This window comes from Oryctolagus cuniculus, chromosome 11 (assembly GCF_051225735.1).
Source record: "Oryctolagus cuniculus isolate XC-2025 breed Fujian yellow rabbit chromosome 11, ASM5122573v1, whole genome shotgun sequence".
Classification (NCBI taxonomy): domain Eukaryota; kingdom Metazoa; phylum Chordata; class Mammalia; order Lagomorpha; family Leporidae; genus Oryctolagus; species Oryctolagus cuniculus.
This window is the reverse complement of record NC_142877.1, coordinates 82,293,994-82,582,351: the sequence shown is the minus strand read 5'-3', so window position 1 is coordinate 82,582,351 and position 288,358 is coordinate 82,293,994. Positions and strand designations below refer to the sequence as shown.

Below are 288,358 nucleotides of genomic sequence, written 5' to 3'. Positions count from 1 at the left end.
TAGCAGACTCTCCTTCAGAAACTACGCAAGCCAAAAAACAGTCGAGTGGCATCTTTCCAAGAAAAAAATAACTTTGTAATTTTTATACACAGCAAAACTATCAGGTAAGAATAACAAATGCTTTTTTGAGACAAAAACTGGAGAAATTCATAGCAGATCTGTTAAAGGAAAGGTATTAGGGGCCGGCGCCGCAGCTCACTAGGCTAATCCTCCGCCTTGCGGCGCCGGCACACCGGGTTCTAGTCCCAGTCGGGGCGCCAGATTCTGTCCCGGTTGCCCCTCTTCCAGGCCAGCTCTCTGCTGTGACCAGGGAGTGCAGTGGAGGATGGCCCAAGTGCTTGGGCCCTGCACCCCATGGGAGACCAGGATAAGTACCTGGCCCCTGGCTTCGGATCAGCGCGGTGCGCCAGCCGTGGCAGCTATTGGAGGTGAACCAACGGCAAAGGAAGACCTCTCTGTCTCTCTCTCTCACTGTCCACTCTGCCTGTCAAAAAAAAAAAAAGCTTATTCACATATTTATGGTATTGAAAACCACAAGATGTTCATTATTTTCCAATTAATAACAGTGCATATTTTCTTTTTCTTCCAACAAAAATCCAGAACTTGTCTATGAGCAGATCAGTATATTTGATTTCAGTGCAATTTCAAAGTTCTCAAGCTGAGCAGGAGATTTTGGCATATTTGTGTTGGAAAAAATGGAAAATACTATTCAGTTTTACACTGGAATTCTTCCATGTGATTTTAATAAAACAAGGCACCTCTTGATATCCCTCCTCACTGTAAGAACAAAGCAGTGGAAACTTTATTTTTTAAATTTTATTTAATATATACAATATTCATGCATTTCATATATATAAATTTAGGAACATAGTGACATCTTCTCACCCTACCCTCCTCTCCAGCTGCATTCCCACCCTTCTTCTTCCTCCCTCTCCTATTCCCATTCTTACTTTTTACAAAGATCTATTTTCAGTTAACTTTGTACTCATAAGAATTAACCCTACACTAAGTAAGGAGTTCAACAAATAGCATGAAGAAAGAAAGAAAAAAAAAAAAAAAAAACACTGTTCCTCAACAGTCAAGACAAGGGCTGTTCAAAATGATCAAATCTCAAAGTGTCAATTTCACTTCTATAGATTCCTTTGTGGGTACTCTATTAGTTACCACAGATCAGAGAGAACATATGGTATTTGTCTTTTGGGGACTGGCTTATTTCACTAAGTATAATGGTTTCCAGTTGCATCCATTTTTTATGCAAATGACAGAATTTCCTTTTTTTTCTCTGTAATATTTGATAGTGTATATGTTCCATAATTTCTTTTTTTAAATATTTATTTATTTTACTTTGAAAGTCAGTTATACAGAGAGAGAAGGAGAGAGAGAGAAAGAGAGAGGTCTTCCATCTGCTGGTTCACTCCCCAGTTGGCCGCAATGGCTGGAGCTGTGCCAATCCGAAGCCAGGAGCCAGGAGCCTCCTCTGGGTCCCCCACACGGGTGCAGGCCCAAGGGCTTGGGCCATCCTCTGCTGCTCTCCCAGGCCATAGCAGAGAGCTAGGTCAGAAGTGGAGCAGCTGGGTCTTGAATCGGCATTTATATGGGATGCTGGCACTACAGGTAGTGACTTTACCTGCTACACCACAGCGCTGACCCCCATAATTTCTTTATCCAGTCTTCAGTTGATGGGCATCTGGGTTGATTCCATATCTTAGGTATTGTGAATTGAGCTGCAATAAACATGGAGGTACAGATCATTGTCATATGCTGATTTTTTTTTTCATTTGGGTAAATTCCCAGCAGTGGGATGGCTGGATCATATGGTTGGTCTACATTGAGATTTCTGAGACATCTTCATACTGTCATCCACTAGGCCTGTACCAGTTTCCATTCCCACAAACATTGGATTAGGGTATCTTTTTCCCCACTTTCTCACCAGCATTTCTTGTTTATTGATTTCTGTATGAGAGCCATTCTAACTGGAGTGAGGTGACACCTCATTGTGGTTTTGATTTCCATTTCCCTAATGGATAGTGATCCTGAGCATTTTTTCATGTGTCTGTTGGCCATTTGGATTTCCTCTCTTGAAAAAAACCTGTTCAAGTCCTTTGCCGATTTCTTAACTGGATTATTTATTTATTTTGTTGTTGTTGAGTTTTTTGAGCTCTTTATAGATTCTGGATATTAATCCTTTATCTGTTGCATAGTTTGCAAATATTTTCTCCCTTTCTGTTGATTGTCTTTTCAGTTTGCTGAGTATTTCTTTTTTTTTTTTTTTTTTTTTTTTTTTTTTTTTTTTTTTTTGACAGGCAGAGTGGACAGTGAGAGAGAGAGACAGAGAGAAAGGTCTTCCTTTTGCCGTTGGTTCACCCTCCAATGGCTGTCACGGCTGGCGCGCTGCGGCTGGCGCACCGCGCTGATCCGAAGGCAGGAGCCAGGTGCTTCTCCTGGTCTCCCATGGGGTGCAGGGCCCAAGCACCTGGGCCATCCTCCACTGCACTCCCTGGCCACAGCAGAGAGCTGGCCTGGAAGAGGGGCAACCGGGACAGAATCCGGCACCCCAACCGGGACTAGAACCCGGTGTGCCGGCGCCACAAGGCGGAGGATTAGCCTAGTGAGCCGCGGCGCCGGCCAAGTATTTCTTTAGCAATGCAGAAGCTTCTCAGCTTGTCAATTTTGGCTTTGACTGCCTGTGCTTCTGTGGTCTTTCCCAAGAAGTCTTTGCCTATGCCAATGCTTTGCACAGTCTCCCACAATGTTCTCTAGCATTTGATGGTATTGGGTCATAGATGTTAGTCTTCGATCAATTTTGAGTAAATCTTCATGTAAGATGTAAGGTATCCTGCTTCCCATGTTGGATCATTCTCTCCCTTTTTTATTCTATCAGTTAGTATTAGCAGACACTAGTCTTGTTTGTGTGATCCCTTTGACTCTTAGACCTATCAGTGTGATCAATTGTGAACTGAAATTGATCACTTGGACTAGTGAGATGGTATTGGTACATGCCACCCTGATGGGATTGTATTGGAATCCCCTGGCACATTTCTAACTCCACCATTTGGGGCAGATCCGATTGAGCATGTCCCAAGTTGTACATCTCCTCCCTCTCTTATTCCCACTCATATTTAACAGGGATCACTTTTCAGTTAAAATTTAAACACCTAAGAATAATTGTGTGTTAATTACAGAGTTCAACCAATAGTACTAGAACAAAACAAAAAAAAATACTAAAATGGATAAAGTATTACATTGTATATCAACAGTCAGGGCAAGAGCTGATCAAGTCACTGTTTCTCATAGTGTCCATTTCACTTCAACAGCTTTCCCCTTTGGTGCTCAGTTGTCGCCGATCAGGGAGAACATATGATATTTGTCCCTTTGGGACTGGCTTAATTCACTCAGCATAATGTTTTCCAGATTCCTCCATCTTGTTGCAAATGACTGGGTTTCATTGTTTTTGACTGCTGTATAGTATTTTATAGAGTACATGTCCCATAATTTCTTTATCCAGTCTACTGTTGATGGGCATTTGGGTTGGTTCCAGGTCTTAGCTATTGTGAATTGAGCTGCAATAAACATTAATGTGCAGACAGCTTTTTTGTTTGCCAATTTAATTTCCTTTGGGTAAATTCCAAGGAGTGGTATGGCTGGGTTGTATGGTAGGGTTATATTCAGGTTTCTGAGTAATCTCCCGACTGACTTCCATAGTGGCTTAACCAGTTTGCATTCCCACCAACAGTGGGTTAGTGTCCCTTTTTCCCCACATCCTCTCCAGCATCTATTGTTGGTAGATTTCTGAATGTGAGCCATTCTAACCAGGGTGAGGCAAAACCTCATTGTGGTTTTGATTTGCATTTCCCTGATTGCTAGTGATCTTGAGCATTTTTTCATGTGCCTGTTGGCCATTTGGATTTCTTCTTTTGAAAAATGTCTATTGAGGTCCATGGCCCATCTCTTAAGTGGGTTGTTTCTTTTGATGTTGTGGAGTTTATTGATTTCTTTGTAGATTCTGGTTATCAACCCTTAATCTGTTGCATAGTTTGCAAATAGACACAGAGAAAGCATTTGATAAAATACAACACCCTTTCATGATGAAAACTCTAAGCAAACTAGGTATGGAAGGAACACTCCTCAATGCAATCAAAGCAATCTATGAAAAACCCACGGCCAACATCCTATTGAATGGGGAAAAGTTGGAAGCATTTCCACTGAGATCTGGTACCAGACAGGGATGCCCACTCTCACCACTGCTATTCAATATATTTCTCGAAGTTTTAGCCAGAGCTATTAGGCAAGAAAAAGAAATTAAAGGGATACCTATTGGGAAGGAAGAACTCAAACTATCCCTCTTTGCAGATAATATGATTCTTTATTTAGGGGACCCAAAGAACTCTGCTAAGAGACTGTTGGAACTCACAGAATAGTTTGTCAAATTAGCAGGATATAAAATCAATGCACAAAAATCAACAGCCTTTGTATACACAGGCAATGCCACAGCTGAGGAAGAACTTCTAAGATCAATCCCATTCACAATAGCTACAAAAACAATCAAATAGCTTGTAATAATCTTAACCAAGGACGTTAAAGATCTCTACAATGAAAATTACAAAACCTTAAAGAAAGAAATAGAAGAGGATACCAAAAAATGGAAAAATCTTCTCCCTCTTTTTTTGGTTAGTTTGCTGATGATGTATCAATTTTGTTTATTATTTCAAAAATTCTTCATTTCATTGACTTTTTGTATTTTTCATTTCAGTTTTGTTTATTCTATAACTTTTAAAAGATTTATTTATTTATTTGAAAGTCAGAGTTACATAGAGAGAGCAGAGACACACACACACACAGAGAGAGAGAGAGAGAGAGAGAGAGAGGTCTCCCATCCAATGGTTCACTCCCCAATTGGCCACAACAGCCAGAGCTGTGCCGATCTGAAGCCAGGAGCCAGGAGCTTCTTCTGGGTCTCCCATGTGGGTGCAGGGGGCCAAGGACTTGGGCTGTCCTCTACTGTTTTCCCAGGCCATAGTGGAGAGCTAGATCGGAAATGAAGCAACCAGGTCTCAAACCAGCACCCATATGGGATGCCGGCACTTCAGGCCGGGGTATTAACCCGCTGCACTGCAATGCCAGTCCCATATTATATAATTTCAGTTATTTCTTTCCTCCTGCTAATTTGGGGTTTTGTTTGTTGTTGTTTTCCTAGGTCCTTGAGATGCATTGGTAGCTCATTTATTTGATGTCTTTCCATTTTCTTGATGTAGACACCAATTGTTATAAACTTCCCTCTTAACACTGCTTTTGCTGTACCCCATAAGTTTTTTTTTTTTTTGACAGAGTTGGACAGTGAGAGAGAGAGACAGAGAGATTCACCCCTCAAATAGCCACTACAGCCAGAGCTACACCAATCCGAAGCCAGGAGCCAGGTGCTTCCTCCTGGTCTCCCATGCGGGTGCAGGTGCCCAAGAACTTGGGCCATCCTCCACTGCCTTCCTGGGCCACAGCAGAGAGCTGGACTGGAAGAGGAGCAGCTGGGGCTGGAACTGGCACCCACATGGGATGCCGGCGCTGCAGGCAGAGGATTAACCAAGTGAGCCAGGTTGCCGGCCCCCTCCCATAAGTTTTGATATGCTGTATTATCAATCTTCATTTGTTCCCAGAAATTTTTTTATTTCTCTTTTGATTTATTCTGTGACCCACTGTTAATTCAGGAGCATGGTGATCAGTTTCCATGTGTTTGCATATTTTCTAGAGACTCTTGAGTTGTTGATTTCCAGAATCATTCCATTGTGGTTGGAGAGGATGCATGATATGATTTTGATTTTTTTGATTTGCTGAGACTTGCTTTATGGTCTAGCATATGGTTTATCCTAGAGAAAGTTCCATGTACTGATGAGAATAATGTATACTCTGCAACTGTGGGATGAAAAGTTCTGTAGGTATCAGTTCCATTTGGTCCAAAGTATCAATTAGCTCTGTTATTTTTTTGTTGATTTTCTGTCTGTTTGATCTGTCCATTGATGTAAATTGGGTGTTGAAGTCCCCCATTACTATTATATTGAAGTCTCTGTCTCCCTTTAGATTCATTAACATTTCTTTTAAGTAGCCAGGCACTCTGTAATTAGATGCATATACATTGGCTATAGTTAAATCCTCCTGTTGAATTGATCCCTTAATCATTACATAGTGCCCTTCTTTGTCCCAAAAGAGTTTTTGTGTTAAAGTCTGTTTTGTCTGATATTAGGGTGGCTACCCCAGCTCTTTTTTGGTTTCTATTAACATGAAATATCTTTTTCCATCATTTTGCTTTCAATCTGTATGTATCTTTGTTGGTGAGATGTGTTTCTTGTAGGCAGTAAGTAGATGAGTTTTTTTTTTTAATCCATCCAGCCAATCTATATCTTTTAACTGGAAAAGTAACAACTTGGCCCTGCCATTTTCCCATAAATATTCCTATTGGTTTGTTTCAGTTTCCTTTCTATTTTTACTGGGATATTTTCTGCCTTCACATTCTTTCACAATGATGATTATCTTTCTGTTTTTCTGTGTGTAGCACATCCTTAAGCATCTTTTGTAAGGCTGGACAAGTGGTGACAAATTCTTTCAATTTCTGTTTGCTATGGAATGTCATTATTTTACCTTCATTCATAAATGATAGATTTTCAGGTTACAGTATTCTGTGTTGACAGTTTTTTTCTCTTAAGACTTGGACTATGTCTCTCCATTCTATCCTAGCCTGTAGGGTTTCTGATGAGAAGTCAGCTGTGACTTTAGAAATCATCTAAAAGTAATCTGGTATTCCTCTCCTGCACATTTTATAATCTTTTCTTTATATTTTATTGTAGAAAATATGACTACAATGTGTTTTGGTGAAGATCTTTTCTGTTCATGTCAATTAGGAGTTCTCTGTGCTTCCCATACTTGGATGTCCCTTTCTTTCTCCAAACTGGGGAAGTTTTCTGTAATTATTTGACTAAATAGGCCTTCTCATCCATTCTCTCTTTCCACACCTTCAGGAACTCTTGAGACCTGTTAGTTGGGTCAATTGATAATCTCCCACACTGTTTTATTTTTTCTAATTTCTTCTTGTTTTTTATGGTCTGACTGAAAAATTTCCAAAAATTTGTATTCTATCTCAAATATTCTTTCTTCTGCCTCACCAAGTCCATTGTTAAGGCTACCACATTTTCATGTGATCTATTGAATTTTTCATATCTAATATTTCATTTGGATTTCTCTTTATTTCATGAGAAATTTTTTCATTCATGTCATGTATAGATTTCTTTAATTTGTGGCTTTGCTTCTTATTGCTTGTAAGTAATCCTATGCTTAATCATTTGAATTCCATTTCGGACATTTCATCACTCTTCGTCTTCACATTTACTAATATTGAAGTGCTTTGTTCCTTTGAGCAGGTCATGTTTTCTTCTTTATTCTTGTTTCTTGAATTTCTGCATTATTTTTAGGTATTTGCTAGTTTTTTCCTCTGATGGCTTTTGTCTTTGAACTGGGCCTCAATGGAAACTATTTTTAAAAGTTTTTAATTTTATTTGAAAGGTATAGTGTTAGAAAGAGAGAGAGAGGTAAAGAGAGATCCCTGTTTGGTTCACTCCACAAGTGGTTGCAATGGCTGGAGCTGGTCCAAGCTGCAACCAGGAGCCCAGAGCTTCATCCAGGTCTCCCATGTGGGTAGCAGTATCAGAGCTGTATCAGAAGTGGTACAGGGGCCAGTGCTGTAGCGTAGCGGGTAAAGCCACCGCCTACAGTGCCAGCATCCCTTACAGGCACCGGTTCGAGTCCCAACAGCTCCACTTCTGATTCAGCTCTTTGCTATGGCCTGGGAAAGCAGTAGAAGATGGCCCAAGTCTTTGGGCTCCTGCACCCACATTCGGGAAGACCCAGAGGAAGCTCCTGGCTCCTGGCTTTGAATTAGCACAGCTCCAGCCATTGTAGCCAATTAGGGAATGAACCAGTGGATGGAAGATCTCTCTCTCTTTCTGCCTCTCCTTCTCTCTCTGTGTAACTCTGACTTTCAAATAAATAAAATAAATCTTTAAAAAAAAAAAAAAAGAGGAAGAAGTGGGGCAGCTGGGACTTGAACCAGCACTCCAATATGAATGCTGGCATCACAAGCTGCAGTTTAGTTCACTACACCACAGCACCAACCCCAGTAGTGAAAAACATTTTAAAATTTTCTTTTGTAACATCTTTTCAAAGATCCAATTTCCTTTAAAACCTAAGAATCTTTTCATTTGAATCAAAAACCTTTTCTACAAGGTCTTGCAGAGATTTGTTCCACTGTTTTATATAACAAAAAAAAAAAAATGGGTCCATTTCTGAGTCTATTTCTGCAACTTTTCCTTATTTCAAAGCACAGAGCAAAATCTGGCCCTCTATTTTTTTTTTTCAAAGTACTTCTAGAAGTGTTTTAAGTTTAAACACTTTGGTAAACCATCCTCTGTTTCTGTATGTTGCAAATGATTTTATTTACTCTGTATGCAAATTTTCATAGTTTTTAAAAACATTGTCATATGACTTGGTCTTTGCTTAATACAGTTAGCAATTATTTGGCATTACTGACTTTTCAAATTTAATCTCCAAGATTTTATGATATAAGCATTTCTCTGTAAAGTAAACAGTATTGTGACATCAATACCAGGTTTTTTCTTTAACAATAGGATACAGCCAACTATTGATAAGGTGCTATAAGTGTAGATACCAGCACAGTTCTTTTAAAACAAGCCATTAGGTTCCAGATATGAAGAGAAAGCATTAAATATGTAGAGTTAAGTAGTTATGCTCTTGCAGAGAGACAGTATAAGTTCCCACCTGCTGGTTCATTTCCCAAATGCCACAACAGCTGAGAAGACCAGAACCAGCACCCAGAAACTCAATCCAGGTCTTCCACAAAGGTGGCAAGCATCCAACTACATGAGTATGGTGGAAAAGAGTCCATTACAGGTGGTAATTCAGGAGAGAGTAGCTATTTTCTTTTATTCTGCCAACCTCTCCATTAGTAAACACAGAACCTAGTGATAATCTATGGCATCAAAAACAAAATGTACTCAATCAAACACACACAGTCCCACCGTGCACTGACATGGAAAAAGAAGGTCTCTAATGAATTAACTGCCAGGACTGCCTGCTCACTGTTCACCCAATACTGTAAACTCTACAAAGTTTGTAAAATTAAAAATATACATACTTTCTAGAAATCATGATCTCTGTCAAAACTCCTAGCAACGTCTAGCAGAAATCCCAGTTCCATGGAACTCCATTTGAAAAACTTTGCTCTAGAAGTTACAATATGCATCTTTTAACTTACCATAGTCTACGTATTACACCACTTCAAGTAAAATGGAAGAAACCGAACAGCAGTTTATCCTGTTTATCACTTCCATCCCTTGTGTTTTTGTTTTAATACATTTATGTCTACTTATTCATAAATGCCAAGATTATAATTTTTGCAATAGCTGTAGTTTGAAGAAATTGAGGGGGAATGTCACATGGTAGACAGAACAATGGCCTGCAAAATATGTCCATTTCATAAATCCTAGATTGTACATGTTAGGTAACATGCAAAGGGTAATTAAGGGAGCAGATGTAATTAAAGTTGCTAATTAAAAGACTTTAAGATAGAGTATTCTGGATTATCCAGGGAGGCAGAATAATGAGAAGAACTTGACTCAGCATTCCTGGCTTTGAAGTCGGAAAAATGGGGCCACGAGCCAAGGAATACGGTGGTCTCTGGAAGTTGGCAGAGATTTTCCATCTGCTAGTTCTCTCCCCAGATGCCTGGAACAGCTGGGCCTGGGCCAGTCCAAAGCCAGGATCCAGGAACTCAATTCAGCACTCCCATGTGGGTGGCAGGGACACAAGTACTTGAGCCATCATCTGCTGCTTCAGGTGTATATTAACAGAAAACCGGAATGGGCAGAAAGCCAAGATTTGAACTGATCCCAAGAGGTAGTTTAACCATTGTGCCAAATGCCTGCTGCCTAGATGGTCTTTTGTGTTTACATTTTTTGGGTTCTTTATCTCTTCTTGTAGACACATGTTTTCATATCATGTTATTTACCTTCAACATCCTTTTGTATTTTCTGAGTGGAAACTGCTAGGATGACTTGTGGGGAGCAACTCGGACTAGACTAAGTTACTAGAATTAAGACTTATTCTATGCATCTGCTCTCCCACAATATGGCGCTGGGAGAGAAGAAAACAGCTTCTACACAGCTGCCTCCAGTTCAACCAATAAACTGTAGGACCTGCTCCTGATTGGAGGAGAGCAGCGTACTCGGCGTGTGGGTAGCAGAGTTGGGATTGGTGGAAGAGGACTATAAAGGAGGAGAGAGACAACATGCACCAGGAACATCTAAGGGGAACATCTGAGGGAACACCTGTGCAGCCCCCGAGAGAGCCGGCCGGCGGTGTGCCGCTCCCCCGTGGAAGTGGGGAAAAGTGGCTGGGGGAACCGCCCTTCCACGGAGGTGGAAGGGACGGTAGCCAACCCGGGAAGAACCAGCAGCAAACCCGGGGAGGGCTGAGCAGACAAAAGAACAGCGCAGGGTCCTGTGTCGTTCCTCCATGAAGAGGGGGAGCGACATAATGGTGCCGTGACTCGGATATGAAGCCTAGGCAGGGTTTAGTGTCGTTCCTCCATGAAGAGGGGGAGCGACATAATGGTGCCGTGACTCGGAATAGGAAACTTAGGAGGGAAGAAACGGGAAGAAGTGGGAAAATATCGGAGAGAGAGACTAGCAAACAGCCTAGGGAAAAGCCGGACGAAAAAGGTGCCAGAAGAAGCTATCGAAAGCCTAGGCATAGACTCGGATACGGACTGTGGGAAAGAAGTTAGGATTTAAAGTGAAAGCAAGAAGAAACTTAGACTCAGATACGGACTGCAGGTTGAAAGTGAAAGTGAAACCTATAAGAAACTTAGACTTGGATACGGACTGTGGGGAGAGGCCAGGAGAAATGAGGGAGGAATATTGTTGGAAGAAAACTTAGGGAAACATACCGGGTAGAGAAAAATGTTAGGGAGGATGAAGCCGCGAGTGCAGGCTGAAGCGGAAATGTAAGCTATGTTGGAATTCTTCAAGTCAGCCTGGGGAGCAAAAGGCGAAAATCTGGAACCAGAGGCAGAGACGTGGGCCGCAAGGTTGGAATTCGCCAGGTTAGTCCGGGGAACTTGGATTGAATACCAGTGGCGGAAACGTGAGCTATGCTGTGTGATTCGCGGAAGCTGCCGCGTGCAGAGAGAGCACGGGGCGTGAATAGATAGGGAACGTGGGGCTGGTGCGAGGCCGTGGTGCAGGCGCGAAGTGCGTGGAGACCGCGGAGTGTGCGCGTGAAGCCGAGCTGCGCAGAGCCAGGAGCCAGCGCAGATGAGAGAAGCGCGGGCTGAAGCGGCTCAGAGCTGGGAAGCCGCCGAGAAGCAGCCTCGGGGCGGGCGCCAGGAAGCCGCAGGGATAAGAGAAACAGAAGTTTAGAAGTAAAATGAGAGAAATAGGAATGCTGGCAGATAGAAGTAAAATAGGAGAGATAGGAATGCCCGGAGATAGAGAAATAGAGAAAAATAAGGCCTCCCCACAAATGGCAATGAGAGAGCTTGGATTCGGTCTGCCTGATTAGGGAGGTGGTGAGCACCTGCGGGCGGCTAGCAGCTTATGCGCCGCAGGTCACCGAAGACAGGCACGAATTAACATCAATAAGTCTCCCCACAATACCGCAATGAGAAGGCTTGGATTCGGTCTGCCTGATTAGGCAATAAGCACCAGCAGGCAGCTCGACCAGAGTATGAGCTGCAGGTCACCGAAGATAGGCACAAACCAGCACTAATAAGTCTCCCCACAATACGGCAACGAGAGGGCTTGGATTCGGTTTGCCTGATTGGTAGGGCTTGTAAGCACCTGCAGGCAGTTCTAGCAGAGCAGAGCATGCGCTGCGGGGCACCGAACACAGGCATGCATCAGCGCCTAAAAACCTCCTCACAACATGGCAAAGAGAGGACCCGGATTCGGTTTGCCTGATTGATAGGGCTTGTAAGCACCTGTGGGCAACTCTAGCAAGCAGAGCAGAGTGTATGCCACGGGGCACCGAAGACAGGCGCGTATCAACGCCAAAAAATAAAAAGAAAGGGGGATCTGTGGGGAGCAACCCGGACTAGACTAAGTTACTGGAATTAAGACTTATTCTATGCATCTGCTCTCCCACAATATGGCGCTGAGAAGGGAGAAACAGCTTCTACACAGCTGCCTCCAGTTCGACCAATAAACTGTAGGACCTACTCCTGATTGGAGGAGAGCAGCGTGCTCGGCGTGTGGGTAGCAGAGTTGGGATTGGCGGAAGAGGACTATAAAGGAGGAGAGAGACAACATGCACCAGGAACATCTAAGGGGAACATCTGAGGGAACACCTGTGCAGCCCCCGAGAGAGCCGGCCGGCGGTGTGCCGCTCCCCCGTGGAAGTGGGGAAAAGTGGCTGGGGGAACCGCCCTTCCACGGAGGTGGAAGGGACGGTAGCCAACCCGGGAAGAACCAGCAGCAAACCCGGGGAGGGCTGAGCAGACAAAAGAACAGCGCAGGGTCCTGTGTCGTTCCTCCACGAAGACGGGGAGCGACATGACTTACCTCTCTTTTCATTTCTCTTCATGACTTCCTTTAATTTTCATTTTTGGAGGATATTTTCACTGGATATAGAATTTTGGTTGTTTTATTCATTTTTTTAGCTCTTTAATTTTCTTTGAAGGAGGGAAGGAGGGAGGGAAGGAAGGAAGGAAGGAAGGAAGGAAGGAAGGAAGGAAGGAAGGAAGGAAGGAAGGAAGGAAGGAAGGAAGGAAGGAAAGAAAAAAGAATGAAGGAAGGGCCAGTGCCGTGGCTCACTAGGCTAATCCTCCGCCTTGTGGCGCCGGCACACCGGGTTCTAGTCCTGGTCGGGGCGCCGGATTCTGTCCCGGTTGCCCCACTCTAGGCCAGCTCTCTGCTGTGGCCAGGGAGTGCAGTGGAGGATGGCCCAAGTCCTTGGGCCCTGCACCCCATGGGAGACCAGAAGTATCTGGCTCCTGCCATTGGATCAGCGCGGTGCGCCGGCGGCAGTGCGCCAGCCACGGAGGCCATTGGAGGGTGAACCAACAGCAAAGGAAGACCTTTCTCTCTGTCTCTCTCTCTCTCACTGTCCACTCTGCCTGTCAAAAAATAAATAAATAAATAAATAATAAAATAAAAGGAAGGAAGACTTCCATCCACTGGTTCACTCCCCAGATGGCCGCAACGGCCAGAGCTGGGGCTATCTGAAGCCAGGAGCCAGGAGCTTCTTCCAGGCTCCAACGTGAGTGCAGGGGCCCAAGGATTGGGAAGATCTTCTGCTGCTTTCCCAGGCCATAGCAGAGAGCTGGATTAGAAGTGGAGCAGCCAGGCCTCGAACTGGTGCCCATAGGGGATGCCAGCACCACAGGCGGTGGCTTTACCTGCTACACCACAGCGTGGGCCTTAGCTCTTTAATGTTTTCATACCACTGTCTTCTGGTCTCTGTTGTTTCAAAGAATTAAGCCACAATTTTTTTTTTAATTTTTTCCCTCATAGGGACTGTAGGTTTTCTTTCTTTGATTATTTTAAGGCTTGCTTCTTTTTGGTTTGCAGCAGTGTAAAAGTGCAAGGTTTGGATTCCTTTGTATTTTTGCCATGAGGAGTTTAGCCAAGATTCATGATTCATAAGTGAAAATTTTCACAAAATTTGAGAAATTTACGGTCGCTTTTTTATATTAAAAATGGCTTTTATTCTCCCTTGCATTATTTCTCCCTCTCCTTTTAGGGCTTCAGTTGCATGCATGTTGGGCTGCTTCATATTGTTCAGTAGCTTAGTAAGGCTCTGTTCAGTTTTCTTCATTTATTTTCTGTATTTCAGAATAGATATTGTCTGTTGATCTCTCCTAATGGTTACTGACCCTTTTACAATCTCTAATCTAGAGTTAGGCTCATATGGAGAATTTTTTACTCAGAAACTATACTCTTAAACGCTAAGGTTTCATTTTAGTTCTTTTTTGGATGTAGTTTTAATTTTTCTCCTGAGACTCATGCATCTGTTACTCACTATGGTTATATTTTCCTTTAAGTCTTTGAAATATTTACAGCTGCTTTTAAGTCATTGTCTGCTAATTCCAAGATAGGGCCTTCTAAGGACTTGTTTCTAATGAATTGTTTTCTCTTGATCTTGGGTCACATTTTCCTGTTTGATTACATGTTTAACATTTTCATGCTGCATATTGTATATATGTTATTAATTCATCTGCTTCTGAAGAGTGATGATTTTCATTCTAGAAAGCAGCTAAGTTACTGGCTGATGACTCTGTAAGTGTGATGTATATTTTTAGAATGACTCTAATTCAATTTTGTCCTTAGTCTTAGAACCAATCTTTAGTCCTTGGAAATAGCCTTTATTCCAAAAGATGCGACCCCTTTGAAGTTTTGATTGGAAACTTGAAGCATTTCTCTAGACCTTCTGACTTAGTAAGCTTTTCAGAATCCAAACTCTGCCTCTCCTGTGGTGAGCACGAGCAAAATCTCTGTTTAGTGTTTTCTAACTTCTGCTTTCCACTGAACTTTTTTTGGACACAATGCATGTGTAATTTAGAGGTCATCCAAGAATTTCAGCGAATATCATACCCAGATTATCTCTATTGCTCTCATTTTCACATTCCCCTTTTAATTCCAGCTGTTCTTGGGGAGTACTTTCAAGGGTAAACTGTCTAAACATTGATCTCACCAAGCCTGTTTCCCTTCTTCTCTGGGTTGAATCTCTTCAGTGCTGTGCTTGCTTTTGGTCATTTCCTAGTTATTTTTCATCTTTCGTACAAAGTTGATAATTGTTATCTGTGAGAGGCTCAGTCCAATATGAGCTCGTCTGCCATTATTGGAAATGAAACCTCTATAGTACTCTTATAACTAAAAACCTGACTTTTAAAACAGGCTAACTGGGCTTGCTTCGGCAGCACATGTACTACAATTGGAATGGTACAGAGACGATTAGAATGGCCCCTGGACAAGGATGACACGCAAATTCATGAAGCCTTCCATATTTTTTCAGTGAAATGTCCATTGTTTATAAGCTGAGAATTTGCCAATAATTTTCACAGAGCGGCTTCTTGCTGAATGAATACTGCTTCTGCAGCTGAGATTAGGACAGCTGCAAACATGGAAAGAAGAAAATTAATAAGATTTGGATATTTTAATTGTTTAAAAATTGCACAAAAGGAAAAATATTAGAATAAGTACTGGCAAAACTATCGCCATGGTCTTGTTTTTAAAAGGGGGGGGGCAAAAGTTTTAGATTGTACTAAATTTTTTTTTAACTTACTGTTAAAAGCAAAAATGGCCATGCAGGTCAACATCATTGGTAATTTATGACAGCTTTTGTTCAATCCCAACTTTCCATTTTATTCAGATAAGAAAATGACATGATATTACTGTGTTTGAAATGTTTTCTTATGGTTTGTAATACTACTGTAAATTTGTGATATGTTAAGGTTTCCCTCCCTGCCCCCGCTTTATCTTCTGTAGGTGTATTTTAAAAGATTAGGCTCTGTATTATTTGAATCAGTCTGCCAAGAATCCATGTATATATTTGAATTGATACCATCCTTAGAACAGGTACATTTTCAACTTAAGTTTTTACTCCATTATGCAAAGTTTGAGACAAATTTTTTGAAATATGGACACTGAAAAAAATAATAAAACAGGCTAGAACAAATGAACCAAAATATAATACTTTCTATCAGGAAGGAGCTCTATAGGTAATAGTTTTTCTTTAGTTTCTCACTTTTCTGTAACATGGTGTTTACTTTTACTTTTTTTTTTAAAGATTTATTTATTTACTTGAAAGAGTTATACAGAGAGAGAATAGGAGAGGAAGGGAGATGTCGGCATGGTGTTTACTTTTTAAATTAAACTTTTTGGGGCCTGTGCTGTGGCGTAGTGGGTAAAGCTGCCGCCTGCATTGCCAGCATCCCATATGAGCACTAGTTTGAGTCCCGGCTGCTCCACTTCCCATCCAGCCCTCTGCTATGGCTTGGGAAAGCACTAGAAGATGTCCCAAGCACTTGGACCCCTGTACCCATGTGGGACACCCAGAAGAAGCTTCTGGCTCCTGGCTTTGTATCAGCCTTGCTCTGGCTGTTGTGGCCATTTGATGAGTGAACCAGTAGATGGAAGACCTCTTTCTTTCTCTTTCTACCACTGCCTCTCCTTAACTCTGCCTTTCAAATAAATAAATAAATATTTAAAAAAATAAGTAAAAAAAAACTTTGGAGGGGTAATAGAATTTGCATGGAGTGAAAGGCTTCCCACATAATAGACACTGTATCATAAGTTAAAGGTGTGTTTGGATGCAGAACATGAGTCATCTATGGGCCAGCCATTGGGTGAGGGCAGGATGGTTTTCAGGGAGGGAGAAATATAAAGAATAAGAGAGGGAAGAGATGTGCAATTCGGGACATGCTCAAGCTGACTTACCTCAAACCGCAGAGTTAGAAACATACCAGGGGATTCGAATTCAACCCCATCGAGGTGGCATTGATCAATTTCTGTTCACAATTGATCGTAATGATAGGACTAAGAACCAAAGGGATCACATAAACAAGAATAGTGTCTGCAAATACTAGCTGATAGAATCAAAAAGGGAGAGAATGATCCAACATGGGAAGTGAGATACACAGCAGACCCATAGAATGGCAAATGTCCTAACAGCACTCTGGCCTCATAATCAGCCCTTTTTTTTTATTTTTTTTTTAAATTTATTTAATGAGCATAAATTTCCAAAGTACAGCTTATGGACCACAATAGCCTCCCCCCTCCCCGTGTCTTCCCTCCCATCCACAACGCTCCCCTCTCCCACTCCCTCTTCCCTTCCCCTTCACATCACAATTAATTTTCAATTATCTTTATATACAGAAGATCAATTTAGCGTATGTTAAGTAAAGATTACCACATTTTGCTCCCACACAGAAACATAAAGTGTAAAATACTATTTGAGTACTAGTTATAGCATTAATTAAACACCTAAGAGTAATTGTGTATTAATTACAGAGCTCAACCAATAGTTTTAAGTAGAATATAAAATGCATCTTTTGCATTGTTGTGGCTTCCCCCTGACCTCCCTCCCTCCCGTGGCCCTCCCCTCACCCACTTCCTCTCCCCTCTCCCCCCTTCATCACGTTTCATTTTCGGTTACCTTCATATACCGAAGATCAATTTAGTATATACTAAGCAGGGATTTCAACAGGTTGCACTCACACAACCCAACCAGGTATAGGGTATTGTTCGACTAGTAGTGTTGTTTTTGAGTTTCATAGATAAACATATTAAGGACAGAGATCCTGCGAGGGGAGCGTGAATCCAGTGACTCCCGTTGTTGATTTAACAATTGGCACTCTTATTTATGATGTCAGCAATCACCCGAGACTCTTGCTATGAGCTATCTAGGCTATGGAGGCCCCTTGAGTTCACCAACTCTGAATTTGTTTAGTCAAGGCCATATCACAGTGGGGGTTCCTTCCTCCCTTCAGAGAAAGGTGCCTCTCTCCTTGATGGCCTGTTCCTTCTGCTGGAGTGTTGTTCACCAGGATCCTTCATTTAGATTGTTTTTTGCCACCGTGTCATGGCTTTCCATGCCTGCGAGACTCCCGTGGACCTTTTAGTCAGATCCGAATGTCCCAAGGGTTGATTCTGAGGCAGGAGTGCTGTTTTGGGCACTTGCCATTCTATGAGTCTGCTGTGTGACCTGCTTCCCCCGCAGGATCATTCTCAACCCTTTTGATTCTATCTTTCATTATTTGCTTACACTGGTCTTATTTGTGTAATCTCTTCGACACTTACCCTATCTTTTGGATCAGTTGTGTATTTATATTTGTCTCTTTACCAAGTGTGCTGGCATTGGTACCTGCCTCCTTGGTAAGATTGAGTTGAAATCCCCTGGCACGTTTCCAGTTCCACCATTGGAGGTAGGTCTGATTGAGTATGTGCCGTCCTATATAACTCCTCCCTCTCTTATTCCCACTCCCATGTTCCACAGAGATCAATTTCCTATTAATTTTTAAACGCTTAAGAATGGTTGTGCATTGATTGCAGAGTTCAACCAGTGGTCTTGTGTAGAGCATACCGAGCAACAACAACAACAACAAAAATACTAAAGGAACAAAATAGTAAGTTTTTCCTCAACAGTCTAGACAGGGCTGCTCATGTCATTGTCTCTCATAGTGTCCATTTCACTTCAATGGGTATCATTTTAGGTGCTCGTTTAGTTGCCATCGATCAGGGAGAACATGTGATATTTATCCCTTTTGGACTGGCTTATTTCACTCAGCATGATGTTTTCCAGCTTCCTCCATTTTGTTGTGAATGCCCGGATTTCGTTGTTTTTTACTGCTGTATAGTGTTCCATAGAGTACATATCCCATAGTTTCTTTATCCAGTCATCCGTTGATGGACATTTAGGTTGATAATCAGCCCTTAAGGCATGCGGATCCAGCTGAAATGCCCATGAGAGTATTTCAGGCATGGAAAGCCAAGACACTCTGGGGGTGAAAAAAAAAAAAAAACTAAATGAAAGATCTCCATGAGTGAGATCCCAGTGGAAAGAATGGGTCATCAAAGAAGGAGGTACCTTTCTCTGAAGGGAGGAGAGAACTTCCACTTTGACCATGGCCTTGTCTAAATATGATCAGAGTCAGTGAACTCAGGGGGCTTCCATAGCCTTGGCAGCTCATGACAAGAGCCTAGGGTGATTACTGATGCCATAAACAAGAGTGTCAATTTGTTAAATCAACAACAGGAGTCACTGTGCACTTACTCCTCATGTAGGATCTTTGTCCTTAGTGTGCTGTACATTGAGATTTAATGCTATAACTAGTACTCAAACAGTATTTTTCACTTTATGTTTCTGTGTGGGAGCAAACTGTTGAAATCTTTACTTAGTGTATGCTAAACTGATCTTCTGTATATAAAGAGAAATGAAAATGAATCTTGATGTGAATGGAAGGGGAGAGGGAGTGGGAAAGGGGAGGGTTGCGGGTTGGAGGGACGTTATGGGGGGGAAGCCATTGTAATTTATATTCTGTACTTTGGAAATTTATATTCATTAAATAAAAGTTAAAAAAAAAAGGATAAAAGCTCCAAAAAAAAAAAAAAAAGAAAGAAAGAAACAAGAAAACTCTACCATATAAAAGGCAGTTAGCTTCAACTCATTGCCAAACGCCTGGGTTATAAACATTCTGGATTACCTTGAAGAGTAGATGAGTCTGCCAGAGATAACCTTGAATATTTTAAAGCTCCCAACATCATATTATGTTAAAAATATACATGCTATATATACATATATATGACTCATATGCATGTATTTGGATGCAAATCAGAAATATGAAAGAATCAAAATAATTTTTAGAATGAATATATTGGGGATTTTTTGTTTGTTTGTTTGCTTGCTTGAGAGACAGAGTTACAGACAGAGAGGGAGAGACAGAGGGAAAGACCTTTTATCCCTGGTTCACTCCCCAAATGGCCACAACACCCAGAGCTGAGCTGAAGCCAGAAGTCTGGAGCTTCTTCTGGGTCTTCCATGTGAGTGCAGGGGCCCAAGCACTTGTGCCATCCTCCACTGCCTTACAGAGAGCTGGATTGGAAGAGGAGCAGCTGAGACATGAACCGGAACCCATATGGAATGCTGGTGCTGCAAGCGGAGCCTTAGCTTACTATGACATAGCAACCCCCAGGGGTGATTTTTTAAAAATATTTATTTATTCATTCATTTGAAAGGCAGAGTGACAAAGAGAAATAGAGACAGAGACAGAGTTCTTCTATCCACTGGTTCATTCCCCAAATGGCCACAATGGCCAGGGCTGGACCAGGTGGAAGCCAGGAGCCCAAACTCCATCTGAGTCTCCTATATGGCTGGCAGGGACCTAAGCACTCGGGTCATCATCTGCTACTTTCCCAGGTGCATTAGTAGGAAGGTGGATCAGAAGTGGAGGAACGAGGACTCAAACCATTACTCCAATATGGGATGCAGGAATTCCAAGAGCCTGCTTAACCCATTGTGCCACAACACCTACCCTTGGTGATGATTTTTAAGGCAGTAGATATAAAGTGTTTTTTGCCCAGGAACATACCTAACGGGGGACTTTCACATTCCCATGTTTTCTAGATGGTGGCCTCTGGCATAGATGAGACAAAAGTGGAGACTATGAGAAATTTCCTTTCTGTTTACGCTAAGATACTAGCTCCCCCTATCTATCCACCAAGGAAAGTGTATTAAAATCAAGGTAAGTGAGAAGAGTATTATTATCAGAAAACCTTGATGCTGTGGTAGCATTTTAAAGTAAATAATTAGGAAATTTCATTTATTCATTTAGCATACATTTTCTGGATAACTACTATGTGCACTGCACTGGTTCTATTTCACAGTTATTACAGATTATTTATTTATTTATTTATTTATTGACAGGCAGAGTGGATAGTGAGAGAGAGAGACAGAGAGAAAGGTCTTCCTTTGCTGTTGGTTCACCCTCCAATGGCCGCCACGGCTGGCGTGCTGCGGCCGGCGCACCGTGCTGATCCAATGGCAGGAGCCAGGTGCTTCTCCTGGTCTCCCATGGGGTGCAGGGCCCAAGCACTTGGGGCTACAGCAGAGAGCTGGCCTGGAAGAGGGGCAACCGGGACAGAATCCGGCACCCTGACCCGGACTAGAACCTGGTGTGCCGGCGCCGCAAGGCGGAGGATTAGCCTATTGAGCCGTGGCGCCGGCCACAGATTATTTATTATATGGTTCATGATTGCTGTAGGTAAGCCACTGTGGAAGGCAACAGAGATTGAGAGAAGCCTTATTTTTAATAATTTAGATTATTACTGTTGCTTTTATAAAATTAATTTTAATAACAGAACACTCATTGCTGTTTCTTAAAAGTCTTAATTCAGAATACCTTCTCAGCAGTAAGAGTAAGGAGTCTGAAAGGTAAGATATTAAAGCAAAGCAGAAATCCAAGTTCATGACTTTGTTCAGCATAAGCAGACTCACGTTCAGTCACTGCCCAAGTCTTTTTCTGAGTGCTTTCAACATATATTTTGTATGCACTTCTTTCTCTTGGTGAGTGTAGCACCTTCCTGCCTAGTTTATCCTATACATCTTTATGCCTGACACATTTTCATGCTATAATAAGGCCTCCACAAATATATGGACTTGGTTTGATTCACTGCTATATTCATTCACTGTATGTATTTATCCACTCTAGTGTCTAGTACAAAAAGATACCCAAAATATTTATAATTGAATCAATTAGCCCTTGAAACTACTTTCACTCTCTCCCAATCAGCTTTTTTTTTTTTTAAGATTTATTTATTTATTTGAAAGTCAGAGTTACACAGAGAGAGGAGAGGCAGAGAGAGAGGTCTTCTATCCGATGGCTCACTCCCCAGATGGCCGCAACAGCCGGAGCTGCGCTGATCCGAAGCCAGGAGCCAGGAGCTTCTTCTGGGTCTCCCACATGGGTGCAGGGGCCCAAGGACTTGGGCCATCTTCTCACTGCTCTCCCAGGCCATAGCAGAGAGATGGAATGGAAGAGGAGCAGCCGGGACTAGAACCGGCGCCCATATGGGATGCCAGCACTTCAGGCCAGGGCGTTAACCCACTGTGCCACACAGCGCCAGCCCCTCTCCCAATCATCTTTAAGATAGCGTCCAAATTCCTCAGGTTTTCTTTTGTAACCTGGCTGCCAAATCTTTCCTCCCCCTCCTCTTCTACTTTTGCTCTCTAAGCAGTCCCCTGCCATCCTACTCCCCCAACACGAATCCTTTTGCTTAGAAAGCCAGTTTCCATACACATCCCAACTGTCTTAGCCCCTGTGCTCCTTGGGGACTTGCAGGCACCATCAGCCACACTCTCCTTTTTTCTTTCCTCATCTGTAGGACTGAAAATCTATTTCAGTCATCATTCTCACCATCAGGGCTTTTTCTTACAGATATTTACATTCTTTTTGAACTGTTTCAAATTTTCACGTGTTGTCTCCCTACCTGGACTGTAAGCACCTGGGAGACTGAGAGCTTAAGGCTCCAGCCATGTGGAGCTTCCTTCATTTATTTCACAGTCCTTCTGCACATTCTCATAGCTAACTCACTTCTCAAGTATCAGCCTGCACGTCTCTTCCTCTAATAAACTCTCATCAACTGGATAAGAGTGCATACCCTTCTCTCATGTAATGTGCTCATCACACTTCATTCTCCCTACTTGACCATAAGTTCTATGAGAGTAAATCTGTCTTGTGCATTGCTATATTCCAAGCACCTAGGCCAGCACATGGCAATAAGTACCCAGTAAATATGTGTTGACATAGTTTGTTGGTAAGCTCAGAGCTGAATAAATAGGTACTCCTGGCTAGACAGTGTCATGCAGAATTACTGTATTCAAAGCCCTCTCCACCAGCTGGTCCCTGCTTCCTCTTTAACTACCCCAAGTATTTTATTGAGACCTACTATGTACAAAGCACTGGAGAAAAATATTAAATAAAATGAAGTCCCTACCCTCAGTGACTGACATATACCCTCATGGAGGAGATAAGATACGAACAAATAAATAAATAAAGGATATAATATTAGGCAGTAATAAGTGTTATTTAAAAAAATCAAAGCAGGAGTGAGCATTTAGTCTCATGGTTAAGGCACTGATTGGGATATCAGAAGGCCTGGGTTCGAGTCCTGACTCTGCTCCTGATTCCAGTTTCCTGCTAATGTACCTCCTGGGAAGCATGCCTCCTGGGAGGCAGCAGTTGATGGCTGAAGCAAGTGCATAGCCTGAGGCAGAAATGGGTTTAGCATCCTTCAGGAAGAGGAAGGAGATGAAGGGTAGGAGCAGATCTAGCTAGGATGAAGAGTGGTCAATGAAGGGAGGAGTAGGACACCGGACAGAGGTAGTGACTCACAAACCAGCATAAAGGTCTAAGATTTGATTAGGAGTGCAATGGGGAGTCGGCAGTGTGGCCTAGCAGATAAAGCCGCAGCCTGTGGTGCCGGCGTCCCACATGGGCACCAGTTCAAATCTCAGCTGCTCCACTTTTGATCCAGCTCTCTGCTGTGGCCTGGGAAAGCAGTAGAAGATGGCCCAAGTCCTTGGGCCCTTGCACCCGCCTGGGAGACTTGAAAGAAGCTGCTGGCTCCTGGCATCAAATCAGCCCAGCTCTGGCCATTGCAGCCTTCTGAGGAGTGAACCAGCAGATGGAAGACCTCTCTCTCTCTCTCTGCCTATCTGTAACTCTGCCTTTCAAATAAATAAATAAATCTTTAAAAGAGAGAGAGAGAAGGAAAAACAAAGAAAAACAGTCTTTAAAAAAATGAGTGCAATGGAAAGATTTGGGGCAAAATAGTGACATAATCCATCTGATTTGCCTTCAGCATGGCTGAGCATCTGTTTTATGCCAGGCCTACTTCCTCAGTCGCACTTGTAGTTGCCCCTGAACACTGTCCACGTTAGCGTATTTGCTCTCAGAACAGGCCTCTGACTCCCCACGCCTTCACCCATGATCTACCTTGTTGTCTGTGCAGTTGAAAAGACTGGGCTAAGATGGCACCCCTTTTGTGAAGCCTGGATTCCCATTGCTCTACTTTGTGCCTCTGTCACAACAGCTGGCATTACCTACAAGTACATAAATTCCTCTCCCAACACCAAAAGTCAGCAACACTCTATTTTTGTCTGAGACCTTTACATAATTTCTCCCCTTTAAACATATACAAATTTAACCCACTATAGAGACAGTTTTGAGCATAAAAAGAACAATACGTATAATATGATGAGGTAAAATTGGTTCAGTAACATAAGGAGAAAAAGGACATTCATTGAATCTAATAAAAAAAAACACAATAGCAAAGTTTCATGAAGCTCTTTGTCATTCATAAAATTCAATACAAAATTTTACTGAACACAAAAGAATCACAGATGAATTCATCTTTCAGCCTTTTAGTCCATCTTTCCCTGTCAGGACAGAGAGGTTGATGGCCAAAGAACCAGCCTGTGCGAGAAACAATTACTACAGCTAAACCCTCAGGCCAGTATAGTAGAATGTCGGAGGGATAAATGAGAAATGAAAGACAAGAGTGTAGGGCGATAGGAGCTAGTAACTTCAAATCACGGATGTGGGAAAGCCCTCTGCATTCTCACACCTTCATGGACTCCTTTCATAGGCCAGTGGCGATAGCTATAGAATTCTACCTCTCTCACATCCTCTTTCCTTTATACATGGATTTGGGGGATCGGGAGAAACATTTGGAAACTCCCATGCACATTTCTATACTTCTTCCCCTGAACCAGGAAGACAGAGAGAGAGGCATATAAGAGGAAGATTATATCTATAGACAGAAAGCAAGATGACTTTCCAGAATAGTTGAAGAAAGTTTCTCTCGCAGCTTTGGCTAGAATACACATATATGTATCAAAGACGTGGGTAAATCCAAACTTCCCTATATTGCGAAACATGTCCAAAATTGAATGAATGACCAAGTAAATAAATAGAATAATGTTAGGTGTATATCAAGAAACAATAATATAAATCCACTAAAGCCAAAGAGCGATATTGATAGGCTTGCTTTTAAAAGGACTGGCTTGGAAAAAATGACACAAAATCCACTTAGTGGCTTAATAAGGAAGTGTTAAGCAAGATTTCAAATGGCAAAGCTGCACATTTAATAGGCATAATCAAATGCTGTTTCTTATATATCATTAGTATTCAACATTTTAAATGTTGATTTATGTTATACTTTTACTTTAAATATTATCATTTTAAAAGAAGATTGAGCCTGCTCATTACCTTAAAAATGTTTTTAAAAATTTTTATTTGAAAGGCAGAGCTACAGGGAAAGGGGTTCATTCCACAAATGGTGCAACATCAAGATTTGGATCAGGGCAAAACCAGGAGCCTGAATCTCCATCCAGGTCTCCCATGTGGGTGGCAGAGGCCATATTCCACTGCTTTCCCAGGCTCATTAGCAGGGAGCTGGATTGGAATTGGAACAGCTGGGACTTGAACCGGCATCCTTATGGGATTCCAGCATTGCAAGTGGCAGCTTAACCCCCTGTGCCACAATGCTGGCCCAGCCTTTTCTTTTTAATTACGTTCATCAGTAACCCACTGAATGTATATGTCTGTAAGCACAATTTATTAATGTGAGGGTGTGTAAGTTGAGAATCCCTAATGTAATGTTGACACCACATCTCAGCAATGAAATTTTACCAGTCCTTACATGGTGATGTTCCTGACTTTTGGACAGTAATAACACTGGAAGAGAAGAGCTGACTCTTGAATAGAATCCTTAACAGTTATCATCTGTATTCATTTATACATCTTCACAATAGTTAATAAAAGAATATTTTCTCAAAACTTAGTACAAAAAAATCTTTAGAAACCACTGACATTTCACATTTAGTTGATTCTGATCCTAAAAATAAAAGTTATTTTTGCAGCTAACAATATTCTTTAAAAAATTCTATGTTAGCTTCAAATTTACCACCTCAAGTTAAAATGGAACAAGTGAGTTTCATTATCTTGTAATCAGAAGATTAAAATACATGTATCCCTAGGAACAAAATCAATTTGTTTTTGGTATATATAATGATAAGTTCTTTGGGCAATAAGAGTTTTAGGTGAAACTTATTAAAAACAACTTGTAATTTAAATATATGTATATATATACACATATATGTGTGTATAGTTAGATAGATATATTATTTGAAAGACACAGCAATAGAGAAAAAGGAACAAAAAGAGAAAGAGATCTTCCATCCACTGATTCACTCCCCAAATGGCCAGAACAGCCAGGGCTGGGCCAAGCTGAACCCAGGAGCCGGGAACTCCATCTGGGGCTCAAGTACTTGGGCCATTTTTCACTGCTTTCCCAGGCACATTAGTAGGAAGCGGGATTGGAAGCAGAGCAGCAAGGACTTGAACTAGCACTCCCATATGGGATGCTAGCATCACAAGTGGCAGCTTAACCCTCTGTGCCACAACGCTGGGCCCAACTTGAAACATTTTTGTTAGCTAGTAAAACCAAAAGTCCAGGAGAAAGCACTCTGAAACTTCTGGAGTTTGCTTTACTAAATCACAAATAAAAAAGAAATGGACACTTCTTGACCATCTACGCTGTGCCAAACACTGATAAACACCTTATGCACAGCATGTGCTCTAATCCTCACAACAACAATAAGAGGCAGTATGATTCTACGTTCACATAGAAAGAAACTGAATTTGTGATAACAGGGCAAAAGAAATGAAGCCAAGATCTGAAGAGTAGCTGACTCAGTGCCCATTCCATTTCATGCAGCTTTAAGACATCAGCATAAAAGTTCTCATGGACTTTTCCTTCCACATCTGCTATTTTTCTTTCATGTCCTCCACATTCAGTCTAAACCATGGAACACTTCTGAGAGAATTCCAATGTCCATATTTTTTGGAAAGAGAAAATAATGTTTTTCAGAGAGTGACTTACATAAAGAATTTATGTTTTCAATTTTTAAAAAAGATTTATTTTTTTATTGTCTGCTTGAAAGGTAGAATTACAGAGAGAGGGACAGACAGAAAGAGAGATCTCCAACCTTTGGTTCATTCCCCCAAAAGGCTGCAATGGTCAGGAGACTGAAACTCCATCTGGGTCTTCCATGTGAGTGGCAGGGGCCAAGCACTGGGGCTATCCTCTGCTACTTTCACAGGTGCATTAGCACGGAGTTGGATCAGAAGTGGAGCTGCTGCGATGTGAAATGTTGCTCATACAGGATGCTGGCCTCACAGGAGGTGGCTAAGCCCACTGTGCTACAACAATGACCCCACTGATGTTTTCTTACCTGTCTGACCAGTGCTACCCATTCATTGCCTCTCTGATCCTAGTCCTTGGCAGTGTGCTCTATTTGCATGCTATGTTCTTAGTAAATCATTTTTGAATTCTGAAAATAGAACTTCAAACAATGGTTTGAAACAAGTATTTAAATAAATCTGGAATGACTGAAAGCATAATTTGCCCAGGTTAAAAGTTTTACACAGAGGTCAGTGTTATGACGTAGCAGGTAAAGCCACTGGCTGTGATTCTGGCAGCCCACATGGGTGCTGGTTTATGTCCCAGCTGCTCCACTTCTGATCCAGCTAATGGTCTGGAAAAAGCAGAAGAAGATGACCCAAGTATCTGGGCCCCTGCACGCATGTGGGAGACCCAAATGAAATTCCTGGCTTCTGGTTTTGGCCTGGACTGGCCATTGCAGCCATCTGCAGTGTTAACCAGTAGATAGAAGATTTCACTCTTTCTGTCTCTCCTTCTCTTTACATCTCCAACTTTCAAAGAGTAAATAAATCTTTTTTTAAAAGATTTTTTGCACAAATATGCGCATAAATTTGTTTTCCAGTTTTCTCATTAAACTTTTTCAGCCCTCTTAAACATTGTCTCACATCTGTTTCCCTTTTGCCATGGTGGTACGTCAATTCTTTTCCCAAATCCCTTTTCTCTTTCTGTCACTGGCCCTGTTCCTCTCAATGGTGGCTTTCGTATACTGTTATTTTTGGACTTTCTCAGCTTCCCTTTAGAGACTTGTTAACTTCCCTTTTCCCTCTCTACCACATATTTTTTGTATACTTGAGTCTTTAGTCATCAGTCATAATTGTTCTGAAAATAGCTTTGAAACATAGGCCAGTCCAGAAGACCAGCAATTTCTAAAGCTAATAACACCTTGAGTAAACAAATTATTTAATGCTTCATTCCTTTTATGACACATCATATGAGAAAGAAAATATGATGAGAACACTGGTATAATTTCGTGTAAAGTGTTCAATAGTTGTAGGGATAGGTTTATTCTCCTCAAATAATTGCTTTGATGTTCACCCCAGGATTATAGCTGACCAGCATAACTTTTCATTGAAATAAATATATACTTATAGAAAACTTCAAGTAATCAAAACCTTCTAATGATTAAATCCTATACTGCTAATTGCAACCCTTATAGTATTAGACTTTAGTATGGTCATAAAATTTTTTTACACAGAGCAATATGCCTAATTTAGTAGAAGATCTGGATCAGAACATATTGCTCTGTGTAAAAAAATTTTGTGACTATACTAAAGAAGGCTGTATAAGTAGTTTTAAGTGCTAAGCTCAACTATTAATTTTACAGGACTCCTAAAGACATGTGCCAAGTAAGGCTTCACTGATCTAATATAAGAATTAATTGGGGCTGGCGCCCCAGCTCACTAGGCTAATCCTCCGCCTTGCGGCGCCAGCACACCGGGTTCTAGTCCCGATCGGGGCGCCGGATTCTGTCCCGGTTGCCCCTCTTCCAGGCCAGCTCTCTGCTGTGGCCAGGGAGTGCAGTGGAGGATGGCCCAAGTGCTTGGGCCCTGTACCCCATGGGAGACCAGGATAAGTACCTGGCTCCTGGCTTCGGATCAGCGCGGTGCGCCGGCCGCAGCGGCCATTGGAGGGTGAACCAACGGCAAAGGAAGACCTTTCTCTCTGTCTCTCTCTCTCACTGTCCACTCTGCCTGTCAAAAAAAAAAAAAAAAAAAAGAATTAATTGGGGGGGGCAGGCACGTGGCACAGCTGGTTAACTTGTCACTTGAAACACCTACATTCCATATTGGAGTGTCTACTTTGAGTCCCAACTACTACACTTCCAATCCAGCTTCCTGGTAATGAGCACCCTGGGAGGTACCAGATGATAGCTCAAGTACTCAGGGTCCCTGTCACCCATGCAGGAGATCCAGATTGAGTTTTAAAATCCTGGATTTGGCCTGACCCAGCACTGTCTATTGTATACGTGTGTGGTATAGGAGTTTAACGCTCCACCTGCAGTGTCTGCATCCCATATAGGAGTACAGATGTGAATCCCAACCTCTCCACTTGTGATCGAGCTTCCTGCTAATGTGCAGGGGAAACAGCAGATGACAGCGCAAGCACTTGGGTCCCATCTACCCACATGGGAGACTGAGATAGCTCCTGGATTGGCCTGGCCCAATCCAGGTTTTTTGTAGCCATTGGGGAGTGAACTGGTAATTGGAAGATATCTCTCTCAATCTGTTTTTTTTTTCCCCCTTTGGAAGAATTTTAAAAATTAGTTAGGAGCAGGTGTTTAGTCTATTAGTAAAGATGCCAGTGTCTCACACTGGATTACCTGGGTTTATTCCCAGCTCTTGCACCTAACTCCAACTTCTCAATGTGTACCCAGGGAGGCAGTGGTGATGGGTCAAGTAATTGAGTTCCTGCTACCCACCTCTACCCATTGCCTTCCCAAACTCCCAGATCTGGCTCAGCTGTTACAGGCATTTGAGGAGTGACAAAGCTACACAAAAACTGAATTTCTAGCTTTGTCTTATGGAAAGCATTTTTCACATAAAAAGTTACGTGAATAAAATGGTTGCAGTTGTTTGAAATGACTAAGCATTTCAATTAAATAATTAAAAGAAGGTTTAAAATGTCTAGGTGGGAGGGAGGGAGGAAGGGAATATCATTATATTCTCAGAATTTTATCTATGAACTATATTGAATCTGTTAAAAACTAAAAATAAATTCATTAATTTTGAGAAGTACCAAAAAAATCGAGACAGGCTCACACAAATGTCTTCTGAATTACTACTCTTAATAGCTATCATTCAAACCACTAGGTGGCACCCACAAGCTTTTTCCAATATGTACACTAAACAATGTATGTTTGAGACACTTTTTGAATTCCATCCACCTATAAACAATATCTGATGCCAGCACTCCCATCATTTCTACAAATTCTACCCATCTGCCTAAGGCAGACTTTATCAAGTTATGCCTCTAGACAGTGATAAATGTTATTGATACTAGTAGCTTGAGAAGCTATTTGATGATTGACAAAAATATTGAGAAATCAAAATATAGGGCATAATGATTTAATGAAAAAGCATTGGATTGAGGGTCAATAGCCTTGGTTCTGTTCTCAGCTCCTCCATCAACTCTCTCACTATCTCAAACACACCAGTTAACCTCTGGCTTCTACTCTCCTGGTCAATAAAATGAAAGATTGGAACTAATTTTTTCTCAACCACCAAACAAAATCCAGACACTCAGCAAGAGAAGGAAATCTATTATATTTATTCATGTTTTTGTTTAGCCTTGTTATATTGTTTCTTCCTTCCTGATGTTCCTAGACATTGTCTTTCATCAGTTTCTGTTTAGAGAATTTCTTTTAGCCATTCCTTGGGTAAGTCTGCTACAATGAATTCTACCAGTGTTCTTTCATCTGAGAATGTTGTTATTGTCCCTTTATAGCTGAAGAGTATTTGTGCTACAAACTTTCATCACTTGAAAAATGTTGTGCCACTTCCTTCTTCTTCCATGATTTCTGATGAGAAATACACCATTATTTGAATTATTTATTCCTTATAAGTAAGGTAATGTGGGCAATATATAATCTCTCTCTCATTGCTTTTAAGATTTTTTTTGTCTTCCTTTTTTTTTTTTTTTTTTTTTTTTTTGACAGGCAGAGTGGACAGTGAGAGAGAGAGACAGAGAGAAAGGTCTTCCTTTGCTGTTGATTCACCCTCCAATGGCCGCCGCGGCCGGCGCGCTGCGGCCGGCGCACCGCGCTGATCTGATGGCAGGAGCCAGGTGCTTCTCCTGGTCTCCCATGGGGTGCAGGGCCCAAGCACCTGGGCCATCCTCCACTGCACTCCCTGGCCACAGCAGAGAGCTGGCCTGGAAGAGGGGCAACCGGGACAGAATCCGGCGCCCCAACCGGGACTAGAACCCGGTGTGCCGGCGCCGCTAGGCGGAGGATTAGCCTAGTGAGCCGCGGCGCCGGCCTTGTCTTCCATTTTTATAAATTTTATTATAATACTTCTGTGGTAGGTTTCTTTATGTTTATACTTAGTTTCTAGAATCAATAGGTTTGTGTCTTTTGTCACATTTAGGATAATTTCAGTTAGTATTTCTTTGAAAAAACTTATTTTTTTTGTTGCTGTTGTTAAAGATTTATATATTTGTTTGAAAGGCAGAGTTACAGAGAGAGAAAGGGAGCTCTTCCATCTGCCTCTGCCTCTCTGTAACTCTGCCTTTCAAATAAATAATTAAATTTTTTAAAAAAAGAAATTCAATAAATCTATGGCAGGCTAATTTTTAAGTTGCTGATTTTATATGGCCTGCAAATGATGTAATATATATCCCAAAGGCCCCTTTCGAACAGCTACCACATTTTGGCTTTCTTACTACTGGGCAATGGTAAATGTCCTGTCTGTCCACTATGCCTCCTCTGATCCCACCACAGTGGAGGGGGCGAGGGATACTCAGTGACTGCCAAGTATGGATGGCGGGCTAGGCTCCCTGCCAGAGGTGAGGAACATTTTTCTGTCAGGGGCCTTTGGGATATACATTACATCATTTGCAGGCCATATAAAATTAGCAACTTAAAAATTAGCCTGCTATAGATTTATTGAATTTCTTTTTTTAAAAAAAGATTTAATTATTTATTTGAAAGGCAGAGTTACAGAGAGGCAGAGGCAGTGAGAGAGAGAGTCTTCCATCTGCTGGTTCACTCCTCAGATGGCTGCAATGGCCAATGCCAGTAGCCAAGAGTTTCTTCTGGTGCAGGGGGCCAAAGACTTGGGCCATCTTCCACTGCTTTCCCAGGATACAGCAGAGAGCTGGATTGGAAATGGAGCAGCCGGGACTAGAACCGGTGCCCATATGGAATGCTGGCACTGCAGGCGGTGGCAACCTACAGTTGCCTTGGCAGGGTTAGATGAAAAGGTTTTGTGAGCTGGAACATTCCTTACCCTGGAACTGTCATTGTGGAGTGTGGGGGTAGGAAGCTCATAGCTGTCTAATGGGGATGAAGGTGCCAGCTCCCTACCCAGCCTTCTCTGCTACCTGGTCACTGGGGCAGATAGGGTGCTTCATGTCAGCCTGGAGAGGACCAAAGCCCTGACTCCCCATTGGGCCTTTCCTGGCCCCGCCTTCAGAGACCTGTGCCTTGGTCTGTGGCTGTTGAACTTTAAAGACTATGAGCTTTCCCAGCACCCAATCCAATATATACAAAACAAAAAAAGAAGCTGCCCTGTCATTAGTTGGGTCTCAGGGCTCCTAGCTGGCATGCTTTTTTCTCACCATCTTTCAGTCTATTTATATTTGTTTTACAGGTGATATTCAGGGTTTTAAGTTGTACTTAATGGTATGAGTAGGAAAAGGTACATATACTTTATTTCCCCACAAGCAGAAGTCTCATTTCTGGTCTTTTTATCCCAGTCTTTGAGATGATAATCTCTACCTTCCATGGAAAATAATAATAAAGGTGTGTCAATGTGTGCAATTAATACCAATGCAAAAGAGATTATTATTGCTTAAGGATGTGTCATGAAGCAAGAAAGACTTGAAACCCATCTAATAAGCAAATGTCATTCTACGGTTCCTATATTTCTCCAACCATTATCTAATGAACAGCTCAAAAGTAATCATCATACCATTGTTTTTTTTGTTTGTTTGTTTTTTTTTTTTTTTTTTTGACAGGCAGAGTGGACAGTGAGAGAGAGAGACAGAGAGAAAGGTCTTCCTTTGCCATTGGTTCACCCTCCAGTGGCCGGCGCGTCACACTGATCCGAAGGCAGGAGCCAGGTGCTTCTCCTGGTCTCCCATGCGGGTGCAGGGCCCAAGCACTTGGGCCATCCTCCACTGCACTCCCTGGCCACAGCAGAGAGCTGGCCTGGAAGAGGGGCAACCAGGACAGAATCTGGCGCCCCGACCGGGACTAGAACCTGGTGTGCCGGCGCCGCTAGGCAGAGGATTAGCCTAGTGAGCCGCGGCGCCGGCCACCATTGGGTTTTACCATGTGCTAAACACTATGCTGAGTGTCTGCATGCAAATAATGCCTCAACAAACAAAAGCAGCAAACATTAGTATCATACTCATTTTACAAGTGAGGAAACAGAGGCTTAGAGACTTGGTCAAAATAAGCCAAGAATTTTATCTGGGCCTGTCTGAAACCAAATAATGAACTGTAGCCACTGTGCCATACTGACTCATTCCTTTTGAAATCAAAACAAATGCATGTAGAAGGGGGCTACCAGCCCCTCTGCCTAATTCAAACCAAAACTAAACTGTTGCAGACAGATAGAAATCAAAAAACATAGAAGCACACCGTAACATCGGAAGCAGAAACTTCGGAGTCAGTTACAGAGCTCCGAAAGAAGAAATGAGCAGAAGTATTCAATGCCGGAGTGAAGATTTGACTTCTGACAGTGTCACTTGCCTTCACGTTCCTCAGTTTCTCGGAGGGAAGATGATGTGTAGGAACACGCACTCTTCTTTAATTGGCTGTGATGTAAGATGTGCCGGCGCTATGAATCACAAGACAATGAAATATTTCATGTGGCTTTAATGCCGCGGAGCCTCAGGGAAAAACACATTCCTGGTCAATGAAGTGTTGGAGGTTGTGTATCAATTTCTACCTTTTCAAGTTATATAAAAGTACTTTTCCTATAACCATTAATATTGCTCTTTCCATTAACCACATGTACAACAATGGTATCATCTTTTAAATCATTCTTTTTCCCTATGAACACATGGATCCAAGGGAGTGTCTTTCTAAACAATGCTTCTCTACCTCGAGACTCTGTCTGAGCTGATCTCTTCTTCTGTTCTATTTCACTCTCAAATTTTGTAAATCAGTCTCAGCAAATACCCTTGGTCATTCCTCCCTACTGTTAAATTACTACATTTAAGAACATTCTTGTTGGAAGGATATTTCCTGAGAGTTGAAGCCTATGAATCAGGGCATGACTTAGTCAGAGCTCTAAAGAAAAGAAAGAAAAATGGCATCCAAGCTGTTCCTTCAGATATATAGCACCCCCTTTACTATGCTTATAGCATCCTGGAGGTGCCTCCCCTTCAGTAACAAAATATGCCTTCTTTACCAATGATGAAACAGTATTTTTATTTGATTTCTTAAAATTTTTGTTTTATTTCAAGTAAATAAATATTCAAAAAAATTGTTGTATAGAACTTTACAATTAGAAACTATGTTTTTTTGAGATGTTAAGTAATATTTTATAAGATTGATTTTTTTTATTTAAAAGACAGAATAAGAGAGAGAGAGAGGGAGATCTTCCATGTGATGGTTCACTCCCCATATGTCTACAACAACCAGGGCTGGGTCAGGCCAAAGCTGGGATCTGGAAACCCTATCCTGGTCTCCCATGTGGCATATTAACAGGAAGTTGGATCAGAAGTGGAACAGCCAGGACTTGAACCTGAACTCTTATATGGGATGCCAGTGTCCTAAGAGGCAGATTAATCCAATGCTCCAAAATCCAGGCTCCTAAGTAATATTTTTAATGTTTGAATGTTTTCATATGGTTCTCATTTTGAAATTATAACATTGTACATTTGAATTGTATTAAATGGAGACTACCTCTGGCACTGTGGCACAATGGGTTAAAGTGCTGACCAGCATCCCATATGTGCGCTGATTCAAGTCTCAGCTGCTCCATTTCTGATCCAGCTCTCTGCTATCTCCTGGGAAAGCAGTAGAAGATGGCCCAAGTGCTTGAGCCCCACGTCTCCTGGGTGGGAGACCTGGAAGATGCTCCTCCTGGCTCCTGGCTCCTGGCTCCTGGCTCCTGGCTCCTGGCCCCTGGCTCTGAACTGGCCCAGCTCCACCCATTGTGGCCACTTGGGGAGTGAATGATTCGATGGAAGACCTCTCTTTCTCCTTCTCTACCTCTCTCTGTAACTCTGTCTTTCAAATAAGTAAAATAAAATCTTTAAAAAAAATTCTAATTCGCTTTTTTTTTTTTTCCCGACAGGCAGAGCGGACAGTGAGAGAGAGAGAGAGACAGAGAGAAAGGTCTTCCTTTACCGTTGGTTCACCCTCCAATGGCCGCCGCGGCCGGCGCGCTGCGGCCGGCGCACCGCGCTGATCCGAAGCCAGGAGCCAGGTGCTTCTCCTGGTCTCCCATGGGGTGCAGGACCCAAGGACTTGGGCCATCCTCCACTGCACTCCCTGGCCACAGCAGAGAGCTGGCCTGGAAGAGGGGCAACCAGGACAGAATCTGGCGCCCCGACCGGGACTAGAACCCGGTGTGCCAGTGCCGCTAGGTGGAGGATTAGCCTGTTGAGCCGCAGCGCCGGCCTCTAATTCGCTTTTAAGAATATAACTGGGCAATGACAATTACAGAATATTCAAAGGAAAGTTTGTGAAATAAACATTTTAAGCTGTTTTTCAAATTGTGTATTTTAGGAAATTGAGCAGTGTATGGGTCAATGCAGTTCATTACTACTAGTAGTAATAGTTGCCACTTATTAAGGACTTTGTAAGTTCCCTTTCGAAGATTTTACAAAAATAATTTCATTTACTTTTCACAGCAAGTTGATGAATTAGGAACAATCCTTTGTCTGTTTTACAGGTGAAAAGATGATACCAAAAAAAGGTAAATAAATCTCCCCAAAGATAAATCCAGCTGTTTGATCCCAAAGTCTGCTCTCCCTAGTAGATCTGTAAAAATAATTAAGAACTCCAAATCTTATTTCACCCCTACATAAGTGATTGATGTCTTCATGGTTTCGTGTCTGACTGAAGAGGACTGATAGAAATAACATCATTTATCTAGTAGACACTTGATAACTGCCAGGCACAATAAAGCTCATTACAGTTTTATCCCATTTAACCTACAAAAAAACCAAAGGAGATATTATTATTTTTCTTTTGCAGGTGAAGAAAGTGGGGTGGCAAAAATTAAGTGACTAGACCAAGATGACATAGTAAGTGGTATATCTGTGGCTCAATTAAAGAAAATTTGACTTCAAAATTCCTATCTTGTTAACTACTATATGATCCAGTAATCCCACCACTGGCTATGTAAGCCAAAGGAAACGAAATCAGTATGTTCAAGAGATTTCTGCACTACCTTGTTCATTACAGCATTTTTCACAATAACCAAGATGTAGAATCAATATAAGTGTCTGTTAATGAAAGAATGAATAAAGAAAATATGGTATATACACAATAGAATACTATTCAGCCTGGAAAAGGAAGGAAATCTTGACATTTATGACAACATGGATAGCACTATAAAACCTTATGCTAAGTGAAATAAGCCAGATGCAGCAAGGCAAATACCCCATGATCTCACATATATGTGGAATCTGAAATAGTTGAGAGGACAACGGTGGTTAACAGGAACTAGGGGGCATATTGGGGAGAGTTTGCTAAATACCAGTCAAAAAGCACAAAATTTCAGTCAGAGCAGAATAAGAAGAGGTCTATTGTTCTATGCAGTGCAATAGTTAATAGCACTGTATTCTTGAGAAGTGTTCAGAGTAGATTTTTAGTATTCTCAGTACAAAAAATGATGTTAGCTAATACATATACTAATTAGTTCAGTTAGGTATTCCACAATGTATATCTATTTCCAAATAACATTTTATGTGATCAAAAAACATCCAAGTTTTGTCAATTTAAACATTTTTAAACTAGAAAAATGATAATAATGAAAATAATTTATATCTTGGCTGGCGCTGCGGCTCACTAGGCTAATCCTCCGCATTGTGGCGCCGGCACACCAGGTTCTAGTCCCGATCGGGGTGCCGGATTCTGTCCCGGTTGCCCCTCTTCCAGGCCAGCTCTCTGCTGTGGCCAGGGAGTGCAGTGGAGGATGGCCCAAGTGCTTGGGCCCTGCACCCCATGGGAGACCAGGAGAAGCACCTGGCTCCTGCCATCGGATCAGCGTGGTGCGCTGGCCGCAGCGCGCCTGCCGCGGCGGCCATTGGAGGGTGAACCAACGGCAAAAGGAAGACCTTTCTCTCTGTCTCTCTCTCTCACTGTCCACTCTGCCTGTCAAAAAAAAAAAAAAATTATATCTTAACAAATACACTATATGATCTCTGGCTGACACTAACTGTTGATTTCTTCAGAATGCTAACATGGCATGAACATATTCTACTTTTAGAAATACTTTTCCTACATTTCACACACCTTTTTGTAATTAGATTGAACTGATGAAGTTACTGATAGTCAACCATCTCATTACTCTAAGATGGCAATATTTTATGGCTCAATGTAGTTGTCTTTCTCAATATAACTCTTTTTCTTATTTTCCCTTAATTTACCTTTTTTAAAGATTTATTTATTTATTTGAAGTGCAGAGTTAACAGAGATGGAAGGAGACACGTACACATACAAAGAGAGAAACTGAGAGAGAGAGAGAGAGAGAGATTTTCCATTTGCTGGTTCACTTCCCAAATGGCTACTATGGCCAGGGCTGGACCAGGCCAAAGCCAGGAGCCTGGAACTCCATCAGGGTCTTCCCCATTGGTGTCCAAGCACTTAGGTTGTCTTCTGCTGCTTCCTCAGGCACTTTAGAAGGGAATTGGATCAGAAATGAAGCAGCAGAACACAGACTGGTGCTGATAAGTGATGCTGGCATCTCAGGTAGTCGCTTAACCCAGTGTACTACAACGTGGGCCCCTCTTTTAACTTCCTGAATAGACTTTATAGTCTCTTTTATTGTTCAAACCTTTCATAACTCTGTAAACCACACTAGATTAATACACAGGACTCAGAAATTTTGTGCCTCACCTTCTTTGTAATAGAGATCTATTTATTTCTGACCTACTTTTTGAACGTTGCTTTGTACATTTATTGTGATATTTATTTTACAGTAACATAAGACCATAGAGAAGCAGTCATTATTTTTGTGGCTTAGAGTCTGGGTATGTTTTTCCTTGTTGTTGGTCGGATTTGAAAGAAGTAAACCCAAGGCAAAAACAAAGTTGGAAAAATTTCAAGGTAAGTATCTCCTTTCAACATCTTTCAATCAACATGTATTAAATACCCATAAAGTACTACAATATATGAGGCCTGAGGGTATAGAAATGTGTAAAATGGAAAGAAAAAACTCTTGACCTTAGGAAAAACTTAAAAGAACAATTCACATACTGAACTAATATAATTTCTTTGGAATTTTCTGGTTTCTAACCATCTGTCCTTAATGGAGAATTACATAGAAAAATCTGATAGGGGTTCTTGCTGTTGTTGAGTATCTTTACAGATTATCAATTATGATTTTTGATAATAATTCATGTGGATCAAACAGCTATAAATCTAGGCCAGTGCCGCAGCTCACTTGGCTAATCCTCTGCCTGTGGCGCCGGCACCCCGGGCTCTAGTCCCAGTTGGGACACCGGATTCTGTCCCGGTTGCTCCTCTTCCAGTCCAGCTCTCTGCTGTGGCCTGGGAGGGCAGTGGAGGATGGCCCAAGTACTTGGGCCCTGCACCCACGTGGGAGACCAGGAGGAAGCACCTGGCTCCTGGCTTCGGATGGGCACAGCACACCGGCTGTAGCGGTCATTTGGTGGGGGAGGGTGAACCAACAGAAAAGGAAAACCTTTCTCTCTGTCTCTCTCTCACTAACTCTGCCTGTCCAAAAAAAAAAAAAAAAAAAAAAAAAAAAAAAAAAAGGAAAGAAAAAACAGCTATAAATCGAGATTCCTTTTTTTGACTATGAAGGTGGATAACAGAAAGGTATCCAAGTTCTATGCTCCCCAGTTTGCTTTACTTCAAGAACCTAGGTTCAGAGAACACAGTAGGCACAGAGGCCGTAAGCAGGGGCCTCAGCTGCTCTGTGGCCTCAAGAAACCACAGTGGATTTTCCAGTTGCGGCTGAGGAAGGAAAAGGGAACCAAGCCTTTCCTTTCTTTGGTCCTGACTCCCTCTTCAAAATTTGAGTGGTTGATGTTTCTTAACTTTTGTATCTTGTGATTATGTATTAAGCATGGTTCTTTCACAGTTTCACATAATTTACTTACTCATCTGGCAAACATTTGCTAAGAAGCTGCTTGTGTGCCAGGACCAAATGTTGAAGATAGGACACTGTATAGAATATATTTACTGGCTGGCGCCGCGGCTCACTAGGCTAATCCTCCGCCTTGTGGTGCCGGCACACCGGGTTCTAGTCCCGGTCGGGGCGCCGGATTCTGTCCCGGTTACCCCTCTTCCAGGCCAGCTCTCTGCTGTGGCCCGGGAGTGCAGTGGAGGATGGCCCAAGTGCTTGGGCCCTGCACCCACATGGGAGACCAGGAGAAGCACCTGGCTCCTGGCTTCGGATCAGCGCGGTGCGCCGGCCGCAGGGCGCTGGCCGCGGCGGCCATTGGAAGGTGAACCAACGGCAAAGGAAGACCTTTCTCTCTGTCTCTCTCTCTCTCACTGTCCACTCTGCCTGTCAAAAATAAAAAAAAAAAAATAAAGAAAGAATATATTTATTGACCTTAAGGGGCTCACAGTGCAGAAGTGGAAGTAATTACAAACCATCGTGGAGGCCTATAAGCCAGCCACAACAGAGGAAGAAGTAATTCGGTCCTTTGAGGGTGAGCCCAGAGAGCATCGAAGAAAGCTTACTGAGGAGAAGACATTTGCTCTTTTTTTATAACATTTATTTATTTATTTATTTGAAAGAGTTAGTTACAGAAAGAGAAAGAGAGAGAGAGAGAGAGAGAGAGCGAGAGAGCTTCCATCTTCTAGTTCATTCCCCAAATGGCCACAGCAGCCAGGGCTGGGCCAGGCCAAATCCGGGAGCTAGGAGCTTCTTCTGGGTCTCCCATGTGTATGCAGGGGTTCAAGCACCTGGGCCATCTTTGGCTGCTGTCCCAGAAATATTAGCAGGGAGGTGGATTGGAAATGGAGCAGCTGGGTCTCGAACCAGTGCCCACATTGGGATGCCAGTGTTGCAGGTGGTGGCTTTACCTGCTACAACACAACACCAAGCCCCAGATTCTTGAAGGAGAAGTAGAGATTTTCAAGGCAGAAAGGGAAGAAGGGGCAGAACCAAATCTGTACATACATTTATTTGTATGTACCTGAACCTACTTGAAAAAGGGGTGAAGACGAGAATCCAAAGTATGTGTAGGATATAAAGAGGAGGTCAGACGTTTTTTCTGTAGTATTTTAATCTAGTAGTGAAATCATCATATTTATAGTTTGTAATATCCTTCTGCATTTAATGTAAGAAGTGTCACGTGGCCAGTGAAGTTATCCTGGCTAGTTCAGGCAGGTAAGTTTCCAAAGTGGAAGATAAAGCAGGAATTTGTGAGATCTGAGAAGTAGAAACTCCAGTGACTGGTCATCTGTAGGATGTGAGGGTTGAGAGAGGGTAGCCTGTGGTGACCTGCAGGTTTCTTTCTAAATGGATGGTGATGGCAATAAATATTTCATCAATTTTAAGAAGCATGTGTTTTCCGCACTTTAGTGTCTCTGAAATTGAAGCTCATCTTATATTTGATGTTTTATATACTAAGTTGACAGTATTGTTTTCTATGTGATATAATCCATAATGGTATATCATCCACACTGGTGACTTTTTAAATTTAGTATAATATGGAAAATGAGATCAGCAGTTCAGGAGGAAACTGCATCTGCACAGAAGGGTCAAGAGGAGATAGCATCACCTCTGAGAAAGGAGGGGGATGGTGCTTGGAACCATTGTATATTGCCTGATTCTTTAAAGCAAAAGCCACATTCCTATGCTGCTACCTGAGGCAACCCCAGGGCATGAAACACTGATTCTCTTAGGCAGATAAGATTTTCTACTCTGATATCTGCACACTGGAGGGTGGAGGTCAGGTTGACCTATGCAGGCTCAGCCCTCACCTAGAAAATCCAATTTATGGAAAGACGGGGCAATTTATTGTATTTTTCACTGACATATCTTTTGTTGAATTTGGCATCCTGCAATGTTAGATATGCATAATTAACCAAAGCTCTCAATAGAAGTGCCTGTCTTCATATTTTCAGTCTTATAATACTTCACAGGTACAAAATACTTCAACGTATCCCCTGTGCTAAAAATTATGCACACGTGCAAGTGGACATCATGGTTCCATATGGTCTGCCGCCACAGGGTTATGTGCCCTAACCAGTCCCCACGCTTCTACTCCTGCCCTTCTGTAGTGCTTTCACCACCTATCCACCCATACTGAAGTGGTCACTTGAAACTAAGATTCAACGTCATTTTCCAGTCTTTCCCAGTCACCTCTAGCATAAATCCCAAACTGACCTCAGTCTGTAAAGTCCCACATGAACAGATCTTTCACTTTCCTCACTAGTCAGAACTGTCTTTGTGCTGCACCCTCCATCACCATTTTGTCCCCTACTCAGGCCTGGGCTCTTGCCGCATTCTGTCTTGACTGCTCTTCCCCCAGCTCTCCCTAAGGTTCTCTCACTTCATTCAGGTCTCTGTCATATGTCACTGACCCAGGGAGACACTGCTGAAACACCTCATCTAAAACATCCAGTGTCTCGCGTTGCCATTATCTGTCTCTTCACCCTGTTTCATCCTTCTCTGCACTTCTGCACTTTCCATAACCAGAAATTAGAGACTTAATTGTTCACTCCACTAAAATGTGAAATACAAAGAGGAAGACCTTATCCCAGAACTGGGCCTGACGTATGGTAAGCGTTCAAAAAATAAACATTCATTAAATGAATACTATTGTGTGTAAGATCTGAACTAAATGTCACCATACTAGGTAAGAGTCTATACTGTGCTATATATGCCTTCCATAGCCACCGCTCTTTTCCAGCAGTGGTCAAAGATGTCTATACATGGGGCCCCCTGCTTTATAGTCAGATTCTAAGACTCTTCCCTTGGTTGTTTAAATGAGATTGGGGGGGCTGGCACTGTGCCACAGTAGGTTAATACTCTGCCTGCGGTGCTGGCATCCCATATGGGCACCGATTCAAGTCCCGGCTGCTCCACTTCCAATCCAGCTGTCTACAATGGACTGGAAAAACAGTGGAGGATGACCCAAGTGCTTGGGCCCCTGCACATGCATGGAAGTCCCGGAAGAAGCTCCTGGCTTCTGGCTTCAGATCCGTCCATCTCCGGCCATTGTGGCCATTTGGGGAGTGAACCAGCGGATGGAAGACCTCTCTGTCTCTCTCACTATCTGTAACTCTACCTTTCAAATAAATAAATAAATAATATTTAAATAAATAAATAAATAAATGAAACTGGTCTACAAAAACTTAACTCTGGGCTTACATCTAAGTGTGGGCCACAGACCACAAGAAGCAACACCACCAGAGTGTTTTTTAGAAACACAGAATTTCAGACCTACTGAATTAGAATCTGATTTTTTTAAGAAAAAACCTAGGTGATGTGTGTATACATTATAGTTTAAGAAGCACTGATCAACAGCATTGTTTTACAACTTGAGAGTTGTGAAATCACTTTAGTACGTCACAACTAGTAATTTTTAAATGAATGGACTAGACTAGAATAGGATAGGATTAAGAACAGAAAATATAAGAGTATAAAGCACATAATTTGGTTAAGATCACATGTAGTATATGTTTGTTATGACAGATTGTAGTCAAGATAATTAATGCTGATTCACAGGATAGCCTGGAACTTGAGGCAAGAACTAACCCATGAAGGAAGGTGATAACTGTATGTGGCTATTGAATCAATGAAATTTTCATTCTTCTGAATTTTTAATGTAATATATGCTAGAGACAGCGCTGAGCTAAGAAAGGAAAATAGAGTGAGACAGAGGTGCTGGTGAGTCATGAGAATGCAATATTACTGCATCCACTGTTGAATTTCTTTCTTTCTTTCTTTCTTTCTTTTTTTTTTTTTTTTTTGACAGGCAGAGTGGATAGTGAGAGAGAGAGACAGAGAGAAAGGTCTTCCTTTGCTGTTGGTTCACCCTCCAATGGCCGCCACGGCTGGCGAACCGCTCTGATCCGAGGCCAGGAGCCAGGTACTTCTCCTGGTCTCCCATGGGGTGCAGGGCCCAAGGAGTTGGGCCATCCTCCACTGCACTCCCTGGCCACAGCAGCGAGCTGGCCTGGAAGAGGGGCAACCGGGAAAGAATCCGGCACCCCGACCGGGACTAGAACCCGGTGTGCCGGCACCGGTAGGTGGAGGATTAGCCTATTGAGCTGCGGCGCCGGCCACTGTTGAATTTCACACTAGCCTTTAGTTCCTGAGGCCTGGCCTTTCATTCGCTGCCATGGTTTCTTTCACTTTCCCACATTGTTTCAGTAAATCTCTATCAGGATTAGACCCTGAGTATAAAGCTCTCCCTGGCAACTTGAAAGAACCTAGCATCCTGGCCACTGCCTTCTACACTGTGTAAGAGACCATTCTCTGACACAGGTGAAAGTTCCCTCCAGATCTGGGAGTGCATGCCTCCCTTTGAGAACTGCTCTTCTCGGGAGACTCCATCATGTAGCACATCTTCCTTAACCATTCTGGGCCTCATCTGTAAAGCCACGAACTGAACTAGAAGTCTATTCCTAGAAAACTGTGAGACCAAACAGGGAGGATGAAATATTTGAGGCAGCTGGGTGAAAAATCTCAGTGATACAAAGTAGGGACTCACAGGGCCATCAAGTGTGGGACCGATCCAAAACCATGTCTAAAAACAAAACAAAATTTAAAAAGAAAAGTAGTGTGCTGGTCTAGAAAAACCTGTCTGGGAGCTGTGGCCACCTGTTTGTCAGTCCTGTGTTAGGTGGTGTCTAATGTTGTTTCTGGCTTTCTCTGATCCTGGGATTCCCCCTTTGTGGGTAAGTCAAGTGATTCACTAGGTGAATTTTGACCATCAGTCATCATCAAAATACTGCATTATACAGGAAACCTGATTTTATGTCTTTTCTTTTTTAAAGATTTATTTATTTGAAAGACGGAGTGACAGAAAAGGAGAGACAGAGAGATCTTCCATCCACTGGTTCACTTCCCAAAGGGCTGCAACAGCCAGGGCGGGTCCAGGCCAAAGCCAAGAGCCTGGAGCTCCATCTGTGTTTCCTGCATGGGTGGCAGGGGGCCAAGGACTTGGGCCATCTTCCACTGCCTTCCCAGGCATATTGGCACATAGCTGGATTGGAAGTAGAGAAGCTGGGACTTGAACTGGCACTCCCCTTGCCTTTGAAAGCGGCAACTTAACCTGCTGCACCACAACACCAGCTTCTCATTTTATTTCTTGATTGTGTTAAAATTCTAAAACATTTATGAGGACTCAGAGATGAAACTGACATTTTCTTATTTCAACTGGAGATATTGGGTAAGTCTTGTAAAACATTTCTTCCTAGTTATATGTCAAATAAATTATACTAATTCTGAGCTCCATAGCTAAATAGGTAAGCAAGCAGGCAAACTTCGGGGCCAGCACTGTGGCATAAGTGGGTTAAGTCACCACCTACGACACTGTTTGTGTCTTGGCTGCTCTATTTCTGATCCAGCTCCCTGTTAATGCATCTGGGAAAGCTGCGGAAGATGGCCCAAGTACTTGGACCCCTGCACCCAAATGGGAGACCTGGAAGAGGCTCCTGGTTCTTAGCTTCAGCCCTGGTTGTTGTGGCTATTTGGGGAGTGAACCAGCAAATGGAAGACTCTCTCTCTCTCTCTCTCTCTCTCTCTCTGTCTCACTGGGTTTCAAATAAATAAATGCATCTTTTTTAAAAAAAAAAAGCTTTATTATGTTTATTCATTCATCTGTTCTTTTAACATCATTTACTGCCTATAAATTGATTTGAAGATGAATTCTATATTGCTTGCATTTCAAGGATTAAAGTTAATAAATTTGCAATAGCTTTTATCAAATGAATAGCTAAAATGAGTTTAGAAAGTCAAAGCAAAGGCGATGTTTGAACATAACCTTTTCCAGACTGAAAAATATCTCAGCTCTGTCCTCTTATGTGTAAAGTAGCACGGAACTTACTCTGCTCTTGAGTCTCACCATTGCAGCTTGAAAGAAAAATCAATCAGAGACACACATCTGAAAGCAATTTGGGGTTTTAGAAATGTCCTTACTTGAACATCTAAGTTATTAATAACTAACAAATTGAGAGGGTTACAGTTTCTTTTGGATGGTTTACAAGGAAAACAAAGGGCAATGGGAAAGATGCCACTTGGAACACGCACATCCCATCCAGGAGCGCCTGCTTTGAGCTCCAGCTCTTCCGCTTCCAGTCCAGCTCCTAAAGTATACCTTGGGAGGCAGCAGGCAATGGCTCAAGTGCTTGGGTCATGCCACCGTGTGGCAGACCTGGAGTGAGTTCCATGCTCCTGACTCCAGCCTGGCCCAGCCTGAGCTGTGTAGGCATCTGGGAAATGCAACAGCAGATGGAAGATCTCTCTTCATCTTTCTGTCTCTACCTCTTTGCCTTTCAAATAAAATGCAAATAAGTAAATAAAAAATTTTGAAAAGCATAAAATATATCAGAGCCTAGAATAAATTTTAACTGTAAAGGTTGGTAAAGTTTCAGTAAGTACAGTTATTAACAATCCATAAACAAGATATTTGTATAGTAATATAACATTTTGAAACAATCTACAGTTATTAATTATACTTTTAAAGACTGCACACTTGTCAGACTAACTAAAGCCTTTCCCTTGTTCAACAGACATTGCATCACGTTGCTATATCAAGCCACATAGGGTACACTAATTACATAGCATTCACTCTTTCAATCTTTTAACATCCTTTATACTTGGGGCCAGCGTTGTGCTGTGGTGGGTAAAGCCACTGCCTGTAATGCCAGCACCCCACATGGATGCTGGTTCAAGTCCCAGCTGTTCCACTTCTGATCCAGCCCCCTGCTAATGGCCTGGGAATAGCAGCTGACGATGGCCCAATTGCTTGGGCCTCTGCACTCACATGGGAGATCCAGAAGCTCCTGGCTTTTGGCTCCTGGCTCCTGGTTTTGGCCTGGCCCAGCCCCAGTTGTTGTGGCCATCTGGGGAGTGACTCAGCAGATGGAAGATCTCTCTCTGTCTCTTCCTCTCTCTCTGTAACTCTGACTTACAAATTAAAAAAAAAAATCTTAAAAAAAATCCATTATACTGAAGACATTGTGAAGGATGAAAATGAGAGCCTTTGCACCATCTCAAAGAAATTGCTGCGGACAGCAATCTTCAGTGTTGTTAGACAAATAAGTGCCAGGTTTTTATGGTTAAGAAAAACAACAACAACAAATAAGCCCTAAATTAAGGCCAAATTTTAGCTAATTAAGGACTGATGAGTTAGTGTACTATCAGGCCATTTGGATCTTGTACCTTCTTCCTACTCTTCTTGTTTGGCAATTTAATTATTCACCAGTATAGCCATTAAAAAATGAGCAATGTTGGAGCAGTGAAGTGAAATTTCCATCAGTTGTGTATCCTTTCATTTTTTTTTTACTTTTTTTTTTTAATTATTTATTTGAAAGGCAGAGTTACAGATAGAGAAGTTGAGACACAGAGAGAGAAAGATCTTCTGTCCGCTGGTTCACCCCTCAAATGGCTACAGTGGCCTAGGCTGGGCCAGGCTGAAGCTAGCAGCCAGGAGTTTCATTTAGGTCTCTCATGTGGGTGCAGGGGCCCAAGCACCTGGGCCATCTTCCATAGCTTTCCCAGGTACATTAGCAGGGAGCTGGATCAGGAGTGGAGCATCTGGGACCCAAACCAGTACCCATATGGGATGGTGGTGGCTTAACCCACTACACCACAACATCGTCCCCAATTAAATGTCCTTTCAGAGAATTTTTCCTCTCTGTATAACCTATAACCCTGAAGGAGATTAATCTCAGACAATCTATGTGAGTAAAAATGTTAGAGTAGTATTAAGTTAGCATAAATGAAATGAAGGGTATTTAGCACCCATACTTCCAAGTTTTCTTGACTCTCTCACTTTCAAAATATTCTTGTGGTAAATCCCCATGACTAGGAAGAATCTATATATAAACCTCCTCACTTTCAAAGAGTTTAAGACTGGTGAGCACTCACACTTTGATGATTAAAAACTTTGAATTGAGATGTCTGCTTCTAGCTGTGACACAGAAGCTTGTATTCAAGTTGCATTCCATTGATATCAGTAATAACTTGAAGAATTTATTTATCACGATTGTTATCCAGTCGATATAATTAGGTAACATGAATGAATTAAAATAAAAATTGAGAGGCTGGCATCGTGGCATAGCCATGATAACATCCCGTATGAACACCAGTTCAAGTCCTTGCTGCTCCAAGACTGATCCAGATACCTGCTTAATGACCTGGAAAAGGCGGAGGAGGATGCCCAAGTGCTTGGGCTCCTGAACCCACATGGGAGACCTGGAAGAAGCTCCTGGCTCTGCCTGGCCCAGTGCTGGCTGTTGCAACCATTTGTGGAGTGAACCGGAGGATGGAAGACATACCAAATAACATATGGCACTCTCAGTAAATTCCAGCATGACAAAGCTGCCAATTCTTCATGAATCAATCTATAATTTTAGTGTAGCCCCAATAAAAATAACAAAATGCTTTATTTTAGAACCAGATAAATTTATTCTAAAATTCGAATGGAAAACAAGCATATAAAAGCCAGGGAAAGCTTATAAAAGAAAAAGTAAAAATAAAGTAGGATGCATTTTATATTAGCTAATAACATTTTATAAGCTAAACCAATGTAAAATATGGTAATAATACATGGATAGAACTGTATTATTGCATATATAGTACATCTTTGTGGAATAAGTGAACAATCACATCAATAGAGTTGAATAGAAATTCCAAATTGGACTCAAATGCTTATTGGAACTTGGCAAATAAAAAAAGCAGGATTTCAAAATCATGGAGGAAAGATGAATTATTCTAAATTGTGTTGAGACATCTGGGTAACAATTAGGAGAAAAAAAATTGGAGCCATGCCTCACAACTCACACAAGACAAATTCCAGATAAATCAAATATTTAAATGTTAAAAATAAATAGTAAAAGTACTAGAAGAAAATACAAGAAAACTTTAAAAAGAATTTCTAAAGCCATAAAAGTTATAGTTTAATTGGGCTACAAAATAATAATGAATTCTCTGCATGCTTTGTAAACACTGTCAAAAGAGAATTGACAAATTGGGTAAAATATTTACCACCCACATTGCAACAAAGGGCTAAATGTTTTACTAAGCAGAATTTCTACAACTCAAAAATGGAAAAACAAGCAAAGGAAAACAACCCCTCCTCCCAAAAAAACAACACCCCACCACAAAAAAAAAAATTGGCAAAGGGCATGAATAGGCAGTTCACAAGAAATAAAAACAGCACGTGATAAAGCACATATAAAAAGTGAAATGCAGGGGCCGGCGCCATGGCTCACTTGGCTAATCCTCCCCCTGAGGCGCCAGCATCCCATATGGGCACCGGGTTCTAGTCCCGGTTGCTCCTCTTTCAGTCCAGCTCTCTGCTGTGGCCCAGGAGGGCAGTGGAGGATGGCCCAAGTGCTTGGGCCCAGCACCCACATGGGAGACCAGGAGGAAGCACCTGGCTCCTGGCTTTGGATCAGCGTAGCTCTGGCCATAGTGGCCATTTGAACCAATGGAAGGAAGACCTTTCTCTGTCTCTCTCTCTCACTGTTTAACTCTGTCAAATAAAAAAAAAAAAAAGTGAAATGCAGAGACTGGTTCTGTGGCACAGCAAATTATACTGTTGCCTGCAGCCCTGGCAATCCATATGGGTGCTGGTTCCACTCCTGACTGCTTCATTTCCAATCCAGCTCCCTGCTAATGCACCTGAGAAAGCAGTGTAAGATGCTTCAAGTGCTTGGGCCCCTGTATGCATGTTGGAGACCTGGATGAAGCTCCTGGTTCTTGCTTTGGCCTATTCCAGCTCCAGCTGATACAGCCATTTTGGGGAGTAAACCAACAGATGGAAGATCTCTCTCTCTCTCTCCCTCTCTCTCCTTCTCTCTCCCTCTCTTTCTCTCTCTGTAACTCTCCCTCTCTCTCTCTGTCTCTCTGTAATTCTCTCTCTCTCTCTCTCTCTGTCTTTCTGTATCTCTCCCTCACTCTCCATAACTCTTTCAAAATAACTATATGAAATCTTTTTAAAAAATAAATAAAATTGGGGGTTCGAGGGCAGGAATGGGGGGAATAACCATTATATTCCTAAAAGCTGTACATATGAAATGTGTACTCATTAAATAAAAACCTTCAAAATAATACATAAACTGCACAGAAAGCTGAAATGGCAATTCCTTTATCCTACAGATACATCTTAGACTGTCAAATGACATATGTACAAATATGGCATTGCTACAACAGCAAAATAATGGAAACAATGTAAATGTTCCTCAGAAGGGACTGATCAAACAAATTGTGTTATTCTCATCTGACAGAATTCTATAGGACCAACAGTGGGACAAGCTTTGTCTCTCCATATCCTTTCGACCAGTACAGCTGGTTAATTTCTAACCCTGCAACTTTAATTTTCCCTAAAACACTTATCACAGCAAGGCATCCTATAGACAGTATATTCTCCTGCTCATTTAGTTTTTGGTTATCTCTCCTGCACCCCTTCTACTGGAATGTCAGCTCCACAGAGGCAGAGATTTCACCTATTTTTATCTACTCTGTCTTCACCATCTAAGCGTCCCTGGCATATAGTAGCTACTCACTGAATGAATTCACAGTGAGTGAATAAAAGAAGGACTCAACATGGAAAGATCTCAAAAATCTATTTTAGAATGAAGAAAGTAAGATAGAGTAGTATTTATTCTTTGTGCAAAAAGTTACATATATTCATATATACATTCACACACTCATACTTGCTTATACAAAGACTTTCTGGAAGGGTATCCAGGACTTGTCTCAGGGACCAGAGGAGCAGAACGCTATGGCTAGCCATCAGAATGGGATTTTTCCCATTTTGTCCTAAAAGCTTTTTAATATTGTGTCATATACATGTACTGTACATCCAAAAACTAATTTTTAAGTTGTGAATTTAAAGAGTGGACTGAGGAAACAGAGTTTCTGAAAGATGACTATGGTCCCAGGAGATCAACCAAGAGAGTCAGTTATTCTGCAGAAATGGGAAAGTTCTTCCTCTAGTTAACTATTCTTGTTATTTTTCCATATTTACCATATAAAGTTCTAATGATGCTTTCATTCACCTGTAGGCCTGTCTTCTTGGAGAACGTACGCTGATCATGATGACTTTAACAATCTTGTGTTTCTGACTTCCATATTTTCATTATGCATCTATGAGACATTTGTCTCTTATCTATCAAGCAAATGGCTATATTAACGTGACAATGTTCTTGAGACACTATTGTGGTCTCCAACTGCTGATAAAAATTAGTTCTGGGGCAGACATTTCACACAGCTTGGGATGCCTGCTTCAAGTCCCCGCTCCCCTTCTACTCCAGTTTCCCACTAATGCCCACACTGAGAAGGCAGCAGATGAGGCCCAAGTGCTTGGGTCCCTCCCCCCACATGGAGATCCATAGAGCTCCTGTCTCCTATCTCTGCCCTGGCCTAGCCCTAGCTTTTACAGTGATATGGAGAGTGAACCTGTAGTTTAAAGATTCTCTCTTTCTCTCTCTCTCTCTCCCCACCCCCTCTCTCATCATTGCTCTGCCTTTCAAATAAAATGAAAAAAAAAAATTGAAGCTATTTAAAAAAATCATTTCTGAATCTTCAAAATTGAGGTATATACAGCAAGGAATACTCCCCCCCCCCCAAACTGTCCCCAACTCCTGAGTAAAGCCCTAGGAGATGGCTAGACCACTTTTCTGGGAAAGTGTATAATAGTCATCATAATTGTGTATCATTTGACACATATGGTGCACCTGCTGTATGCCAGACACTGTAACAGAGGCAGGGAAGATAGAGATAGAGAGAGAGAGAAAGAGAAAGAGAGAGAGAGAGAGAGAGAGAGAGAGAGAGACTCCTTAAGGAACCCAAATTATGTGGTTTGCCTAGTTAAGAGATTCCCAGTCCTTTACTGATTATGAAACCCCTAAATTTTGACAAAATCAAAACAAATATTTAACAGAAAAATGCACAGAAACTGAGCTGTTCTTGATTTATTTTATTGCATTAAAATTAATTTATTTGATGTATAATCCAAGGATGGGCTGCAGAATCAGACGGACGTATGTTAAATATATATTTGGGTTTATCGTGTGTTAGCTGTGTAATGCTGTGTAACAACATCTGTAAGCCTCAGTTTTTTGATCTTTGGAAGGAAAATAATATTATTATTCTCCTCATAGAGAATTAAAGATTAAATATTAAGTTAAACTCTGTATATTAAATGATTAGTATAGTGCCCAGCTTATAGAAAGCAATAAATTACTCTATAAATACTATCCAGAATGTTTTCTTTACTAATTTTAATTCAATCCAAGCATCAATAAAATAAAAGACAACTTTAGCTTTGTTCAATAGTAAATTCCAGTGAAATACTGCTTTTGATTTGAATAAGAAGTTGGGTTGTATTATCCAGGGCATCCGGCTGCTTTCACTTGTTTTTATCATTGCAACGAGCACTGAAAACATTGAATCGTGTAAGTCAGATACTCCACGACTGGACTGAATGTCTCATCATTGGTACTGTAAATCAATGGAACCATCTTTGGTGAGGTATGAATCTTTGAAGCTTTTGTAGTTCAAAAAGGATGACAAATTCATGTTTAATTTTGAAGTCATCTGAGCAGAAGTAGCATTCAAAAGAATTTGATGTTGTTTTTAACGACTGAAGATATCTGCTTGCAAAGAAACTAACAAGTGTATCTACATGGGCTTCAGACCATAGACCATTTTCCTTCCTCTACATTGGAAAGTTTACATCCCACTTCCACTTCCTGAAATGGTAGCTGAACCACAACAGTTGGTGGGGTTTCCTTTTGCAGCATCTGTCATGCTCTATGCAGAATTTTGGATTAAAAGATTTACCTCAGTGCCATGATTAAAAATATCTGTGGAAAAAAAACCATGAATAAATTCCTAGACTGTTCTGAGCAGGTAGGTGTCTGTCCTGACTCCCCACGTCGTTCAGTCACATACTTAAGATTTGTTCCTTGGAAAGTCAGTGAACTGTGTGTAATAGAGAAAAACTTTCTCCTCTGATCTTTTATCTAGACAGTTTCTCAAAAGGCTGAGGTCGGGACAGAGCTCTGATAAAGCCGATGACTTTCCCAGCAGTAGACAAGACTTCCTTTCAAAGTTTCTGGCACAGCCCGATTCCTGTTGACGGTGAGAGCAATGAGTCACAGCAGAGTGTGGGGCGTCTTCAGCAAAGCAGCCGAAGCAGGTGTGTTCCTGAACTTCTCAGATGCTCCATCTGTGCCTACAGAACCCAAATGTTTTATCTACACCAATTTTTCCTTGACAAAAACATTTTTTCACCACTTTGAAAATGACAATGGCCTGTCAAGTTTCCAAAAAGGTTTCAGGAAAATTAGAATACGTCTTTGATGGCACAAGTGTACAGATGAAGAATGATAACGCAGTGCTGGTTAAAATGAGAGGCATCAGCAGTTTTTGCTAGTTGCTTGTGCACTGAAGTAGAGTGGTTGAGGCGCCAGTTTGGGGATCTGTTTCCAGGCAGAAGATCAGGGGTTACAAGACTTCAGTTTTCTTCTTTTGCTCCACTCACAAACCATTTCACAGATTTCTAGGGTACCTGGCTTCATTAAGTTCTATCCAATTTTATGGGAATTTTTCTTGCTTTTTTGTTTGTTTTTAAAAAGGAAGTTTTAAGGTTGCCCCAAGACAAGTTGGGACAAGTTCAAATTTGTTCAAGTTTCAATCTGTTTTTAAACATTTATTTATTTGAAAGGCAGAGAGAGAAAATCTGTCATCCATTGGCTCACCACAACAGCAACTCCAGATTAAAGCTTTTCAAATCAAACTTTTCTTGTGAAAGTCCAAGTATTTTCATTTAAAAATACTTTAAGTTATGGTATATTCCAAGCAAAGAATTATAGAAGGCAATATAACAAATAGCTTGTATACTTCCCTACTGAGACTTAACAATATTAACACTTTACTATATTTTAGACATAAATATAGTTTTCCCACCATCTCCTGTTGGAATGTGATTGAACTGTGCATGGAGTCAGGACAGACATCTAACTACTCAGAACAGTCTAGGAATTCACTAACTTTTGGCAATATAATTGATGTAAAATAGTTTGTTTTATTTGACACTTTTTAGTATCTTGTGTTTATTTGTCATTCAGGCTTTTTATGCTATGAATTGACTATTTAGAAAATATTGTAGGGACGGGTGCTGTGGTACAGCGGGTTAAAGCCCTGGCCATATGGGCGCCAGTTCTAGTCCCAGCTGCTCCTCTTCCAATCCAGCTCTCTGCTGTGGTCTGGGATAGCAGTGGAGGATGGCCCAAGTCCTTGGGCCCCTGCACCCGCGTGGGAGACCCAGAAGAAGCTCCTGGCTCCCAGCTTCGGATTGGCGCAGCTCTGGACATTGCGGCCATCTGGGGCGTGAACTAGCAGATGGAAGACCTCTTTGTCTCTGCCTTTTCTCTGTAACTGTCTTTCAAATAAGTAAAATAAATTTAAAAAATATTGTAGCCTTTTTCCTTAATGACTTAATTCCTTCAGTATTCTGGATAATTCTCTTTATTTTATATGACAGGGAAATTCCTACTCCCTTCCTGTACCTTGTCTTTTTATTTTGTTTACTGTGAGATTTTTCATGTAGTCAAATTATCGCATCTTTTTGCTGTGGTGTCTTCAGACATTCCCCCTTATTCTAGTATCAGAAGGAAATCCTCATTTGGCTGTGTAATTACAGATGGAAGCATCCTTTTAGCTTTGTTGAAATCAAATTTTTTTCGTTGTCAAGATTCTTTTCAGACAAAAAATGCTGTGGTTTTGGCAACTCAGTATATTCAGTGGTTGTGTCAAAACCAAAATCAAAGGATAAATTGTGGGGAGCAACTCGGACTAGACTAAGTTACTGGAATTAAGACTTATTCTATGCATCTGCTCTCTCACAATATGGCGCTGAGAAGGGAGAAACAGCTTCTACACAGCTGCCTCCAGTTCAACCAATAAACTGTAGGACCTGCTCCTGATTGGAGGAGAGCAGTGTACTCGGCGTGTGGGTAGCAGAGTTGGGATTGGTGGAAGAGGACTATAAAGGAGGAGAGAGACAACATGCACCGGGAACATCTATCTGAAGGAACACCTGTGCAGCCCCCGAGAGAGCCGGCCGGCGGTGTGCCGCTCCCCCGCAGAAGTGGGGAAAGTGGCAGGGGGCACCGCCCTTCCACGGAGGTGGAAGGGACGGTAGCCAACCCGGGAAGAACCAGCAGCAAACCCGGGGAGGGCCGAGCAGACAAAAGAACAGCGCAGGGTCCTGTGTCGTTCCTCCACGAAGACAGGGAGCGACATAAATCTCATTTAATAGCCCAATAATCCCGTGAGGTAAATATTCTGGCAGAGAATTATGTAGTTTGTCCAAAGTCACATGACTTGGAAGTAGCTGAACACAATGTGGAGTATAATTTACATTTCTCTTCTTCAACAACCCTACTTACCTATAAAGGTAAGTGCCTTTTCTTCTTTGAAATTTTCCAAAGGCAGACACTTATTATGATAATGGCAACGTATGTTAAATTCCAACAAAAACCAGATAACATTATATGTAAATGATATGCCTTCCGACTCTTAGTAGTCAGTTAAGTTGTAATTTAACAGAAAAATAATTTTCTTTGCATTCTGACAATTTTTAAACCAATAGGAAGAGAAAAATAAACTATTTTTCTTGTTGATTGTAGACCTTTCCAAATCTATCCATGGAGCTAAGATTAAGTTGAATATCTAATGTTTATTGGAAGTCATGAGTGTTGGGGATGTAACTGTGAAGACATTAGGGGAAATATTTGTTTCAGCACATTTATATTCTAGGATGGGAGAGACTCTCAATAAGCACATATGAATAATTCCTAATAGCAATAAGTATTATCAAAACTATAAAACAGGGCAATACAATAATGACTGAAGTTTGGAGTGGAACATTTGACTCTTTGAGATTGAGTTATCAGGAAAAGCATTTTTGGGAGGTGACAGCTGAGTGGAGACCTCAATGTTAGGAAGATATGCCTCAGTAAAGAGTTCTAAGCAGTGTAGAAGCATTAAGGCAGGAAGGAGCTTAGCACATTTTAGGAACGGAGAAAAAGCTGAACATAATGAGAAAGCAGGAATGTTCTGAATCAAAGTCAATGGTGAAGGTAGGAACCAGATTATAAAGGGTCTTTTTTTTTTTTTTTTTTTTTTTTTTTTTTTTTGACAGAGTGGATAGTGAGAGAGAGAGAGACAGAGAGAAAGGTCTTCCTTTTGCTGTTGGTTCACCCTCCAATGGCCGCCACAGCTGGCGCACCGTGCTGATCCAAAGGCAGGAGCCAGGTGCTTCTCCTGGTCTCCCATGGGGTGCAGGGCCCAAGGAGTTGGGCCATCCTCCACTGCACTCCCTGGCCACAGCAGCGAGCTGGCCTGGAAGAGGGGCAACCGGGACAGAATCCGGCGCCCTGACTGGGACTAGAACCCGGTGTGCCGGCGCCGCAAGGTGGAGGATTAGCCTATTGAGCCGTGGCGCCAGCCTTATAAAGGGTCTTAAAGGCCATTGTAAGGAGTTTAGATTTTAAGTGGAATAGGAGGTTGAAGAGGGTTGACAGCATGGGAATGACATGGTCTGATTATATTTTAAGATCATTCTTATTATTGTGAGGATTGGATATATTTTGGAATGGGAGTTTATAGATTAGGATGATGGATTGGATTTATGGGGTAAGGCAAAGAGATGAATCAAGGAAGCCTTCTAAGTTTTTGCTCCAATAAGTGGATAGATGGTGGGATCATTTCCCAAGCTGAGAAAGAAATGAGAGAGGAATAAGTTGGGGACAGATGGAGAAGTGAATGGAGAGTTTTGTTTAGCCATGTTCATTTAGAGCTGATTTTTAGACATTCATATGGAAATATCAAATATACAAATAAGATATGAGAATAGAATTTAGGGAAGAAGTTTACATTAAGAAATAAATGTGGAAGTGATTCCTAAAGCCATAGGGTTCCATGGAATCACATAGGGAGTGTTGACTGAGAAGAAAGGTGGACCTGTGACTAAGTCACAGGAAGACCTTAGCTTTAAGACATTAATCAGCAGACTGGGTGAAGGAGGAAGAGAAATAGCATCCAGTGAAGTTAGAGGATTTTAAAAAAACAATAAAACTTTTTGATGACTTGGAAAATGTTATAGAAAGAAGATTTAAAGAATGAGACAGTTATGTATACCAAATAATGAAAGAAAGGTTGAGTAGGATTTTAAAAATTATAGGAGCATTGAGTTTCTCAACAAGTAGCTTGTTGGTAACTGACTAGAGGGGTTAGTGATAAGTGATAAGTGATATGGTGATAAGTGGAGTGCTGAGGGCCAAAGACCATTTGGAAATTATTAAAGAAAGAATGGTAAGTATGGAAGTAGCAATAGTGACTAAAAATAAGTCTTCCATGAATTTTGATGGTGAACATTAACAGAGAAACAGAATAGTGACCAGATTGAATTCTGGAATCAGGAAAATTTATTTCTTTAAAAGCATGGTAGGCAGATAACAATCCCCCAAAGAACTGCAGGCTCTACCCTGTGAATACATTAAATCACATGGCAAAAGAAATTAAGGTTGAAGTTGGAATGCTAGTCAATAATCCGATTATCTTGCATTGTCCAGGAGGTCCAAGGCATCCTTACAGGTGGAAGAAGGAAACCAAAGAGAGAATCATAGGGAGATGGTGACCATGCAAGAAAAGTCACAGACATCTTGCTTTGAAGAGGAGAGAAGACCACCAGCTAAGGAATGTGGGCGGCCTCTAGAGGTAGGAAAGGGCAGAAAAAAAAAAAAAGGATTTCTCCTGAGTTTCCAGAAATGAATGCAGCCCTGATGGCCTTTTGATTTTAGCCCAGTGAGACAACTGTAGGACCTCTATCCTATACAACTCTCAGAGGACACAGTTGTGATGTTTAAAAGTGCTATGGCCCTGGAAATTTGTTATAGCAACACATAGAAAACAAATACAGAGGGGATTACTGGAGCTCATTTGTATACTGAAGGGACTGATTTAATAGAGAAGAATGAAGTGAAGAATGAAGGCAGAATGAGGTTGAGATGAAGAGGTACTGAAAGTTTAAGAGGGTGATTTGGGGGCCAGCGCTGTGGCATAGTAGGCTAAGCCTCCACCTGTGGCACTGGTATTCCATATGGGCACCAGCTCATGGTTCATATTCTGGCTACTCCTCTTCTGATTAAGCTCTCTGCTTATTGCCTGGGAAAGCAGTACAAGATGGCACAAGTGCTTGGGCCCCTGCACCCATGTGGGAGACCTGGAAGAGGTTCTTGGCTCCTGGCTTCGGACTGGCCCAGCTCTGGCCATTGGGGCCATTTGGGGGGTAAAAGAGCAAATGGAAGACCTTTAAAAAAGGAAAATAAAAAAAATAAAAAAGAGGGTGATGTGACTTAGTTATTTTGGGACAAGAGGATTGCCTAGTTAAGACTATGGTCATGCATCTAGAGTAGGGCTGGGAAGCAAGTCTACTGCTTTTAATTGACTTTATTTAGCTGAACATGTGTACACAGAGAAGAGGATAAACTTTGGAATGAAAGCTGATCAAGGAAGTTAGGACATAGAAAGTAGTGGTAGATAATACAAAATTGGTATGGTCAGTAGATCAAAAATGGTTGGGGAAGGGGCACTAGGGTCAGTGTGCTGAAGGGATGCTAAGATTGGGAAGTGCATTTGCTGATGGTGAGAAAGTTAAGAGACTAACCTTTTTTTTTAAGATTTATTTTATTTATTTGAAAGACAGAGTTACATAGTGAGGTATAGTCAGAGAGAGGGAGGACTTCCATCCGATGGTTCACTCCCCAAATGACTGCAACAGCCAGAGCTAAGCTGATCCGAAGCCAGGAGCCAGGAGCTTCTTCCAGGTCTCCCACGCAGATGCAGGGGCCAAAGGACTTAGGCCATCTTGTACTGCTTTCCCAGGCCATAGCAGAGAGCTGGATCGGGAGTGGAGCAGCTGGAACTCGAACTGGCGCCCATATGGGATGCCGGCACTGCAGGCCAGGGCTTTAACCAGCTGTGTCACAGCGCTGTCCCCGAGACTAATCATTTGAATGCCTGATTGAATAGAGGTAAAGAGGAAAAAGGCTATTGGGAGTGAAGTTGTATGTGTGATGCCAGGAGACTGTATTAACTATCTTGCAGATGTTGTAACTAAGGACCGGACACAAAATGAGCAGACATATGACAGCTAGGAGCTAAGGTTCTCAGTAAGAGCGACTGGGAAGTGGGTTGATGACAGGAACAAGGAGGTTTCTCCTTACAGGGAGTAGTATATAGTCTGATGGCTTGCAAGCCAGTCTGTAGGAAAATTTTCCAATTCTCTAAAATAAGTAGAGAATTCTGTTTTCATTTATATGTAGTCAAAAATGTAAGTGTTCTCCTATCAAGGGTATATTAGATAATACAAGGCATAGAATTATGAATGCCCAATACATTGTTTTCTGTTTTGATGGTGATAGTACCAACTAGAAGTTTATGAGGGTTCCTGTGATTGTGAACCATAAGCCTATATTTGTACCACAGATGATGGATACATCTATGTGAGAATAACATGTTATGCATCAGTAAATAATAAAATAATAATGTGTATATATATATATATATTTTTTTTTTGGACAGGCAGAGTAGACAGTGAGAGAGAGAGACAGAGAGAGAAAGGTCTTCCTTTACCGTTGGTTTACCCTTCAATGGCCGCTGCGGCCAGCATGCTGCAGCCAGCGCACTGCGCTGATCCGAAGCCAGGAGCCAGGTGCTTCTTCCAGTCTCCCATGTGGGTGCACGGCCCAAGGACTTGGGCCATCCTCCACTGCACTCCCGGGGCACAGCAGAGAGCTGGCCTGGAAGAGGGGCAACCGGGACAGAATCTGGCGCCCCGACCGGGACTAGAACCCGGTGTGCTGGCGCCGCAGGTGGAGGATTAGCCTATTGAGCCGTAGCGCTGGCTAATAATAGGGTCAGAGAAGGACTGGTGTTTTGGCACAGCAGGTTAAACTACTGCTTGCAATGCCAGAATCTCTTATTGGAGTGTAGGGTCAAGTCTCCACTGATGGGCTTCCAATTTAGCCCCCCACTAATGTACCTGAAAAAGAAGCAAATGTTGGCCCAAGTATTGGGCCTCTGCCACCAATTTTGGAGACCCACACAGAGTTCCAGGCTCCTAGCTGTTGTGGTCATTTGGGGAGTAAACCAGAAGATGGATGATCTCTCTCTCTCTCTCTTTCTCTGTATGTCATTTCTGCTTTCAAAGAAATAACTAAATAAGTCTAAAAAAAAAAAAACAAAACACCACAGGGGTCAGCACTGTGGCATAGTAGGTTAAGCATCCACCTGCAGTGCCAGCACCCAACATGGGCACTGGTTCAAGTCCTGGCTGTTCCACTTCCTATCCAGCTGCCAACTAATGGCCTGGGGAAGCAGTAGAAGATGGACCAAGTCCTTGGGCCCCTGCACCTACACGAGAAACCCAGAAGAAGCTCCTGGTTCCTGCTCTGCTCAGCTCTGGCCATTGTTGCCATTTGGGGAGTGAACCAGTGGGTGGAGGACCTCTCTCTCTGTTTCTCCTTCTGTCTATAACTGTCCCTCAAGCAAAAAAACAAAACAAAACAACAACAACAAAAAACAAGTATTTCAGAAAGTAAATTAATGAGAAATTTAGTTTTTTTATTTTTGTGAAATTTGTTAATTTGTTAAAATTTATGATTTTAATGTTTTTAAATTATTCTAAATATTTATTTTATTATCTATTCTTTTTTTTTAAAGAAACCCACCCGATTATAAAAACTTCAAGCACTATAACACCAAGGTCTTCCTTGAGAAGCCAAAATTATAGTCTAAGATTACCTGTAGGCATTTGAAAAAGGAAAAACTCATGACCTATATAACAACTAGTTTTACTATGATTAAACAAAATTGCAAAAGGGAAATACATCTACTCTTAATGTGGATGTCAGTGAATTTTTTTCCTAGTTTTTTTTTAATGGGCCACATTTCAGTTTCTGGAAACCTGTACATTTCACAGTATTGGAAATCTGCAAAATGGATGAATTGGACTTCCTATGAAAATCAGATTGAACACACGTTTTTCTTTACTCCCTCAAGTAACCTCATTAAAACAAAAGTAAAATGACAAGCTAGTAACATTAAATAGGATGGGAGAGGAGGACACAGGGGAGGTCAGTGTTGTGGCTTGACTGGTTAAACCTCACCTGTGACTCTGGCATCCCATATGAGCGCTGGTTTGTGTCCCAGCTGCTCCCCTTCTGATCCAGCTCCCTACTAATATGCCCGGGAAAGCAGTGGAAGATGGCTCAAGTGCTTGGGCCCCTGCACCTATGTTAGGAGACCTGGAAGAAGCTTCTGGCTCCTGACTTCAGCATGGTCTAGCCCCAGCTGTTGTGGCTATTTGGGGAGTTAACCAGCAGATGGAATCTCTCTCTCTCTCTCTGTAACTCTGCCTTTCAAATAAATAATTTTTTTAAAAAAACCACAATTTTAGAAGATGAAAGTTGAAAAGCAGTTAGGTTAAGCAGAAAAGGTGAATTCTAAGGACCTGAAGAGGAGAAAGCCAATCAAAAGTCATCCTTTCTACTCTACAGGCTCCTGAAGAAAGGTTTAAAAAAATGGAAGCTGCAGCATATACCTCTGAAAAAGAGCACCCGATGGGATGAAAACAAAAGAATTAGTTGAAAATCAACGTAAGAATCAGTTAGGTTCTAAGTTCCCCCTGCAGGGAACAGTGGTGGGACTGTCTTCGCTGATCCTGGTAGAGTTAGATTCTGTGGTTGTTGAGTCACAGATGCACTGCAGAGAGTATGCAAGGCACCCTGAGCACGGGGACTGAGTGGAAACCTGCATGTTGGGTAATGAGACTGATCCCTCAGTCCCCTTTGCCTGCTTGGCACCTGAAAACAGTTGGCAACATTGGCGGGAACAGTCTTTTCCCAGGGAAACTTACCAGGGCCAAAAGAGAGGCTATACATGCTGACACTTGACATATGCCTCCACAAAATGTCTAGGTCCAAAGCCAGCTTTCTAAATGAGGTCGATTAGTCAATAGGCTCTGCCCTTTACAGCAGAGCTTCCAATCTGTCTTTCAGTTTTTACAATATGAATGGAGAGCAGGCTGATGAAGAAATGCTCTAACATTAAACAAGACGACTAAAAAAAAAATGATGCTAAATATATGACATAAGAACAGGATGATGTGGAAAAGAAACATTTAGAGAACCACAAAGAGACCTTAGGGAAAAAAATCAGTGGCAGGAAACAGGAAATTGAATAGAATGTCTGGCATATAAAGTAGAGGACATTTCACTTAAAATGTATGCCAAAAAAGATGAGAAATAGGAGAGAAAAGATAAGTTTAATAGAGAACTCGTAGTAATTGAACACCTACTTAATAGGAGTTTCAGAGAGCGAGCGAGCTTCTGATCCAGCTTCCTGCTAATGTACACCCTGAGAGGCAGTAGATGATGGCTCTAATTCCTGGTCCCTGGTATCCACATGGGAGATCCGGACAGAGTTCTGGGCTTTGGGCTTTGGCTGTGACTGGCACTTGGGGAGTGAACCAGCAGCTGGAAGTCATCTGTCTTTCTGTCTTGGTTTCTCTCTTTCTCTCTCTCTGTAGCTCTGCCTTTCAAATAAAATGAAAATAAATTAGAAAAAGTAAACATGAAGCTCTGCATTAGCAGAAACAGTCAAGGAGTTCAATCTGGGTAGGGTTTTGGGATTTGGGAAGGTGTGTAGAGGGCTGTCGTCTTTTATTATAATCAGCATAGAACAAAAACGTTTCACTTTTTTGTACTATGTATATGTATTATTTCAATTTCGGAAGATGAATTGCATATGTGCCAGAAATATTTACATTGAAAGGCAAAATGGCTATTTCCCAATATATTATTAATTCTTTCGACACAGATATTTCACATCATAGTTAATCCACTGTCTAGAAAACATTAGGTAAGACTTGACACTTAGAACATGTTTCACTCTGACACACTGAAATGAATCTTTGTTTTGTTAGCATTATCATATTTCCCTTATTATTAAGTCAAATAGATCATTAAAATTATTTTAGGTAATGTTGCAATGGTGGTGGGGAGGTACTGGTGGTATATAGTAGATACAAGCCAAGGATACTGATAATTATCCTATAGTGAACAGGACAACCCCTAAAACAAAGAATTTTCCAGCCCCAAATGTCAACAGTGCTGAGGTTGAGAAACCAAGCTGTAATCCTTTAAGGATTATTTCATCAGAACTCTATACATAAAGATTGATGATATGCAAACATCTTGCAATTCAGGACTGACTCAGCCAAATATTGTGGTATAATTTTGGGGCTAAGAAATATATATTTGGGAATATTGAAAAAGGTAGGCAAAAGGTACAACAAGTGATAACAATAATAAAACACAGCACATTGTACCTCAATAATTTCTTTCATCTATGGCTCCTAGGGCTCTTTATAGACTAATAATAACTACTCTGGTACTCATATACTACCTTTTATCTAAGAATCTCAGGCTCTTTCACAACACCCTCACAATGTAGGAAGTATTATTACCCCCATTTTATAAGTAAGTAAACAGAGGCCCAACAGTTAAGCAAGTTGCCCAAAGTCACACAAGTCAATAGTAGCCAAAATTTCTGACTCAGAATCTATTAATACTAAGAGAACTGATCTAAGAGATGCAGTGTCAAAATATGTGGCATAAGTGTTATCCTAGTTCATACCAAATCTATCCTCTTCAGGTGAATAGTGTATGTTCAGTATCTTGTCATTCTTTGCCTCCTCTACCAACCCACTTTTTTTTTTTTTAAAGATTTTATTCATTTATTTGAGAGGCAGAGTTACAAGCAGAGAGAAGGAGGGACAGAGAAAGGTCTCCCATCCACTGGTTCACTCCCCAGATGGCCCGGAGACAGGCTAATATGAAGCCAGAAGCTAAGAACTTCTTTCTGATCTCTCGAATGGGTGGAAGATCCCAAGCACTTGGGCCATCTTCCACTGCTTTCCCAGGCCGTAGCAGAGAGCCGGATTGGAAGAGGAGCAGCCAGGACTTGAACTGGTGCCCATATGAGATACTGGCATGGCATAACATAATAACATAATAATAGTAGGCTTAACCTACTATGCCACAGTGCTGGCCCCAATCCACTTCTTAAAGATCCAGGATTCTAAACTAATTGATAGCCTGCTAACAACAGGACTGTTTACTATTTCTTGAAGCAATAAAATTTTACATGCAGTGTCAGTTCTTTTTAAATTTATATTATTTGTTTGAAAGGCAGAGTTACAGGGAGGAGAGAAAGAGAAAGAGAAAAAGAGAGATAAAGAGATCTTCCTTCAGCTGGTTTACTCTCCACACGGTGGTGACTATTGGGGCTGGGCCAGGCCTAAAGTCAGAAGCTAAGAACTCCATCCTGGTCCCTCACATGAGTGGAAGGGGCCGGAGTGCCTGGGACATCTGCTGCTTTCTCAGGTGCATTAGCAGGGAGCTGGATCAAAGTAGAGCAGCCAGGACATTACTCGGAGCTCACTCTGGATGCTGGCATGGCAGGTGGTGGCTTAACCTGCTGCAACACAATGCAGGTTCCATTTTCAATTCTAAAACCATGTGCTATTAGTGCTGATTTTGTAGTAAAGAAAACTGGAAGTTCAGATTTTTAAAACAGTATCCTCAGGATGGCTCAGCTACTTAACATGTTTGCATCCAGGCTTACTACAGTATATCGTTTTCCCACTGTATCTTGTGGTCCCTCCAAGAGAAAATCCTCTGATAAATTACAAAACATGTTAATGCGAGTATGTTTAATGCCAATCTTCCAATCCTTCTCCCCCTTAAACTCAGAAATCAAAATAACGAATGCATAATTGAGAAATTTCAGGTGGCACACCCATGTTGGTATCACTTAGGCAAACGGCTACTTCGCCTTTTAAACCTTTTCTCAAGACAGGCCTTTGTTTTCCCAAAGATTTTTCCAGATCTTTCTGCAGTTACGCATCTGCTTACCTCAAGAGATCAAAGACCAGAACTATGCGACTTTCCTTCTGCAAAATAGACAGTGTGTGAGTCACTTTCTTCTGTTCCCATTCCTGTGACAGGCTCACACTGCCTGCCCACCCACCATGTGCCACCTGTGCTAAACGGGAATGCTAAGCAGGAAGACAGCCTTCACGTTAGGTAAGAATGTGACTCAAGGCTGTCCTACAAAATGGAGACCTGGCATTTGTAACCTGCAACGCTCCCTCCTCTGCTGCTTGTCAGCGACAGCCCAGCCAAACGCCGACACAAATCACAGATGACTTTCAGCACGGGGCAAAAGTTACCCTACGGCCAGTTAAGGATGGACAAAGAGAATCAGCGGCCCAGCTCATCTCAAGTCAGCATTAACACAGCTTTAGCACTTTGGTAGGGAGTATTCTGGCTGAACTCACTTTCTGGAAAGAGCAAGATGTCGAGACAGGGGTCAGAGGAAAATTCCGAATAAGATAGGGATCGCCCACACAATAAATACTCAAAATAAGTTTTGCTTTTCTCCTGCAAGCCTAACACAATAGTACACTGATAATGCAGGGACAGTAAGCCCGTGTACCCAGGATTTTTAGGAGTTGCTGGGTTTGCTTCCATACCCGCCAGCCCAGAACATCTGAAAGTGGGCAGTGATGAGCAAAAAGGACGCATGGGGATTTTCCCCAAACTGTCCAGTCAGGCCCTGAGTCCTCCCAGGTCGATGGCACTTTCCTTCTCAGCCAAGCGGCCATTCAGGCTTTCCCTCGAACGATCTGGTCCTGTACCGAAAAGTGAGAGCGGCGGGAGATGGGAGCGGCGAGCAGGCGCAGGGAGGAGCCCGGCGTGGAGAGCCGTCCCCAGCCCCGAGTCGGAGGCGCCGGGAGGCTGGCCACCGCGAGCCGGCAGCCTCAGGAATGCGCCGTCGGACCCGCGGGCGGCCGCGGAGCGCGCAGGGATGAGGGCGCGCGGCGGGCGGGCCGCGGCGCCGCGCACCTGAGCGCCGGGGGCGTGGCGGCGGCGGGCCCTACCCCCGGCTCCACGGCGCGCCGCGCCCCCCGCGCTGCCTCGGCCCTTTCCGCCCGCGCTTCGGCGCCGCTCGGCTCCCCCCACCCCCCGCCTCTCCCTCCCTGCGAGCCTCGCACTGCCTTGGGACTGCGAGTGTGCCGGGACTCCCTGCACGCGTCCGGAGAGCGCTCGGCGCTTTCGGCTCACCTGGACACCCGCTCCCAGCCCCGCGCCGCCTCGCCCGAGGCTCCTCCGAGGTAAGGAGCTGCCCCGGCCGCCCCAGCTCGGCTCGCGCACCCCATCCCCTCCCGGGGCTCGGCCGGACAGCTGGGTCCCCGCCCCCCTCCGCGAGCCGGCTCGGGGTGCGGTTCTTCGCACAGAGTTTGGGGGGCGTAGGTGGCGGGGATTCTGGACCTGCGGGGGCCGGGGCGAGGAGCCTGCGACCCGTCGGGCCGACAGGTGGCAGGGTCCGGCCGGGGTCGCCAGACCGCCGCAGACGCGGACTCTGTGGGGATGGAGCGGGGCGGGCCGGCCGGGGGTGGGGTCAGCTCCTCTCTCCTCCCCGCGAGGGGCGGTGATCGTCCCGCCCGCGGTCTAGGTGCGTCGGAGAAACTTTGCAGGGTGGGGACGCGGTAGCCACTGGCCGGCGGCACCGGTGGGCACGCTCTGGGGGGCTCCGCGCCGCGCGGTCGACTAGCAGACCCTCCGGCCAGGCCGGGACCTGACGCTGCCCCTCTCCGCCCCCTTTGTGTTTCTCCTCAGACTCGCGGGCTGCGGGAGGAGCCGCGGTCACCCCGCGCCCGGGGTGGGGGTCGTTCGCTCGCGTCCTCCTGGCCACGAGAAGGAAGGGGCGGCGGCGGCGGCGGCAGGAGCACGGGTGGACGGCCTGAGGTGCTAGCCCGACCGGCCCCTCTGGGAATATGGCGACCGGTGGCTACCGGGCCAGCGGCGGCCTCGGCGGCAGCACCACAGACTTCCTGGAGGAGTGGAAGGCGAAGCGCGAGAAGATGCGCGCCAAGCAGAACCCCCCGGGCCCGGCCGTCCCGGGCGGGGGCAGCAGCGACGCGGCCGGGAAGCCCCCGGTGGGGGCTCTGGCCACCTCGGCGGCCGCAGCGACCAACGAGCTCAACAACAACCTCCCGGGCGGCTCGGCCGCACCTGCCGCCCCCGGCCCGGGAGGCGTGAACTGCGCCGTCGGCTCCGCAGGACTGAGCCGGGCGGCCCCGGGCCCGCGGCGCGCGGAGGAGGAGTCCCCCGGCCCCTCCGCGGTTCCCGCCGCCGCCGCCGCCGCCGCCGCCGCCGCCGCCGCGGGCGCTCCGCAGCCCCGGGGCGACGAGGAGGAGCCGGACGGCGCCCCGGACAAGGGCAAGAGCTCGGGCCCCAGTGCCAGGAAAGGCAAGGGGCAGATCGAGAAGAGGAAGCTGCGGGAGAAGCGGCGCTCCACCGGCGTGGTCAACATCCCGGCGGCGGAGGTGAGCCGGGCGGGGCCGCGGCCGGTCCTGGACGGGCCGCCGCCTCCGAGGTCTCCCTCCCGGGCCTCGGGGCCGGCGTGTTCCCGTGGCGACTCGTACTTCGTCTGCTTTCTCCCGAGTGAGGCAGCCAGAGGGTGATGGAGTTTTACTGGGAACCCAGCGCTTCCCGGGAAGTTCCCAAACCCAGAGTAGGACACGTGCTTTTCTGGCTTCCTGGCCAAGGTCTCAGACCCAGGGCCCCCCCTTTACTACCTGGACCTGTTTATGCCTCACCAGTTAGGAAAATTGATTCGTGATGATGACGACACCCTCTGGTTTCCCACGTGTCCTTCTCAACTTATCAGATAGTTTATCTCTTCTGTCTAAACAGTGTTTACAAGCACCTGTAAAGGAAGTGTGGCCTTAGCATTAGCCAAGAGAGCTTTATTTTGCCCTGGACGCAAAGCCGAGTAGATCCAAATGAACCTACGTCCTATTTCATATTCTAACCAACTTTCTACTACGTAGCGTTCCCCAGTGTACGTCTTTTTTTTTTTTTTTTTTCCCCCCCCTGTGATGTTTAGGACTATAGAGATGCTGTTTGCCCAGACTGTCTCTTCTTTTCTGGAAGGCATTTGTGGTAGGCTTTTTTGTTGTTGTGATTGTTGTTATGTTTTTGTTTGGGTAGTTCTGAGTGGTCTCACGACATTTTTGCAAGTAGCAGCATCTTTTCCTTAGGGTGATAAAAAATACCTGCTTAGTGACACTTCGCTCTGCCTGAAACAAAACTAAGCAATTCTAAGCAGGGTTTGGTTGCTTTAAAGAGTAGCTCACCGGTTTGGGGGAAGTGGTTCAACTACCTTGTTTGACCCAAAGTAAGCTGCATCTTTCTCTTGTTGGCTCCTGAGATTCCACGTTTTTTTCCCCTTTTACTCCCCCGACCTTTTAATTTTCTCAACTTTGCAATCCAGTAAATAACTATTATGAATTTACTAATCTCGTGGTTTAAGTAAAAGTATTTGCAGTCAGTTTGGCATATATCAAAAATATACAGATATTTAAGTATTAATATGATTTCCATGTCTGGAAAATTAGAGTGTCATTTCAGAGTGTATTTTTGTATGAGTGTTTCGAAAAGATTTTTATCAGCCAGCAGAACTGTCCTTTGTGGTTTGCTACTTGCGCAAAATATGTTATTCATTAAATTGCTTTAAAAGGAATTCGTGAAAGTGGTAATCAGATTTCCAGGGTTTTTTTTTTTTTTTTTTTTTTTTTTTGGGTTGTTGTTGAAGATTAAGGGGAATTTGAAGGCAAGGCTTTGGAAAGGCTGCATTCCTCAAGTTTATTTTAAAAATAGCTCATGGTCTAAATAAAAGAATTTGTCATTTTCAATCTTTTCTTCATTGTTCATCTGACAGGGGTCTTATTTTGGGAAATATCTTGGCAGATGGTAAACTGACTTTCTGTCTGGCTGCTTCTGCTAAAAATTTTTCAAGTATTTAAGAAAAAAAGAGTAATGTTTTCTGGGGGAAATAAGTAGCGTGTATCTTGTGAGATCCTAAGAAACATCTTTTGTTAATACTTAGGTTTTGAGTAAGGGAATGTAGTGCTGAGAATGTAGATGACTCCCCACGACAATTGAGTCTAATACTCTGGAATGTTTTTTGTTTGGGTGTTGGCAATTCCTAAATTTAACCTTCCTTGAAAACAAACAACCCAGGGTACCATTTTTTGTCCTGGATTTTGAACTTTCAGTGGTAACTGTGACTCTGTCTGGTAATGTTTTGCTACAGTGTCTAATGAACAGACATACATCATGAGTGCTCTGCCCCACATTTTCACTTTTTTGTAAAATCTTTCAGATTATTTAATAGTGGTGAAGTATAACTCCAAAGATGGGCCATTTTCCTCTCTTTAGATGGTTGCTCTTTAGAATTGTCAGTTGTTTTTCTTAGTAGTTTCCACAGGGAGAAGGCAAGTTGCTGAGGAGTTTCTTGTGTAATGTAACTTTGTACTCCAGATTTTAAAAAGTTACATTGTATCTGAGACATTTTTCATATATGAAAATACTGTAAAAGGATGAAAATCAGGGCTGGCGCTGTGGCGTAATGGGTAAAGCTGCCTTTTATAGTGCTGGCATCCCATATGGGTGCCTGAACAAGTCTTGGCTGCTCCACTTCAGATCCAGTTCCCTGCTAATGGCCTAGGAAAGCAGCACGGGAGGCACAAGTGCTTGGGCTCCTGCACCTGTGTGGGAGGCTTGGCAGAAGTTCCTGGCTCCTGGCTTTGGACCGGCCCAACTTCTGCAATTGAGGCCATTTAGGGAATGAACCAGCAATGGAAGATTCTCTCTCTCTCTCTCTGCGACTCTGCCTTTCAGATACATAAATAAATCTTAAAAAAAAAAAGGATGAAAATCACCAAACTGTCCATACTCAAAAGTAGACTTGTATTTTATCCAATGTTAAGCAAGACTCTTCAGACAGTGTTCTCAGCCAACTTTATACTAATAGATTAACATACAGGTGCTATGTACAGAGCCTGTTTTAGTGGTTGGTAAACATTAAACATCTCTATGACACACTCGTTTTGAGTGTCATTAACTTATTAGTCAAAGAGCATTATGTACTGTCATAAAAGTATTTGAAAGCAGCTGAAGATATCCAATCAGTCACAGTTTTTTTTTTTTTTTTAAAGATTTATTTATTTATTTGAAAGTCAGAGTTACAGAGAGAGAGAAAGAGAGGCAGAGAGAGGGCTTCCATCTGCTGGTTTACTCCCCAATCGGCCACAACGGCCGGAGCTGCACCAGTGCAGAGCCAGGAGCTTCTTCATGGTCTCCCATGTGGGTGCAGGGGCCCAAGGACTTGGGCCATCTTCTGCTGCTTTCCCAGTCCATAGTAGAGAGTGGATCACAAGTGAGGCAGCCGGGACTCCAACCAGCACCCATATGAGATGCTGGCACTGCAGGCAGTGGCTTTACCCGCTACACCACAGTGCCGGCCCCCAAATGTAGTTTTAATAAGGAAGCAAATTATAACTGAAACTGGATGATAGGGGAAACCAAAGATGGGTACTGTGTGTGATGATTCTAATAGTCCACAAATCCAGAGGTTGTTTAATGAGATAAACTTTAGTTCTCATTTACTAAGAGCTTATTTTTTGGAAAAATAATTTTTTTGAATTTTTGCATTTTTTCTTTTCTGGTAACAGCTTGTACTGCATAATTGGGATGTGATATATTTTCTTCCAGTAGTTTTTGTATGTTTATCCGATCATGTTTGTCACATATCTGAGTTAAACACATTATCCTGAGCACTGGAAAAAGCAAGAAGAATAAGGAACAAGGTTGTAATCTAGGATGAAGCATAAGGCATAATTATGTGAAAAAACATTACTGCTGAGTTTACAGTTTAAAAGCCATTTTAATTCAGCATGTAACTAATTACATTAGAAATATTGTGTGTTTAGAGGGAAGAGTTGGGGCCCAGTGTTTGGTGCAGTGGTTAAGATGCTGCTAGGGACACCTGCAACCCTGAGTGCCTAGGTTCAAGTCCCAGCTCTGTTTCTGATCCACCTTCCTGCTCATGTTTACCTTGAGAGGCAGCAGGTAATGGCTGAAGCCCTTGGGTCCCTTCTACCTTGGTGGGAGTCCCGGGTTGAGTTCTGGGCTCCTGGCTTCCGCCTGCCTCAGTCCTGGCTGTTGTGGTCATCTGAGGAATGAACTAGCAGATTAAGATCTGTTCTCTCTGTCTCTGTGTGCGTGTGTCTGTGTTTCTGTCTTCTGCCTTTCAAATAAATAAATAAATCAAAATTTAAAAGGGAGAGATGATTGGACTGACTGGGAGAACTTATTGAGGATGAGATTTCTTATATTTCAATACATGTATGCAATATGTATTATCCATATCAGTTTATACATATCTACTTAAAACTTATCATTTCTTTACTGTGAAAACATTCAAAATCCTTTCTTCTACTTTTTTCATTTGTTAATACAGTACATTATCAATATCTATAGTTGCCCTGGTGTAAAACAGAATGTCAGAACTTTTTACTCTCGTTTAACTGTAGCTTAGTACCTATCAATCAGTTAACCCTTGCTCATCCTCCCTTCCTCCTGTTCTTCCTAGCTTCTAGTAACCACAATTATACACTCAACTTTTATGGAATCAGCTCAGATTCCACATGTAAGTGACATTGTGTGATACTTGTTTTTCTGTGGCTGGTTTGTCTTGCTTAACACAGTGACTTCCAGTACCATCCATGTTGCAAATGATGATATTTCTGCTGATTTATGGCTAAATAGTATTCCATTTTGTGCATGCACTGTATTTTCTTTATCCATTTGTCATTTGATGTACACTTGGGTTTTTCCATTTCTTGGTTTTTGTGAATAGTACTGCTATAAACATGGGAATGTAGACTGATTTTATTCCCCAATAGTGGAATTTTTGGATCGTATTTTTAGTTTCTTAAGAAATAGCCATATAAGTCTTGACTTGAGTCTTGTGTTTCTGTACCTGTGTATTTCCATATGTATCCTCACTGTATATGTAACTAAATTGTATTTTGAGTGTTAGAATGCAGTAATTTTTTAAAAAGATATATTTACTTATTTAAAAAGCAGAGTGGCAGAGAGAGAGAGATCTTCCATCCACAAGTTCATTCCCTAAATGACTGTAATGACTGGGTTTAGGCCAGGCCAAAGCTAGGAGCCTGTAACTCCATGTGAGTCTCTCACATGGATGATAGGGACCCAGGCACTTGGCCATCTGCAGCTTTCCCAGGCACATTTGCAGGAAGCTGGATCTGAAGCGGTGCATCTGGGACTCAGTATGGGGCAACATTACAGTCGGCTTAGCCTGCCATGTCACATTGCTGGCCCTTGCAGTGATTGTTAATTCTGGCAGCACATTAATATCACGTGAGGATCTTTACAAATTTCTTTATTGTCTGAGAGGCAGAGAGACAGAGTGATCCCATGCACTGATTCATTCCCCCAGGTGCCTGTGATGTCAGGGCTGGGTGGACGCCGAGTCAGGAGTCAAGAACACAATCCAAGTCTGCCATAGGGATAGCAGGGGCCCAAGTACTTGAGCCATCATGGCTGCCTCCTGAGATCTGCCTTTGGAAGCTGTGTGCCCACCGGTGCCGCCGGCCAGTGGCTACCGCGTCCCCACCCTGCAAAGTTTCTCCGACGCACCTAGACCGCGGGCGGGACGATCACCGCCCCTCGCGGGGAGGAGAGAGGAGCTGACCCCACCCCCGGCCGGCCCGCCCCGCTCCATCCCCACAGAGTCCGCGTCTGCGGCGGTCTGGCGACCCCGGCCGGACCCTGCCACCTGTCGGCCCGACGGGTCGCAGGCTCCTCGCCCCGGCCCCCGCAGGTCCAGAATCCCCGCCACCTACGCCCCCAAACTCTGTGCCAGATGCTTTACAATGGGATGCAGGCATCTTAACCAGTGTTTTAACTGCTAGGCCAGATACCCACTTGTGATGTCAGGGTCTTAAGAAAATCTTCCTTCACAGTGATTCCTTGCTGTCTCCATTCCCCACTGCCACCCTGGATCCCAGGCATTTGTACTTCTATAAGATCCGTTGGTGATTCTAAACTGAGTCAGGGTTAATAAATATCAAGCTGTGCTCTGAATATAGAAAGGGACATAGACTTGACCATAAAGTGCTCTCAGGTAGCATAAAAAAACAAGTATGGTGATTAAGTATAGCCTAGTCCTCCCTGGGCAAGGTACTGGACTCAAAAAGGAGAAATAGTAGATGAGGGTTTCCCAGTTATACACCTGTTCCCAGAGTGTTTGTAAAGTTATTGCCATTGAGTATGGGTTAATTAATGGGCTGATGGAAATGGATACCATGGGAAATCTTTCAGTTGGTAGAAGTGGCACTAAAGTTTTGGGCTAAGAATAAAAATTAATTTACATTTAAAGTTTCTGTCTCTGGTGGTTGGCTAAAGTGCTTTACATACTGTCTTAATGCTGGTAGCAGTCTCGTGTGATAGTTAATCTTTATATCCTCATTTCCAGAGGAGAAAGTAAAATCTTGGAACTTGAATGATTCAAAATCACATAGATTATGCACAATTATTGTATTTCAGTTTTAAAAATAGAGAGTGAGTGATAGAGCAATATTTGAAATATTCTTGCGGGTTTTTTTCTGTGAGTATGTGTATGAGAGAGAGAGTGACAAAGAGAAAGACAGACAGACTAGGGAAAGGGAAGTTTTCAAATATACATATCTTGGGGCTGGTGCTATGGTGTAGCAGGTACAGCCACTGATTGCAGGGTCAGCATCCCATATGGGTGCTGGTTCTAGTCCTGGCTGCTCCACTTCCCATCCAGCTCTCTGCTATGGCCTGAGAAAGCAGTGAAAGATGACCCAAGTCCTTGGGCCTCTGCACCTGCCTGGTATACCTGGAAGAAGCTCCTGGCTTCCAATTGGCTTAGCTTCGGCAGTTGCGACCCTTTGGGGAGTAAACCAGCAGATGGAAGACTTCTTTCTCTGCCTGTGCCTCTCTGTAACTCTGCCTTACAAATAAATAAATACATTTTATTTTGCATTGTTTGGCATAGTTTCCTAAATTTCTTCCCATAACTTTTTATTAAAGGCAATTTTAAATAAACATGTGCATAAGGAAAACATTGAAAATGTGAAATTGAATAGAACTTAAGGTCAGATTTGTAGGTCCGAAGATTGCTTCTTACCTATTAGAGTTAGCTTGTCAAAATGTACATAATTATAAATAAATTATTCATAAATAAATATAAAATAATAATATATGAATTCACAAGTGAAGTATAATTATAAATTATTTGTAATCTTTATATAAATAAAAAGTTTTGTAAGTATAACTTAAAAAGTTTGGCTGGTGGTCAGAAAATGTGGACTTTAATTTTATTTAAGGGGTATGTTGTCTGACAAGATTGGAAATAGTACCTACTCCAGAGTTGAAACTCAGGATGACAAAAGGGAAGGTAAAGGATCATTTAATAGAAAGCACCTTTGTATGAACACCTTTTAGGTCATTACTGTTCAGTGTATGCATTGACCATCATCCAGGACAAGTTCTACTTGGTAAACTTTGTAAATCCAGGTGAACCTAGGAATGCCTTTGGTATCACCATTATGTTCCAGACTGTTGTTGACCTTTCTGTGTTGGAGAAAATTTGAATGGGGTCAGTGTTGTGTAAACTCTGAGGCTATTTACTGATTAAGTCCAACTTTTCCTAAAGGTTTAAGCTCATTGATAAAGCAGTTTAATATTATCAGAATTTATAATATAATGAGTGTTTTAAGCTGTGATGATTTTTTTAAAGATTTATTTATTTGAAAGGCAGAATTTTTACAGAGAGGCAGAAGCAGAGAGAGAGAGAGAGAGAGAGAGAGAATGGTCTTCTATCTACTGGTTCACTCACCAGATGGCCAAAACGGCCAGAGCTAAGCCAATCCGGAACCAGGAGCTTCTTCCGGGTGTCCCCAGTAGGGCTGTCCTCTACTGTTTTCCCAGGCCATAGCAGAGAGCTGGATGGGGAGTCAGCAGCCAGGACTTGAACTGGCGCCCATAAGGGATGCTGGAACTGCAAGCTGTGGCTTGACCCACTATGCCACAGCACTGGCCCTGATGATTTTCTTATAAAAGTTATAATTACATAATTAAAGTTGTGGTGTAAGTAATGAGTGCCAAGGACTGTTCTAAGCACTTTACATGTATTAGGACATTTAATTCTCACCATAGCACTAAAATGAGACAAAGAGGCTAAGTTACATACTTGCCTGAAATCATACATGTAGTAGGAAGTAGTTTGCATTCACAGGCTGATGCTTAATGATTGTTATTATACTTCATTCTTACTATATACTCAGATTAAGAAGTAGATACTTTTGTGTTAAAAGGTGCTAGTGCAAATACTGTAGAAATTGAAATTAGTCTGTTCCACAGAAGACGGCATGGCTTAATCCACTGGCAACCTGTCAGATGTGCCACTTCTGATCCAGCTGCCTGCTCATGTGCCTGGGAAAGTAGCAGAAGATGGCCCAAGTGCTTGGGCCCCTGCCATCCATGCAGGAGACCCAAATGGAGTTGTACTGGGCTCTTGGCTTCTGCCTGGCCCAGTCCTGGCCCTTATGGCTGTTTGGGGAGCAACTAGCAGATTGAAGATCGCTCTCTGTTTTTGTCACTCTGCCTTTCAATCATTTTTTCCCCAAAGAAACATTTTATTTAAGGAATGCAAACTTCATGCATTTCATAAGTACAGCTTTAGGAATAGAGTGATTCTTCTCACCATACCTGCCCTCCCACCCACACCCCCACCCTTCCTCCACCTCTCCTATTCCCAGTCTTATTCTCCACTAACATCCATTTTCAATTAACTTTATACACAGAAGACCAACTCTGTACTAAGTGAAGAGTTCAACAATTTGCACAGAGGAAAAAAAACAAAAAACACAAACTGTTCCTCAACAGTCAAGACAAGAGCTGTTCAAAGTCATTGCATCTTAGAAGTTAATTTCACTTCCTTTTTTTAGATACTTAATTAACTTTAAAGAAGCACCCAAGAAAGATACATCTTTTGCAAGCACTTAGACATAAAACTTGTGAGGCGTAAAAATATCTTCCACTTAATACATTAAAAGAAAGTCCTTGAGAATAAATTTTTATCGTTAATTAAGGAAGCACCTACGAAAACAAGCAATGGAGTTGGACACTTAGGCATAACTAGAACTTATGAAACATAAGAACATCCTCCACTTAATACACTAAAATGAAATAAATCTTTGAGAACAGTTTTACTGTTAACTCTCATAATACAACTCTTTGAGGACAGAGGTTCTGCATGGGAAGTTAGTGCACAGTGACTCCTGATGTTAACTTAATGATTAACACTATTAGGCATGATGACAGTGATCACCCGAGGCTCTTGACATGAGCTGCCTAGGCTGTGGAAGCCTTTTGAATCCACACACTCCTTCAGTATTTAGAGAAGGCCGTAAGCAAAGTAGAAGTCCTCTTTTCCCTTCAGAGAAAAGTACCTCCTTGTTTGATAACCACTTCTTTCCACTGGGGACTCACCACTACATGTCCTTCATGGAGGACAGTTTTTTGCCACAGTGTCTTGGCTTTCCATCAATCATTTTTTTAAGATGAATGAAAGGGGGACTTTAGTGGAAAACTTTGAGAGCAATAAACATAAATAACATTTATATTCTTATTTAAAATTATTAACAAAACTCATGGCCTCGTTATGTTTTTTTTTTTTTTCATTTTTTAGATTCATTTTTTATTTATTTGAAAGAATTACAGAAAGGGAGAGGAGAGACAGAGAGGTCTTCCATCTGCTGGTTCACTCCCCAAAAGGCTGCAGTGGCAGGATCTGGGCTGGTCTGGAGCCAGGTGCCAGGAGCTTCTTCTGGGTCTCCCACATGGGTGCAGGGGCACAAGCATCTGGTCCATCCTCTACTGCATTCCCAGGAGGATTAGCAGGGAACTGGATCAGAAGTGGAGCAGCTGGGGCTCAAACTGGCATCCATATGGGATGCCGCCAGGTGGCTTAACCTGGCGGTGGCTTAACCTACTATTATGGCACAGTGCTGGCCCCCTATTTATGTTCTTTGTCATTTCTCTGTTGGTTTTTGGTACCTGTGATGTAGGCCAGAAAATAATTACACTATTTCATAGTATGCTGATGTAATAATTTAGAAGTTTAAAATTATTGGCAAATACTAGGTTTCATAATTTTCAGTCCTTTTTTAAAATTGAGATGTTCATAAACTGTTAAATTCACCTTTTTAGGAATTACAGTAAAATGGTTTTCAATATAGTCACTGTGTTGTGTGCTAAATGCTTTTTTTGTGTTTTCAGTTGAATTTTCATTATAATACTAGAACCTCTGTTACCTAAGTTTTAGCTTTCCAACCAGTAAAGTGCAATGATAGTCAAACCATGAGAAGTAATTAATTTAAAATAGTTTAATATGAACCTTTCCCACATTTCACAGAAAAAATGTTGTGGTAGAATCTCTTCAATTATAAGGTTTTTAAAACTTGGGCATCTGCTGCTGCTGAAGTTTGGTTTAAAGAGGTATTTAATTTGTGATACTTTTAATTTATTTTAATTTTTATATGTATCTCATGAAGATATGAAAATGTGTTGTCTAAACATTTGGGAACATTGGTTTAAAGTTTAAAACATGGCATTAAAAAAAAAAGATTTATTTTATTTCTTTGGAAGGCAGAATTACAGAGAGACGGGCAGAGGGGTGTCTTCCATCCGCTGGTTCACTCGCCAGATGGTCACAGTGGCCAGAGCTGTGCTGATCCAAAGCCAGGAACTTCTTCCAGGTCTGCCACACAAGGGCAGGGGCCCAAGGACTTGGGCCATCTTCTGCCACTTCCCCAGGCCATAGCAGAGAGCTGAATCAGAAGTTTAGTGGCCGGTACTCGAACTGGTCCCCATAAGGGATGCCGGCACTGCAGGTAGCTGCTTTACCCACTATGCCACAGCTCAATTTCTTAAGGGTGTGTTTACTTTGCCAATTAGTTTCATTGCTGAGTTCCTGTTTCTTATTGAAATTGATCTCTTGAAGGTAGCTTGGAACCTCCTGGTTGCCAAGCATAGCAGTTTCTTTTCTGTTTTCATCCTTTCTGACTTCTCTCTAGCACGTGCCCTGACCATTCCTCTCCTTTGCATGCTGCAGCATTTTTGTGACTTTCTTTTAGTTGGTTTATTCAGGAGCATTTGAGTGTCTGTTCTGTGCCTCAAACCTAGTAATAACAATGATATTCAACAGAATTGAAGGAACTTGTGGCCTTCCTTCTGTCAGAGAAAAAGATAACAAGTAATTACAACGAGGTACCATAATAACTGTGACAGAGAAAACAAAGTATTGAACTAGCACAGAAAAAGGGGTCACTGATTACTTGAAGTCTTTATATAAGATGTGGTGATATTGTGTCCTAGGTCTTATTTGGTAAGAAGGTTCTTCCAAATGGAGAAGGGGACACAGTAACGTTCTAGGTAGCGCAGGTGGCATGTGCAAAGGCACAGAGCTGGGAAATAATAGTTTTATGTTGTCTGCTGCATGCCAAGCACTATGCAGCATGCTTTGCAGGTGTTATTTGTAATCTTCAGTACTTATCATTTTACTAGATGAGGAAGTTGAGCCTCAAAGACTCTCTAAAAGGCCTTACTGGCAGAACTTGGTTCTGACTTCCATGTGTTTGTGTGCCAGTGACCAAACATTGGTTATCATTGTCAGAAGTAAGCAGGATATGTTCTAACATTGGAAACTTTGATGTGCAGAGAATTCATGGTGGGGAGCGAATGGATTACAGTTATTATATGAACCAATTGTGATGGATTCCAATGTCACCCTGAGGAATTCATACTTTATTCTGCTGTCTTTTGTTAGTATTGTTGACTGGATGTCTCCTTCCTCTGTCCATACCTGTTTATATAACAGCTCTCACAGCTTTTGAAGAGGAAAAAGTCTTGCCTGCCTAGTTTGAAATCATTAAGTTGATTTTCTTCTTCAGAGAGAATCTTCTATTCAAAAGTAGTAAACCACATAAAATGCTGTAAAAATAATATGCACATAGTAGAATAAGTCAATTCTAATTTCCTCAGAGGTTAAAAATAAATTGGAGGATAGAATCTAAACAAAGTTATACCAACTGATTTCTTTTGCTATGAGAATACTAATGAATACATTTGTGAGTAGCTTTTTCAGACAGGGCCAGAGCCAAGTGGAGATAGGGATCTCTGGTTGTATTAAATTGCCAGTCTGATCTGAGTGTATATAACTGGAGAAGTTTATAGCTTACTGTTGTCCCTGAGCCCTACACTTGATATAAAAATAGATACTTATTCTCTGGCTCTTGCAGTTCATCTTGGAATACAGATGGCTGGAATACAAGTATTAAAAGATGAGCATTGCCATTGACCCTTTTTCCACGTTACTTGTTTGACTTTTGTTGTTGTTGTTTTTGACAGGCAGAGTGGACAGTGAGAGAGAGAGACAGATAGAAAGGTCTTCCTTTTGCTGTTGGTTCACCCTCCAATGGCCGCCACGGCTGGCGCGCTGCGGCTGGCGCACGGCACTGATCTGATGACAGGAGCCAGGTGCTTCTCCTGGTCTCCCAGGGGGTGCCGGACCCAAGGACTTGGGCCATCCTCCACTGTACTCCCTGGCCACAGCAGAGAGCTGGCCTGGAAGAGGGGCAACTAGGACAGAATCCGGCGCCCCGACAGGGACAAGAACCTGGTGTGCTGGCGCCGCAAGGCGGAGGATTAGCCTTGTGAGCCATGGCGCCGGCCTACTTGTTTGACTTCTACAAACATTTCTCCCTCTATCATTCCCTAAATATGATAAAGGAACTGAAGTGCATCTCCAAACCATGTTTTAAGAATACTGTTTTTTTGAGTGAAAGTAATTCTTTCATATTGGAAAAAATTTAAAGTTACGCAGCAAAAACCGGCCTATGCAAAAATCAGCTGCCAATTACAGTTTATAAATTTATTACATTGTCTTCCATTTTTATCTGTTTGGATTTTATGCTACTTACATTTTAAAAAAGGTTTATTTTCATCTACTTGAAAGGCTGAACTAGAGAGGAGTTGGAGTGGACAGAGAATGATCCTCCAAGTGCTGATTCACTCCCCAAATGCCCATATATCCAGGGCTGGTCAAGCCAAAGCCAGGAGCCCAGAAATCCACTCCATATGAGTAGAAGGGGTCCAAGCACTTGAATCATCATCCAGCACCTCCCAGGATGCATTTAGCTGCAAGCTTGAGAAAAAGCTGAGCAACAATGCCAGTCTCTCTAGGTATACTTTTGTAAACTACCTTCAGGCTTGACATTGTATCATGAATATTATTTCATGCTAAACTGTTTCTGGAAGCAGGTATGTTAATTATCATTTTTTTTTTTGTTGTTAACATTGTTCCTACTGTCCATTGATAACTATTACTTTATAATTTTAATACAATAATTCTGATTATTTTTAGGCATACAAATATAAATGAATATATATACAGAAAATTACCATTATAACCTTTTTGTCAGTGCTGTATAAGCATCTTTACATATCAAGAAGTGTATAACTCTGTTGTTATTTTTAATGACTGCAGAATGTTCTAATACAGCCACTGTACATTTACTGTCTTGTTAGTGCTATTACATATTAGATAATACATGAGGCCTCTGGACATTTAAGTAGCTGTACCTAAGCTATATCAGCATTGCCAGGATTTGGACTGACTCATGACTTGTCTTCAGTAATTTTTTATCTAATTTGGAAGAAAAGAGATATGATATTTCTGCAACATTAAATTATATGGTTTATAAAATGTGAAATGTTAAACCATAGTGATAATACAGAGCTGTGGGAGGTCCCTAGAATACAAAATGATACAGAAAATTTTGTGGAAGGAATGTGAGATTTGAGCTAGATCTTGAAGGACATAGGAAACGGACAGATGAAGAGAGGGGTTATTTTAGGTTATAGGAATGAAGTGGGCAGAGATACAGAGGTGAGAATTAGCAATCTGATTAGAATAGAATATACTGGGAAATAATTTTAGGTAAAACTGAGGAAGCAGAATTGTGAAGGTCCTTAATAACCAGGTTGAAAATTTTATGCTTGATGTGTCAGGTTACAGAAGAGCTTGAGCTGTGTATGTTTATATTGTGAGAGCAGGATTTTATTTATTTATTTTTAAAAATTTATTTATTTATTTGAAAGAGTTACAGAGAGAGAGGGAGAGACAGAGATATCTTCCATCCTGTGGTTCACCACCCAAATGGCCACAACAGCCAGGCCTGGGCCAGGATGAAGCCAGGAGCTAGGAGCTGCTTCTTGGTCTCCAATGTGGGTTCAAGGGTTCCAAGCACTGGGCCATTCTCCTATTTTCCCAGGCACGTTAGCAGGGAGCTGGATCAGAAGAGGAGCAGCTGTGATTTGAACCGTTGGTCATAGGGGATGCTGGCATCATAGGCAGTGGCTTTACCTGCTATACCATAGCACCAGCCCCAGAGAGCAGGATTTTAATAAGATCAGCTGTTTGGCAGTGATATACTGATGAGATCAGAGGAAGGAGAGAGCAGGGAGAAGGGGATTTGTTTGGAGGTTGTCACATGTACACTCAGTTGGGGATACCTTGTATGTGAAACTATTAGAGCACTAGAGTAGAATGTAGTTTATTAATGATGTTCTCTGTTTTATGCTTTTGATTTTTTTTATTTTTTACTTATTTGAAAGGCAGAGTTACAGAAAGAGAGAGAGAGAGAAATCTTGCATCTGCTTGTTCACTCCCCAAATGGATGCAATGGCCAGGTGTGGGCTGAGCCAAACCCAGAAGCACAGAGCTTCTTCCAGGACTCCCATGTGGGTGACAGGGGCCTAAACACTTGGGCTATCTTCTGCTACTTTCCCAAGTACATTAGCAGGGAGCAGGACTGGGAAATGGGATATCTGGGATTTGAACTGATACCCAGATGGCTTAACCTGCTGTGCCACAACACCGGCCCCTGTTTTATGTTTCTTTAACTGGAGGACATTAGAGAATTTACTATTTTATTGAGTCGTGTAATAATTTCAAAGACATTGCTTATACCACAAGTTGGTTTTAAAATATTTTATTATTTTGAGTGAAAGAAAGTATGTGTATTTCTTTTTTTAAAAAAAAGATTTATATATTTATTTGAGAGGTGGAGTTAGGGGTGAGAGAGAGAAAGGGGGGGGCGGTCCTTCCATCTGCTGGTTCACTGAGCTGGGCCAATCTGAAACCAGAAGCCAGGAGCTTACCCCGGGTCTCCCATGTGGGTGCAGGGGCTCAAAGACTTGGGCCATCTTCCACTGCTTTCCCAGGCCATAGCAGAGAGCTGGATCAGAAGCAGAACAGCCAGGAATCAAACCCTTGCCCGTGTGGGATGCTGATACTACAGGAAACAGCTTTGCCTGGTACACCATGGTGCTAGTCCTGATGTTTGTATTTCATAATAAACATTAATAAGAAACATTTATGTGCTTAAAAGGCCTGGCACCATTTTGAGTGTTTATGTGTGTTAACTCTTTAAATCTTTAGAAAAACTGGAGGGCTTTTTCTGTCATCTTTCTGTGTTGCCACAATGATGTTCATGAATGACTTGGCCGAGGCTCTCGAGATCATCAGCAAGGCTGAAAATAGAGGCAAATGCCAGGTTTTTATCAGGCCCTGCTCTACAGTCATTGTCAGTTTCTTTTTTATTTTTTTTAAAAAGATGTATGTATTTACTTGAAAGTCAGAATTGGCGGCGGCGGGGGTGGGGTGGGGTGGGGATCCATCCGTTGGTTCATTCCCCAAATGGCCACAGTGGCCAGGGCTGGGCCAGGCCGAAGACAGGAGCCAGGAGCCCCTTCTGGGTCTCCCACATGGGTGCAGGGCCCCCAGCGCTTGGGCCATCCTCTGCTGCTTTCCCAGGCACATTAGCAGAGAGCTGGATTGGAAGTAGAGCAGCCGGGACTTGATCTGGTGCCCATATGGAATGCTGGTGCTGCAGATGGTGGTTTAACCTGCTGCACCACAGCACCAGCACCAGGTTTCTTAACTGTTATGATGAAACATTGTTGTATTTGTGAATGTGAAATTGTTGATGATCACAGAGCTGTGAAAATTGTTGTCAACCATAGGCAGGTTAAACAAGTGTGGAGTGATCAGCCCTAGAGTTGATGTGCAATCAGAAAAGCTGGAAAATGGCAGAACAATCTGCTCCCATAGTGCCAGTTTGGTTTTATTGTACTCACAACCTCAGCTGTCATCAAGGACCATGAAGAAGCAGGACAAAAACACAGAGGATGGAAAAATCCTGAGATTCTTTTTCTAGGGATATGATACATACATGCAAATAGAAGTCTCAGTGGACCAAAAATCAGAAACAAAACAACTGTATGGAAGTCAATGCTTCTAGTCCTTTTGTACAGATGAGGAAGGCATAAGCCCTGCTGGGGTTCCCATTCGATGGTTTGGTTGCCGACTTTGCTTTGCCTTTACTCCTGAGTTTTTCCCCACTGTGTTTCCAACTTCATAATAGGGTTACATCACCTTTTAGTGCTAGCCTGAGCAAAGCAGACATCTTGCTTACTTTCAGGATTTTCATCATTTTTGAGTCTTTTCTTCTTGTTCTGATGTAAAAGCTACCTGAGAGGGAAGAGTAAGTTGGGTTTTATTTTTCTCTAAAGGGAAGTGGTTTTTAATACCTAGGTAAACTAAAAGCTTGATTTATAATGGTTCATCCATTCGTAGATAATCTAAGGTTAATTATATTAAAGATCTAAAAAAAATGTAAAGTATTCAAGAAACAAAAAGAGAAAGGGACAGAGAAAACTTCTCAAAATGCCTGAAAGACTAGGATCTCAGTCAGGCCAAAGCCAGGAGCAAGGAATGCAATCCTGGTCTCCCACATGGGTAGTAGACATTCAGCCACTTGAGTCATCACCCTGCTTTCCAAAGTCTGTATTGGCAAGAAGCTACTGGGATGTGTAGCTGGTAATTGATTCAGTACTCCCATGTGGTTTGCAGGCATCTTTTTTTTTTTTTTTTGAATTTATTTATTTGAAAGAGTTACACAGAGAGAGAAGGAGAGGCAGAGAGAGGTCGGTCTTCCATCCTGCTGGTTCACTCCCCAGTTGGCTATAATGGCCAAAGCTACGCCAATCAGGAGGCAGGAGCTTCCTCCGGATCTTCCCATGTGGTTGCAGGGGCCCAAGGACTTGGGCCATCTTCTGCTGCTTTCCCAGGCCACAGCAGAGATCTGGATTGGAAGTAGAGCAGCTTGGACTAGAACTGGCACCCATATAGAATGCTGGCACTGCAGGCGGCAGCTTTACCTGCATGTCATAGCACCAGCCCCATGCAGGCAGCTTTTTTTTTTTTTTTTTAAGATTCATTTTATTTATTCGAAAGACAGAGTTACAGAGAGGTAGAGACAGAGAGGTCTTCCATCCGCTGGCCTACTCTCCAGATGGCCACAATGGCTGGAGCTGCACCGGTCCAAAACCAAGAGCCAGGAGCAGAGCTGGGACTTGAACCCAGGTACTCTGATAAAGGATGTTAAGTGTCCCAAGCTGTGTCTTAACCACAATGCCAAATGTCTATCCTTATAATCATTGAGTCTCTTCTGTATATATGTAATGTTGATTATTTTTATGCTAGGCATTGTTCTTAAGTCTGTTATGTATTCATTTATTATCTTTGTCAATTATGTATATTAGAAACTATTATTTTTTATATTCCCCATATTAAAGAAACTGAACAATATACCATGATAAAAATCTTGCCCAGAATAACAAGAATTACATACTATAACCACGTATGGTTTATTTCAGGTAAAGCTGGTTTAATATTTGAAAATTTGTTAATACCATCCATCACATCAGGTTAAAGGAAAAAAAAATAGGTACAGAAAAAGCATTTGAGAAAATCCAACAGCCATTTATGATGAAATAAGCAAGGAATAGATAGAAACTTCCTCAATTTGATCAGATCAGTTATTCAATAAGCTATGGCAAAGCTCTAAGGGGAATTCCAAAAGAGGGGCCCTGAAAGTATTTTTTTAATATATTTTTATAAGTTGTGTACAGCTTTTTAACCTAATAGGATACATTTGCATTAAAATATTACAGTTACTTTTGTCACATAGCTTTTTAGTTCAGATTTATAGTTTCTATGTGGTTTTCCACATGTATTTTATTATGTATTATAAATTGTATACAGCTTTATAAGGTACACCTAAATGAGAAGATGCTGTTTATGTGATATATAGGATATCATTTGTGTTCAATGTAGGATATGTCTACATTAAAATATTACAGTTACTTTTGTCATATAACTTTTTAGTTCAGATTTGTAGTTTCTTTGTGGTTTTCCACAAAATATCTGATCAGATGTTTTCCAAAAGAAATCAAAATCTGTGACTTTCCAGAGATCTTTAGAAAGGAATGCCTTTTATTTATTTATGTATAGATTTTTATTTATTTATTTGAGAGGTAGAGTTACAGTGAGAGGGAGAAACAAGACAGAAAGGTCTTCCATCGTTGGCTAACTCCCCAAATGACCACAAGGGCTGGAGCTGAGCCGATCCAAAGCAAGGAGCCAGCAGCTTCTTCCAGGTTTCCCACAAGGATACAGGGGCCAAAGCTCTTGGGCCATCTTGTGCTGCTTTCCCAGGCCATAGCAGAGAGCTGGGTTGGAAGAGGAGCAGCTGGGACTAGAACCTGTGCCTGTATTGGATGCTGGTGCCCCAGGCAGAGGATTAAACTACTGTGCCACAGCATTGGCCCCAGAATGCTTATTTTTTATTGTTTCAGTGAAATGTCAGAGGGCCTGTCATCTGAAGCTCAAATGTCTTCTCTCTGCCTAACTTTATCTCCAGATAGCTGCTTCCACCAAAAGTTTGTAGAACAGGGGCCAGAGCTGTGGCCCAGCCAGTTTAAAGCCCCAGCCTACATCACTGGCATCACGTATAGGTACCAGTTCAAGACCTGGCTGCTCCACTTCTGATTCAGCTCCCTGCTAATGTGCCTGGGAAAGCGGTGGGGAATGGCCCAAGTCTTTGGGCCCCTGTAACCATGTGGGAGACCTGGAAGAAGCTCCTGGATCCTGGTTTTGAATTGGCTCATCTCTGGCTGTTGTGACCATTCGAGGAGTGAACCAGCAGATAGACGATCCCTCCCTGCACCTCTACCTCTGCCTCTGTCTCTACCACTGCCTCTACCTCTACCTGTACTCCTACCCCTAGCCCTACCTCTACCTCTACCTCTATCCCTACCCTTACCCCTACCCCTACCCGCACTCGTACCCGTACCCGTACCCCTAGCTCTCTCTGTAACTCTTTCAAGTAAATAAAATAAATCTTCGTGTTTTTTTTAAAGTATGTAGAACATAAGGTCTGTGTTTCTAGAGTATTGATTGAAACCTTTCTTGTATTGATGAAATCTGTGTGTGTGATTCTCTGAGAGAAAGGGATTCAATCTTAAAATTTGAAGTTCGTGGAATATTTTGGATGGCAAACTGTACAAAGAAAATGGATTTCAGTTACATTCCCAACAGTGCATTTTGTTAAACTTTAAAACAGTTACCATACAAGTAACCTTGGGCTTTTGCTGAGTTGGAAATATAAGGTTTTCCTTTTGTAAGCTAGATTTTCCTTGAGTTCATTCTCTTAGTATCCTCAGTGTGAGCTCATTTTTTGCCGTGCAAGATTGATGTTCATTAACAATGTGGCAAATGTGTCCTGATAGGGAAATTATTTCATTAATTTATAAACTTGTTTTCTCCTGGAGTTTCCTCAGAAATGACAACATCTTGAGGTACAGTTAAAATTTGGAGTTCAACTTCTCTTTCTCTCTTGTGAACTACAGTTTTAATATACTCCTTTAATATTTATTTACCTCAAGGCGGAGTGAAAGGGTCAGGGGAGGATGGCAGAGGGGAGAAGAGGTCTTCCATCAGCTGGTTCACTCCCAAAATGGCTTCAGTGGTCAGGGCTGGGTGAAGCCAAAGACAGGAGCCATGTTGGTGGCAGGGGCCCAAATCCTGGAGCCATCCTACACTGCCTTTCCAGGAGCATCAGCAGGGAGCTGAATGGTTCCATAGCTGCAACTCGAACCAGCACATCAGATATGGGAGACTGTGTCAAAAGTAGCAGCTTAATTTGCTTCACAATACTGACCTCAGTTTTAATATTTAATACTAGAAAATGTTTTGGGTGGGGGGCAGGGACCGGCCACCACTGTGGCTTAGTGGGTAAAGCCATTGCCTGCAGTGCCAACCTACCTAATGGGCGCCAGTTCGAGTCCCGGCTGCTCCACTTTCCAGCTCTCTGTTATGGCCTGGGAAAGGGGTAGATGGCCCAAGTCATTGGCACTGCACATGTGGGAGATGACCCGTAAGAAGCTCCTGGCACCTGCCTGCAAATCGGCGTGGCTCTAGTTGTTGTTGCCATCTGGGGAATAAATCAGTGGATGGAAGACCTCTCTCTTTCTGCCTCTGCCTCTCTGTAACTCTGCCTTTCAAATAAATAAATGTCTTTAAAAAAAAAATGTCTACTGGGGCTGGCGCTGTGGCATAGTGGTTAAAAGTGCCACCTGCAGTGCCAGCATCCCATATTGACACCAGTTCGAGTCCTGGCTGCTCCACTTCCGATCCAGCTCTCCGCTAGGGCCTGGGAAAGCAGTAGAAGATGGCCAAGTGCTTGTGCCCTTGCACCCATGTGGGAGACCCAGAAGAAGCTCCTGGCTCCTGGCTTTGGATTGGCCCAGCTCCAGCCATTGTACATTTGGGAAGTGAATCACTGGATGGAAGATAATCTCTCTCTCTCTCTCTCTCTTGCTCTCCCTCGCTCTCCCTCTCTCTTGCTCTTCCTCGCTCTCCCTCTTCCCTCCCTCCCTCCCTCTCCCTCTTCTCTGTAATTCTGCCTTTAAAATAATAAATAAATAAATACATCTTTTTAAAAAAAGAAAAAAATGTATGCCTGTCAAAAAATGTGTGTGAGCCTGAGTCAGTTACAGTAATTACTGTTATCTTCCTATGCACATGACTCCCATTGCACCATCTGCTGTCTCAGGAAACTTCATTATTACTTCTGTTAAGCCAATGAAATTTTTCAGGATGAGTTCAAATAAGGGATACTTTTGCATTTTGAAACTTCACAGAAACTATGAAGTTCTTCACAGTTATGAAGAATTTTCATTCTAACGAATTTTATCTGAGAAAAAGAAAAAATACTAATGGATTTAAAGTATTTAAATGCTAATAAAATACTAATTAGTGTTTAAATACTAATGTAAGATGGGCATTCTCAAGGTAAAAAACAGATCACTTGTTTGATTTTATCTCCAGGAACAGCTTTGATTTTTTTTTTAAGTTTTGCTTTTTTAAGTTTACATTACTTGATTTTATGATAATCTTCAAAAATACAGATAAACAAACGAAGGCTTTTGGTAATTTAGTAACTTTCTTTGCATTTTTCTTTTGGACTGTGCATTCTTCATAATTTTTTTGGTGTTGTATCTGTTGACATTTCTAAAAATGGGAAAAAGCAATAAAAGTTTGCTGTGGTATAAGGAATGAACAGTGTGATTAACAACTTTATTTCTTTTGTTATTTCAAACTCCTATCTTTAGCAGTTTGTGCACACATGGATTGAAAATACTGATAATGTTTCTTAGAAAAGCAATACATTAAAAGCAGAAAAAAAACAATTACCCATGTATAAATAATTCAGCAGTTTGAATGTTTTTCCACATATCAGGGTTTGTTTTTTTTTTTTTTAGCTAATTTTTAAAAGTTATTCAGGATAGATGATCAAGATATTTGTTAGTTTCTTGCCTTAGAGCGCTTCGGAATGAAGCATAATTTAAGATGATTATTAGAGGGGAAGATACTATTTAAATGGTTTCTTACTTACTTGAGTTATGTGGATAAAATTACCATATTTCTCAATCTGGTAATCAGGATATAGAATCTGATGACAACATAGCAAATTTGGAGTGTGAATGGTTTGAGAGCAGAAATGGCTTTATTCCATGGTATGGCTTACTTTTACCTTCAATGCCTCTGTGATTCATAAATTTCTTCACATTACTTTTTTTTTAAAGTTTTATTAAGATCATTGTGTAGAAACCCTCAATTTATATGCCTGATCCTGCATAACCTCCATTATATGGGGAATCTTAGGCATGGCTGAAGGCAACAATTTTAGGGCTGGGATTCCAGTATCTCAAGGACTGAAGCATTCAAAACCAAAATGTAAGGACTTATCAAAGATTCTCATGTATCTGATATAGAAAAAGATGGGTGAAATTATATTAAAATGTATTTTGTACTTCTTTCCTCTGTCTTTGTTTGCTTTGAACTGTTCCTTTATTTCACCATCTGGGCTGTGATAACAAACAGTCAGAAGTGCACATGTGTAAGATACTTGTACAAGTATTTATTTAATTGGGATAAGAGTATTTCCTAATGTGAAGTCCCCAACTTGCTGTCTGGTTTATGTCCTTGTATTTGTCTTTTTTTTTTTTTTTAAGATTTTTATTTATTTGGCTGGCGCCGCGGCTCACTAGGCTAATCCTCCGCTTTGCGGCGCCGGCACACTGGGTTCTAGTCCTGGTTGGGGCGCCGGATTCTGTCCCAGTTGCCCCTCTTCCAGGCCAGCTCTCTGCTGTGGCCAGGGAGTGCAGTGGAGGATGGCCCAAGTGCTTGGGCCCTGCACCCCATGGGAGACCAGGATAAGTACCTGGCTCCTGCCATCGGATCAGCACGGTGCACCGGCCGCAGCGCGCCAGCCGCAGCGGCCATTGGAGGGTGAACCAATGGCAAAGGAAGACCTTTCTCTCTGTCTCTCTCTCTCTCACTGTCCACTCTGCCTGTCAAAAATAAATAAATAAATAAAATAAAAAAAACTTAAAAAAAAAAGATTTTTATTTATTCATTTGAAAGGCAGAGTTACAAAGAGCCGGGGTGGAGGTTCTTCCATCTGCTGGCTCACTCCCTAGATGGCCACAATCGCTGGAGGTGTGCTGATCTGAAGCCAGGAAACAGGGACCCAATGACTTGGGCCATCTTCTAGTGCTTTCCCAGGCTATAGCAGAGAGCTGATCAGAAGTGGAGCAGCCGGGACTCAAACCAGTACCCATATGGTATGCCGGCACTGCAGGTGGCGGCTTTACGCACTACGCCACAGTGCCGTCCCCAATATTCCTTTATATATATATAAATATATATATATTTCCTATGTTGTTATATATATATATGAATATGAAAGGCAGGGTGACAGAGAGAGGAAGATCTTCCATCCTCTGGTTCACTCCCCTGATGGCTACAACAACCAGGGCTAGACCAGCAAAGTCAGGGGTCAGAAACTCCATCTTGGTCTCCCACATGGATGTCAAGGGCCCAAAGGCCGTCTTCCACAGCCTTCCCAGGCAAATTAGCAGGGAACTGGATTGGAATCCAAACAGCCAGGATTAAATTGGAGCTTCTGTATGGGGTGCTGGCATCACAGTTGATGGCTTCTGTGCCACAACGTCAGCCCCTAACCTTCCTTTCTTAGCAGATTTTGTTTTGTTTTCACTGTGTTGGAAGTGAATAGGTTAGAAGATGCTGGAATGCCAAAGACAAACTACTCAGGGCTGCTTTGTGAGGCAGAAACAGCACTTCATTAAACAACTTAGTGAGGGGAAACACTGGTTTTAATGCTTGTAGGCTTAAGAGAAAATGAGGGGGCTGGCGCTGTGGCCTAGTGGGCTAAGCCACCATCTGTGGCACTGGTTTAAGTCCCGGCTGCTTCTCTTCTGATCCAGCTCTCTGCTGTGGCCTAGGGAAGCAGTGGAAGATGACCCAAGTGCTTGGGCCCCTGCACCCTCGTGGGAGACCCCAAGGAGGCTCCCGACTCCTGGCTTCGGATTGGCTCAGTTCTGGCTGTTGTGACCACCTAGGCATTGAAATAGCGGATTGAAGACCTTTCTCCCTCTCTCTCTCTCTCTCTCTGTAACTCTACCTCTTAAATAAATAAATAAATAAATAAACATAAAAAAGCAAAAAAAAAAAAAAGGTAAATGATTTGGAGTTGGCACTGTACAGCAAATTAAGTCATAGCCTGCAACTCTGGCATGCCATATGAGTTCTGGTTCAAGTCCCGACTGCTCCGTTTCCAGTCCAGCTCCCTGCCAATGTGTCTGGGAAAGTAGTCTGTGGGGAGCAATCCGGACTAGACTAAGTTACTCGAATTAGGACTTATTCTATGCATCTGCTCTCCCACAATATGGCGCTGGGAGAGAAGTAAACAGCTTCCGCACAGCTGCCTCCAGTTCAACCAATTAACTGTAGGACTTGCTCCTGATTGGAGAGCAGCGTACTCAGCCGAGTTGGGATTGGCGGAGGAGGACTATAAAGGAGGAGAGAGACGGCATGCACGAGAAACATCTATGGGGAACATCTAAGGGAACCCGTGCAGCCCCCGAGAGAGCCGGCCGGCGGTGTGCCGCTCCCCTGCGGAAGTGGGGAATGTGGCCAGGGGGAACTGCCCTTCCACGGAGGTGGAAGGGATAGTAGCCAACCCGGGAAGAACCAGCAGCAAACCCGGGAAGGGCCGAGCAGCAGAAAGAACAGCGCAGGGTTCAGTGTTGCTCCTCCACGAAGAGGGGGAGCGACATAATGGTGCCGTGACTCGGATAGGAAACCTAGTTCGGATAGGAAACCTGACTCGGATAGGAAACTTAGGAGGGAAGAAACGGGAAGAACTGGGAAATTACCGGAGAGAGAGACTAGCAAACAGCCTAGGGAAAAGCCGGACGAAAAAGGAGCCGGAAGAAGCTATTGAAAGCCTAGGCATAGACTCGGATTCGGACTATGGGGGGAAGCTGGGAGAAATCTCTAAGGTCGAAAGCGAAAGTGAAAGCTAGAACAAACAGATTCGGACGCGGACTGTGGGGAGAGGCCAGGAGAAATGAGGGAGGAATATCGTTGGAGGAAAGCTTGGGGAAACATACCGGGTAGAGAAAAATGTTAGGGAAATTGAAGCCGCGGGGGGCAGGCCGAGGCGGAGACGAAAGCCACTTTGGGGTTCTCAAGTTAGCCCGGGAATAGGGGGCGAAAAGTTGAAACCAGAAGCTGAGACGCAAGCCAGATTGGGATCCGTCTGATTAGCCCGGGGAGCAAAGGACGGGAAGCCAGATCGTGGGGCGGAGACGTACGCTGGGTTGAATTCGCCAGGCTAGCCCGGGGAACTTAGATTGAATCCTAGTGGCGGAGACGCAAGCTACGCTGTGTTACTCGCGGAAGCCGCCGCGTGCAGAGAGAGCACGGGGCGTGAATAGATAGGGAACGCTGGCGTAGGCCGTGGTTCAGACGCGAAAGGGTTAAGCGTGGAGACCGCGGACCGCGCAAAGCCGGGAAGCCGCGCAGAGAGGCGCGCGGGCTGAAGCGGCGCAGAGCCGGGAACCCGCCGGCGGGGCGAGGTGCCGGGAAGCCGCAGGGATAAGAGAAACAGAAGTTTGGAAGTGAAGTAAAAGAGAAATGGGAATGCTGGAAGATAGAAGTGAAATGGGAGAAATAGAAATGCCCGGAGATAGAGAAATAGAGAAAAATGAGGCCTCCCCTCAACATGCCAATTAGAAGGCTTGGATTCGGTCTGCCCGATTAGTGAGGCGATGAGTACCTGGGTGGCTAGCCGCAGGTCACCGAAGACAGGCACGAATTAACATCAGTAAAGCTTCCCCACAATGCAACAATATTAAGCTTGGATTCGGTCTGCCTGAATTAAGGCGGTAAGCGCCAGCAAAGCTCGACCAGAGTATGAGCTGCAGGTCACCGAAGATAGGCACGAACCAACACTAATAAGTCTCCCCCACAATAAGGCAATGAGAAGGCTTGGATTCGGTTTGCCTGATAGGTTTTGTAAGCCCCTGCGGGCAGAGCAGAGCATGCGCTGCAGGGCACCGAACACAGGCATGCATCAGCGCCTAAAAACCTCCTCACAATGGCGAAGAGAGGACCCGGATTCGGTTTTCCTGATTGATAGGACTTGTAAGAGCCTGTGGCAACTCTAGCAAGTAGAGCAGAGTGTGTTCCGCGGGACACCGAAGACAGGCGCGTATCAACGCTAAAAAATAAAAAGAAAGGGGGATCTGTGGGGAGCAATCCGGACTAGACTAAGTTACTCGAATTAGGACTTATTCTATGCATCTGCTCTCCCACAATATGGCGCTGGGAGAGAAGTAAACAGCTTCCGCACAGCTGCCTCCAGTTCAACCAATTAACTGTAGGACTTGCTCCTGATTGGAGAGCAGCGTACTCAGCCGAGTTGGGATTGGCGGAGGAGGACTATAAAGGAGGAGAGAGACGGCATGCACGAGAAACATCTATGGGGAACATCTAAGGGAACCCGTGCAGCCCCCGAGAGAGCCGGCCGGCGGTGTGCCGCTCCCCTGCGGAAGTGGGGAATGTGGCCAGGGGGAACTGCCCTTCCACGGAGGTGGAAGGGATAGTAGCCAACCCGGGAAGAACCAGCAGCAAACCCGGGAAGGGCCGAGCAGCAGAAAGAACAGCGCAGGGTTCAGTGTTGCTCCTCCACGAAGAGGGGGAGCGACAGTAGTCCTCCCTGCGTGGACCCTTGCCAGTCATGTAAGAGACTCGGATGGAGTTCCAGACTCCTGGCTGCAGCTTCATCCAGCCCAAGCTGATGCAGCCATAGCAGATAAGATTCTCTTTCTCTCCCTCTCCCTCTCTCTCTCCCGCTCCTTCTCCCACTCCCTCTCTTTCTCCCTCTCTTTCTCTTTCTCTTTTTCTCTTTCTCTTTCTTTCTCTTTCTCTCTTTCTCTTTCTCTTTCTCTCCCTCTCTCCTTCCCAGCCCTGTAACTCTGCCTTTCAAATGAATAAAAACGTATTTTTTTAAAGTCTGTGATTCAGCTTATCTGGGAAAATACATTTTCTTCTAACCTGAAATATTTTTTAAAAATCCATCTCATATCTTTAAAATAGTATTTATTTGAGAGGCAGAGAGCTTTCATCCACTGGTCACTTCTCAAATGCCTGCAACCTGAATTTATTCCAGGTCTACCACATGGGTGGCAGGAAACCCAACTACTTGAGCATCAATACTTCTTCCTATAGTCTGTGTTAATGAGAATCAGAAGTTAATAGCAGAGCCAGGACCGAATCCCAGGCACGCTGATAAGGGACGTAGACATCTTAACTGCTAGGACAAATGTCTGACTCAGAAGTTTTATTACAGAAAAATTAAACAAGCAAAGGGAAGCAAAATAGTATAGTGACCCCATGCATAAGTGTATTACCTAGCTTCAATAATGATCTGTTTTTGACTATTTTTAATTAGATTATATGTTTTTATTGACAATAATTGTATATATTTATGGGGTACAATGTAATATTTTGATATGTGCATACATTGCAATAATAAAATTAGGATAATTAGCATCCATTGCTTCATATATTTAGATTTCTTTGTAGTGTAAACATTCAAAAGTTTTTCTTCTAGCTATTTAGAAAAATACAATATGAAATACAATATGTTATTGTTAACTCTTGTTACCCTACTATGCAATAGATTACTAGAAGGATTATTTTTACAATAAGGAAAAAAAACTTTTTAATTTAATAAAAGTAAACCTTTCTGAAGTTCAATTTATTCTTTTATATTTTGAGAAACTTAATTACTTTGAAGAAGAACCCAAGAGTGATACATCTGTTGTGAGTACTTAGACATAACTATAGCTTATGAGACATAAGAATATCCTCTTCTTAATATACTAAAATGAAATAAATCTTTGAGAACAAGTTTTCATAATCCAACTCTTTGAGGACAGAGGTCCTGCATGGGAAGTTAGTGCACAGTGACTCCTGTTGTTAATTTAACAATTAATCATTTCATTGATTTTCCCTAATGTGTTGGGGCTATTCTAGATATAACATTTCATTTGTAATATGCATTTATTAGAAGATAGGGGCTCTTTCTTTAATTTTTAAGATTTATTTATTTAACTTTTTTTTTTTAAAGATTTATTTATTTGAAAGGCAGAGTTACAGAGAGAGAGAGGGAGAGACAGAGAGAGAGGTCTTCCATCTACTAGTTTACTCCCCAAGTGGCCCCAACGACTGGAGCTGTGCCTGTCTGAAGCCAGGAGCAAGGCGCTTCATCCAGTTCTCCCATGTGTGTGCAGCAGCCCAAGTGTGGGGAGCAACTGGGAGCAACTCGGACTAGACTAAGTTACTGGAATTAAGACTTATTCTATGCATCTGCTCTCCCACAATATGGCGCTGAGAAGGGAGAAACAGCTTCTACACAGCTGCCTCCAGTTCAACCAATAAACTGTAGGACCTGCTCCTGATTGGAGGAGAGCAGCGTACTCGGCGTGTGGGTAGCAGAGTTGGGATTGGTGGAAGAGGACTATAAAGGAGGAGAGAGACAACATGCACCAGGAACATCTAAGGGGAACATCTGAGGGAACACCTGTGCAGCCCCCGAGAGAGCCGGCCGGCGGTGTGCCGCTCCCCCACGGAAGTGGGGAAAGTGGCTAGGGGGAACCGCCTTTCCACGGAGGTGGAAGGGTCGGTAGCCAACCCGGGAAGAACCAGCAGCAAACCCGGGAAGGGCCGAGCAGACAAAAGAACAGCGCAGGGTCCTGTGTCGCTCCTCCACGAAGAGGGGGAGTGACATAATGGTGCCGTGACTCGGATATGAAGCCTAGGCAGGGTTTAGTGTCGTTCCTCCATGAAGAAGGGGAGCGACATAATGGTGCCGTGACTCGGATATGAAGCCTAGGCAGGGTTTAGTGTCATTCCTCCATGAAGAGGGGGAGCGACACCCAAGTACTTGGGCCATCTTTTACCACCTTCCCAGGCACATTAGCTGGGAGCTGGATCGGAAGTGTAGCATCTAGAACTTGAACCGGTGCCCATATGGGATGCTGGTGCTGTAGGCGGTGGCTTTACCTGCTGCACCACAGCACTGGTCCCTCTTGTTTTTCTTAAACACAGTTTAACTATTAATATGATAATAATAGTTCATTAATATCAAATGTGTAGTCAGTACTCAGATCTCTGAGATTATTTCATACATGTGTTTTTTTACTTTCTAAGATTTATTTACTTGAAAGGTAGAAAGAGAGAGAGAGAGAGATCCTCCATCCACTGGTTCATTTCCCAAATGGTCCGGACTGGGACAGGCCAGAGCCAGGAGTCTAGAACTCCATGTCTCCCACTTGTGTTTCAGGTATCCAAGAATGTGGGCCATCCTCTGCTGCTTTCCCTGGTACACTAGAAGGGAGCTGGATTAGAAATGGAAGGGCTGGGATGGGATTCCAGCTGGCACTCATATAGGATGCCAGTGTTGCAGGAAGCAGCCCCCTTTCATGTATGTGTTTTATGTTTTGTCTAAATAAGGCCTATATGCTGCATTTTGTTACTGTGTCTTTTAACTTTCATTATTTTGCAATTTTATTGTTCATTTGTTATATATTTCCTACAGTCTGAATTTTGTAGATTCGTCTCTATGACATTATTTAATATAATCCCCCAAAGCCTTTTATTTTCTATAAATCAGTAGACTGGGTTTTAAACTAGTAGTTGTTTTAAAAAATATTTATTTGTTTGAAAGGCAAAGTGATGGAGCAGGAGATGGAAGAGAGGAGAGACAGAGAGAATGGCTGTAACAACTAGGACTGGGCCAGGTGAAGTCAGGAGCCAGAACTCCATCATCCATCCTGGTCTTCCACATGGATGGCTGGAGCCCAAGTACTTGGGCCATCTTCCACTGCTTTCCCGGGTGTGTTAGCAGGGAACTGGATCTGAAGTGGAACAGCTGGGAATGAACTGGCACTCTCGATGGAGAATGCTGGCAATCTGCTGCGCCACAGTGCTAGCCCCTAAATGAGTGGTTTGATTAGATTGACCCAACTTTGGCATATGAATTCATAGGTAATATTTTGTGTTTCTATCAGGAGCAGTAAAAGTGTGGACAGATCAGAATCATTGGTAGATTGCCTACATTAGCTGTCACCTCACCTTTTTGTTTCAGGATCCCTTTGTGCCTTTAAAAATTGAGTACTTTGAGTTTTGTTAATGTATAAATATATCTTTTAGTGTTTAGCTTATTAGAAATTAATAAAACTAAACAGTCAGAATTACCTGTTACTCATTTAAAAATCACATTAATAAACCCATTACATATTTACATAAATAACATTTTAGTGAGAACTATTTTCTGACACGAAAACTTAGAAGATTAACATTGTTTTTTGCTTAGTAAGTCTCTTCATTGTTCAGCTAGAAAAGAAGACAGCTAGATCCTCATATCTGCTGCACCGTTCAGCCTGTTGTGACAGCACGTGTCATGGTACCTTTGGCACCTTTATGTACATGCATGAAGGAAAAGGAGGCAAAAGGACAGGGAACATCTTAGTATTATTGTCAAAATAATTTTTATCTTCCAAGGGTCTTGGGGACCGATGAGGTTGCCTGGACCGTGCTATAGGAACTGCTGGTTTAGACTCATTTTTTTTCAGTGTTGAAAATTTAGTCTGTCATTCCTTTGTAATTTGTAAGCTGGAGTATTTAATAAGGAGAAATGTCCTTTTATCAGTTGTTTAGTTAACCTGAGGCACAGTTTGTACAAATAAGGTAGGCTAAATGCTTGACTTTTTTCCTTTTGGAAGACAGAGACTTTATTGCATTGGTTTTACTGCGTGAGAAAGAGATAAGGGAGGACCACTAAGCCCCCTGTGTGCTAATTGAAACCACTTCCACTTACATACTCCTAGAAGTCAAAGGAAGTCCTCTGCTAATACATTTGAGTTGCCTTCTTAAATTATTAAGATGCAGTTTGTATCTTACAGGTTGCTTATTTTAGTATATCAAATAACACTATAATCGAGTTAAGACCTTGCTTGAATACTAAAAGGCATTGGCAGCTTCCAAGATATCTGATACTTTCAACTGCTTCCTTATAGAAATGTTGTAAAGATTAACAAGATAATGTCTGAATAGCTTAAAATGCTTATTGATTATGAAATGTGTTACTGTTCACAGGAGGAAAAAAAATACAGGCTGTGTTAATGGGTAATTGAGTTTTGCTGTGGTTTGATTTTAGAAAACTCAGCTATCTAATCTGCTTCCAGAATTGCTTCCAAAATTTGAGCACTTTTGAAGCAAGACAGGGAGTTGTAAGCTGTCATAAGTGATAAAACCCAGAGAGCGAAATTGGACTGGAATGAGGTCTGGAGAGAGGAGATGTGTGTCAGAGTAGTGTAAGCAGTAGATTAATTAGGCATAATAAAATTTCAATTCTTGTTCTTAAACATAAATGAAAGAGGAAAAGCATCTTAATCCCTACTCGTGTGTACTTGAGATGAAATATGAAATGAATTTTCCTGAACTTAGCAATTTTTATTTTAATTGATTTATGGAAATTTTTATGATATAAAAGAAATATGTTGAGATGAGCATATTGAGTCGTGTACCTATAGATCTGAAAATATTTGGCAATTTAAATGTGGGTTAGAAGTGGGACTGTTTGGAAGGTTGAAAGGAAGCTGAAACAAATAGAATAATCTGTCAGCAAAATAAATCATTTCCAGTTACGCCTAATCTCTTGTTGTTTTTGGAATTGAAGAAAAATTGTTTCAGAGATCAGAACTTAACAGCATGATTGTGGTTTGTAAGTAGCTGTTCGGTTGTATGTTATACTATGTACTGTAAGAAAAATACATTATAAGAAAAAGTAAATTTAACTTCTGTATTTGTACAATTTCTTTGAAAAAAAAAATCAGCTGTTTTGAGAATCTTAAGAGCAGTCCCCATTCCATGGAAGCATTTCTCAGTTTAGAAAAGGAGTTTTTCTTTTTTAACTGTTTCAACCTGTTTTTCATATTTATTGGAGCACATATAAGCTTCCTCACAATTGAACTCTTAAAATATAAACATGGTTGATTTTTGTAAAAAGAGTAGGTGAACTGCCCCTCCTTCCAGGTTGGAAATTGAAGGTGGTGCTCAGTTGTAAGTGGTGAATGATGAGACTGTGTACTACAAAGTTTTTGAAGAATTTTTGTTTACTGAAATAGTAGATATATATTGACTATTGTCACCATGTTTTCTGTTTTCATTTTTTTTCCTTTAAAGTCTAAACTGGAGATTAAAAAAAGTCTATTCTGACAAATTATTTGCTATCACATTTAGTATTTTTATTTTATTCTATTTTTTAAAGTTTTATTTATAGGGGCTGGCGCTGTCGGCATAGCAGGTAAAGCTGCCACCAGCAGCGCCAGCATCTCATATAGGTGCTGGTCCAAGTCCCAGCTATTCCAATTCCTATTCAGTTCCCTGCTATGTCCTGGGAAAGCAGTGGAAGATGGCCCAAGTGCTTGGGCCCTTGTACCCGTGTGGGAAAATTGGAAGAAGCTCCTGGCTCCTTGTTTGGGATTGGCCCAGCTCCAGTTGTTGTGGCCACTTGGAGAGTGAAGCAGAGGATAAAAGACCTCTCTCTCTGTCTCTACCTCTCTCTGTAATGTTATTTAAGTTTTTTTGATTCAACTCTCCCTGTAACTTTCAAATAAATAAAATAAATCTTTTTAAAAACACGCTGACTTTCTAAAAGACATATGGCCCAGAACAAGATAATACTATGGGTTTAAAAATAAAAACAAAATATCCTTTCAGGGCATATTCCAGTAAGTAGAGGTTTATCGTAAAAACTTGGTAATTAAAGTTTTTGTAATTAATGATTTAAAAGTGTGGAATGATTGTAAAGGGCCAAAAATTAGAGAAGATCCTAAATAAGAGACTAAGATAATCTTCTTTTTTGAGTGTTTGATTTACGGTGTTATTTTTTTAATAGAGGGAGGGTTCTGTAGAATGAAGTGAGAAAAGATGCTTCCTCTGATATTCCTTTATCTTCAAATCCTTGTAAGTAATGAAAACTCACTCTTAAAAATTAAGTTATGGCCTAGTTGCTCCTTTTAGCTCTTTAAGTGGTGACCTCTGATGACTATTTCGAGGAGATTTGCTTAATACCATTCTTAAGAAAATAATCCTTTATTGGGGCTGGCGCTGTGGCGTAGCGGGTAAAGCTGCCACCTGCAGTGTTGGCATCCCTTATGGGATCCAGTTCGAGTCCCGGCTTCTCCACTTATTGAAAATAAATGTTATTAAACTGTTTGCCTAAGAATCATGAAGGAAAATTCAGTAAGTCTCTGATAGGACTGATGAATCTGCTTCAAAAGCAGAGAGACAGAGGGTAAGAGAGAGAGAGAGAGATGTTCCATTCACTGATTCACTCCCCAAATGCCTACAACAGCCAGGGTTGTGTCAGGTCAAAGCCAGGTATCTGGAATTCCATTCAGGTCTTCCATGTGGGTGGCAGGGACACTTGAGCCATTATCTGCTGCCTTTCAGAATATATAGCAGGAAGCAGAGGAACTCTGATACAGCATGCAGTTGTCCCAAATGATGGCTTAACCTTTGCCACATCATCAGCCTCTACATTAATTTCTTAGGAATTATATGCACATGATAAAATTTGAGTGGTATAGAAAACAACCAGGGTTATCGTGTTCTAAAGTATCCTTCCAGAGAGATTTTCTGCTTTTACTAACAAGTAAGTATGGATATCCCTAGAGATATTTTCTTTGAAGGCTATTAATAAACATCATAATGAATTTGAAATCTTTTGTTTGTTAAAAACACCGTAGGTAATAGTTTAAGCTCATAAGGGCAGATTCTTTTTCTTAGCTATAAATATATATTTACTTTTTATATTCTGTAATGTTTAATTTTCCATCTTTTTAAAATGTACAGTTTTTTTTGGCCATCCTGTGAGTATATGGAGTCTGCATTTTAGGAAAGAGCTCTGCCTGAGCGGTAAGGACTAGGAGCTGATCATCTGTCCATGGCAGTGGTTCTCAAACTTCAGCACACATAAGCATCACTTGTAGAGCTTATTGTAACATACGTTGCTAAGGTCCATCCTGTTCCCAATTCAGTAAGTCTGGGTTGGTGTTTGGAAATTTAAATTTCCAATGTGTTTCCAATGAAGCTAATGCTGCTTGAATTTTCAACGTGTTTCCAATGAAGCTAGTGCTGCTTCGGGGATTCCACTTGAGAATTAGTTATCTGTAGTATTGAAAACATTTAAGAATTTGTTTTAAACTCTACGGAGGTGGTTTAGATATAACAGAGTTAGGGCCTGTGGGTGGATATGGATAAGATGGGATCAGGTTTTTACCTGGAGGACCAGAAGAGTTCAGCTGGTAAATTTGGAAAATCCTGTATGTTGTGTCATTCTCTTGGAAGTTCAGAATATACACAGACATGTGAAAGAATTTGAGAAGTTCCTGAGAGGGAAAAATGATGTTTTCAAGCAGTCAGTTGTGTCTGCTTACCTTGTAGGCAGAAGGAAGGGGTTGCAGTAGAGATCCTTCTAATAATGGCCAGCAGAATTGGGTTGGTACAGAATGGCGTATTCTTGGAAAAAGGAATGTTTATGACAAAAAAGAACATGATACCACCAAAAAGGTCCTCATGGAGCCAATTCTAGCCATGTTTGGGAATCACTGAGAAGTAGAAGTATTCATACTTTTTTTTAATAGATGAAGATTAGACACAATTAGTACTACTGGATTAATGAATTTCCATTTTTACCAGATGATCTTTTTTGGTATCTGAATTGACGATGTGCCACTGAATCATTTTAACTTTGGAGGGTTTGTGCTTTTTGTATTTATTGTTTTAAATTCTTCTCTGTTTGCATTTGATTTCTCAGTTTTACTGTGATAAATAATAAAAGGGGGTGTGAATAAAGACCTTCTCTTTTAATCTCTTTAGCAGATTAGTTAGGCATGAATGTCAGGAATTTGTAGCCTTCAGTTCAATGAAACCCTTTTTTGTATTTCCCTGATTCTATAGCCAGTAACCACATGTGGCTGACTACTGGGCACCTGACTAGTCGTGAGGTGTTCTGTGAGTATGAAATAAATGCACACTGGATTTTGAGGACTTTCTATGAAAATATATTTGTATAAAAATATTGAATATCCCATTAATATTTGAGATACATATTCAAATGATTTTGGATATTGGGTTAAATATAATTAATTTTACTTGCCTTAACTTTTTGAATGTGATTGTGAGAACACTTAACATTACATATCCATCTTACAGTTTATTTCTGTCAGCATGGATTTAGGGGAGAGAGGAAAATCACAGTGGAAGCAGTCAGCTTCTGGTACTGTGGCATTTGTCAGTGGATGAAATATGTTCATATGAAAGAGAAAATGTGAACTCACTAGTGAATTATATAACGTTTTAAAAAGATTAACACAAATCTGTGTTTCTATTTTTTTTTTACTTTTTTTTTTATTTTTTGACAGGCAGAGTGGACAGTGAGAGAGAGACAGAGAGAAAGGTCTTCCTTTGCCGTTGGTTCACCCTCCAATGGCTGCCGTGGCTAGCGTGCTGCGGCCGGCGCACTGCACTGATCCGAAGCCAGGAGCCAGGTGCTTCTCCTGGTCTCCCATGGGGTGCAGGGCCCAAGCACTTGGGCCATCCTCCACTGCCTTCCCTGGCCACAGCAGAGAGCTGGCCTAGAAGAGGGGCAACCGGGACAGAATCCAGCGCCCCTACTGGGACTAGAACCCGGTGTGCCGGCGCCGCTAGGCAGAGGATTAGCCTATTGAGCCACGGTGCCGGCCAACAAATCTGTTTTCAAATCACTTTGCCAGAACAATTTGTGTAGGTATTCTGAAGGCATATTGGTAGAGAATCTTCTACAAATATTAATTATAAAAGTAACTTTTTAAAAATTTCATCTCCCATTGTATTTATATATATATATGTATATATATATATTTTTTACCCAGAAACCTTTTATTTAAGGTATACAAACTTCATGCATTTCATAAATACAGCTTTAGGAACATAGTGATTCTTCCCACCCACACTCCCACCCTTCCTCCTCCTCCCACTCCTATTCCCATTCTTATTTTTTACTAAGATCTATTTTCAATTTACTTTATACACAAAAGATTAACTCTATACTCACTAGAGTTGAACAAATAGTATTAAAACTGTTCCTCGGCCAGCTCTCTGCTGTGGCCAGGGAGTGCAGTGGAGGATGGCCCAAGTGCTTGGGCCCTGCACCCGCATGGGAGACCAGAAGTACCTGGCTCCTGGCTTCGGATCAGCGCGGTGCGCCGGCCGCAGAGGCCATTGGAGGGTGAACCAACGGCAAAGGAAGACCTTTCTCTCTGTCTCTCTCTCTCTCTCACTGTCCACTCTGCCTGTCAAAAAAAAAACCAAACAAACAAACAAAAAAAAACTGTTCCTCAATGGTCAAGACAAGGGCTGTTCAAAGTCAGTGCATCTCAAAGTGTGAATTTCACTTCTATAGATTACCTTTTAGGTGCAATGACTTTTTATTTGGAGAGAAAAACAACCACTTGTCACATGAACCTTTTCCTCAAAGATGTGAGTCATTTATTTGAAAGGCAGACAGAGACAGAGACAGATCTATTCACTGGTTCACTCCCCCAAAAGGCTGCAATAACTAGAGCTGGGCCAATCTGAAGTCAAGGACCAGGAGCTTGTTTTGGGGTCTCCCACGTGAGTGCAGGGGCCCAAGCACTTGGGTCATCCTTCACTGCTTTCCCAGGCGCATTAGCAGGGTGCTAGATAGGAAGTTGAGCACTTCCGAGATAGTTCAAGTTGAGGACTTGAACTGTCACCCATAGAGGATGTGGGCACCTCAGATGGTGGCTTAACCCACTGCATCACAGCTCTAGCTCCAGTAAGTCAGTTTTCTAAAAAGCAAAGCAGTCATTGATACTAATTTACATAGATGGAGCTTGGCAGTTTGAGGAAAATGCATATAACTTTCCAGATCATTAAATTTCATCTCATTGTATTTGATCATAACAATTTCATTTTTGGTAATTAATAGAAAAAGATTTAGTGTATCTTACTGTAGGTTTATTTTACAAACCACTGCTTCTCAAACTGCTACCACGTCAGCCCTAAGTGGTAGAGGATATACTTTTTCATCCCAAGGAGCTCAGGATGTCTTAGTATGAACTCCTAATTCTCTGAGGTCTCCCATTCTATCCTCACCAATCTTTGAATATATTTAGTGCTCTAGGAATATGTCACAAATACACTGCTTGCCCCCCTCCCCTGGAAACTGCCTTTCAAGTACATACAATAAATCTTAATAAAAATATAAAAAATAAAAAATTATTTTTGTGCAAAAAAATGAAATTCAAGGATAGTTTTTTTCATAGTATACATTATTTCATGCACTTCTTGGAAACACCTCCCATGGGTGGGCACTGTGACTCACTTGGTTAATCCTCTGCCTACGGCGCTGGCACCCCATATGGGTGCCAGGTTCTAGTCCCGGTTGCTCCTCTTCCAGTCCAGATCTCTGCTGTGGCCGGGAAAGGTAGTGGAGGATGACCCAAGTCCTTGAGTGCCCGCACCTGCATGGGAGACCAGGGGAAAGCATATGGCTCCTGGCTTCGGATCGACGTAGCTCCGTCTGTGGTGTGTGGTGGCCATTTGGGGAGTGAACCAACGGAAGGAAAACCTTTCTCTCTGTCTCTCACTTTCTAACACTGTCAAATAAATTAAAAAAAAAAAAAGAAAGAAAGAAAAAAGAAAGCACCTCCCTTACCTCCCTTGTACCCTAAAGTGAGAAAGGTAGTTTCTGAGAAAGTAGAAATCTGTCATATCAAGTATGTTTTGAGGGCTTTCTTTATGAATTCTGGGCATATCATAGAAAAAATAATATTGACCCCTTTCTTTTTTTTTCTTTTGTCTTACCTCTTTAACTGTTCTAATTTGGAGGTTAATTCTATTAAGAATATCTCCCCATACCCTCAACCCTGATTACCCCATCACATTTACAGAATCTTTTCCTGTACACTATCTACTTTAGGCTTTATATATTGAAATTTTTTAAATAGGGATTTTTAAAAAATAAATAAAATTTTTTTATTAATCTTGCTTTGTGTATAGGTAAAATAACTAAATTTGTCAAATACTTAAATGGATCCCAAATCCTAATCTCTGAGCCTTAATTTCCTCGCTTGTAAGTGGTGCTAGTATTTATCTCTGTTGGTATATATGCATTCACATTAACGATGATCATCATGATGGACATTATTAGACATTCTTTTAAGGCCATATGTAGTTGATATTATTTTTCCTGTTTCATAAATGAAGAAATTGTTCTCTGGAATTGAGACCTGTGCGCCTCTGTGTTCATTGAGTTTAATCCCTAAGACCTTTGACCGCATACCATTTAATGTACAAGGTACTCATTATATGATAGGTTAAAATACGCATAAAACCATAACAACAAGAACTGATTTAATAGAAGGAGTAACAGTTAAATAAGAAATCAAAAAAAGCTAAAATATTTGCCTAAGGCCATTGTACTAGATGAGGTAGGCAAACAGATTAATTAATGCTTTGGTCCTTTGAGCTCCAAGGCAAGCCTAACTACTTATCTGTAGAATATAGAGACTTGCTATTTTGGAGGGGGGTTAGTTAAATCTATCTGCTTAATGTAGTGTCTGACTCATGGATACTTAATGAATTTTAGTGATGATGATGATAAGAGTGTCACCACACTTTACATTTTAAAAAAAGATTTATTTATTTAATTTGAAAGAGTTACAGAGAGAGGGAGAAATGAAGAGAGGTCGGATTCCATCCGCTGGTTCACTCCTCGGATGGCTTCAACAGCCAGGGCTGGCCAGGAGCCAGGACCTTTCAGACCTCCCACGTGGGTGGAAGGGGCTCAGACACTTAGACCATCTTTTGCTGCTTTTCCCATGCCATTAGCATGGAGCTGGATTGGAAATGAAACAACTGCAAGGTGAATGGGCACCCATCTGGGTTGCCGGCTTTAGCTGCTATGCCACAACGCTGGTCCCACACTTTGCATTTTGAAATACCATTTTCTAGTTATATAAAGTCATTGCTAGTAAATCTCTTCTCTCCTTCTGGACAACAAGCATGCGGAGTGTGAGGACTTCTGGTGTATGCTGTTAGGAAGGTGAACTGTGGAGGGAGGTATTGTCTTGTGAGGCTGTGCTCTGGAGGTAGTGGTGTGTGTGTGAAGGTTATCCTCAGAAAGCTGTTGGTAAGCTCCATTTTCTTTTATTTCCTTTTCTCTCTTACCCCCCTTTTCTCAGAGTGGCCTCCCGGCCTTTTTCATACTAAATTTTGTAGAACCCAATTCCTTTTAGTCTCTACCTCATACCAATTTCATTTAATCAGGAAAAGACCAGATTCCTGTCAATGCCACTTTGAAGTTTATCCTAGGAAAAAACATTTTGTGCTGTTACCTCTTTCCCTCATTGATTTCCCCTGGCTACTCCTGGCTGAGATCAGTGCATCAGACTTTTAGCCCAGGGTAGCTGATTGCAGAACTTCAATATTAACATAACTCACTCCACCTGCAGGACTTCCTTAATACCTTCTAATGGCTAGTTATTTCTCTATTAATATGTGCCTAGCACTAAACATAATGAGAGAGATATCGTTTGCAGTTTTTTCTCCCCATATTATTTTATGTGGCCTTGTTGAGTAAACTAGTTGGTTAAGAAGAGAGGCTTCATTTCTCTCTCCTCCCCTGCCTCCTTCTAATCTCTTTTTTTTTTTTTTTTTTTTTTTGGATAATTTATTGAACTACTTTTGGGGAGCATGTAATCTTTAAAACCAAATATTTTCACATGTTAACTATCAGAAAAGAAAAAAATGCAAACAGGATGCACCATAAAGTCTTTTCTAAATATCACAAAATAATTCTTTAAAACTTGATTGATGTTCTGTGTTTATTACTGATAGGGTTTTTAATTAATGTGAACCCTCAAGCTGCTGTAGTTTATTTTCCTCTGTAGTTGTGTAAGAATTCAATAAATATTCTCAGGGACTGCAGAGAGAAATGTTCACAATTGCAAAATATGGTTTACTGCTAAAAGTTTCATAAGCACTTTCGTTTTATTTACAGGTTGATTGGTTTGGGCAGTAATGGAATAATGGCCTTTCTCTGGATCACTTCTGTATGCTTGAACATTAGGCTGCTACCATGGACTAGATGGCAGAAGCAGTGTTTTTAATGATAAAAAGAAAGCATATCTGTGTTTGTGAAAGTATATGGTTATATTTGGCCTACAAATTTAGCTATTTTATCCAGTGTCTAAAATGCTCCTACTAAATTATTGTAGAGGAATTTTTAGCTTGAGGTCAGATTTTTTAAACAATTTAATGTTTTAAAAAAATTTTAAGCTTTATAGAATCCATTGTAAAACTATTTTGGACTATTTAGTAATTTGAATCTATGTAAACAATAAAATTTAGTAATCATAGCAATTCTTTCATATTTACTTTGAAGGAATTTTTTCTTCTTTCTTAATTCTTTTATTTACTTGAAAGGCAGAATTAGAGAAAGAGAGAGAGAGAGAGAGAGAGATGGATGGAGATCTTGCTTCCTCTGGTTCAGTCTTCAAATGGCCACAGTGGCCTGGGGCAGGGCCAGGCTTAAGCCAGGAGGCAAGAGCTTTATCCAGATCTCCTCTGTGGGTACAAGGGCCCAATCACCTGGGCCATCCTCTGCTGCTTTCTCAGTCACATTAACAGGAGCTGGATTGGAAGTGGAGCAGCCAGGACTCCAACCAGGATTCTAGCCGGCGCCCATATGGGATGCCTGCATTGCTGGCGGCAGCTTAACCTCTATGCCACAATGCTGGCCCTGAAGAAATTGTTTTGAGGATTGTTCACTAAATTTAATTTACTGAATTCTTGTGTGTACTGATGAAGTACATCTGTATGTTAACAAGTTTTTATTCTAAAAGAGGCAAAACATCTTATTTCTCTGGTTGTCTGATAATAGCAACATAAATAACCCTATTACTCATTAAAAAAAGAAAAACCAGAAGAATTTCAAGTATTTAGTCTCCTATTAAGTTTAGATGGGCAGATAGACCTCCAAGTTGAACTTGCCTTGTGCTTAATGAGTGTGTGCATTAATAACTCTTAGCTTCATTCTGACTTAATTTCTTTTAAAGAACCAAGGACAATTGTTGTTTATGTTGAATCTAGCATGTTAGGTATGAGGATGTCAGTGCCAGATGCAAGAATCTGTTGGCATCTAGGATGCCTGGTTTCTCTTTACTGTCAGGTCTAAAATAAAAATCCCTGTAGATTGCTTAGTCTTTCTAGTCAAAGTGATACAAATTATGGGGTATGAGGACTGTTTTCCTTGTCTTTACTCCTATACCATGATGCATACTTTGTATACTTCCCCTCTGTTACAGTGGAATTTTTTAGGCTATATCTTAGATTTGGCATTGTGTCATTTTCTGTCCCTCAGAAAAATACTGTTTCCTCCCTTTGCTTTGATGACTCCATACCTCTCATGTCTTCTCCTAACCACGAGGCTACGTTTGTTCCCTGTCAAGTTTTGACAGATTTTTTTTTAAAGATTTATTTATTTATTTGAAAGTCAGAGTTATGCAGAGAGAGAAAGAGAGAGGTCCTCCATCTGCTAGTTCACTCCCCAATAGGTTACAATGGCCAGAGCTGCGCCAGTCTGAGGCCAGGAGCCAGGAGCTTCTTCCGGGTCTCCCACATGGGTGCAGGGGCCCAAGGACTTGAGCCATCTTCTGCTGCTTTTCCAGGCCATAGCAGAGAGCTGGATCGGAAGTGAAGCAGCTGGGTCTTGAACAGGTGCCCATATGGGATGCAGCGCTTCAGGCCAGGGCCCCTTTACAGATGTTTTCACCAGTGAAAGTACCTCCACAGTCAAGACACTGAGAAGACAAGCCCTCAGACCCAAGAGTCTGCCTGTGTTCCTTGATAATCCTTTCTTTGTGGAAAGCAACCACTGTTTTGCTTTTTGTTGCAATAGATTACATTGTATTTTTTGTATAAACAGAAGCAACCATTATATCTTTTTTTTTAAAGATTTTATTTATTTGAGAGGTAGAGATACAGACAGAGGGAGAGACAGAGAGAAAGGTCTTCCATCCACTGGGTCACCCCCCAAATGGCCACAACTTTCAGAGCTAAGCTGTGCCAAAGCCAGGAGCTTTTTCCAGGTCTCCCACATGGATGTAGGGGCCATCTTCTACTGCTTTCCCAGGCCATAGCAGAGAACTGGATCAAATGAGGAACTGCTGGGACACAAACTGGTACCCGTATGGAATGCTAGCACCACAGGCAGAGGCTTAACCTATCGCTCCACAGCACTAGTTCCCCCTTATATATTCTTTTAACAAAAGCTCTGGTTTCACTCAGGTTCACCCATATTGCCTGTATCAGCTTCATTTCTTTGTAAATAGGACTTTTTGTCACTTCTAAAAGTCTGAATTTTGAACAGATTGTTGAACTGATGATTTATAGCTACCAGCTTGTTCAGTTTTAGCATTCCACTGCTCATGCCCACCAGCTTTTCACTGTGAATATCCTCAGAAATTACCTTGAATTTTCTAAATGCAACTTCATCCTTCTGTAGACCAGCAAGAGTCACTTCAAAAATACGACCCTTGAGGCTTGCAGATAATTTGAGTCCTGGTGTAATGTTTTACCAGTATAGATTTTTCTAGAGTTCTCCATGATTTCTCTCTCTTTTTTAAAAGGTTTGTTTGTTTATTTATTTATTTATTTGAAAGTCAGAGTTACACAGAGAGAGGAGTGGCAGAGAGAGAGAGAGGGAATGTCTTCCATCCACTGGTTCACTCCCCAAATGGTCACAATGGCCAAAAACTGAGCTGATCCAAAGTCACGAGCCAGGAGCTTCTTTTGGGTCTCCCACACAGGTGCAGAGGCCCAAGGACTTGGGCCATTTTCTACTGCTTTCTCAGGCCACAGCAGAGAGCTGGATCGGAAGTGAGGCTGCTGGGACTGGAACTGGAGCCCATATGGGATGCCAGCACTGTAGGCAGTGTCTTTACCCCACTATGCCACAGTACTGGGCTCCCCCCAACCTTTTTAAAAATTTGTTTGTGAGGCAGAATTAGAGAGAGGGAAAAACAGAGAGGTTATCTTCCATCTGCTGCTTCACTCCCTGAATGGCCACAAAAGGCTGGGCCAGACTGAAGCTAGGAGACTGGAACTCCATCTGGATCTCCAATGTAGGTGGCAGGAGGCCAGGTAATTTGGCCATCCTCTGTTGCTTTCCTAGGCACATTAACAGGCAGCTGGATCAGAAGTGAGCAGCAAGAACTCAAACTTTGGCTCATATGGCATGTCGTCATTGCAGGCACCCACCATGCCACAATGCCAACCCTCCAATATTTCATATATTGAACATAGCAGGTGCTTTCACATCACAGCCATTTCTCTTAAAATTAATAAACTACTTTCTCCCTCTCCCCTTTTAAGGGTGTATTCATTTATTTGAAAGGCAGAGTTAGGGAGGGAGGGAGAGAGGGAGTGAAGGAGACAGGGAGAGAGAGAGTGCGCTAGAGTGGGTGCTTCCATTTGCTGATTCATTCCCCAAATGGCCACAATGGCCAGGGCTGGGCCAGGCCAAAGCCAGGAGCCAGGGAGTGTCATCTGGGTCTCCCATGTGGATGCAGGTGCCCCAACCGTTGGGCCATCTTCCGCTGCTTTTCCAGGCCATTAGCAAGAGCTGGATCGGAAGTGGAGTGGATGGGGCTGTGGGAATGCCAGCATTGCAGGAGGCAGCATAACTTGGTGCTCCACAGCACCAGCTTCTTCTTGGCTCCCTTTTGCCATGTTTTGTATTCTTGCCAGTTGTGATGTTGCTGCTCAGAGCGCTGAAAGGCTATATCAGCTTTCTCTGCATTTGTTTCCTTTAATCCTTTCAGATGATTCTCAGCCCAGGCTTGGATTCTTTCCTCGTGGGCATGTGCTGCTTAGAGATCTTTTTGCTATTCTCTCTTCTTCACCACTCTGACCTGCTAAGTTGGCCTTCCAGGACCCCCACTTCTATTTCTTCAACTGAAGGAGATTGCTAGGCTCTTGCACAGTAATTGTAGAGCTCACATAATTTGTCTTTGTCTCAGGAGTCATTATTGTGAGCTGCCTTAATGTTGGTGCCTGAATATCCTTATTTTATGTATTTGATCTATTTTTTGTTTTTTTATTTCAAGCAGGATGGTAAATCACGTCCCTATGATTACAATTTGGCCAGAAGTATAGATGTAATTACTAGATTTATTAATTTCTATTTCCAGCCCTTAGCTTCATTTCAATGAGAACTGTGTCCCATGCTGCCTCTTGGGCATTTCTGCCCTTCTTTCCCCCACTCATTCACGAGTGTCTCCTGCTCAGATTTGTTTTGTGTTCCTTTAACTTGTGAGTAGTCCCACCATCTGCCTAGCTTTTCCAAGTCAGACGTGCATATTTTGGATTGACTTGAGTGTCTTCCTTATTTCCCTGCCCCTCCTGCATGGCCATTCATTTACCTCGTCTTGCCAGTTTTACCTTCTAGATACTGCTTGCATTCATCCACTTCTCTCCCATCCTCCTTACTGATACTGCAGTTCAGCCCAGGAGTGTCACTCACGTGGCTCATTGTAGTGATCCTCATTATCTGCCTCCTGTCTGTTCTGAAAGTTATAAAATCCATAGGCAGTTATGAAATCCATGTGCAGTTTTTCCATAATATGCGTTTCTGCTAACTTTGTTTTGTATCCTCACGTAAGACTGTATGTCCAGGAGGGTAAGAATTTCACGTGTTTTTGTTAATTTTGTATTGACTTTATCTAAAACAGTATCTTACATATATGAAAAGATAAGTTGAGAGCAAAACTTTTTTTTTGAGAATTGGTTTTTGAGTTCTCAGACCACAAGACAGAGGCTAACCTGCTCCTTTTCAGAATGTTGTTAGAAATGCGTAGCAGGTAAAGCCGCTGCCTACAGCTCCAGCATCCCGTAGGGGCACCAGTTCGAGTCTGGTCTGCGGTCTGCTCAACTTCATTCCAGCTCCCTGCTAATGTACTTGGAAAGGTAGTGAAAGATGGCCCAAGTGCTTGGGCACCTGCCACCCATGTGGGAGACCTGGAAGAAGCTTCTGGCTTCAGACTGGCCCAGCTGCTGCCATTGCGACCATTTGGGGGAACGAACTAGTGGATGGAAGACCTCTCCCTCTCCTTCTCTGTAACTCTGCTTTTCAGATTACATAAATCTTTAAAAAGAAAAAAAGATTGTTGGTTTTTGGTTTTTAGCTACATGTTAAAGTTATCTGTGGAACTGATTAGCCAGTATTTAATCCTTTGGTGTATGTCTTGGGCATTAATACTTTTGTACAACTCCTTGGAAAATTCTTAGGAGAGCCAGAACTAAGAACCTGTGTTTGGTTCAAGTACTCATTTTAGTCTTGAATTTGAGAAAGTATCAGCTCATATTTGAATTTTGAGCTGCTTTCATACATCCATTCTAAACCTTAAATATTTGGGCAGTGGTGCTATGTACTTAGATCTGAGGCTACTTGGGGATGTCAGGTTGGTAGGTGTAGCCACTTTTAGACTAGTACACCTTAGACTTTATACAAATTTTCTAAAGCTTTGTTAAGATGCAGAGTTTGTTAAAAGTATCTGGGATTTGTTTAAAGGTTTAAGATTGTGCATTTTAAAAAATATTTATTTATTTATTCGAAAGGCAGAGTTAGAGATAGAGAGACAAAGAGAAGTCTTCCATCCACTGGTTCACTCCCCAAATGGCCACAATAGTCAGAGCTGGGCCGATCTGAAGCCGGAAGCCAGGAGCTTCTTCCGGGTCCCCAGCATGGGTGCAGGGGCCCAAGGACTTGGGTCATCCTTCACTGCTTTTCCAGGCCATGGCAGAGAGCTGGATCAAAAGTGGAGCAGCCGGGACTTGACCCGGTGCCCTTATGGGTTGCCTGCCCCGCAGGCGGCAGTTTTACCTGTTATACAACAGCGCCATCCCCAAGATTGTGTATTTTTAACAAGTATCTTGGCTGCACATTAGAAAACTAACAGTTACTGAGTAACTCCAATAAAAATAAGCAAACATGTACTTCCTTAACTTTTCCCTCAGAATACAGCTGTGGTACCTACATTTAAGTAAGCTGGAAAAATAGGTTCCTTGACTGTTACTGAGCAGAATAAAGAGCATCTAAGTGTTGGTAATCTGCAGTACCCATGTGAAAGTTCTGCCATCCGTGGAGTGGAGAAGCACTGTCAGAACTAGGCTTTTTTTTTAAATTTAATAAATGTGAATTTACAAAGTGCAACTTTTGTATTGTTGTGGCTTCCCCCCCACCCCAACCTCCCTCCCTCCCTCCCTCCCTCGGCCCTCTCCTCTCCCACTCCCTCTCCCATCCCACCCTTCATCGAGTTTCATTTTCAGTTACCTTCATATACAGAAGATCAAATTAGTATATACTAAGCAAGGATTTCAACAGGCTGTACTCACACAACCGCACAAGGTATAGGGTATTGTTCGACTAGTAGTGTTGCAAAACTAGGCTTTATGAGCAGCTTTTTTTTTTTTTTTTAAGATTTATTTATTTATTTAAGGTCAGAGTTATGCAGAGAGTGAGGTCTTCCATCCAATGGTTCACTGCCCAATTGGCCGCAACGGCCGGAGCTGCACCAATCTGAAGCCAGGAGCCAGGAGCTTCTTCCGGGTCTCCCATGTAGGTGCAGGGGCCCAAGGACTTGGGCCATCCTCTACTGCTTTCTCAGGCCATAGCAGAGAGCTGGATTAGAAGTGGAGCAGCTGGGTTTCAAACTGGCGCCCACATGGGATGCTGGTGCTTCAGGCCAGGGCGTTAACCCACTGCACCACAGCGCCAGCCCCTTGAACAGCTTTTTATTAACTCGCTCAAAGATTTTATTTGTTTTGTATAGAGGAAGAAAGTACTGTCTTCTGGGCCATCATCTTAGAATTGGTGTAAAGCTTTGTGTTATGGAAACACATTCTTTAAAAAAAAAAAAAGAAAAACTATAGGGGCTGGTGCTGTGGTCTAGCAGATTAAGCCACTGCTTTCCATATGGGCACTAGTTTGATTCCCAGCTGCTCCACTTCCAATCCAGCTTCCAGCTAGCATCCTGGGAAAATATCAGAACATAGCCAAAGTGCTTGGGCCCCTGCTGCCCACGTAGGAGACTCGGAGGAAGCTCCCTGACTCCCAGCTTTGGCCTGGCCCATCTCTGGCTGTTGCAGCTATTTGGGGAGTAAAGGAGGGGACAGAAGATGTCTCTCTCTCTCTCTCTCTTTCTCTGTCTCTCCATCTCTTTCTCTGTAATTCTGCCTTTCAAAGAAAATAAAAAATATTTTAAAGACTGTGTTGGATTTTAAATTTTGTTTTACTTTTTCTGCATTTTGTTCAAAAGGCAAGAAAGACAAAGACACTGAGAGATGGAGCTCTTTGATCTGCTGGTTCACTCCCCAAATGCCTGCAACAGCTGGGGCTGGGCCAGGTTAAACCCCAGGAACCTGGATCTCAATCTAGTCTCCCACGTGTGTGATAGGGACCCAAGTACTTGAGCCATCTCCTGCCTTTTCCTGGGAAGATGTGCACCAGTGGGAAGCTGGATCTTAAGCAGATCTTAACCAGGCACTCTGATGGAGGATGTGGGTGTTGTAAGCAGTGTCTTACCTATGGTGCCAGATACCTTCCCCCCTTTTTAAATATTGATCACACTTTTATTGTTGTTGACCTTTTTTGGTCTCATTCTAACCACTGAATTGACTAATCCATGTTCTGCTTCACACAATCTTCCGGTTCTTTAGTTGAGTAGTATTTGTACTTATGGTGAATTTTAAATACATTCCTGTTTAACCGTTTATGCTAATTGAATGGTGAATACCAATATTGTGGACAGACTTCTCTCCATTATGCTAGTGATTGTTGCACCAATAATGGTACTATTTCCATGAGTAGTAGAATATTCCTCTAGTATTTTCACAAGAACCTATTGGTTTTTCTCTCTTTTGTAAAGACTGTCAGATCATTTTTGTCACTCTTTTTATCTTGCTCTCTCAGTTTTACAGCAGCTGTTAACATGTTTCACTACTTTGATTAAGCTGATCTGACAATTTGTCTGTTGCAGAAAGATTTTATATCAGCCAGAAGTACCTTTAGTATTGTTTAATTTTCTGTGATTTACACACACTACAAATAAGGATGCTTTTTAAATCATTTTGAGTATGTAGGCTTACACTTAAAGTTTCAGGATTAAATATTTTTCCTGGTGTCTAAAATTAAAATAATTCATCAAAGCAGCTTAAAAAAGCACAAGAATTTGAGTTTGAAGTAAACATAAAATGAGGGGTTTGTTTTTTTAAGCTAAACACTGAAAATATTCAAGTGAAAAATATTTTAAGAGATTGAAATTGTGTCAGTTAAAAAGATTGCCTTGTAAAGGTCTCCTGTTCTTCTAATGTAGGTAAGATTTTTAGAATGAAATACCTACAGAAATACCTGCAGCTGGAATACTTTATTTTTTGCTAAAAATGAAAATGTGATTTCAAATACTGTATGTTGCAGACAGATCAAGCTTAAAAATGTGTAGATAGCTACCAATAATAATTTTAATTGAAGGTCTATATTATTTTAAACCTTATAATAGAAAATATGAATGTGAAAACTGATGGAACATATCTAGTTGTGGCAGAAAAGAAACTGTGAAATTCTAAATCCAATCCTTTACTTATAAGCCAGGTTTCAGTCTTTCACAAAACTAATTTAAATCCTCCCTGGAATGCATAATGTCTCTGCCAAAGATTTTCACATGGTGATTGATGAAAAGATTTGCTGCAGAATATGCATTCTTTGTAAAGACATTTCAGGAACAGGTCAATGTAGAGGTTGGAAAATGAAGTAAGTGCATGATGTTCCATATTTTTATCTTATTTTATGATTGAGCTTTTTCCAAAAGAGCTTTCAAAAAGACACGTTTGCTTCAGAATCACAACTCTGAATCATTTTCATGAAAAGCTTTAACGTGACTTGTATTAATGCCTTTCTTTTATCAGCTCAAAACCTCACATCTGCCAGGTTGTGGTCTGTATTGCAAGGTGTATTTAGTCAATGAGTCTCCTTATATTTTTAGGAAAGTATGCAGTGTACAGTTCAGTGGCATTGAGTACATTTACTGACTGTCTCCTAACTTTGCTACCTTCCTAAACTCCAACTCTTAAGTCGTTAAACAGTAACTCCTCCACCCCCTGGCCACCACCATCTGCCTTGATTGCTCTAGATAGTTCGTAAAGGTGGTATCATGCAATATAAGTCCTAAAATAAAACTGGCTTATTTCATTTAGAAAGTTTCTAAAAGTTCATCTATGTTGCAGCATGTATAAGAATTTTCTTCTTAATTAAGGCTGAAAAAAGATCCCACTGTATGTACTGCTGGAACATGGGTGGCTTCATTTTCTTTCGTTTATAGCATAGATTTTAAATACTCATGTCAGTATCTAATCATGACTGTGGTTTAGAAATCCACTATAGGTGGTACTAAGGAGTTTAAGCATTGAAATTATTGCTTTATTCTTTGATTTTTCTTCATTGTCATATGAGTCTGTTTTCCTGGATATGAAAATAACCTAATCCTCAGGGTAGATCTAAACTGAAATGTCTGATGAGGCAGGTATTTTGGAGGAAGTGATGAGGTGCGGAAGACTAAGATTGGATTACAGAATATAGCCTTGTAATGGAAATAACATCCATAATTTCTTTAAATGGTCTCTCATTTGCTTGTAATTTTCTTTCTTTGAGATTTTAGATATGTATAAACTTAGTCATTGGGGATATTTCTTTCTTGAATTGTCCCTTCATGCTTTTAAACTTTTTTTAAAGGTTTTACATTTATTTATTTGAAAATCAAAGTAATAGATCAGTCTTCCATCCGTGTGATTTCACTCCCCTAGTGGCTAAAGGTCAGGGCTGAGCCTGGAGAAAGCCAGTAGCCAAGCCCTTTATCTGGGTCTCCCACATGGGTGGCACTTAGGCCATCTTCTGCTGCTTTTTGCAGGCCATTACCAGGGAGCTGGATCAGAAGTGGAGCTGCTGGCATAAGAACCAACTCTCATATGGGCTGGCGGGGCTGTAGGCTGCAGCTTTACCTGCTATGCCACAACCCTGGTCCTTTCTAACATTTAAAGTATATTTTCTGTCTGGTCACTTACAGTAACAATTTAAGTGTGAACAAAGAAAAATACTTTAAGTTTCAGAAATGTAATATTTTGATTTATTTAAACATTTTCTATTTATTTCATGTGATTATGCTTCATGCATGTCTCAGGTCCCTAGTTCTTTCTGTAACTTGCAAATTGAATGTATAATCAAAATGAAAGCATGGAGGGAGCATAAAAGTCTGCCCTTCATAGTACCCAAACTAGAAGGCGACTCACATCTGAGCCCGTTGATTGCTTAGTTAAGTCTGATTTTTCAGGGTGGACTGTTAGAAACACAGTTAAAAAGGAAAGGATGCATTCTGATAATGTTTAAGTATTAGTAGAACTGTTAAGTTTTATGTGAAGGAATGATTGAGATAATATGGCCTTCCACTGCTCTTTACAACAAAGAGGTTTTTAACATTAAATTGTGATTGGCTTCCTGTTAAGGAAGAATGTTCAGCTAGAGCCAGTGGTATTTACCAACTGAGCCTGTGAAAACATTCCTTTTTACCCTCAGATGCTCACTCAGCCTTCTGTTTTCCCAGTGACATTATTATGGCCTTTATAGTAGTCAAAAAAATTAAAAGCACATTTAGGAAGCATGAGTTGCAGAGTCTTCCTTCAGTTTCACAAAATTTCAACTGTTTTGTGATAATGCAAATGTGGGAGGATTTCTGAAAACTTAGAGAATTGCTAAAACTTTTTTGACTTTTTAAGGACGCAAATCATCACAGTGTAAAGCATATAGCCTAGTGTTTTTGTCTGTAAGTCTCTTTTTTTATGTTATTGTTGGGTTGCTCAATAACTTCTCACTATGTTTAATTGAAAAGTGGAAATGTAAATATTTATTTTCGGGGCTTTTTTTTTTTTTTTTTTTTTTTTTTGACTCTTCATTGAACCAGAAATGTAATGAAGTCCTTAGCTAGGATAAGATGAACATGATACATCTATTAGTTATTTTTCTGGCCACCATATCTCTTTTGAATGCTAATGCAGCAAATCTAATTTGGTGCTATTTGTTTACCTGCCTGTCCTTAGCCATTTTATTTACATAATGGATTTTGTTAGAACCTTCTGGCTAGGAGTGTCACAAAAATATACTGAGGATTTAATTATAAGAGTTGGTTATCAAAAGTTTCTTTTTTTTCCCACTTTTTCCCTTTTAATTTCTCCCTCCTCACAGCTGGGCTCATAAGTAACTTACTTAACTTCTCAGTCTTAGATTTTTAATCTGTTTAAAGGAATTGTGTAATGACTACATTTTGGTTGTCTAACTCAGTGCCTAGAACATAGAAACAGCTCAATAAGTGATGGTTTTTATCGCTGTAACTGCTGTCTCTCTTGTTTCATATCTTTTTTCTTGCTTTATCCAATCTATTGCACTGTTTTATAACTTTTAATGATCAGAACTTGAAAAATTAATTTTCCCAAATGTTAACTCCTATTTTGGAAAAATGTCCCTGACAAAACATGTTTGTGGTTAGATTAAAGTTATATCAATATAAATTTAAAAGATACTTGCTTCAAACATGTGACTTTTTTTTTTTTTTTTGACCGGTAGAGTTAGACAGTGAGAGAGAGAGACAAAGAAAGGTCTTCCTTCCGTTGGTTCACCCCCCAAATGGCTGCAACGGCCAGAGCGCTGCGCCGATCTGAAGCCAGGAGCCAGGTACTTCCTCCTGTTCTCCCATGCGGGTGCAGGGCCCAAGGACTTGGGCCATCCTCCACTGCCTTCCTGGGCCACAGCAGAGAGCTGAACATGTGACTATTTTAAAAAGTGTTTAGGATAATATTTGAAAGAATCCTTGGAGTTTGAAGGAATTTTAGTTTGGCTTTCAACACCCAGTTTAATAATTGTTTTTATAGTAGTGAGCCTCAGAGTTCAAATGTTTACGTGCTACTGCTGTTCCTACAAACAGCCTATGTTAGTTTATGTTAATGTTTACTTGCTATTTTTTTTAAACTTGCCCTTGGTTAAGCAATAATAATACCTGTGAAGTTACATATTTAGTATTTTGGCTATTATTTTTCAATGTATATTAAAATAACTTTATTTTGTGTAATATTTATAATTTTATTGAGTATTCGCTATTCATTGCTTAAATGGAGTTTATCCTGACAGGATTAACATCTAGTCTTTGAAAACAATGCCCTTTCTCTGTTTTTCTCTGCTTCTATAAAACTTGAATGTAGTAAATATTTTTCTTTATGGTTTACAGATTTTTGGTGGACAGGAACCATTATAAATAATATACAGTAAATCTGATACACCTGAAAATAGGAGATTATATAAATAATTTCTTATTTTACTGTTTTTAGACCCATTTGGGGCAAAGAAGTTGGAAGTTCTGCTATTCTTTTTTTAAAGATTTATTTATTTATTTGAAAGATAAAGTTACGCAGAGGCAGAGAGAGAGACAAGTCCTCCATCCACTGGTCCACTCCCCAGATGGCCACAACAGTCAGAGCTGGACTGATCCAAAGTCAGGAGCTTCTTCTGGGTTTCCCACTTGGGTACAGGGGCCTGAAGACTAGGCCATCTTCCACTGCTTTCCTAGGCCATAGCAGAGAGCTGGTTTGGAAGTGGAACAGCAGGGACTTGAACTAGTGCCACATGGGATGCCGGTGCTGCAGGTGGCAGCTTTACCCGCTGTGCCATAGCACTGGCCCCAGTACTGCTATTTTGTGTGTATACTTAAACTCCTTGTTTTTTATATGATTTGTTCTTCAGTTCCACTCTTGACCATTAACTTGTCTCTTAGAGTCAGGTACCTCTCTAGTCCAGTAACTGCAGAGAATAAACCATTTCTATGAGGAAGAAGTAGTTGCTTGACTGAGGAGAGTAGGGATGGTGGTGTCTTAACTTCTTCCATAGACTGTTTGCTCTTCTTAAAGCTTTTACCATCCCTCCTTCTTTGTCATAAGGAGTGCCTGATACCTCTAATTTCTAAGCCTTTTCTCCAACTGCTTGACATATGCTTATTTGTTTCCCAATTTAAAAAAAAATATTTATTTTATTTTATTTGAAAGACTGAGTTACAGAGATAGGCAGAGACAGAGAGTTCTTCCATCCGCTGGTTCCACTCCCAATTGGCTGCAATGGCTGGAGCTGCACCAATCCGAAGCCAGGAGCCTGGAGCTTCCTTCATGTCTCCCATGTGGGTGCAGGGGCCCAAGGACTTGGGCCACCTTCTGCTGCTATCCCAGGCCATAGCAGAGAGCTGGATCAGAAGAGGAGCAGCCGCTGGCTGGCGCCGTGGCTCAATAGGCTAATCCTCCGCCTTGCGGCGCCGGCACACTGGGTTCTAGTCCCGGTCAGGGTGCTGGATTCTGTCCCGGTTGCCCCTCTTCCAGGCCAGCTCTCTGCTGTGGCCTGGGAGTGCAGTGGAGGATGGCCCAAGTGCTTGGGCCCTGCACCCCATGGGAGACCAGGAGAAGCACCTGGCTCCTGCCTTCGGATCAGTGCGGTGCGCCGGCCGCAGTGGCCATTGGAGGCAAAGGAAGACCTGTCTTTCTCTCTCACTGTCCACTCAGCCTGTCAAAAAAAAAAAAAAAAAAAAAAAGAGGAGCAGCCGGGACTAGAACCAGCGCCCATATGGGTTGCTGGTGCTTCAGGCCAGGGCTTTAACCTACTGTGCCACAGTGCCAGCCCCCTTGTTTCCCCATTTTTTTAGATGGCTTGTAGATTTAGTGTTTTCTGCTGAATCAGCAATTCTCTCTCTCTCTCTCTCTCTCTCTCTCTCTCTTTCTCTCTCTCTCTCTTTTAAGATTTATTGATTTATTTGAAAGGCAGAGTTACACAGAGAGAGAAGGAAAGGCGGCGAGAGAGGGTGGGAGGCAGAGGGGGAGAGAGAGAGGTCTTCCATCTGCTGGTTCACTCCCCAGTTGGCCACAATTGTTGGAGCTGTGCTGATCCAAAGCCAGGAGCCAGGAGCTTCTTCTGGTCCCCCACGCAAGTGCAGGGGTCCAAGAACTTGGGCCATCTTCTGCTTTCCAGACCATAGCAGACAGCCGGATTGGAAGTGGAGCAGCTGGGACTTGAACGGGCGCCCATAGAGGATGCTAGCCCTGCAGGCTGCAGCTCTACCTACTGCGCCACAGTGCGCCCCCTCACCCCTTTGTTTTTGTGTTCTAAAATTGTACTCTCATCTCTTTCTGTTTCCTGTAGGTTTTTGTCATTGTGTGCTAATATATTTTTTTAATTTCTTTATTGTCATTTTAATAGAAGGGAACTGAGATTAAATATATTATTTTCCCCATTAGAATCTTAAGTTTCATGAAAAGGGGTATTTCTTACCACTCTACCCATTGGCAAACACAGTCATGTGTCACTTCTCAGTGGGGATGCATCCTGCATCATCAAGCTATTTTGTTGTGTGAACATCATAGTGTATATATACACACTTAGAAGTATAGCTTAGTATCTTGGTGTGGACTCTTGATACAGTCAAGGCAAGCTGAGCACCTAAAATATAACACTTCTTGTCTTTGCTTATAGATTTTTTTTTATTTGACAGGCAGAGTTAGACAGAGAGAGAGAGAGAGAGAGAGAGAGAGAAAGGTCTTCCTTCCATTGGTTCACCCCCAAGAGGCCGCTATGGCTGGCGTGCTGTGCTGATCGCTGATCCGAAGCCAGGAGCCAGGTGCTTCCTCCTGGTCTCCCATGCAGGTGCAGGGCCCAAGCACTTGGGCCATCCTCCACCGCCCTCCCAGGCCATAGCAGAGAGCTTTTTTAAAAAATAGGGAATCATCATCAATGTAAGGTTTTCTTTTTTTTTTTTTTTTTTGCTTTCCATAGAAAGACTTTTTAAATACCAGTTATTTAATAAAAGGAACTGGAAAACAAATGAGTTACAAAGAAATGCAAGTTTTGTTACCTACTGTCCCTTTAAATCTTTCGCTGCAGTGATTTGGTTAACAGTGAATGTGTTCTGAACACTGAAGGAAGGTATGTAAATGAATACTTCGTGGCTGTAATTGTTAGGCATATAATTTGATCTGAACTATGTAATGGGAAAAGCATATTATTATCGTTCTTTAAAAGGCTTTGAACAGAATGCTGCACAAGAGCATTTTTTAGTAAATGTCGAAATTAAGACAAAATTAACTTTTTCTCTAGACATGTTGTTTTCTCTCATTTTAAAGGTTCTGTTCTGTCCTGCTGACATGAGAGATCAAGAACTTTGGAATCTTTTAAAATAAACTAAAACCCGATGATATGGGGCTTTTTGGCCACTTAAACAAATCTTAAATTTCAGTGACAAAGAAGAGAAACCACAAAATAAGCACATTTATTCTGAGGGAATGTTTTTCCTTCTAAATAACTATTGTATGTTAATGGTTGAATTGACACATCTGAATCAGTAAAGTTGTATTGTTTTCTTAACATCTTCACACAAAATTATCTGAATTATAGAGAGATTTGTAGTACATCAAATCAAAGTGCACAAAAAACAATACAGATTTGTTCATGATGCCGTATTCAGTCCATTGCCATTGAAATAGATGTCAACATCCCATATGGGCACCGGTTTGAGTCCCGGCTGCTCCACTTCCAATCCAGCTCTCTGCTATGGCCTGGGAAAGCAGTACAAGATGGCCCAAGTCCTTGGGCCCCTGCACCCATGTGGGAGACCTGAAAGTGGCTCCTGGCTTCAGATCAGCCCAGCTCTGGCTGTTATGGCCATTTGGCGAGTGAACCAGCAGAATGGAAGACCTCCCCCTCTCTCTGCCTCTGCCTCTCTCTCACTCTGCCTTTCAAATAAATAAATAAGTAAATAAATCTTTTAAAAAGTAGTTTTCATATGGGTAAGACCCCAACTGCTTTATTTTGTTTAAAGGTCTGATACTTCTCCACAGGTGAAAAATAGCAGGAAACCATTTAAGAGTGTCTGTTTCCCTGTGGCTCTGCTCCCACTCTTCCCTTTGTGCACTGGTGCCACAAATAAAACTTCAGTGAGCTGACTGTATAGTGGGTTGTTCTGAATATCTTGGACTTGATGTCTGTCCATCTCTGTCTTTGTAACTCTGACTTTCAAGTAAATAAATTGTTAAACAATAGAAGAGTTGGTATTGTAAATGCTCAGGAGCTGGTATTATAGCATATCAGGTAATGCTCCTGCCTATGCCCCCAGCATCCCGTATGGGCACCAGTTTGTTTCCTAGCTGCTCTACTTCTGATCCAAAATCCTGCTAAAGGACTGGGGAAAGCAGTGGAAGATTTCACAAGTGTTTGGGGCCCTACCACCCACGTGGGAGACCCAGAAAAATCTCCCAGCTCTGATCTTGGTCTGGCCTGGCCCAGCCTGGTCATTTCAGCCATTTAGCGAGTGACTCAATGGATGGAAGATGTCTCTCTCCCTCTCTGTCTATAATAAAATTCATTTAACAATTTCAATTAAATAAATAAATATTTTAAAAAATTAGCTGATTGATAAAAATTATATATATATAATTAGTGTATGTTCATGTGATGTTTAGATACATATATATTATACAGTATTCAAATCAGGGTAACTATCTCCTCAGTTATTTCTTTATGATAAAAAACAGAATGTTCTCCTTTTAAACACATATACACACACACTCACACACACACACACACACAGAGTCCATTATCATCTGTAGTCACCCTACTATGAAATAGGACACTGATACTTCTTTTATTTATTTATTTGAAAAGCAGATTTACACAGAGGCAGAGAGAGAGAGAGAGAAGTCTTCCTTCCGCTGGTTCACTCCCCAAATGGACACAACAGCCAGAGCTGGGCTGATCTGAAGCCAGGATCCAGGAGCTTCTTTTGGGTCTCCCACATGGTTGCAGGGGCCCAAGAACTTGGGCCATCTTCTGCTTTTCCAGACCATGGCAGAGAGCTGGATCAGAAGTGGCGCCCATATGGGATGCTGGCAGTGCAGGCAGTGGCTTTACCTGTTAAGCCACAGCACCAGCCCTGACACTGATATTTCTAATTCTACTTAACTAACTTAGTACTTGTTACTGTAAGTAACAAGCTGTGCTTGTTTTTTTGTGCCTGGTTTATTTTAATCAACATAGTGACCTCCATTTCTATCCATATTGTCAAAAATGACAAGATTTTCAGTTGTTTTTATAGCTGAGTAATACTCCACTGTGTATATGAATCACACTTTCTTCATTTATCAGTTGATGGGCTCTTAGGTTGTTTCCATTTCTTGGCTGTTATAAATAGTGCTGCAGTGAACACAAGAGTGCAGATAATCTCTTCAACAAACTGATTTTATTTCCTTTGGATATGTAGCCAATAGCTAGCTGGTTTGCTAGAGCATATAGTAGTTCCATTTTTAATTATTTGAGGAACTTTCATATTTTTCTAAAAGGGCTGTACTAATTTACATTCCCAGTACTGTTTAAGGGTTCTCTTTTCTCCACATCTTTGCCAGCACTTACTATCTTTATCTTTCTGATAATAGCCAGTTTTACAAAGTGAGGTGATCCCTTTTTGTGGTTTTGATTTTCCTTTCCCTGATGGTGAGTGGAGCATTTTTTTTTTCCATGTACATTTAGCATATGAAAGGTACACTGAGAAGCTACAATATGCCAGGCACTTTGCAAGGAGCTAGTGAGTCAAATATACAAAGTAGCTTTTGTTCTTAAGTAATGCAGAAAATATTGTATGAAAATTGCCCAAAAGCAAGATTTGTCTTTGTAATATAGTATGTCAGTAGATTTCAGGATAAGGACATGGAAGAACCAGTAATAAATTTTGAGCCTTCAACCATCTTAAATTTGTCTATCTTCCAAAATAAACATTGAAGAATGTCTGTTTAGATCTATCACACATTTTTTAAATTGGATTGATTGACTTTTTGCTATTGAGTTCCTTATATATATATATATATTTTTTTTTTAAGATTTATTTGAAAGGTAGAGTCACAGAGATAGAGGAATATACAGAAGAGAGGGAGAGAGAGAGATCTTCCATTCCCTGATTCACTTCCCAAATGCCTGCAATATCCAGGTCAAGACCAGGCTGAAACCTGGAGCCAAGAACTCCACCCTAGCCCCCCACAAGGGTGGCAGGGGCCCAAGTATTGGTCCATCTTCTGCTGCCTTCCCAGCCATAGCTGCCTTCCTTAGCCTTTGAGCTAAGATCAAGCGTAGCAGCAGAACAGCCAGGGCTTGAAGTGGCGCTCCAGTGTGGGATGCTGGCATCAAAAGCAGCAGCAGCGCCAGCCCCCTTATAATTTTCTTAATATTAATCTCTGGTCAGATCTACAGTTTACAAATACTTTCCCCCATTGTGTAGGTTTGCTCTTCACTCTGTTGACGGTTTCCTTTGCTGTGCCAAATGCTGTGTTTAAGAATTTCTTTTGGTGGTGGTGGTAAGTGGAGGGGGTAGAGGACTTCCTGGCAGTAGTATATGCCTCATAAGCTTTGATAGGTCTCCTTTCAGATAGCGTGGTTTTTTTTTTTTTTTTTTTGACAGGCAGAGTGGACAGTGAGAGAGAGACAGAGAGAAAGGTCTTCCTTTTTGCCATTGGTTCACCCTCCAATGGCCGCCACGGCCGGCGCGCTGCTGCCGGCTCACCGCGCTGATCCAAAGGCAGGAGCCAGGTGCTTCTCCTGGTCTCCCATGGGGTGCAGGGCCCAAGCACTTGGGCCATCCTCCACTGCACTCCCGGGCCACAGCAGAAAGCTGGCCTGGAAGAGGGGCAACCGGGACAGAATCCGGCGCCCTGACCGGGACTAGAACCCTGTGTGCCGGCGCTGTAAGGTGGAGGATTAGCCTATTGAGCCGCGGCGCCGGCCCCAGATAGCGTTAAACCCCATTTTGTGGGGTTTAATTCCCCAAGTAGCCACAACATCTGGGGCTTGGGCAGGAGCTTGGAACTCCATCTGGGTCTTCCCAGGCTATCTTCTGCTGCTTTCCCAGGTTCATTAGCTAGGAGCCAGATGAGAAGTGGAGCAGCTGGGACTTGAACTGTCTCACATGGGACACTAGTGTTGCAGGCTGCAGCTTAATCATTTGTGTGACTCTGATTTTTTTTTTTTTTTGAGGGGGTGAGGAAGGGAGATGTTGATCCTTATGTGGAAATGACTTTGTAGTACTGTTAGTTCAACATAGTTTGCTGTAATACATAAAATGATTTTTATATCCCAGGACTGGGTTTCTATAATATCAGCTGCTGCTGAAGTACCTGAGTTTGATAGCTGGCTCTGGCTCCTAACTCTGTTTTCCTGCTGATGTTGACTCTGGGAGGCAGCGATGTTGGCTCAGTTAATGTGCCTGCCAACCACATGTGTGAGCTGTGTGGCTCTCCACTCTCTTGGCTTTAGGCCAGTCCCAGCCTCCAAATGACAGCAGGAATTGGGGGAATAAACTGGCAGATGGAAGCTCTCTCTGGCTTTCTGACTTTGCCTCTTGAATAAATTTTTTAAAATTAAAATATTACAATATGGGTGGTTTTGAGATAGGGCCTTTAAGGTAATTAAGGTTAGATGAAGTTTTGAAAGTGAAACAATAATCCTGCATGACTGATGTCCTTACAAGAAGACACACTCACACTCCCACACACCGGGGTTTATACACACACAGCAGAAATGCTTTATGAGTCTACAGCAAGAAAACAATTCTCTGTAGCCAAGTAGAGAGGCCTCAGAAGAAACCAAATCTGGTGACATCTTGATCCTCGGCTTCCAATAAAATTTCTGTGGTTTAACTCAGCCCATTTGTAGGATTTTGATATGGTCACAGTAGAAAACTATTCCATATGCTTTAATCTAGGCATATATGAGATGAAGAAGTACTTAGGAGGCAGACAGAGAGCACGAGCTCTCATCTGTTTGTCCACTCTCAAGTGGCTGCAACAGTCAAAACTAGGCCGTGGCAGAAGCCAAGAGCTGAGAACTGAATCCAAGCCTCCCAGGGTCTGCATTGACAGGAAGCTGGAATGAAGAGCCCAGCTGTAAATTGAACCAGGTACTCCATTACAGGATGTGGGCCCCATTAACTGTTAGGCCAAATGCCTCTCCCTATTAATGGTGTATTTTAATATGATAGTGTATTATAATTTTGCAGAAGTTTCTTTCTATGGCACAGAAAATAATGCCGTGTTTTCGGGACTGGTGTCTTAGGTGAAATGAAATAATTTTTTTTTTTTTAAGATTTTTATTTAACTGAGAGGTAGAGTTACAGACAGTGAGAGGGAGAGACAGAGAGAAAAGTCTTCCATCTGCTGGTTCTCCCCCAAGATGGCTGCAACAGCTGGAGCTGCGCTGATCCAAAGCCAGGAGCTTCTTCCAGGTCTCCCACGCGAGTGCAGGACCCAAGGACTTGGGCCATCTTGTGTTGCTTTCCCAGGCCATAGCAGAGAGCTGGATCAGAAGTGGAGCAGCCCAGACTTGAATCGGCGCCTATAAGGGATACTGGTGCCACAGACAGAGGATTAACTCAGTAGGCCACAGTGCAGGCCCCAAAATAGTTTTTTACCATCACATCTTCTACCCAATTCCCCTTGTAGCATCTCAGATAAGTATTTCACAAGGCTCAGAAAAGGAGTTATTATTCAGTTGGTAAATCATTCAACTTTTTTAATCCTTTAAGGAACATTATATAAACTATCTACTGTATTTGAAGGATTGTTTTATGTCATTGAAAGTAGAGAACAAACTAGTTTTCATAAAATAGAATATATGGCTTAGTGGTTAAGAGTATAGGCTCTTCAGCCAAATTGTCAAGTTCAAATCACAGTTCTGTCACTTCTTAGCCATGTGACTTCAGACAAGTTGCTGAATTTCTTCCAAATCTGGAAAATAGAGATAATTGCAATACCTAGCACATAGGGTTGTTGTGAAGGTTAAGAGTTGTTCTCTCAATCTCTCTCTGTTTTTAAGATTTATGTATTTATTTTGAAAGTCAGAATTACAGAAAGGGAAAGACACAGAGAGATCGTCCGTCTGTTGATTGGCTCCCAGATGGCCGCAACGGCCTGTGCTGGGCCAGGCCGAAGTCAGAAGCTTCATCTGGGTCTCCCACATGGGTGGCAGTGGCCCAAACATTTGGACCATCTTACACTACTTTCCCCAGACATTAGCAGGGAGCTGGATTGGAAGTGGAGCAGCTGGGACATGAACCAGTACCCTTATGGGATGCCAGTATCACAGGCAGCAGCTGTACCCACTATACCACAGTGTTGGCCCTAAAAGAATTATTTTTTTGAAAAACACCTGATACATTGCCTGGGACATGAGTGCTATATATTGTTAACTGCCATTGTTGTTCCTGTATTTGAGTTAATATGAGTAGTATTTTCTCTTCTTTTTTAAAAAATTATTGGTTAATTACTTTTCTATGTAATCAACAAAACCTGAGAATTAAGGACACAGTAGAATTTAAAGTTATCAAATGAAAGTTCAAATGGGGCTGATGTTATGGCATAGTAGGTAAAGGTACTGCCTGCGATACTGGCATTTCATATTGGTGCCAGTTTGAATTCCGGCTGCTCTACTTCTGATCCAGCTCCCTGCTAATGCACCTAGGAAAACAGCAGAGGATGGCCCAAGTGCTTGGACCCCTGCCACCACATGGAAGAGAAGCTCTTGGCTCTTGGCTTTGGATTGGCCTAGCTCCAACCCTTGCAGTCATTTTGGGAGTGAACGAGCTGATTGAAGACCTCTCTCTCTCTCTCTGTGTGTGTAACTCTGCCTTTTCAAATAAATAAAATAGATCTTTTTTAAAAAAAAAAAAAAGTTAAATAAACCCTGGTTTTAATGATGAGTGGGCTATATGGTAATTACATGAAATTAGGATTAAATTTTTAGTTCTGTTTTCATTTCCTTTAGTATCTAGCCACTGGCAGTGTAATAGACTATTTAAGATGTCCTCAAAAGGTTCATGGAAAATGCACCTTTAAATTTATCCACAAAATGTTGAAGTAACTGGTACAATTTAGTTATTTCCCCTAATCTCATACTCTCAAAGATACCTATCCTTACACTCACAAGTTCTTATCCAAGATTCTTACCCATCAAACAAGGATTGAGTTTCTTTAATCAGCATCCCTGTACTTCCAGCCAATCAGCCTTCCCCTAGGTCCTTTCTTTTCTATGTGCCAGCAATGTATGAATCCAAAGTAGTAGAGAGCTTGAGAATTTCCCATGAAGATTAAACTGCTTACTTAGGTCACAGAATGATTGCAGACCTGAGATGGCGGAGGAACAATAAATAGGACTCAGTCTTTAAGTCTTGAGGTAGAAAGATAGGAGATAAGTGGAGGATTTTGGACTAAGATATTGCTAAAGAAACTGGTGAGTCTTTTCCTTGGTGATTGGTATGGCTGAAGATTAGTTTAGGGGCTGGCGCTGTGGCCTAGTGGGTAAAGCCACAGCCTGCAGTGCCAGCATCCCATATGGGTGCTGGTTCAAGTCCCAGCTGCTCCACTTCTAATCCAGCTCTCTGTTATGGCCTGGGAAAGCATAAGATGGCCCAAGTCCTTGGGCTCCTGCACCCACATGGGAGACCTGGAAGAAGCTCTTGTCTCCTGGCTTCGAATAGGCGCAGCTCTGGTCATTCTGACTAATTGGGGAGTGAAACAGCAGTGGAAGACACCCCCCCACCCCCCGCTCTCTCTCTCGTTCTCTCTTCCTCTTCTTCTCTTTCTGTGTAACTCTGACATTCAAATAAGTAAATAAATCTTTTTTTTTTAAATTAGTTTACTGGTCAGTTTTTTCATTTACTTAATATTTTGTTTTTTTAAAAAAAATTATTTGAAAGAGACAGAGTGAGAGAGAGGGGAGAGATCTCATTCGTTGGCTTGCTTCCCAAATGCCCAGAACTGCTGGTGCTGCCAGGCTAAAGCTCCCAGCTAGGAACTCAGTCTGGATATTCCACTTGAGTGGCAGGGACGTAGTTACCTCAGCCATCACCTGCTGTCTCCCAGGGTGTGTGTTACCAAGAAGCTGATAATTTGGAGCAGAGCCTTGAACGCTCTGGTGTGTGGGGTTTAGGCATTCAAACCGCTGGCTTAACCATGAAACCAAATGCCTGCCCCTATTTTTAAAAACAAAAAAAGATGTATATTTTTTTTTCCGAATTTTGTTTTGATAGAGACAGAAGGACAAAGAGACTGAGACTGACAGAAGTAAAGAGCCCCCATCTACTGGTTCACTTCCCAAATGCCTACAACAACTTGGGAAGGAACCAGGAGCTGGGAATGTAATCCAAGTCCCCAACATGGGTGACAGTAACCCAATTACTTGAGCTGTCGCCACTGCCTCCCAGGGTCTGCACTGATAGGAAGCTGGAATTAGGAACCAAATCCAGGAATCGAACTCATATCCTCTGATGTGGGATGCTTGTGTCTTAACTGCTAGACTAAACTAGACAGAGTCTAGTTAGTATTTCCTAAGTATCTGTAATGTGCTGACCTCTGTCCTAAGTCCTAGCTTACAGTCAAAGTCAGTTGTAGTTTATGCAATCAAAAAATTTTAATTTCTTCTGGGAGGAATAGATCCTGAAAATGGAGGTTTTGTGTTTTTGTATATTTGTATATTTTTATATATTTGTATGTTTGAATTCTTTATATAAATTCAGATTGTTTTTATTTAAATTTATGAGTGGAAGAAGAGGATGTGTATATATACAGGGTCTTCGGAAAGTTCATGAAAATATGTATTAATGAAAAAAACTGCGTGGATTTTAAAATGATTACATCACAACAAACTTAAATCTTTATTTCCCTTTTCCATGAACTTTTTGAAGTGTCCTATAGAAAGCCAGGGGACAAGAGAATTTAAGCAAGAGTGTAAAACTTCGTGAAGGGCCAGCTGAATAGTCCCGCAGGAAAAAGGGCTGAAGATGAGCTTTACAAATGCTAAACCAGAAAAGTTCATCTTCAGCAGAATCTAGGCATGGAGCATTGTGCCGTGCATGTGGGAACCTGCTGTTGACTCTAAACTTACTCTTCTCTAGGATCTCTTTTCTTGTTACTTTCCCTTATTTGGTAATTTCTTTTTAGTAGTATTCACCAAATGGTGATGTTCTCTTGAGGATTCTGGCTAAGGGAGACAGCGAAGCTGTTCGGTGTTGTTTCTCAGAGCATAAAAGTGATTCTAGGATGATTGCTAAACTCCCAAAGATTCATTGCTGTCATTCCTTCTGTTCAAGTATGTATACAGATGTCATTGTGTTTTCCTAGATATTTCTTAATTCTCAGTAAAAGCATATTGGATTGGAGAAATCTCAGCATGTAGCCATTGCTTTCTAGTCTACAATCTTTTCTCTTCCCAAAAATCTCACCAGGTGGTTTGTCTTCATGAAATTTGAATGTTTTCATAAATAAGTATTCCCACAAAACTAGTAAGACACAACTTATTTTTTTAATTAATTTATTAATTTATTTGAAAGGCAGAGAGAGAAAGAGAGCTCTTCCATCCACTGGTTCATTCCCCAAATGACAGCAGCTACCAGAGCTGGGCCAATCTGGAGCCAGGAGCCAAGAGCTCCTTCTGGATCTCCCACATGGGTGCAGGAGCCTAAGGACTTGGACCATTTTCCACTGCTTTCCCAGGTGCATTAGCAGGCAGTTGGATCAGAAGTAGAGCAGCTGGGACTCGAACTGGCACCCATATGGGATGCCAGCATTATTTATAAGGAATGTCAATATCATTTAAAGGATTCTTTGAACTGTTGTCAGAATTATCTATGTGAAGATGAATGAGTTGTTGCTTTAATTTGTAAGACTCATCATTTACTAGGGAGAACAGATATGAAAAAAGAAATGAATGTTAGCGTAACCCTTCATATAAATAGTATACAGTACAATTTAAGCTATCAGAATATCAGAGTTTCAAAACTTGTCTCAAGAGTTTATTTTATTAAAAATCCTGATAATTTTTAATATGTAAATGAAAAAGTTTACCATATTTATTATGCATAGTTGTAGGAAAGTGATAATGCTTTTTTTTTTTTTTAATTATTTGACAGTTAGACAGTGAGAGAGAGGGAGACAGAGAGAAAGGTCTTCCCTCCATTGGTTCACTCCCCAAATGGTTGCCACGGCCAGAGCTGCGCTGATCTGAAGCCAGGAGCCAGGTGCTTCCTCCTGGTCTCCCATGCGGGTGCAGGGCCCAAGCACTTGGGCCATCCTCCACTGCCCTCCCAGGCCACAATAGAGAGCTGGACTGGAAGAGGAGCAAGCGGGACTAAACCCCAGCGCCCATATGGGATGCTGGCACTGCAGGCAGAGGATTAACCAAGTGAGCCACAGTGCTGGCCCCACTACTTGACTTTTATGTTTAAGTTTACCTCTCCTGTCCAAAAATTCTCACTAATATAAGTAAAAAGTCCTAGGGATTGTTGTTCTCCTTATATTATATATATATTTTTAAAATATGATAATGCACATTGTTTTTAAAATAGGCAAATGGTATGCTGATTGCTTTTTCAGAATTCTGTGGAATTCTGTTTTAGAAAAAATGTAACATGAAATGAATCCTTTTTCTTTGTTTTAGAGCTATAATAATAGAGATTTAGTAGGAAATTGCTGCTTTTAAGATTATTAAATCAGTTTTATTTCCACGTTGGAACATTCTTGGCTGCATCACAGTAAGGTCTGTCTTTAAAAACCAGTGTGTCATCTCATTTGTTTGAGAAATTACCTCAATTGATTGTTTTCTATCATATTTTGTACATTAGGTCTCAGCAGTTCCTATGTGTCATTGTCCTTTGAAATCTGTTCAAGTCAATGTGGGTTCTTCACCACACTTCCTAGTGTTCAGTTCAGCAGACCTTTATTGAATATGTACAGTCTGCCCTGTGTTCTGTGCTTTCGAAATGCTAATACTGTTGTCATGGGAGGAGAGAGATTGGTTCTTTGTCTCGTGAAAGAAGAATTCCCCACAGACAAGGCAGAGAGAAAAGCAAGATTTATTTAAGTCAGAAACTTCCAGCTGAAGCGGCCTGGAGGGGGCCTCCAAGAGATGCAAGAGAGGCAAAGCCCCAGGTGCTTTGCCAGGTCAAGGGGTTTTAAAGCACAATTTTGGGGAAAACTGAGGATCAGCTAACAATGAGAAGGCAGGGACAAAACCCATCAAAAGCCTGATTTATTTATCTTATTTGCCCTGTCTAGCTTGCTCATGATAAGACAAGAAAACATCAAAAGGGTGGGATTGGTGGCTTGCGTTTTCACAATAAATTGGAAATTAGAAGGATGGAATCACCACTCCCTAAGTATTATCAGGATAAAACTGGGGCTGGTGCCGCGGCTCACTAGGCTAATCCTCTGCCTGTGGCGCCAGCACACCAGGTTCTAGTCCCAGTCGGGGCTCCGGATTCTGTCCTGGTTGCTCCTCTTCCTGTCCAGCTCTCTGCTGTGGCCAGGGAGTGCAGTGGAGGGTGGCCCAAGTGCCATCTGGAACCCCAAAAGGGACTAGAACCCGGGGTGCCGGCACCACAGGCAGAGGATTAGCCAAGTGAGCCTCGGCACCTGCCTGTAATTTTTTAAATAAATTACAAACACACAAGATACCTTATTTCATGGATTTATGGAATGGGTCATTCTAGAGAAATCTGTGTGTGTTTTTAAATCCTTACTTCCCCTACTGACTTCATTTTTATAGGTAACTTACCGAGTTCAAAACATTATATACATATTTTTCACCTGCACTTGCTTATTTGATATTAGCAGAATGAGATCCGCGGCAGTTCTTTCATAGCAGAACTTTTTTTTTTTTTTTCCCAAATTTCAAGATGTCACATTAGGCTTCTGCTCCATAAACCTGGTAGAATCCCTCAGTCTCATGATGGCTGAAAGGGCATCCACAAAATTCCAAATCTTTTATAGTTAGTAGTGTTGACTCAGAATGATTGGGCTGGAACATTATGGCCAAAAGGGAGACTTTCTCTGAGAGGTAGTCAGAGAAGACACTAACTTGACTGCGGGTTCCCAAGGTGTGAGGAAAATTAAAAAGCAAATAGCTTTCATTTGAGAGAGCTGCAAGGAGAGGGACTTTTTCAGGAAGCCAGTCTGCAAGTGAGGATAGCAAGTTGTTAATTATTAAATAGGAATTTCAAGGGGCCCAATGAAATGAAGAGAAGGGAGAAAAAGATTGCAGGATTGGATCAGCTTAGGTTATGTACAGAGCAATATGCAAATGAGAATGTGTACAGTGATACGTGAGACTTAGGAAGGATTGTCTGCTGTCAGTGACTGAGGAAAATGTGGAAATGAGACCTTCCAGAATGCCTCCACATAGCCTCTTTTCAATCTGAAAAATCTGAAAATGTTAGCACACAGAGAAACAGAGCAGATGAACCATGAGTCCATAGCCATTCTTCTGGGCTGCAACTCCAAGTAATTCTCTGGTTACGAAGTGATCCAGGACATTGATCTGAAACAAAAATTTTGAAAACTATTCACTTATTTATTCTATTCTGTTTCTTTGTAAACATTCTGTGTTGCAATGCACAGAATCAACTTTATAATTGACAAACAGATTGTACCTGGCTGTTAGAAAAACTGGGTTCAGGGTTCAAACAGACTGCTTAGTTGCAGACCGCACCATTTAACAGCTTTGTTCCCTAAACCTGGTTTTTAACTCTGATGTTCAGATTCTTTGTCTCCAAAGTGGTATTTCTCGCCACAGTTTTTTTTTTTTTTTAAGATTTATTTATTTATTTGAAAATCAGAGTTACCCAGAGAGGAGAGGCAGAGAGAAAGAGAGAGAGAGAGAGGGAGGGAGGGAGGGAGGGAAGGGGAGGTCTTCCATCCACTGGTTCACTCCCCAGTTGGCTGCAATGGCCAGAGTGGCACCGATCTAAAGCCAGGAGCTTCTTCCGGGTCTCCCACACGGGTGCAGGAGCCCAAGGACTTGGGCCATCTTTTACTGCTTTCCCAGGCCATAGCAGAGAGCTGGTTCAGAAGAGGAGCAGCTGGGACTAGAACCAGCACCCATATGGGATGCCGGGCCGGCGCTTCAGGCCAGGGCGTTAACCCACTGCGCCACAGTGCTGGCACCATCTCCACAAGTTCTTTCGAGAATTCTATGAAATGCTAGATAGCAGTGCTACAGAGTCCTACAGCTAGAAAATACTGAATTAATAATGGACACTATTATTAATATAACTGTTAGATCTGGAATTTGAATATAGATCTCCAATTCCAAAATCTGAGATCTTACCTTGTAGTTTTATGACCTAACACATGTTTACAGATTATTTAAAAAGCAAAGAAAAATTAATCTAATGTATCGTTTTCCCTACTATTCATACGTACTTTTTCACTTTACATTAATTTAAGCATGTCCCTACATTTCTCCTTCCTTTTCTCCTTCTCCTTCTCCTTCTTCTTTTTTTTGATTTATTTATTTGAAAGGCAGACAGAGAGAGAGAGAGAGACTGACTGACCTTATATCCGCTGGTTCACTCACCAAAGGACCTCAACTGCCAGAACTGGGCCCATCTGAAGCCTGGAACCAGGAGCTACTTCCAAGTTTCCCACATGGGCACAGGGGCCCAAGGGACTTTGGCTATCTTCTGTTACTTCCCCAGGTGCATTATCAGGGAGCTAGATAGGAACTAGAGTAGCTGGAATTTGAATCTGTGGTGCTTATATGGGAGGTAGGCAGCACCTTAACCCACTGCACCACAGTGCCCACCCCCAACCCCTCCCCATTCTATTTTCAAGAGACAGAGTATTGTGTTATTTAGAATAAAATACTTAGTTCTGGTTATTTAGTCAAACCATAGTTAACTTTTGTTGCTGTTTTTAAAAACTTTATTATGGGAATTTCAATCATATACAGAAGTCAAGAGAATGAGAATGGTAGGAAGTCTTCTACATCCTTGTTATTCAGCTCCAAAAGTTGTCCCTTCATGGACAGTTTTATTTGTACCTCCACATGCTACCCATTCTACCTCTGGAGTTATTTTTGAAACAAATCCCAGATGGTATATTGTTTCAATTTTAAATACTTCAGTATAAATCTCTTTTTTAAAAAAGGATATTTTCTTTAAATCAAACTCATTGTCATACTTGAAAAAGCTTTAAAATATAGTTTTTTAATTTCATCATATATTCATTCATTGTTCAAACCATCTGTTTTAGTTTCCTTAAATGACCCAAATGAGGTCAGTGGGTTGTTAGTGGTTCATATGTCCTTTGACTTTGAGATTTATAGGACTCTTTTCCTTTTCTTCTAATTCTTGCAATTTATTAGAGAAAATGGACCATTTATCTTTTATAGCAGTGGTCAGCAGAGGCTTGTTTTTGTGTAATGGAGAGCCAAAATTGGTTTTTACATTTTTAAAGAATTGTTTAAAAAAAGAAAACAATCCTTATATGGCCCCCAAAGTCTAATACTTGCTTTTTTATCTTTTATAGTTTTGTGACCCATGTTTTGAGTTTCCCACAATCTGAATTTTCATGATTACATCTGCATGGTGTTGTGTAATATGTTCTTCTGTCCTATTTCCTGTCATTAAAACTTGAACTTAGAGGCCTGATCAGATTCTGGTTCAGTATTTCATTTCATTTTGTTCATTACCTCCCTTTCGTTTCTTTTTGTAGATCAAATTTTTAAGATAATTTACACAAAATAGCATCCTAACAGTGCAATGTGATGATTTGACAGATTTTTACAGATAGGTACCCACCTGCAAATCAGGTTATAGTGCATTCCCATAGTCCTCCTACCCTTGTCTAGGCAGCCCTTCCTCTTACACTTAGCTCCTGGCAGTCAGTGGTGTACTTTCCCTCATTTTTTTTTTTAAGATTTATTTTATTTATTTGAAAGAGTTACAGAAAGAGGTGGAGACAGAGGTCTTCCATCCGCTGGTTCACTCCCCAGATGGCCGCAACAGCCAGAGCTGTGCCGATCCGAAGCCAGGAGCTTCTTCCAGGTCTCCCACATGAGTGCAGGGGCCCAAGCACTTGGACCATCTGCTGCTGCTTTTCCCAGGCCATTGCAGAGAGTTGGACTGGAAGAGGAGCAGCCAGGACTAGAACCAGCACCCATATGGGATGCCGGTGCTTCAGGACAGAGCGTTAACCCGCTGCGCCGCAGCGCTGGCCCCTTCCCTCACTTTGGTTTGGCTTTTTTCAAGAATTTTATGGTAATGGAATCATATAATATATAGTTTCCATTTTCTGCTACCTTTCACTTAGCATAATGCTTTTGAGATTTGTTCCTTTTGGTTGCTGAGTAGTATTCTACTCCATATTGGATATACTACTATTTGTTTATCCATGTACAAATTGATGGGCAGCTTTCCCCCCAGTGTTTAGCCATTATGGAAAAAGCTGGATTTGTCTAGAAGAGAATATTTATAAATATGGGGTAAACATGTTTAATTTCCCTTGGTAAGTGACTAGGAGTGGAATTCTTGAGTTACTTGATAAGCATATATTTAAGTGTACAAGAATCTGCGAAACTATTCCTACTGGCTTTACAGTGATCATTTCTCACCAGTAATCATCACCAACATTTGATATTGTTAGTCTTTTAAAATATTAGTCATTCTGATGTATGTGTAGTGATAAATTAGTATGGTTTATATTTGCATTTCTTAAATGACTTAGGAGGCTGAGCCTCTTTTTATTTATTTCTTTACCATCTCGAGATATTTGTTGAAGTGTGTGTCCGAGTTTTTAGTCATTTTATTTGGGTTATTTGTTTTCTTCTTATTGGATTCTAAGAGTTTATTATGGTATTCTGGATACAAATCAATTATTAGGTGTATTTTTTACAAATATTTTCTCCTAGCCTGGCTTATCTTTTCTTAAGAATGTCTTTTGAAGAGCAAAAGTTCCCTGAAGGTCACTCCAGTTTCTTTGTTTTTGTTTTTAGAAGTATTTTAGTTTATATGTTTAGATCTTCGGTACCTTTTGAGATAATTTTTGGGTTGATGTGAGGTAAAAGATTGAAGTTAACTTTTCCTTTTTGGAGGAGAGGTAATATGAGCACTCATTTAAAGACATCATTTCTTTATAAGATCATTCTTTCCCAGTGGCATTTTGCTGACACCTTTGTGGAAAATTGATGAGCTGTGTGTTAGAGGTTTGTTTGTGCTCTAGTTCATTCCTGTGCTCTGTGTGACTCTTTATGTCAGTACACACTGTCTTGATTACTGCAGTTTCATAATCCATGTCCAAATCAAGTAGTATAAATTCATGAATTTGGTTCTTCTTTGAAAGTTTATTTTTGTAGTACCAGTTTAGAACATCTTTACTTCTATATAAATTTTAGAATCAGTTTCTTAGGTTTTTCCTAAAAATTCGTTAGGATTTGGATTGGGATTATTTTGAATTTATGGATTAATTTGAGGAGAAATTGGCACCTTGACAACAGAAGATTTTCTGATCCATTAACGTGTATTTTTCTACTTTTTAGGTCTTTCAAATTTTTCTTATCAGTTTTTTGTAGTTTTTAGTATAGAAAGTACGGCATATATTATGTTAATTTTGCCTGTAAGTATTTTAAAATGGTGTATTCCCTTTGGCTTCAATTTTCAAGTTGTCAGTATATACAAATGTAATCAATTTTGTTTGATTTTATCCTGTGATCTTGCACAATGTCAGTTTTAGTAGATTTTTTTGTTTTAAGTTTTAAGGATTTTATTCAGTGAGAGAAATGTGCAGGTGAGTAAGTGAGTGGTAGCTAGAGCCTAGAGAATAGATATGTTGTCAGGGATGTGAATGTGGAGGTATGGGCTTTACAAACCTCATTTGAGGGGCCGGCACTGTAGCGCAGTGGGTTAATGCCCTGACCTGAAGTGCTGGCATCCCATATGGGCACCAGTTCTAGACCCAGCTGCTCCACTTCTGATCTGGCTCTCCGCTGTGGCCTGGGAAAGTAGTGGAGGATGGCTCAAGTTCTTGGGCCACTACACCCGTGTGGGAGAGCTGGAGGAAGCTCCTGGCTCCTGGCTTCGGATCGGTGCAGTTCTAGCTGTTGTGGCCAGTTGGGGAGTGAACCATCTTTAACTCTCTTTCTCTCTGCTTCTCCTCTCTCTGTGTAACTCTGACTTTCAAATAAATAAATAAATCTTTTTAAAAAAAACACCTCATTTGATTTATAAGAATTAAATTATTTAGTATGTAATAAATATTCCTGAAAGGACACTTTTGTTGTGTAAACTAGTTTCTGAATGTGCCGATTGAAACATCTTATTAATTATATGTGAAAATAAACAGAAACCGTTGTTTCTTTCAGTGCTTAGATGAGTATGACGACGATGAAGCAGGACAGAAGGAGCGGAGACGAGAAGATGCAGTCACACAACAGAACACAATGCAGAATGAAGCTGTCAGCTTAGTAGACCCAGGCGGTTCCTATCTGCCACAGGTGAGTAAAGGTACCCGGAAGTCACTAGCTGTTTTAATGACAACTTGTAAGATACTGTTAATAATTGTCCCAGTCTCATTTTGGTGGCTTCAACTACTTTTAAGTGATTCTGATAGATTTAACCACTGAATTTTTTTTCCTTATATCCAAATATTTTTTTACTTAAGCCATGTTTAGCCCTTGCTTTCTGACCAGTGAGTATTTGCTGACTGAGTAAGCAGCTTTAAGCAGTGTCAACTGTAAAAATACCCAAGAAAAGTAGTTATCTCCTTGCTCATAAAACAAGTAGGAATTAGTACATTGAAATGAGCAGTCAGTTCTGCTCTACTCTGATACTTGTATTAGAATTATATGGCAGGAGCCGCTACTATGACGCAGTGGGTTAACGCCCTGGCCTGAAGTGCCAGCATCCCATATGGGCGCCAGTTCAAGACCTGGCTGCTCCACTTCCAATCCAGCTCTCGGCTATGGCCTGGGATAGCAGTGGAAGATGGCCCAAGTCCTTGGGCCCCTGCACCCGCGTGGGATACCTGGAAGAAGCTCCTGTCTCCTGGCTTTGGACCGGTGTAGCTCTGGCCGTTGCAGCCATCTGGGGAGTGAACCAGCGGATGGAAGACCTCTCTCTCTCTCTGCCTCTCTCTCTGTATAACTCTGATTTTCAAATAATCTTTAAAAAAAAAAAAGAATTATATAGCAAATGAAAAGTTGAACAGAGTTTCTCAAAGTCAAAAGTTTAAACATAATAATAAAACATACTGTTTAGTATTGTGAATTTCCAGAAACATCTAAATTTCTGTGTAATTGTAAAGTACTTTTAAAAATGAAATTCGATTCAATTTCAAATTTGCTATTATTTTGGGCAATTGTGGTACAGAAAATTGGGAGCTTATGTTATAAGGTTGCTTCACTATAAAACAAATCACTCTACAGAATTATTTTATATAAGCTGTAATTTAGGAATATTCTTATAATCTTGTCATTATTTTTGTGGCATTTTGAGATCTTAAGGGTACTCTGTGCTTTTTCAGACTTCTAGTCTTGACTTTGAAAGTGAATTTTATTATGGTATCACTTTAAAAGAACTTTCAGGTCAGTCTACATATCTCCCCTATCTTACTGATGAAAAGATAAAATATAAACCTACCTATTAATTTGCAGGATTATGAAGGCATTTCTCAGAGAGGGGCAAATAGTTTGAAGGATTAGGAAGTGCCAAACTGCTTTCTCTTCTGTTCCCAGAGGCAAGAAGAGAAAATCACTGCCACTGTGCGTGATAGTCATTACAGTTGTAGGAAAGGTAGTGCCCTCTTCTAACTGGGTACAAGCTAACAGCCAGCATTTCTCTCAGTATCCTTGTGACTATTCATAATCTAACATATCTTTGTGTCCTTTAGCTAACAGAGTTGAACTTAAATCTTGGCAGATTCCAGCAAATATTTACTACAAGATGAATGCTTAGTTTTTTGAGATAGAAACAATATAGCGTTTAGATCCAGGGTCTATACTACCTGATCTCACATCTTGGTTCTGCCACTTATCCTGCCATATTCAAATAGTGTCATGCTCATACAACCTGTGATTTAAAAAAAAAAGAAATTATTTATTTATTTGAAAATCAAGTTACAGAGAGGCAGAGAGTTAGAGAGACAGAGATCTTTTATTTATTTATTTATTTATTTGAAAGAAGAGTTAGAGAGAGGTAGAGACAGAGAGAGAGGTCTTCCATCTGCTGGTTCACTCCCCAGATGGCTGCAACGGCCAGAGCTGCACTGATCCAAAGCCAGGAGACAGGAGCTTCTTCCAGGTTTCCCACGTGGGTGCAGGGGCCCAAGAACTTGGGCCATCTTCTACTGCTTTCCCAGGCCATAGCAGAGAGCTGGATTGGAAGTGGAGCAGCTGGGACTAGAACCGGCGCCCATGTGGGATGCTGGCGCTTCAGGCTAGGGTGTTAAGCACTGCACCACAGCGTCAGGCCCAAGAGAGAGAGAGAGAGAGATCTTCCATCCACTGGTTCAGTCCCTAAATGGTGCCAACAGCCAGAGCTGGGCTGATCTGAAGCCAGGAGCCAGGAGCTTCTTCCGGGTCTCCCACACGGGTGCAAGGGCACCAGCACTTGGCTGTCTTCTACTGCTTTCCCAGGCCATAGCAGAGAGCTGGATTGGAAGTAGAGCAGCCGGGTCTCAAACTGATGTCTATACGGGATGCTGACACTGCAGGTGACACCTTTAACTGCTATGCCACAGCGCCAGCCCCTGTGGACATTTTCTTTTTTTCTTTTTAAAGACATTTATTTATTTGAAAGGCAGAGTTAAAGAGAGGTGGAGGCAGAGACAGAGAGAAAGAGGTCTTCCATCCACTAGTTCACTTCCCAGATGGCTGGAATGGCCGGAGCTGCACCGATCTGAAGCCCAGAGTCAGGAGCTTCCTCTGGGTCTTACCATGCAGGTGCAGGGGCCCAAGGAGTTGGGCCATCTTCTGCTTTCCTGGCAATAGTAGAGAGCTGGATCAGAAGTGGAGCAGCCAGGACTTGAACCAGCACCCATATGGAATGCCAGCACTGCAGGCGGCGGCCTCAAGCACTACATTACAGCGCCAGCCTCCAGACAGTGACTTTTAAAGAGCTTAGTTCTTGCTGGAGAAGGAGGTCCCTATTCACTCACCATCTAATATTGTTCCCAAGTATACTTGTTTTGTTTTTTTAAAGATTTGTTTTATTTATTTAAAAGAGTTACAGGAAGTAGAGACAGAGAGAGAGGTCTTCCATCTGCTGGTTCACTCCCCAGATGGCCATAACGGCCGGAGCTGCGCCAATCTGAAGCCAGGAGCCAGGAGCTTCTTCTGGGTCTCCCACATGGGTGCAGGGGCCCAAGCACTTGAGCCATCTTCTGCTGCTTTCCCGGGCCACAGCAGAGAGCTGGGTTGGATGTGGAGCAGCTGGTGCTAGAACTGTCGCCCATATGGGATGCTGGCACTTCAGGCCAGGGCTTTAACCCACTGCGCCACAGCACCCCCACCTGAATATACTTGTAAACACAGATAAAGAACTCTGAACTCAGCTGATATGGAATCTCGGAAGACCTTTCTAATTTGTCTTCTTTCTTTCAGCTTTCGCAGTCTCTTCCCAGTCATAATCTTCCTTTCTTTCACTTTGTTTGTCTTACTAGTAATTGATCACTCACTGCTGACCTTGACTTTAATTGTCTGTTTTGCTAGGCTATTTGTGTGGGATGAGAGTAGGGTTAATGCTCTCTCATGGATGCCTCAGATTGGCTCATTAAAATTGGAGTGGGAACAAGAACTGCTCTATCTGTGTAGTTGACCTCAGAGTTACTACTTAAACTAGCACATTCTATTATATGTATCAGATAAATACTTGTTTACACTTCCAACTTCAGATTGTTGTGAAAATTTTTTTGAAAGATTGCTTTTTTAGCATTGTTAATGAATTGAACCATTCAGGAAACAGATCTTTAAATATGAAGAAAAGTAAGGGCAGACATTGACTTTGTGGTTAAGATGACAGTATTCCATATCTCAGAGAGATGGAGAGATCTTCCATCAACTGGTTCTGTCCCCAAATGACTGCAACAGTCATCTGCTCATTTGTCAAACGCACCAATCCCTGAGATGAGCACTAGGGACTCCAGCTGGGTCTCCCATGTGGGTGGAAGGGACCCAGGTACTTAGGCCGTCATCGGCTGCTTTCCCAGGTGCATTAGCAGGAAGCTGGGTCAGAAGCAGAGCAGTTAGGACTTGAACCAGCACTCCACCGTGGGATGCTGGTATAGTAAGCACTGACCTAACTGCCTGTGCCACAACAATTGCACCCAGCTCAACTGAACTTTAAGGCTACATACATTCACGTGATAAAAAATGCAAAAGGCATAAGAGAATATGTGATAACAAAAAATCTCCTTCAGAGGCTGGCGCCATGGCTCACTTGGTTAATCCTCTGCCTGCGGCACCAGCATCCCATATGGGTGCTGGGTTCTAATCCCGGTTGCTCCTCTTCCAGTCCAGCTCTCTGCTGTAGCCTGGGAGAGCAGTGGAGGATGGCCCAAGTGCTTGGGCCCTGCACCCGCATGGGAGACCAGGAAAAGGCACCTGGCTTCAGATGGGCACAGCACTGGCCATGGCAGCCATATTGGGGGTGAACCAACAGAAGGAAGAACTTTCTCTCTGTCTCTCTCACTGCCTCTCTCACTGCCTATAACTCTACCTGTCAAAAAAAAAAAAAAAAAAACTATAAAAAATAAATCTCCTTCAGCTACCTGGTTACCTCCTCTGGAAACAGCTAATTCTTTCTTATCTCATATATGCTTTCCAGAACTGGATAAACAAAACTTTGTTTTGAAAAAAAGTATTTATTTATTTGAGAGGGAGACAGAGAGAGAAGTCTTCCATCCACTGTCCAGATGGCTGCTGATGGGAAGCCAGGAGCTTCTTCCAGGTTTCCCACGCAGGTGCAGGGGCCCAAGGACTTGGCATCATCTTCTACTGCTTTACCAGGACATAGCAGAGAGCTGGATCTGAAGTGGAGCAGCTAGGACTCAAACTGCCCATATTGTTTGCTGGCACTGCAAGTGGTAGCTTTACCCATTACTCCACAGCACTGGCCCCAAAATTTTATCTTTGTCTAAATAAATAAATATATCTGGGCCAGCGTTGGACACAGCAGGTTAAGCTGGCATGTGATGCCAACATTCCATATGGGTGCTGCTTTTTGTCCTGCCCATTCTACTTCTAATTAAGCTCCCTGCTAATGGCCTGGGAATATATTGGAAGATTGTCCAAGTGCTTGGGCCCCATCACACATGTGGTAGACCTGGATGGAGTTCAGGGCTCCTGGCTTCAGCCTGGCCCAGCCTTGGCCATTGCAGCCACCTGGGAAGAGAACCATTGAATGGAAGATCTCTATCTCTCCCTCTGTCACTGTGCCTTTGAAATAAATAAATAAATAAACAAGTAAATAAGTCTCTATAAGAGGACTATAAAAATTTCTTGGGAAATGAAATATATAAAGTGAAAACACATGTTATTTTTTAAACTTTATCAAATTCAAGATACTTTCCTAAGCGATGATATCAGTTATGCAGTCCCTCTCTAAAGAAGTGAATGTTCCAGGAGTTAACCACGTCAGTGCAGTCCTTTTTACATTATTAACATAAGGAAAATGGGTCCCCTTTAAATGTTTTTTAATATTTAGGAAGCAGAATTCAGATGGAACCAAATAATTACATTAAGGTGGATGCTTCATTATTTTCCCCTGGCCCTTTCACAAAATGGCACTTGTTTAATAAGGAGGAGCATTGTTGTAGTAGAGAAACTTTCCCAGGCATTTTGCTGCTTTAGCTTTAGCTAACTTTCTCAGAACACTCTCAGAATAAGCAGATGCTAATTAACAGTTCTGTGTCCCTCCAGAAAGTCAAGAAGCAAAATGCCTTAAGCATTCCAAAGAATTGTTGCCATGACCTTTGCTCTTGACTGGTCTGCCTTTGCTTTTGCTCAACCACTTCTTGGTAGCCATTAATTTGATTGTGCATTGTCTTCAGGGTCATACTAGGAAAGCCATGTTCATCTTCTGTTAAAAATGCAAGAATAAATGGTTTAGGCTTTTGATCCTTCTTGTTTGAAATTTCCATTGAAAGCTCCACTCCTGTTTGCAGCTGATCTGAGCACAGCAGTTTTGGTATCCATCAAACAGAAAGTTTGCTCCACTTTACTTCTGTTGTTAGAACTCTGTTAAGATGATCCCGTTGAGAAGTCTGTGGTACTGGGTGTTGTTTGTTGTGTTAATCATTATTTCCCTTCAATTAGAACATGAGCAGGATTGATTTATTTCCTTGCAGAATGATGTTGCTATTTAGGTGATTCAGGCTTCATCTTCAGTATGATCTTGCTCCTTCTTGAATCTAGTTGTCATTTGGGAACTGCTGGTTTAAGTTTATTTTGGTGCAGAAAATTTTCAAATGTGTGCATAGCTTTTTTATAATACACATTTTTTCATGAACTCTTTGAAGAACCCTTGCCTATCTTTTATGCACTTCCACTAAAATAATTTTTTAAGATTTATTTTATTTGAAAGAATTACAGAGAGAAGTCCTCCATCTTCCAGTTCACTCCCCAAATAAAATTAAAATTTTTTTTGTTGTTATGTAAGAATCAGAAAGTGAGCGAAAGTGAGCACTTCTTCCTGCTGCCTCACTCCCTATGTGGTGGAGGTGGGAGGAGATGCCTAAGATGGGAGGGAGCTGGGAACTCAGTCCAGGTCTTCCACAAAGGAACCACAATTACTTGAGCCAATGCTGCTGTCTTCCAGGGTCTGCATTAACAGGAAATTGGAGTTAGGAGTTGGAGCCCAGAGTTGAACCCATGTGCTCCCTTTTGAGATGTGTCATTAACTGGCAGCTTAGCGAGTGCCTAATCCATACTTAAATAAATAAAAATGCTTACAATTGTTTATTTTTTTATTTTTATTTTTTGACAGAGTGGACAGTGAGAGAGAGACAGAGAGAAAGGTCTTCCTTTGCCGTTGGTTCACCCTCCAGTGGCCACCACGGCCGGCGCACTGCGGCTGGCGCATCATGCTGATCCGAAGCTAGGAGCCAGGTGCTTCTCCTGGTCTCCCATACGGGTGCAGGGCCCAAGGACTTGGGCCATCCTCCACTGCACTCCCTGGCCACAGCAGAGAGCTGGCCTGGAAGAGGGGCAACCGGGACAGAATCTGGCGCCCCGACCGGGACTAGAACCTGGTGTGCCGGCGCCGCAAGACAGAAGATTAGCCTATTGAGCCGGCCAACTACATTTTTTTTAAGAACAAGAGTATAAATAATCCAAGTAATCATTAAGAAGAATTACAAAAATGATAGTATATGGGGCCAGTGCTGTAGCATAGCAGGTAAAGCTGCTACCTGCAGCACAGCATCCCACATGGGTGCTGGTCAAGTCCTGGCTGCTCCACTTCTGATCCAGCTCTCTGCTATGGCCTGGAAAAGCAGTACAAGATGGCCCATGTCCTTGGGCCCCTGCTCCCGTGTGGGTGACCTGGAGGAAGCTCCTGGCTCCTGGATCCAGATCAGCTCAGCTCCGGCTATTGAGGCCATTTGGGGAGTGAAACAGCGTATGGAAGATACGTTTTTCTTTCTCTCTCTCTCTCTGCCTCTGCCTCTCTATAACTCTGACTTTGAAGTATATAAATAGAATCTTTAAAAAAAAGATAGTATACAATGGAACACTGTGCAGTTGTAAGAAAATAATAGTGCTTTATGCATTATTGCAGAAGTCTACTCATTATATTAAATGAAAAATGACAAGTTGCAAAACAGCATGCTTAGAGGTTGGCATTGCAGCACAGTGAGATAAGCCACCACCTGCAACACTAGCTTCCATACTGAAGCACTGGTTTGAGTCCCAGCTGCTCTGTGTCCATTCTAGCTCCCAGCTAATGAGCCTGGGACAACAGCAGAGGATGGCCCAAATGCTTGGGTCTCTGCTAACCACAGGGGAACAGTCAGAAGGCTCTTGGCTTCAGCCTGGACCAGCCCTTGTTGTGGGTATTTGGCAGGTGAACCAGTAGATGAAAGATCTCTATCTCTCTGTCCCCAACTCCTGCCTTGAAAATAAATTAATTAATCTTTAAAAAAATGCTGCCCGGCGCTGTGGCTCAATAGGCTAATCCTCCGCCTGTGGCGCTGGCACACCGGGTTCTAGTCCCTGTTAGGGCGCCAGATTCTGTCCCGGTTGCCCCTCTTCCAGGCGAGCTCTCTGCTGTGGCCAGGGAGTGCAGTGGAGGATGGCCCAAGTCCTTGGGCCCTGCACCCGCATGGGAGACCAGGAGAAGCACCTGGCTCCTAGCTTCGGATCAGCATGATTTGCCGGTCGCAGCGCGCTGGCCGTGGGGGGCCATTGGAGGGTGAACCAACGGCAAAAAGGAAGACCTTTCTCTCTGTCTCTCTCTCACTGTCCACTCTGCCTGTCAAAAAAAAAGTAGTGATAAAAAATGCATATGCTATTTTGCATATGTGTTTGTAAATCTGTGGATTAAAATCCTAGCATTGGAATTGCTTAGTGAAAAACTGCATTTTTAATTTTATAATGTTTCTAAACTGTTTTAGTGTAAGTGTTTTCCATTTTTCAAAATTCTGCTTATTATTTTCAGTGTCATAGTATTTTAATTTTTTAATGTGTTTTAATACAAATTTCTCATTAATGGAAATAATCTGTTTAGAATTTTACTGTTATAAATAACACTGGAATTAACATCTGTGGAGATTAAACTTTTATACTTGGAATTATTTTCTTTGGTCTGATTTCCAGAGAAAGTTACTAATTCAAAAAATATGAAATACATTAAGATTTTAAATGTATTGATACATATTGCCTAAATTATTTATGCAAAAATTTATATTTCTTTATGTAATCAATGCCATGTTGTCAGAGGGTGTTAGTGAGTTTTATGCACCCTTCTTTTTTAAAAAAAATATTTGTCTACCTACCTTCCTATCTATCTTGAGAGACCAACAAACAGACAGCACCCTCTTTACTGGTTCACCCCCTCAAATTTCCACAACAGCTAGTTATGGGCCAGGCTAAGGCAGGAGCCCAGAATTCAATCCAGGTTTCCTATGTGGGTATCAGGGACCCAAATACTTGAGCCATCACCTGCTGCTTACCAAGGTTCATATTAAAAGCAGGCTGAAATTAACAGAGCTGATACTCAGACCCAGATACTCTATTATGGATCCAGGCTTCTTTCTACCTGGCTGTGCCCCTTCTAATAGCTTTAGTACTGAATTTTTCAATAAAGGAATGGAATGGGAAAGATGAGTTTCTCCTTTTAAAATCTTCGTTAATTGATGTTAATTGATAAAGTTCTTTATTTTTCATCTTCTTAATATATCAATTATAGGTCTCAGAAATTTTGTTCTGCACTCATCTTTCTGCTGTTTAACTTACTAAATTACACATGAATATAAATATTTCAAGTTAGTCCTGAGGATGTGTGAACATGTTACACCATAATTTTACTGAGCACTGTGACTTTTTTGCTAATTAGTTTATTTAATAACTGATATTCTTTTGCCGTATGCTTTTGGGCTTGTATATGTCAGATCTTATTTCACATGTGTTTTTATATTTGTTTATCCAAGTTCTAATCTGCCACTGCACCTGTAAAGGCAGTGTTTATGGGATTTCCTTGTTGACCATTCTAAGCTTAAATGAAGCAGAATGCTTTATTTAAATGTACATTAAACAGTTTGTGCTGTGCCAACATTCTGTCAGCTCTACACAGGTCTTTTCCCTTCCCTTTAGTAATATAATTAAGGAAAAGTGTATTTGTGATCAGGTATTTTAAAGTTGTGATTTTATCAACTGCAACAAGCTGTGTAGACTATCCTGTGTAAAACCTATGTATTTTAAGTGCCTGTTTGCTTTTTAAAAACTAACAGATTGTAAAAATGTATGAAAACGTGTGTGCTGCTGACCTTAAGTCATTTAAAATCATTTGTGTGGAAACATAAAATTAGTATAATGCCACTCTAGTTCAGTGTTGGTAAAATGCCCCCCCCCCCCATTTCACATTTATGTGTTAGTTAAAATTTCTTCTCTACATCTTTGTTATCTCAGTATTAGATATTTTGGAAAATGTTTATTTCAGGCCTGATAAATAGTATTTTTTGCCACATTCGTATCATTTTGGTTGATACATCAGTAACCAACAAATCAGTAAATTTCTAGGGCTGTTGTGGTTTAGCAATTCTGCTTACTCAATTTCAGTAAGAGGTCTGTGCAGTCATGCTAATTTTGTTCTGAAATATTTGTGTATATCAAAATGAGGGCAATGTGATGTTTACAGTGTTTGTTTTGCAGATTCTAGTATTATTAGCATTTTTTCTCATGCATATTTAGACACCATTTGAGGTATTTTTTTTAAAGACTTATTTATTTTTACTTGAAAGTCAGAGTTACACACACACACAGAGGAAAGAGAGAGAGAGGGGTCTTCCATCCGATGGTTCACTCCCCAAGTTGCCACAACGGCCAGAGCTCTGCCGATCCGAAGCCAGGAGCCAGGAGCCAGGAGCTTCCTCCAGTCTCCCATGTGGGTGCAGTGGCCCAGGGACTTGAGCTATCTTCTACTGCTTTCCCAGGTCACAGCAGAGAGCTGTACTGGAAGTGGAGCAGCCGGGTCTTGAACTGGCGCCCATATTGGGTGCTGGCGCTTACAGGCCAGGGCGTTAACCTGCTGTGCCATAGCGCCAGCCCCGAGGTATATTTCTTGGTTTTAATTTGATGACAAAACCTTTATAAAACATTGGTATGGTATTGTTTGCAGAACTCCAGGGGAAATGGTTCTGTGTGAGACTATTTTCATCCATATTCAATAAAATGTACTTTGAATGGATACATGTAAACTTAGTATTCTGTTTTATCTAAACAGTCATTAATTAAACACTTTATTAAGCTTTCAAAAATAGTGTAAAACTAGATTTTATGAAATATGTTTCTTTGCTGTTACTAGAGATACCATATTCTTATTAATGGAAGTCTGTTTTACGTGTTTGGCACACAAAGTACAGAAGATCCATCTCCTCTCTCATCATTGCAGGGTGCCCCTTTAATGACAGTAAGATAAGAAACTCTTATTGAAGTTTACTTGCTAGGGCTTTGTTACTGTCCCTGATGTAAGAGTAGCTGAAGCCCAGAAAGGGATGAAACTTGTCTTCGCATCAACAGTCAAGGCTTGGCTTCCCAGGGGTAATCCTGCTTAGGGACGCAAGCCCACACACATGCACACTCTGGTTTCCTGTTACCTTGTGGCTGCCTGCAACTGCTTACTTCCCTAGTGATGCTTTTTTTCTGTAACTGGAGATTACTAAGGAAATTAGTTATTTCCCAAAATGTGTTGTCAATATGTATTTTGTATATTGTATGCTAGTTGAGCTGGGGTTTTTAGGGAGAAAGAAAGGAACCCAAGAACAGGGGGGCATCTCTGTCTGCCAGAAGCCAGTATTTTATTTAGAAAATAAGACGCAGACATGAAAATTTGAGATAGTTATATTTAGCTAAGTGACTTAGGCTGTTGTAATAGAAATTTATTGATTTGGAATAATTAAGACAGATTTGTGGGAGGGTTGCGGGTGGGAGAGAAGTTATGGGGGGGGAAGCCATTGTAATCCATAAGCTGTATTTTGGAAATTTATATTCATTAAATAAAAGTTTAAAAAAAGTGAAAAAGGGCCGGCGCCGCGGCTCACTAGGCTAATCCTCCGCCTAGCGGCGCCGGCACACCGGGTTCTAGTCCCGGTCGGGGCGCCGGATTCTGTCCCGGTTGCCCCTCTTCCAGACCAGCTCTCTGCTGTGGCCCGGGAGTGCAGTGGAGGATGGCCCAGGTGCTTGGGCCCTGCACCCCATGGGAGACCAGGAAAAGCACCTGGCTCCTGGCTCCTGCCATCGGATGGGTGCGGTGCGCCGGCCGCAGCGCGCCGGCCGCGGCGGCCATTGGAGGGTGAACCAACGGCAAAGGAAGACCTTTCTCTCTGTCTCTCTCTCTCACTGTCCACTCTGCCTGTCAAAAAAAAAAAAAAATAAAAAAAAATAAAAAAAAAAAAGTGAAAAAAAAGTCAGATTTGTTAAAATTCTGTATCCCACTTGAATTTTTCTGTAACTTTTTTTTTTAATTTGAGCCATCAAATTTATATTAAGCCTGTTGTAAAGAAATTGTATTAGTTTTGTTTACTTATGTTATTTAACTCCCACATCAAGCAGTAAAATAGGCATTGTTGTTACTTCATTATAGAGGTGAGGAGAAGAGGCGTGATAGAAGATAAACCCACAGTCTCAAAGCCACTGAGTGGCCTGTCTGGATGGAATGACATAATTATACCTCTTAACCATTTGGTTTGCTGTACTGCTTCCTCATATTGCCATGTCTTTTACAGTATCACATAGGCAACATTTACTCTTTTACCATTGAACTGCTCATTTTGTAATGAGAGCTTATTGTTTATTTTAACCAGGCCAGAAATTTTTTTTAAGATTTATTTATTGTTTGGAGGCAGAGTTAGAGAGAGTGAAGAGAAAAAGAGGGGGAGGGAGAGAGAGAGAGAGATCTTCCATCTACTGATTCACTCTCCAGGTAGCCGCAAGAAGACTGAGCTAGGCCAAAGCCAGGAACTTCTTCTGGGTGTCTCATGTGGGTGGCCGAGCCCCAAACATTGGGGTCATTTTATACTGCTTTTCCCAGGCATCTTAGCAGGGAGCTGGATTGAAAGTGGAGCACTCAGGACACGAACCAGCATCCATATGGGATGCTGGAGTCGCAGGCAGCAGCGTTACCCACTATGCCATAACATTGGCCCCCAGAAATTGTTTATTTATAGTATTTTCTCTTGGAGACTTAATGATTAACTTTTTAAATTGTTTATTTATCTATCTTCATTTGTTTGAACTACAGAATGACAGAGAAGGGAGAAGAGAGAGAAAGAGAGACCTTCTAATGATACACACCCAAATTGCCTGCAATAGCCAGAACTGGACCAGGCTGTGACCAGGACCTGGAAATCCAGCCAGGTCTCCTATATTTGTGGCAGGGGCCCAAACATTGGAGCCATCATCTGCTGCCTCCCAGGATGCATTAGCAGGAAACTGGCTCAGCAGCTGAGCAGTTTTGACTGGAACCTCTAGTATGGGGGTATTGGCATCCCAAGTGGTGGCTTAACTCTCTGGGCTACAACACCTACCCCAACAATTAGCTTTTTTAAAAAGATGATTGCACAGTTTTTAAAAAGACTCATCTGGTTTAATACTGTTTTTTTAAAGTGAAACTGCAAAAATATTGGGAGGGCTTGGGCCATCAAAATAATGGCCTGGTTAGCTATGTGGTAATAATTTTTCTACCCCAATGATTGATGTTAAATTTCATCCTAACTTTTCCTTTGTTGCATAGAACCAGTACAATAAAATACACTTCCTTGCTTTTTATTTTTACCTGCATTTATGATCTTTAAAAGTTATTAGTCATTGTATGTATATAAGTAATGAACTTTAACTTATTTTAAAATTAAGGGTATAAAAACGCGGCCGGCACTGTGGCATAGCAGGTAAAGCTGCCACCTTCCACTCTGCCCTTCCACGTGGATGCTGGTTTGAGATCCGGCTCCGCCTCCAATCCAACTCCTTGCTAATGCGACTGGAAAAGCAGTGAAAGATGGCCCAATGCTTGGGTCCCTGCACCCAGATGGAAGACCCAGAAAAAGCTTCTGTCTCTTGGCTTCATCCTGGCCCAACCTCATCCATTGTGGCCATTTTGGGAGTGAACCAGTGGGTGAAAGATCTGTCTCTGTCTCTTTCTTTCTGTCTTCCTTTGTGTAACTCTTTCAAATAAATAAATAATCTTTTTTTTAAAGTGAATATAAAAAGATAAAGGTGGCTGTGTTAAGATTATAATGGTTGTGAGTTTTAATGCCAGTTGACTTTCCAAAAAGATTTAAGCTGATCAGTTGATGAATAATACCCCCTTGTCCATTTTCTGAGTGTTTTTTTTTTTTTTTAAAGATTTATTTATTTATTTGGAAGGCAGAGAGAGAGGTCTTCCTTCTGCTGGTTCAGTTCCCAAATGGCTGCAGTGGCTGGAGCTGTGCCAATCCAAAGCCAGGAGCCAGGATCTTCTTCTGGGTCTCGCATGTTGGATGCAGGGGCCCAAGGACTTGGACCATCTTCCACTGCTTTCTCAGGCCACAGCAGAGCGCTGGATTGGAAGTGGAGCAGCCAGGACTTTAACCAGTGCCCCTGTGGGATGCGGGTACTGCAGGTGGTGGCTTTACCTGCTATACCACAGCTCTGCCCCCTGTTTTCTGAGTTTTAAAACATTTCTAATTTTTTAAAAATTATTTTTAAAAAGTAATTGATTTGGGATGCAAAATCAGATGTAGAGTCTTGGTTTTGTGGTGTGTGTGTGTGTGTGTGTGTGTTATCAGTAATGTGTATTTATAACACAATTACAGTTGCTTTAAATTCATTCTTTCAAATTAGGTATTCTCTGCCAGCTGTTTATTTATATGATCAGTAATTGCATGCTTACACATACTTTCAAACTGATTTGTCATTATTTTTATGTTACAGGAACCATCTAGAACAGTTTCAGGCAGATACAAAAGGTAAGAATCCTTACATTATGACTTACAGCATATTGCAGATATGAGTGTAATGTCTGGTTGATCGCAGCTTATCTGGAACTGTTTATAGCAGCTTTTTGAAAAGTAAAAGTCTCAATATTGTGCTCTTAAAAAGAAAGCATGTTGTAGGTAGGAGTGTAATGTCTGTCTGACCCTGGCTTATTCTGACACACCCTGCAGTCTTTGAAATCTGCCCAGGTCATGAATTTACATGAGTTCGATGAACTTTCAAAAGTACAAAATGTAGAATTGCTTTTCCTCATGCATATAAACATTGAAAGTACATGTAGACCACCTGCGTTAGTCAGCTCAGGTTGCCATAAGAAAGTATCATCGATGGGATGTCTTAAACAACAGACACTTATTTTCTTACATTCTGGAAGCTGAAAATCCAGGGCCATAGAGCCACCCTAGTCATCGAGCTCTGGAGAGGGCTCTCCCTGGCTTCGGATGGCCTCCTCTGCACCAAGGTGGAGAGAGGTGGGGGCAGGGTGAGCTCTCTAATGTGGCTTCCTACAAATGAAGTCCTGATCGACCCCTACAACCTGTTCTAAACCTAAGCATCTCCCCAAAGCTATATCCAAATACCATCTAGGGCTTCAAAATAAGAATGTGAGGAATACAAAATTCTTTCCATTACATTCCCTCTACCTACCAAGTAAGCTTTCTGCCAGAGAAATGTGTAGGTACCTAAGAGGAAAGAATTAAGTTACCTGAGAATAAGGTACCTGAGATAGTAACCTACCTCTTCCTACTTGAGGCCATAGAAATTGTGAATATTATTGGGTGTTTGTAATGTTCAAGGTGCTCATTCAGTTCTCAGGGCTTATCTCTAAAGTAGATAATAGTGTTTACTTTCATTTTGTGGACATCGGAAATGAGGTTAAGGAAGTGGAATGCTTTCTCTGGGATTACAAACCTAGTCAGCAGCACAGTCTGGGTTTGTACTCCGGCAGTCTGACCTTAGAACCCACATGCTTGCCAACTACACCAGGCCATCACCATCAGATTTATATGTAGGAAGTGTTTATTTTCAGTTACGTGGACGTAAAAACTTAACATATTTTGGTTATTGTATTCCACTGAAGTAAAACATAATTCATTAATGGGAACTCTAATTTTAATACTATGTAAATAAAGTTCAATATTTTATTTTTACCCTGGGAGGTAGAACCTATTAGTATTTCAGGAGGTTCAAGAGGCTGAGAGGGCCAAGTGCAGTCAGTAGCAAATCAGTTGCTCTCAAATCTGACACACAAAAAAAACCACAATATATTTCCTGCTACCATTTTTTTTTGTTACCATTTCCAAATAATTGTTATTTAGGTATAATGAAACCTGTTCTTTTAACCTTCTAATATGTGAACATGGTGTGGTCATTTTTGCTTACCAAAGATAGTTTAAAAATAATCTTTTTTCTCCCACCAGAAATCATTGCCATCTAGCCTTAATGTAGCCTGCTTTCAGGCCACATTCCTAACCAAAAAAAATTTTTTTTACTTTGAAGAAAAAAGATAAACTTTTATAACTTTCCCAACTTGTCCCAATCATACATGTTGAGTTGTTAAATAATAGACCCTAAAATTATGAATATCACTTTAAGTTGTACAGGTTTTATGTATTTCAAGGGTGCACATTTTTATTATAAAATCTTTAAGCACTGGCCTAGCAGCGTTGTGGCACAGCTGTTAAGCCACTGCGTGTGATGCTGGCATCACACATCAGAGCATTGATTCGAGTCCCAGCTGCTCTGCTTCCAATTCAGCTCCCTGCTAGTGCACCTGTGAAAGCAGCGGAAAATGGCACAACTACTTGGGCTGCTGCCAGCAACATGGGAAATTCAGATGGAGTTCCAGGCTCCTGGATTCAGTCTAGTACAGCCCTGGTTATGTGGCCATCTGAGGACTGAACCAGCAGGTGATCTTGTTCTGTCTCTCCCTTACTCTCTGTTATTCTGCATTTCAAATAAATAAGTAAATCTTACACATACACACACTTTTTTTTTTAAAGATTTATTTTATTTATTTGGAACTCAGAGTTACACAAAGAGAGAAGGAGAGGGAGAGAGAGATGTCTTCCATTTGCTGGTTCGCTCCCCAATTGGCTGCAAAGGCCGGAGCTACACTGATCTGAAGCCAGGAGCCAGAAGCTTCTTCCAGGTCTCCCACATGGGTGCAGGGGCCCAAGGACTTGGGCTATCCTCCACTGTTTTCCCAGGCCATAGCAGAGAGCTGGATGGGAAGAGGAACATCTGGGACTCGAACTGGTGTCCATATGGGATGCCGGCACTGCAGGCAGCAGCCTTACCTGCTACACCACAGCACAGGCCCAACACTTTTAAGACCATTTTAAAAATGATTTCTTTTGTTTTATTTGAGAAGTGCAGTGGCAGAGATGGAGAAACAAAGAAAGAAAATCACCAACATTGTAGGTGATGGCACAACCCACTGTGCCATAACACCAACTCCCAAGACCGTTATTTCACTTATAACTATTTTGCATTCTTAGCCTTTTATTTTAGAGTATGTTTTTGTTACTTTTCACCTTTTAAATGGTTAGCCTACGAATAGCATTTTGTGTTATTACAGATATTTTTAAGTTTCAACTCAGTTTTCACTGGATTACAACTGTTTTAGTGCCATCTAAAAATGCAAAAAAAAAAAAAAAAGCCAAAAAGCTAATACACAAGAATACAAAACCAAACAAAAATCCTAAAATTTACAAGTAAATTTATCCATTCTTTTATCTACTAGGACAGTCTGTTAGTTTCATGATGTTGTCAGCAAGGTGTAACAATGATTAGAAAATGGATGGTTCTTAGAGTGTTTACTGACTAATGGGAATAGGAAAAACAGAAGTAGGTTAAGAGAAACTTAGTGTCTATGTTAGAAAATACTTTTAGTAAACCAAATAACTTAGGGTATATATGTGCATATGGGAGGAACTTTTAAACAGTCACTATAGAGTTTGGGTATCTAGAAGACTATTTTGTATGTGTGTTCCTTTTTTCTTTAAATAACTATTATTTATATAAACTAAACAAATTTTGGGTGTTTCAGATAAATACATAGATTTAGGAGCATAGTGATTCTTCCCACTTCCCACCCTACCGTCACTCCCATGCTCTTACCCTCTCATCTCCTTCCTTTTTTTAATTTTTACAATGACATGCTTTCAATTTATTTAATGACACATTTTCTTTACCCAGTTATTCGTTAATGGTCAACTGGGTTGATTCCATATTTTAGCTATTTTTAATTCAGTTGGAGTAAACATGGGGGACCAGATAGCTCTTTCATATGCTAATTTCATTTCCCTTGGGTAAATTCCCAGGAGTGGGTCAATGTTCAGATTTCTGAGGGATCTCCATACTGTCTTCCACAGTGGCTGTTCTAGTATACATTCCCACCTACTGTGGATTAGGCAACCATTGTCCCCACATCCTCTTCAGCATTTATTTGTTTGCTTGTTTATTTGTTTATTTTTATTTTTATTTTTTTTATTTGACAGGCAGAGTTAGTGAGAGAGAGAGACAGAGAGAAAGGTCTTCCTTCTGTTGGTTTACCCCCCAAATGGCCACTATGGCCCGCATGCTGCGCCAATCCAAAGCCAGGAGCCAGGTGCCTCCTCCTGGTCTCCCATGCAGATGCAGGGGCCCAAGCACCTGGGCCATCCTCCACTGTACTCCCAGGCCACAGCAGAGAGCTGGACTGGAAGAGGAGCAACTGGGACTAGAACCCAGCACCCATAGGGGATGCCGGCACCACAGGTGGAAGATTAACCAAGTGAGCCACGGCGCCAGCCCCTGTTTGTTTATTTTTAATAGGCATGAAAGATGCTTTGGATTTTGGTTTCTTTTTAAGATTTATTTATTTATTTATTTGAAAGTCAGAATTACACAGAGAGAGGCGAGACAGAGAGAGAGAGAGAGGTCTTCCATCCACTGGTTCACTCCTCAGTTGGCCGCAACGGCCAGAGCTGCACCAATCCGAAGCCAGGATCCAGGAGCTTCCTCAGAGTCTCCCAGATGGGTGCAGGGGCCCAAGAACTTGGGCCATCTTCTGATTTCCCAGGCCATAGCAGAGAGCTGGCTCGAAGTGGAGCAGCTGGATCTCAAACTGGCACCCATATGGGATGCCAGCGCTTCAGGCCAGGGCGTTAACCTGCTGCACCACAGTGCTGGCCCCTATTTTTGTAATTTCTGTGTGAGAGCCATTCTGACTGGGGAGAGGTGAAACCTCATTGCGGTTGATTTGCATTTCCCTGATGGCTAGTGATCCTGAGCATTTTTTTCATGTGTCTATTGACCGCATATATTTTATCCTTTGAAAAGTGACTGTTCATGCCCTTAGACCATTTCTTAACTGGATTATTTATTTTGTTTTCTGAATTTCTTAAGCTTTTTTAGAGATTCTGAATATTAATTCTTTGTCAATTTCATAGTTTGCAAATATTTTCTCCCATTCTGTTGGTTGCCTCTTCACCTTGTTTAGTGTTTCCTTTGCAATGCAGAAGCTTCTTAGCTTAATGTATCCCCTTTATCTATTTTTGCTTCTAGTGCCTGTGCTTCTGAGTTCTTTTCTAAGATGTCTTGCAGAGTTTCTCCGTTGTTCTCTAGTAATTTGATGATATCAGTTTGCATATTTAGATCCTTGATCCATTTTGAGTTAATTTTGGTATAAGGTTTAAAGTACTTTGGCATGTGGAGATCCAGTTTTTCCAGCACCCATATGTTAAAGAGACTGTCCCTTCTCCAGGGATTGATTTCAGCTCCTTTGTCCAAGGTTATTTGGTGGTTGATGTGTGGATTGATTTGTGGGGATTCTATTCTATTCCACTGGCCCTCATGTCTATTTTAATATCCTTTTTCTAAATCTGAGAAGAATGTTGGTGTTGTAATTTGGATCATAGTAAATCTGTAAGTTTGATGGTATTAGCTCTTCCAATCCACAAACATGGAAGATTTTTCCATTTGTTTTGTATCTTCTTCTGTTCCCTTCTTTAATGTTTTATAATTTTCCTTGTAGATATTTTTCACCTCCTTGGTTAACTTTATTCCCAAGGTATTTAAATTTTTTTGTAGCTATTGTGACCCATCTTAGAAGTTCTTTCTTAGCCATGGCATTGTCTATGTGTACAAAAGCTGTTGATTATTGTGTGTTGATTTTATATCCTGCAAACTTTACCAGACTCTTTGGAGTTCCAGTAGTTCCTTTAGTCGAGTCTTTAGATTCTCCTATGAATCACATCATCTGCAAACAAGGATAGTTTGACTTCCTCCTCCCCAGTTGTATCCCTTTGATTTCTTTTTCTTGCCTGATGGCTCTGGCGAAAACTTCCAGTATTATATTGAATTGTACAAGTATTTGGGCCCCTGCCACCCATGTAGGAAGCCAGGAAGGAATTCCTGGTTTCTGACTTTGTCTGGCTCAGCCCATTTGTTGTGGCCATTTGTGGAGTGCAGGAGTGGATGGAAGATCTGTCTATCTCTTCTCTCTGTAGCTTTCAAATCAATCTTGAAAAATAAGTTTATTGTGCTGCAAGAAACTTTTTCAATCTATATACATTTTGTCTTCAGAAGTTTATGGAAAATGTGCATTATGAAAAAATATACATGGATTTCATTTTTTTGCATCAAAATAAACTTTTTGTTGAAAGATTTTTTACTTGTTTTGAAAGGCAGAGTCACAGAGACAGGAGGAGCTAGAGATCTCCTGTCCCTTGGTTCATCCCCCCAGATAGCTGAAACGGCCCGACAGGCTGAAGCCAGGACCCTAGAGCTGCTTCTGGGTCTCCCATGGAGGTGGGGCCCAAGAACTTGGGCCACCTTCCCCTGCCTTACTAAGCACATTAGCAGGGAGCTGGATCAGAAGTGGAGCAGCTGGGTCTTGAATCACTGCCCATATGGTATGTCTCAGGTAGAAATTTAACTTGCTATGCCACAACACTGGCCATTAAAATATAAATTTTAAATTCCATTTTTATCGTGAACGTTTAAAAGTTATTTCTTCTTCTTCTTCTTTTTTTTTTAAAGTTTGAGAGACAGTGGTTCCATTTGCTGGTTCATTTACCAAGTACCTACAGAAGTAAGGGCTGGGCAAAGGCTGAAGCCAAAGCTGGGCACTTAGTCTGGGTCTCCCTTGTGAGTGTCAGGGACCCAACTATTTGAGACATCTGCAGCCTCCCATTGTGCCGTTAGCAGGAGGATGAAATTGGGAGTGGAAGCTGGGACTCCAGCCCAGACATTCTGACCTGGGACGCTGGCGTCTTAATTGCTGTGCCAGATGCCCACCCTCATGTTTATTTTCTGGAAGAAGATCTATATTTTTCATCAAATTGCTTAAAAGGATCTGTGATCCAAAAAAGTGTTAAGCTACTAATTATATTTTCTGTTTTCTACAGTGAATGTGTGTCAAGAATTTTAATAGGGTTTGAGAGTTCATTTTGAATTTTAGTTGTTGGTATATGGTTTTGTGTGTGGTTGTATTTAAAGGAAGAAGAAAGAAACCCTACACTGGACTAGGGATTGTTGTGAGGATTGGGAGTGGTGGTGAGAGAACAGAACAGGATATTTCAAAGGTATTAAAAATGTGGAGGCCATTCATGTACTTGGTTATTGAGGAGTGTCATGATATATCCAACACTTGTGTATATTTGATACTCATTCTGAAAGTAGGATTTTACCATGAGTCTTGTATTTCTTCTAATTGCTGGCTTTAAAATGTCTATTTTAGTGGAAAATTCCTCTAGCTGTAATCTCTTACTGCTGCCGATCTCATTCTCATGATAGTTTCAGAATAACAGTGTTTTTCCCCCGACCCGAACACCCCTTGATCCTTCCACAGAAAATGTGAAAATTCCCAGAAGGGTAAAACTTCCAGTAAAGGGTGGTATTTATCTTTGATGATATTGTTTGTTCTTTTCCTTTTCTGAATATTATAGTTAATATCTTCATACCCAAGGGCAGAGGGAGGATTCTTTTTGGATCATGTTAGAGATTGTGTTGACATTCCAAAGCAGAACGTTACAAACCCTTTGGAGTTAATGAAACAATCTTTTATTCTGTGTATTTTGCACTCTACATATCTGGCCTACAAAATAGGTTAAGAACATTTCTGTTTTTAGAATAAACAACTAAATTTGGCAGTAAGATCAAATAACACAGTTTTTCACAGTTAGGTCAGTACTCTTTTCAAATATAATACATCCTAGAGATAAAACACTGATTTTGTTTTTCAGTAATAATTATTTCTTGCCTTTAATTTGTATAATAATACCACTTATGTTTTGACAAGGACCGTGTGAAGGATTTTTTTAATTAGGAAAAGTTATTTTATTTTCATGTATTTGAAGAGCAGAGAAAACAGATATTCTGTCTGCCGATTTACTCCCCAAATGTCTGCAATAGCTGGCCAGATATCCGGAACTCAATCTGCATCACTCCACATAGGTGCCAGGGCCCCAAGTACTTGAGCCGCCACTTCCTATCTCCCAGGTGCACATTAGCAGGGCACTGGAGCTGGGAGTGGAGCAGGAACTTGAACACAGGTGCTCCAATATAGGCTGCAGGCATTCTAAGCAGCATCTTAACTGCTGTTACCAGATGCCCACACCAAGTATTTATGAAGTTGTTGACAGATTAAATTGTTTTGAAATGCTGTTTTTTTTTTAACTTTTATTTAATGAATATAAATTTCCAAAGTACAGCTTATGGATTACAATGGCTTCCCCCCCATAACGTCCCTCCCACCCGCAACCCTCCCCTCTCCCACTCCCTCTCCCCTTTCATTCACATCAAGATTCATTTTTGATTCTCTTTATATACAGAAGATCAGTTTAGCATACATTAAGTAAAGATTTCAACAGTTTGCTCCCACACAGAAACATAAAGTAAAAAATAATAGATGATTTTTTAAATGATGATGAAATCAGATCAGACCTATTGTCATGTTTAATCCCAGTGAGAGTCAAGTTGGGAATTGATAATTTCTTCTTTTTTTTTTTTTTTACAGAAGATCAGTTTAGTATACATTAAGTAAAGATTTCAACAGTTTGCACCCCCATAGAAACACAGAGTGAAATATACTGTTTGAGTACTCGTTACAGCATTAAGTCTCAATGTACAGCACACTAAGGACAGAGATCCTACATGAGGAGTAAGTGCACAGTGACTCCTGTTGTTGACTTTACAAATTAACACTCTGGTTTATGGCCTCAGTAATCTCCCCATGCTCCAGTCATGAGTTTCCAAGGCTATGGAAGCCCCTTGAGTTCTCCGACTCTTATCTTGTTTAGACAAGGTCATAGTCAAAGTGGAGGTTCTCTCCTCCCTTCAGAGAAAGGTACCTCCTTCTTTGAAGACCTGTTCTTGAAATGCTGTTTTAAACTGGTTCATCAAGCACATACAAAACCATTAAGGGACATCCGTATATCTAGGTGTGTGGTTTATTTGTAGTTGCCAGTCTTGTAGTTTACCTGATTGTCTTGTTTGGTTGTTGTAAAAAAAATTGGACTTTTTTTTGAGTAAATGTTCTGATGCTCTTCTGTGGTATGGTATGGCTTCAGTGATACTTTATTTTCTTCCTGCCACTTCAGTGGTATTTACCATACTTCTTCATAGTCCTTTCTGTACCTGTTTGTTATGTGTTGTTGTTACTCAGCTCTCCTAGACACTATTCTCTTTTGTTTCCTTGTATTTGTGCTAGAAAATTCATTCAGTTCAGTGCATTCAGTTACTTTTTATACATATGGTGTTAACTCTGAATATTTAGTTCCAAACCTGTGTATTCAGCAATTGTCAGATTTCTCAGAAGCATACTAAACTCAGCATGTCCAAAAGTGAACTTGTGAACCCTGATGGATTTTAGTCTTTGACATCAAAATGTACTCTTTTCAGGACAAGAAACTTAGACATTATTTGATACTATTTTTTCTCCTACCTCACCTGTATTCAGTCATTCAGCAAGCCTTGCTGAATTTATCTCCTGTATATTTCCATTGCTACCACACCAGTCTAGGACACCATTGCCTCTTACATAGGTAGTTACAATAGCCTCCAGACTGGCCTCCCTGCTTCCATTTGTGCTCATCTCCAGTACACTCTGTAAAAACCATTCTGTTACTTTCCCTGTTTAAATAGCTTCAGATTACCTTTAATTAGAATCTAAACGAATGGTGTCCAAAGAGAGGCAGTGCACAGGTAAACTGCTAGAGTGTAGGAAGAAGTTACTATAATCACTGTTTCTCTTTACCTTTTTTTTCTGAGAAACATGAAGACATTTGTATTTAAACATTTAGTTTAAACATATTAGTTATTTAGTCACTCTTCCTTTGCTCATTTGTCAGCTAGTCATTTGATCCTGAAGGTATCCCGAGGGAAGTGTGCTATATTCACTTTCTGCGTATGACACAGTACTCTAATTTCAATGTCTGTGAGCTTTTGAGTTATTTAGTTTAACCAGTACTCACCAAGTGGAGGTGAGGAATTTATGGAGGAAATGAAAATGCAATATATGACTACAAAGATGATCTCATGGTTATTGAACTGGCAGGCTACACAAAATCAAGTCTGTTTTCATAAATTAAAAAAAAAACTTAGTGCTGATTTTAAGGTTTTAAGTAAAACTTAAAAAGGATTTATTTGAAATGCAGAGTGACAGAGAGAGATGAGGAGAGACAGAGTCTCGGAGATCTTCCATCTGTTGGTTCACTCCTCAAATGGCTACAATGGTTGGGGCTGGGCTAGGCTGAAGCCAGAAGCCAGGAACTCCATCTGGGTCTCCCACGTGGGTGACAGGAGTGTAAGTACTTTAACTATTTTCTGCTACCTTCCCTGGCATATTAGCAGGGAGCTGGATTGGAAGTGGAGCAGCTGGGACTTGAGCTAGCACTCCAGTATGGGATCCTGGTATTGCTGGTGGTGACTTCTTCTGCTGTGATAGCCATTAAAAATCAGGTGAATAAATTATTAGAACCAGCTGTCTGACTCTTGTGTATCACAAAATGTTAAAGTAAGATCTTCAGAAATGATGCATATTCAATTATACTTTTATTTATTATTTTATAAATCCTGTAAAAATAGTGAATAATATACATACCAACATAGGTATGTAATGAATGTAAAATAGCTTTCAGTTTCCTGCTTGCTTTTATAGCCTCAAATCTTATCACTGCATGTTTACTTTCATGTTTTAGCCATATTGGACTTCTCTGTATCTCAGATGGGCCATATTCTCTTTCTTTCTAGACATTTGCACATTGTTGTTCCTCTTTTAAGTCTGTTTGGATATTTTCAAACATAGTGCTTCTCAAAAAGGTCCTTGAATTGTTTGTTACCAGTCCATAACAAGACAAGAAAAGAACTTGAGAGTAAGCATTTAGAAACCCGAAATGCATTTGACATAGTCTTCGTGACATCCAAGTGCCTAATAAGTGAACTACTCTGTGAATAGACACAGACTAGTAGTTTAAGTGCCGTGTGAGTTGCATGCTGGTCATGCTCTGCAAAACTGTTATAATCTGTGGTTTTATTCTTGCAAATCATTAGTGACCCAGAAATGCTCAAAAATAGAAGAAAATGTTAGCATTTGTCTATTTTTAACATTTTGTGTTAATTTGAAGTACTTATTTTTGTTCCAAAATGATTTTTTAAAATCGCTGTATATTAATCAAAGCAAAAATCATTTTCATTCCTTTAAGTTTCTGATTTTTTTAAGTATGACTTACATATTAGAAATAAAATTCATGTCATTTAATATTTAATTCTATTTGGTAATGACAAAACAAGCTTTACTAGACTTTTTTGACAGAAAAGATATATGGGTCGGGTCTTGTGCCACAGTGGGTTACCTTAGTGCATGCAGTGCCAGCATCCATATGTGCACAATTCAAGTCCCTGCTGATGTGCCTGGGAAAGCAACAGAAGATGGCCCAAGTACTTGGGTCTCTACCACCCTTGGGAGAAGTAGATGGAGTTCCAGGATCCTGGCTTCAGCCTGGCCCAGCCCTGGCCATTGCAACCATTTGGGGAGTAAACTGGCAGATGGAAGCTCTCTCTCTGTCTCAGTCTCTCTGCCTTTCAAATGAACACATAAGTCTTTAAACAAACAAAAAAGGACAAGGCATACTTTGAATGTGACAGTAGTAGTAAACCAACTGATGGCAGTGGAAGTAATTTCAGAGAGATAAAGACAAAAAGAGTCTACTGGTTTTGTTGACACGTGTTATTTGTCTTATAATGAGTTCAGTGTTGAGCCAAAATTTATAGAGAAATGTTGAAATGATAGAATATTATTTGTGAAAACATAGCTGATGAAACAGCAGGTCCATCAAAGTTTACTCGGCATTTATATGCATGTTATAAATATTTTCAAAACCAAGTCCATTTGGAAGAAAGAATGTTACATGAAAATGCTGACAGAAGTAATGTTCATGATTTCACGTGTATTCATTAATGCTTTCTGACTTTCTTACATAGTCTCACTTCATGTTGCCAACATTAGAAACCTACATACAGGGACTGATCTTGTGGTGTGGTGGGTTAAACTGCCTCCTGTGATGCCAGTGCCGCATATGGGCACCTGTTCAAATCCTGGCTGCTCCGCTTCCAATCCAGCTCCCTGCTAATGCATCTGGGAAAGTAGTTGAGAATGGCCCAAATTCTTAGGTTCCTGCCACCCACCTGGGAGACTTGGATAAAGCCCCTGCCTCCTGGCTTCAGCCTGGCCTAGCCCTGACTGTTAATGGCCATTTGGGGAGTGATGACCCTGCAAATACAAGATCTCTCTCTCTGTGTGTGTCTTTGTCTCCCTTCCTTTCTCTGTAACTCTGCCTTTCAAATAAATAAACAAATATTTTTTAAAACCACACACACAAATGACAAGACAAAATGTCTTAGCTTGGAAATATTGGATAACTCTGAAGCAGAGGAGGTAGGTTGTAAACCAGTTTCCACAACACTAGCTTGATGTATTTAGGAACAGGACAGTGGTGAAGAAAACCAATTCTCAGACAAATAAGGGTAGCAGAAGAGTTTTGTAACAGTTGAGTAAACACATTGATTTTGCTAACATGACAGTGATGCAAAGAAAGAATTTATTTTTCAGCTTCATTGCTGACAAACATAAATTTCCCTAAAGTATATGGAACTTTAAAGGGTTACAATATCTGTAAATGTGGCTTGGAGTTTTGTTTTGCTTTTCTTGCAATATATTCTGATTGTACAGGAATAGTGACAAGGAAAATATGCTAGAGGTTGTGCCAGGATGTAAATCAGTGTGTTTTGCCTTATGAGGAAGTCTTACTATGCCAGATGAACTAAGCAGTGTGCTTGCTATGTCAGCTGAATTAACAATAGCTCACTCAAAGTGTGAATTTGAGATTTCTAAAACATTAAATGATTGGGAGTTGATCTTAACAGTTGAGCTGATCAGCTGTCATCATATGCTGATGTAAACCTTGTTTCTTAGGGAAATTATTAGTCTAGAGTATTTGAACTTTGGGGTGGACTCTCATACTCTTTTTGCAAGATGAGAAATCATTTTGGCCCCCAGATTTTTGAATATGTGAATTAGACTTCTTTGCTTGAAAACTCCTTCACTCATTCACTCACTCCCTTCCTTTCTTCCTCTTCCCTCCCTCCCTTTTTCCTTCTTCCTTTTCTCTCTCTCCCTTCCTCCCTCCCTTCCCTTCCCTTCTTCCCTTCCATTCCCTATTTATTTTAGCCTTCCTGTAAGGAAGAAATGTCAGATTTTTTTCAATGGCAGATAAATCAAACAGCAAATATGACGGTTAGAAATTTGGGGAGAAGTTTTTATAACTTGTTATGGTGGATCTATAATATAGAAACAATTACTAGTAAAGTTGTGTTTTTTTTTTTTTTTTTTTTTTTTTTTTTTTTTTTTTTTTTTGCCCCGGAGTGATAAGGCTTTACTGGGGACAGGGCATCCGTCAGAACGGAAGGCACAGAGAGAGAGCGCCCAGTAGCTCGGACTGGGAGAGAGCGAGGTTACATGGTTGAATGGGGAAGGCCAGGTGGGCTGAGCACCAGTAAAGTTGGTTGTAATCTAAGTTGAAAAAGTTAGCATAGAGATGGTCCTCTATATATAAAGTCATGCTAAAAATGATCCATAATGAAGAAGGAGATGGGACAGGGAATGGGAGGCAGGAAGGGAGCAGGGTTAGGGGCATGAAGGAAAGAACCACTGTATTCCTAAAGTTGAATCTATGTAAAAATGCATTCATTAATAGAAGGGGAGAGGGAGCGGGAAAGGGGAGGGTTTTGGGTGGGAAGGAAGTTATGGGGAGGGGGAAGCCATTGTAATCCAAAAGCTGTACTCTGGAAATTTATATTCATTAAATAAAAGTTAAAAAAATGCATTCATTAAATAAATATATGTATATATGTATATAAAGAAAAAGAAAAATTATAGTCAGATACTTAAAAATTTTGATAAGACATTTTGAATTGTGTTTTCCATGAAAAGAGAATCCATGGGTAGGAAATTCATGTATCAGGAATCAACTTTTATAAAAATTTAGGTTTAACTATATATTTTTTTCTTTTTCTGGTTAAACCAGTGAGGCACTAAAGGCAAATTTTGAAAAGCAAATTTTTTGCATTTCAGAGAAAAATTTTTATCCTAAGCTTGCTGAAATTGCTTTAAAAATCTCTCGGGTTGGGACCAGTGCTGTGGCATAGCTGGTAAAACCGCCATCTGCAATGCTGGCATCCCACATGGGCGCCTGTTTGAGACCCGGCTTCTCCACTTCCAATCCAGCTCCTCTACTATGGCCTGGGAGAGCAGAGGAAGATGGCCCAAGTCCTTGGGCCTCTGTCCCTGCATGGGGAGACCTGGAAGAAGCTCCTGGCTCCAGATCGACCCATCTCCAGCAGTTGTAGCCATTTGGGGACTGAATCAACAGATGGAAGATCTCTCTCTCTCTCTCTCTCTCTCTCTCTCTCTCCCTGCCTCTGTCTCTTTGTAACTCCATCTTTCAAATAAATATATATATTTTTTTATCTTTTATTTAATGAATATAAATTTCCAAAGTACGACTCATGGGTTACAATGGCTTCCCCCCCCATACCGTCCCCTCGCACCCACAACCCTCCCCTTTCCCACTCCCTCTCCCCTTCCATTCACATCAAGATTCATTTTCGATTATCTTAATATACAGAAGATCAGCTTAGTATACCTTAAGTAAGGATTTCAACAGTTTGCTCCCACACAGAAACATAAAGTGAAAAATAATAGATGATTTTTTTTAAATGATGATGAAATCAGATCAGACCTATTGTCATGTTTAATCCCAGTGAGAGTCAAGTTGGGAATTGATAATTTCTTTTTTTTTTTTTTCAAATAAATATATTTAAAAAAAAATTTTTTTTGTATCCTGTTTGTCAACATACATGAGTGAGAGTAGTTTTTTGAGTGCTTTTTTATTTTGTTTGTTTGTTTTTCTACAACAGTAGAGCCAAGCTGTAAGCAATAATTGATTCTGGAAATGTCAATTTCTTTCTGAGGGCTATTAAAACAAAACATAGATGTAGTTCAGATGTACATTATCCCTTGTGAGTAGGCTTGCTATCAGTCCAGCCTGGATTACATAAATTAACAAATGTGGTAGCCTGCATCCAAGATAACCCCCACTATGCCCTACCTCCTGATATTGATAGTTGTATAATCCCCCCCATGGTGCCAGGACTGATATCTGCAACCAATAGAGTGAGGCTCCTTGATAGTATGTCACTTCTGAAATTAGGTTGTAACAGATACTGCAGCTCCTGTCTTGTTTGCTTTGATGCTTTCTCTCTGGAAGCCAGCTGCCAGATGGTGAACAGCCCAGTGGAGAGGCTGGGAGCAGGTGAGGCCCTTCCCCTTCGCATGACCAGCTCTGACCAGCATCTTAGACTTGAAACCCAAGCACCCAACTGAGCTCCTTCTAAGATCCTGAAAAACAGACTCTTTAAGATAACAAATTTGTGTCGTCCTAAAAGCCACTAATTTCTGGAGTAGTTTTTATGTAGTAATAGATATATATAGTAATCAACAAGCACACTCGTTACATTAAAATTTTTACATAATTATGTGTTTGCTATTCTTTCAGAAAGGGTGAGGACCATCCGGCCCGTGGGCCAAGTAAGGCCTATAGAATCATTTGGTCTGGCCATGCCTAGGCAACCACAGATAGAACTCAAAATTCAATAAATTTATAGCAAGCTAATTTTTCGCTTGACAATTTTGTATGACCTGCAAATGATATAAATACCCAAATGATTCCCTGCCTTGAGAGTGTGTGAATTTGAAAAATTACTTTTTTGCCTGTAACTTTTGTCTAAATTATGTTTATAAAGTGGCAAAACTTATTAAATTGGTAAGTTTTCTATATTGATTACCTACGTGCATACTTTCAAAGAAAAACATACAGCTTTGTGTAATTCTCCCCTTTCTTCTTTCTTTTTTTTTTTTTTAAATATTTATTTTGTTTATTTGAAAGATAGAGTTAGAGAGGTAGAGCCAGAGAGAGAAAAAGGTTTCCATCTGCTGGTTCACTCCCCAAACGAATGCCAACGGCCAGAGCTGAGCTGATCCGAAGCCGGGAGCTTCTTTGGGTCTCCCACATGGGTGCAAAGGGGCAAAGATTTGGGCCGTCTTCTGCTGCTTTCCCAGGCCATAGCAGAGAGCTGGATTGCAAGAGGAGCAGCCAGGACTCCCATATGGGATGCAGGCACCGCAGGCCTGGGCTTTAACCCACTGTGCCGGCCCCTTCTTCCCTTTTTTCTATTTTAATTACATTTATCTGTAATTTTATGGGTCTGTATCTAATAAAACATTTGGATGACCTTTTAAACTTTTTAACTTATTTAACCAGCTGTTCATTTTTGTTTCATTTCACAAAAATACTGGCCTATGAAAGATTGAAGTTGGTTGAAGAGGAAAAGGAGAGTTGTTCTTCACCACAGCTAGTCTAGGAGATCTACTCTGTCATAGTCTTCATAGTACTTTCCACTGACCTTGTCAGAATGTTTGTCTCACTTGGTTATGATTGTTCGTGTTCCCTGTTAAATTGAGAGCTCTGTGAAGAGCTGAGTCCATTTCCGTGTTTGCTGTTAACATCTTGGATACCCAAAACATTGGTCTGGTACTTAGCAGCTACTTTGTAGGTGCTGGTTGAAAGAATTAACATTTCTTTTACTTTTTTTTTAAATCCTCCCTTGAGAGAGAGAGAGGTCTTCCATCCACTGGTTCAGTCCCCAAATGGCTGCAGTGGCTGGAACTGAGCCGATCTGAAGCCAGGAGTTTCTTCCAGGTCTCCCATACAGGTTCAGGGGCCCAAAAACTTGGGCCATCTTCTGCTGTTTTCCCAGGGCATAGTAGAGAGTTGGATCAGAAGTGGAGCTGCCAGGACTCAAACCATATAGGATGCTGGCATTGCAGGTGGCGACTTTACCCACTGAGCCACAGCGCCAGCCCCTCTATTACCTTTTTTTAAAATTGTGTTGGAACAATGATTAATTTCTGAAGTTATTAATTCCAATAAGTTGGCTATTCTTGGCATTTCTCTTACTCGGTACCAGAGATTTTTGTGAAATTTGTGTTTTTCTCTCCATAGTACAGCTGCTGCCTCTGAAGAAGATGGATCAAGTCGATATCCACGAACAGATAGGAGTGGGTTCAGTAGATATAACAGGGATGGAAATGCTTCAGGTAATCTGCTATCTAGTAGTGCATTGGAAAAGAAAATTGAAGAACTTGAAAAGGTATGAATTATAAATTATTTAACATCTATAAAATTATGTATTATGTACTTAACTGTGTTGCTTGAACAGATTGTCATTTGTAGACCTGCCACTGGTTCTGAGTTGCACTGTTGTTTGAGACATTTTTGTGTAAGAATAAATCAGAATTATTTTTAAGAATAGTTCAAATGAATATTGGCATATATTTGTGAACCTTAGACCTTTAGTTTTAAGAGTTTTCTATTTTATAACATTGTTATTTTTTAGGTCACATCTAAGCCTTAGTACTAGTTTCTTCTTGGAACCATTAATTCATTGTTTTAAATTTAAAATTTTAGAGAACACATAGCCTAATGGTTTTCAAGGAAGTTCCTTGGGAAGGCTTCAGGTCTGGAAAGAGTTTGGGTTGAGTTGCTGGTAGCTTGTAGCAGCTGATTGGTGGAGATTGCTGGGTGCTTTCTCTGAGACTTTGTAGGACAGAAGCCAAGGTCTGGCCAAGGCCTTTTAAGTTCTGCCTCCCTTTTATACCCAACATGTCTGGCTGAGTCCAAGGTCCTGGATTCTAAATAAGATTTATTTGAATAAGGTGTTTCATTGTTTTTATAAAAAAAGTTTTAAAATCAGCGATCTCTTTCAGTTCCTTCATTGTATCAATCATCAGTTAATTGGCAAAACCAGAAATAAAACTGAGGGCCTTTGTTTTTGTGTTTAGTTTTCTAGTGGGGCATCTCTTTTTCTTACACTTTATATTTTTATTTACAGTTTTTGAGTTTCCTCTAACAAGGAATTATTCATTTTTAAAAGGCAGTTTATAAGTAATGGTGGTGATCAGCTAAAGAAGGTTAGTCACTGTGAGTCTGTAACTGCTTGCTGAAGACTTGTACATATAAACATGGGTTTAATCAGGACCATAACTTACTGTTCCAATATGCCCCTCATGACCCAATCTTTCTTCCCTTGAAAGTGTCTTAAGAAATTCTTTGGAAATTTTCATATATCTAAGATACTTTACCAAATTTGGCAGGTGTATGCCGTTTAAGATTATAAACAACCAATTCCTTCTCAATTAATGCTTTGTAATCATATCTACCAGGAAATACTAAGAGAAAGGCAAGAAAACCTAAGGCTTGTGAGACTGATGCAAGATAAAGAAGAAATGATTGGAAAACTCAAGGAAGAAATTGATATGTTAAATAGAGTAAGTATTTCACATATTTCAACTTCAGGGTTTGCAATTTTTGGCAATTGGCTAAAAATACATAAATATGAACAAATTATTTAATTTTATTATTCTGTTCTTTTGATAATAAGATTATGAGAACCCCTCATTTTGTTCTATAAAGCTAATATCCTCTGGGCAGTTATCAGTTTTGCTCACTCAGTTTTATTCTTTGGGGTTGAAATGGTGAATGGATTTATTCTGTTTTGCTGGTCTGGAAGTGACAGGGAGGTTGGTAACCACCATTTGTATAAGGGCACTGCAGTCCACACTGTTGCCTGAATAAGGAACTAAAACTGGCCCTTTGTTACCATAAAAAATTTCAAGTATCTTTGCCATTTTTCTACCTGTATGCATCCCAAGTTTTAGCCTTACCTCACACTTTATATTATTATTCTTTGTAGTTCTATCTTTAGCCCCAGAATTGATTTACTGATAATAAATAAAGTTCTAAGTAAGGCATCAACCACAGGTTATACATGATGACACAGAGACTCAGAGTTTAACTTGCTCACAGTCATATAAAGGTGCTTCAAGAAGTTTGTGAACAATTGGGCCGTGTTGTGGTGTAACTGATTAAGCTGATGCTTGGGGATGCTCACTCTTGAGATGGAGTCCCACTTGTGCTTCTGATCCAACTTCACGCTGTTGCACCTGGGGAGGTAGCAGGTGAGGGCGCAAGTACTTGGGCCCCTGCCACCCTTGTGGTAGACCCTCATGAAGTTCCTAGCTCCTGGCTTCAATCTGGCAGCCAAGTCCCAGCTGTTGTGGGTATTTGGAGTGAACCAGCTTAAGGAAGCTCTCCCTCTCTGTTACACTGCTTTTCAAATAAACAAATAAAACTTTAAAAAGTTTGTGGAAAGCGGAATAAAAAATACTTGGGGCAGGCATTTTGAATGCTTACATCTCATATCAGAGTACCCAGGTTTGAGTCGGCTCCATCTCCTGATTCCACCTTCTTTGGAGGCAGCAGATCATGGCTTAAGTACCTGGGTCCCTGCCACCCACATTCTGAGACCAGAATTTGAGTTCCAGAGTTCTTTTTTTTTTTTTTTAAGATTTATTTATTTATTTGAAAGGCAGAGTTTCAGAGAGGCAGAGGCTGAGAGAGAAAAAGAGTGAGAGAGATCTTCCATCCACTGGCCACAGTGGCCGGAGCTACACCAATCCGAAGCTAGGAACCAGGAGCTTCCTCCGGGTCTCCCGTGTGGATGCAGGGCCCAAACCCTTGGGCCATCTTCTACTGCCTTCCCAAGCCATAGCACAGAGTTAGGTTGGAAGTGGAATTGCTGGGACTCAAACCAGTGCCCATTTGGGAAGGCAGCACTGCAGGTGATGGCTTTACCTGCTTTGCCACAATGCCGGTCCCTGAGTTCCTTAGTTCTGACTTTTCAACCAGCCCCAGATGTTTGGGGGTGAACCAGCAGATAGGAGTTTTGTCTCTCTCATCTCTGTTTCCTTGCATCTCCAATAAACTAAACCAGTATAAAAATAAGAGTTTTTAAAAAGATAAGTATATTTTGTGCAAAAATATATATTATGAAAAGGCTCTGCATAAATTTCAGAAATTTACTTTTGCTCCCAAATAAGCTTATCTTTTGATTCCAGTTTGCCATGAAATTTTTGAAATACCTTATTTGTATAATAAGTGTTGATGCAATATTTGCACTGAGGTATTTGATAGTCCTACTCTTTTGTTAGACTACTTTCATCCTGATTTCTAACACAGGTTTCCTCTGTTGGTGCTAAAATTTTGTTTAAGAAATTATGCAAATATATATTTTTTAAGATTTATTGACAAGGGAAGAGAGAGATTGAAACTTTACCATCCACTGTTTCATTGCCTAAATGGCCTGAACAGTTGGGGGTGGGCCAGGACTAAGCCAGGACCTGGAATTCCTTCAGGGTCTCTCAGGTGAACAGCAGGGATCCAAGTACTTGGGCCATCTTCTGGTGCTCTGTCATTTAATCCAAAATCCTAGATAGATCTCAGTTGTGATAATTTTAATAATCTCATATTTTTAGTTTCAACAGATTTGTTCCCCAGCATCAGTTTGTGAATAAATGCAAACTTGATGTTTTAGTTGTTTTTTGTTTTTTGTTTTGTTCTTTTGACAGGCAGAGTGGATAGTGAGAGAGACAGAGAGAAAGGTCTTCCTTTTTTCCGTTGGTTCACCCCCCCACAATGGCCGCTCTGGCGGCACGCTGCCAATCCAAAGCCAGGATCCAGGTGCCTCCCCTTGGTCTCCCATGCGGGTGCAGGGCCCAAGCACTTGGGCCATCCTCCACTGCACTCCCGGGCCACAGCAGAGAGCTGGCCTGGAAGAGGGGCAACCCGGACAGAATTTGGCACCCCGACCGGGACTAGAACCGGGGTGCCAGTGCCGCAGGCGGAGGATTAGCCTAGTGAGCCGCAGCACCGGCCTATGTTTTAGTTTTAAAATCATTTACCAGTTGTCCAAAGTTAGTATACTAAATTTATCAGAATATGTCTTTCAAATTGATTGTGTCAAAATATTATAAACTGCAAAGAGAAATCTGTAAATATCTGGTTTTCTAACAGTTGTTCAATAGTCTGCTTTGAAATAAGTTTCTATTTTAGTATTAACTTAGTATTATCTAAGTGGTTATATTTTGGAGGTGAGGAAAAATTTATTTATTTATTTAAAAGCCAGTGTTACAGAGAGAGAAAGATCTTCCATCCTCTGGTTCACTCCCCAGTTGGCCACAATTGCTGGGCCTAGACAAGGTCAAAGCCAGGAGCCCAGAGCTGCTTCTGGGTCTACCATGTAGGTGCAGGGGGCCAAGGACTTGGGCCATCATCTGCTGCTTTTCCCATTATCAGGGAGCTGGGTCAGAAGTGGAGCAGCCAGGACTGGAACCCATGTCCTTATGGAATGCCAGCTCTGCAGGCTGCCACTTTTAACTGCTGAGCCACAGTACCAGCCCCTGGCTCATACACTTTTAAAGATGAGAAGTAAATACTTAGTTTAATGGCTTAAGTTATTTATGATTTTTAAAAATCAGAAGCTCAGGGGCCGGCACTGTGGTGCAGTGGGCTAAGCCACCGTCTGCAGTGCCAGCATCCCATATAGGGACCGATTCCATTTCAAGTCCCAGCTACTCCACTTCCATTCCAGCTCTCTGACAATTTGCCTGGGAAAGCAACAGAAGGTGGCCCAAGTCCTTGGGCCCCTGCACCCACTTGGGAGACCCAGAAGAAGCCGTCACAACCATTTGAGGAGTGAACCAGGAGATGAGAGATATCTCTATCTTCCCTCCTGCCATGATTCTGACTTTTAAATAGGTAAATAAATAAACATTTTGATAAGAGAGAGAGGTCATCACAGTTTAAAAATCGTGACTTCTGACGTCCCTTGAAAAACTGAACCATCTGGCAAGAACTGACCTGCTAAGTATGATAATCATGAAGTTCTGATAATGGATGCTCACTATGGGTTTAAAGTTGCTTTTAGAACTTGCTCACATTTCAACATTGATAGTATGAATTATCTATAAATACGTATTTTTAGTGGGTTTTTTTTTACATCTCCTTTAGTATATCCTAACGCCTATTTTTCAAGTATTATTTTCCTTTTTCCCCACTTAAGGAACTGGATGACGTAGAAGATGAAAATCAACAACTAAAGCAGGAAAATAAAACTCTTTTGAAAGTTGTTGGGCAGTTGACAAGGTAGAAGATCCAAGGCTCAATGTGGAAAAAATATTTTAAAACTACTGATTGAATGTTAATGATCAATGCTAGGACTATACTCCTATGCTGCAATACCTTAAAATAACTAAGTATGTATATTTATTTCTAAAAAATGGATGGATGTTTATTTTCAAAATATTTCTTTTCTTTATTAGTTTCAGAATAGTTTCAACTTTTATTTCATAAGTAGCGTCTTTCAGTTATTAAAATGATAGATAATGCCTCCTTTGGTTTTACGTGGTATTCAAATAATAACATGGCTTAAAGTCACAACCATTTGAGTTTGTTTTATCTATGATAGTACATTTTTCTCCCTAAAAGATATATGCATAGTCTTTGTTTACATGAATTCAAATACTTTTGGGGAGTTACCTTCACATGCCTTATTACTAATGTGTGCAGCCTTTTACTTGTTGATGACTTAGTTAACAAGGTATTTAGTCTACTGTTTGTTCTTTCCACTTTAAGTGATCTATAGTAAGAGGGTTAGACTATTTTGTATAATGTAGTCTTATAAAAGGAAAGCTGTTATAAAATAAAAGTCAGTTTATAGCATGTTCTAGTTGGCTAAATGTAAATTTAAGAAAATACTTGAATTTTGCTATATATAGTAAGTAAAAATTTACTGTTTTGTGTTTGAATATTGAAAAAAATTTTAAATCATTTTAGCTTCTGAAATATTACAATTGTGATTCTAGTGTAAAGTGTCTTATGTAGGTACTACTTTTTTTTTTAATTATTCCAAGGTTTATTAGTGAACATGGCATATTTAAAAAGTTGTTTATTCTTCAGGCCTTGAAAATGTATACAACTCCAATGTGTAAAAACATCCATATTATTATATTCATTAAACTCAAAAAAATCTTTATCCATACTTTAAATGTTTATACATATGTTAACAAAACCACATATAAGCAGACATAATACTAAAATACTTTGCCTAATTTCTAAGTTGGAGTACAACACTTTGATGCAGGTTTTCTCATGAGGATATTCCCCTTCCCACATACAAAACTGAAGCAATTATTTTTAAAGAAATATACAGACTTGCTCTTATTAAATATTAATAGTGTTTAGAGTTGTTTCATAATTATATTTTCACATTAAGAACCTCCTCCTCTACCTTAAAATACATTAACACTGAAAGATAGGAGCCTCTCAGTTGAATCTTTTTTTTTTTGATAGGCAGTTAGAGAGAGACAGAGAAAAAGGTCTTCCTTTTCCATTGGTTCACCCCCCAAATGGCCGCTATGGCCGGCGCGCTGCGCCAATCTGATGCCAGGAGCCAGGTGCTTCCTTCTGGTCTCCCATGCGGTTGCAGAGCCCAAGCACTTGGGCCATCCTCCACAGCCTTTCTGGGCCACAGCAGAGAGCTGGACTGGAAGAGGAGCAACCAGGACAGAACCGGCACCCTAACCAGGACTAGAACCCGGTGTGCCGGCACCGCAGGTGGAGGATTAGCCAAGTGAGCTGCAGCACCGGTCATCTCAGTTGAATCTTAAACAGCAATACCGGTAACTTTTTAGTCAATTGATGTATCAAAGTGGCTTGAATATAGTAAAATCCATCTTTGGTACCCTACTAAGTTTTCCCTTCACTTGCCAAGCCCTTCTGTTTAATCGCTGTTAGGAAAACAGGGAAGGTGAGACAATTGAGAACAAACGTGAAGGAAATTAGAAGTATCACATGTTGAATTCTAAGTCTACCTTTACCTCTTAAATTGGTTTGCCTCCTCCCCACTTCAGAAGTTCCAGGCTTGGCTGAATATCAGAATCACATGAAAACTTAAAAAGAACTCCCTAGCTACAGCTCCTGGATAGGTTTAGATTGAGACCCTGTATGCCATAATTTTTCAAACTCAGCATCTGATGTTTCTGATCACAACGTAGTTTTAGAAACAGCTGCTGTTGTGTCTTTACTCCTATATTTTCCAGTGCAGATCCTGAAATCAAAATAGTTTTAGCTACTAGCACTTTCTTCATTTTAGTTTATTTAATATCATATGTCTATATTATACTAGGGATCTTCAAAAAGTTCATGAAAATGTGTATTATGAAAATAATGTGCACGAATTTCCCTAAATTTTATGGAAAATGCATATTATAAAAATAGTATATATGGATTCAAAATTCTTCGCACCAAAATAAATTTACCTTTTTTTAAAAAGATTTATTTTAGGGCTGGCACCATGGCTCACTTGGTTAATCCTCCGCCTGCGGTGCCAGCATCCCATATGGGTGTCGAGTTCTAGACCCAGTTGCTCCTCTTCCAGTCCAGCTCTCTGCTTTGGCCCAGGAAGGCAGTGGAGGATGGCCCAAGTGCTTGGGCCCCTGCACCTGCATGGGAGACCAGAAGGAAGCACATGGCTCCTGGCTTCAGATCAGCATAGCTCCGGCCATGGTGGCCATTTTGGGGGTGAAGCAACAGAAGGAAGACCTTTATCTCTGTCTCTCTCTCACTGTCTAACTCCATCTGTCAAATAAAAAGAAAAAAGATTTATTTTACTTATTTGAAAGGCAGAGTTAGAGGGAGAGAGAGAGCTCTTCTATTCACTGGTTACTCTCCGAGTGGCTTCAGTGGCCTTTGCTGGGCCAGGCCAAAGCCAGGAGCCAGGAACCTCATCCAGATCTCCCACGTGGGTGCAGAGACCAAAACACTTGGGAAAGCAGCAGCGGATGGCCCCAGGCCAGCAGGGAGCTGGATCAGAAGTGGAACAGCCGGGATTCCAACCAGTGCCTCTATGGGATGCCAGCCTTGCAGGTGGTGGCTTAACCTCTCACACCACAATGCCGGCCCCTAAACTTGCCTTTTAATTCCATTTTTACATGAACTTTTTCAAGTACCCTTGTATACTCTGCTCACAAAAAGTTCAGAGTACCAACTTTGGTATTGTTGCAGAATTACTGCAAAGAGTGCTTCCTTCTTGGAGACTTTTACGCAGCATGGGAACAGTGACTTCTGCCCATATGTCAGAGTGGTCACCACCTTGGTTGCAAGGTACTCATCTCCTTTTAGTTACCCTTAGGTACGTCTTTTTGTTGCCTAGTTCCTCACACTTTTTCAAATGTTCATCTGAAAAAGAGAGCATTCTTTCCCCATCTGCTGTTTCACTCCCCCAATTCTGCAAGGAGCAAGGGGTAGCGGGAACTCAAAATCCAGATCTACCATGTGGGTAGCAGGGCTCCAGTTACTTGAGTCATCACTGCTGCCTTCCCAGTGTTTGCATCAGCAGGAAGCTGGAATGGGAGCCAGAGCAGGTATGCAACCGAGGGACTCCAGAGCAGTACATGGGCATCCTACCCACTGCCATCTGAACTGCTAGGCCAAACACCTGCCCTCTCACTTACACTCTAAGTATGAAGATGCTGTCAGTCTCCAACCTTAAAATATGTTAGTATATTAGTTTCTCAATAAAAGAAATACGTTGAGTTTTCCATTTAATTCATACTTAAGAGAACATTTATTTTTTTTTAAATTATACTAATTATTAGTGCTTTTAAAGACTGGTTTATCATTTTTCCTTTTCTTCAGTTTTTTGGGAATGTTTCCAGCCATAAGTTTTGGTTTTTTAGCTTGATGATACCAGGTGCAAATATAGGCCTGCAGCTTGGGCAAACCATCTCACCTCCTTAAAATGTGTACTTATTTCACAGATTTTTTTCCCCTTGACCATTAAAAATAAGTAGAATCTGCTACAGTTTATTTGTAAAACATAAAAAGCATTGATTTTTTTAAAGATAATTTAAGTGCATGTTTGCTACCGTAGAAAACTTGGCTATTATCGGTGAAGTACAAGTGTTCACAAAATTACTACTCCTATTTACAAATATTATTTCCCGTATCTCTTGGGAATTTGTTGTATAATAAAGCACATCCAAAATTCTAGTATGTGTATGAGATTGTTTTGAAAACAGTAACTGTATTATTTTTAAAATGAACACGACTTACCTTCCTTATTTCTGATAGGAATTAACTTGAAAATTACTGTAGCCATTTTTATTTCATCTTTCTAGAATTGTGGGTAACTTTATTGCACTACAGTACCTTAATGGAGGAAGGGAAATGCTTTTGGACATGTAATTCTAAATAATGTAAGGGATTTACTGAATAGTAGTAGATTAGCATTTTTACATTTGTTTGATTAGTTTAAAATATAAAAAACTAAGTTTTGGGGAAGTTGTCATGTAAAGTCAGGTGATCTTTTTCTTAATTTAAAAAATTTTAAATTGTAATAGAAGTAACACATTGTTGAAGTGAGAAACCTACCTCAGGTACATGTGGTTTATGCTTTCTGGATTAATCTGGAGTTTTGAAATTTGAAATTAAAATGTAAGATTTTAAGTCTACTAATAACTTTTGAAAACAGTACAAATCAGTGTATTAGAAATATCCATGTTTTCAATACCATAAGACGACAGCAAAGGCATTGGATTTGACCATTGATCTGATGTCCTGGACAGTATTTTTGAGTACAGTGAGGGCCATTTTTCTGTTTTGGAGTAGTTTTATAATTTTGAGTTTGACTAATAAGTTCAGACAGTATTGGCTCTTATTTAATAACACTTAAGTCTTATTTAATAACCCAGTATGAAGCCAAACACAACAGGTCTTCATGGAAGGAAAAATGTTAAGTGAGGAGGAACTACCATTTAGAAGTCAGAACTTTAAGTTAGTATTAAACATTCTCATATTGTATCTGAACGAGTTCTAATTTGTAACAGAGCTTGACTTCTTTTATGTTAGAAAAACAAAGAGAACTACACTGTCATACATAAAGAACATCCCATTGATGAGGACTGTAATTCATACTGAGAACAATGTGACCTTTTTGTTGTTCCATTAAATTGGAGACATAATACTAATAAATAATGAAGTGGATTGAGGGAGGGTAGGGTGGGAAGTATCGGTATGTTCTTAAAACTGTATATATGAAATACATGAAATCAGTTCCCCTTATATAAATTTTAAAAAAGGACTTGAACCATTACAGAAGAAAAACCAAGCCCACGTTATTTTTATTGTACTTAGCTAGAATATCAAAGCACATTAAATTTATGTCAGCACCCCCCAAAATACTTATATGTCAGAGAAATATAGATTTGAAGTTTGCTTAAAGTTTTATACCTGTTTGAGCAAGTATTTCTGAGTCTACTGGGTATACTAGTATAGATATTGCACAAGTTTTAAATAAATGGATAGAGACCACCTCCTCAGCTCTTGGTGTACAATCAATATAGTGTATATCGGTAGCACAGAGTACAAACTTAGCTAGCATTTGTCTGTCTAAACTAGGTAGTTCACTCAGAAGTACATTTTTATGTTACTAATCCAGCCATTACCTTTCATATGTAGTTAATAGGTAATGTTTAATTTGCTTCAATATATACTTAATGATGAAGTGAAAGAACTGACACATATTGGGAAATATCTTCTTTAGATAATTATGTATTAGGAAAAGAACTTTTATAAGGAATTTATAGCAGTTAACAAAGTGAAAGAATTCAGTGTATATCACATACACCAAACAGTTAATGGTACTCGAATATGATTTCAGGTTAGTGTTTCTGTGTACATACTGATTACTGATTTGCCATTAACGTTATTTAAAGCTACTCTAATCTACAGCTCATGTGTTGGTAGTTACTCTCGTAATAATAGAATGTTAGTGATGGTCATTTGATGGACATTGACTAAGTGCCTGTGTTTTGTTTTCCCCTCTAGATGCATAATTGGTATGTTTCTTTTTTGGTGATCTTGTTTCTTGAAGCATTGGGTTAAACTATTCAGGGATTTTATTCTTACGCTATTTTTCTCCAAATTTAAGTAGCAGGTGGCTGTTGCTGTTAGCAAAGACTGTATGAAGGCTACAGCTTACTGTTTTGTTGAAAAATCAGCTAATTCAGGTAATCAAAGTATTTGTAGGAAAACACCTGGATAATTTATTGAACATGTTAGTATTGTTTAGACAGCTTTAATCCTTCCCACTACATGGGTGTTCGTTGTGGAAAAGTCAACATAGATTCACTTTTAATATGCTTTTTATGTAAAATACAATAAAGACTCAGTAAAAAAGTAAGTTTTCATTTATTTTCCAACACTGGTTAATTGTATTTTTCCTTGCTATAATACCAGTAAATCCTTACCAGGAGTTTTACTTTTATGACTAAAGGATAATGCTAATATATTAATCTAATTAGCGGCGTGCCTCCTACTGAAACAGTATGCAGTACTTTAAAGATCTTTATTTGGTGTATTATTTTAGAATAATACAAATATAATGTTAAGATCTGAATATATTAATTGGGAGGCTCCTTGAATAAGTGAGGAAGTGTACATATGTTCAAACTGAAAATTTCTATTGTCTTTGTTGTAAAGCTACTTGAATAATTTCTTAATTCAAAATTGGTATGATTATAAACTGAATCTTACAATGTTCAAAGAATTTCAGGTCCTTCATAGTTTGATAAAGATAAGTAAGTTTCTGGGAATGTATAAATCCAGTCTTTGTTTTTTAGTAAATGGTTTACATAACCTTTGGTCTTTGTGTCATTCTTTGTACACCTGCAGAAGCTAATCAGTCTTGTTTACTTCGACGCCCCTAAATTAATCTTCTCAGTTATGTCATACATGTCTAACAAGTGAACAGGCATCCTCAGGTCAGTCTGTTTATATGTCTCAAGTCCTGAACTAGGAACATACTCCACTAGCAAGCCTATTAAAAACTTCTGCAAGGTCTCATAATCTTAATTGAAACTGGAACCCTTTATCTTGGACATCATCAAATCTCTTTTTTTTCTTCTAGATTCACTCTGTTTGTGCATGCATGCACACATTCTATCAGCAGCTGCAAACTACCACATACTTTCGTAATCTCATTCCTGCAGTTTCTCTTCTTCATCTCCACAAGAACTTACATTTTATTTCTGGCCAGCCCTTGGAAAGAATTCTGTAATGCTGACCTTCATGTTAAAGGAATAGGGCTGGTTATAATGTCCTTTACAATCCTTTCATTTATTTTATTTTAATCTAACCAGATAATGTTAAAAAAAAAAAAAAACCCTGGAAAGTAAAACTTTATTCTTAAACCTGGGCCAAATGCACAATTTCACACTCAATTTTCACAGACATTTATCACTGAAGCAAAATGCTTTTAAAGAAAGGAGAAGCCCTACTTTGTCAGATAGTTGAGTAACATGAAAAAAAAGCAATTAAGAAAAATAGGTGAACTTTTACTTTATGCATCTGAAAACAAGAGTTTTGCTGCTGTTTTATTTTTCACATTACAAGTGGGTTGCATTAATCACTGTGTCTTAATCCATATTCAGTTGCTGTCCCTGTTAAGATGCACTACTATGGGATATAAAGTGCACAATCTGTTAAAGACCTCTATCCAAAGAAATACTTGCATTCCTTTAAAATGTGCACATTTTACTGTGGTTAACCAGAAGTAGATGATGTCATCAGTGGATGTTTTAGCATTACAAGAAGCAAATTATTAAGAGCAATGAATAGAATGGGATTTAGTTTATTTTTTGTTTTTACAGTGGACAGTATATAAACAAAGATATCAAAAGTATACAAAATCCACATTTGTAGAATCTGAAAAATCACTTTTTGTAAGAATACATAAATTTGATAGTCCAAGTACTAAGGAAAAAGTAGAAAATTATTAGCCTTCCCAAGCAGACTGAAAATTTCATATGTGGATGCATCAGGACAACATTACAACCTGCAAACAAAATGCCAGCCATGTTCATATTCATTGTATTTGTTAATTAAATCAAAATATTGGTATAAATTTTAGTGGGGTGAATAAATGGACACTTTGGAAATGCTAATTGATGATCATTGGAGGCCTAACAGTATTTTGTAACACATTTTAAGATCAATACACCTCAGCTTTAGCTAAGCATAACAATTCAGTTAGGCAACAATTGGAACATAACTTTAATCCTAATTTAATGTAGGTGTAAACATTCAGTAGTTAGTAATTCAATAGCCATATGTGCTAGGCAGTGTGTTAGGTACTTTAAGCATTGTTTTATCTGTGTCATTAAAATATGAGCAACATACCTATTAACAGGGTAATTTGTCCAATGTATAAAGTTAGTCTGGTTACAAAACTTACTGGTTTTTGTGCTATGACCTACTTCAGTGACATAATCACTGTTGTATTAAATGTTTTGCCAGTGGTTCTCAAAAGTGCTACCCACACTAGTAGCATTGGCTTCATTTGGGAACTTTTTAGAAACACAAAATTCTTTGGCTGCACCTAGCATCTGAATGCAAAACTTTGAGGGTGGGAGCCAGTAATCATTTATTAGGCCCTTCAAGGTAATTTTGATGCAGGTCAAGCTTTCAAACCATTGCATTGTGTGTTTTTATTTTTAAGCAAAGATCTTGGTCTTTTGTTTTGTACATTGTGTAATAGAGTAATAGAATGTGAACTTTAAAAAAGGGGGGAAGCTAGTCTTTCTTGTTTACACTGCAAAAGATTGTATCAGGAAAAGCCTCAGTGTGCGCATTGGCAGCTTGACATAATGCCATTAGTTTAGTATTATCTCTGGAACTCGAGTGGATTCTCAAGTCCAAGAGACTGGAATGAAATCTTTGTTCTGTGTTAAGATTTATCTCAGCTATTGCCTGAAGGTTTTTGGTAACAATAATGTATTTTTGTCCAATTTTAAAACATGATTGAAACAAATAAATATATATTTCATCCAAGTTGCAGTTTTGTGTCTTTTGTTTCTATACATATCAGTCCAAGGCTGAGGGGTAGGAGGGTTTGTGTCTAAGGAGTCTGAATCTTTGAAATTTACGAGGTGAGCTCAGAAGTCAGCAGCTCTTTCTAGCTAATTGATCACTGGGGAAAAAAAGCTACAATATTGCATACCCATGAATAAACATAAAAAGCTATATGTATTGATTCTGGACCATTCATTTCTCATATAATATCTTAATGATAAGCTATTTTTGGTTTTTGTACTTTAGAAACTATAGAACAGTTTTGTATTTACAGAATTGTTGTAAATATAATACCTAAAGTTCTTACATGCCCTCACACCTAGTTCCTCCTGTTAACATTGTACATTAGTATTGTGCATTTGTCACTTAGCCAATATTTATATATTATTACTTACTAACATCCATACTTGATTCAAATTGCCTCAGTTTTTCCCTAGTATCTTTTTTCTGTTACAGTATCCAAACCAGGATACCGTATTACATTTAGTAATCATGTCTCCTTAGACTCCTCTTTTGTTTTTTTTTAAGATTTTTATTTATTTGAAGGCCAAGTTACAGAGAGGCAGAGACAGAGTTCTTCCATCCACTGCTTCACTGCCTAGATGACTGAAACAGCCGGAGCTGCCCCAATCAGGAGCCAGGAGCTTCCTCTGGGTCTCCCACATGTGTGCAGGGGCCCATGGATTTGGGCCATCTTCTACTGCTTTCCCAGGCCATAGGAAAGAACTGGATCGGAAGTGGAGCAGCCGGGACTCAAACCTGTGCCCTTTTGGGATGCTGGCATTTCAGGTCGCAGCTCTACCCACTATGTCACAGCGCTGGCCCCTAGACTCCTCAACTGTGACAGTTTCTCATGCACTTGAGAGAGCTGAGAGTAAGTCAAGTATTTTTCACTTTTTCCTATGAACAGATAGATAAGAAAAAAGCATACCAATACCTTACCAATTTTGTTTTGTCTTTCCTTTCTTGCTGGGATATTTTAAAGTTAAATTCTCATTTTGTCATTTCACTGATAAATACTCCCGTGTGTGTCTCTAATAGTAAAATCTTAGAATAACCACAATATTACACTAAACAAAATTAATCCTAATTCATATTCCATAATAGCATATGTTTAGTTTTGGGTTCTCTGAGAAGCAAGCATGCAGAAGATTTCTTGGGAGGAAAACACCTGTGAAGAAAATAGAGGTGAGGACTCAAAGAATTTGGGAGTGCTCTTACCTCGATAGAGGCCTGACTCCAGTGGAGGATGATGGGTGGGAAGTTCTTAAAACAGTGTTAGCGGCCGGCGCCGTGGCTCAATACGCTAATCCTCTGCCTTGCGGCGCTGGCACACCGGGTTCTAGTCCCGGTTGGGGCGCCAGATTCTGTCCCGGTTGCCCCTCTTCCAGGCCAGCTCTCTGCTGTGGCCAGGGAGTGCAGTAGAGGATGGCCCAAGTGCTTGGGCCCTGCACCCCATGGGAGACCAGGAGAAGCACCTGGCTCCTGCCTTCGGATCAGCGCGGGGCGCTGGCCGCAGTGGCCATTGGAGGGTGAACCAACAGCAAAAGGAAGACCTTTCTCTGTCTCTGTCCACTCTGCCTGTCAAAAAAAAAAAAAAAACACAGTGTTAGCTAAGCAACTGCAAGTCCTCCAGCCAAGTGTGCTCTCTCTCAGTAACCTCACATTTTACAGGAGTGGACTTGCCAGTGTGTTCCTGCTGTGCTCATGTGTTGGCAAGGAGCTGCCAGCAGGAAGTGTAATATTCACTGTAAACCACTGCAGACTTGGACCACAGCAACTCGAACCGGCAGTCAGTGGCCACCCCAGATTGGCCCTCTGAGAGGCCCGTTTTCATGGCTGCCACTTCATCTAATCCCTTGTGTTCAAATTTCTCCCAGGAACCTGAAAGTAAAAAGGTTTTTATTGTTTTAATCAAATACTCAATCCAGAGTCGTACGGTGCAACTGGTTAGACTGTCTCCAATCTTTTTAATCTGTCAGTTAAGTTATTTTCCAAATTGAAATTAAATCATTTACTCTTGAAATTTCCACATTCTGGATGTGACTTATAGCACCTTAACCATGTTAGTTAACATGGTTCTCCATCACCCTCTACTTTCTGTAAGTTGTTAGAGGTGGAAGCTGGGTTTGGTGTGTACTTTTCTGTAGAATCAAGGCACACAATGTCTGGTTGTCGCATATTTAATGATTAGTAGGTTCATCAGCCTTCTGTGTAACGCTGTCAACAAACATTAGGTTTGCTGCATTCATCCATGGTATTAGGTATTTGGTTTTCTTCAAGTATAAGAAAGAAGATGATGCTGATACTTGCCAATTTTATGGTCATGGCCAGAGCCCTTGCAACATGCAAAAGTAAGAAACGAGTTTTATATATTTAATGTGCTTTAATCCATGGCAGCCATTTGTTTTAATGTTCAAATTGTCCTATTTTGACCCTTGAGAGCACCTTCCATTTGGCTCCTGTGTGTATCCTGCTGGTTTCTAGTGTTGTCCTTGGGTTCTGGTCTAAGATGTTCCTGTCTCATAATGTGTATTCCATTTTCATGACCTGGAATCAAGAGCTACTTAGAGGGGCCGGCATCCCATATGGGCGCCAGTTCAAGTCCCAGCTGCTCCACTTCCAATCCAGCTCTCTGCTATGGCCTGGGAAAGCAGTAGATGTCCCAAGTCCTTGGGCTCCTGTATCTGCATGAGAGACCGGAAGAAACTCCTGGCTCTGGATCGGTGCAGCTCCAGCCATTGCAGCCAACTGGGGAGTGAACCAATGGATGGAAGACCTCTCTGCCTCTCCTTTTCTTTCTGTGTAATTCTGCTTTTCAAGTAAATAAATAAATCTTAAAAAGAAAAAAAAAAAAAGCTACTTAGAGAATTAAAGCCTTGATTACCATCAAAGTTATCAGATGAGAGGACGTTATTGAGTTCTGAACTGTAAAATCTATTAGGACACAAAACATTTTCTAACTTGTGCTTTTTCTAGACATTTTTAAACATACTTATTATTTGAAAGACCAACACAGGAAGAGACAGAAAGATCTTCCATCTACTGGTTCACTCCCCAAATGGTCTCAGTGGCTGGGGCTGGGCCAGGCCTAAGCTAGGAGCCTTGAACTCCATCTGGGTTTCCCATGAGGGTGACAGGGATCCAAGTCCTTGGGCTGTCTTCTGCTTTTCCAGGCACATTAGCAGGAAGCTGTGTTAGAAGTGAGGCAGCCAGTGTGGAACTCATGTCCATATGGGATGCAGGTGTCATAGGTGGTGCTTAACCCACTGCACCATAACATCATCCCCCACTGAAAATTTTTAGGGTCACAGAAATCTGGTTTATTTTGTTTACCATTTTCTCTGCAAATGATAGGCAGAGAGTAGATATATCTTGATTTTTCTTTGGAAAGTTAAGTCTAGTCATGCCTGTTCATAACTTAAGATAATTGTATATGAAAGTCAAGATTGTTTATTTTCTGCCATATAACTGTAAAAGTAAGTACATAACTCATTGAATTAACTGTGAAAAAGTATTATGGCTGTATACATTAAATCCATAATTTGAGAAAAAAGTGTAGGGGCTGGTGCCCTGGCGTAGCAGGTAAAGCTGCCACTTGCAGTGCTGGCATCCCATATGGGCACTGGTTCAAGTCCCAGCTGCTCCACTTCTGATCCAGCTCTCTGCTGTGGCCTGGGAAAGCAGTGGAAGATGCTCCAAGTCCTTGGGCTCCTGCACCCACGTGGGAGACCAGTGCTGTTAACCCTTCGGTGGATGTCAAGAGTGCCACATTTTCCAGTATATTCTGATAATCACTTGAAATTATTCAGTTTCTGTGCTTAATTTTGCAATGGATTCACAAATATATGTGTTCTTATAGCTCATAAAATTCTTGGGGTTGGCACTGTGGTGCAGCAGGTTAAGCTGGCATGGCATTCCATATGGACATGGGTTCGAGTCCCGGCTGCTCCACTTTCGATCCAGCTCCCTGTTAATGCTCCTGGGAAAGCAGTGGAAGATGGCTGCCCCTGCACCCACATGGGAGACCCAAATATGGCTTCTGGCTCCTGGCTCTGGCCTGGCCTAGCCCTGGCCGTTGCAGCCATTTGGGGACTGAACCAACAGATGGAAGACCTCTCTCTCCCTTCCACTCTCCCTCTCAAATATTTTTTAAAGAATTCCACAAGTTAAGTAAACCTCTTCGTGCAGTTTTCTTTCCTGTTGAGCTCTGCAGTTGAGTGGAACTAACACTCCACAAGCTGTTGATATCTAGTTACTTGAGAAACACTCCCGCTAGGGTTGAAGTCATCCCTTTCATTGCAAGGAGGGGTAACTAAGTGCCCAATACACTTCACTCTTTTGTTATGATTCTTGTCTGAAGATTTGTTTTGTGTGGGAAGAACATACTTGGGGGAATTAGATCCAGTTTGGAGGATTTACCCGATTCACATACAAACTTAGAAGCCTGTGTGATTTTTAAAAACTCTTACAATGCATTGTTAAGAACTATTGCCTGGGGCAGGCGCCATGCCTCACTTGGTTAATCCTAGCCTGTGGCACCGGTATCCCATATGGGTGCTGGTTCTAGTCCCAGTTCCTCCTCTTCCAGTCCAGCTCTCTGCTGTGGCCCAGGAAGGCAGTGTAGGATGGCCCAAGTGTTTGGGCCCCTGTACTCGCATGGGCGACCAGGAAGAAGCACCTGGCTCCTGGCTTTGGACCAGTGCAGCATGCCAGCCGTGGCAGCCATCTGGGGAGTGAACCAACGGAAGGAAGACCTTTCTCTCTGTCTCTTGCTCTCACTGTCTATAACTCTACCTGTCAAATAAAAAAAAAAAGTATTGCCTGTCCTCAGGATACTTGAGAAGGTTCTCAAATAGTTCATTTTTTAAAAAATTAATAAATATAAATTTCCAAAGTACAGTTTATGGATTATAATGGCTTCCCCCCCATAACTTCCCTCCCACCTGCACCTCTCCCATCTCTCGCTCCCTCTCCCATTCCATTCACATCAAGATTCATTTTCAATTATCTTTACATATAGAAGATCAATTTAGTATATATTAAGTAAAGATTTCATCAGTTTGCGCCCACACAGAACATAAAGTGTAAAATACTGTTTCAGTATTAGTTATAGCATTACTTCACATTGGACAACACATTAAGGACAGAGATCCTACATGAGGAGTAAGTACACAGTGACTCCTGTTGTTGACTTAACAATTTGACACTCTTGTTTATGGCATCAGTAATCTCCCTAGGCTCTAGTCATGCGTTGCCAAGGCTATGGAAGCCTTTTGAGTTTGCCGACTCTGATCTTAGTTAGACAAGGTCATAGTCAAAGTGGAAGTTCTCTCCTCCCTTCAGAGAAAGATACCTCCTTCTTTGATGGCCCTGTTCTTTCCACTGGGATCTCACTCGCAGAGATCTTTCATTTAGGTCCTTTTTTTTTTTTTCATAGTGTCTTGGCTTTCCATGCCTAAAATACTCTCATGGGCTCTTCAGCCAGACCCGAATGCCTTAAGGGCTGATTCTGAGGCCAGAGTGCTGTTAGGACATCTGCCATTCTATGAGTCTGCCGTGTATCCTGCTTCCCATGTTGGATTGTTCTCTCCCTTTTTTATTCTATCAGTTATTAGCAGACACTAGTCCTGTTTGTGTGATCACTTTGACTCTTAGACCTATCATTACGATCAATTGTGAACAGAAATTGATCACTGGGACTAGTGAGATGGCATTGGTACATGCCACCTTGATGGGATTGTTTTGGAATCCCCTGGCACGTTTCTAACTCCACCATTTGGGGCAAGTCCGATTGAGGATGTCCCAAATTGTACACTTCCTCCCTCTCTTATTCCCACTGTTATATTTAACAGGGATCACTTTTCAGTTAATTTTAAACACCTAAGAATAATTGTGTATTAATTACAGAGTTCAACTATTAAAGAGTTCTAGTATTAACTAGAAAAAAATACTAAAAGGGATAAAGTATTAAATGAGTTCATTTTTTACATCTTCCTGATTATTTGAAAGCTGAGTATCTCTTTGTAGGTTGTCTGAGGGAGCTGGTACCTCGGGGTCACATGATGATGTGAACCAAATCGAGTATCTGTCAGTACCTGAAAATAAGAGTCTGCAACACAGGTTGTTTAGAAGGAAGGTTAGAGATTACAAAATACCGTAAGAAGTTATGAAAAGTTATTTTTGAGCAGAGTAGAAATTATTTTATTTTATCCTTGGCTTTTTAGTTCAGTATTACAAACAACAGTTGGAGATGGTGTTTCTGTAGGTGGGATAGTCCCTCTTCCCCTGCATCAGGATCATCTGTATTTTAGTGTATAGGAACACTAAAGTAATCAGAATGTTTCTGCTCTCAAAAGCAGAGAATGTACATAAACAAAGAGGAGGGAGGCAGCAGTATAGTGCTTTCTCCTTGGCAAATTTGTGCCCAATTTGTCAACAGTGCAATCCTTGGGCCGGGGTTACAGTATAATGTGTTAAGCTGCTACCTGCAGGCCAGGGCTGGGCCAGGCCAAAGTCAGGAGGCAGGACCTTATTCTGGGTCTCCCACTTGGGTGCAGGGACCCAAGAACTTGGGCCATCTGCTGCTGCTTTCCCAGGCACATTAACAGGGAGCTGGATCAGAAGTGGAGCAGCTGGGATTCAAACCAGAACCGGCCTCCATATGAGAGATGCTGGTGGCACAGACAGTGGCTTTACCCACTGTGGCCCAACACTGGCTTCAACAAGTTCCTTTTCAACAGGGACAAAATATCACCAAACTTGACTGGGTCACTGTGAAGAATAAATGAGATAATGTGTTGTGTGCTCACAGATAGTGTGGTTTGTACCAGTAAAGAATGTGATTATAATGGCTATCTTTCCCAAAATTAAGAAAGGAAATTGGCTATAATGAAGCTTATGGATTAGTAATAAAACTGCCATCTGGTCTTATGTCTCTGTTTTTCTAGGAAGAGCTAGTCCTTAGAAACCCAACTGAAATAAATCATAACTCCATCCTAAAAAGGCAGTATGTGTTGACACAGATGGGATGTAATCTTTACAGCCCTGGTAAACCCTAGCTACTCAAGAAACATCAACAGTCTTGAGTAAAGGAAATATCTTTTAGAAGGAAAGAGCTTGATCTCTGCTGTGGCCCAGGAGGGCAGTGGAGGATGGCCCAGGTGCTTGGGCCCTGCACCCACATGGGAGACCAGGAGGAAGCACCTGGCTCCTGGCTTCGGATCAGCGCAGTGCCAGCCGTCGCAGCCATTTGGGGAATGAACCAATGGAAGGAAGACCTTTCTCTCTGTCTCTCACTCTGTCTATAACTCTACCTATCAAAAAAAAAAAAAAAAAAAAAAAAAGGAAAGCGCTTGCATCAGTTTACTTGAGAAGCTCAAAATGTTTCCTGGTTAAGTTTCTCTTCCACGCAAATCCCCAAGCTCAACTGGGGCCTTTTTTCCTGGTAGGAAATTTCTCAGCCTGGACTCCTGAACAAATATATTCCAGGGCAGTATCTTTCACCAAGCTGATATGGAAACTAAACAAACAGGGTGAATCAGCTTGAATTCATGTGGGTTGGCAACAAGCCAGTTTCTTTCTCTTCAACATCGTTTGTTTTTTTTCAGTGCACCTGGTTGCTAGTGACCAGTATGCTCTGATAGCAGAGAACACGTAGCATATCAAAGCTTGAGAGTGTTTGCCTACTGACCTGCTCTTGTAGAACAAGGAGCGGTTCCTGTGGATTCAGGTTTGCGTACTGTCGGACAGCCAGACAGGATGACAGTTGTAGGTACTAGTGCTAGAGAATGAATTTTCTGCTCTTGGGGCACCTGAATGGAATCTACAATAAAATTATTTTCCCTGTTGAATTACACACAAGTCTGAAGGTAGTGAGGAATCAAATTTGAATATTTTGTTTGTCCAGTTATAGGTATTAATTTGTAATTATCCACACAGGCTAATCCCTTTTTCTTCTAAAAAGTGTTAAATGCTTGCAAGGATAAATATGTCCTGATGAGACATTACACAGTATTTACATGTAGAGAAACCCCATAAATATGTACAGTTTTTATGTCTTTAAATTTTTAAATAAAAAAGTAACAAGCAGAGAAGAAAATCTGAAGGAAGTATGCAGATAAAAGTTGAGTAAGAATACAAGAAAGCATGAATGAAAAATGATTAGTATACTTGGCCACGCTTATCTGTTGTTAAGTTTTGTGACTTAGAATATTTCTTTAACATATATTTTCATTTTAGATAAAAGGCAGAGACAGAGAGAGATCTAGGGTAAAGCTAAGAGCCAAGAACGCAATCCAGATCTCCCATGTGGGTGGCAAGGATCCAAGCACTTGAGCCATCGCTTGCTGCCTCCCATGGTAGCATTAGCAGGAAGCTGGGTCAGAAATGATGGAGCTGGGTGTTGAACCATGCACTACTACGGGGTGAGGGCAGGTGTTCCAAGCAGGCTCCCAACTGTTGCACCAAATGCCCACCCCCAATTTTGTGACTTCTAGCACGTTTCTTTATAGACCATGACTGTTCTTTGTAGAGTTTACTGGTACCTACCACATAAGGTATTTAATAAATGCTGAATATCTGAATTCATCAGTAGATCTTACTCAGACTGAGCCAAAGTTTTTTGGAGTAGAGTCCAGGGATTTGCCCTTTTAATCTACTGATGATTCCTAGGCACCTAAAGTTTGAAAATCACTTATTTCAACTCTGTTTATTAGGCAGAGTGCTCAAGACAGTATTAAATCAGACTATTTCTGTCTTCAAGAAATGTAGTTAAAGGATAGACATAATGTGAACAAGTACAGAGGAACAAGTATAGAGATTAGTTTCCTGAAGGACCGGCAAAGACTTCTAAGGGTCTGGCATTTGTAAGGATTAAGTAAAATATTAGATTAAAAAATGCCTAGACCATTATCTGCCAAGTGCTAAATGCCGGACTGTTGGTATTGTTTCTACACAGTTTGCTCATTCCATAAGTTTCTTTCTCATCTGTTAAGACTGCTCTGTATATTTTCAATAAATCTTCTCCAGCCAATTTATAAATTTCTCTGGGTGTCTGCCTTTAGTGAAAAATTCTTAAGATTTTTAAGGTTTGGTCTTGGTGCTGGAGTTCCCACAGGTGTGTTTTTTCTTTCCCTATTTGTTGACTTATAAATTTCTCATTTTTATTTTACAACACTAGCTATTTAAAAATTTCATAAAAATGAATATCGCAAATTCACATGTACTTTGCAGTTATAAACTGAGACTCATTATATGATTGCAGAAAATTCACTTTCTTTTAGTTAACTGTCCTTGAGTCATGACTAAGTCAAGTTTTTCTGGCTCCTGGAGTATCAAGATGCTTTGCCCTGGTTTTTTTTTATACATTTTTTTAATTTTATTTAATGAACATAAATTTCCAAAGTACAGCTTATGGATTACAATAGCTTTCCCCACCCCCATAACTTCCCTCCCACCCACAACACTCCCCTCTCCCACTCCCTCTCCCCTTCCATTCACATCAAGATTAATATTCAGTTATCTTTATATACAGATCAATTTAGCATATATTAAGTAAAGATTTCAACAGTTTGCACCCACACAGAAACACAAAGTGTAAAATACTATTTGAGTACTACTTATAGCATTAATTAAACACCTAAGAGTAATTGTGTATTAATTACAGAGTTCAACCAATAGTTTTAAGTAGAACATAATAAATACTAAAAGGGTAAAGTATTAAGTTCCTTTTTTTCTTTTTTTTGTTTTGTTTGTTATATAGTTATTATTTTTTTTATTTAATAAATGTGAATTTACAAAGTGCAACTTTTGTATTGTTGTGGTTCCCCCCCAACCTCCCTCCCTCCCGTGGCCCTCCCCTCTCCCACTCCCTCTCCCATCCCGCCCTTCATCGAGTTTCATTTTCAATTACCTTCATATACTGAAGATCAACTTAGTATATACTAAGCAAGGATTTCAACAGGCTGCACTCACATAACCGCACAAGGTATAGGGTATTGTTCGACTAGTAGTGTTGTTTTTAAGTTTCATAGCAGAACACATTAAGGACAGAGATCCTACGTGGGGAGCATGTACCCAGTGACTCCCATTGTTGATTTAACAATTGGCACTCTTGTTTATGACGTCAGCAATCACCCGAGACTCTTGCCATGAGCTGTCTAGGCTATGGAAGCCTCTTGAGTTCACCGACTCTGAACTTGTTTAGTCAAGGCCGTATCACAGTGGAGGTTCCTTCCTCCCTTCAGAGAAAGGTGCCTCTCTCCTTGATTTGCCCTGGTTTTTACAGCTTTGTTTATCAGGTTGTTTGCTTATTAGACATGAATAGAGACAGATCTAGTAAAAAGATTTAGCATTGGAATTGAAGGGAACTTACAGCGAAAGTAAGACTCAGTTTAGAGAATCTTGCTCATGTAACTGTTGCCCCAGTTCTGACTTGTTACCAGGGGCGTCACCTAATGATCTTGGCTTCATTGGTTATCACCAGAGATTTTGACCCTTGATCTTGCTATTAACTTACTGTGAAGCTTGTGCAAAACAATCAATCTATCCATGTAAAAAGGGGAAATATCTACATAATTTTGGATTCATTGCCCAAAGGGATGTCAGTAAAAGGAATTTAAAGAATTCACTGGATGTGAACACAATATTCTAGATACTAAACAAGAAAGCTCAAAAGAAAAATGCACCACATGTTAAGACGTTACATGAGATTAAACTGGATTTGAGCTTTTCCCTCCCTTTTCAGAATTTGCATACCAGCAGCACTAGCTGCTATGTGAAATATGTTAGAATTAACATTTTATACTGCTTATACAATTTAAAAGATGATTTTTAAATTGTGTATAAAACTGAACCGCAGAATTTAAGAGATTTTCTCATGGTTAGCTAGCTAAATAATGCTAAAAAGGAGACTCCAATAGTTTTTCTGATTTTTCCTGGTCACCTAATGACATGCTTTCTAAGTAGGGAACATTTTTGTTCTGCTTGTGGATCTCTGATGTCTTTTTAGTTTAGTGTTATTAGGTGTTTAAGTTTTGTTTAAACCAAATGGTGCCGATGAGCTGCTGTTAAAGCAAAACCAAAGATTAAGGATTAAAGCAGGAATCTTCTGAATCAGGAGGAGGAATTCTATGTGTTTGCTCTCTTAAACAGTCCCACTCCCCAGTTCAAAGCACACAAAAACTTATATTTGAAACTAAATTTGGGGAAAAGTAGAAAAGAACACTTAGCAGATAAGATTTGGATTCACTGCTGAATGCCCCTGGACCTGCCCTTTCATCTACCTAAGCAGTTCCTGACCTGCAAAATGGTCATCATAACCCCTGTCTTCTTTCATGAAGGTGCCTCTCAGGACCAAAAATACTGTGGAAGTTTGTAATGAGCTATAATAGCATTAGGGACGTACGATGTAAACCATTTGTACCTATTGTCCACTCTGCTTGTCAAAAATTAAAAAAAGAGTAAAAGCTATTGGTTACCAGAATTGAAAGACAGGTTTTTAATCTATATACCAAATCACCAAAAATTAATTAATTAATTAATTAATTAAAAGTAAAACTATGTTCATAGATTTCATTACATATAGAAGGAATACTGGTCGTGAGGGAGAGTAATGTAAAGGCTCATCTGGGCACCAGAAAACACCCTCCTGAGTGTGTGGTTAAGATGCCTGAATAGGAGAGGTCTGTGTGTAATCAGCTGAATGAATGAATGAGTGACAAAGGAATGTTAATGCATGTGTGTCTCTCGCTTTTCCTCTTGGAAGAGTTGATCTTTTAGCCTTCAGATTCCACAAGAAGCATCTTAACCAAGTTATGTCTTTTGGGCGGGCTTGTGTGAGGCTTGCTAGTGTTTTTCACATTCTTGCTTTGGCCTGCAGCTTACTCTGTGACCCTGTCGTGGATTCCAGTGGGTCATTCATTCAGCTGGGACTCAAAGAAGTCAGCACATTAAACTTGATTTGGAATGGAATACATAGGGTGTGTAGCTTGGACTGGGATCAAATTAGGCTTGGCTAATTTTACTTTGGTTTAATCTATGTGGGAAAGGATAGAACTAGAGGAAAAACAAATAAACAAAAAATCAGGGAAACTATTCTTGTATAATGATAAGCAGTTTTTGTAAGGCTCTGAGGACCAAAAGTTAAATTATTTTTATTAGAAGTTTGGGGGCAAGATTCAGTGAAGGAATGTAGATTAACTTCTCTAGTCATCATCGTGGGTGTTTACTTTTGTAGTTTTCCCATGCCAGTGTCCCTAGGCTGTGCAAATGTGATGCTCCATAGACAAGGCATGTTACTTAATATAGTTCGGGTTGTTTTCATCTTGTCCAGGGCTCTGGACATGGATAAGCTCAATCTTGAGCAACCAGGGATCCAAGAAAGGTTCTGATGTTGAGTTTTTACTCCAGTTTTCCAGACTCTGTCTTGTATCTCTTATGCAGCCCTAACAAGGAGAAATGTTGAGAAGGTGCAGACTTGCCCTGCACAGATACTATCTTTAAAACTGACCCCTCTCCAACCCTTCAGTTATTTTCAACTTGCGTTGTGTTCTTGCACCACTGAAGACGGAACCTTGGTGCTGAGTTCAGGACATTCCCTCTCTGAGCCGGCTGAGAGCACCTGAATACAATGCGAAACTTCTTCAAAGCTGCTGGGGAAGGAGGCAGCCAGGGAGAGGCAAGAGTGAAGCCGTGGGCGGGAGATGCGGCCGGGGAAGTCCTGAGTGGTATTGTTCCTGAGGAGAAATCCCCGAGCCTGTGCCGGTGCTTGCCCAGTGAGTTCCGGCAAAGGAAACGGGAGACCAACCACCAGGAGCCTCTGGAATGTGGCACCGTTTTTGTTGCTGGCGATTGAATTTCCCCTCCCACGGGAGTCAGTGATTTGCTCATTTAATACAGCAATTTGAGTTTTCATTTCAAAGGGGAAAGAGTCTTCACATGATTTCTAAATTTGCACATTCTAACCTGTGGATTAAGGGCGTGGACTGAAATCACAACACGGGAGGAGATAGTGTGGGCTTGATTCAGGGTGCTGAGTCTCCCACGGAACTGCCTGGTGCTTTCCCACCAGTTGCCTGGAGTTAGTGAAGACTGCAATTGGCTGAGCCAGAAGACAGGGAAAGGACAATGGCTTTTAACCTGTCTGAAGCAGCTGACCAGACAAAATGATGGCATCAAGTTATTTCCTGCATTCAGGGAAAAGATGCCAAACAGCAAACGAATTATGGCTTTGGTTATTTTTCCAGGAGCAAATCTAGTTAGAGGTAATTTTCTAAATGATTATTATATGAATGACTTTTGACTGCTGTAGCAATAACTGTCGCTCCCCCTCTTCGTGGAGGAACGACACTAAACCCTGCCTAGGCTTCATATCCGAGTCACGGCACCATTATGTCGCTCCCCGTCTTCGTGGAGGAACGACACAGGACCCTGCGCTGTTCTTTCGTCTGCTCAGCCCTCCCCGGGTTTGCTGCTGGTTCTTCCCGGGTTGGCTACCGACCCTTCCACCTCCGTGGAAGGGCAGTTCCCCCTGGCCACATTCCCCACTTCCGCAGGGGAGCGGCACACCGCCGGCCGGCTTTCTCGGGGGCTGCACAGGTGTTCCTTCAGATGTTCCCCCTAGATGTTCCTAGTGCATGCCGTCTCTCTCCTCCTTTATAGTCCTCTTCCACCAATCCCAACTCTGCTACCCACACGCCGAGTACGCTGCTCTCCTCCAATCAGGAGCAGGTCCCACAGTTTATTGGCTGAACTGGAGGCAGCTGTGTAGAAGCTGTTTCCCTTCTCAGCGCCATATTGTGGGAAAGCAGATGCATAGAATAAGTCTTAATTCCAGTAACTTAGTCTAGTCCGAGTTGCTCACAGTTGCTCCCCACAAATAACTTTTACAGATTTTGTTATGTAGTATTTTCTCCATGTAAAAAGTGTAATATACACATATATACTGCAAATAAAAGTTTGAGCTATAAGAAAATGAAGTTCTAAGTTACAGGCTAGCTCAAAAAGTCATGTGTTCAGTACTTTGGCGCTGGAGTGAGTGTTGTGTGAACAGGAAGGACATCATTGTTTCATTCCCTGCTCCGGAATAAAGGAAGAGTTACCATTTCATTTGTCCCATTCTCCTCCTCCTGGATGATTTTTTTAAATCAGATCTTAAAAGGTAAATGCACTGACTTGGGTGCCTGTGATGTTTAACTTAGAGCAATTGCTGCTAATGGGAAACCACAAGTAAGATTAGATTCTAACTAATCAGTGATCTTTTAAGAGTTTATAAAAATATGGACACATGCAGATGCCTTAAATCCTTGATGACACAAAGAGATGTTTGAATAAATAAGATTTGAAAGTGTTATCACTAAAGGTTAAAAGGGAGGATATAAAGTTGCCCATCTGGTATAATCACAAGTAATAATTAGAGTAGAAAGAAGAAATAAACATTTGTCCATATCTCTGGGTGGTGCCGTTGTCTTTCCCCATCTACCTGTCATATTTTCCAGACTTTCCTGGGAATGTTTGTTATTATAATGGAAAAGGTCTCTTATTTTCGTCTATTTAAAAAAACCTGATTTTATCGCAGTTTCCATGGTGCTCTAGTTGCCCTAAAGTTTATTCGCATTGTATTTCTAGGGTGCTTCTGCCACCTTGTGCTTTCTGAAATCCATTGCAATGGTTAAGAAAGAACCATGCTTAACAAGGTTATTTCTTTGATGATAAATTTTAACTGCATACTATGGGAGGAGGAGAGAGGCAATATTTTTCAAATACATGGAAGATACAGATGCTGTGTGTGTGTGTGTGTGTGTGTGTGTGTGTGTGTATGCGTGCGCACACGCAACCACTCTCCAAACCTCGTTTACTATGAGGTCAGGTATTAAAATCACCTTTTATCACTCGGAACTGCAATCTGGTAAAGGGGGAGAGTAAAGACCTGGGTTTTAGTGCTGAGGGCAGTCAGCTCCTTACGCAAGGGTTTAACACGGCTGGGTACCTTCCATGCTTCCATTTTGAAAAGGTCTTCCTTTCTGTGCAACAACTTCGGTGAGAGGTGCCCGGAGAGCTCTTTAAACTAAATGGCCTGCTGCGTGTAGACATGACGTGCTTTTCTTATGCTGCATTATCATTCCAGACAGCACTGCACTTAGGCCACGCCTCACACCCTGCATGGCCGGCTGCCTCAGAGGTATGCTGGGCTCCAGAAAGGAGCGCTTTTACCTGGGACGTGGGCCTTCCTGCTTGAGAGACAACAAGCCTGATTTAAAGACTGCTCAGAGCAGTGCTGGGATCTTTCTTTTTAGGAATTAATTTAAATGATTTGGTTTATGAATTGGTGTTTAAGGAACGATGGATGCAAATAACTTAAGTTCCTCAACTGGCAAACATCTGTCTCTAGCATGATAGTGGAATGGGCTTTACTAGCTTTTTTTTTTTTCTTAAGATTTTATTTATTTGAGAGGTAGAATTACAGTGAGAGGGAGAAACAGAGAGAAAGATCTTCCTTTCATTGTTCACTCCCCAAATGGTTGCAATGGCCGGAGCTGCGCCAATCCAAAGCCGGGAGCCAGGAGCTTCTTCCCAGTCTCCTATGCTGGTGCAGGGGCCCAAGCACTCGGGCCATCTTCTACTGCTTTCCTGGGCCTACTGCATCATGGTGCCACCCCCTTTCTTAGCTCTTACAATGGTGACAGTTGGGGCCAGCACCGTGGCATAGCAGGTTAAGCCTCCATTTCCAGTGCTGGCATCCCATATGGGGCCAGTTTGAGTCCTAGCTGCTCCTCTTCTGATCCAGCTCTCTGCTATGGCCTGGGAAAGCAGCGGGAGACCCAGAAGAAGCTCCTGGCTCCTGGCTTCGACCTGGCCCAGTCCCAGCCATTGTATCCCTGCCTTTCAAATAAATAAATAAATAAACCTTAAAAAGTAAAACAAAATAAGACGGTGACAGCAACAGGCCCAGTGCATATTTACTCAGCCTTCGATGTCTTCCTTGCATTGAGGAAGTAGGATTGCATCATGGAATCGTCACCACAGAAACCACTCGTATTCAACATCCATTACATAGCAGGCCTGGTGCAAGGCTTTTCTAAGCTATTTATGTAGCTATTGTTTTATTAGCTCTTACATTGTTAGCAAATAAAGCTAACATCATCCTGCAGAGGTAAATCTTCATGCAAAAGCAGATCTGCACATGCCTATGTGAGTCGTCAGTGCAAAGCTGAGTATGCATTGTCCTTCTCACTTGAGGAGAATGAGCTCAGAGACCGAGGCTTACCGCTTAAACTTGGCAATGGTGGGCAGGAATTTGAACTCCAACGTTTCTGACAGCACTTCCTGCTCCGTGCTGTTTAGAGCAGAATGTCTTTTTGTTGCACGTGGTGAGGATCTTGGTGGCCATGGTGGTCTGAAACGGGGGCCGCTGTCTGGAGGGGATGGAATTTACAGTTGGATGTGAGAGCAGGGGTAGGGGCTGCTGGGAGAGATGCTGGCAGCCTCAGCATCAGCACCGCTCCTTGCAAACCGCATCTCGCTTCCTGGAGGAGCCTCGTGCTGTTGTGGTTGGCAAAGCGTTACAGGGAGCTTGGAAGCACTTCCCCAGGACCTTCCAGTTTTCCCTATTTGGTCAGTTCTGACTTGTACTTGTGCCGTAACCTCTTCACGAATCATCTCCCAGCCTCCAGTCCTGCCTCACTTCCAATCCATTCTCCACACTGCCTTTAGAACAAGCTTTCTGAAGAACAGATCAGATCTCGTCACTCCCATGCTTTAACTCTTCCAAGAGTTTCCTGTTACAAGTAGGACGAAGTCCAAACTCTTTACCATGGGGGTGGGGGTGTAAGTGGGGGTACATTTTACTGTCCCCCCCTCAAATGTACCACGGGCTCTCTCCCCTCAGCACTGGGTATGTTTTGCTAACCCTTTGTTTTGTACTGATCCATCTTCCTCCTATTTAAAAGTCACTTCTTGGGGCTTGCATTGTGAATGAATAAGCCGCTGCCTACATTGCTGGCATCCCAGGAATGTGGGTGCTGGTTTGAGTCCTGAGTGCTTTGGCTCCTGCATCCTCATGGGAGACCCTGATGGAGCTACTGGCTCATGGCCCAGCTCTGGCTGTTGTGACCATCTGGGGACTGAACCAGTAGATGGAAGATTTATTTCTCTCTCTCTCTCTCTGTCTCCTGTCTCCCTCTCTCTCTTTGTAACTCTTTCAAATAAATAAAATAAATCTTTTTTTTAAAGTCACTTCTTTCAGGAATCCCTTCTGAACCCCTTCTCTGGTGCCACCCTAAACATGTAGAATAGCATTCGGTTTAATGTAGCATTCATCACATGCATTATAATCACTTTGTTTATTGAGATAGAACTTGTTTACCATAACGCACCCTTTCATACTAGACAACTGAATGGTTTTTAATACATCCACAAGCTTGTACAACTGTCACCACTGTAATTTCATGACATTTCCTTCACTCCAAAAGGAATCCACTGACAGCTAGCTACTCCCACTCACCTGTCCCTCACACCCCTGACAGCAATGATCTACTTTCTGTTTCCACAAGGATCTACCCAGTCTTGGCATAGATGGAATAGTATAATACTGGTCTTCCTGTGGGGCTTCTTTCTCTACACGAAATGCTTGCAAAGTTCATCCGTGTTGTATGTAGCATGTGTCAGGACTTCATTCTTTTTATGGTTGAGTAATATTCCATTGTATATTTTTATCGCATTTTGCTTGTCCATTCATCTGTTGACGAACACCAGGCTGATTCCAGGTTTTGGCTTTCATGAAATAATGCTTCCACAACTACTTGTGTGCATGTTTTGTATGGACCTATGTTTTCAGTTCTCTTGGGTAAGCACCCAGCAGGTGAATTGCTGGGTCATATGGTAACTATGTTTACCCTTTTGAGAAATTGCCAGAACGTTTTCTACAGCAGCTGCATGATTCCCTCCAATAGTGTTCAGGGTTCTAATCGCTTACCATCCTCACCAAGCTCTCTTTCTCTTTGTTTTTTGTTTTTATGGTAACCACCCTAGTGAGTGTAACATTCTAATTGCCTTTTTTTTTTTTTTTTGCTGGCCTCTATCTTCCATGATTCCAAATTATGTGAAGACAGGCTTATGCCAAAATCTTGTTCGTTATCGTGCCCCAGTGCCTAAGGCCTTGAGTAGGTAGATGCTTACTAAAGCATCTGCAGAATGGGTGAGAGGACCCAAAGTGTTCGTAGCTGCTTTGCTTCTATAAATCCAGGACCCAGGGCTGGAATGAGAAAAGATGTCCTGAGTGCTAGTCCACAGCTCTGCTCACCAGAGTGCCATAGGACTTTAATAACCACGCTAATTAGATGGTCCCATGGCTTCAATAGTCTTACCTGCGACATCCCGTGCGTGGAGATCAGCGTGAGTTCCCATTTAACCATCTCAAGATGGGGAAGAAGATACTTGGCTCTGTTGGCATTCCAATCTGTGATTCTGGGGAGTCTTTCTATTCCAAATACATTTTCCAAGGGCATGTGAACATTGTCTAATGAGAAAGCCATTCACTCAGAGTGAGAGTGGGGAAGAAAAAAAAGCAAAACAAAAGTCCCTTTACCAAAAACAGACGGGCCCCATCAATTATGCATTCAGAATAATACCGCTTGGAGCCAAGTTGTCATGTACTGAAACAACTCTGTTCAACCGAGTTACAACCGGGATCTCATCGACGGTTTACCCCTTCCTAGCCATTGGTTTTTATCTGTCCCACTGTAGCAAATCTCAGATTTGTAAAGACAAGGGGCTTATTCCCTGATTTCCCAGGGCATGGTCCTAGAAACAAAATGCCTGTAAAAGAAGAGGCCATGGTGCCTTCCCGGTGACTTTCCTGGGGTTATGATTGGCAAGTGTGGGCCAGAGGTGCCGTCTGCAAAACTCTTGAATGCATCTCCACCCTTTGTCAACATTCCTTCTGGTCAGGTTTTGCTGGGTCAGGAGTAATCTTCCATAGCATTTTTTCCTATTCACTGTGCACCCTCCCACAGCACACTTCCATCCTGGCTTTGTTTTTCTGTATTTTTCTTTCCTTGCCGCTTTGAAACGCAGTGTGAGGTCAACCCTGATAGTCTTCTGTTGAATCTTTAGACCTAGGGACAAGTTTTCTGCTCTGTCTTGCCCTAATCAGTGTAGATTTGCTGAGTTACAATCCCCTAATTACAATCCTGACTAATCCCAGCGAACTTTCCCTCTTACATTTTCTCTCTCAGAAACATAGTATGTGCTCATGACCCTGGGAGAGGAAGAGAGAGGAGGGCAAAAGAGAAGAGACTTGTGGGAAAGTTCTAGGTAAATAGTACTGACCTTGTGTAAAGAGTGTTAATGTTATTATATAGAAGTGAAAACACAGAAGATAGAAGAAATAACATAGCAATCATTGTCCAAATATGGCCCGTTTGAACCCTGGACTGTGTTTTGGCACTGCAGAAAAATTTCAAAAATCTTTCTGCCTGAAGATTTTCCCCTTCATTTATCTTTCCTGCTAAGCTGATACGTTTGACATCAGCAAATAGCCGTTGTTGTTTGGAGTATGGGAGGCATCAGGGCTGCAGGCAGCTATGCACCTGTCTGTGAAGAGCCTGTTTTCTCCTTTTCCTAATTTCTTTCCTATTTCTTGATTTACAGTTCCACCTGGGTCTTTCCTCCCACTGCTCAGCCTGCGTGGCTTCTTGAAACACTAATCTCAAGAGAGATCAGAAGCGAAGCCCCGCCCCCACCCCCTCGTGCAGGGAGTGCCAAGTGTATGCCCTGGAGCACTGGTTGAGCTCACAGGCAGGGAACTCTGCCTCAACGGAGCCCAGGGCTTCTAGCAACTTTGTTTACTGGGTCCTCCAACCAGGACCACATTTACCCACCCGGTTCACATTCCCAGCGTCTCGGGCAGAGAGAAGCATGTGGCTCTTCCTGCCCAGGTTTGCCTGCCTGATCAATCCACTGACAGCTTTTGCCCAGTTGCACAATCCTGCTTTTGAACGAACCACATCCTTGTAAATTGTGCGTGGAAACCAAACAGAATCTTGTACACAGTCGGCTGTGCCGGATTATGTAACGTTTCGTTCCCATAGAAGGTTCTTTTTGCTCTTAGGGATGGCATTCAGAGAAATTCCAAAACTTGGACTGAGATTTACAAGGACTGAGACACAAACCTCGGCTCTGGGCTGTGAAGGGGGCTGCCAGGAGATTAAGATTGTTCAAGGTACACCAAAACCTTGGCCTGCACAATCCCTGCTGCGCCCTGCTGCCCGGTGCAGCTGCGTGTCTCCGCCCCAAGGCTATTTGTTTACAAGTAGAATTGAAGGAAAATCCTGAAACATCCTGTCACAGGATGTGTGATGGGCCCTAGGAAATGAGCAGTTTGTGATTAGTGCAGACACTGCCCTCTAGTGGTGTAGCTGTGGCTAAAAAGGAACAAACTGGAGGTGCGCCCCACTTCTCCATTTTACCCAAATAGACTCCCAGATTGTGTACAAGAAAGACGAAGGGAGAAGGAGGGAAGGGACGGGAGAAGGAAGGAGGGAGAAAGGGGACTCCTGCTGGGGTAGCTCGTCTTAGGAACTCTAACGCTACTGTTTTTGCATTGGGTTTGTGAGATTCAGGGAACGCTTCAGTGAAAACCTGTTTTTCCCCTAGGCTTTCTAGCAAGAGATTCTAGCCCGAAGTGTTTACTCCAGATGTGTACTAGGACCCTGGGTTTCTTTCCAGCCTCCTTGACTCTGCCCAGGCCTCAGGTGCTCCGTCATCACCACTGTTTTGAGTGGCAGAACCATGGAGACCAGGCTCCTGTCTCCCGCCCTCCACCTGTCTTTGTGTTCCCTTTCGGCCTTTCTGGTTTGTTGCCCTTTGCACTACACTTCCCGCTGGCTTCAGGCAGAGGAGCCTGGGGCCGGGTTCCTCAGGTGCCTGTGGGCAGGAATGTTAGAGAGCCGCCTCAGCCCTCTGGGAACGAAAGGAATGCAGAGAATTTCAGGCACCGCTTTGCAGGCCCACTGGAGAGAGAGTTGTGGCCCAGAGGTTGGGGGTGGGGAGGTGCTTAGGTCATGAGAGTTTCTAAGGCTGTGGAACTGGCCTGCAGCCTGCATGTCTCCTCTTGGAGAGCTCCCAGCCGGCCAACCTGGGAGCAGAGGCCTCTGGGAAATGTGGTTTCTGTAGCAAACTATAGATAGGCAGAATAAATGTGGCTCCAAGTCTTGAGACGGAAGTTCTTCATTATAAGATTTTAGTTGTAATCAACATAATTGGTATAAAAAATGGCATAACTTTACAGCTATTTTTAAAAAGATTTATTTATTTATTTGAGAGGCACAGTTACAGAGGGAGAGAGGTCTTCCATCTGCTGGTTCACTCCCCAAATGGCTGCAACAGCCTGAGCTGGGCTGATCCGAAGCCAGGAGCCAGGATCTTCTGTCGGGTCTTCCACAGAGGTGTAGGCGCCCAAGCACTTGGGCCACCTGCTACTGGTTTCCCAGGCCTTTAGCAGGAAGACGGATGGGAAGTGGAGCAGCCGAGACTTGAACCGGGGCCCATAGGGGATGCCGGCGCTGCAAGCAGAGGCTTTGCATGCTATACCATAGCACGGGCCCCAGCTTTAAATCTATTTATGACCCACCTTTTCAGTGCCGAATTGTAGGGTACTTACTGTTCCAAAATTTGGTAAATCCTGGAGCTTCTGGAATCTTATTATAAAAAAGGAGGGATACTAGCTAAGGTTAACACAGAACAGTCACTACCGTCGCTCTGGTTCTCCATCCACGTTTCTTTCACGAGGTTGATTTTAAATGTTGTGCTTTTAACTCAATTGCGAAAACAACTGAAGTAGGCAGGCATACAGGTTAAAATTGATCAGATTTGTGAACTGGAAGACCACGCCCCTGTGTGACCTCATGCTCCTACCTGATGCCTTTGCCACACCCCTGTGTGGCCTCATTCCCCTACCTGGCCACACGGGGTGCCCACCAGCCAATCAGGTTAATTAACCACTCCCCTTTGGAGTGGGTTAAAAGCCTGGAGCACAGTGTGCTGGGGCTCTTCCCTGCTCTTCTTCCCTGGCCTCTCGCCAGGACAGGGCTTGCTGTAGCCCTGTGCCTCCAGGGTGCATGGCCTTCGGGCCATCTGCTCTAGGCTTCCTGGCCTAGATGCTCATCCACGTGGCTGGTTCCTGGTGCTCAGTATGAACCCCCATTCACCTCTCTCCCTTAAATAAAGCTCTCACTCTCTTATGCTCCTTTCTTACTAAATAAAAGCTTAAAACGTACCATGCTGCCTCGTTTATCTGTGCCGGTATTTAGAATTCTTCTCTAAATATTAGGCAAGAACCCTCTCAGGCTTATTAATATCGGGGATTTAGTAATAAGCCCATGGTGAAATCGTAAGGCACCCCAAATTCCGGTAGCGCATGTGGCACTCCGGATAGCATTTCTAGGGAACTTTAAGGGGCCACATTTCAGTGTAAATTTTAGGGGGTCTTTTCCGATTTCACAACCATCGGGTCAAAACCCACAGCATGAACCCACCACCTGTCTTCACAATTTAGAAAACTCTCCTGGGACTCATGATTGGCTTGGTCAGAACTTGGTCTGCAAAGGTGAGGCCCCTTCTGGAGTTACTTCTCCATCCCCCATCCTGAGGCAGGCCTGGGTCTCAGTCCTCACACAACGTAGCCACTCTGCTCCGCCTCTTGTCGCCATAAAAAGTTCTTGGGAAGCTGCCCTGTGTGAGGAGGGACAGCTCTCAGTGCTCTCAGGGAGCAGACGGACCTGAACAGGCACAACCAGTTGAGCGGGAATCTTTCCTGGTGTTAGGGCGCAGACATGAAAGAGTTTTATTTTCCCTGTAATTCTCCTAGCTGTGTTCTGTCAAAACTCAGTCTGCCCCCCCAGGAACTAACTTCCCTTACTGGCATCTCAGCCCAATTCCGTACCCTTGTGTCACGTAGGGCATATTAAAACATGCTCATTGAAACCTTAAGACAGTGTAGTGTTCATTTTCAAAGTCTAAAGCTCATGGCTTGGGAAGGCAGTAGAAGATGGCCCAAGTCCTTGGGCCCCTGCACCCGCATGGGAGACCTGGAAGAGAAGCTCCTGGCTCCTGGCTTCGGATGGGCGCAGCTCTGGCCATTGCGGCCATCTGGGGAGTGAACCATCGGATGGAAGACCTCTCTCTCTGCCTCTCCTCTCTCTGTGTAACTCTGACTTTCAAAAAATAAATCTTTTTTAACAAAATAAAGTCTAAAGCGCATTTACCCTTCAAAACTCTTTTCCTTCTTCCTCCTGTCCGCTCCCAGAAAGACTAGTCTAGAAATTTTGTTTTTCTTGTTTGAGAGGAATAGAGGGAGGAAGGGAGGGAGGGAGAGCTCCCACTCACTGGCTCACTCCCCAAGTGCCTGCAACAGTTGGGGCTGGGCCAGGCATTGGGAGCTCAATGCAGGTCTCCCTTGTGAGACACAGGGACCAAATCACCTCAGACACCACCAGCACCTCTCAGGGTGTGTGCTAGCCAGAAACTGCAATCAGGAACTGGGGCTGGGGTTTGGTTGTGGACGCTCTAATGTGGGACGTGGGCCCTAGGCCAACTGCCCACCCTGGCCAGCCTAGTCCTGTTGCCTGCTGGAGGGTAGGTGAGAGGTGTTAGTTTGCTGCTCGTGTCCCTGCCCCTGATTACCCCCTGGGGCAGGAGCTGGAGCCACGACTGACCCCTGTCTGCCTTTTCTAAGGTTTCAAATAAGGTACTTATTTGAAAAACACAGTGACAGGGAGAGGTAGATCTTTCATCTACTTGTTCACTTCCCAAATATCTACAACAGCCAGGGCTGAACCACGTCAAAGGCGGGAGTCAGGAATTCCATCCGCATGTTTCACAGGAGTGGCAGGGACTCAAGTCCTAGAACCATCTCCTGCTGTCCCCAGGACACTCATTAGCAGGCAGCTGAATCTGAAGCGGAGCCGGACTTGACCCTGGGCACTGTGATACGGGATGTGGGCATCCCAGGCGGTAGTTTCGTCATTTGCAACACAACGCCCACCTGGCGTCAGTTCTTGATGCTTGGTTCTCAATTTAGGGAGGTGGTGGTTCTCAGTCTTGGCTTCCTTGTAGATTCTATTGGCCTGGAAGTGAGATGTGGATATTGGGGGTTATTTTGGTTTTTGTTATTTTAAAAAAATCTAGTGATTCTGATGCACAGTGTGGGTTAAGAGTTACGTGAGCAGTGAGTTACAGAATGGGACTCTGAAGGGACAGGGTCTAGAATTTAAAGTGGGAAATAAGATAGGAAAAATGACATTCTTAAATGGCAACTCAAGAAACCAGTGGCAGGCTGGTGCTGTGGTTTAGTGGGCTAGGCTTCCTCCTGCGGCGCCAGCATCCCACAAGGGTGCTGGTTTGAGTCCCGGCTGTTCTTCTCCTGATCGAGCTCTCTGCTGAGGCCTGGGAAAGCAGTAGAAGATGGCCCAAGTCCTTGGGCCCCTGCACCCACGTTGGAGACCAGGAAGAAGCTCCTGGTTCCTGGCTCCTGGCTTCGGTCTGGCTCAGCCCTGGGTGTTGGGGCCATTTGGGGAGTGAACCAGTGGCTGGAAGACCTTTCTCTTTGTCTCTCCCTCTCTGTGTCTGTAACTCTACCTCTCAAATAAATAAATAAATCTTTAAAAAAGAAAGAAACCAGTGGCTTGAGTGATGAAGATTTGAGGGAGGGCATCCTTCAGTAGTTCCTTCCCCCTGCCTCCCCCCACCCCCCGCCCCAATTATTTCTTCTAATTTTGTGTTGGTCACTGTCAAACGTCCAGTTTGAAAAACAATGTTGGGATTTGTGCTTTTGGACTTTACACTGCTCATGGAGCTGCCCAAGACGCAGTGCCTGTGGTCTGTTTTCGGACGTTGGTCCCTGCGCTATAACACGGGGCGTGGGGTAGGATTTCTGCAGTAGGTAGCACCTAAAGCAGCTGTTCTCTCTTAGAGCCTGCATCTGGCTGTGAGGCGAACCCGCTTCCTCCTATGGCACTGAGGTTCTCTCTACATAGAAACCCATCTGCTGCTGCTTTCCCAGGCTGCTTTTTCATCTGCACAAATAGTATCTGATGCCTCACGGTCAGCCCGACCTCAAAGTCCAGAGGAAGAGGCAGAGCGTGTGTGTGTGTGTGTGTGTGTGTGTGTGTCTGTCTCCTTTTCAGGAGTGAGAGAACTTTCTCAGAAAATGTTCCCTTTCCTGCCTTATTTCACTGACCAAGATGGAATCCTATGAGCCTTTTGAGACCAGCGGCCAGTGATGGGAATGGGGTTCCCATGGGTGGTTGTGACCGTGGAGAGGAATGAATGTTGGCGGAACAGTCATGCCTCAGCTTACCTCAGCACTTTCCACACCATTTTGTAGTGTTCTTCTGACCTTTATGTTTTTTTTCTAGTAGGTAGGTCACGGATATTGTCAAGGGACTTTGGCTCTCCAGGTACTCCAGGAATTTATAATCTAGTTAGGGGTATAACATCAACCTCAGCATGAATGTGAGGAAATGTTCTTCAAAAAGTTCATGGAACGTGAGAAAAAGACTGCAGAGATTTCCAAGTTTTTGCACAAAAAAGAAATTTATTTGTTAGTTGCATTTCCCATGAACTCTCATATGCACGCACATCTGAAGTAGATTTACTCTGAGTGGATGCAGTGTGGTACTGCAGTTGTGTACTTGACTTTGGGTACCATGACGGAATCAGTGGCTTTATATCAAACTCCACTGGAAATGATTTTCTGCTTAGTACATTGGCATTCCTTTCTCCAGTCACCTCATTCTCTGGAGTCAGAAAATGCTCCAAGCTCTATCTTGCCCTAAGTGGAGATTGACATGATTGTTGGTCAATCCTCTCTGGAAGCACTGATGCTTAAGAGCTTTTCATGGAGACGAAAGACTTCTTCAAGTCCCCTATAGAACTGCATCCTGCTTCCTTGAGGATGCCGGGGGCTGTGATAAAGCAGACCTCGGGAGATTTTCTGTGATGCTCTTTCTGTTCCCTTCAGCAGGTCCAGCACCATCATTCCAATAGCTTTTGTCAGGCATTATTGGTTAGGACTGTGTGCCAGAACATAAAGTAAATGGAGAGAGACCACTTTGGAATAAACAAGACTGTTAATTCAGGATAGCCTGGTAGAGTGCTCAGTGGCTGGGACAGTACAGTGTAGTCTAATGCACTCTGGAAAGAACAGAAAATCTGTACTGAGTCATTATAGGAAAAATGCATATAAACAATGATTTGTAAGAGGTTTTCGGAAAATAATTCAAATAGGCTTCAAAGGAATAGATACTACTTGAAATGGGATTCAATAAGTTATCTCTATGTTAACATATTTTTGAGTAGTATGCTTTCTTTGCCTTCCATACTTATTAAGAAAGCTTTATTTGATTGAAAGACAGTTAGAGAGTGAGAAAGAGAGAGAGAAAGATCTCTTCCATTCGTTGGCTCACTCCCCAAATGCCCACAATAAACAGGACTGGACCAGGCAGGAGCCAGGAGTCAAGAGTCCCATCCAGGTTGCCCATATGGGGGGCAAGAACCCAAATTCTTGGGCCATCTTCTGCTGCCCCACACCCAGCCATGATGCATTAGCAGGATGCTATATAGGAAGCAGAGTAGCAGGGACTGGAATAAAAAGTGTACCAAGTGGCAGCTCAACCTGTTGTACTACGATGCGTGCCAGATATTATCTTCTTAAATGGTAATGTAGTGGGCTGCTTGGGGATGCCTGCTCAGCCTGTCTTCTTTTTCAGCTATAAACCAACAGTCTCTGATAACAAGATGGGCTTAGGTGGCCAAGTTCAAGCCATGGAACGTAAGTCTCTGGCTCCCTCAAAGTGTATCAGGAATATGGGCACCTGACCTAAGATGAACCGATCATATTATATTTCTCAGATGGCACTGGGTTAGGTCCAGTGCCACAAATGGTTGTTAGGTTTGGCTTTGAGAAACAGAAAGCCAAAATGAGGGGACTGCATTGTGACACAGCAGGGTAAGTTGTCATTTTCAATGCTGGCATCTGGTATTAAGAGTGCCAGTTGGAGTCCTAGCTACTCCACTTTTTTTTATACTTAATCATTTATCTGTACATTTTCTTTACATTAATTTTGCCTTAGTATGGTTCAGTTTAGTCCCAGATAGTTTCATATTTGATTAAAAACATTTTCTAAGGGCCAGTATTCTGGCGTAGCTGGTTAAGCTGCCACCTGTGATGCTGGCATCCCATATGGCACTGGTTTGTGTCCCTGCTGCTCTGCTTCTTCCCCTCCCTCCAGAAGCCTTTTATTTAAGGTATACAAACTGCATGCATTTCATAAACACAACTTTAGAAACTTTAGTGTTCTTTCCACCCTACCTGCCCTCCCACCCTTCTTCCTCCCTCTCCTATTCCTTTTCTTATTTTTACTAAGATCTATTTTCAGTTAACATAAGATTAACTCTATACTAAGTAAAGAGCTCAACAAATAGTGTGGGAAAAAAACTTGTTCCTCAACGTTTGGCTACTCCACTGCTGATCCAGTTTCCTGCTAATGTGACTGAGAAGGCAACATATGATGGCCCAAGTGCTTGGGGCCCTGCACCCACACAGGAGACCTGATAGGGTTCCTGGCTCCTGGTTTTAGCCTGGTTCCAAATTGTCCATTGTGGCCATTTTGGGGGTGAAGCAGAGGATGGAGGATCTCTCTGTCTCTATCACTCTACCTTTCAAATAAATAAATCTTTTTAAAAAAATACCAAAATGACAATGCCTAAGAAGATGCAAATTTGTTTTTCTCTCATATGAGTAAGTATAGGCAATCCAAGGCAAGTATGACTAGCCACCTCATGACATCAGGGACTCAGGCCCCTCTAACTGCTTCAACATGTGGCTTCTACCCAGGGGTATGCTGGTAAACCAAGTCTCTGGGAAAAAGAAGACTGAATTTGTAGCATTTGCCTCATTTCTTCTGCCATGGCCAATTTTAAGCTACAATGGTTTAACAACCAGCTTGCAGAATTCCTGAATGTTTAACAATCTGTTCTTCCAAGGCCAAATGAGCAGGCTGAAGTACACCTCTGCTTCTCTATCATGGTTCAAAAGTGTTACCCCAGCTCCAGACAAAACTGCATTTCAATTGGTATAAAGGAAGAAACAGGAAGAGAGGAGCAAAGTCCCTCCTCTTTTAGGTTATCTTTCAGAGGTTATGCTTAGCCCTTTCATTTAAATCCCATTGGCTAGAACTTAAACACTTGACTACACCTAAGTGGGAAGTACATTCTTTGATCTGGGCTTCCATTGGCTCCTGTGAAATTTGGGTGTTCTGCTACTTAAGCAGAGGCAGGAGCCTGGCACAGTGGATTAAGCCACTGCTTCTAACACCAGCAGCCCATCTCAGAGGACTGGTTCAAGTCATAGCTACTATGCTTCTGGTCCAGCTCCCTGCTCATATGTCAGAGACGGCAACAGAAGATGGCCCAAGTTCTTGGACCCCTGCTGTCCTTGTGGAAGACCAGGATGGAGTTCCTGGCTTTAAGCTGACCTAGCCCCAGTTGTTGCAGCCATTTAAAAAGGGAACCAGGGATGGTTCTCTCTCTCTACTTTTTCCTATCTCTCTGGTTCTTAAATTAAAAAGAAGTTAGCTTCTGAGTGAAAAGAACTGAAGTAGATTTCCAGCAGGGATCATAAATATATGGCCCCACATAAAGAAAGCTGGGACAGCTGCATATTATTTAAATTTTAGTGTGACTGTTAACACCCCTTGCTTCATTACTTAGGATCTAAGCCAAATGAGGGGGCAAAACGAGGCAGATGGAAATAAAAGCATCACCTTTATGACTGATTGAACCATCTGGAGAACTACTTTAGTTTTGCAGTAACAAGTGACTTACTGACTTCACCCCCAAAATAAACTTGCGTAGTCAAGAGCAGAGCTGGAAAATAGCAGTGCTGCCCACCCCCCCACCCCTGTTTTTCCTTGCTGTGAGCACCTGATTGGTCCCTAATGAGGAAGGGGCTGCACTAAGCATGTGTAGTTTGTTTTTTCAAACTCATCTATCAGATCATTGACGAGTATTAGAGAGAATAGAATCTGACCATCCATTTCGGAACATAAGAGTGTTCTTTTCCAATACTTAAAGACCTTTCAGACCTGTTGAGGTTTAGCTAATCATCCTGTAATTGTGTTGCATGAAATCCCTCTGAATCCTACCTCTGTAACACAGGTAAGTTTTTTTTTTTTTTTTTTTTTTTGTCAGATAGAGTTAGTGAGAGAGAGACAGAGAGTAAGGTCTTCCTTCTGTTGGTTCACCCCCAAAATGGCCACTATGGCCAGCGCGCTGTGCCGATCTGAAGCCAGGAGCCAGGTGCTTCCTCCTGGTCTCCCATGCGGGTGCAGGTCCCAAGCACCAGGCCATCCTCCGCTGCCTTCCCAGGCCACAGCAGAGAGTGGGACTAGAAGAGGAGCAACCGGAACTAGAACCCGGCCCCCATATGGGATGCCAGCGCCACAGGCGGAAGATTAACCAAGTGAGCCACAGTGCCGGCCCACAGGTAAGTTCTTTTAAAACAAAATAGTGCCTAAGACAGAAGAGTAATTAAAGACTGCATTGTTTGGGTCTGACATTAAGTGCTAAGGGAGTTCATAAGAAAGTTTGCTAGAGAGGGTTGGAGCCGAGATAGGATTTTTCATGGAAGTAATAGAACTTGAGCTTCTTCTTATAGCCTGTGCAGAATGTTTGTTGTTTTTATCTATTGGAGAATCTGAGGTGGGGAAAGAGGAGAAGGAGTTGAGGGGAGAGAAAGAGAGGAGGAGGGCAAGAGGGGTGGGTGTGAATATGAATGAGATAAAGAACTCTCATCTTGTAGGAACCAGGGACTCAATCCAGACCTCCCATGTGGGTGGCAGGGATCCAGTTACTGAGCTGTCACCTGCTGCCTCTTGTGTGTCCATGACAGGAAGCTGGAACTGGAAACAGAGCCAGACATTGGCACTCTCATGTGGAATGTGGCCATCCTCACTGGCATCTTAACCAGAAGGCCAAACACCATTCCAGAGCAGGATTTCTGATAGATTGGGGGAATGAAAAGTGTTTAACTCAGGGGAACAGGTGAAATGAGCACAGTGTGGTTGGAAGCTCAGGAAGGAGACCAGACTCCAGCTGAGGCTTGAGTTGGACCACAGTGGGGAATGAGGTTTAATAGATCACTTCGGAAAGTCTCTAGCTAATGGGGAGAAAAATTGTGAGCATTAAAAAATGTGGAGTTTTTCAAAGAATACTTTGGAGGAAGTTTTACTTCCTGAACTCTTCGGTTATATGGACCAAGATATCCCCTTTTTTATTCAGTTAAACTAAATAGTGCTAACACATTCTACCTCCAGTGTATAGAGAAGTGATTTTCAAGCTTTTTTTTTTTTTTTTTTTTTTTTTTTTTTTTAAGGAAGAGTTAGAAGCAGAGGGGGAGAGAGAGAGAGAGCGAGAGAGAGGGAGAGAGGTCTTCCATCCGCTGAATCATTCCCCACATGGCTGCAATGGCTGGACATGGGCCGATCTGAAGCCAGGAGCCAGGAGCTTCTTCCAGGTCTCCCATGCGGTGCAGGGGCCCAAGCACTTGGGCCATCTTCTGCTGCTTTTCCCAGGTACATTAGCAGGAAGCTGGATCGGTAGTGGAGTGGCTAGGACTGGAACCAGCACTCATGAGAGGCCAGTGTTGCATGGGCAGCTTTACCCTCTATGCCACAACACTGGCCCCTCAGAGGTTTTTTGTCTGTTTCTGTAGGTCTAAAAAACACAATGCCACATTCATATTTTTCTATATAATAAAATCTCAGTGTCTACAGAAATGACTTTCATCCCTTGTGAATGCATCGTTTAACGTTACTATCATAAGTGGGAGCTGAGGGCATATGATTGAGTGTCTCAAGAGCAAAAGCTTCTTAACATAGGTCTTTCACTGTTTCACGTTCTGGAAGACCAAAAAGAACCAAAAAAAAAAAAAAAAAAGATCTGTGAAATCAAATCTTGCCCGTACTACGTTTATTTATTTATTTATTTTGACAGGCAGAGTGGACAGTGAGAGAGAGAAAGAGAGAAAGGTCTTCCTTTTGCCGTTGGTTCACCCTCCAATGGCCGCCATGGCTGGTGCGCTGCAGCCGGCGCACCACGCTGATCCGAAGCAGGAGCCAGGTACTTCTCCTGGTCTCCCATGGGGTGCAGGGCCCAAGGACTTGGGCCATCCTCCACTGCACTCCCGGGCCACAGCAGAGAGCTGGCCTGGAAGAGGAGCAACCGGGACAGAATCTGGCGCCCCAACCAGGACTAGAACCTGGTGTGCCGGTGCTGCAAGGCGGAGGAGTAGCCTAGTGAGCCGTGGCGCCGGCTTGCCCGTACTACTTTTAAAAGGTAAAAAGATAACAGATGAGACCTTTTTCCCCAAAGGAAAAGTGTGGTTGACTCAGCAACTGAGACTTGGAAAAGATTTACCCAAACTGTGAAAATTTCAGCCTTAAGAAAATATTTACCCAGGACATAATTGTCCAAAACAATCAGTGCGTTGTCTGGCCAAAGGAGTTGAGTCTTCCTAATGAGCTCAAACCCTCGACACAGGACCAGGCAAGCAGATCTAGTCACTGATGGAGGGACATCTGTCAACATTTATAGGGGTAGCAAAGCTCCCCTTGCTCTAATTGGCCCTGTTTAGTTGGCTAAGTGGAGGTGGAAGTGGGGACAGCTGCTGGCAGCCATATAGAGACCTTTGACCACACTTAGGGATTTTCTGAATTTTGTTTTTAAGTGATCTTATACTATTTGCATATGCTTCCATCTAAATCCATTGTATTAAAGATTGCTTTGGGGCTGGGCTGTGCAGTGTGCATCATTGTATATAATTTGGTGAATATCTGCCAATAAGTTCTCAATTCTTCGCTGAGTCCTAAAACTGAGCTTTGATAGTTGTAAGCAGAGGATGTGATACTAAAATCAGAGTCTTCTGGAGGGAAACACAGGTGAATTGGAGTCCATGCTACTATTGTAATGCTTTTCACTCCACAGAGCCTTGCTCCTGTTGATCTCGTTGCTTAAAATGTCCTTTGACCTTGACTGCTAACAATTCCTTATTTAATTTTGAAAACCAAGCTCAGTCATTGCTTCCTCTGTAAAACTTTCCCCTTTCTGTACTAATCCTGTCCTTTAAACATCCTTGTAATCATTCCACTAATGAAAATTAATTGCTTGCCTGTCTGTGAACTATGAGCTACCTGAGAGAAGAATTTGCTTTTGAAGTTTCTAACTGAGTTGATAACCACAGTGTAGGCCACGCAGGCAGCTGCTGTCTGGGCCAATTTCACAGGTTCAGGGGGAACTCCCCAGTAGTCTTCCTACCTGCTCTCTTCCTGAAAACATACTGCGATTCAAAGTTCTGGCTCTGTTTTTGTTCCCTTACCTCCTTGAGAAAGGTCATTCTTGAAGTGTCTAGCAGACGTTTATTTTAGTACTAAGGACTTCAGATCTCTTGCTTTGAGGCTGTTTTGATAGCGAAAGAACTTGAGAGCTAAAGAGGGAGGGAATGTGGGGGAAGGTGAATATGAAGGGTTTATCTCAGGTCACCAGAAATAAACTTTGCGTCCTTTCTAATTCTACTCAGCCTTGAAGCCTTCTAATGAGTTACTCCAAGGAGAGACCTCATATTCAACTCCTTGAAACTCATATTCAACTCCTTGAAGCTAGAGAAGGGAAGACTAACATTATTCCCATCAATGATATATTGAATCGGGGTCTGACAAGACTTTAAAATCTTACCCAGTAAAACAGTAGAAACTGGATAGCTCTTAAGTTGAGGATTGAAGGGTCACTAGACATCAGACTGTGTGCTGGTATTTTGGAGAATCCAAATTGCACTGCATTAAATCTTAAGTATGTTGAAATATTTCTCAGCTTTCCTGGGTGAGATCATTAACTCATTTCTGCACCCGATCTCCTGGAAGCTGAGCCAGCCAGACATTGATTAGATCTTGACTCACTGTTGCCTGTAACTGTTGGCAGCCTCACGAAAGATCTTTTTCCCTAGGCGAGGATCAAGGGGTGCTAGTTAGTGAAAAATACTTTTTTTTTTTTTTTTCAGAAAAGGCAGAGCTGCCTCCTGGCTAAATCATTATGCATGTGGATATGGGAAATCATTTGCCTTTAATTGTCTCATTTCTGGGTTTGACCAGAATGAACTTTGTGTTCTGCATTTGTGATTTCTGTCCATGCCACTGTGTCTACTGACAGAGATGCAGTACTTAGAAGTGAAAATCGCTGAACAGTTTCAAGCCTGCTTTGGAAATTCGAAGTGGGAAGATGGGAAAGTGAACAAATCACCTGCTACTTATTGGCCTGATTCGTATTTAATGCGTAGAGAGTCGATTACCATGTCCAATTTACATAATAATAGAATAATCTTCATCACTTGGCTATTTTGTGCTTATCTTTCTAACAGTCTATTCTTCACACATTCTCTCAGTGACCCTGTAGGTGATACACCTATGTTGTATTGCCTGTCTTCCCTGTTTTTCCACAGAGTGGAGCTGTAACTGCATCAACATAAAGAAGACAGATTTCCAAAGATTCAGAAAATGATAGTGAGAATTGACCAGAAATTTCTGTATATCAATTGACTGGAGATGGGAAATAACTCATCAGGTTTAGTTTGAAGATTTCACATGTCAAAATCAGTTTTTTACATCTTAATCCAGTGAGAATGAAAGATGAACAACTTACGGTGTCTGCCCATGACAAGTCATTTCTTTACTGAAGGTACAAATCTTGTCTGGAATATTCCTTTCAAAGAGATAAATTGTCTTTCAAAGCGGTACTTGCCAGGTGTGCTACTGCTTGCAGCATACGGGCATCTGGTATCTGGAAAAGAAGATGCATTTTTGATGGTACTCAGTTGGAAGTATTTCCTAAATCACATTTTATGCCAGTAACTGCTTTAGTCCATGAGACTGTGGCAGAGAAGGGAACAGACGACTCCTTGCCCTCAGGGAGCTTCCACTTCAGTAGGAGGAGGCAGATAGTTAGTAAGAGTGCGACCATGAAAAAGATGAAGACAGGGTGCGGTGGTAGAGACTGACCGAAGTGAGTCAGAAAAATCCTCTCTGAGGGGTGTCACCCGAATCAAGGACTGAATGCTGGGAGGAAGCAGCCACTGGCAGTTTTGTGGGTATAGGGGTTGAGTTCCGCATGACTGGTTGGCAGCCACAAGGCCATTACTTTAGGGTGTGGGGGACAAGGGAGGGTGGGAGAGGACGACGAGGTGGAGAGCAAGGCAGGGGCTCAGGGAAGGCTTTGGAGGGCGTGCTGAGGTGTTTGGCATTCATTCGTGGGGCTATGAGAAGTCCTTGGGCATTTCATGCAGGATAGGAAAGAGGTTTGATGTAATTAGGAAAATTAGGCCGGCGCCACGGCTCACTAGGCTAATCCTCCGCCTTGCAGCGCTGGCACACCGGGTTCTAGTCCGGGTCGGGGCACCAGATTCTGTCCCGGTTGCCCTCTTCCAGGCCAGCTCTCTGCTGTGGCCCGGGAGTGCAGTGGAGGATGGCCCAAGTGCTTGGGCCCTGCACCCCATGGGAGACCAGGAGAAATACCTGGCTCCTGCCATCGGATCAGCGCGGTGCACCGGCTGCAGCGTGCTGGCCGCGGCGGCCATTGGAGGGTGAACCAACGGCAAAGGAAGACCTTTCTCTCTGTCTCTCTCTCTCTCACTGTCCACTCTGCCTGTCAAAAAAAAAAAAATTAGGAAAATTAATTTGTCTGCTACAAAGAAGACAGACAAAATGGGGTAAGCGAGACCTGCCTTAAAACAGAGTGACAACAGTGAGAGTGAGAAATGTACTGGAGCCAGAGCTATCAGGGTGTGAGATGATCGGGTAGAGAATATGAAGAAAAAGAATAGCAATCACTGTTAGCTTTTTGATCTGCATGGTGAGTAGATTGTGGTACTTTTTCTTTTTTTAAGGTTTTTAAAAATTTATTTGAAAGACAAAGTTAGACGTATACACACATGCATGAGAACTCCGATAGTTTTTCCCTCCCCAAATACTTGAAACAGACAGGATTGGATCAGGTTGAAGCCATTAACCAGGAACTCTGGGTCTGCCAAGAGGGTGGCAGAGACCCCAGTGCTTGAGCCTGCTGCCTCCTAGCAGGTGCATCAACAGGAAGCAGGAGCAGACGCAGAGGCAGGACTAGGCGCTCTGATACGGGATGTGAGCATCCCCAGAGGTATTTTAACTCTTGCACCCCAGTACCCATTCCAGTGGTGGTACTGTTGACTAAAACTTCTGGTGATACTGGGAGAAGAGGGTTGTGGCTGATTGGGTGGTTTACAAGGATATGATTCTCTCTGAAGTTCTCCTCACATCTGTGGAACAGAATCAGTCATTCTGTGCTCAACTATGCCATTGATTAAAGAGCTGCATGAATACTTCCAGGTAGTGGTATCTATACGGGACACGTTGAGGTGTTAATCCTAATATTCAGTAGCCTGCAATCTGTGGCCTGGGTGATGCATTAATATCAAGATGACGTATGTGATGACTTTAGTATTTTTTTTTTTTCAACTAACATGGTGTTAAGGAAGTGAGTTGGGATTCTGATGAATGCTTTTGTCAGTAGATGACTGGATTACAATTTTATTTTCAATCAAATTGTTTGCTTAGTTGGCTCCAGGGGCTTTGGACCTGTTAAGTGAGTGTTGAAACTTAGCCTTGAGGATAAGGAAGTAAACACAAGTAAATCCCTCACTTTCCTGGGTTCAACAGTCCCTGCTGAAGAGAGTAACCAATCTACACTGCCTGATGTTTTTGGGCTTGCAGATAGGTGGGTAGGTAGGTAAATAGATAGATAGATAAGCAGCTATTTTATGCTTGGGAATGGATATATATATATATATGTATATATATAATTTCTTTTCTTCCTGTATTGTGAATTAGCAAAGTTTGAATTGAAGCAACTGGACACAATGTTTTAAGGATAATGTCTCATTTATGCATTTGTCTGTTTTTTCATTTATTCATTCATTTAATCAGTCAATAAGCATCTAGTATTTTTAAGCACTCTCTTAGCCTGGGTACAAAAATATATAGTCTAGTATTAATTTATTCTTATTATATAGTTGATTATTATTAACTCATAGGATGAGCAATCGCAATAATTTAATCAGATCCCCAGTGGGAAAGTCCTGTACCGGAATCTGAAAGACAGTAGCCAGCATGTTAAGGGGGTATAACTTGAGAGCAAAGGGGAGCCATTGAAAGGTTTTACATGTGAGAGTGATTTGGTCCAGGATATCTTTGCATTTTAGAAAGGTTGCCATGGCAACAGTAGAAGATTAAAAAATAAATAAATAGGAATACCCTTCACGCCTTCTCCTGGGTCTGTGCCCTCGCTGCCAGGCTTTCTTCCATACACAAGGCCTAGAACTTAGCCAACCATTAGTGTATTTGTCCCTGTTAACAAGGATGGGTTTGTAAAAACTCTATCCATAATCCCGTAAGGAAATGCTTCTAAATCAGAATAAGAAAATTCCCCAAACAGTTGATACCAGTAGATTTTTTAATCTCATGAATTAATTGCTTTATTATAAGGTATTATCTGAGTCATTTTGCAACCCAAGGACATTCCCAGGAAGCGTGTGGTAGACGGTTCCCATCACCAGCCTCTTCATCGCCTTCTCTAAGCTTCTCTCAAGGGATCAGGCAAATACAGCTGTGACGGCTGTGATGGAGCTCAGGTGAGCACTCGTGCCAGGGTTAAAGAACTTTCCCAATTCTATCTATACTTTCTGGACACTGTTTCTTTTATCAGCTAGTTTCCTTTTCTTTTGTTGATCTTGAAGACTGATTTTCTGGAAATGTCTTGGAAGCAGCCTCCTAGATAGTATTTCTGATGGCCCATAAATCTATTTGTGGAACATATAGACACTGTGACTTGGGTAGCTGTAAGCCCAATCAGAGAGATTAAAGTTAGGGAAAAAAAAAAAGGAACAGATACAAGTTACTAGCTTCTACTCCATAGCACATATATGATATCATCAGGACAAAGAACGACAACAACGTGTTTTGGTAATCTAGCTTGTCATTCATTTTTTTTTTTTTTTTTGAGATTTATTTGAGAGACAGAGTTACAGACAGAGAGAGGGAGACACACAGAGAGAGATCTTCCATCTGCTGGTTCAATCCCCAAATGGCCATAACAGCTGGAGCTTGTTAGATCAGGAGCCAGGAACTTGTTCCAGGTCTCCCATGTGGGTAGAGGGGTCCAGGCACTTGGTGGGGGAGGTGCATGTTCTATTGCTTTCCTAGGCCATAGCAGAGAGCTGGATTGGAAGAGGAGCAGCCAGGACATGAACCAGCACCCATATGGGATACCCATGCCACAGGCAGGGGCTTAGCCCAGTACGCTACAGCACTGGCCCTGTCATTTTTTTTTTCATCTACAACGTATTGAATGCCTCAGTATGCTGCTATCCTCAGAGCTGTTTTGGCATAGTTGGAAAAATTTGGTGTACTCATAAAGAAAATAATTCCTAAAATGTTAAAGGCATTAGTTTTTACTGTGCTAGTTTGTTTAAATATTCATTTATTATTTAATTCAACAAATATATTTATTTTGATTAATCGTTACAGAAAAGATTCGCTATGCCAGGTTTCAGGATTCACGAAAGAAAATCAAATAAAGATAAACCTTCAAAGAGCTGTGGAGACCACTGAATTTAGGCTGTTCCTGTGGTGTCAATAAATGCATCAGTAGCGTAAAATCCAATATAATAACCAGCAGTGGTTTGAAACACTCATTTGAAATGTCCTGGGGCTGGAATAAATAATGAATCATTATTATAAAGTGCTAGGCCCCTAGGGAGTATGATCTTTAGGCCAGCCAGAGTCGGGATGAAAAGCGTTTCTGGCCACGGAAGCTGTGTGAGAAGACGGCATGCGTAACAAATCCAGTCACATCTCAGGGGACATGATAGGGCGCAGAGCGCCGTCCTCTCTGATGTCTATTGTCTGTCCCCATTTCTTATTTACTAGGCTTTGCATTATCTAAATCCTACTGAGTTTTCTTCTAATGAGCGTTTTCCTCTGAAAATGGTCAGCCATTGCCTGTTCTTTCCACAGAGTTGCTAACAAAATTACAAATTCAAGGCCAAGAATGACAAACCATGTGTGAGGAGAGCTGAAAAAGTGCTCAGCTCTAATGAATGTGAGTCATAATAATTTTGTTTTAGTTAATGTGTAAACAATACCATTACAGTAGAATATGGGTATTTAGGAATAAAATCTCAGCTTTGAGACAGTCAGGCGATCTTGATCATTGAAGGCACCATTTTATTTGTCGAGTCTAGAGAATTCAGCAGGATTTGGGGAGATTACACTGAGAATTTGTGGAAAATATGTTGAAGGTAGGAAGATACACTATGAATACCAAAGGATGCAGCAATTCATGAGCAGTAGTTTCCTGTAGGAGGCAATGTGATGAGTACAAGGATTTATTGAATCCTAGAAATATTCTCCATTGTTCTTTTTTTAAAAAAACATTTTAATTAATGTTTAATTTGAGAACTGGAGGTAGAGATGGCACGTGCTTGAGAAATAGAGAAAACAAATGAACCAAGGGCATATAATTAACTCACCATTTGGGAAGCCCACATCCCACATTGAAATGCCTGGGTTTGAGTCTTGGCTCTGCTCCTGATTCCAGTTCTCTTCTAGTGCACACCTTCAGAAACATCAGGTGATGGCTCAAGTATTTGGGTCCCTGCCACACACGTGGGAGACCAGGAGGTGGTCCTTCTGTGCCACAACACACATCTCTGTTTAAATTTTGTGTTAATACATGCATGATTATATAATTATTTATTCAGTCAGTCTCCTGCTATTTGACTTGTAGATTATTTCCAATTTTTGTTTCTTTGTGTATTTTTCTCCCTGTAACAAGGTGCTGCAATGAATAACTTTGTAGGTTTTCCTGTGGAATATGCATATTCCTACAAATTTGCATGACAAGATCATTGCATATTTCATATTGTAATAGGTTAGTTTTTAGATGACTTTACTAGATTTAGGTTAGGATTTGTTTTAACTGATTCTATACCAATATGTATAGCTTCCCATACCAGAAAACACCTTAAAGAAAATGCCTACAGACCAAGAGTTGAATGGGATATCATTAAGTGAATAAAGTTGGAAATAAATGTTTGTTTCTCCTGGACTCTGGAAGCTACAGGATTGTCCTCTTCCTAGAAGTGTTTCAACACAATTGCAGCTTTGGAAGCTGGGATATTTTAAAGAGGAATGATTGTCCTTTGCTGATTGGAGAAATGTTGGTGGCTCAAGTTAGGTTAGGACCTTTTAGTCATCAATGTGAAAGTGGTGTGGGAGATCCAGGTTGAAGTGTGATCTTTGTGTTGCCAAGGAGGCTGTCAAGATAACCAAGGCAATTTCCTGTTGTACTTTTTTTAAAGAAGGCTTTTATTTAATGAATACAAATTTCATATGTACAGCTTTAGGAATATAATGCTTCTTCCCCCTACACCTGCCCTCCCACCTCCACTCCCGTCCCACCTCCTACTCCCTCTCATCCCATTCTTCATTAAGATGTGTTTTTAATTAACTTTATATACAGAAGACCAACTCTATACTAAGTAAAGCTTTCAACAATTTGCACCTCACCCACACAAAGTATAAAGTGCTATTTGAGAACAAGTTTTACAGTTAATTCTCATAGTAAACTCATTCCGGACAGACGTCCTACATGGAGAGTAAGTGCACAGGGACTCCTGCTGTTAATTTAACAATTAACACTCTTATTTTTGATGTCAGTGATCACCCGAGGCTCTTAACATGAGCTGCCATGGCTATGGAAGCCTTTTGAGTCCACAAACTTTGTCAGAATTTAGACAGGGCCGTAAGCAAAGTGGAAGTTCTCTCCTTCCTTCTAAAGTACCTCTTTATTTGATGGCCCCTTCTTCCTTTAGGATCTCACTCACAAAGATCCTTCATGTAGAACATTTTTTTGCCACAATGTCTTGTCCTGTTGTACTTTGCAAAACAAAATTAACTTGAAGATGTCTTGCTATTGTGGGACAAATTCAGCAGGCTGGGTCTAGTGTTGTGGCTGTGTGTAACGTTAGCAACAGCTTCCCATATCCGAGCACTGGTTCTAGCCCTGGCTGCTGCACTTCTGAGTCAGCTTCTTGCTAATGAGCCTGGGAAGGCAGCAGAAGGGCCGGTGCCACCCACCTAGGAGACCCAGATGGTCCTTCTGGAACCTACTTTTGGGCTGGTCCAGCCCTAGCCACTGTGGCTGTTTGGGAGGTAAACCAACAGATTCAAGCTCTTTGTCTTCCTGTGTCTCTCTGTCACCCTACCTTTCAAACAGCTTATGTACTTCAAGAAAAAATCAGCCAGCTTATTTATCCAGCTCAGACAACTACTATCCTGTTGTAACAAAATAGGCTCTGAGAGTCTGTGTCATTTGCATTATTCAGTAGGGGGAGGAACCAGGCAGGCTGTAGCAGGGAGTGGGAAATGATTTTTTTTCCTGCCCTCCAGGCTCTCTTATCTCCCCTTGTTGCCAACACTTTGACTGCCAAAAGCCACATCAGGCAAAGCCAACAGTGCTGCACTAATAGCTCAAAGAAAAGCATGGGAGCCCCTGGAAATCTTCCTGGGCTAAAAGCACTTCTATTAACTTGCTGATTTGTCTCAAAGAAAAAGCCCCATTTTCTCTTTAGTGCCTCCAGAACTGGAAATTAATTTCTAGTTTGAATTCATTTTCTTTTAATGTAAATATTAAAACTTTTATCAAAATAATACACACACATGATTTAAAAATAAAATATTGCAAAGGACTTATGATGAAAGGCAAAGCTTTTCCACCCCTTTCCTCCTCCGCTTTGGCCCCATTTTTAATGCCTGTTTCTTCTGATGACTTCTCTAACCTTCTAAACAGGTTTTTATGCTGGTACTTCTTACCTTTTAGAAACAATCAATTGTATATGAGGGTACTTGAAAAGGTTCATGAGAAACGGAATTAAACAAGTTTAGGGGCTATTCTTGTGGTGTACTGGGTGCAGCTGCCTCCTCTGACGCTGGCATCCCACGTGGGTGCTGGTTTGAGTTCCGGCTGTTCTGCTTCTGATCCAGTTCGTGCTAATGAGCCTGGGAAAGCAGCAGAAGATGGCTTCAGTCTTTTGGCCCCTGCACCCACATGGGAGACATGAAGGAAGCTCCTAGTTCCTGGCTTTGATCTGGTTCAGCCCTAGCCATTGCAGTTTTTTGGGAGAGTGAACCAACAGATGAGTGATTCTCTCTCTCTCTCTCTCTCTCTCTCTCTCTGTCTCTGCCTCTCCCTGTCTGTAGCTGTGCCTTTCATATAAGAAAACCCTTAAAAATAATAATGAAAATAAGTTCAGGGGGCCGGCTTTTGGTGTAGCCATTAAGAATTGTTTGGGATTGTCCAGCTCCCAGCTTTGCTCCCAATTCCAGCTTCCTGTTAATGTATACCCCGTGAAGCTGCAGATGATGGCTCCTACGTGAAGCCCTGCTATGCACGTGGGAGACCCAGGTTGGGTTCTGGGCTCCTGGCTTCAGCTTTGGCTAGTCCCTGCTGCTATGGGATTTTGGGGTAGTGAATGAGTGGATGGAAGACTTCTCTGTCCCTCTCTCCATCTCTTTCAAATAATTTTTCTTAAATATTTTTTAACTAATGAACTCTTGGGGCCAGGGCTGTGGCCAAAAATAAAAAACAACAACCTTTTTTTTTTTTTTTTTTTAAGACTTATCTATTTGAAAGGCAGAGTTACAGAGAGGCAGAGGCAGAGAGAGAGAGAGAGGGAGAGAGAGAGAGAGATTGGCCCCCGGAGCTGGGCCAATCCAAAGCCAGAAGCCAGGAGCTTCTTCTGGGTTTTCCATATGGGTGCAGGGGCCCAGATACTTGGGCCATAGCAGAGAGCTGGATTGGAAGTAGCCGGGACTTGAACCAGCGCCCATATGGGATACTGGCACTGCAGGTGATGGCTTTACCTGATACGCCACAGTGCCGGCCTCCCAAAAACTTTGAAATCCATGTTTCTATTAATTTTTTTTAAGATTTATTTATTGGGCCGGTGCCACGGCTCACTAGGCTAATCCTCTGCCTTGCGGCACCGGCACACAGGGTTCTAGTCCCGGTCGGGGTGCCGGATTCTGTCCCGGTTGCCCCTCTTCCAGGCCAGCTCTCTGCTGTGGCCAGGGAGTGCAGTGGAGGATGGCCCAAGTCCTTGGGCCCTGCACCCCATGGGAGACCAGGAGAAGTACCTGGCTCCTGCCATCGGATCAGCGCGGTGCGCCGGCTGTGGCGGCCATTGAAGGGTGAACCAACGGCAAAGGAAGACCTTTCTCTCTGTCTCTCTCTCTCACTGTCCACTCTGCCTGTCAAAAAAATAAATAAATAAAAAATAAAATTAAAAAAGATTTATTTCTTTATTTGAAAATCAGAGTTACATAGAGAAAGAAGGAGAGACAGAGAGAGAGGGCGAGAGAGCTCTTCCATCCGCTGGTTCACTCCCGAATTGGCCGCAACGGCCGGAGCTGTGCCGATCCAAAGACAGGAGCCAGGAGCTTCTTCCTGGTCTCCCACACTGGTGCAGGGGCCCAAGGACTTGGGCCATCTTCCACTGCTTTCTAAGGCCATAGCATAGAGCTGGATTGGAAGTAGAGCAGCCGGGACTCGAACCAGCACCCATACAGGATGCCAGCACCACAATCAGCAGCTTTACCCACTATGCCACAGTGCCAGCCCCTCTATTAACTATTTTTAATCTGCCCTCCCAGTATAGTTAAATCACCTCAAAGGGTTATGATATAATAAGTTGGAGCCGTGCCAGTCCAAAGCTAAAAGCCAGGAACTTCTTCCAGATCTCTACTCCTGTTTCTATTCATTGACATAATAGAAAATCACTATTTAATCAGAAAGGCCAATTTATTTTCCCACAATAAGATGTCCCCAGATAACTATGAGATTAACTAATTTGTATAAGATATAGAGGAATATGAGAAGTCAGTGCAGACTTTTCCTCATGTCTCTGGGTTAAACCAGTCATGAAACCAAACCCCGAACAGTACCTTGAATGCAGACACCAAATGCCACCAGGCCACAGCCTCCCAGCCTCCCTCCCTTAGCTTAAAGTGTCCTTGCTCTGCTTTGATAACATTACAGTTAACTCCCTGAATTGAGGGCGTGGTATAGCTGGCCCTGCAAGATTCTAATCATCCAACTCAGGAAGTCATTTGCTTCTCCAACAGATAGCATCTAGAAGGCTGGTATTGTCTGGAGGGGTCTCATTTTGGGGAATTTCAGGTTCCAGCAGGGAAAAGCTCTCTTGGCCATCATAAAAATTCCCTGAAGAGCACCACTGACTCATCAAAGGAAGGCCATGAGCATTACAAATGACCAAGCAGCATCTGGACCCAAGTTGAACATGCACCTCTCAGTCCCAACTTCAATCTGTAAGAACCTTTACGCCCAACTACTCTGAAAATGTGGGAGTGAAGCCATAACTGCCCAGCTCCTTCTCTGTGCTTTGCAAATAAATACCTGCTTTCTTTCATCACCCCGATGTCAGTGCATCAGGCGACCAGACCCAGTTTAGGCATTCTATAGCAACTCCTCCAGCTAGTCTGGGGTGTTGTTTTGTACCACTCATATGCTCACTATTCACAACTGACAAGGGTGTGGAGGTACTACAATTTAGATTAGCCATGATTGTTCTGAGCATATGTTCCTAAAGAATTATATAGATGTGCAAATAAGATCAGGGCTCTGCTACCAATAGGAAGCAGTGGGAAGGGAGAGAGGCAGGTAGCGATAAGGCAGAACAATGATGCCAGCTATAACAACCTTCACTGATTTATTACATTTAGACTTCCTCCTCCATTGTCTCTTGATTCCCTAACCCCTCCCCTGAGCGATCTTCCCTCCCCAGCATTTGTGACCTCTGCTTTCATGCTGTCATTTTCACTAACATTTATATTGTATACTACATTTATATTGCACACTGTGCATTTTTTAAAAGGATTCATTTATTTGAGATGCAGAGTTAGAGAGAGGGAGAGACAAAGAGGCACTCCATCTGCTGCTTCACTCCACAGATGGCTGCAACTGCCAGAGCCAGGCCAATCCAAAGCCAGAAGCCAGGAGCTTGTTCTGGGTCTCCCATGTGGGTGCAGGAACCCAAGCACTTGGACCATCTTCCAGTGCTTTCCCAGGCCATTAGCAGAGAGCTGGATAAGAAGTGGATCAGCCGGGATGAGAACTGATACCCATAAGGGCTGCCGGCAATGCAATTGGAAACTTCAACCACCATGCCACAGCAGCAGCATCCATTGTACATTTTTTAAAAAATAAAAGATTTATTTATTTATTTGAAAGTCAGAGGTACAGATGAGAGAGGAGAAACAGAGAGAAACAACTTTCATCCGCTGGGTCACTCCCCAAATGGCCACAATGGCTGGGGCTGGACCAGGCCAAAGCCAGGAGTTTGTTTGTGTTTTCCATGTGGGTGCTGGGGCCCAAGGACTTAGGCCATCCTCTGCTGTTTTCCCAGGCTCATTAGAAGGGAGCTGAATTGGAAGTGAAGCAGCTGGGACTCAAACCCTTGCCCACATGGGATGCTGGCACAGAAGATGATGACTTAACCCATTGAGTCATAGCGTTGGCCCCTACTGTACATTTTTATATAATGCAAGTTTTGTGTATAGATTGAGCCTAAAGGTTGAAAATCAATAATCAAATTTTGTACTATTGTGGTGTGGAGTTCTTTTTCAAAATTAAAATTGTTTTTCTCCAGTGATTTGGATTCACTTACTACTGTGCTTTGTAACAGGTATTTGCAAGTGTTTGCTGAATGAATGATTCTGTGTGAGTTCCTTTTTTTTTTTTTTTTGAAGATTTACTTATTTATTTGAAAGGTAGAGTTACAGAGAGGCAGAGATAGAGAGAGAGAGAGAGAGAGAGAAAGAGAGAGAGAAAGGTCTTCTATTTGCTGGTTCACTCCCAAAATGGCCACAATGACTGGAGCTGCACCGATCCAAAGCCAGGAGCCAGGAACTTCTTCTGGGTCTCCCACATGGGTGCAAGGGCCCAAGGACTTGGACCATCTTCTGCGGCTTTCCTTGGCCATAGCAGAGAGCTGGATTGGATGTGGAGCAGCTGGGACTCAAACCAGTGCCCATATGGGATGCCAGCACTGCAGGCGGTGGCTTTACCTGATATGCCCTATGTGAGTTCTTTACAAATGGATTCTACTTGTAATGTCAAGTCCACTGGAGTGAAGAGAGGGTGGGGGAAGTGTAAGGAAATAGATGTAGGAATATGCTTAAATTTAGAAATCTGACTTCATGTGGGATTCTAATATTAAGGAAGTAAAAGGTACTGCACAGTGAAAGCTTTGACCTGTGAGAAATCCCTCCCAGGTGGCATATTTAAGTAAGTTGCTGCGTAACTACTCTTTGGGCTTGAAATGGTTCAAATACTACATAACTATTCTTCAAGGGACTGGAAGACTCTTTGAAAGAAGTGGTTGAGCATATGTTATTGCTGGCTGATGGATTGCTTCCCATTTCTGTACTGGTGCATCACATATGCAGAGTGCAAACTCATTCCCTTGGCTCAGAGCTGGCGTCAGGTTGCACACGTGGAGAGCGCACAGGCTTTCAATGGAGGTTCACTTCAACAGGACACCTTCCGGTGATAAATGACCCATGGGGAGACAAATGAAGCCTGGCACTGGGCAAGCTGTTCTCTGAGAATAAGTCTGCTCTCCAGGTACTGTCAGTGAGAATTCCCAGTGAGGGGAAATGGATTGTGCCTCCGCGAGCAAAAAACACACACAGGAACAAGAGTTGCTGAGGGGATGGTGGATGAGCTGGCTCCAGGGAAGAGCCGATGACAGGGGCTGGAGAGGTGGAGATGCACCCTTTTCTATAGGAAATCCTTGTAGCTGTAATTAGGGGCCGAGTCTGGGTTTGGCTCAGAAGGCTGATCTGAACCACTTGCCACTCTATTTTGCTATTCATGCAATTTACATGATTTAGCATATCGGTGGGCAGAAATTCTGGTTACAATGACGTTAATTAGAATGTCTGCACTCACACCTAGTGGACCATTTCTCTGGCTTTGCATCTCAAGTAGTGAATGGAAGAGAGAATTTTAATGATGCCTTATCAAGGCAACTAAACAATGCAACAAATAGTTCTGCATTCCTCACTGGCATTGTTAAGAAAATGATTTTTTTTCTAGTAAAATTCTGATTGTTTAACAATTTGGAATTATTGTTGGCTCCCAAAGGACCCACTGATTCAGATACCTTTTTGGATGGATGCAGAGAAAAAGGTGGGGATTTTATTTATTTCTTTATTTGTAGGTTCATGTAGAGGAGAGGAGTCTCATGAAATGGTGTTTTTTTTCCCTTATGATAATTATTTGAAATAATTTTCTCCCCACGTAGCCTTACATAGGAATAACTATGGAAACTGAATGCAGAGAAGTCATGAGTCAGAATCCTTCTGTCATCAAATTTATATAGGAAAATATCATGGGCGCTCTTCATGTGTAGTCATTTAAGCAACTTGTAACCATTTCCAACCAAAAAAGTTGGGCTGAGTTTGGACTGACCCTTGGGATGCAGGGTCTGTGGAGTCTGGGTCTTAGACATTTGCACTCTGACTCCTGGCTCCATGTCTCCAAGGGCTGTGCCCTTTATGTTAGTAACTGCCACCGGGCTCAAGCCTCCCCCCTTTCTTCAACTTGTGGTGGAGACTGTGGCGTAGGCCCTGTGCTAGAATCACAGTGCTGCAGCAGCAGGGCAGTGGGTACAAGGCATGATTCCCCACCCCCCTGCTGGAGTCTTTTCAACATCAGGGAGTTCACTCTGTGAGGCTGTAGTGCTCGCGCTCTGAAGTATGAGGTTTCCATCAACATAGCTCCTTCCCAGCCATCATAGTAATGGCTGCTGTCTTCCTGAAACTGAAATTGGAGATGACCCCCTAAAATTTATACAAAAATGTGGCCCCTTAAATTTCCCCAGAAGTGCTATCTGGGGTGCCGCATATGCTACTGGAATTTGGGGTGCCATACGATTTCACCATATGCTTACTAATAAATCCCCAATATTAGTAAGCCCAAGAGGGTTCTTGCCTAATATTTAGAGAAGAATTCTAAATACCGGCACAGATAAACGAGGCAGCATGGTACATTTTAGGCTTTTATTTAGTGTGAAAGGTGCGTAGGAGAGTGAGGGCTTTAGTTCAGTTTAAGAAGAGGGGAAAATCTGGAAAGTAGGGTAGCGTCCATACCAAGCAGTGGGGGCTGCAGATTTTGTCTCATCAGATGAGGATGTCAAAATAGTTTCTTCTGCCCTTTGAGTCTCTCAGGACCTGTGCCTGTCCTTGGGGTTTATAATCTCCCTTTCTTCTTTTTAACATGTTTAGTCTTTCTCCATCCTCTAATCTCTTCCTTTACAGTAGACCTGCAGATGTGTTTAGACTTCATTTAGGAACAGCCAAAACATGTTAATTTCTGTATGTATTTTTCTAATTTCTATCTTTGTTGTCTCAACCTGGTATTCCACTGAGCTATAACAGTAAAGAGTCAAAAGCTGTACTCGTTGCCTTCCTATCTCATCATCCATACACTTGTGCTCTTTGACCTTCTGCAATCTATCTTCTACGCACAGTATTGATGTGACACAGCTTCTTTCAAGGTCACCAGTGATCTGTTTTAATTTAAATTTTTTATTATAGAATATGTCTAACATATGTAAAAGTAGAGATAAATTTATTCTTATTGAATCCCTGGTAATTTCTTTCTTTTGATAGTTGAGAAAGTAACAATCACTGTCCCATCTCATTCTCATTGTGGGGCAATTGTGTAAGTTAATGGGAGCTGAACTCACACAAAGACAGTATACATTATATTTGGTATGTATTGTAGTTACACTATGGTGTGTGTGTATCTATGTATGTAGTGCATGAAGTTACATAGCAAAATTAACAATTTTTTGATATTTAATTCTCAGTACATATTCAAATTTTTTTTCAGACATTACTCTTTTAATTGCTAAAAATGATCTTTGCCTTCACTTCTTTGATTTGCTTTGACAGTTACAGTGGGCCTTTTTAGTATGGTAATATTTAACCCTGGGCATAGTGATATCTATGCCTCTGATGTCCTTTCTCATTGAGTTATCTCAGAGGATATAACATCTCGAGGAAGTCTCTCTAAGCCCTCTTCACATAGCCAGTCCCAATCTGAATGGTCCTTCTTGCTGTTCCTGTAGCATTCTGTATATACCTCCAACCTTGCCATAGATTTCATCTATTTGTCTGATCCCACTGGACAGGGAGCCCATATTGATTCTTGTTTGACTAACACTTAGTTGAATAGTACTTGACCTCAATGAATTAATTCTCTTTTAAAAAGTTTTATTAGAAAGGTAGAGTGACAGAGAGGAAAATACCATTCACTAGTTTGCTTCCTAAATGGCCACTATAAGGGGACTGGGGACTGGGCCGGGCTGAAGTCAAGAGCCTACAACACCATCTGGATCTTCCATCTGGGTAGAAGTGGGCCAAGTACTTGGGCCATCTTCCATGGCTTTCCCAGGCACATTATAGAAAACTAGATCAGGAGCAGGGAAGTTAGAACTTGAACTGGTGCTCTGACTTGGGATGCTGGCATCACAGGTGGAGGCCTAACCTGCTATACTGCAATACTGCCCCCAACTAATTAATTCTTACTATTACTATTACTTCTAGTTAACTGTTGTTGAGCACTTGTGTGCTAGAGCTTTGTCATTACATGCTTTGTGTCATTTAATCCTTTTAACTGAATGAAGCTCCATGATCATGATTGCTGATGCAAAAGCTGACATTGTCACTTGATCAAGAGCATAGCATGGTATAAAGAGATTGTGTGACAGAGTACAGCAAACTGCACAGGTACAGCCAGAGCCTGGGATTTGAGTCCCAGGTCTACTACTCTTGACTGTATGATTATGGGCAAACATTGTTACATTATGTAAGCCTCTGCTTCCCCATTTTCAATGTGAAGATTGTCAGAATCTTTGCCTTACAGAATGGTGAAGACTAAATAGGACAATGCATTTGGAGTCACTTGGAAACTGTTGGGTGTTTGAGAAAATCATGCATAATCTTTCAACTATAATTGACTGTTCTCATTTGGGTATAACTGCTTTCCATTCTTTTCCCTCTAGTCATATAATGCACATAGTGGTAATCATAGCATGCATTCAATTTTATGGCCTTCTTTTCCAGTTGTAGATGTTATTATGTTGCTACATATTTTTTCTTCTTTTATTGTAAAGTATATCACTCATACAAGAGTATATAAAATATCTATGTATACTATGTGTATTTTAAGGAATAATTAGAAAATGACAAGTTGTATGTATGCCTGCCAGATTAAAATATTACCAGCACTTTAGAAATAGCACTGAGTACCTTCCTAATTAAATCCCCTTTTTTTCCTGCCAGTGTAATTGCTATACTAGTTCTGTATTCATTGTGGTATTTCTCTGTATGGCTGTGCAAGCTATGCATGTATCATTTAACAATATATTGTTTAATTTTTAAAAACTTAGTAACAAACACTAACCTGGTTATATAAAGAAAAGGAACTATTACCACTGTTAGATGAAAACTTTTAAGGAAACATAACTTTTACAGAGTCACTGGCTGATAACTGGTTCTCAGCTTTCCTGCATGTTTTTAGGAGGAGTCAGGGGCATGGTCATGGATGAATGACTTCTAAGAAACAGGGTTTATCACAGCACTGTATTTTCTGCTTATAAGCACATATGGCCAATCTTAAATTTTTAGGGGTATGTCAAGGAAAGATAATCACTGGAGAGAAATGAATATTTTCACCTGATCCAAGGGAAAGGAAGCGCAGTAGAGAGAAGCATCCACACGTTGTTCCTATAAACCAAGCACGTGTGGTTGCTCAGTCCTGAGACTAAAAGGATGGCTCAAAAGTCAGGAGGATGTTGCTAATGTCAGTCCTTGATATGTTAATCTTTTTTTTTTAAATGAAGATGTATTTATTTGAAGGGGAAAGTGAGAATGAGAATGAGAATGAGAATGAGAGAGAGAGAGAGAGAGAGAGAGAGAGAGACACCTTCCATCCTCTGGTTCATTTCCTGAATGACTACAATGGCTGGAGATGATCCAGGCTGAAGCCAGGAGCCTGGAGTTGCATCCAGGTCTCCCATGTGGGTGGCAGGGGCCCAAGTACTTGCTAATTTTCTGCTAATTTTCCAAGTGCATTAGCAAGAAGCTAAAATGCAAGTGGAGCAGCTGGGATCTTCCTTCATTTTTCTTCTGAGGATTCTACCTGCTTCTGTTTTCTGTTGGATCTCCTGTTTTCCTCTTTCTTGGTTCACTTCCTTTTTTTTGGTAGAACATATTCCTCAGTTTTACTTAATACTGGGTGAATGAGAGATAAGGTTTTTGCTTTGAGATTGTGAGTGTCTAAAAATGCCTACCAGACTATTTCAACTTTATACTCGTTGGATAGTTTGAGTACAGAATTCAGTGTTGGATATCATTCTTCTTCCTCTTCCACCTGCACTTCCTCCTCCTCCTCCTCTTACCACCACCACCACCACAACTCTTCCTTCTCCTCTCTGCAATCTAGTGTTTGTCTCCTGTGTTTTGAAGGTTCAGAATAATATTCCCCACTCTTATTTTCATTCACTGTCATGAGGATTCAGTGGACTCTTTTGATCAAGTATCTCAGCTTTGGGAAATTTGAGCTATTTTGTTGCTGATGTTTTCAACTTCGTTTCTGCACTTCTTAGTACTTAAGCATTGAATTTCCTAGATTGCCTCTTTTAATTTATCATTGTGTGACTGTGTGTGCATGCCTGTGTGCCTATACACACAAGTTACAGGAAATTTTCTCAACTCTTCCTTTGTTTTTATTTTACTTTTGTGGTCACACTTTAATTTGAGGGCATATTTTTTATTGTTCCCTGAAAATCTTCTAAAAATAGCAATCTCTTTTGGTCTCTGTATTCTGTATTGGATGGAGCACGAAACCCACGCAGCACTCCTGGCCTGAGGTGCCACTCCTGAAGGACACTTGTGGCCTTGGCTGTTCGCAGTCGTTGGAAGGAGCTTATGAACTTTCAACAACGGATGTCTGATGACCATGATCCATGCTGGGCCAGGTCTGGGCTTGGAGCGGCTTGGGTGGAGGACATGGCCATCTCTGGGCAGTTCCAGACACCACACCTAGAAATTCTCATGGCAGATGCTCCAAAGCATAGGGATCCCTGAGGGCCATGCTCAGGACAGGGACTCCACCTGCCTTGTGAAACAGCGGCACTGCTTCCACCGTCTTCCCTCTTCCCAGGAAATCGCTCCAGTCATGGTCCAAAGCTGGCAGGTAAACGACTGCACACAGAGGACCCTGTTCCCCAGCCCCCACTTCCATCCCTGCGGCTGATGGCTTGTGAAGCAAGGGGGGGATCTACTTCTGTGGAGTTGGTCCAGGAAGATTTGGGATGTATCTGTTCCAGCTGCTACTCCCTAATTCCTCCAGCGTATCATCCTGCCTCCTGCATGTCTTCGTTACCTGTGAACTTGGACGACCTCCAGAATGCCGAATGTCACCCCAGAGGTCTTTCTTTTCTGTGTAGCACTGTGGGTTTCCTCCATCAGTTCAGGGCAGTGCAGGGTGACTTTTACAGTTTAACAATTTCTCACCATTTCTGGTCTGCCAGTGGGATGTTCTTCAATTTTCTTTATATCATTCCTGTCATTTTGGGGGGGTTGGTGATAAGAGAATAATTAGATTTGTATGCCTAATCTACCATCTTGAGTCAATATTCCTCTCTGAATATTTTCCATATGTTTGTTTTATAATTATTTCCTAATTTGTGAATTTGCTGCTCGTGTTCTCGACTTCTTTACTCATGACACTATTCATTTTTTAAAAGCTAACCTTGCTCGGCTGCATTCAAATGCGTTAATTCCAGAACATGTCCTGTGTATTCCCATTTCCTGCGTTTTCTCAGGTTGTCCCGTCTCCCCCGTCTCCATTGTTTAAGCCGGATCCTTCGCAGCATCTCGGGAAATACTGCCTGTGCGGCTGCCAAGCTAGCTGGCAGCTCTCTTTCCCCTAATAATTATCCATAATGGGCAATATTTACTGTGTGCTGACCCTTGCCAGATTCCTTGATAAGCTTCATACATGTGTTGTCATAGCCATTCTTAGGCTGACCTTGGGTGTTGGCACAATTATTAAATCCATTACACTGGTGAGAAAAACAAGGCATAGACAAGATAGGTGACTGTAACAAGTCTCGACACAAGAGTGGGATGGGATGGGGATTCAAAGCCCTTTGTGTGCTAACAAAATTCTTTCATAGCATTCTTTTGAATTCCTGCAGTCCTTTGGGCTGTGTCTCTTGGGTATTGCATATGTATCATTATTTTTTCCTGTATTTGCCCTGCCTTCCCTACTCTGCTGTAAACCTTTTAAAGTTAGATCCTGTAATTGTCAGCTTTCTGTTTCTGCAATGGAATATTGAAGACAAACCACTTAGGAAGGGAGGAGGTTTCTTTTGCGTCACAGAGTTGGAAGTTCACCGTCCAAGACTGGGCGGGCCGCATCTGGTTAGCCTTTGATAAGGCCAGAGGATAGCGATGGCAGACTATGTGCCAAGAAGTGACCGCAGGTGAGCCGGGAAGCAGAGAGACAGGGGGCGCCCTGGTCATCTGTGTCTATGTGGTGCTTATAAACCCACCACGATTCCATCAGAGAGCTCCACCCTAACGAACTAATCCAGTGTAGTCCTCCTCAAAGGACACCGCCACCCCTTTAGAAACCATAACTGGATTAAATATCCACGCTTGATCCATTAACCAGTAACATAGGACATTGGGGTCTTTAACACTCGGGAGTGTCTTTAACACTCGGGCCGGCCTTTAGGGGACCCCCAAACTCATGAACAAAGCATAGCACATGCTTTCAGCATGTCAGTGTTTTTTTGTATCTTCAGTTTGAATCTCAGTGCTAACAACTAATAGGCACCCCATAAGGTTCATTACATTTATCAGTTGCTCAGGATCTCTTTTGGGCCAATTAATTGCATACTTAAAGGGGATTCTTCTTGCATGCACCTTCTTTGTAATTTATCCCTGGCGACTGGCCCCTGCCACAGAGCAGCACTGCCCCTCTTTGATCTCTTTCTTTATGACAGGTTATTTAGAAGGCTTTTAAGTGACCACCTCAGCATTCCCTAGGATTTCATTTGTAATTATGGAGAACTAAGAAGCGTGGAAATTTCTGGAATGGGGTTTGATTTTTCTTGGCCCTTTTTCAATCAGGTGACACTTCCTAAATGCGCCTGGATTCTGTCTCCTCACTTTTTCACAGCTAGAAATTTCAAGTCTCTATAGTTACCTTTGAAAATTACAGGGCAATTTGCACTGACGGCAAAGCAGCCTATGTTCAATAGACCCTCAGGAGTGGTCTGGGTTATTACCCTTCCATTCTTGCATAGACGTACAGAGTTCAATTGTGTCTCTCTTGCCAGTCAGTCAATCTGTGTCTAAAGCAGAGAAAAAGATGACAGTGCCATCAAGATGATGATAATACCCAGCAATTTATAACCCCTCCATGTTACCACCTATTTTAGAGCTGTCCATTTCCCGGCATTCCCGTGTCCAGTTGTGCTGGGAACTGGGATGAAGTCAGATGTTCTTCATGCAGAGAAAGCAAAGAAAAAGTTAAACTGGATCCTGGCATCACAACCGAAGATTGTAATACTTAAGTGTGTTTAGTTTTTACAAGGAATGATTGTTTTCATTTATTTAAATTATGAATAGGAATATATTACTGGCAGAATTTGTAGGAAGTTATTGCTACAAAATGAACAATTTTTAGATGCTTTGGTCAATATTTAGGTTTAACAAATCATTGTGGATTTATATATTTCTAATTGTTGTTCTATTAAGTTTGCAGTGTAGAGCTTGTAGAAATTAAAAATGCATGCATTTTTATTGAATCGTTTGCACTTTTTATTTTTAAGAATGGTTTGAGGTGATTTATTATAAAAGTAAGAGAGTAGTAAATTGGGGGAGAGCATTTGGCACAGCCATTAATGCCCAACATGGGACACGTGTATCCTGCTTCAGAGTGTCTGGGCTGCAGTCCTGGCTCCGCCCCTGATTCCACTTCCTGCCGGTGCACATCCTGGCAGGTAGCACGTGGTAGCTCAACCACTCAGGGCTCTGCCACCCGCATGGGCGTCCTGGATTGACTTCCTGATTCCTGGCTTTAGCAGTTGCAGGCATTTTGAGAGTGAAACGGCAGGTGGGAGTCTGTCTGTCTTTGAAATAAATAAGAAAATAAACAACAATGATAAATGTAAAATAATCACTTCATGATGAGACAAAAATGATGTGAAAAGAGATACATGTGTCATGGCTAAGAAAGTGTCAGAAGAAAACTTGACAAACAACGGCTTAAGACAGAGTTTCTTTTTCTCAAACAAAAGAAGTTCTGGAGCCCAGGTGAGCCCAACAGGGGTGCCAGGGTCCCAGGCTGCTTTCATTTCCTGCTCTACTTCCTTAGGGTGCGGCTCGCAGGCTCACAGTTGGGAGATGCTGGCTGTACCCCAGGTGTAGGTTCAGGTGTGAGAGGCAAAAGACAGCATGGCACACGGCTAGGATTAGTGTCGCAGAAATCCCCTTCTTGAAGCCAGACCTGGTTATTCCTGCTTTCCTCTCATTTGCTAAAACCTGGCCACTGGGCCACAAGGGACCTAAGTGAGGTGAGTGTTTTCACATGAGTACGCTGTCACATGAAGTCAAAGCGGGTTCTTGGATTTTTTCAAGACTGAAGGGAGGAGTGTGCATTGGACTAGTGTTAGGACACTGTCTGGGATGCCCTCATCAAAATGCCTGGATTCAAGGCCAGATTCCAGCTTCCTGGTGATGCTCACCCTGGGAGGCAGCAGGGGATGGTTCTAGTGCTTGTATCCCTGCCCCTGGTGTGCGAGGCCTGGGTGGATTTCCAGGCTCTAACTTCATGCTAGCCCAGCCCTAACTGTTGTAGGCATTCAGGGAGTAAACCTACAAATGACAGTTCTCTGTGTTTATCTGTCTGTCTCCCTGTCCCCCTCTGCATTTGTCTCAAAAAAAAAAAAAAAAAAAAAAAAAAGGAATGAAAATGGATATTAAAAATATAATCATGTTTACTAAAGTAATTTTTTTTTTGACAGGCAGAGTAGACAGTGAGAGAGAGAGAGAGAGAGAGAGAGAAAGGTCTTCCTTTGCCATTGGTTCACCCTCCAATGGCCGCCGCTGCTGGCATGCTGCAGTCGGTGCACCGCGCTGATCCGATGGCAGGAGCCAGGTGCTTTTCCTGGTCTCCCATGGGGTGCAGGGCCCAAGCACTTGGGCCATCCTCCACTGCACTCCCTGGCCACAGCAGAGAGCTGGTCTGGAAGAGGGGCAACCGGAACAGAATCCGGCGCCCCGACCGGGACTAGAACCCAGTGTGCTGGCACCGCAAGGTGGAGGATTAGCCTAGCGAGCCGCGGCACTGGCCAAAGTAATTGATTCTTAAAATGGGTATATCTAAAACCTGCAGGTCCAAGTAAATAGTTTCAAAAAAAATTACACAAGCTCATGCATTGCTTTAAAACACAATTTTTTGTGATGTACATTCTGTAAAATATAAATAGGTTTAGAAAAAGATTTCAGTCAGATTAACTTATGGATTACACATCATAAAGCAGCAAGAGCCATTAACATGATAAGAATATGCTTTGCAAACCCCCAGGGGGGAGAAATAGAATGAAATAGTTTGTAAATTTATTTGGCCACAGAACTGGGTATACTTTTCATCTCTCCTTTCCTCCCTCCCTTCCTTTCTTCCTTTGATTTTAATGACTAGCATAAAAGGAACCCAGTTGGAAAAGTGTTGAGTTGAATTTGATCTTGTGGTTGACCAAAAGAAATTCCCATCACAGCTTTTCACCAAAATGTGAGTTAAACCCATCCTTAGGATAGTTCTTAGAATACTATTACCAAAAGGAATTCAAAAAGTATTTTGAGCAATAGTAAAATCACTGGAATTCTTTCATTTTTGCCTTCTGCAGAACTGGTGACATTAATTTCTACGTTCCTGTTCCATATTATTTTTTGTAGCACATAACCCCTCACTAACTCTTTGATCGCAGATCTCTATATATTAAGCTCCTACAAGGATCATAAAGAGAGCAATAGAGACTCTTACTGAAGAGGAAGTGAATTATAGACCCATCTAGGATCCCTCTTATGGTGTGTCCAAGTTGCCTGGATTTATCAATGTGGTTGTGTTTCCTGTCTTGCAGAGAAGGGCGTGGGAAAGCGTGTAGGTGTGATGGAAACAATGGAAGAGGAAGGATGGTTGAAAGATGAGGTCTCTAGGATTTGGGGAGGTTGCAGTAGAGATGCCGGGGCTCTATGCACTCAGCAAGCAGACAAGCCAACACTTGTCCTGCGGCCCCTTTATTCCTGGAATTTGTGGGACACTGGATACAAAGAAACTAAATCAGTCCCTTCAACTAAACTGTTTTAGAAGCCAATTGTATCTCTCGTACTCAAGTGATGAACTCAGTGCCTTTACCAGAGCCTGACACTTTCAAGCACTCAGTAATTGCTTTTGCTAAATAATAATAATAATAATAATATTGAAAGGAAAAAGTTCCTGTTCACAATAAGTTCAATGTAAAGCATCCTTTATTTTCTGCACATATTTAGAATGTAGTTGGCTGAAGATGAGTAGTATATCAAGAATAATTTTATTATAGGTTAAACATGATTTAAGCATTTAAAGACAAGTGTGTATAGGATTGCATCTGAGTGAATTTCTCTTCCCAACAGATGTATCTTCTTTCTATTTTATCAATTTAAAATTTCAAAATATAGTAATAAATTTTAAAAAGTACCCATGAACCCACTCTACTCTCCCTCCCCAAATTATATATATATATATATATAATGTATTATATAATAAATATAATATAATATAACATAATATATATCAGGCAGGCATTTGATGTAACATTTAAGACCTTCCTTTATATGCCTACATCCCATATTAGAGTGGCTGGATTTGAGACATGGCTTCACTCCCAATTCCAGCTTTCTGTTAATAGGTATCCTGGGAGATAGTGGATGATGGTTCAAATACTTGAGATGTGGACAGAGTTCTGGGCTCCTGGCTTCAGCCTCATCAAGCCCTGGCTGTTGCAGAAATTTGGGAATGAATCAGGGGATGGGAGATCTGTCAATTTCTCTGCCTTTCAAATATATAAAAGGACATTTATTGAGTAATTATATATGTATGTATATTTTTTCAGAAAAGATAATAGGTAAGAGAAAAGACAAAATATGGAGGATGAATTTAGAAACTGAGGAAGAGAAATGAAATTATCTGGCAGTTTTGAACTTTTTTTTAAACTGGGCGATTGTTCAATAGAGTACTCAGTAACTGGCAGGTGTTTTGCTTTGTGTTGGTCACAACCTATATTTGGTGTACGTGGCTCAGGCTGTGACTGGCTATCCAGTCTCTATTCCCAGCTCTGCTTTCCCCTATCCACCTCTCAACCACCAAGCCAGATAGTAGTTATCTGCATTCCCTGCCTCAAGCAATATTCATGGGCTTAGCCCAGCCAGTGAGACACAACAGAAATTCTTCAAGGAGCATTCTGGAATGGCAAAGCTACACCCTGATAAAAGGAGCTCTACAGGAGAGCACTCTCTCACTAGCCTGGCCCACCTTTACCTCTTGCCTTTGGTATGTGAGGGCTTGACATCTTTAGTTGTGACAGCCTTCTTGGATCATGGGCAACGGACCTAGGACCAAAGCAAATACAGTGAGGATGGTGGAAAGGGGTGATGAAGACTTTGGGTATGTGAAACATCCTTCAGGCACAGAACAAGTCCTGGGGCTTCCTACCTTTGGATTTCATGTGCTGTAAAAACAAAATGTCCTGGCCGGCGCCACGGCTCACTTGGCTAATCCTCCACCTGTGGCGCCAGCACCCTGGGTTCTAGTCCTGGTTGGGACACCAGATTCTGTCCCGGTTGCTCCTCTTCCAGTCCAGCTCTCTGCTGTGGCCCGGAAAGGCAGTGGAGGATGGCCCAAGTTCTTGGGCCCTGCACCTGCATGGGAGACCAGGAGGAAGCACCTGGCTCCTGGCTTTGGATCTGCACAGCGCCGCCCTTAGCGGCCATTTAAGGGTGAACTAATGGAAGGAAGACCTTTTTCTCTGTCTCTCTCTCTCACTAACTCTGCCTGTTCAAAAAAAAAAAAAAAAAAAAAGTAATGGCTTTGTGTTTTCAAACTCTGTTAGCTGTTGCTTTGCTACTTGTAGGCAGAGGAGAATTCTTTCTCTTAAAAATATCTATTTTGTTTATTGGAAAGTTAGAATGACAGAGACAAGGAAAGATCTTCCATTCACTGGTTCACGCTCAAATAGTCCCAATGGCTACAGCTGGGCCAGTTTGAAGCCAGGAGCCCAGAACTCCATCTGAGTCTCCCACTTGGATGGCAGAGACCCAAGAACTTGGGTGATGTTCCATAGCTTTTCCAGGCATATTAGCAGGGAACTATATCATAAGCAAAGCAGCCAGAATTCAAACAGGCACTTCAATGTGGGATGGAGTTATTACAGATGGCAGCTTAACCCTCTACACACAATGCTGGCTCCAGAAAAACATTTCTTTCTTTCTTTTTTTTTTTTTTTTTTTGACAGGCAGAGTGGATAGTGAGAGAGAGAGACAGAGAGAAAGGTCTTCCTTTTGCCGTTGGTTTACCCTCCAATGGCCACCACGGCTGGTGTGCTGCGGCCGTCACACCACACTGATCCGAAGCCAGGAGCCAGGTGCTTTTCCTGATCTCCCATGCAAGTGCAGGGCCCAAACATTTGGGCCATCCTCCACTGCACTCCTGGGCCACAGTAGAGAGCCTGGAAGAGGGGCAACCGGGAAAGAATCCGGCGCCCCGACCGGGACTAGAACCTGGTGTGCCGGCACCGCTAGGTGGAGGATTAGCCTAGTGAGCCGCGGCACCGGCCTAGAAAAACATTTCTAACTGATGAAGGAGTTAAATTTTTGTTCTCTAACTTCCTTTCATGCTCTTAAGGTCATAAGACTGGTAAAACCCTGAATAAAAGTGTAGACATTGACTTACATGAGTTAGGAGGGAAGAGGAAGGTTTTAGTAGTTTGAGGGTTTTTAAAAAATGTGACAATACTGCATGAACATGATGTTGCCAAGTGTAATGTGATTTTAAGAAAAATAAAGCAAAGGCGGGTTTTGCTTCAGAGTCATAAACATCTCCTGTCTGTATAGGCTGAGAAAAAAGCAACTTGGAGGTTGAGTTCCACAGCTGCGAAGCATGATGAGATAAGGCAATAGAGCTGTACAGTAATAAGAGACTATAACGCCCCTGTAAGTGAGGAGCGATTAGTTTGCTTTCCGAGGCTTTCAGCGTGACAGGAGCCCGAGAAAGCAGGCCCTTCACTTTGCTGACTGGGCTGTCAGTTGGGAAGGATGTTGTGCTTGACAGCTGATTAGGGGTTAAATGAACTGAAAAAATTGGTAATTTTTGCTGCTTTTCCGTTTATTGTATCAACAGATATCTGCATTTTCGTCTGCCAGTTCTAAAGACTAGATTTAAACAATTATCCATGTAAGAAAAAAACTGATTTGGAATGACAAAAGGGCAACTAGGAGTTGAAACAGTAGCTCTTTGAAGGATAAGAAAATTGGCTAGCGTGCTGGATAAGTCTTTGAAAGATGCCTTTAAAAATCTGCCAACATTAAATCATGCAGTTCTGGAAAAAGAGATATCGAATACATTGGTATCCAGTTTATCCTTAATTATTCAGCATAACATTATGACTTCCTGAGTAAAACAGTTTCTGTACTTGTTGACCAGTAAGCAGTGTCCTAGATTCTGGAAGTACGGCAGTAAACAACAGAAGAAAGGGTAAATGTACCCCCATGGATAATTTCTTTGAGGAGAAATAAGCCACAAACATGTAAGCAGGAAAATATTTAGGATGTCTGGTAATGATGTTTTATGGAGGAAAAATAAAGCAGCGGAAGGGGATAGAGGGTATATGGACTAGGGATGCTGGCAAGTTGATATTTAGTACCTAAAAAATAATGGAGTAAGATAGGGGACTCTCTGGAGAAGGGCTGTTGAAGTGGAAGGAACAGCAGGTGCAGCAAATGCAAAGGCCCTGTGGTGGGACCATACTTGGTATGTCTAAGGAACTCAAGGAGGCGAGTACAGAGTGAGCAGAGACAGAGTGGTGCTTGATGAGGCTAATGCAGTAGGCATCGACTGGACCACGTTAGACTTGAAAGAACATGGTAAGGAATTTGGCTTTTCTTAATGAGATGCAGAATCCTTAGAAAACTGTAAGATGAAGTATGACCTTGATAACTCTGACTTCTGTATTGAAAATGAACTGAACAGAAGAGCATTAAAAGCATGGAGGTCACTCAAGGGTCACAGTATTAGAGTTTAAGATGAGGGTGGCTTGGAATCAGCTTCAAGGGGAGGGAAGAAATGTTGCGAATAATTGGATACTGGATCTATTTCAAAGGTAGACAGACTGATAAAATTTGCTGGACTGTTGGCTGTGGATCTCAAAAGGAAAAGAGTCGGCAAGGTGGCCCCTGAGGTTTTTGGCTTTACTGAGATGGAGGAAATGACACAGGAGCAGGTTGGGGTTACGGTCATGGGGATAGGGAAGGCCAGGTGTTCAGTTTGAAGCCCAGTCCATTTGAGATGCTTCGTAGAGAGCCATGTGGAAGTATTGAGGATGCACTTGGTGTTTGAGACTAGAGTTCAAGGGTGAGGTTTATGGTAGAGGTGAAGATTTTGGATCCATTGGCACATAAATGGAATGAAAGCTATTAGGATGAGATTACCCAGCATGAGTAGGCAATGACCAAGATTTGAGCCCTGAAGCACTTCAAAATTCTTAGCATCATTATTAACTTGACATAGAACTCTTTCTAAAACTTTTGACTTGTCTGAAAGGCAGAGTGAGTGAGAGCGATCTCTTCTGCGGCTCCATTCCCCAAGTCCCTACAATGGTTGAAGGTAAGAACTAGGAATTCAGTGCCGATCTCCCACATTGGCGGCAGGAGCCCAACTACAGGACATTCATCAGCTGCCTCCAAGGTTGTGCATTGGCAGGAAGCTAGGGTTGGGATCAGAGCCAGGATTTGATCCCAGGCACTCTGGTATGGGTTGTGAGTATCTAGTGGTGCCACTGCACCAAGTACCCACTCCTAGTTATCTATAACTCTTGGAAAACCACTTAACTTCATTCTTCTTCATTTCTAAGCCAGCATTCTTAAATGGAAATGTAATATGAGCCACAAATACCTGCCAAATAAGTAATTTTCAATGTTTTGGTATCTACATTAAAAATCTAAAAAGATGCGGCTAATTTTAATAATATATTTTACATGACACAGTGTGGTAGGCAGAATAATAACCTCAAAGGTCTGCAAGAACCCCGACATATGAGTGGTAAAAGAACTTTGCAGATGAAATTAGGATAGGATCTTTGAGATGAAGACAGGATGTTGAGTTATCCAGATGGGCCCAGTCTAACCATGGTATTTCCCCTAGCTGCGGGCAGAGATATGTGAGGATGAATGTAAGGGTAAGAGAAAAGATATTTTGGGCTTTAAAAATGGAATAAAGGAGCAGGCCTTGTGGCACAGCTGGCTAACCCCTACGTGGGATGCCTGCAGCCTGTGGAGTGCTGGTTTGAGTCCCGGCTGCTCTGCTTCTGATCCAGTTTCCTGCTTATGCCTGGGAAGCAGTAGATGATGGCCCAAGTACGTGGGGCCCTTCTCACCATAAGGGAGACCTGAATGGAGTTCTGGTTCCTGGCTTCAGCATAGGCAGTTGGGGAGTAAACGGTAGATGAATAACTCTCCCTCTGGGCTTTCAAATAAATGAAAACAAGTAAAAGATGATATTAAACAAATGAGCAGGAGGGCCATGGGCCAAGGAGTGTGAGAAGCCTCTAGAAGCTGGGAAGGTGGGAGACATCCTCACCCAGAGCACCCAGAGCAATGCAGCCCTACCCAAACCTTTTTCTGTACCTCCGAGTCTCATGTCAGACTTTGGACCCATAGAAATGTACAACAATGCATTTTTTATCATCTTATGCTGCTAAATATACAGTTTGTGTGGCATCTGTAAAAAATGAAGATATTTGGTATACTCCCAAGTGATCATTTCAAGGTGAAATCAATATAAAAATTTATTGATGTTGTTGACTGAAAAAATCAGAGTCTGGTTGGAGAGCCAAAGTTCAAGTTTATTCAGCTCGCCACACTGAGGATTTAAATCTGTAAACACCCAGCCAGTTGCTGGGGTTAACTGTTTTGCAAATCCAAGTTTAGTCACAGGCTCTATACTTTTCTCATAGGGTCGATGCCTGCATTGAGTCAAGTTTAAACAATACAGATTTATATTTATCAATCACATGGCAAACCTCAGATTACCTCATTGAAAATCAAAGAATATCTGGTGGTAGTTAACCGACTTGATTATTGACTAAGAAGGTACATTACATTCTCCCTGTGTGTGCAGAGAGAGGCAAACTCGGGGTCACTTATCAGCCTTCCCACAGTTCCCTAAGATGTAAAGCTCACTCCCCCTTAGGGGATGGTAGACATTTCCCTGGCTGTGGATACAGCTTGTTGAGAGGCTGTGTTACCTGGGTACCAGCTGCAGTGTGTCGGCACAGCTCAGACAGCATCCGGGCTGACTGAGGCTTCCGCAGTCATTGGTCCATTCCTAAGTCCACAGTGTGATATTTTGTTCTTAGCCTTTGGACCTCTGATCTTACGTGCATAGCATTTCTTCCTTTGAAGTCATCAGCCCCTGTGCCTCGGGGCGGCCCCGTTGGATCTTGCAGCCCAGCTTCATGTAGGACAAGGCAAAGCGGGTCAGTACAAGGAAGACACACGTGACTGTCCGCTTTATTTGTCCACCTGACTGGGCCACAGTTCAAATAGTTGGCCCAACATTATGCTGGGTGCTTCTGGGTAGCATATTTTTAATTAATGAAGTTTATTTTATTTTTAAAGTAAATTGTTATTTAAAATCTGCAAGTAACATGTAATATGCATTTTTATGAGGCCTGTTGCATTTCTTCAGTACATATGTACAGCATAAATGGATTAGCTAGTGTTACCGAGTCCAAGCTCATCTGCCTGCTGCACCAAAAGTCAGTAACTCAAGAGTGAAGTGTTGAAGCAAAGAAAGGAGTTTTCCTCGGAATGCCAGGAGATGGAGAGGATGGGGCTGGACTGCTGTTCTAAACAGTGTCCTGCCTGTGCCTTGTTACAGGCTGCTTTTAAGTGGAGCGGCAGGGAAAGGGGAGGGAGGTGAGGTCACGCTGTGATGAATCGCTGTAGACACTTGGGCACCAGCAGGGGTCCAGCCAAGGTCATGGTACTCTCGGTCCTTGCTTAGTTGACTTTGGAGACAGGGGTTTGGTCAGGCTGCTCCTGTAGATCCTTCCTGAAGCAGTCATCATTTCAGTGCATACCTCCTTATCTCTTTGGGGGAGGCAAGCTCTGAAAATGGCCTATTTGCAGGAATCTCAGGCTACAAGTAGAATTCCTCCAATGCTAACACAACCACACGTGGGGCTGACCAGAAGCGTCCAGACACCATGATTAAGGCAGGGAAGGAGACAGACAGACTAGGAAGCCACAGATGGCAACGTTTTCCACCCTGTTTTACCACGCCACCAGCTTTCCCATCTGCTCATCTCTCCTTTGTGTTTGTAGCCTACCAGCTCCTCTCCTCCAGTTCACCCTGCACTATGTGGTAAAGCATTCTTGTGAGCTCTGGTCACCCCACTGTACTGTGGAACAGTTCCATGTGCTTGTGTTTTGATATCCAAACCTCCTTCCATTCCTCCTTCTCCCAAATTGAAAAAAAATCCTAATTGTACACATTTATGGGGTATAATGTGATGTTTTGATACATGTAAACTATGTGAAATGATTAAATCAGTCTAATTAACATATCCATCACATCCCTTATTATTTTTTGTGGTGAGACATTTGAAATTTTTGCTCTGAGTTATTTTGAAACATAGAATATGTTATTATGGATTATAGTCACCCTGCTGTGCAATAATCTCAAAACTCATTTCTCCTGTCCATCTGAAACTTTGCATGTGAAGGTATTTTCAGATGAGATTAACATTTAAGTCGGTGGACTTAAGTTAAAGCAGGCTGCCTTTCTTAATGTGAGCAGACCTCATCCAATCCTTTAAAGCCCTAAATGTGGGACCCCTGTTGTGGCACAGCAGGTTAGGCTGTTGTCTGGGATGCTGGCAGCCCATATGAGTACTGGTTTGGGTCCTGGCAGCTCCACTTCTGATCCAGCTTCCTGTTAATGTGCCTGGGAAAGCAACAGAAGATGGCCCAAGTACTTGGGCCCTGCCACCCATGTGAGAGAGCAGGATGGAGTTCTAGGCGGCTGGCTTCAGCCTGGCCCAGCCCTGGCCATTGTAGCCATGTGGGGAGTGAGCCAGTGGATAGATGATCTCTCTTTCTGCCTCTCCCTGTCTATCTTTAACTCTGTATTCAATTAAATAAAGAGATGAATCTTTTTTTAAAGCTATGAATATAAGAGATTGACCTCCTGAGAGCATGAAGGAATTCCACCATCAGAGGGGGCAGGGCTGGACTGACATGCAAGTCGGACCTGAGTCTTCAGCCTGCCAGCTCACTCAAGGCTCTAAACTCTCTAAACCTCTGTAACAATGTGATAATTCCTTAAAATAAATATCTCTTTATAAAAATCTGTATCTATATAATATGTAAAAATATCAAATCTATGCCATATTAAAAAATGTGCATTTCAAGATGTTCAAGGAAAATGAAACTAAAAGATGTATTTACTTTGGTGTAAATAATCAGAAATTCATGCATAATTTCTTTCATAAGATGCATTTTCTGTGAACTTTTTAAAGGCTCCCTTTGTGCATAGAATTCAAATTTTTGCATCAAAATAAATTTATCTTCTAACTTTATTTTCCCCCAAAATTTACTTATTTGAGAGAGACGGAGAAATAGAGGAGAGGGAGGGAACAAGGGAGGGGGAGAGAGAGAGAGAGAGACACTGATTCACTTCCCAAATGCTTGCAACAATAGCAACTGGGCCAGAGCTAGGCTAGAGCTGAAGCTGGGAGCCAGGAACTCAATTCAAGCTTCCCATATGGGTGGCAGGAACCCAGTTACTTGGGTCATCACTGCTGCTTCTTGGGGTTGCACTGACAGCTAGCTGGAATAAGGAACAAGAACTAGAAATTGAACATAGGCCTTCTGATGTGGGACTCGGGCATCTTAACCAGTGTCTTAACTGCTATGCTAAATGCCTACCCCTCCACAAACCTTTTGGAGAATACACACACCACACACACATGCGCGTGTGTGCACGCATACACACACATACTGTTGGCTGTGCTTCTCTGGAGAACCCTAATACAGCATGCCTCTGAAAAAAAGGGAAGACACAGCATGGCTGAAAAACCCCTCTGTCACTTGTAGAGTGCCTGGTTTTGTAGACTAGTGATCACAGTGGTGGGTTGGGAGTGGGCCAAGGGGCCCCTATCCTGGATGATAAGAGGGGACCTGAGGAAGTGGGGGGTCAGCATTAGGGCCATCTGTGGAAAGCTGAGGGCGGGGGAGGGATGTGTTCTGTTTTGAGAGGGCCACAGAGATCTGATCTGCTGTCCTGAGAAAGCTGATGTTGTTTGGGTTGAAGCATTTTGAGGTCCGTCAGGTCCAAAGCAATGGGCTCTGTGTTGGAGTGCTCAGGATGCCCTAACAGTGTCACAGGCCCAGTGGCTTCAAGATTTCTTCTCCAAAGTCCTGGAGGCTGCACAGCTAAGAACGTGCTGGTCAGTTTGCGTTTCCTGAGGCCTCTGCCCTTGGCTTGACCATGGCTGCCCTTTTAGCTGCCTCCGCTCACTGCTGTCCCTCTGTGCCCATGTGCCCTCGGCATAGCTCACATTTTCTCTTCTTACAAAGACTGGGGCACATCTCTATAGTCTCCTTTCAACATCATTACCTCCTTAAAGATGCTGTCTCCAAATACAGTCATGCTTTGAGGTACATATGTAGGCAAAGAGGAGCTGAGGTCTGTAAGAATGCCCTGCAGCCCACCTGGCACCGTCCAACCCTCACCGCATTCAGTACAGCAGAAAACCACGGCTGCTGGAATAGCCCCACTTAGAACTGGCTCAGGGCTGGTGCCGCGGCTCACTAGGCTAATCCTCTGCCTGTGGTGCCGGCACACCGGGTTCTAGTCCCAGTCAGGGCATTGGATTCTGTCCTGGCTGCCCCTCTTCCAGGCCAGCTCTCTGCTGTGGCCCAGAAAGGCAGTGAAGGATGGCCCAAGTCCTTGGGCCCTGCACCTGCATGGGAGACCAGGAGAGGTACCTGCTCCTGGCTTCAGATCAGCGCGATGCGCCCGCCGCAGCGCGCTGGTGGCAGCAGCCATTGGAGGGTGAACCAACGGTAAATGAAGACCTTTCTCTCTGTCTCTCTTTCTCTCACTGTCTACTCTGCCTGTCAAAAAAAAAAAAAAAAAAAAAAAAAAAACTGGCTCAGGGCTGCCTGTGGCATCTGCACCATGACCCTTAGTGCATTTTAATATCAGTGTAATAGAATTACCATGGCCAACACTCCCACTCCCATCATGCATCTGGTGCCATGACACTTCAGAGGTTTCTAGAAAAGGACAAGGAAATGGGAGACACTCAAACCTGACTCCAAACTCGACTCCCTTTAAATATTCAATTCCACCTGGCTCCAACCACTGCAGTGCCTCCAGATCACAGATGGAGGCAGCCTGGAGCCTTGTTGAGTGCAGCTCGCGCTCTCCTGAGCTTGCCAGCACTCCTTCCTGAGTGTGCACTTTGCCTCTCCAGGTAAATAAATCTTGCTTCTCTGCTGATCCTTTCCTGTGTCTCATCCTTGAATTCCTTCTTGTGTTGGAGACAGAGCCTGGCCTTAGCCAGGAGCCACCCCACAGTAGTACTGGGGTGTTAGGACTTCTATGTATGCGTTTTGGGGGGACACAGTTCAGTCCTTAACTGATTCTAGGTGTGCCTACATAGACTCCTAATGAACGAATTGGTGCTTAGAATAAGTCCTGACTAACTAGGTGCGGATGCTGCACATCTTCCTCAAAAACTCGCAGAGAGGTAGGAGAGCCTGCTCACGATAGCACTGCAGGCCCGGGTCTGAAGTGACAGTGGCTTCGAGGACTTGGAGGAAGAGAGGCCAAGAGGCTGCTGCCAGCGCTGTCAGACACAAGCAGTGATCTTCCTGGTTAGAGGCAGAGCAGCAGTTAACGAGTCATTCAGCCCGTAAATTACGGTTGCAAATCTGCCTCATCTGAGTCACCTGGGCCTGAGTTCTGGCTGCTGGAAGCCCAGAAGCACATATTTTCAGGCAAACGTGAGAAAATGAGGCAGCTGTGACACCAACAGGAAATTAGTCAAGGACCTATCTGCAATTCCTTCTATAAATCATTGGGGGGTCTTGCATATTTCTGGAGGAAGCATTGCTTACATATTCTGAAATACATTCATTTTCTCTTGAATTAAAAAGAAAATTCCCCCGTGTGTTCAAGGACAGTAGTGAGTCTTTGAGGCACCATTGCTGTAAAGTGCGCTGTTGTTTGCCTCGGGGTCAGAGGCGTCTGGGAACAGAATGGAGTGTTTGTGGGCTGGAAGAACAGAGAAGTAATGAAGTAAGCCCGAGAACGCAGGTGGAGCAGCCATGCAGTTCCATGGGGAAAGGTGGCACGCATCTCTGCTACCCACACCGCCCAAGCGCCGCATAGCTTCCCTCCCTGCACGCTTCACTCACCAACCTGGAAGATTTTGTTAGGAAACTGTAGGCAGAAGTGATGGCCTTATGGATGACCTTATAGAGATGTAAGTTTGGGCGAGGGAGGGGAGAGGGAGGACGATGACATTATTTGAGGCCCTGGATCCAGCTGTTCCTGGATGTGTCACCCCTTCAACTTCTTGTTTGATGAGCCAGTGGTTCCTCTCTGTCTCTCTCTCCCTCCCCTCTTTTTCTCCTTTTTTTCCTCAACTCAGCTTAAGGTGGATTTGTTCTATTTGCAACTCGGCCTTGCCTATCAAGGGTGTCAACACCTTGCTGTACTCCCGTCCAGAGGAAGGCAGGAGGTGACAGAGGAATGGCGCACGGGCGGAAAGGAAATGAGTCCCGACCTTTTCCAGTATAAAGTGCTTTCTAACCTCGTGTGTGCCCCGTAGGGCCAAGGACGTTTTGCTCAAGGGAGAGGCTGAACTGCTAGATAGTGACTGTCAAAGTAGAATGAAAGCAAGAACTCTGGGGCCGGGTGTTAGGGAGCAAGGGTGAAGAATTCAGTGTGGCTGAAATGCGGATTTGAGAACGCAGGTAACTTACAGCCTCAGAGCTTAAATCACACAAATCATCAGCAGGTTCGCATGGTGTGTTTGAGACGGGTCTCTTTTGATGGTTTCTTCCACATAATTATTCCTCTGTGTGCTTTGGAAAATTTCTTTGTACGTTTAGTACTAGGCTATTTCTCATTTTTATTTTCCTGCCTTTTTTTTTTGTCTTTGTATTCCAAATCACCGTCTGACTATTTTACAGTAAAGATTTGTGTGCAGCTTGAATCAGTTGTGAAACATCAAAGAGTCCCATGCATGTGTAATAAAGATGTGCTGCGGGGAGGGGTAACTGCAGTCATGCCTGGAATTTCCAACCTGTAAACTGTGTATGAGCAGAATACGGAAGTGAGTTCAGTGCCTCCGATTGACGGGTTGGGGGGGGTGACTTCCGGGGCTCAGAGAGGAACACTTGACTCCCCGGAGGAAGACAGCAGAGCACTGCACAGGTGTGTGCGGCTGGTAGAAGTCATTGGCTGTTCTCAGAGCTGTTTGCCACCTTCCCTGGCTCTGCCAGGGACTTGGGGTGGAGCCTCAGCTCCTGCAGACTGTTTTCCCTGGGGCTCCTTGCCCCTGGCTGAATAGGGTGAGCCCAGGGAGGGCGCTGGTTGAGATGGAAGGTGGAAGGGACCCCGTACTGCTCCCAGCTTCCGCTGGCTTCCCTCTGGCAATGGTGAGCAGCCTCTGTTGAGGGTCTCTTCAGTTTCAGCCCTCCAGCGTGGAGCCCCTTCCTTGGTCCTTGGGTGGTCCTAGCACCGGGGACTCCTGTGCCACCTCCCACAGGGTTCTAGCCCCTTCTCTACAGTCTCGGGTTCCCTTAAACTGTACTATCTGTTTCTTCCAGCCTTAGGGGTGGTGTCTACTAACCTTTGGGTCTACCTTGCTCTCTCAGGTCTCCCTATGTAGCCAATTTCCTGTATTAAACTCCCTTTTTGAAATATCAGAAGTGGTTTTGTTTTCCTGCCTACAAACCTAGTAAATATCCTCAGAATACTTGTATGGACCTCAGATCTATAAAGCTTTTTGGGGCAATAGACATTGAAAAGAAGATGGGGTGATTTTTGATCATTCATTAAGAAATTTTCTTTGTGTCTAATGTCAAGAGTGTGTTAAGAAACAAATTCCTCACCATTGAAAACCAATTGTATTTATTATGCTGATGGGTTTTTGGTTACTGACCCTCAAATGCCTTAAGTTTGTTTTTTCCTAAACTTACATTTAGAACTCTTTGTCAGCAGCTTTCTCACAGCATATAGCCATGAACTCGTCTCTCCCTGGCTGGCTAAGTAGTTTTGGCTTAGTCATGATCCTCATTTGGCAGAGTAACAGAGCAGATTGAAGATAGTATGATGTGTCAAAGACTTTGTCATTAAAACTTGTCAAACAAGACATATTTTGCAGGAGTCTTGCCTACACCCAAACTTGGGTAACATCTACCATACCTTTAGTAGTTTTAATTTATTTATTTGCTTGTTTTGAAAAGCAGAGAGAGTTAGATCTTCCATCCACAGTTTCACTCCCCAAATGTCTACAAAAGCCAAGAATGGGCCAGACTGAAGTCAGGAACCCAGAATTCCTTCCAAGTACCCCATGTGGGAGGCAGGGACCCAACCGCCTGAGCTGTCATCCACTGCCTCACAGGTCTGCATTAGCATGAAGCTGGATCAGAAGCACAGTAGCCAGGACTTGAGCCAAGCACTCTGGTATGCGCTGTAGGTATCACAAGTAGGGACTTCATCACTGCATGTCATGGCCATCCAGTTCCTTTAGCACTTGGTGATGTGATCTTCTCTAGAAAACTCTTCTGGGTATTTCTCCATGAAAGAATGGTGTCCCCAGGGTACAGAATCTGAGCTGGCACTGAACGAGGGGGTCTTCAAAAAGTTCATGGAAAATTATTACATGAAAAAATGCTGGTATTTTAAGGTTTTCTTGCATCAAAATAAATATCTTTTAATACCCTTTTCCTGTGAACATTTTGAAGTATCATTGTTCATGAAGGGTCTTTACTAGGGAGTACTGTTGGGAGCAAGGGAGTGAGAAATCAGGCATAGGGAGAAGTTGCATTGCAGTGCAATTGTAAAAGCGTCTCAACCAACCCTGGGATCTGTGCAACTCAGATACCATTTCAGAGAGATCCTGGGTCAGCCACTGAGAGTGTGGGGTGCTCCCAGGGAGGAGGTGTGAACTTGGGTGAGGCAGCTTTCTTCATTAGAGAGCAGACACAGTGGTTAGATGTCAGCAAGGCACCGTGTCTAGCAGCTGCAGGTGACACGCCGGTGGGAACTGTGGTTGGTGTAGCGAAGGCTCTCAGAGGCACAAGGTCTTTAATTTTATCAATTAAAAATATTTATTTACTTGAAATGCAGAGACAGACAGTCACTGGTTCACTCCACAAATGCCTGAGGTAGCCAGTCTTGGGCCAAGCTGAAGCTAGGAACCAGGAGCTCAATCCAGATCTCCTTCTTCTTTAAGATTTATTCACAGAGGGAGAAGGTTACAGAGAAAGAGAGAGAGAGAGAGAGAATGAGAATGAGAATGAGAATCTTCCACCTGCTAGTTCACTCCCCAAATGACTGCAACAGCCAGGACTGAACCAGGCCAAAGCCAGGAAGCCAGAATCTTCTTCTGGGTCTCCCACATGGATGCAGGAGTTCAAGCACTTGGACCATCCTCAGCTGCTTTCTCAGGTGCATTAGGGAGTTAGAAGGCAGAGTGGAACCAGGATGTAGACCTAGGCACCATAATACAGGATGTGGGTGTCCCAAGCAGCCGTTTAACTGCTGCCCCAAATGCCTGCACCTACTTTTAAGTACGCTCTTATTTTTAAAATGCATTAGGATAGTATATTTACATATCATTTGAGCCTCTGGTCTCCAGCATCCAGTGAAAACCCAGCAGAAAGTAGGTGTCTGATATATGTTGAATTTAATGGAGGAAAGATGCTTAGTTGTTCCTCCCAGCAATTACAGTAGGCATGGCATTTCAGGTACTATGCTATCCTCTAAACATGGAGGTGACCAATCTCATCTTCAGTCCCATTTTGGAAAGCTCTGACTCAGGCAGGCTCTGGAGGGAAATTTCTGAAGTACACATTTTGGGCGATGCAAAGCCTCCAATTCTGCCAGAGGAGTTGATCACAAGCAGGAACAGAGAAACACACTGAGCACGTCTGTGCCCAGGGACTCTGGACAGTGATGGCCACATGGTCCCAGGCACTGTTTTCCCTGCAGCCACTCTGTGTCCACAGAAGTGACTCAGAGGCTGGCATCGGGAACAAGTTTTGTTTAACCCACACTACTTCCAACAGTTCCCCCCAGAATCAACAGCTCACTGATGAACCACCAGAACCAGGAAGAAAGGAGTTGAAAGGCAGCATCATCAACAGGAAATAAAACATTTTTATTGAATATCCGTGTAATATGTTAAGTCATTTTTAACAACAATCAGAAAACTACTGTGGAATTCACTACACAAAGAGAAACAAAATTTAAACCACTTCATCAAAAAATGAACGTAAAGTACAGCTAAAGGGGTCGGCTCGCGGGCCTCGAGCCATATGGCAGAAGAAAACACCCTGACATTGCTACAAGATACAGGGAAAACCCACACGTAGAAACACTCAAGCAGGCAATAAATATACACAAAGGCAACTAGGATCTTTCTAGAGCATCAGAATCTAACACTTTACACAGCTTTGTCAGGAAGGGACAAGTGGCTTGTCCGAGAAAGGGTCTTGGTCATCAAGCAGGTTTGGTCGCTGACTTCTGAGGGTGGCATAGTACCAGCGGTTCTATGGTGACAATCCCATGTCTGGCAGTGTTGCAAGAGAATGCATTAGTAGTACTTTAATGCAAGAAATAATGTATATTAGGCAGCCTGAACCTGCTTGTTTTAAAGTGTTGTTTCACTGCGAACAACTTAAAGCTGAATAGAGTGAAATTAAATGCCAGTTTCTGGTATTTAAGGAATTTTCAAAAGTCAATCAATTCCCTTTCTTTGGTAGGGTTTGGTCCTTTGTACTGGAAAGAGTCTCATTTGAATTTCCTGTTCACCTCTATGCTTTGTCTCAAATTATGACTTGTGACTTATTTCTACTGTCTATGTTTCTTTTAAGAAGTAGGGACCATTGACAGAAGAAGGAGATATTTTTCTTTGATCTTTTGTGTCTGTCCCAGCACTAAACCATTCACTGTGACTGGGCTGAAAGGTGGAAGGGTCTGCCTCTTTGATGAGAAAGAATCATGACAAGAATTCTAGTTTTGTTGGGAAACAGCCAAGCCCATGTTCAAAGCCTACCATCAGCCCTTTTTGAATTCTCTTGAATTTTTCAAAAGTAAACATGGCGTGATATCCTAAGGGCCGAACACGAGGCCAAGGCTTGGGTTTCCTCCATTTTGTTTTGGTCTATGTGAATATAAACTTTGACGTTGGAACATCACTACTCTCTGTGGCCTGAAGGTTCACGCGGGTCACAGAAGTGAGTGAGATGAAAGGCCAGATGCACTACACGTACATCGGCTGCCCTTCCACAGGGTGGTTTGTCTGCCGTAGCGGGGGGGTGGGGGAAGAATATGGCATATTGCACAGTGCTTGACAAAGTGCTGTGTGTTCCACCCCGCTCTATGTCTCTTTCTTGTCCTCTGCATAGCTTTTCCGTTGCAGATTGGTCCTTTGTAATGAGAACTGTTTGTGCTACACACACCTTGGGCAGTGCAGTAGAGGGAATGGCAGTATTGTTACATTATCACTAAGGAGTAAGTTGAGTGCTATCCACTGAGGAAACTACGTGTCTAAGCACACAGGGCAGTCACAGTGTTACACAGAGCAGTCCTTAAGACGCTTATGGAATGACTAGTAGCTTCTTAATAGTGCCATGTACTACAGAATAACATGGAAAACATTTAAAAACGCCTCCTAAATCAAGCATCTAGTATACATAAGAGGTTGCTTCAGGGTTCTAGAACTTGTTCTTGGTTTTGTTTCACCTTGTTAAAGGACAAATTAAAACTTATTGAAGTAAAAAGAGTATATAAAAAGATCACTAGCTGTCTGTTTTGGCTTAATTGAAGTGCATTCAGAACTATGGCTAAATTTATTTTTCATCTTTAGACGGGATTACAATACTGTCTGTTTACCACAAAGTAGTTTTGTGTAATAAGCACAGATTGCTGTGTTAAAAATATTCTGCATTCCTTCTAGTCTGGATTTGTATAATAAAATATTTTGTTACAAAGTCTAATGTGCAAATCTTTTGGAATTATTATAGGAGTGAAATCTGGAACAGAACCCGCAGGATGTACATTTTGTATAAAGGTGATAACGGAGAGCTGCTTTTTTCTTTTTAATAGTCAGGCAACATTTCAGAAATGCTGACTTTTCTTTTTAGCTTCTTCTCCCGCTCACCCATCCCTCATTTCCCCATCAAAAATGCACCCCCCCCACCTCCCACCCCAACACCCGTCCACACTGAACACTACATAGTGTCACTGGAGATGCAGTGACGTGAGCTCACTGACTCCTGTCCAGTTGCCTCCTCAGATGTCAGCGTGAAGCCGTGATCGTAGCTTTACTCACAGGTATGGACAGATGCTACTCTGGTTCGTGGCTATGCTTCCTTGAGGTCTGCCAAAATGCTGCTCAGATCATGCTGTTTTGCCTGTGAAGGGATTTTACAAAACTGGAGTCACCCACCAAATAGGTGGCATAAGCGGATCTTGGTACTCAAATGACTCAATAGAAAGCTCAGGTTTAAGTTGTCCTTTAAGATGTCCGTTTAACTGTACTAGTGCCTTACAAGTTGATATTTTTGCTGGAATGCAGACGATACTATATTTACCATATAATATATTATCAGCTCTCCTATATCTCAGTCCATTTACATAGTTTAAAATAGAACATCTTATTAAAAACATCTAGATATACACAGATTAGGAAACGCTTACAACATACAAATACACAAACTAGAAATGAATCTTGAGCATACTGGTATATACAACAGTGTGATACAATAAATAATTTCCGTCATGCTCTATCTACACATCATATTGCTTAAAAGAAGATTAGATTTGGAGGGCAGTGGTATGATGAAGGGCTTAGGGGCTCTCTACACTTAAATTTGTGCAAATTAAAACAGGAGTTGAAGTACCACTGAATCGTGTTGGGAATGCATGGCTGGGAAAATGAAAGGACCCCTATTACTGAGGTATTTACAGATACTGGCTAAAGAGCACTATGTGGGCAAATGCAGAAAGGTTGCTTCTTTCCTTTACTTCTTGACGGCCAGCATGGCATCAACCTCCTCCTCCACCTGAAGGGTGTGCCACTGGGCGATGGGTCGCCTGGGGTTGGCCAGCATGTCTGACCAGTGTCGCAGCTCCGCACCAGTGCTGTTGTAGCCCACAAACACTTTGCCGATGGCATCGTTCTTGCCAATCTTGTCATAGTCCAAAACAGTTACCACCACTTGCACTTTCTGAAAGAGGATGAACAATAAATGTTAATCACCTAGACAGACAGATAAATCCCTGTTATAACACTTCCTTAAGATCTAAAGAAGGGACGGCGCTGTGGCACAGCAAGTTCTTGCCCTGGCCTGCAGCGCCAGCATCCTACATGGGCACCGGTTCGAGTCCCAGCTGCTCCACTTCTGATTCAGCTCCCTGCTGAAGCACCTGGGAAGGCCGTGGAAGATGGCCCAAGTCCTGGGACCCCTGCACCCACATGAGTATCTTGTAGAAGTTCCTGGCTTCTGGCTTCGGATCAGCTCAGCTCTGGCTGTTTAGGCCATTTGGGGAGTGAACCAGCAGATGGAAGACCTCTCTCTCTTTCTTGCTCTCTCTCTCTCTATGTAACTCTGTCTTTCAAATACATAAAATAAATATTTAAAAAACCCTAAAGAATTGGAAATAAGAAGAATGAATTTCCAGTCACCAGGAAGAGGATGAAAATGAGTTGAACATGAAAACCTGTGTTCAGGGGCCAGCACTGTGGCATAGTGAGTTAAGCTGCCACCTATGACAATGCCAGCACCTCCTGTGAATCCCGGATGCTCCATTTCCAATCTGTCTCCTTTCTGATGAAATGGGAAAGCAGTAGCAGATGACCCCAAGTGTTTTGGTCCCTTACACCCATGCGGGAGACCCAGATAAAATTCTAGGATCTTGGCTTTGGCCTGGCCACGAGGGCCATTGTGGCCTTTTGTGAAGTGAATTCTTTCTCCTCCTCTCTCTGTGTAACTCTGTCTTTCAAATAAAATAAATCTTTAAGAAAAAGAAAACTTGGCTCTGGTCTTAGTTTTTCCATTACTATATCATCATTGTCACTATCTTCACCATCAGAACCCTTAAATGCTAATTTGTGTTACATATTTTGCATTCGTCTGAGTCTCATATAGGAACTAACTCAGTCCTCACAGTAGATCCCATTAATATTGCTATTATACAAAAATGGATGCTTGAAGCTCAGAGAAGTTACATAACCTGTCAGAGACGGCATAAGAAATGAGTGGTTTGGTTGCCAGAGCCTCTGCTACAAAGCACTAGGCCATGCTTCCTGTGGAAACGTGTTCATCTCTAAATCCGCTCATCTCAGTTGTTATCATCAGTGACGGTTTTCCCATTGGTACTCAGGCCGTTCTCTCTTTGGTTGCATTTCTCAAAGCAACCTTGTGCTATACTCCCATTTCAGGAGGGGAAACAGCCAGTATTTTTCATAAAACTAATATAGAATATCGGCCATTGGAGGGTGAACCAACGGCAAAGGAAGACCTTTCTCTCTCTGTCTCTCTCTCACTGTCCACTCTGCCTGTCAAAAAAAAAAAAAAAAAAACAAACAAACAAACAAACAAAAAAAAACTAATATAGAATTTGAGCTAAGCTTACAAGGGTAAAATGTGATAATACAGTGAAAGTCTTTAGTAACTAAATCATGATATCTTTGTCTCTCAATTAGCATTTATTAACTATTGTGTATCTGACATTGACATTAAATGGAAATAACCTTGTAGACTACATGGGATTTACTTCAATGATTTCCTTAGATTCTGAGGGCTTATTTAACAACTTACTGTTTTCTTTTTTTTTTTTTTTTTTTTTTGATAGGCAGAGTGGACAGTGAGAGAGAGAGACAGAGAGAGAAAGGTCTTCCTTTGCCGTTGGTTCACCCTCCAATGGCCGCCGCTGCAGCCGGCGCACCGCGCTGATCCGATGGCAGGAGCCAGGATCCAGGTGCTTTTCCTGGTCTCCCATGGGGTGCAGGGCCCAAGCACTTGGGCCATCCTCCACTGCACTCCCTGGCCATAGCAGAGAGCTGGCCTGGAAGAGGGGCAACCGGGACAGAATCTGGCGCCCCGACCGGGACTAGAACCCGGTGTGCCGGCGCCGCAAGGTGGAGGATTAGCCTATTGAGCCACGGCGCCGGCTACTGTTTTCTTTTTTAAAGATGTATCTATCTAGTTGGAAGGCAGAGTGACAGAGAGGGAGAGGCAGAAAGAGAGATCTTTTTTTTTTAATTATTATTATTTTATTTGACAAGTAGAGTTATAGACAGTGAGAAGAAGAGACAGAGAGAAAGGTCTTCCTTCTGTTGGTTCACCCCCTAAATGGCCGCTATGGCCAGCGCTGTACCGATCCGAAGCCAGGAGCCAGGTGCTTCCTCCTGGTCTCCCATGCGGGTGCAGGGCCCAAGGACTTGGGCCATCCTCCACTGCCCTCCCAGGCCACAGCAGAGAGCTGGACTGGATGAGGAGCAACTGGGACTAGAACCAGGCGCCCATATGGGATGCTGGGATGCTGGCATGCGAGAGAGATCTTTTATCTGCTGGTTCACTCCCCAAATGACCGCAATGGCCAGGGCTGGGCAAGGCTGAAGCCAGGAGCCTGAAACTCCATCCAGTTCTCCCACATGGGTGTGGGGGCCCCAAAACTGGGGTCATCCTCCACTGCTTTCCCAAGCACATTAGCGGGTAGTTCCATCAGAAGTAGAACAGCTCAGGCACAAACTGGTGCCCACATGGGATGCAGGTATCAAAGGCTGCCCCAGCAACTTATTCTGAAACTGACTGAACTCACGAAAGCAAACCCATACTATCATAGTATGAAAGATACGTTTTTTAAAAGCACATTTCAGTGCTACTACCTAAGTAATGAATTTGCTTCCTCGGAACATGTGAGGACACTGATCTAGAAACTGAAATAAAGGAAGCGTTTCAAGTAAAGTACAATGCATAATGTTTTGTGACCAGAGTTAAATGTAGCAGAAAATGCAGTCCGGAGAGCCAGGGCCAGATGTGTATCCAGCTGAGTTCCAGCCCTGTAGACTCTGTACTCAGGGGACAGAGTTACTGTGCCAGTTTACTGAGAGACGTCGCTGATGCATAGCTTCGGAACAGAGCAGTGACTTCTCAAAGTGGGATCTGGGATGTAAAATGCGACACACTGGCAGTAAAGGGGACAGACTTCCTTGGTGTGGCCTTGGGGGTGATTCCATTGTTAAAAGAACTACCCATCCCCTGGATGGTATTTGGAACCAAGAACTTGTCCTAAGCAAATTCATCAGGATGAAATCATATGGCAAGAGAATGGGCTGGGGGACACTGGGCACAAAGATAGTGGAGTTTTCTTAGGGTTTGGAGTGAATTTTGATTATTCCACTTAAGAATAAATTGATTAGTAGCACTCAAGACAAAGTATCCTGATAGAGGCCTTGGATTCATTTATTCAGTTGCATTTATAGTTTATTTTTACACTTTTTTTGGGGGAAAGAGGGTGGAGGCAGAGAGGTAAAGTTTTCCTGTGCTGTTGGAAATCCTATTTTGCTGCTTCTATAATCTATTTCATAGGGATGAGAAAGATAGAAGGGCAGACAATCATTTAAGATCAGCGTATGGGAGACTTAAATGCCTCTTTTCACATGTGAAACACTCAATTATTTTCTCTAGGGAAATGGAAAGCCTAGGAAAGCAGCATTATAAAAAAAACTTAAAAAAAAAAAAAAAACAAATTGACTGGAGGAACAGAGGACAGAGGAGGGATTCAGCCCAAGAAGTGCTCATTATTTCCATGCCTAACACATTCTATATCCAGCTCGGGTTTTCCTCTTTCTTAACAAAGTGTTATCTCTTCTAAAATGCTGCACCAGAAACTCAATGTATGTCTTGTTTTTAATGTGCCTCACTTTCAATATATCTGCATTTTCTGCAATTTGTGGTTGAAAAGGACATTTATTTTGTTTAAAGCTATAGAATTATAGCTCAAAGCAGAAGGTTTACAATAGGGGTTTTCTTTTATATCTTAACACCATGGTTTGGGTTGTTTTGTGGAATTAAAAAAAAAAATGCCAGGATGTGCTATTTTCCATAGGAATAGGATCTTAGAACCCAAAAGAGTACAGGACTGAGCAGATATTGCAAAATCAATTGTTGGAGAAAATTGATGTCTTGGGGGTTTGCCAGCAAGTCCAAAGCAGCAGACTCTGTGGCTCAATGACTGGGGCCAGGGAGTCAGCATTCTCAGCCATGCCATTTACCTAGGTATCAACTGTGCAAGTGATTAAGTGTACACAACTTAGCACTATGTGCAAATACATACGGGGAAGGTTATAAAAAACCATGACCCATTGTGAGGATCTTGGGGATAACTAGTTGTTTTTGGTCATTTTAAACTGCCCTATATGATACAGCAGATACTAGTGAGCAACATACAGCAGTCCAAATTATTTTTTTTAAGATTTATATACTTATATGAAAGGCAGAGGAGAGAGAGAGAGAGAGAGAGAGAGAGAGAGAGATCTTCCCTCTGTCAGTTTACTCCCCAAATGACTGTAATAGCCAGGGCTGGGCCAGGCCAAAGCCAAGAGCTTCAAAGTCATCCAGATCTCCCACATGGGTGGCAGGGGCCCAAGCACTTGGGCTATCTTCTGTTGCTTTCCTAGGAGCATTTAGCAGGGAGTTGGATTGGAAGTGGAGCAGCCGGGAATGCAACTGGTACCCATATGGGATGCTGGCATCATAGGTGGAGGCTTAACCCAGTGTGCTGAAAGTGGCAGTTTAAATTAAAACATTGGGGGGCCAGCACTGTGGCTGGTAAGGCTAAGCCTCTGCCTGTGGCGTTGGCATTTCATGTAGGTGCTGATTTGAGTCCTGGCTGCTCTACTTCCAATCCAGCTCTCTAATGGCCTGAGAAAGCAGTGGAAGATGGCCTAAGTGCCTGGGCTCCTGCACCCATGAGGGAGACCTGGAAGAAGCTCTTGGGTTTGGATAGGCTCAACTATGGCTGTTGTAGGCATTTGGGGAGTGAACCACAGGATGGAAGACCTTTCTCTCTGTCTCTCCCTCTCTCTGTAACTGTCTCTCTCTCAAATAAATAAATAAAATCTTTAAAAAGTGTTATTTAAGTTATACAAGTTTCATGTATTTTGTATATACAGATTTAGGAACATAGTGGCACTTTCTCCCCACTCTCCCTCCCATCCATGCTCCAACCCTTTCTCTCCCTCCGTCTTGAATTCCCAGTCACAATTTTTACAATTATCTATTTTCAGTATATTTAATGGTTGTATAGTTAACCTTACTCTAAATAAAAGAGTTCAACAAATAGTATAAAGGGAAAGAAACAAAACAAAACAAAACACAGTTCCTCAACGGAAGAGACAAGGGCTATAAACAATCATCAATTCTCAAAATGTCTGTTTCATTCCAGTATATTACATTAAATATCAGGTACTCTATTAGTTATAAAATCTTAAAAAAATTTATTTGAAATGTAGACTAACAAAGAGGGAAGGACAGAGAGAGAGAGGGAGAGGTATTCCATCTGCTAGTTCACTCCCCAAATGGCCGCAATGGCCAGAGCTGGTCCAGGCTGAAGCCAGGAGCTTGGGACTTCCTGTCTCTCATATGAGTGACAGGGGCTCACTGACTTGGGCCTCCTGCTGCCTCCTGGTTTCCTTAGCAGGGAGCTGGCTGAGAAGTGGAGCAGCCAGGGCTCGAAACTGTGCTCTAATGTGGAATGCTGGCGTTGTAAGTGGCAGAGTAATCCCCTGTGCCACAACACTGGTTCCCCACGCAGTTTAAATTGAATTGCAAACTAACTGAGGTTAAATAACGCTCCTGGGTCACACTAGAGACTGAGGTGCTCATCTGCCACCTGTGGCTACCATATTGGACAGCAAGGATGATAAAGCATTTCTTTCATCACAGAGAGTTCTATTGGCCAATGCTGATTTATATGTAGACTTAACCTTATTTTGAGATTTTCCAATAAATTATTAATTGGAAAAAGAGATGACATTAGAGTTATTAATAACAGCACTGTTGGGAACCCCTTATTAAACTTCTATGTGCTGGGCACCATTCCAATTTCTTTTATATGCAGAATCTCAAGTTGATACGGGTTCTATTATTAGTCATACTTTATATGTCAAGAACTAAGCCTCATTTCCTTATATATAAAATTATTATAGCAATGATACCTCTCACACAGGATGATTGTAGGGATTAAATGAAATTATGCATATAAAGTGCTTAAAATAGATAATATATTTAGCTATTAGCTTTCTTCGTGGAATAAAGGTATGATTCATTGATAAGATATGAAATTCTTAGACTAGGTGAAAAATAAATGAAGAGTTTTGGGTCATCTGGGCAGAGGAACATTCCATGTTGTAGTTTTTATGGTTATTCCTTATTTCTCCAAGTTTAGGAAAACTTTTATATCACTAAAAATGATGCATTCACCTCTATTATTAAGTAACATACAAAAAATTGAGTTTCTTTATGCTATTTTATTCTCTCATACCCATTACAATTTAGCAAGAAATAGCTCATAATTAGTGGATATAATCTATGAATTCTGATAATCTATGGAAATGAGTGAGAAGATTAATTTTTAATCCCTAAGTAAGATCACATGCTGTCATTATGCCCACATGCAGCATTGTGTTCTGAACATGTTAACCACAGAACTTTTTCAATAGAATACTTCTTACCATAATTATTGTCTAGCATATTAAGGCATCATCTTTATAAAAATATTCATCCATTCCAACACAGACACACATAGCTGGGTTTAAACAATTAAAAATAAAACTTAGCTGGATTTTTCTATAGTTAATCAACTGTGAATACTCAAGACGCTGCATTTTTAACATCAACCAAAAATATTTCCCTTCTCTATTTTTTGCTCCAAAGATGTGATAAGGAGAATCAGTTATTACAGCCTGTGAGTAAATAGTGAAAGCTCGTTTTCTCTTGGCCTTTGAACCTTTGTCAAGGCTCTTTTTTGAATGAGCAGAGCTGTTCTGTTGATTTCCTTTTCCCCACTTTATTTCTGCTCAACAGAATGCCAGATGTTTTTGGCTGATGAATCAGCACATCCTTTGCTGTATATTTTATATCCTTCTTGATGTAACTCAAGCATCAAATAGGCATGGGAAGAGAATGGCAGTTCTAATGAAGGCATGTGCACTGGTAATTGGCAAGGTCTGTGTATAATGTATGTGGTCTGAAGGAATGAAATTGAATAGGAAGACAAAATTATGTTTGACATTACCTGGATTTGCTCAAAAGGTACTTCAAAGCTGAACGACTCATTGTAGTAGGGGTTAAGTGTGTTCTTTTTAATTGTTGTCTTTTTCTTCTTCAGTCTCTTGCCATTCTGCATCAGATGAATCTTCACATAAGGATCTAAAACACAGAAACAAAAATTTTAGATCGGGGACACATCTTGTAGATCATTATTTAGCTTATAAAAAAACCAAGTGTTTCCAACAGGCAAATAATTGCAAAGCACATATTTAGTATCTAAAAAATTTTAAGTATATTATATTCAATACATTTATGGAGAGACAGAACTCCTGTCTCCTGGTTTACTTCCCAGATGCCCACAATGGCTAGGACTGGAACCAGGAACAGGAAACTCAATGTAGGTATTCCATGTGGCTGATAGAAGCCCAATTATTTGAGCCATCCTCACTAGCTCCCAGTGTTGGCATTGACAGGAAGCTGGAGCTAAGAATCAAACCCAGGCACTTCAGTGTGGGACACGGACATCTCAAACGACTAGGCTCAGTGCCCACTCTCTACTGAAAGATTTTACGTGACTTAAGGGCAAGTTTAGAATTTAAAGTTGATTTAGGAAATGGGAACAGTGGTGTTCTGCTAAGCCAGCTCTTTGGAAAAAAAAAGTCTTGACGAGTAGCATTTGCAGATGTCTGTGGTAGAGTATTCTATTCCACGGCCGATTTCAAGCCACAAACAGTTTAACAACTGATTTGCAAAATCCCTGAATGTTTAACAGTTGGCTCTTGTGAGCTGGCAGAGGGCTTGGCTGTTGCACACGACTGCATGGGCACAAAACTCATGACAGAGAAAGGACAAAGGAGCCAGTTGATGCTTTCATTTATTTATTTACTCAGCCAGTATTGGTCGAGTGCTTATGATAGGCACTGTGAGGCCCCAGGAATGGAGCTGGGAACATACAGACCACTCCTGTCTTTATGAGGGAACTCCAGATTTGTGGCGGCAATGGACAATCAACTTACAAAGAAACAAAATCTACCCAAAGGTGCTTCAGGAAGTTTGTGCAAGGGAAGGCATAGGGTGTAACAGTTAAGATGTCGCTTGAGACACCCACATCCTATACTGGAGTACCTCGCTCTGAGTGCCAGCTCCACGCCTAATTCTTACTGCCTGTTGATGTGCACCCTGGGAGGCAGCTGGTGATGGTTCAGGTAGCTGGGTTCCTACCGCCCATATGGGAGATCTGAATTGATCCCTGACTTCTGTGCTTCTGCTCTGCCCAGCTTTGGCTGTTTCAGACATCTGAGGATGAACTAGCACTTGGGAATGCTCACTCACTCATTCTCTCTCTCTCTGCCTTTCAAATAAATAAATTTTGAACGATTGTAGTTTATTCAAAAATTGTATTAAAAGCTATGTTTAACTTGGTGCAGTTATGTTTCATAATACGCATTTTCTGTGAATTTTGTTTTTTAAATATTTATTTATTTATTTGAAAGGCAGAATTACAGAGAGGCAGAGACAGAGAGAGAGAGGTCTTCCACCCGCTGGTTCATTCCCCAAATGGCCACAATGGCTGGAGCTGTGCCGATTTGAAGCCAGGAGTCAGGAGCCAGGAGCCAGGAGCCAGGAGCTTTTTCCAGGTCTCCCACATGAATGCAAGGGCCCAAGGTCTTGGGCCATCTTCTACTGCTTTCCCGTGTCATAGCAGAGAGCTGGATCAGAAGTGGAGCAGCCTAGACTTGAGCCAGTGTCCATATAGGATGCCAGCACCGCAGGTGGTGGCTTTAGCCACCATGTCGCAGCACTGGCCCCTCTGTGAACTTTTTGATAATCCCTCATTTACAGGAATTAAATTTATTTTGCATCAGGATACTCTATTCCATTTTTGTCAGACTTTTTGAGATTCCTTCATAAAATCACAAGTTGACAAGATTGCTCTGGGGGAAAAAGCACAGTGATGGTGTGCTAGGTAGCATCAGGGAAGGTGAGTGGGAGGGGAGGAAATGGTTGGTTGGACGACACAGATGAGGCCCCTTTGTGTAGGCCCCATTTAAGGAGGGTGAAAGGTGAGAGGAGCCCAGTGTGTGTATGTTTGTGCGTGATGTGCCTGCACACTCCTGTGTGGGAAGAAAGCTTCAAGGGTTCAAGGAGAACAGAAGAGGCCAGATACACAGAGGTATTGGGAAAAGGGCAGAAAGACTCTGAGTCAAGTTCCCTAAAGCCTTGGGAGACAAAAAAGCTCAGGTCGTCAGGAAGTCCCTGGAGGGACGAGGCTGTCTGAGTGCAGCACCTGTCACTGATGAAGACTGACAGACCTCCAGATCACTAGCAACCCATTCCTAGGAGTGACAGGAGTGAGTTTTTCTTGAGCATTTCTTTCTGTTTCAAATGTAACTCATTCATGTTAATTATAGAAAAATATCAGAAAACCATGATCAGCATAAAGAAAAAAAAGCCTTTTTAATCATCCAAAATAAGCACTGTGAAACCCTCCAAATTTTCTCTCCTCTCTTTCAGCACTGGAGGAGTTGGGAATAATATTCTGGGTAATCTAGTCTAATGCTCACATATTTTTAGAAGAGAAAATTGCAGATAAAAAAGTTGTTTTAATCTCCCTCTCCCTATCCCCCAGCAAAATGTAACTCCTGAAGGTCAGAAATTGCTTCTACCTTATTCACTCTCTGAATATGTTGGACAAGTGCCTGGTACACAGTCAGGCTCTGTAGAATGAGTAAGGAACTTCGGGAAGGCCTCGTTGTCTGTGGCTCCTGACTTTCAATCCTGCCCTCTTCTCCTCGCCCCCAAGCTCACAGTCCTTGGATACGTGTAGTTTGGAGATTTTTTTAAAATGTTACATTCAGCTAAGGATAACATCTTTTTGGTCCAGGAATCTGACGTCTTAGATTGCTTCTCCATTTTTCCTTCAAATTCATTGCTCCTTGATTGGCTTGATTTCCTAAGTGTTTCATCTGATTTTTTCGTCACATTGAAATCTTTTCCTGAATTCTTGTGCCTCTGCTGATGGCCCGAATCCCTTAGCTCATCAGTATCTCTTTATGGTATCTAGACCTTGCTCTTGTCTCCCCCCACCCCTCCCCCACACTGCCTGAGTCCTCTACATGGAAATATGCCCACCTCACTATGAGTCACATCCATGCTCCAAGGGCACACATATTTTTCAAAGCCAAGCTCATCTCTCCCACAAAGTAGGCCTCTGTATAATTGAATTTGTTCTGTTTTAGGAGCTGTTCCACAAAGCAAATCATTGTCATTTTAGTGTTTCTTGGTGGCTTAGATTCTGATGGCTGCATAATAAGACATAATTTTATGGGAATGACAGAATAGGCTCTAATGAGTCTATCGCCAATGATTTTCCGGAGTACAGCTGCTGGATACCATGCACGGTGTACCAACACCCACATGATTTTTGGAAACGTGGAAATATGCAAGTTACATAATTGGGCTACTATCGCCAGGTACTCTACGTCTCTCTGGTTGCGTGGACTGATTGCTTTCCTAAAAGCAAGCATTCATGGAAATCTTTACTATCACTGACAGCCTTCTGTTAACACCACTTAGATGATCCCTGTTGTTACTGAAACAGGCATAAGACTTCGGACGTTTCACTATTGTTATTTATTTAATGTACCTTAAAAAATAGCAGGGTCCTTAAAAAAAACCCTTTAGTAGACTGGAAGGTCATATTTCCTGATGCCCATCTAATTTGCAGTAATATATGACAGTAACTTTTATTTTCTGGAAAATGATAAACTGGGATGGAAAATGCTCCTCAATTCTAACAAAACACCTCAGGTACAATGTGTGCAGATTAACTGTCTCAGTTTGGATAATTTTCAGGTCTCTCATTGGGTTTTGAAACTAAAGTGGCCCTGCTGTCCTTTATCCACCATTACCAGGCTTTCTTTCCATTAGAATTCAGGTTAGCTCAACTGTGTCTCCTTCCTGCATAACAGTTGTTCTAACAGGGAAGTTTTTCAGGACTCTAATGAAATAATTCCCAAACTTTTCTATATTGACAAGCCTTCTTAATATATCCAATGTGTTTTCTGTTGCTAACATTCACAGTTACAATGACTGGAAGATTAGCTCCCTAATGATGTCCATGTCCTAATCCTGGGAACTTGTGAATATGTTATGTGGCAAAAGGGACTTTGCAAAAATGATTAAGGTTAAGCACCTTTAAAGAGATCATCCCAGCTTATCCACAAGGGCCTGATCTAATCACATGAGTCCTTAAAAACAGGAACTTTTCCTTGGCTCTGTTCAGAGATGTGCTACATTCTGGTTTTGAAGACAGAGGCAGAAGCCATAGGTCAAGGAATATCAGAAGCTTCTAGAAGCTGGAAAAGACCAGGAAATGGATCCTCCTCGGAGACTTCAGAAAAGAACAGTCCTGCTGACAGTTTCTTGAGTTTAGCTCACTGAGACTTGCAGCAGACTTCTTTTTTGAAAAGTAATTTTAAAAATTATTTTTGGGGCAGATGTTGTGGTAATAGTGGGTAAAGCTGCCACCTTTGATGCCAACATCCCATATGGGTGCCAGTTGTGTGCCCAGCTGCTCCACTTCCTATCCAGCTCCCTGCTGATTGCCTAGGAAGGGCAGTGGAGGATGGCCGGCCCAAGTGCTTAAGTCCCTGCCACCCATGTGGGAGACCTGGAAAAAGATATTGGCTTTGGGTTTTGGCCTGTCTTCACCCTGGCCATTGTCCATTTGGGGAGTGAACCAGCAGAGGGAAGATCCCTCTCTTTCTCTCTGTCTCTCTCTCTATAACTCTATCTCTCAGATAAATAAATCTTTAAAAAATATTTTTAAAAGTTGACAGAAGTTGGATGTATGTATCACATATACTACAATGTTTTGAAATACATATACACTGTAGAATGACCAAGTCTAGCTAATTAACATATATGTTAACTCTACACTTATTGTGTGTGGTGAGAATCCTTACTATCTATTCTCTTAGCAATTCTCAAGAGTCCAATATTCTGTTATTAACCATGGTCAGCGTGTAGTACAGTAGCTCTCTTGAACTTACTCCTCCTGTCTAACTGATTGGGTCAGACTGTTCTAACCTATAGAACTAAGAGAGAATAAATACGTGTTATTTTAAGCCACGAAATTTGTGGTAATTTGTCATGGCAACAATAGAAATGTGAGATATCTAACAAGGTTCATGGATGAAAGTCAAGTTTTAATAGGTCTAGAAAATGATCTTTTGAAAAAAATTGATAGTGTTTCCACTCTTTTGAAAACAACTATTCTGTCCTTCAAAGCAAAAACCTTCAAAAGTTTTTTTTATGAAAAATGAAAAAAATGAACATAGAATATATCATCAGAAGACATGAGTTATGTACAGATATTTCAGGATACATGGGAACTTTAGTGAAATTAGATGAAATGATAGCTGAGGATCAGTTGTACAAAGCTTAAAGTAAATATTCCTTTACATTTGAACAGTGCTTGATGGGTATATGTGTGTGTACATATGTTTTTGTATATATTTAAAAATTTACATAATCTCCTTTAATTCTCATGCAATTCCAATGAGGAAACTGGATCTCAGAAAGGCTGATTTTTATTTCTAGGAGCTTGAACTAGGATTTGCTAACTCCAAACCTGCTGGTCTTTGTTATATGCTATTGAGATAATTCAGTATAGTGTTTATAAGTACACACTAGAGCAAGACTTGCTTGGCTCCTAGCTGTATTACTTACTAGCTGTGTGGTCTTGGACAAGCTGCTTAATCTCTTTGTGCCATAATAAAGAGAATTTATCATAATCTCTTTGTTGCTTCATTGGTAGACTGGCGAAGATGAGAATAGCCAGCCCATGGGGTTGTGAAGATTGAACTGAGTAACTACATGGAAAGGGCTTCAAAGAGTGCCAGGCACTTCTACTTCTTCTTCTTCTTCTTCTTCTTCTTCTTCTTCTTCTTCTTCTTCTTCTTCTTCTTCTTATTATTATTATTAGAGTTTTGGGAAGGTGTTGATCTCTAGGTCTGCATCTGTGAGTCAGACTCTTCAGTTCTTGGCTGAAGTGAAGCCCATCACTAGTCATGGGAAAAAGTCCTTCCATTTGCTACAGAAGGAAGTCACACTGACCCAATACCGATTTATTTCTGGAAAGAAGCACAACACTCTAAGCAGCTGGATCACTAACGAAGAATTGAAGCATGTGTGAGATAAGACCAGAAAGACTATCTTTCATTACTGCCTGTAGGAGATGGTCTTGAGGCGTGATATGGGAAACTAACTCAATAGCCTGCACAGCTTTCTCCCATGCCCGAGATCAATAGATCAACTTACACATAGCTGAAAAGCTAAACTCCCAGTTCTAAGAGGAATCTCATTCCTGAGGCTCTAAGATTGTGTGAGTCAAAACTATGATTTATTGTGCCTCCTTACAGATTCTGAGGCAAGTTAATGTTGACAACACTTGGGCATATCATGCACGAAGTGTCCCTTAGGCTTATCATGCTAAACATGAGGAAACAGAAGAAAGGAATCCTTCAGCTTGAGGTTTGTTGTTACCAGGCATGGGGAAGACATTATGCCTGCTCCCTTAACTTGTGTGAAGTCTTTTCTACTCTGAGAAAATTTTATATTCTGATTTTTCTTTTCTTTCTTATTTCCACTGTTATAGAATATTTTCTTTTCCCTCTCTCCTTTTCCTTTTCCCCTCCCTCCCTCCCTCCTTTCCTTGCTTTCTTCCTTCTTTCCCTGCTTTCACTCTTTCCTATCCAGAGAAAGGGATAGAAAGTCATCGTACTAATGCTATGGTGTAAAATTTGCCAAATAATTTACTGGACCTAAGCTCCAAAGTGGAGACTCAAAACATGATTAACCATGGAAGGGTGGCAGAGGATTCTGGAATAGGGAACAAATAAAAGCTTTGGTCTTGTGAGTTCTTTTCTGGGACCAGGATATACACCTTGTCTGAAAAGCTTTCGGACGAATCGGAAGTTCCCGCCTGTGAGCAATTCTGAAGATGAAAGATGTTCTGCATGGCCGGCGCCGCGGCTCACTAGGCTAATCCTCCGCCTTGCGGTGCCGGCACACCGGGTTCTAGTCCCGGTGGGGGCGCCGGATTCTGTCCCGGTTGGCCCTCTTCCAGGCCAGCTCTCTGCTGTGGCCCGGGAGTGCAGTGGAGGATGGCCCAAGTCCCTGGGCCCTGCACCCGCATGGGAGACCAGAATAAGTACCTGGCTCCTGCCATCGGATCAGCGCGATGCGCCGGCTGCGGCGGCCATTGGAGGGTGAACCAACGGCAAAGGAAGACCTTTCTCTCTGTCTTTCTCTCTCTCACTGTCCCACTCTGCCAGTCAAAAAAAAAAAAAAAAAAAAAAAAAAAAAAGAAGATGTTCTGCAGCTCTGCCCGTGGGTAGCCTTCCTGAATATGGTTGATGAGGTAGACAGTATAGAGTCTGGTGCTATTCCTTTTTGTTCATTTTATCTATATTCAGGCATTCATTCTGATATATCATATTAATTGGTAGGACTTTCTTCCTGAAGGGTCCCTTCCAACAAGAAATTCCTAGTGGGCTGACCTAACATTGATGCTACACAGTCTAGCTCCAGGTCAAGTGAACGCTCACCACCACATACTCTGTCAGGTGTTGCATTCTACCCATTCATTGCCACCTGATGTACTCTGGATACATGGAAACTGCTACTCCCTTTTGGTTGGAGCCAAAGAAGATGATGGCACACATGCGCTCCTATTCCTCTACTGTTCCATTTATGGTTCTTTGCCACCACCTACTATGCTGTACAAAGTCTCGGTTGGCTCGATGACTTTGACTCTCTTCAGAAGGCATGGCGATCGGGAGATTGGTTGTGGGGATCAAAACCTGAAGTTCTTTCTGTTTCAGATATTTCTTGATCCCTCCTAGCTGGCATTGTTACGGAACTCTTCCTGCTAAACTCGCAAGGGGGCCCCCTCTCTGTTGTTCCCTGGGTATCAGCCGATCCCTCTTTATTATTTTTTCCCTCCTTTGCCCCATGGCTCTCAAGAGCATATTTTACAAGCTTATCTTATTTGACATTATTTTACCCTGCTTAATGTAAATTTTCTCTGAACGCTTTTGCTCAGACGTTCTCCAATGCATTCTGTTATAGAGTTTTCTGACCCCAAAATCTGGTACTTGGATGCAATATCTTCACAAACACTGGTGTCATTGGCACAGTTTCAACATGTAGAACTACAGTCTCAGAATATGCAGTGAAGGACTTTGGACCTAAGAATGTAAGTCAGTTTTCTTTTGATTCCAGGGAGTAATGGGCAAGCTTTGCAAAAACAGAAATGCAATGTGTGAGCTAGCCTTCAGGGCCACAACGACTTCAGTTCTCTGATTCTTCAGAAAGAAACCATTGAACTTGTTCCATGTCCTTCAAGCCTGTTCTTGTGCTATGACTCCAGTCCCCTAGACCATAATGTTAGAAAGTTTGGAACTGCCTTTGAGTCCTTCTCTAACCTCTCATGAACGGTTGCCCACCACTTCCTTCTAGTGTTGTCTCTCTGGTTAATTCTGTCTTTCTAACCCACTGCTACATCTCAGGATCAGAAATCTAATCACTTGCAATTATATAGTCACCTTCAAAGCATTCTTCACAGTTTTTAAAGTTATATTTATTTATATAATCCTCTTCATTAAAAACTACCATGTGGACTAAGAAACTCCCAACTCCATCATATCATTTACAGTCCATTCCTCATTTAGTTCCACAAATTCTAAGCTCTACTTCTTGTATACCCTCACGGATCCTCACAGTTTAAAATGCTGTGTCTTTGAACCGGCTGTCTTTTAGCTCAAATGTCTTCCTTCCCTACCACTCACCTTAAGCTTGGGTTAAAAAGTCACTGCTTCCCTGCCTGATTTTACTGATTTTCCCCAGTCAGAAGCCCCCAAGGTATTTCCTTTCACATTTTGGCAAAGTATGTCTCTCATTTCTGTCATTGGAGGACTTCGGCGCTAATCTTATAATAGCATAAAAACAATATTCTATGGGAAAAAGTATTTTGAATTCAGAGCTATGGGCTTCAAGGTGAACTTTGGGAAGGCCAGTGCCTTGTAAAATGGGGACTTTATCCTTTACTATGCTATACTTGAACACTCTGGAACATTTTCACCCCTTCTTCCCTTAGGGCATTCTACTGTCAGCTTATGCTAACTTCCTAGAAATCTAATTGCCAAACAGCTGGCTGTAAGCATTGCTCCTTTTGTGTGAGATATAAAAGAGCTGCTAAAGGCATTTTGTATTTACAATGAGAACCAGAAAGCAGCAGTTCAAAGCTCAATAATGCAAGATGCCTGCAGTTTTCATTTGGCCAAATCTGCATGATGAGAGCATCTTATTTCTTAACTACCACAGTGACCGTGAGCCCCTGTGACCAGGGCCTTTCCATTTCAACCCAAGACTTCTCTTGAAAAGAAACAGACCCATTTCAGCTGTTGTGCTCAGTCCCTCCTGAGCCAGGACCCAAATTCTGAGTAACGTCAGCTCCTATTCCTTTCATCTTTTTTTCTTTGGATAATGATTCCTGAATTTCAATTTACACTGTTGGGTGAAGAAAGTACTACTTGTTTCAAACAGGGCTTAGAACATCAAGTGATTGAAGACCCATTTCAAAATGATGTAAATTGTCAAGATCACTTACTGAGTTACGTGATGAGAAAGTCCAGAAGTAGGCTATGTGGCGGAGATTATGAATTGTCCCCTAAAATCCATTTTCTGTTTACTTTTTAGCACGAGAGCCCTGAGGTTTTGCTTGGATACTAGTTCACCCAGCTAGAAAGATTTCTCCCAGACTTGTTTCTGATTCAGTGTGACCAAATATGTACCTTTTGGCTTTTACTTGTGAGTGAGTAAAAGTGATCAAGACAACCTTCACAGCACATCCTTAAAACACTGGTGCTCAGTGGAGGGCAGATTTGCCTTCTAGACATCTGACAGTGTCTGGAGACACATTTGATGATTCTAACTTGTAGAGGAGTATGTGATGGACATCTAGGGAACACAGGCCAAAAAGTCAGCTAAACATCCTACACATACAGTATAGACACCAACAGAAAAGAATGATCAATGCCTGCATCCCAACAGAGCTGAAATCAGTAAGTCCTGTTTTAAAAAAATAAGTTTCTTGCACTCTACTCTTTCTTCTTTTTTCTGGTAATGGAAACACATGTGATGGGAGAGTGGCAAGGCTGCCTATGCTTTGGAACATGAAGGCAACACCCACAGGTGACAATGGAACAAGATAAGAAGATGATCTCACTGCCCCAAAGTTCATACCAGTCCTGGCTGCTCACCTGCCCACAGACATGTGTGAGAGAGATGATTTACAAAAGAACTTCTGTCTCTTTGGGCTCCTGTATTTTCGGGTCTGCTTATTATAGCAGTTGTCTGTTCTCTACCTAATACAAATCCAACCATATCAACAAGGTCTCAGGTTTGCCTTTGTCTCTGCTCTATTTTCTATGGAGAAAGTCCAGGCTCTCCACCTGAGGGCCTTCCCAGGTTTTCTATGCTTTCCTCTTGAGGATGTAAATGATTGCACCGGCCACAGGTCTCATGTCATCACAGAACAGCAACCAAAGAAAAGGAGAATCTACACACCTAGGGTTTCCAGGGAGGTCCCAAGTTTCCTCTGAATGGACTCAGGCAGATGAAATGCTTACTCTGTAGTAATCGCTGTGGTGGAGAAAGTGATGAGTGCAGTTGGCTTAGACTTCAGTTATGTGTCCATGGGTGAATCAATCAGGAGGACCAGGTAGACCTAACTTTGGAGATAGAGGGTAGGCTCAGCTCTATTGTGAGCCCAAGAGTAGGATAGGGTGGTTCTCAAGCAGCAGTCAGACAGCTGTACCAGACGGGAAGACAGAAGCCAGGAGGCAACCAGCCAACGTTTATAGTTTCTCAACCTAAGGTCTGGAGGATCCCTTCTCTGCCCAGATTTGGAAGCCTGTGTATTCTTATTTGTAGAGAGATATTGCCTCCCCACAGTGGATCACGTTCCCAGGAAGGAGCCATGAGGCACTTGCATAAAGTGGCTCAGCGTGCGCAGACACAGCATAGTCAAAACACAGTAGATTAGGATTCGGTTCCTTTGCCAGCTGCAGTTTTTCTTTTGCACTTATCGAATAAGCCTGACTTCATCAGTAAGCCAATCATTTAACTGTATACAAATAATTAAATAGTAATAGGGTTCACAGAGCAAACCATTTCCATTTCTATCACTGGCAGTTTCCATATATTTACTTGAGGGGGTCTTTATAAATAATTTACAAGTACTTAGAGAAGGCTGCTTTAAAGAGTTTATGGGTCTTTATAGTTTAAAATGCCTGTATGGATTTAAATGCTCCCTGTAATGCTATGGTAGGGATGCAGCATTAAAACTATATTCTGGAAAATTTTCTATGTGAGCACACAATTTAAAAATGAATTTACATTAGTTAAGTGCAGTGTTTGTGAGAAGAAAACAACATTACATAAGTGACTACCACAGAGAAAATCAACCCCATTTTAATGAGACAGGTCATAAAATAGCATGGGCTGATTTAGTTCATTAATGGTGGCAGAGCGCTTTGAAGAGACAACATAAATGCAAAAGGCAATTATTATGAATTAAACAGAAAGCCCGGCGGTGGGGACAGCTGAATTCCAGCAATCATTGCTAACTTTGCCAAGTGGACTACATGTGACTACAAGCGACTTGACTAAAAGTGTACGAATGGATAAGCAAAAACAGAAGCATAAGAATATTGCAAAGAAAGGTTTCTCCTAGCGGGTGTATTTCAGGGCAGATAAAATAGGAGGGTTTGAACTCCTCCCTTAGCAGAGGAAGGGAGGAGCCCATTATGTTTGCACCACTGAGGATTTTCTGTTTTGATTTGAAGGCAAAATTCCTCATCTGTAACCCAAGGCTTATTTCTCTGGAACTCTGAGGAATCTCTAAGAAAAGGCAAACATGGAAGAGCAGAAACTGTAGTAATTATTTCGATCCTTTCTGGATGACTACAAAGAGTTTAGTGGGATGATCAAGAATAAACTGTTTGTAAGAGCTGATTAAGGAAAACAAAAACAAAGAAAGTCAAATGGTTTGGTAAAGCAAACAAAATTGCAAATGGTAAACTTGACTTGCCTTTTTTTTTTTTTCCTGGAGCTTTGAGCTTAGTTTCTTATTTATGCCAGAGAAAGGTCACTAGTAAGATATTTCTTCAAAAATAATTACACATTTCTACTTGATGAAACAACATCGGTAGCACTGTTACTTGGTAACATTGCTAGGATTTTTAAGTACATGTAAGACGACAAATGAATGCTAGTCCATATCCACAGGGAGACGGTTTCCAGGCGATAGGACACAGTACCAAATGAAAATGATGAGAGAATAGAGCTCCCATCGTAGATCCTATGACTGAGTGGGGTTTGTGCGCCTCTGTGGGGTTATCTCAGGCATACCCAGTTCTTGAACAGCTGTAGTCAGAATCAATTTTACTCCCAACAATTCCCTGCTCCTGACATGGACGGCCTTGTAAGATATCTCCATGTGTTGTGGATATTCTGCCATTCAAGCATTTGGAATTTAGGAGCTATAGTGCTCTTTGAATCATTGAGGAAAAAACTTGAAAATGCTTTGAGAAGGAATGGGGAGAACACTTCACTTCCTTATTTCAAAATGTTTCTAGACTTGTCAAGGTTCTGGTTATATCTCCTGGTTAGTGAGGTAATAGCCCCTGAGATTTCTGGGCTGGAAATGTCTTAAATGCTTCTTTCTCAACTTAAAAAAGAAAATGCATTTATTTTCTAGGGGAGGTTCTTTCCTTCAGCTGCCTCCCCTTCCTGCCTTTCAATGACATGACAGAGATCATGGGCTTAGAAGAGGATGAACAGTGCGTCTTTTGTTTTCCCATTTCAAACATAGGGGTTTTTTTTTGAAGGAATCATAACATTGTTGATAACGCATATACATCCTACTTTGGGTTTTAAATTTTACAGTATGAATAATGCATGTCCTGTTTAAAACAAACAAACAAAAAAACCTTTGAACATCTTGGTTGGCGTGTTATGAAGCTTTTGTATTTGAATGCTGATTTCCCTTATATTTCCAGAGAGATATTTCATTTTGGTTCACTGAGGCTCAAATACAGTTCTTTTTCATAAAGCTGCAATATTCTGTTTGAAATCAGCTGGCACTCTGCACATCAAGACAATGAGTAGTTTACAGAGAGATCAACTTCTACCACGCTAATCTAGTTTCCTTACAGTTTTATAAAGAGAACATAAAAATAAACTATGGCTTTAATATTATACTGAATATAGGAAAACGACACAGAATAATATAATTCCATGGTAATCTCACTGCTGTTAATGAGACAAATTTGTGATTAATGTCAATCACCACACATTTGTGTTTCAGATCTCAGTGAAAACCACAATAATGGTATTGTATGTACTTATTTCTTTGGAATTGACCCTATATAAGATGCTTTACCCCTGAAAAGACTCCAGAACCACAACTATGGGCCACAGAAATGGCGCAGGGGCATGAGTAGTCAGGCTCTTCATTGTTTATCCTTTGGTTACTTGTTTCTTTTTCTTCTTTAAACGTTTGACAGGCAAAGTGACAGAGAGAAAGAGAGAGAGACAGAGAGACTGAGACAGAGATCTTCCATTCACACATTTACTCCCCAGACGCGCACACCAGTTAGGTTTGGGCCAGGCTGAAGCCAGGAGTCCAGAACTCCAGTTGGGTCTCCCACGGGTGACAGGAACCCAAGTACTGGCACCATCTCCTGCTGCCTCCCAGGGTGTACATTAGCAGGAAGCTGAGTGGGTGCTGAGTTGGGACGTGAACTCAGGCCCTGCAGTGTGGGATGTGGGGTCCCAGGGGGCAGCTTGCATGCTGTGCTACAGTGCACACCCTGGCCTTATCTTTCCCAGTTTCCATTTTATTCTGCCAGGCCAACATTCATCTTGAGGACTTTGGGCCCAAGATAACTTCAATGGCTATTCCATTTTTCTTGTATTTCCCCTTAGCCCTGTAGGGCAGAGGCCAGATATTTAATCTTTCAGACAGTTCTTTTTCAACCCTGTATTTGACTATCCGATCCAGTTTTCTCTTGACCGAATTTGCAGTTCAATGGCAAAGAGTAGACACAAATTCCTGAATGGCTAAGTTGAAATCAATGCATTCATTTTTGTAGTAGAAAAGACAGCCTATGACAGTGTATGTTCTCTTGCTAAATGGTTTACACAGCAATATCTGTCAGAGAAATTGGGAGCAGGCAGACACTTTTCACTCAGTTGGAAATGCTTAATTTGAATTTGAGGCTCTACATTTAGGGAATGCAAACAATTTTGCAGAAAGGACTAACCTTTTGTTAATTCTAAAAATCATCAGCTTTTATATCTTCATCTCCACCCCCCACCCCCACGTATATGGATGTGCAGTTGCATAAAACATAAATGCAGTGATATTTGGATAGTGCTTATGCGTGTGTAGAGAAGAAAGGAGGCCATTGGATGGCTGTCTTCCTCTGAACTTGTTTTTTCCCTTGGTCATTTCTAGTCTTCCTGTGCATAATGGGAATTCATGATTGTCCTAATGTGAGTTTCTTTTTTTTAAAGATTTATTTATTTATTTGAAAGGCAGAGTGACAGAGAGGTAGAGGTAGAGGCAGAGAGAGAGAGATAGAGAGAGAGAGAGAGAGAAAGAAAGGTCTTCCATCTGCTGGTTCACTCCTCAGATGGCCTCAACAGCAGGAGCTGCATTGATCAGAAGGCAAGAGCCAGGAGTTTCTTCAGGGTCTCCCATGCAGTGCAGGGGCCCAAGAACTTGGGCCATCTTCTACTGCTTTCCCAGGCCGTAACAGAGAGCTGGATAGGAAGTGGAGCAGTCAGGATGTGAACTGGCGCCCATATAGGATACCAGCATTGCAGGCGGTGGCTTTAACCCACTACTCCACAGCACTGGCCCCCTAGTGTGAGTTTCTTAAAAAGGAAATCCTTATATCTTAGAATGGTTTAAATGAAATGGAATTTTGTGTGACATAGAATCTTCTGTAAACCACAGAATCAAATCTGCCTGTTATATTCATCTAGACTAAAACTATAAATGCAAGCCCATATACTTTATGTCTACATAGTTAAAAGTTATAATTTGAAGTTAAAATATGTGTGTTTGGGGTAGACATTTGGCCCACATCCCACAGTGAAGTGCCTGGCTTTGACTTCCAGCTCCAGCTCTTGACTCCAGCTATCTGCTAATGCGGACCTGGAGTAGGCTGAGAGGGGCTCTAGAGGTTGCACACCTGCTGCCCATGTGGGAAACCTGGACTGAGTTCCCAACTCGGGCCAATTTGGACATTTGGGGAGTGAAGGAGCAGATAGGAGCTGTTTGTCTAGTTGTCTATCCATCTATTCATTGACTTTTGAATAAATTAAAAATATATACTTTCTGTTCTCATATTGTGACAGACAAGGACTCCTAATAGCCAGAGAATCCAGATTTGCATTTAGAATTTTCAGAACTGTCTTAGAATTTCACAATGGAATCTGGGAATGTGGATAAGGTTTGTTCTTGGCACTGTCTAATCCCCTTTCTCTTCTCATCTGAGCTTCAGCAGACACTGTAAGAACTTTCATATACACACATACCCTAGGCTGTGTGTCTACGCTCCATTCACAGGCCCCCAAGTCTCCTTAATTACCCTCAGATATTAGGTGCACATCTGCATTTGGGGAAGAGACCCTTGAAGACCTTGTGAATCACCATGGGATCATTATGGAGGGGAACCTTGTGATCTCAGGTGCCTGGGGTAAGCTCTAGAGTGTAGGGTTGGTTGTTACCTCCAAATGACTTTGTTCTGTTGGGCTTCTGGCATCTTCATACCACAGAAATGCCTCGAGGAGAGGACCAGTGTAGGGCCTCGAAACTCTGACCCCCAAGGCTCAGCTCCTTTCTGCCCAGGTCTCAAATATGTTTTGCATATTCTTTTTTAAAAAAATTCATTTGAGAGGGAGAGACAGACAAAGAAAGACAGCTCCCATGGCTGGGGGAAGTGGGGAATGGGCCAAGCCGGGAGTCAGGAATGCAATCCAGGCGGGAACCCAATTACTTGGGCCATCACTGCTGCCTCCCAGAGTCTGCATTAGCAGGAAGCTGGAGTCAGGAGCCAGAGCTGGGAATCAAAGCCAGGCGGTCCGGTACGGGATATGGGCGTCCTAGCTGGCATCTTCACACGAGGGCGAATGTCTGTCCCTGTGCTGCTTATTACTTTAAGGGTGGGCTACATATTCTTTCAAATTAAAAAAAAAAAAAGCTATTAAGGGGGATTGTACCAGCTTCTCTCTAACATTTGTTTTATTTTTTACGGCCACCCTGAGAGGTGAGTATGATTACCTCCATTTTTCAGATGAGGACCTTGATACTTAGTAAACAGTCCATGGCCACACAGTTAATAGTGGTTATCACTCAAGCCTTGTGACTGGGAACATTCATCATTGCTCACCACTCATAACTTCAATCAATTTTGGACTACCTACCTTGTGCAGGGGGATGACTAAAACATGGTAGGACTCCTATTGTTTTCAACCCAGTCATTATACTGTAATGGAAATGTCCACATTTCTCACGTAGTGGCGCCTAATGATCTTGCTCCTTCGATGTGTGCAGTTTCTGTCTCATCCCTCTTGCTGCCCCCACTCTGGACAGGCTGCCCTTTCAGCCTCCCAGTGTCATCCTTATACCCCACCCCTCTTTCATTAACCTGAGCTCTATTAGCTCATCTTCATGGAGACTCTCTTGCCATTTTATTCTAAAGTACTTTCTCCTTTTAAAATCCTCATAGAAATTCATCCTTTATATTTGTGTGAGTTCTACATGTCTTTTTCCTCACGAAGCTCTAAGCTCACAGCATTTTTGTTTTTAATTTTTCCCCCACCTTCTCCTGACCACTGGCTAAGCTGATAACCCAATGGTTCACGATAGGTGATTCTTGAATGGGTAGTGATTTCTCGTTTATTCTCTTAGCATGTGTGAGTCAGGGTTCTAAACATTACAAAGACTTCTTGGGCAGTGTCCCTTGAGAGCTGCCCCTGGAAATCTGAGTGGCATGGTTTATTCACTCGACACTGAAAAATTCGCTGATGGGACTCATTAAAAATAGCTGATTCACCCACCACTCCCTTCTCCAAGCCTCTCATCAGGATTACTCTACAGGTTGAAAAGAAGTTGACAAAAATTATGGATTACCTAGAGTGAGTCAAAAGTATTTTTATGTTAACTAGACGTTTTCATACAATTTTGTTGGAAACACAAACATCAGTGTTCTGTTGTGTGCCTTATCAATTTCTAGATAACTCCCTGTGGTGTGCGTGTCTGTGGGTTATCAATATTAGATTATCACTGTCACACAGTATCAAAAGACTTAGGAGGTGTCAATGATTGGCACTGGATTGCTGGCAGCTCAGGAGGCAGTTTCCATAGAGAAGGGGGAATGAGCCCATGGAAACTGTCTCAAGCAAAGCTATTTGCATCATTCTTCAGAAGATTGTGCCCTATTTCTAAGGAAAGTGAATACAGTGAAAGGCTGTGAAATATGTTTTCTTCCTTGAATAACTGCCTGTGGTATGGATAAGGTTAGAACACTCTGTTCTTATTCTTCCCAGTTTCGCTTCAGGGTGGGAAGCGTTGCTAGTACTAAATGCTCAACACTGTCATCTCTGGGAGCACAGATCAGACCAAGAGGAAACAGTCTAAAGCAAGCTCATGATTTGCCTTGAAAATCCACCCAAGACAGTGCAGAGTGAATTCATCTAGTGGAATTGTTGGGCAGAGTCAGAGGTTTGATTTAGAATCTTGTCCGGAACTTTCCAGGTGATTAGGATTCCAGGTCTGGTTTCAGAAGGGCTGATTCTTAACAAGTCGGGCTGGATGTGACTCTGCAGCCACGAACTCACAACTTGTTACTTCATCTGAGGGCCACTGTGAAGGACAGTTAAAAATCTTCACTGAAGAAATGGAGAAGAGGATGGACACACTGTTCTTTGAGAAGCTACCGTTTCTGGATTTGAATTGCATGGAAAAGCTCTTTGTGTTTTTAATGCCTCTTTTTGGTAACAATAGAAATGAGTCACAGGCCACACGCCAGTAAGCATTATCAATGCCTTTTAGGCAAAACTGTTCCTATACAACTTTGTTAACTGGAGAAAGTCAACATTGTACACAATCAGCTTGACCTACTTTGGGTAACAATTGGTTTCTATTGTTACTTGCTGCTTCTTTGAGCATAAAAAGGTTTACTTTTTCTCAACCTAATTTTCAGAAGTGCATTAAAGTACTGTTAAAATTTTCTCAAAAAAAAAAAAAAAAAAAAGGGAGGGGGCAGCAGCTGAAGCATCTGTCTCTGTGTGGAACAGGACAATGATTAATGGAAAACACTTAAAACTCAAAAGCCACATCTGTGTACAATCACAAAAACATGTTTCACAGCAAAATGGGAGATGAAATAGAGGTAATACTATATAGATGTGGTAACATAATTTTGAGGGAATCAGAATAACTATCATCTAATCAGTGTGTTTAGGAAGCTATTAATGACCAGTGTGTAAAAATCAGTCCTCACCAACCGCCTGTCAATCACACCGCAGCACCCCTAGAAAATCCTCAAGAAACAGAGACTGGGGGTTAAAAAGAAACTGTGTAAATGGAAAAAATGTTAACCCTGCTGGGAAATCAATACAACCATGGCTACACATTTCAAATTGTAGGAAGAGAAAAGATGTCTGTATGCTCAGGACGGCTGCTGTTTGTACTACCTTCTTTTTTCCTTGGAATGCTTAAAGACAACTGGAATTTCACAAAAACTTGTGCAAATCTTAATGATGAACAAAGGCACACGGCACTCACACGCTTGCTGCAGTACATCTTTGGCCTGTGTTTGTAAAGGCACTCGCAGGGACAGAGTGTGATTCATCCGTAGGGCTGCCTGTGGTTGTTTTCTGGCCATGCAGAAATTCCTCTAAATAGGTCACACAATACTGATAGGCATTTCCACAGTAACCAGCTTTCAAGGCAACTAGCTGAGGATGGCATTTCGGGATGGGGGAAATTACATTGCATGCATGGTAGTGATATAAGTACCTGCAAGCCCATGCCATCCCAATTCCCTATTAACTAAAGCATTTAGCAAATATTCTCTTTATAATCTGAGTTAAGGATGATCTTTTGGAAAGATATTTATCTGTGGTGCTCCTGATTTCTAGTGCTAACCCAGTGTCTGTGTCTTGATACATGTCTAGGGAATTGGCTTGTATTCTTTCTTCTTGTCTCTGCTTGCCACTGTCTGTATAGATGGTTGTTGCAATCAGGAGAGAGATTAGATTCTCATGGGATTGTGTAAGAATAGTCTTGTACATAACATATCATAGAGTTGAAAAACTCTTCTGACAACCATATTTCCTAGATATGAGGAAATCTACTTTGTGGTATGCAGGATCAAGGCCAACCACCTTCTCAGAACTACTCCAAAGTTTAAATCCTTGAAATATATTTTAGCCAAGATCAAGAGGCTAAACTGGCGCACAGCTCCACCAAGCTACCTCAACTTTGTTATTGTTATTATTTATGTCTGTGTCTTAAAGTATTTGGGGGCTGGCTCTTAGTGTAGCAGGTAAAGTCCACCCCCACCCCCGGAATGCTGACCCAGAAAACAAGAGATACTGAAGTGACACAAAGGATCTCTTAACCCTAACCTGACCTCCCTCCCTGCTCCTTGAAGGGAACTGATGAATTGATGGGATCTTAAGACCAACTTTTGCCCTCAAATCTAGGGAGAAGCTAACCAAATAATGATCCTAAATTTTTCCTTCCTTTGTCCGAGGGGCTGGGATTGGCTACAGGGCAGAAATAGGCTGACTCTTTGTGATACCACATGTATTGATCAGTAAAGTTATCACATTGAGTATAAACTGATGAGAAAGGAGATGTTTGGCCCATGTGTTCACAGAGATTCTAACCTGTGCCTTGTAGCAAAGAGGGACTCAATAAAAATGTATTGAATGGCAGGGAAAAAGCCAAAATGCTAGGATGTTCCTCTTTAGGATGGAGATTACAGAGTAAGCAAAACTTAGTTCAAAACATCTAAGAAATCCCCCAAGGCCAAGGCAGAGCCCATGGATTCTAAGTCACCCAGAAGTCTACCAGCTTCAGCAGAGCTTCCTCCTTCCTGCTCTGCCCACCTCACCACTTCCCTAGGCTGCAGCAAAATGCATGGTATCCAACACTAACTTCTCAAGTCATAGCTGGGGATGGGGAGAACAAAGTCATATGGAGAAGAAGTCAAGAACTCACCTACACTAAATCAGCACAGAGAAGGCCCTGAAAGAGCTGACCAGGTATGGAGGAGATGGAGAAAAACAGTGATCCATCTTAATTCACTAAGGCAACACTCCCAAACAGAAACAAGCCAACCAAGCAACTCTGAAAGGAACACAGTATGCAAAGGAATGATAAAAACCCCCCACTTGGAAGGAAAACATAATCCAAAGAACAAAACAAAATTCCTTGGAAGGACTTTGTACCATGAACCGAGTTAATGAGAACATGAATCGAGAAAAACATGAGCTCAAAGATGAGATGATAGAAGAAGAGGAAGGTTACAGAACTGAAGGAGGCTGAGGATAAAAACTGTATCATGGATTAAATAAACAAAGGTGTTCTATTAAGGAGCTAAACAAACATGCTTTCAAATAAAGTACTGACCTAAAGGAATGGCTTGTAACCAATGGAACTAGAATATAATGAATTGGGGGCTCGCACTGTGCCTTAGTGGATAAAGCCGCCGCCTGCAGTGCCGGCATCCCATATGCACACTGGTTCAATTCCTGTCTGCTTCACTTCCAATCCAGCTCTCTGCTGTGGCCTGGGAAAGCAGTGGAAGATGGCTCAAGTCTTTGGGTCCCTGCACCCAGATGGGAGACCTGGAGGAAGCCTTCAGATGGGCGCAGCTCTGGCCATTGTGACCATTTGGGAAGTGAACCAGCAGATGGAAGACCTCTGTGTGTGTGTGTGTGTGTATGTGTGTGTGTATCTACCTCTCTCTCTCTGTAACTCTGTCAAATAAATCTTAAAAAAAAAAAAAAAGAGTCCAATGAATTGGATACTGGCATTGTGGTATAGCAGGAAAAGCTGCCACCTGCAATGCCGGCATCCCAAATTGGCGCCGGTTTGAGTCCTGGCTGCAGCATGTCCAGCCCAGCTTCCTGCTAATGGCTTGGGAAATGCAGCTGAAGATGGTTCAAATGCATGGGCTGCTGCCACCCATGTGGGAGACCTGGAGGATGCTCCTGGCTGCTGGCTTTGACCTGGCCCAGCCCTAGCCTTTGCTGACATCTGGGGAGTAAACCAGTAGGTGGAAGATCTCTCTCTCTTCCCCACACTCTCTCTGTAACTCTTTCAAATAAATAAATAAATCTTTTTTAAAAGATACAATTAATTGGAGTTAAGCGAGGAAAATTCATGTCCTTGAATAAAATCATCCACTAAAAGAAACAAGAAAAGTATTTACAAATATCATAGAAATTAAAGAGAAAAAATAACCACATCCACTGATTGAAAGAGCACACCACATTTTAGGAAATACTGGTGACAGAATACTCAGTATTGCAAGCAAATCCTTGATTGAATAATTGAAACCCCAGAATAAGGATATCCTTGTCACATTTAAGCAGAAAAAAATAAAACCAAAACCCGTCACAAATAAGGAAGCAAAAATTAGGCATGCTTTGATATCTTCACGGCAATGCCTAGCGCGAGTGCAGCATGTATACCAACCAACGGGTCAAGACATTCTGGCATGAAAGAATTTCAGCCAAGAATGACATATAAGTGGGTTTTGGGAGTCATAATGCTTAGTAAGAATGATGGTGTAGTCAACCTGAGAATATGTCTTTGCATTTTCCAAAAGCATGTCCTTTGAACTCAATTCCATGAGGTGTTTCTTGAAAAACTGACCTGTGGTGCAATAGTTTAGAAACCCAGAATCTCTAAGAGTCCTGCCTTCAGGATTTGGAAAAACATTAGCATATGAAAGACTCCAAGACATTAAAGAAACCCGATTTTCTCTTAAAAATTCTTTAACCCCATATTTTCCTTAGTGTGAATTTTGCTTCCCAGAATATCTATTCATATCTTGTTGAAAAAGTGATAGATTCCACCTGAAGAAAGTTTGATTTACCAGCATGGAGAGGAAAAAGGTGTAATAACTCAAAACAGTCATCAATGCAAAAGCAATTTGCTTTTATTTGTCTACTCACCAACCCGCCCCCATGGAACAGCAATAAAATTTTGTTTTTCATTCATTTATTTTCAAGCAATGAGATCTTAAATTCAGGCCTCAGGAAGGAAAAAGTACTTCTAGCACAAGTCAACGTTGGACTCCTTTGAAAGTTCTAACAATAAATCCCCCTCCTAGGGCAGCCATTTTAAATCTTTAAGCACAGCTCAAGTTCACATCTGCTTTGTTGAAAGGAATGCCATCTCTGAAGGCTGCATTGCCTCCATGGAACTTTGGACGTGGCAGGACTTCAGCTCAGTACAAAGTGAGGGGAACTCTAGGAGGTGTTGTGAAACTAAACACTGTTTTGCTTCCTTAGGGAACCAGGAGCAACATAACTAAGAGGGCAAAACGTAAATATCATTAAATATCATCTGTTCCAGAAGAACAACACGGCCGTCAGTGCTGACTACCTTTCCCTACTTCTCGGTTTTGGTGTTTTTTTTTTTTTTTTCCTTTTGCAGTTTATGTAAGCTCAGCTTATGCCTGTGTGTGATGCCTTCTAATTAGATTACTTACTGCTGGCTGCTTCCGAATGGAAAGGCATTGCTGTCTACCCACATCATGTCTCTCTTACGCTCCTTTGAACAGCAAAGTATTTTAATTCAAGACTGACTTGTCTCTCTTTGCCTCCCTTCATGTTGGAAAAAAGAAGTGTGCAAAGCAAAAACAGGAGGGAACCTTCTGTCCTTCCACGAGACTGCCAGGCAGCTGGCGGGGGTGACACCAGGTCTAAGAGAGACAGAGAGACGGTCAAAAGATTTCAAGCGGTGACTTAGGCGGGGACCCCTAAACTCGAATGCGGCACCAGAAGCAGCAAGCAACAATTGCCAGGTTGTGCTGCCTTCTTCAGGACGTTGCAGGAAAAACCAGTTGAAATTAGCTGAACACAGTCTGGGTACCCA

At 42.0% G+C, this 288,358-nt stretch overlaps 2 protein-coding genes, 2 long non-coding RNA genes and 1 other non-coding gene across 18 annotated transcripts in view; 4 read left to right on the top strand and 1 right to left on the bottom strand.

Moving 5' to 3' along the window:
• The first annotated feature begins 14,958 nt into the window (after window positions 1-14,958).
• LOC127491283 (U6 spliceosomal RNA) lies at window positions 14,959-15,065 on the top strand. Its single transcript, XR_007919854.1, has one exon. It is a non-coding gene; the product is annotated as a U6 spliceosomal RNA (small nuclear RNA).
• A 38,847-nt stretch (window positions 15,066-53,912) lies between these two features.
• On the top strand, window positions 53,913-180,742 carry PAWR (pro-apoptotic WT1 regulator). Of its 5 annotated transcripts, none has more exons than XM_089307490.1 (7): window positions 53,913-54,190; window positions 56,491-56,635; window positions 138,225-138,356; window positions 152,481-152,515; window positions 169,148-169,295; window positions 170,368-170,472; window positions 174,105-180,742. In XM_089307490.1, exons 2-7 carry the CDS (start codon window positions 56,549-56,551, stop codon window positions 174,189-174,191), a joined length of 594 nt encoding a protein of 197 aa, XP_089163616.1. In that variant the 5' UTR covers window positions 53,913-54,190; window positions 56,491-56,548; the 3' UTR covers window positions 174,192-180,742. The 5 variants fall into 5 exon arrangements, 4 of the variants coding, with proteins under 4 accessions (XP_089163616.1, XP_089163615.1, XP_089163617.1 ...); XM_089307489.1 differs by having other exon boundaries at window positions 53,913-54,311; XM_008256842.5 differs by lacking the exons at window positions 53,913-54,190; window positions 56,491-56,635 and adding exons at window positions 64,979-65,159; window positions 65,665-66,374.
• Window positions 180,743-212,276: 31,534 nt separating this feature from the next.
• Window positions 212,277-227,747, top strand: LOC149123549 (uncharacterized). Its single transcript, XR_016216194.1, has 3 exons — window positions 212,277-212,498; window positions 219,603-219,719; window positions 227,574-227,747. It is a non-coding gene; the product is annotated as an uncharacterized LOC149123549 (long non-coding RNA).
• A 27,206-nt stretch (window positions 227,748-254,953) lies between these two features.
• Window positions 254,954-288,358, bottom strand: part of SYT1 (synaptotagmin 1) — a 619,940-nt gene continuing 586,535 nt past the window's right edge. For all 10 annotated transcript variants that reach the window (XM_089307486.1, XM_051846476.3, XM_008256840.5 and 7 more), the window contains 2 exons: window positions 265,121-265,254; window positions 254,954-258,045 (listed from right to left, as the gene is read on the bottom strand). In XM_089307486.1, the coding sequence (XP_089163612.1) occupies window positions 257,839-258,045; window positions 265,121-265,254 (341 nt within the window). In that variant the 3' untranslated portion in view covers window positions 254,954-257,838. The remainder of the gene's footprint in view (window positions 258,046-265,120; window positions 265,255-288,358) is intronic.
• On the top strand, window positions 285,738-286,261 carry LOC149123548 (uncharacterized). Its single transcript, XR_016217156.1, has 2 exons — window positions 285,738-285,831; window positions 286,027-286,261. It is a non-coding gene; the product is annotated as an uncharacterized LOC149123548 (long non-coding RNA).

Coding starts and splice junctions, on each gene's coding strand:
- PAWR (XM_008256842.5), top strand. CDS start 65,823: ATGGCGACCGGTGGCTACCGGGCCAGCGGCGGCCTCGGCGGCAGCACC. Junction 66,375..138,224: donor TCAACATCCCGGCGGCGGAG/GTGAGCCGGGCG, acceptor TGTTTCTTTCAG/TGCTTAGATGAGTATGACGA. Junction 138,357..152,480: donor GCGGTTCCTATCTGCCACAG/GTGAGTAAAGGT, acceptor TTTATGTTACAG/GAACCATCTAGAACAGTTTC.